General features: G+C 39.6%; 32 protein-coding genes, 3 long non-coding RNA genes and 1 pseudogene across 58 annotated transcripts; 18 read left to right on the forward strand and 18 right to left on the reverse strand.

Moving 5' to 3' along the window:
• The first annotated feature begins 5,972 nt into the window (after positions 1-5,972).
• Positions 5,973-6,503, forward strand: LOC123712246 (annotated as a pseudogene).
• A 1,254-nt stretch (positions 6,504-7,757) lies between these two features.
• Positions 7,758-8,174, forward strand: LOC123712155. The gene is made up of 3 exons (XR_006754054.1): positions 7,758-7,868; positions 8,020-8,062; positions 8,131-8,174. It is a non-coding gene; the product is annotated as an uncharacterized LOC123712155 (long non-coding RNA).
• Positions 8,175-18,255: 10,081 nt separating this feature from the next.
• Positions 18,256-19,952, reverse strand: LOC123712247 (glucose dehydrogenase [FAD, quinone]-like). Its single transcript, XM_045665254.1, has 2 exons — positions 19,686-19,952; positions 18,256-19,562 (listed from the first exon to the last, which is right to left on the reverse strand). The coding sequence occupies exons 1-2, from the start codon at positions 19,690-19,692 to the stop codon at positions 18,256-18,258; spliced, it is 1,314 nt and encodes a 437-aa protein (XP_045521210.1). The 5' UTR covers positions 19,693-19,952.
• Positions 19,953-24,868: 4,916 nt separating this feature from the next.
• LOC123711937 (oxidized purine nucleoside triphosphate hydrolase-like) lies at positions 24,869-25,823 on the forward strand. Its single transcript, XM_045664812.1, has one exon. It carries the CDS (start codon positions 25,184-25,186, stop codon positions 25,685-25,687), a length of 504 nt encoding a protein of 167 aa, XP_045520768.1. The 5' UTR covers positions 24,869-25,183; the 3' UTR covers positions 25,688-25,823.
• Positions 25,824-26,123: 300 nt separating this feature from the next.
• On the reverse strand, positions 26,124-30,077 carry LOC123712402 (nuclear pore complex protein Nup85). The gene is made up of 9 exons (XM_045665480.1): positions 29,901-30,077; positions 29,132-29,821; positions 28,755-28,877; positions 28,416-28,628; positions 28,229-28,335; positions 27,885-28,102; positions 27,229-27,423; positions 26,902-27,001; positions 26,124-26,637 (listed from the first exon to the last, which is right to left on the reverse strand). The coding sequence occupies exons 1-9, from the start codon at positions 29,973-29,975 to the stop codon at positions 26,433-26,435; spliced, it is 1,926 nt and encodes a 641-aa protein (XP_045521436.1). The 5' UTR covers positions 29,976-30,077; the 3' UTR covers positions 26,124-26,432.
• A 382-nt stretch (positions 30,078-30,459) lies between these two features.
• Positions 30,460-43,842, forward strand: LOC123711725 (epsin-2). 4 transcript variants are annotated; one of them, XM_045664447.1, is made up of 13 exons: positions 30,460-30,737; positions 36,237-36,326; positions 36,620-36,911; positions 38,248-38,420; positions 38,499-38,707; positions 39,606-39,744; positions 39,889-39,927; positions 40,391-40,489; positions 40,722-40,845; positions 40,923-41,140; positions 41,262-41,493; positions 42,105-42,202; positions 42,299-43,842. In XM_045664447.1, exons 2-12 carry the CDS (start codon positions 36,258-36,260, stop codon positions 42,194-42,196), a joined length of 1,686 nt encoding a protein of 561 aa, XP_045520403.1. In that variant the 5' UTR covers positions 30,460-30,737; positions 36,237-36,257; the 3' UTR covers positions 42,197-42,202; positions 42,299-43,842. The 4 variants fall into 4 exon arrangements, with proteins under 4 accessions (XP_045520403.1, XP_045520401.1, XP_045520404.1 ...); XM_045664445.1 differs by having other exon boundaries at positions 30,462-30,737; positions 42,099-42,202; XM_045664446.1 differs by lacking the exon at positions 30,460-30,737 and adding an exon at positions 30,801-31,149 and having other exon boundaries at positions 42,099-42,202.
• Positions 43,843-44,381: 539 nt separating this feature from the next.
• On the reverse strand, positions 44,382-62,228 carry LOC123712052 (protein singed). Its single transcript, XM_045664988.1, has 11 exons — positions 62,020-62,228; positions 52,979-53,203; positions 51,166-51,274; positions 49,064-49,211; positions 48,382-48,567; positions 47,919-48,147; positions 46,122-46,278; positions 45,846-46,007; positions 45,638-45,765; positions 45,483-45,547; positions 44,382-45,414 (listed from the first exon to the last, which is right to left on the reverse strand). Exons 2-11 carry the CDS (start codon positions 53,196-53,198, stop codon positions 45,274-45,276), a joined length of 1,545 nt encoding a protein of 514 aa, XP_045520944.1. The 5' UTR covers positions 53,199-53,203; positions 62,020-62,228; the 3' UTR covers positions 44,382-45,273.
• Positions 62,229-68,886: 6,658 nt separating this feature from the next.
• LOC123711819 (peptidyl-tRNA hydrolase ICT1, mitochondrial) lies at positions 68,887-70,559 on the forward strand. The gene is made up of 5 exons (XM_045664642.1): positions 68,887-69,256; positions 69,331-69,432; positions 69,556-69,639; positions 69,714-69,883; positions 70,113-70,559. The coding sequence occupies exons 1-5, from the start codon at positions 69,098-69,100 to the stop codon at positions 70,204-70,206; spliced, it is 609 nt and encodes a 202-aa protein (XP_045520598.1). The 5' UTR covers positions 68,887-69,097; the 3' UTR covers positions 70,207-70,559.
• A 39-nt stretch (positions 70,560-70,598) lies between these two features.
• LOC123711818 (clusterin-associated protein 1) lies at positions 70,599-74,647 on the forward strand. The gene is made up of 11 exons (XM_045664641.1): positions 70,599-70,786; positions 70,875-71,071; positions 71,349-71,516; positions 71,683-71,778; positions 71,849-72,066; positions 73,020-73,152; positions 73,504-73,588; positions 73,665-73,751; positions 73,827-73,943; positions 74,163-74,258; positions 74,332-74,647. Exons 1-11 carry the CDS (start codon positions 70,765-70,767, stop codon positions 74,454-74,456), a joined length of 1,344 nt encoding a protein of 447 aa, XP_045520597.1. The 5' UTR covers positions 70,599-70,764; the 3' UTR covers positions 74,457-74,647.
• An 80-nt stretch (positions 74,648-74,727) lies between these two features.
• On the reverse strand, positions 74,728-88,904 carry LOC123711817. The gene is made up of 7 exons (XM_045664640.1): positions 88,416-88,904; positions 86,412-86,541; positions 85,999-86,292; positions 85,608-85,775; positions 76,344-76,457; positions 76,047-76,219; positions 74,728-75,828 (listed from the first exon to the last, which is right to left on the reverse strand). The coding sequence occupies exons 1-7, from the start codon at positions 88,811-88,813 to the stop codon at positions 75,711-75,713; spliced, it is 1,395 nt and encodes a 464-aa protein (XP_045520596.1). The 5' UTR covers positions 88,814-88,904; the 3' UTR covers positions 74,728-75,710.
• A 4,414-nt stretch (positions 88,905-93,318) lies between these two features.
• On the reverse strand, positions 93,319-107,654 carry LOC123711645. The gene is made up of 9 exons (XM_045664299.1): positions 107,629-107,654; positions 99,053-99,201; positions 98,835-98,983; positions 98,593-98,741; positions 98,349-98,514; positions 97,641-97,904; positions 96,535-97,478; positions 96,038-96,204; positions 93,319-93,385 (listed from the first exon to the last, which is right to left on the reverse strand). Exons 1-8 carry the CDS (start codon positions 107,652-107,654, stop codon positions 96,060-96,062), a joined length of 1,992 nt encoding a protein of 663 aa, XP_045520255.1. The 3' UTR covers positions 93,319-93,385; positions 96,038-96,059.
• On the forward strand, positions 101,467-104,262 carry LOC123711646 (beta-1,4-N-acetylgalactosaminyltransferase bre-4-like). Of its 2 annotated transcripts, none has more exons than XM_045664301.1 (4): positions 101,467-101,917; positions 102,670-103,149; positions 103,394-103,750; positions 103,984-104,262. In XM_045664301.1, exons 2-4 carry the CDS (start codon positions 102,719-102,721, stop codon positions 104,168-104,170), a joined length of 975 nt encoding a protein of 324 aa, XP_045520257.1. In that variant the 5' UTR covers positions 101,467-101,917; positions 102,670-102,718; the 3' UTR covers positions 104,171-104,262. The 2 variants fall into 2 exon arrangements, with proteins under 2 accessions (XP_045520257.1, XP_045520256.1); XM_045664300.1 differs by having other exon boundaries at positions 101,467-101,663.
• A 756-nt stretch (positions 107,655-108,410) lies between the features above and the next one.
• Positions 108,411-111,890, forward strand: LOC123712047 (vacuolar protein sorting-associated protein 41 homolog). The gene is made up of 2 exons (XM_045664973.1): positions 108,411-109,258; positions 109,558-111,890. Exons 1-2 carry the CDS (start codon positions 108,823-108,825, stop codon positions 111,639-111,641), a joined length of 2,520 nt encoding a protein of 839 aa, XP_045520929.1. The 5' UTR covers positions 108,411-108,822; the 3' UTR covers positions 111,642-111,890.
• A 952-nt stretch (positions 111,891-112,842) lies between these two features.
• Positions 112,843-122,704, forward strand: LOC123712070 (regulatory-associated protein of mTOR). Its single transcript, XM_045665008.1, has 17 exons — positions 112,843-113,205; positions 113,633-113,735; positions 117,338-117,459; positions 117,787-117,906; positions 117,983-118,335; positions 118,407-119,034; positions 119,105-119,179; positions 119,248-119,677; positions 119,758-119,836; positions 119,914-120,248; positions 120,316-120,381; positions 120,466-120,636; positions 121,027-121,156; positions 121,584-121,834; positions 121,904-122,059; positions 122,130-122,313; positions 122,380-122,704. The coding sequence occupies exons 1-17, from the start codon at positions 113,035-113,037 to the stop codon at positions 122,702-122,704; spliced, it is 3,699 nt and encodes a 1,232-aa protein (XP_045520964.1). The 5' UTR covers positions 112,843-113,034.
• LOC123712071 (enoyl-CoA hydratase domain-containing protein 2, mitochondrial) lies at positions 122,639-126,954 on the forward strand. 2 transcript variants are annotated; one of them, XM_045665011.1, is made up of 4 exons: positions 122,639-122,776; positions 125,860-126,037; positions 126,163-126,498; positions 126,576-126,954. In XM_045665011.1, the coding sequence occupies exons 2-4, from the start codon at positions 125,950-125,952 to the stop codon at positions 126,839-126,841; spliced, it is 690 nt and encodes a 229-aa protein (XP_045520967.1). In that variant the 5' UTR covers positions 122,639-122,776; positions 125,860-125,949; the 3' UTR covers positions 126,842-126,954. The 2 variants fall into 2 exon arrangements, with proteins under 2 accessions (XP_045520967.1, XP_045520965.1); XM_045665009.1 differs by lacking the exon at positions 122,639-122,776 and having other exon boundaries at positions 125,596-126,037.
• LOC123712073 (EKC/KEOPS complex subunit Tprkb-like) lies at positions 123,896-125,059 on the reverse strand. Its single transcript, XM_045665013.1, has one exon. The coding sequence runs from the start codon at positions 124,859-124,861 to the stop codon at positions 124,292-124,294; it is 570 nt and encodes a 189-aa protein (XP_045520969.1). The 5' UTR covers positions 124,862-125,059; the 3' UTR covers positions 123,896-124,291.
• Positions 126,955-127,033: 79 nt separating the features above from the next.
• On the reverse strand, positions 127,034-127,924 carry LOC123712072 (phosphomannomutase). The gene has a single exon (XM_045665012.1). The coding sequence runs from the start codon at positions 127,806-127,808 to the stop codon at positions 127,056-127,058; it is 753 nt and encodes a 250-aa protein (XP_045520968.1). The 5' UTR covers positions 127,809-127,924; the 3' UTR covers positions 127,034-127,055.
• A 2,918-nt stretch (positions 127,925-130,842) lies between these two features.
• On the reverse strand, positions 130,843-133,829 carry LOC123711708 (NAD-dependent protein deacetylase sirtuin-7). Its single transcript, XM_045664423.1, has 2 exons — positions 133,581-133,829; positions 130,843-132,544 (listed from the first exon to the last, which is right to left on the reverse strand). The coding sequence occupies exons 1-2, from the start codon at positions 133,827-133,829 to the stop codon at positions 131,120-131,122; spliced, it is 1,674 nt and encodes a 557-aa protein (XP_045520379.1). The 3' UTR covers positions 130,843-131,119.
• Positions 133,830-134,921: 1,092 nt separating this feature from the next.
• LOC123711709 (60S ribosomal protein L38) lies at positions 134,922-137,384 on the forward strand. Of its 2 annotated transcripts, XM_045664425.1 has the most exons (5): positions 134,922-135,043; positions 135,191-135,214; positions 135,413-135,473; positions 137,003-137,125; positions 137,323-137,384. In XM_045664425.1, the coding sequence occupies exons 2-5, from the start codon at positions 135,212-135,214 to the stop codon at positions 137,346-137,348; spliced, it is 213 nt and encodes a 70-aa protein (XP_045520381.1). In that variant the 5' UTR covers positions 134,922-135,043; positions 135,191-135,211; the 3' UTR covers positions 137,349-137,384. The 2 variants fall into 2 exon arrangements, with proteins under 2 accessions (XP_045520381.1, XP_045520380.1); XM_045664424.1 differs by lacking the exon at positions 134,922-135,043 and having other exon boundaries at positions 135,050-135,214.
• Positions 137,385-139,205: 1,821 nt separating this feature from the next.
• On the forward strand, positions 139,206-148,956 carry LOC123711648 (tuberin). 2 transcript variants are annotated; one of them, XM_045664305.1, is made up of 16 exons: positions 139,206-139,703; positions 139,782-139,909; positions 140,261-140,515; positions 141,072-141,732; positions 141,809-142,287; positions 142,357-142,962; positions 143,033-143,793; positions 145,985-146,194; positions 146,268-146,553; positions 146,627-146,685; positions 146,772-146,922; positions 146,996-147,162; positions 147,244-147,421; positions 147,496-147,617; positions 147,692-147,923; positions 147,989-148,956. In XM_045664305.1, the coding sequence occupies exons 1-16, from the start codon at positions 139,631-139,633 to the stop codon at positions 148,733-148,735; spliced, it is 5,115 nt and encodes a 1,704-aa protein (XP_045520261.1). In that variant the 5' UTR covers positions 139,206-139,630; the 3' UTR covers positions 148,736-148,956. The 2 variants fall into 2 exon arrangements, with proteins under 2 accessions (XP_045520261.1, XP_045520260.1); XM_045664304.1 differs by having other exon boundaries at positions 139,207-139,703; positions 139,773-139,909.
• A 3,887-nt stretch (positions 148,957-152,843) lies between these two features.
• Positions 152,844-155,255, reverse strand: LOC123712507. The gene is made up of 4 exons (XR_006754103.1): positions 155,047-155,255; positions 154,655-154,756; positions 154,023-154,163; positions 152,844-153,643 (listed from the first exon to the last, which is right to left on the reverse strand). It is a non-coding gene; the product is annotated as an uncharacterized LOC123712507 (long non-coding RNA).
• A 3,867-nt stretch (positions 155,256-159,122) lies between these two features.
• Positions 159,123-159,663, reverse strand: LOC123712506 (28S ribosomal protein S33, mitochondrial). The gene has a single exon (XM_045665622.1). The coding sequence runs from the start codon at positions 159,557-159,559 to the stop codon at positions 159,212-159,214; it is 348 nt and encodes a 115-aa protein (XP_045521578.1). The 5' UTR covers positions 159,560-159,663; the 3' UTR covers positions 159,123-159,211.
• Positions 159,664-162,054: 2,391 nt separating this feature from the next.
• Positions 162,055-163,908, forward strand: LOC123712039. The gene is made up of 3 exons (XR_006754037.1): positions 162,055-162,398; positions 162,921-163,052; positions 163,442-163,908. It is a non-coding gene; the product is annotated as an uncharacterized LOC123712039 (long non-coding RNA).
• A 1,222-nt stretch (positions 163,909-165,130) lies between these two features.
• Positions 165,131-167,420, reverse strand: LOC123712038 (N-sulphoglucosamine sulphohydrolase). The gene is given in 7 exon segments (XM_045664954.1): positions 165,131-165,637; positions 165,712-166,026; positions 166,096-166,334; positions 166,409-166,565; positions 166,645-166,781; positions 166,912-167,041; positions 167,191-167,420. Coding segments are annotated over 7 exon segments (1,554 nt in total). The 5' UTR covers positions 167,288-167,420; the 3' UTR covers positions 165,131-165,158.
• A 4,280-nt stretch (positions 167,421-171,700) lies between these two features.
• Positions 171,701-174,952, reverse strand: LOC123712164 (putative apoptosis-inducing factor 1, mitochondrial). 2 transcript variants are annotated; one of them, XM_045665144.1, is made up of 6 exons: positions 174,622-174,952; positions 173,855-173,895; positions 173,494-173,652; positions 173,349-173,406; positions 172,124-173,286; positions 171,701-172,054 (listed from the first exon to the last, which is right to left on the reverse strand). In XM_045665144.1, exons 1-6 carry the CDS (start codon positions 174,692-174,694, stop codon positions 171,764-171,766), a joined length of 1,785 nt encoding a protein of 594 aa, XP_045521100.1. In that variant the 5' UTR covers positions 174,695-174,952; the 3' UTR covers positions 171,701-171,763. The 2 variants fall into 2 exon arrangements, with proteins under 2 accessions (XP_045521100.1, XP_045521099.1); XM_045665143.1 differs by having other exon boundaries at positions 173,855-173,898.
• A 3,282-nt stretch (positions 174,953-178,234) lies between these two features.
• On the forward strand, positions 178,235-182,454 carry LOC123712448 (hamartin). Of its 3 annotated transcripts, none has more exons than XM_045665535.1 (4): positions 178,235-178,492; positions 178,905-178,982; positions 179,700-181,302; positions 181,380-182,454. In XM_045665535.1, the coding sequence occupies exons 3-4, from the start codon at positions 179,710-179,712 to the stop codon at positions 182,319-182,321; spliced, it is 2,535 nt and encodes an 844-aa protein (XP_045521491.1). In that variant the 5' UTR covers positions 178,235-178,492; positions 178,905-178,982; positions 179,700-179,709; the 3' UTR covers positions 182,322-182,454. The 3 variants fall into 3 exon arrangements, with proteins under 3 accessions (XP_045521491.1, XP_045521493.1, XP_045521492.1); XM_045665537.1 differs by having other exon boundaries at positions 179,700-181,306; positions 181,380-181,968; XM_045665536.1 differs by lacking the exon at positions 178,905-178,982.
• A 5,171-nt stretch (positions 182,455-187,625) lies between these two features.
• On the reverse strand, positions 187,626-199,333 carry LOC123711570 (rho GTPase-activating protein Graf). Of its 3 annotated transcripts, none has more exons than XM_045664163.1 (10): positions 199,292-199,333; positions 198,833-199,077; positions 196,814-196,971; positions 195,637-195,708; positions 195,303-195,404; positions 195,009-195,224; positions 194,613-194,687; positions 193,545-194,548; positions 188,290-188,332; positions 187,626-188,208 (listed from the first exon to the last, which is right to left on the reverse strand). In XM_045664163.1, the coding sequence occupies exons 2-10, from the start codon at positions 198,990-198,992 to the stop codon at positions 187,918-187,920; spliced, it is 2,121 nt and encodes a 706-aa protein (XP_045520119.1). In that variant the 5' UTR covers positions 198,993-199,077; positions 199,292-199,333; the 3' UTR covers positions 187,626-187,917. The 3 variants fall into 3 exon arrangements, with proteins under 3 accessions (XP_045520119.1, XP_045520120.1, XP_045520118.1); XM_045664164.1 differs by lacking the exon at positions 199,292-199,333 and adding an exon at positions 199,179-199,288; XM_045664162.1 differs by lacking the exon at positions 199,292-199,333 and adding an exon at positions 199,155-199,288.
• A 12,033-nt stretch (positions 199,334-211,366) lies between these two features.
• Positions 211,367-213,367, reverse strand: LOC123711727 (zinc finger protein 330 homolog). The gene is made up of 6 exons (XM_045664450.1): positions 213,029-213,367; positions 212,808-212,958; positions 212,323-212,434; positions 212,104-212,223; positions 211,754-211,990; positions 211,367-211,648 (listed from the first exon to the last, which is right to left on the reverse strand). The coding sequence occupies exons 1-6, from the start codon at positions 213,166-213,168 to the stop codon at positions 211,482-211,484; spliced, it is 927 nt and encodes a 308-aa protein (XP_045520406.1). The 5' UTR covers positions 213,169-213,367; the 3' UTR covers positions 211,367-211,481.
• Positions 213,368-213,867: 500 nt separating this feature from the next.
• On the forward strand, positions 213,868-215,923 carry LOC123712012 (lysoplasmalogenase). 2 transcript variants are annotated; one of them, XM_045664917.1, is made up of 3 exons: positions 213,870-214,153; positions 214,714-215,250; positions 215,318-215,923. In XM_045664917.1, exons 1-3 carry the CDS (start codon positions 214,133-214,135, stop codon positions 215,399-215,401), a joined length of 642 nt encoding a protein of 213 aa, XP_045520873.1. In that variant the 5' UTR covers positions 213,870-214,132; the 3' UTR covers positions 215,402-215,923. The 2 variants fall into 2 exon arrangements, with proteins under 2 accessions (XP_045520872.1, XP_045520873.1); XM_045664916.1 differs by having other exon boundaries at positions 213,868-214,153; positions 214,714-215,923.
• A 54-nt stretch (positions 215,924-215,977) lies between these two features.
• On the reverse strand, positions 215,978-218,264 carry LOC123712013 (charged multivesicular body protein 2a). Of its 2 annotated transcripts, XM_045664919.1 has the most exons (7): positions 218,179-218,263; positions 217,995-218,114; positions 217,722-217,905; positions 217,385-217,597; positions 216,982-217,079; positions 216,570-216,667; positions 215,978-216,498 (listed from the first exon to the last, which is right to left on the reverse strand). In XM_045664919.1, the coding sequence occupies exons 3-7, from the start codon at positions 217,887-217,889 to the stop codon at positions 216,380-216,382; spliced, it is 696 nt and encodes a 231-aa protein (XP_045520875.1). In that variant the 5' UTR covers positions 217,890-217,905; positions 217,995-218,114; positions 218,179-218,263; the 3' UTR covers positions 215,978-216,379. The 2 variants fall into 2 exon arrangements, with proteins under 2 accessions (XP_045520875.1, XP_045520876.1); XM_045664920.1 differs by lacking the exon at positions 217,995-218,114 and having other exon boundaries at positions 218,179-218,264.
• A 1,807-nt stretch (positions 218,265-220,071) lies between these two features.
• LOC123712618 (replication factor C subunit 2) lies at positions 220,072-222,294 on the forward strand. Its single transcript, XM_045665823.1, has 4 exons — positions 220,072-221,066; positions 221,321-221,542; positions 221,724-221,960; positions 222,033-222,294. The coding sequence occupies exons 1-4, from the start codon at positions 220,698-220,700 to the stop codon at positions 222,252-222,254; spliced, it is 1,050 nt and encodes a 349-aa protein (XP_045521779.1). The 5' UTR covers positions 220,072-220,697; the 3' UTR covers positions 222,255-222,294.
• Positions 222,295-222,475: 181 nt separating this feature from the next.
• LOC123712619 (glucosamine-6-phosphate isomerase 2) lies at positions 222,476-224,489 on the reverse strand. 2 transcript variants are annotated; one of them, XM_045665825.1, is made up of 3 exons: positions 224,330-224,489; positions 222,890-223,681; positions 222,476-222,587 (listed from the first exon to the last, which is right to left on the reverse strand). In XM_045665825.1, the coding sequence occupies exons 2-3, from the start codon at positions 223,655-223,657 to the stop codon at positions 222,543-222,545; spliced, it is 813 nt and encodes a 270-aa protein (XP_045521781.1). In that variant the 5' UTR covers positions 223,658-223,681; positions 224,330-224,489; the 3' UTR covers positions 222,476-222,542. The 2 variants fall into 2 exon arrangements, with proteins under 2 accessions (XP_045521781.1, XP_045521780.1); XM_045665824.1 differs by having other exon boundaries at positions 222,476-222,819.
• A 125-nt stretch (positions 224,490-224,614) lies between these two features.
• LOC123712617 (E3 ubiquitin-protein ligase TRIM33) lies at positions 224,615-231,036 on the reverse strand. Its single transcript, XM_045665822.1, has 16 exons — positions 230,700-231,036; positions 229,571-229,826; positions 229,266-229,382; positions 228,982-229,096; positions 228,728-228,842; positions 228,387-228,646; positions 228,008-228,315; positions 227,752-227,933; positions 227,629-227,646; positions 227,191-227,497; positions 226,956-227,111; positions 226,339-226,487; positions 225,961-226,238; positions 225,719-225,887; positions 225,518-225,649; positions 224,615-225,447 (listed from the first exon to the last, which is right to left on the reverse strand). Exons 1-16 carry the CDS (start codon positions 230,847-230,849, stop codon positions 225,313-225,315), a joined length of 2,847 nt encoding a protein of 948 aa, XP_045521778.1. The 5' UTR covers positions 230,850-231,036; the 3' UTR covers positions 224,615-225,312.
• Positions 231,037-231,232: 196 nt separating this feature from the next.
• Positions 231,233-235,256, forward strand: LOC123711662 (ADP-ribosylation factor GTPase-activating protein 2). Of its 3 annotated transcripts, none has more exons than XM_045664328.1 (11): positions 231,233-231,379; positions 231,456-231,647; positions 231,729-231,860; positions 232,594-232,692; positions 233,479-233,604; positions 233,676-233,792; positions 233,869-234,005; positions 234,084-234,200; positions 234,289-234,499; positions 234,577-234,705; positions 234,788-235,256. In XM_045664328.1, the coding sequence occupies exons 1-11, from the start codon at positions 231,305-231,307 to the stop codon at positions 234,887-234,889; spliced, it is 1,437 nt and encodes a 478-aa protein (XP_045520284.1). In that variant the 5' UTR covers positions 231,233-231,304; the 3' UTR covers positions 234,890-235,256. The 3 variants fall into 3 exon arrangements, with proteins under 3 accessions (XP_045520284.1, XP_045520285.1, XP_045520286.1); XM_045664329.1 differs by having other exon boundaries at positions 233,694-233,792; XM_045664330.1 differs by lacking the exon at positions 232,594-232,692.
• LOC123711663 (tRNA:m(4)X modification enzyme TRM13 homolog) lies at positions 235,248-239,518 on the reverse strand. Of its 6 annotated transcripts, none has more exons than XM_045664335.1 (8): positions 237,768-239,518; positions 237,474-237,640; positions 237,306-237,343; positions 237,050-237,237; positions 236,471-236,665; positions 236,003-236,389; positions 235,784-235,905; positions 235,248-235,549 (listed from the first exon to the last, which is right to left on the reverse strand). In XM_045664335.1, the coding sequence occupies exons 2-8, from the start codon at positions 237,612-237,614 to the stop codon at positions 235,352-235,354; spliced, it is 1,269 nt and encodes a 422-aa protein (XP_045520291.1). In that variant the 5' UTR covers positions 237,615-237,640; positions 237,768-239,518; the 3' UTR covers positions 235,248-235,351. The 6 variants fall into 6 exon arrangements, with proteins under 6 accessions (XP_045520291.1, XP_045520290.1, XP_045520289.1 ...); XM_045664334.1 differs by having other exon boundaries at positions 235,248-235,589; positions 237,817-239,515; XM_045664333.1 differs by having other exon boundaries at positions 235,248-235,589; positions 237,936-239,514.
• A 520-nt stretch (positions 239,519-240,038) lies between these two features.
• LOC123712324 (prolyl 3-hydroxylase sudestada1) lies at positions 240,039-243,185 on the forward strand. 2 transcript variants are annotated; one of them, XM_045665348.1, is made up of 9 exons: positions 240,043-240,445; positions 240,768-240,943; positions 241,059-241,346; positions 241,419-241,616; positions 241,685-241,840; positions 241,936-242,061; positions 242,134-242,287; positions 242,356-242,591; positions 242,659-243,069. In XM_045665348.1, the coding sequence occupies exons 1-9, from the start codon at positions 240,214-240,216 to the stop codon at positions 242,932-242,934; spliced, it is 1,842 nt and encodes a 613-aa protein (XP_045521304.1). In that variant the 5' UTR covers positions 240,043-240,213; the 3' UTR covers positions 242,935-243,069. The 2 variants fall into 2 exon arrangements, with proteins under 2 accessions (XP_045521303.1, XP_045521304.1); XM_045665347.1 differs by having other exon boundaries at positions 240,039-240,445; positions 242,356-243,185.
• The last annotated feature ends 14,317 nt before the right edge of the window (positions 243,186-257,502 follow it).

The raw sequence follows: 257,502 nt of genomic DNA on the forward strand, positions 1-257,502 counted from the left end.
TTATGGCAATGTAACATTCAAATTTAATATTCTATTAATTAAAAATCAATGTTTATGTATTTGCTATTTGTAATAAACCTTAATTTTTACATTTAAGAAAGAAGAAGAGACTCTGAATACAGAGTAAAATAATAATTTATTATTAGAGTATATTTTGACGATTTAATCATGCTCTCGTTTGAGAAATGGCGGTACTTTGCGACGTTTCTGTTATTTATTTAACACGTTAATAAAGCTATAAAACCCACATTTATGACGCAGTTGTCAAGTCTCATATAATGTAAACGAGGTTCCAACGACTTCGTACTCCTGGTACACATTTATTCAACAATTTTCCTAAATATCTTCTCTTTATGCAAATTTAAAAAGAAGAAAAACTTGTCCATGTGATAGTTTACGTGGCAAATGTTGTTTTTCCATACAAAGATTATTACAGTACTATTAATATCGCTGTTAATTGGTAACGACAGATTATAAGGATATTAATTAAGGGTTATGTTTAAAAAAAGTACATGAGATGTATTACGTATACACCTTAATATTATAATTTCAAAAATATATAAGTTCTCATCAATAAACTTGTAATGACTGAATCTTTTCTCTATTAAAGAGTGGACAAATATCTCGTCTTATATTACATTTTCATTTATTACCGTTAAATAATGTATTTAAATGTGTAGCAAAAAGAACATGATTATTCTATTTGTTACTCTTCTGTTTTCGGAATTGTTAAAATATCACGTCTGAACTGTTTCGTGACACTGAAACTATAATATAAACATTGCTAGAAATAAGATCGAAATTAAATAATACAGTTGCTTAAAATTAAAGTATTTCTGGATTGTTTTATTGTATAGAAATTTTTGTTACTTAAAATTTGTTTAGATAGGGAAATTTTGGTTTGAATATTTATTACGTATTTTTTATAAGTGCGCATGCACGCCTACGCATGTTTACCCGTTTATTTCTGCCTGTCGATGTCCACAGCTGGACAAAGGCTCTTCACACGTTCACGTCGCACCGTGTAATAAAGTTAGTCAAAAGTAAAGATATTTATTAGAAAATATAACCTTCTAAACTATTCAAAAAGTTGTAGCTGACGCTTGTAAGTAACAAGCGTAAAGCTCATGCACTGATTTTGACGGGCCGCACAGTAGCCCCGGCACACATGATCTTTTTAAAACAATATTATTACATTTATGTAATTGTACTTTTACTAACAGTTATTTAAACGATATCCAAAACCTATACCTATTTTAACTATTAACTGTAACTGTAAACGAGTAAACTATAAACTATTAACTATGAAATCTATTGTACAGACAAGAAATAAGTATCTTCACATCTTCTAACATGTATGGTCACTGAGATGTTTATCTTAACCGCGAAAATAGGTAGAAGTTGCTATGAACTAGCTTCGGCATATAAAGAAGATGTTCATAAATATGGAGCCAGGTTCTTGAAGGACAGCCATCGCGACGCCGGACTTGGAGGAGGCGTTATCTTGGTGAAACAAAAATAAATAGCAAGTTATCCCCGTAATACCAATGTTAGATCAATTATGGTTTGCGAGCGGGCGTTAATGAATGTTGGTTCTGAGCCACTGTTTGCTAAGATAAGATTATTGCTAAGTATAAAGTTAAGCATATCCTCATCTCGAGCGTTGATGCGCATAGGAGTCTGCCGCGATGATGAGCTCCAGCTTCTCCCTCCGCAGTAGCAAGCCAGAAGGCTGAGTTCTGGAGTGGGCACGTCCTCGTCACCCGGTAAGTAGGCAGACGCCAGAACGCGTTCCTGGGTAACCTAACGGGTCCGTTAAATATAGTTCGTTTATTAATAATGCTGGTACATGTTTAGGTACAATTATGCAAGTTCTTGGGTTACGGAGGTGTACATTAAAAGGTTACCACCGGTTTTACACAGGCCACATATCTTGCCATTCCTGATCCATGGCTCCTGGATCGCGACGATAGTCTTTATTTTTTGGTCCCCAGCAGTCTGCGTAGGGAAGCCGACGCTGTTTGGCTGTGCTGGAGGTTGGCCATTCACTTGACACATATAGGTATTTAATTTTAGAAAAGAAATTTGCGAAAAATACTTACCCCATCATATTTATACGTTAAACAATTTTAAAACAATGTTGGAGTTTGAATATGTAAATAATGGCAGGCAACACTTGTCACATGTAAAGAAAAATGTTTAGTTTCGAATATTGGAATACCTGTTTAAATTTTATGTAAATTGATTATGTTCTGTTATGAAAATGTACTTTTCTTCAAGACAGTGAGACAACCTAGTCATATATAAACGTAAATTATTGTAATATATGTGTAAAAGTGTGTAATGTTTCTAATATATATGTATTAAATGTTTTTAAAATAATCTCCTCAAAATTGGAACCGTCCAACAAACTAGATATATTTATAGAACTAAGATTTTGTAAACACCAAAATATTGAATTTTTTTTGTTAAACTTTATTGTATGTTTGTCTAAAAAATAATTTTAATAATACCACAAAGTCAATATTTTAATTCATACTAGTTCAGAAAGATATACAGATGTATAATATAGCAAAACTGATATTAAATTTTGAGTTTAGTGTGATTATGAAAAAATCGAAGGAGATTAGAAACAAGACGACAATCCCCTTCTACCGACTTCGAAGATATCGCGTTTATAATTTACTATAGTTTGGGCAATTAGACATACTATGTTTAATAATATTTAATTAACTAATTAGGTATGCAGATAATATGACAAAAACATCATTTTTTTCCTTAACATCATGCTATGAATTTTAATCCAGCTTCCACCCGCGTTGATCCGTCTATGGTCAAAGGTAGGAATTTTGAGAATTTATTCAAAAATGTTTTGTTTTATTAAAATAATTATTTCGCAATTGTTGTTTTGTTTTTTCGTCCAAGAAAGACATTAGAGCCAATTATGGCCATGTGAAATACCTTATCAGAATCCCTATTAAAAGCGCCAAAACTTGTAATACAGGGTAATTTTTCGGTACAATATTTTTTTTCACGGTCCGAAGTAAACAACATGTTATAATTTGAAATATTTTTATATCGTATAACCTAATATTATCTTCAATACACACAATAAACATTATAAATAGCATGTCTATCACAAGGACAGATCAGTACTAAGCTAATGGCTATTATGAAAAAGATTGATATTATGTAGATATTTTTCAATTTTAATAAGAATTAGTAAAAAAAGTCAATATTCTTATAAAAACGCAAAATAAATTATAACTCTGCAGGGGTTGAGCTGAAGGACCTCCCGTAGAACAAATTTTTGCAGCTGATGATCCTATCTTACCCCTAGTTGCGTTTGATCCACGACTTTTTAGCCAACCTGTAGATATTTTCGCGAACATGTCTCTTAACTTAGAGCGAGCTTGTCAAGTCAAGTTGAAGCTATAAATAAAATATTATTATTTATATTATATGAATTAGTAAATGTTTAAACTAAATTTATCCAATTTAAAGGAATCTAATATTAAAACGACTTCTGATTTACGAGCTATAAGTTGTAGTATAAGTAGCTAATTTTTAAATTAAATTAATTACTATATACTATAAGAAGGAAGACTGACAGTTAAATTTCAGAATACACATGGAAACCACAAACAAAATTGTCGTTTCTTTCGTTCGGTATTGGCGATGCCAATACGTTTCAGTTTATAGGAAATCTCATTTATAAAGTGGGAATGTAGCTTTGGCTGATACACACTATTTTGTACACATTATTTTTCAAACGGTTAAGACATTAAAAATACCCACTTTTGACATTCGTTTCCGTTTACTGGACACAGAATTTACAACTTATTCATTAAATACGCTTTTCCTAACTTGGTTCGAGATTACGTTGCTTGCCAAAATACTACTTTAGAAGCTTATTTTACAGTGTCACTGTTTCCGCTGCGAAGTAAACTGAACCACAAAAATGAATGAAGATAAAGGCCATTAAGAAAAACACTTTTTGAACGGATTAAAGCTATGTATTATTATTAAAACTTATAGTTATTTACATAATTCTAAATTTTAATTTTTTTCCGACGTTTCGCGTACTTTTCAGCGTGCGTGCTCACGGTATAGTATTGGGCGTTCTAGTTCTTAACGACTGTTGCCTATCTCTCTGTGCCATAAGCCTCTTCGAGCGTTCCGCGCTAAATTCCCGTGTTTGCCATTTTGTCGTATGTTTTATTTCATAGATGTGGCCCTGTCCTGCACTCCGGTCCCGGCGCTCCGGCGCGTCACAATTTTATTTCAATGTTATTAAACTCGTAATATCTTTCGAATGGAATGTCCATAATTAGTAAAGTAATTTACGGGTATTTGAACAGCCTTGCAACATTATTTAGTTAAGGATTTAGCCAAAGGTATAAATAACTTGGTCTGATGATGGTCGGAGTTTCTATTAAATTTTAAAATGTTTAAAAGTAGTCATAGTGACATGACAACTAAAATAGATACATGCTACCACGACATTTTTTGTAGATATGTTCTTTAATATCGTGGAACATTTTTTTGTTATATCATCAGTAGTTTACGCAGCGCATGCGATGATAGATATTTTAAAGGCATTTTTTGACACCTTGGGTAACATTATTGATTTACTTATTTTTTTCTTGCAATTAAATATATATAAAATAGTTTATTTACATTTAACTAAAGTATGTAGGTACCTTTTTTCGATAACTTTTTGCCATCTTGTAGATAGGGACATGATCCCATTGCTATAGAAATATTGGGTCTTCTGATCAAAATACACGACAATTGGTTTTGGCAGTCCTCTCGTGATGTGAACCTCTGCCTAAAGAATTCTGAAGAGACCGACATAGATGGAAATCTGAAGGTGCAATGTCCTGACTATCCTAGGGATGCATTAATACCTCAGAGCCTAGCTCTCTTAATTTTTGCTGAGTGAATAAAGATGTGTGAGTACTAACGTTATAATATTGATAAACCAGACCCCTTCTGTTTATTAATTCCGGCCGTTTTCTCTCAACTTGCTTTAATCTCATCAGTTGTTCGCAGTAGAGATCAGAATCCACCAGGATTCTAACAGCTCATAATAAATAGTGCCGTTCCAATCCCACCACACACACAGCATCACCTTGTTGCGAATTAAGCCGCGTTTTGCCACAGTCTGTGAAGCCTGACCGGCCTTTGAGCACGATCTTTTTCGCACGATCTTTTTCGCACGTTCTTGTCGTACGTGATCCACTTTTCATCACCTTCTTCGAAAATGCTTCGGTTTCATTACGTCGTAATAAAGAATCACAAATAAGTACACTGTGCATTAGGCTTCTTTCAGTGAGCTCGTGAGGTCCCAAATATCCAGCTTTTTTGTGTACCGTTTTTTCTCAAATGCGCCACAACTGGTTTGTGGTCAATTCCCAGGTATTCAGCTACGTCGTAACTACTGTTATGCCGATTTTACTCCACTTTTTCAAAAATGGTATCCATTTTATCCGTTATAGGGCGACCAGAGCGACGTGCATCTTTGACGTCAAAATTTCCGGATTAGAAAACGCTGAAACCAAATCTGTGCTACTCTCACAGACACTGCACTAGGTCCATAAACATCGTTTGCGTTGCATTTTTACCTTTTTTATAGTACAATTTTAAAAAGTATCGAATTTTCATTTTCATCAGATTCATCTTCACCTTGACGGTACGAAAAATAAATGAAAATCACGCATTTTTATAATTTGACTTTTGAATTACCTTCTTTAAAATTTAAACTTTTAATGATACCAAAACTAGCCAGATTCAAATAGTTATAGCCAAAGAGATTTCATTACAAGTTCATACATACTATAATGCAAAAAGACTTGTCCCCAACCTAATAAAATTCTTTTCTCTTGGTTATAGATTTATAATGAAAATGTATTCAAATACAGCTTCCATAGTGGGGTTAGTAAATAAAACGTTTGCCTACATGTATTCCCTTAGCAAAAGTGCCGCTGCAATGGACGCTTTTCGAGCCTGACAACGAAAACTGTATTATGATGTATTCAAATGGGACAATCACTGATGTCAAGTGCAACGAAGTCTTCCTCTATGTCTGCTACAGAAATATGTCTGAAAACGAGGTGTTAACTGAATGCGGCACTGTTGATAGGGGTAAAGAGAAATCCCAAGCCTCGAAAATACTTTTTTTTCACCAAGAAATTTAAAACAACTTGAAATTGTTCTTATTTAAGATTATCATCTGGAGTCTCGGACTGGCAGCTGCTACAAGTTCCACTTGATTGCCCGTAACTGGACCCGCGCTTTCATGACATGTGCCGCAGAGGGTGCCTATCTGGCAATCATCAATAGTGATGCTGAAGCTGAATTCTTAAAGGAGCTGTTCACACGCGAAATATCCACATGCTGCACGTTTTTCCAGTTCTCACCATGTCGCCTTCGTAGGTTTCCGCAATTGGCGCGAGCGAAATGTCTGGACCACTATTCATGGTAGGTTTACTTGGGACTAATACAAGCTCTTTTCACTATTTTTAATATTTGTCAAACACTAGACGTATTATCTTTTATTAGTCTTTAAAGTTAAAGATATATTGAATATAATATATTGAAAATGAGTACATAATATGTTTAACTAGTTATTGCAGCCACGTCAAAGTACATATGTATATTTTGTAAGCAGTATGAAGTAGGCGAAACACTTGAAATGGGTTTCAACACTTTCGATGTTAACCAACCAGACGGATCTACTTCTAGGGAATACTGCGGAGGTTTCTTCGTGTCAGGCAAATGACATTTTACATGACACCTGGTGCAGCGAGGGGCTGGCTTTCATATGCGAAAAGTCGGTAGATAGCCTGTTAGAGGAAATCTATTAATTTTGTGAAATTACAATGTATTTTCAGTAATTGTATCTTTTGATTAAATAATCCGTATTATTCATAGAATTCAATATCCAAACGTTTACCCAATATTGTCTATAGTTATTAGGAGAATTAGCAATTAATTAAAGCCATTGCTTTTCACAACATTGACAATATTTCCGAAGTACTTCAAGATCTAATTAATTAAATGCCTAATTAAAATTTTATTTCTCCTAATTACGATTTTATTAACTTTTTTATTTTGATTCCGATCGTAAAAAAGCTATAAAACTGTTTATCAAGTAATTTGTATCGTAGTATCCATTCTATTATCTAATGTACATTCTAATATCCTGGATAATTATACTTATAAAATATTAGTTACAAATGTCTTCGCAATATTCAACCTTAAGTGTCGATAGCCAACTTTGAAGATCACAGGAATAACGTTATGGTACAAATTGTAATTAGACAAGCTTAGACTACTGCGCAAAACTTGACTAATGACTACACTGTGGACAAATTGTATGTTCCACAAGAACCAACAACCCTATACGTTTCAACAATTCAATTACCCTGACTTTGTTTACGGAGGTCCTGACTTGTGCCTCAGCTAAATAGGTATAGTAAACATAGTGTATTGAGCGATTTACATTTACAAGTCCAGTGCGCACCAGTTCCCAGCAGGGTGGCTGTTTCATTAACCCTCTTAAAGTAAAGGTAAAGTTAAGTTCTTGTTGTTTCTTCAGAAGTTATTTGACATTTGAAACTCGAAATAGTTTTGATAAAATACGACCATTATTTAACATAAAAAGACCGGATAGATAGTAGTACAATAATGCGAAGGCTAATTTAATGTACACAGATTCTAAATTAAACCAAATACCTCATAATATGATATCCTCGTAAGCAGATCAGAGCACCCTTGCTCCTCAAAAATCTGTATTAACCTCTACCACGCCTCAAAAGTACTACATTTGATACTTCAATGTGAACTCGAAAAAAGTAATATCGGTGAGAACCTTCTACTTGGCTCTATGAAAGTAATATTTGTTACACCAAACCCTTGTTTAATAAAAGCAAGAAACATTTTTTAAGATAAAATAGAATTTTTAAAATGCCAATGGCTGACATGATGTTATTAGAGGGAAATAACATTTCGTAGATAATGGCGCCGTTCGACTACACTTTTGAGACGAGATTGAGAGGTAAAGCTTTTGATATAGAACCACTTATGGAGGTTATATTATAACAAAACTAATGAATATTTATTCAGAAGTCTGATTTATGAAGAATGCCACGTTTAATTGGAAGAGAGCATTCAATGCAGAAGGGCAGTTTCATCCCGTGAGTTAAACGAATAATAATTGATTTACCCAAGTAATTATAACTATTTTTAAAATTCCACACTTTTCACTTTGACGCCAGGCGTTCCACAACATTTTTTAAAGCATTTTCTGCCGCGTACAACTCTTTCTAGAACAAGCTGATAATAAAGCTTTATCTAAACCGTTTCGTCTTAGAGACCTTTAAGAAAAGAGATATCCCAGCGTTGCATGTTAGCATTTCAGTTAAATGATCCATCCGTCCACTCGTTTCTCTCCCATCGCATTAAAAACTCTAGAATCACAGATATTATGGAATTCATTTGACCGACGTAACCAGGAAATTCGAACTTATATATACGTATAATAACGCTAGTTTAATTAAGCAACCCATTTCTGACGCAACTTGACATGAGCACGACAACCGTAATCCTTCCTTTGAGTCTTCATAAATTGCTGTTTCTAAAGAGAATTTTATATTTCATTCTGAATCGAGTTTCTGTTGTATTATTTAAAACACATCTCCACGACTACCAACAACAGCAAGTAACAACTTTTTATTTTATTATCAAATATTGTTTATTTACTTAAATAATAATCTATACATTAAGTATTCCACATTTGGATTTTTATTTTAATACAAGCTTTTATCTACCTATTTATTTATTTGGATTAATCTTTTCCATATTAACGTCAGTATGGGAAAAAGTTGAAGGAAAGTCTACATTTAGGCCAGTTCCCAAATAAAGGTGTAGCAGGCGAAAAGCACCGACAAAATATCTATATTATGAATGCATATGCATTTACAAACTTATGAATAATACTTTAAAGACTTATTTAACGTTCCTACTTATAAATTATTGTATCAAATTAATTTATAGCCTAAGCTGGATTGATATGACTTGTCAGCGATACCAATTATGTACCTTTCTATGTGAGCTTTTATTTTTCAACTGCATTACCATTTTGCGCAGACAATATCGAAGTCATGAGTAAGCATTATCTTTTTTATATGATTTTATTTCTTTATATATAAAAATTACGATTACTAAACGTTGAAGAATTTGCCGTTTCTTTACCGTACATTTATTAATTTATACTTCGTCACATTAAAAGAAAAACAAATAGCATAAATTATTAAGGATGCAACGGGCGGCCTTATAGCTAACAAGAGACCACTTCTAGGCAGCCCTAGTAAGGAAAACAGAAAAAAGGGTAAAGTTCATAACCAAATCAACAAAAATAAAACAAACAAACATTTAAACTATTGCAATGTTCATTTAAAATATTTCATCTTGAACTTTCTTGGGAATAAATGAAAGTCGCAGGAAGCCAGATCAGGACTATATGGTGGATGACTCATTATCTCGATACCTGCCATAGTCAAATACAGGTATTTCTGTTCGTCGGTTAAAGTGTGGGAAACCATCTGGTACAAATCTTCCTGACGCCTACGGTTACCAAAGAGTTGTAAAATTGAAATTCTTAAAAAGTTTTCATTAGCAATGTTTCTAACTGGCCAGTTCTAAATATTTTCAGTGTTACAGTAAAAGCGGAACAAGAAACAGATGCATTTTGCTTTACAAATGTCACCAAAATAAAAAAAGTTAAAAGTTGCCACTTTATCTGTCAAATGGAGGTTACTTAAAAGAGAGAGATTAATACAATGAGACTCATTTACTTTTTAAAATAGGAGCGTGATAATATTGACAAGTGTTAAAAGTCGGCACAAATAGTTAATTTTGTAGATTTGTTACATAAAATTTATTTCCTACTTGACGTCACCTGCGATACGGAAGTAATTTCCCGCGAGACGAGCCTATATCGCTGTCAATTTTTCACCTCATAATACAGGGCACGCCATAGGTAAAAACGCGCCATAACATCAGTAATAAAAACATTTATTTTTTCACTCTGAATGGATGTACCCCCATTAAGTTTGCATATTCTTTTAACAGTTTAATACCTCCTGTTGTCAGTTTCAGAAAATAAGTTTAAATGCGTGCATGCAACGTACGAACTCATCACATTTTTTCTCATCGCAAGCATGATGTATCCTAATCCACGAAAAGACTCTAAAAGAACAATCGGGTTTGGTGAGACTTTTTGTTTTATTGAATGGTTGGACTTGTTAAAAATAATTACTATTATAGCGCTTTTAAGAACCATAGGGATACAAACTTAAAACTGTATACGTTTTAGCAGTTTTAGGCTAGAGGTTAAGGCATTCAATCCAAACATCTTTCGAGTGCTGGCAAATACTACTCCGTTTTATGAAGCAAATATCTCAAAAATGGCACGTCTTAAACTTAATATCCTACTGACGATATGACCTAATCAATGACGGCGGAGAAACAGGACTCTCTTTAAATAAAATTACAGATTAATTAAGTTTTTTTAATATCTTGACTTTTTCTTTTATATCGGTCAACTATATAGGTGTGATCGGAGTTCTCTGTGCCCCACAACTCTTTATAATGTTATGCGATATCAGAGAGCGAATACAAATCAACGACACAGATAATCTTTTTCGTCAGCTTATCATCACCGTGCTGCTTGTTTACGTCTATATTAAGGTAATATTTACATTTTAATAGCTTCATAGTCTCTACTAGAATTTTTAAATGAATCTAATACTTATTGAATATTTCTGTATCATTTTTTAGATATTTCTAACGATAAATCAAAATAAGAAATTCCGAGCAATACTAGATAAAGTGTCCACAGATTACGAAAGTTACAACCACCTTCCTGAAGACTACCTCGTTATTGTCACAGAGACAATAGAGAAATGCAAAAAATTGGAAATTATCTGGACTTTAATGGTGATATGTACTGGTTTAGCTTTTATCCTGCAGGCGTCAGTATTAACTCTCCTTTCCCAGTTTACTGAAGAACCGAGAAAATATATGATACATGAATCACTAATTCCGTTTATAGAGGAGCTGAAATATGACACACCTTATTTTGAAATTCTTACTGTTTATGGCATTTATACCGTAATAATCGTAATAATTGCATATACAGGTAATTATTTCTAAATCGGATTTATTATTTTATTCAAAACATTAATAATAGAAACAATAAAATTGACTTATTAACAGAACATATTATTATCTTCTTATGACGTAACGACCAAAATTAAATCTTATATCAGCGAATGCATGTCATATACTTACCTGTTAAAATGTTTTACCCCGCAAAAGCCAGTCTTAGGACTCTCAAGAGCCGCACTAGCAATCCTGTGTGTTCTAAAGACCAGAGTCTTGACTGACCAGTGTCACTCCTAATGCCGTACAAATTCCATCATTTTTTACCAAACGGCATTAAAAGTAGTTGAGTCCTTACAACTCATAAGAGACGGATAAAAAGTCAATATTAATCTGTAACTCCAGTGGAAATCGAACCGTCACCAAAGCAACACTTTCAGATTATAAGTATAGAGAGTGAAAGACGCAAGACGAATCGTTGCGTTCGATAGTGGTTCGACGTATGACTATATAACTGCGAGAGACTATTATTCGTAAAAAATATAACTGAATTCTCCCAAAGTTGAATTGAATTGTTCTAGGCTTTGATGGACTATTCTACATAACAGTGCTGCATGCTTCACTAAAAATTAAAACCTATTCTCACAAGATAAGCCACTTAATGGAAGACGCAGACATTTCAACAATTAATGCGAAGATTGGAATTATTGTAAAGGAACAATGTGATGTTTATAGGTAGAGAACGTATTATATTATATCCGACACAGAAATCATAAAATACAAATCTAGACTGTTTAACAAAATACTCACGTTCTCTGTGGTCTTTTTTGTAATTTTTTAAGGTTTATTTTATATTTGTTGCAGGTTTATTAAACAAATTCAGTCATTTTATCAGTTCTGGCTGGCCTCTGTCTTCACACTAGTCATTATTCAGATTTCGATGGGCCTCAGCCAGACGAAAGCGGTAAGGCCAAACAATATCACGCAAATTTTAGTCTCGGAATATTACACAAAAACTTACAAGTCGACAAGTATTTTTTATTCACTGTTTGTTATTTATATTTATATAAAAAAATATTCCAATAAAAAAATTTGTTGTATAATAGTTAGTTATCTTGTTCTCATGGTAATTAAAGTATATATTACATAAATTAAATAATTGCAGGGAAGTGAAAACACAATAATTTACTTTATATTCGCAACTGCGGCTTCGATCAACATTTTCATACCCTGTTATGTCGCATCGGATGTCACATCCACTGTAAGTTATAAAACAGAAACCTTTGATTTTAATTTACAATGCAAGTAGTACAAATATAGTTCAGCCAAATAAACAGAACTCTTAGGTTCGCTGAATTGTCACCGCGCTTCGTGCGCCGAGAGAGATTCCTGGAGCATATCCCCTTCACCAAAAAAAATGGTGGTGCAGAACAAACAGAAACTACCCCTATGCGCTCGCGTTGGAGAATCCTCCTCTGGGCGTCCTCCACTGGGACGTTCTGCACCCGGTGGTGGATGCACAGACTGCCCTTTGTATTCTGAGGGGGGAATTCTGCGCTCCACGACCAATATAGGTCAATTACTAATCGATATCGGAACAAACGGAGAAAATCAACAAAGGCACCCACTTACACATTTGCCGTAGACTTAACAAATGTCAGGACATAACTCCATCGTGCACGCTACCCACTATCTAATTGTCGATGAGTACCTGAAAAAAATTTCGTCTGAAGTCGAAACGTGGAGTCTGGGACTGGGCACCACCACTATGTGAAACCAGATTACTAAAGTATTTAGAAACCAATTCGACTTAGGGTCCTTCAAGAAAAGACCGAGCCTTCTGGCAATGTGAGTGTCAATTGACGCTGGTATCACTTAATATCAGGTGAGCTGGGTGACAAAATTACGTATGCTCTCATAAGTTTCATAAGCATCCTACTCTTATTTTACATTACCTTCTCTTCTTTATCGTAATTTTCTCTCGCTGAGTAAAACCTATAAACACTCTAAAGGAGCTCTAGAAAATAATGCAATAAAATCACGTTTATGTCCTCGAAAAAGTTTTATTAATTTGCTTTATTGGCTTTATCTAAAACTAAGTCGGCTGTAATAATTTGGTCCAGGCGGCCGAGGTCTGCAACTTCTTGTATGACTGCAAGTGGGAATCAGTTCCAGACACCAGCGTCCGTCGATCCATTGTTATAATGATGGCGCGCTCGCAGGTACCTGTGCACTTTACGGCATGTGGAATGCTTACAATTAGATTGGAAATATTTGTATCGGTAAGTTCATAAAGATAAAATATTATATTTCATAGTACCTATAGATTTGACCACAACGAAGAAATGCTTAACACTTAATATGAAGTATCTTCCAAAGACCAAAGGCGTTATTTCTTTGAGCACTCGTTTTATGTGTCTTAGACTTTAAAATCATGTCACAGCTCATGTCATACATAGAAGAAAGGTTCACCTGTACTTGCCTTTAAAGAAAATAAATACTGACTGGAGTCTAAAGTGGTGAGGGTGGCGTTATTCAACGTTAACGTCGAAGCCTTTTTACCATAGATCACCATATCAGACATATAGTAAATAATGATTTGTATATTCTTACAGATAATGCAGACAGCTTACTCCGTGTATACTTTGATGATATCTTAAAAATATTCTCATTAGGTATTTTAAATATTTATAGAATATAAGCCTAATTCCATTATTCGCTTTCTCTATCTCTGTTCATTTGTAAATAAGCGTTGCGAAGGTCAGAGATTCCACTATGAAGGAAAAATGCGGATCTGTGTATTTCGGAAAGCATTTTCTAACAACGTAATAATCTACATTGAGACACGGGCCACAGCATGGGATATCGTTGGATAGAGAACGTGTTTTAAACATTATAGCATTTCTTTTTCTATTATTATATATATATAAATAATATATTCTATATTATATATAAAGCTTATCAATGCCAATACGCATATTAAAGTATAAGTGCTACCTACAACTGTGACGTAAATATTATCGCTAAGTTCAATTGTGTCGAAATCATAAAAAATTAAGATTAATAAATTGTGATTGTTTACTTTTTAGATGTTCAGAAGTGTGGTATGAATATTTCAATAAATCTCAACTATACATATATATATATATATATGTTTGTATCGTTGTAATAAATTCAATAGGTCCACGTTTAACGAAACGCTAACTCACGTTATTTAACTTAACGTAAAAACCATACGTAGCATCATATAGGACTTTGTTCGGCAAGCTATAAACTAGAGTGGTAGGCGATATCAAAGAATTTTGCGCATTGTTCAAAATTTGTTATAATAGTATAACCTATCATAACTACTGAGTCGATCTTTATGTTGCAAGTATGACGGTTATGATGTGTACGGAAATTATTATTCTATGACTTACGTGTACTTGTTAAATAAAACGTAATCTAAACTAAGGTTAGAAACTTACTGCTGTTTCCGAAAGGGGTTTTTGCGGCACTTCACTTTAATAGTAGGGGAGCCCACGATGCTAAATGGGGATTTACTTGAGCGTAGTAGAGACCTATTGAGTTATGAAGCTTAGATAATAAGAAAAAAATGTTATATAATGTATGTCATGGGGGGGAACGGCTATAGTTTTCCAAATATGTAAAAAAAAACTGTGCCATGGACATACTCGAGCGCGTCAGATAATGATAGCATCCATGTCCTACGTATTTTTACAAAAGTACTTATGTTTTTTGTTTTACGTTATGATTTTTGCAAAGTAGTTTCACCACAAAATACACACTATGTTCATATTACTTATAGTTAATATATTTAAAGCAAATATAGGCATCATACAGTCGCACGTATTAAACTTTATTGACAATTTTTTCTTACTTATTTATTATATATTTTTCGTCATCCTTGAACTAATTCCTTCAAATTAAAAAATAAATCAGCCACGCTCGGGAATGTCTTTTACAACTTTCTGTCTAAAAAATTATATTTGTTGTTAGCAAACATTAATTTATACCATAGGTTACTGGTGTTTCTACCCCTAGGTTCATAAACTACTACAACTATTATAGCATCACTTATTAACTCATATTGGGTATTTACAAATTAAAACTTCTTTATTCGTAAGAATTTAGATTAATATGCGCGCATAAGGGATAGAAACCTGCGCGTGGACAAATAACAATACATAACCAATTTCGGTCACAGCGACAAATTGACCAAGAGGTAAAAGGCAAGGCATAGAAGATATTTCCTTACTTTTCGCACAATAGTATAACACAAAACGGCAACGTATCTAGTTAAAATTATCAATGGGAACTATTCATTTCATTTTTACTACATATTACCATTGTTGTTTTTTGTAATGAATGAAAAAACATTATTGTGACCAAACGGCTTAACAGGTTTGATTCAAATTTTGAAATTCGTTTAAGATCGTTGAACTTTTGTGCGTTATCATGGCAATGTGAACCTACGAAACACATTGTAATTATATCACTCGTTGCACAGCGCTATCTGCCGTGTAAATGTAAATAAATGGAAGTCATTAGTCAACTAAATCTTTGATATTCTTCTATTCATGTGAACTTATACTAATTATCACGATTACATGAGTGACGCAAGAGTCTATAGCTTACGTGGCTCATCATATATCTATGCACGAATGATAAACGAACAAACGCCGGTGACGGACTGGTACTCACTGATGGAGGTCGGGCCAAATGTACTTTATACTAATTAATAAAAGACATTAATGTAAATCTTTAAGTTAAACTTTCAAATTTAATTAAAACTGAAATGTTTTAAGTCGAAACTCATGTCTTAGAGATAAATATAACGAAACATTTAACCGAGACGTTTTCTTTGATCTGAACTAAATTCAAAGAATTAAATGTTTGTTTATAGTATAGATTTGTTATCATACTTAATTAAGCTTTCACATACATTTTCTTTGTATACACTATACAACTTTAATATTTTAATTGGAAACATTGGTTTTTAAATTATTCATTTGATCATCTGTTCTAGTCTATCATCAACCAAATGTAATACTAAAAGTGTTTAATTAAATAATTTAAAATCGTAGTTGTGCAACAACATACAACCTACATAAATAACGTTAAAGCGTCTTAAGACTATTCTTCACCATCAGATTCCACCGGTGAACTGCCATGCAGTAAACTTATCTGACTACCTATATCTTCTTTTCTGTAACGTTGTCTCTTACATACTTCTTTCTCCATCCTGTCGCATATATTTACCACACTATCCCTAAGCTCCATGGGAATATCTTTTACGATCACCTCCTTTAATAACGCGTTCCTTACTTCCTTATCGGTCACACTTTTATCTTTACATTTTTGTTTCCTTTTAAAACGACGCTTTACACATTGCCAATGTTTTTTTATTTCCCCATCGGATCCTTGTTTATACAACCATAGTGTGGTTTTAACACAACATATAAAAGAAAACAAAACCGCAGTTATACTTATTATGCAAAATATAATGGTGAGTATTGCTGATGTAAAACATTTACTAAAGTCAGTAATTTTACCTTTCGTATAAGGATACAGCCTTCCATACATTAAATCTCTTATTAGATTAATATTTTGTGAAATTGTGGAACAGTTTGATTTCACTTCTACATAAGTATTATCTTCAGTTGTGGTTTGTGTCGCGATGCCTAATCCAGATGTAATGGCATAAACATCTTCAAGAGTTATAGGCATTTCTAGATTTCGACATAAATTTGAATCTGGTACATATACTATATCTGGTAATTCTTTATAAAGATTTCCTATGCAGATAGGAATATCGACGCATTTGTTTTTATAGTGTATCCGATGACCCAGATACTTCAGATCACAATGAACAGGTAAACAAGAATCTAATGAATCCTGGTCTAATGTATCGCAAGCAGATATTTTTTCGTTACGTAAATAATCACCAAAGAGTTTCTTCGGACATTCATGAACTCGTGTGTCGAATGGAAGAATAGCATTCAATTTGTCAAATTTTGTATTACACTGATATTCTATTTCAAAAGTACAATGTCCTTCCAAATCATGTTGGTGGATTAATGGAGAAATATACAAAAAAGTCCTTCTATCCCTCGGTTTAATAATATCATCAGACGGTGGGTAGATATCCAAAACCCTGCAGATATCTTTCTCCTGTCCTGCTAAACAGCACTTTTGATGCGAAGCATGCACTGTACATAACTTTAAACGACTATTATTTTCAATGTCAATATAGAACTGTAGAGCTACAGAGTTCTTAGTTAATGGCAAAATTCCTTTGTCCACGATCGATAAGGTGTTTATGTTATTAATTATTATCATTACAAGAAGGAACCGTGAAGCTGCTATAACAGTATGACATATTTTCATTGTTTCTTTAGAAGCTGACATTATAATTTCTTTTCTACATGTGAGTCCTCATATAAAAACTCTAATAAAAAATGTCTGAAATAAGTATATATAGGATATGAAGGATTTTATAAATTTAAATTATTATGTGGTGGTAAATGGTGTGGATAATAAAATAAATAACTATAGGTATATGAATTAATTTATAGGTATTGTGATGTTAGAGATTGCATGTAGGTATACAATCAGCCAGCTAGCTATGACATATATATTAGGAATATTTAACACACCAAATTTCGAAACTAAAATAAGATTGTTAGTTGACTATAAACTTTGTATGTACTATAACTTGTAGCAATACAGCTGAAGAGACGGTGTTGCATGTTCTGACCGACTGTCCAATGTATGGATACGACAGGTATAACACTGAACAAGCTATGGGCATGGAGGTAACAGAGGCGAGTGAAATAATGTTCAACATTAGGTTAAGAGGCATCTTTCTGGGATTTGCTGTAAAAGTCATAAAAAAAGTTGTTAATAGAAATAGATAGTAGTGTTAAATCATCCGGGTTAAGAATACCATACGTAAGGTATTAAATACCTCCGACGATTACATAGTCGGGGAATTATCTAGAATAAAACTATAAACTTTCATAATATGCCCTTTATACATATTATGAAAGTTTATATTAAGCCCACTCAACTTTTAAACAGAAATTACAGTTCGTCCTTACTGCTAACCTTTAAATATTTCTCTTTTATAAAGTCAGAACCTCTTTCAGCTATCATCATGGTTGCTGCGTTGGTATTAACACTGGGAATCGTAGGCATAATGCTTGCATCTATCACTCTCAGTCCACTGACGCCTATAACTCTTAAATTACTATCCACGACAGAGGTAGAGTCCGCAATAGACCCCATCTTTGCAGTACCTACTGGGTGATAAACATTGTATGTTAGCGTTCTGGCCATACATTCCCAGTATCTATTACTGCCTAAATCATAATTATCACAATCTTTGAAGTATATTCTCTTTAACTCAGCGTTTGCCTTTTTAAAAGTATCAGTGTCAACAATTTCCATTACTCTTTTTAAGCTTTTCACAAATATGTCCATATCTTTCGGATGGCTGAAGTATTTTGAATAAATCTTTGGATGTTCTTTGGGATCGTTGGAGCGTAACAAAATTTTTCCCCTGGAATAAGGCTTACACAGAGATACAAAGAAAATTATCAATTCGGCGTCTGCATTCATTCTAGAATATTGTTTACATATATCTTCATTAAACGACATTATAGTTCTGCAGATTGAATATACGTAAGATGTGTTTGGAACAAAATAATTGTGGTCTATTTGCACATCAGGAAGAGTTTTACCGTCTGGAACAGATAGAAATGCATTTATATTTGCTTGATCGTAGTTGGTTGCATGTGGACCCTTTTGTTCTGTTAAATATTGAAAAGCAGCGTTCAACCAAAATGTTTCACTTTTTGCCTTAGCCCCCATATTAATTGTCACAGGTATAGGAATTCTGACGTGATCTTGTAGGTTTTCTCCGACACGTAAATCAGAGACAACCTCGATGCCTAAAGTATTTAAGTGTATTTTGGGCCCAATGCCTGATAGCATCAGTAAAACAGGTGTATTCACTGATCCAGCGCTTAATATTACATCTTTACTAGTAAACAGTTTAGCTTCATTATTATTAGGCAAGGTAACTTCGACACCCTTGGCTACTTTGTTTTCAAATATTACTTTATTAACAAATGTATTTTTTAAAATATATAAATTTTTCCGCTCCTGAATTTTATTCAGAAAAGCTGTGGCTGAGCTTACTCTTCGTCCTTTAAAGTTACCTCCTCGAATTTTACCAAATCCCATTTGACTAGGCCCATTCAGATCATCCAAATATTTTAAACCTAAATCTTTGTATGCCATGGTAAGTGTTTCTACAAATTCAGTATGAAAACAATTCAGTTGATCAACTATAAATTCTCCATCTGCTCCGTGGTGCTTTCGAAGTTCTGAATTATTAAGAATAAATGGATCAATATTTTTTTCACTTTTCACGAAGTATTTTGTTATTGTATTCCAATCCCACCCATCGTTTTGTGCAACATGCCATGAAGCGTAGTCATAGGCGCTACCTTTCATATGAAGTAGGCCATTAATGGATCCGGTACCGCCCAACGTTCTACCCCGAGGCCAAAAGGATTTGCCACTAACGCATCCTCTGTTTGTCGTCTCATCTTTTTCTGTGTAATATTGCCATGCGTGTTTACTATTATGTGTCGCTCCAGAAAAGTTTGGTATCTGCAATCAGAAGTAGAGTACCTGCTTTAATTATTACGGTGTAGTTTAATTATTGGTAAAAGAAATATCTTCTTCAGGTCCTGCGTTTCCGGTGAAACGCAAATTAGCGATAAGGCTGCCAGTTCCTTTTCATTTAGTTATGTTCAATATTTATTATGTTAACGCGAATTACGTTATGCAACGAAGTCTTAATAAATAAATAAACAATTTCAATGAAATGTGAAAACAATTACAATGAAGGTATGTTTTTATATGGCCTAAAATTTGTAACTATAAGAAAAAAAACATTTACATAAAACTACTGCAACATATTTTTCGTAGTAAAAATATTTCAAAACTGTATGATATAAATAATAAAATTATAACTAAAAGGTCTCAATATTATGACATATAATAGATTCCATTGGTGGATCACCACCCGCCTCTATTAATAACACCCTCCAATTCGTGACTTCTGTAAGTCTGTTAGCAACAATCGATCCAGCTGTACCCGAACCGACAATAATAAAATCAAATGAATCTCCATCTGAAATAAAACAATTGAATAATACTATAAGCGTAGGAATATTTTGTCTAAATTATTCATTTACGTAGTAAATGTATATCCAGGATAAAACATTCATGTTATAAAAGGCAAACGGCCAGGAGGCTCACCTGATGTTATGTAATACCACCGTCCATGGATACTCACACTGCCATAAGGTTCGCAAGCGTGCTGCCTGCCTTTTAATAACTAGTACGCTTTTTCCTTGAAGGACCCTAAGTCGAATTGGTTCGGAAATATTTCAGTGAGGAACTGGTTCCACAAAGTGGTCTTGCGCAGCCGAAATTGCTTTATGAAACGCTCAGTTGTGGAACAACGGATGTCAAGGTGATACGGATGGTATTTTGTATTCTGCATTGACGTCCGATGATGAAACTCAGCTACAGGTATTAGTCCAAACAAATCCTTTTGAACACTCTCCATGGTAAATACGGTAGAAAATGCAGAGAGATCCCTCATCTCTACGCAACGCCAAGCCGGTCGGAAAGTGACTCGTCGGCGACGATTCGAATCAGTCTTCGTTGAATACAGTCAAGCGGAAGGAGCTGCTACTGGTGACCACCCAGAGGTGAGAACAGTACTCTACGTGCAGCCAAATTTGCGCTTTATATAGTTGCAAGTGGTGGCTCGAAGTGACGTACCGTCTCTCCAGGCAGAGCACACCAAGCTTATTAGAGGCTAACTTAGCCTTTCCTTCCAAATGACCGCAAAACAGAAAGTCATTCGATATATCCCAATGCTAGCTGAAGCTTTAAGGAGAGTATCGTCAAAGAGAGGAGTAGCGACAAAGGGTGATTTTTAGCAGAAAACGTGCAACTTAAAAAACGTAATGTAAACATAGCAATGAATGTTGCTAAGTTGCAACGTATCATTGATATGCACAAGAAACAGGGTCGGGGATAGAACACAGGCTTGTGGGACCCCAGCGTTCACGGGTTTAAGGTCGGAACATGCTCCGTCGATGACGACCTTGATGCTCCGATCGGCTAGAAAGCTGGAGATCCAGTCGCATAATTTCTTGGGAAGCCCGTAGGCTGGAAGTTTCGAGAACAGTCCTCCGTGCCACACCCGATCGAAGATTTTCGCTATTTCCAAACTTAAAGGCGCGTTAAAACCGGAGTCAACTCAGGAGCATAAGTATGCAGCACAATTGGAGGGATGCCATCAGCCCCGTTCAACCAATGGATGACCAGGGAAGATAAAGCTTTGCGGATAGCATGTTGTCGGAATATAACTTCAGGCATTGTAGTATCACACCACAATAATGTCGGTGGTTCCTTCCCTTGGTCATCCAAACTGGAGTTCGACGCAAAGGGACAGCCTAGAAGATCGGCCTTCTCCTTCGTTGTGTGGGTCCGCGAGTCATCCTTCCTGAGCAGTGGTGGAATAGAGGGCTGAAAAAGCTGTCCAAGACAGGTTTGGCAAAAGACCAGAAGGCTAGAGTTCCCGAAGGGAGGTGGGCCAAGCAGCAGACTGCCCTGACGAAATAACCTCTAGCACACTATTTCACCAGTAGGTGATGGGGTCGTCACGTCCCGCCGCCGCTATTAATTGATGCAGTATGTTTATGAATAAGGGAGGTAGGTTTTGGCAACCAGCCACACAAAATATAGGTGCACACTATCTCTACGAGTATTATAATAAATTTTAATATATCTGCGAGTTACAAACTCTTATAGTCTTATAGTAATAAAACAACACAGTTTTAATGACAACAAATTATTTATATCATTACTAGCTGCCCCCGCGAACTTCGTTTCTCCTTAATGTGGTTTTAGTTAGCCTTAATACCATGACACGAAAGAATAATTTCACTGTATTATCGTCACTATAATTTGAATTTGATTTACACTTCGGCCTAAGTAACACGTGGTTGGCTATGCTAACACCAAAAACTAAAAAAGTTGAAATAATTGAATTTCACGGTATTTCGTTTACTACAGAATAAATTTAATTTATACTTTAGCCTCAATAACACGTGGTAATCATGATATTGAATTGTAGCTTATTTGACACATTTCTCGGTTTACCATAGCAGTGCCATCTATTGATTACTTACTCAATCCAGTCGAAAAGTATCGACATCTGTTAGAATCTTTTGGAGTTAACAGATAATTGTAACTGTCAATTAATTATAGACAAATAATTTGCAATAAAATAAAATGGCGACTATAATTAAAGATCTAAGCTATCCTATCTCTTAAGTTGGACCAGGCTGCTCACGGTGTGCCAATTTAATTTAAAATCGGATAAGTAGTTTAAGAGTCGCGGACAAACATCGTGACAGGAGATTTATATATATTAAGATTATTTTAGAGTTGCCTGGAAGCGATCGACCATCGCTTGTAGCGATAGGGCCGCCCGTCATTCCTGATGAAATTGTTATTTGTTTTTATTTTAATGTTAATGTCTCAATAAAAATATATTGTTTTTACAATGATTGAGGCTGAAAAGAACCGTTTTGCAATATTAAGATTTTAATTACTCCGAATAAAGTTTAACTATAAATTAACATTAAGATAGCTTTGATTACCGTAGGTCACCACCATACGGCAGTCGTCATGTCACGGCCCCTATAGGTATTTAAAATGGTGGTAAATTTATCTACACCATAACACTAAACCCCCAAACCATCTGGATTATAAGGACAGCATGCGACATTTTTGCATTTTCATAATTAAGATTCGATTAGTCATAAAAATCACAAATTGATAACCCAAAAGTACGAAAATAAGCGCAATCTTTCGATTGTGATGGACAATAATTATCGTTAATGTAACGACCAATACTTCGCTGGCTCACTGTAACAAAGTCCTATGTTGAAATTTTTGTCTTTTGTAAAATGAATACATAGTAATGCTAATGCTAGTGTGATGTAATAATATAATTTAAGATATAGAATTAGAATTTAATGCTTTCTAGAAACAAAAAAATGGATATTAACTTTATACTCTACAATATTACAGAAACTCAAAATACGCAGAGCTTTGTGATAGGAAAACTATTCAATTATTTAAACCAAAACTTAGGACTTGGTTTTTCCGATAAAGTTTATGTCCAATTACAGTTTGTTTATAGTCACATGCACTATTTAATTGAAGTACATAAAGTGTTGACATACTGGCCAGTCTGACATGCTTTGGGCTATACCTGAAACCAGGTCTCCGTGATCCCTGGGCCAGGATTCTGTGATGAGGCATTGGGCAGCTAGAAGATGTGTAACCAAATTCGTAAAAGAAGACCCGGCTGCTCCTTGGAGCAATTCTGGACATGACATCTTACTCTGACAAAAATATGGCTGTAACAAAAAAATAGATGGTTTCACAATGTCTTTACTTAAATAGGTACACCTTTATAAACTATTCTACTCTAAATGTTTCTACTAAATAGTAAGTAAATGATATTATGAAGCGGACTAAAGTTAGTAAATTCTACTAAACTCAATACGCACCTACGTCCTTTCTCCCAAAAATACTAGTATTTTTACAATATTAATTAGTTTTTAATTAATGTATTTATGGAATAATTATTATATTAATTTTTCTCACTTTAATCAATACTTTGCGAGCCACAAACAAAGTTACGACGACAATATTAAGTGACTTGTAATTTATCTTATCAAACTTATGTAAATACAACCACCCACACCAACCATTAGTTATTATACAATATATATTGGGAGATAGTAAAACAACTTTCGATATGTTCAATCAGTATCAACTGGCTGGTGACTCGAGTAGGTCTGGTAGGGGGAAAGTTATTTTTTATTAAACCACGTTAATAAAAAGGAACGGTCGATTGGCAGCAATGTATCATATAAATTTATTCGTATACAGTATACCTAATTTAATATGGTAACTATGCAATTTACGAATTATTCAGTTTTCACAATTTAAATAACCCATTCCATACTCGGTATTACCAATACCATTAAAAAACATGAATAATTACTCTAATAAATGGTAAGTTTCCCTTGCATACTAAAAAGAAAAAAACTTATGTTACACTAGATGTGACCTACTGACGATAATTGAATGTAAGTGATAATATTCACACGAAAAATAATGCTATACACTTATATAATTCAGCTAGGGTCAAACCCGGGTCAGAACTACTCAGAATCGTACATTTTGAAGTAGTATTTCAGACTGACTATGTTCAGTAAGCATATAAGTATTTTGCCGAGTTTTTAAATATATATTCATATAAAGATTCCCGAGGTCATAAATTTGCCCTTTTTTAAATAAGATTATGCAATTATATTCATTATCTGCACAGAGTATGACATTCGAAAATAGCCGTCTTTAGAATCTGAATTTCTACTGTGCTAGTCTAGAGCACACACTTATTACTATATTCATATTAAAAATATAGTGTTACATAATATTCTTCAGTACAGGAGTACCAAATGAAGTAGTAACAACTTAAAGTTATCTATGGTAACAAGTATCAAATTATGGCAAGTGGCACATTAAGTATCCTATATCTGTGGTGGAAAATAAATATATATTATAATAAGTTGTGGTCTAAGTAACCAATACCAAAGGCGGGATAAAACGAATTAAATAAAAGCTATTATTATTATTAGTTTTAAATATTAATTTCCTTTATTAAATCTGATAAAATGTGTAATAAACACAAATCCTATGACCAGTAATTCTCTCAATTTAGTGTGAAGATCTGTTCAGCACACCTACAAATTATAGGTATTACTTAAAGATTTACGAAAATCGCTAAAATTTGAAAAAAAATAGGTAAAAGTCGTTGGAAAATTATTTATGACTAAACATGACTTTTTTAAAAAAAGTGTACACACTTGTATTTCTAAGAAAAGATAACAAAATATTGCTGGGTCTGAAGAAACGAGGTTTTGGTGTAAACAAATGGAATGGATTTGGCGGGAAAGTCGAGCCTAATGAGACTATTCTTGAAGCAGCAGCACGGGAATTAAAAGAAGAATCTTGTGTTGATGTTAAAGCTAGTGAATTGCAAAATATAGCTCATTTAGAGTTTACATTCGAAGGTGATCCCACTATGATGGATGTAAGAGTATTTTCTGCTAATGTTTTCCAAGGTGAACCTAAAGAAACAGAAGAAATGATACCTAAATGGTTCGAACTTGATGCAATACCATATAATGACATGTGGCCTGATGATAATATTTGGTTCCCACTTATGTTGAGTGGTAAATTATTTTATGGAATATTTAATTTTAAAGGATTCAATACAATATTAAACTACAACATTCAAGAGTTAGAATCAATGGAAGCTTTCTACAAAATACATAAGTAAATGGAATGGCTTTTATTCTAACTTGTGTGTGTGATAATTATGTGATTAAAATAAATTGTGATAAACAAGTGTTATATTACTCCTCTAGGCTTTTGTATTATTGAGCTTTTTCTATAATTAAACAGTCTTAAAATAGTTTCAGTAAGTTTTATTATGAAAAACATATACTGTAAAAGTATTGTCATCATAACTTCAAATACAAAATGTGTTTTGTATTATTATACAATTATCATATAATAATTAATTAGTCATAATATATTTACATATAAATGTCACAATTTTAGACATTTCCAATTCTTTATAAATTTATTTTATTCTCTGATCTTAAGCAAATACAATTGTATTTGCTTTTGCTGTCTAACATTCTAGGTAGGCCATAATTAATAAATTTGTTTGGAATTATATTTTTAATGAAACAACATTGTATCAAAATGTTTTATAATTTACAACTGTAACTCATCATTAATAACTATGGAATCATGTTACGCTTAAAACTGTACTTAAAAACTGAAATACTCTCCAGGACCAGACAGTAATAATTAGCAATTAAAAAACAGAGATTTATAACATCTTTACTGGTAAACTGCAAATAGTATGTATGACAAAAATTCTCAATCTGGAACATCTATATAAGGGTTAGTAGTTTCGACATATAATTTTATGAATTGCAAAACATGTAGGAAACATACAAATAGTCTTTCAACACTATTGATATTCATTGATTAAATTTAAAACACCACTAATACTAATCCTCATCTGGTAGGTTGAGAAGGGCAGTCCTTTCAAGATTTCTAGCAAGAGCAAATCTTAGCATATCTGCTTTCTTACCAGTAAGAGCACAAGAATGCAATTCCAAACACAGCATTATTTCATATGTGTCATCAGCTGATAACACTGGTGTCTCCGTTTCAAGCAGTGGTAAAGTGTCTAAGAGAAGAGTCTCCCAGAAACTGAAATATGTTTTAAAGCACTATGTTAATGGTAAGCAACAATATAATTAAAAATTTCAACTTCTTTTTTTTTTCTTTAATCTTTTCTAGTGAAATGGCAAAATTACACAGTGCAAAGTGACAAAATTTCTAAGTGGTTGAAGTATAACATGTTTAAAAATGTGTATAGGAATTTGTTCTATTCAATTACATAGTGCATGCTGGGTTCAACTATAACAATTAAAATATTTCTTGTTTTTTTAGGATAAAAAAGGCTATACTTACAAATCTGGAGATAGTTTCGAAGTAATTAAAGAAACCAATAACTTTGCAGCTTTTCTAAACTCCCTGTTCTTATATAGGTTGTGGAAATCACAGTATTTACCTAAAATCAAAACAATTTTGTTTCATGAAGAACAAGTATATAACAAACAGCAAAAAAATTTGACATATTTGTGTCTATATAAAAGCATATGGCATTGGATATTTAATATTTCAATATATATTGTCATAACATTGAATTTTATAATTCCAGAATTGGCAGTAAACTATTTTAATACAGAGGCCAGAGTTAGTTAAGTTAGTTTTCAAAACAAAAGCTTTTTTACTGACTGAGTAGTACAGTAGATCCAGTCAGTAGCAATTCAGCGTGAGGTAATGGAGCGCCGGCGCAGTACCGACGCAAGGCCTGTTCGGCTGCTCGCGCGCACAACTCAGTGGAACGAGTTCGGCCTCCCCACGTTAATGCAGCACCGGAATTACCACTTTTTAAACGTCGCGTTGACATACAACCACAAACTGTTTGCACTAAAAATAATAATAATTAAAAGATAATTCTAATAATGTAATAAATCAAAGGCAGATATATAATCAATAAAATTATAAAAGATTACTAAACTTTACATTTACTGCCAGTTCTCTAATGAAGGTAATAAGAAAAATCAAATTATAATGAATGTAAATTGTTTACAATTAATTAGAAATAAATGGACTTTATTATAATATCATGACATAGCATAACAGATGTTTAATCTTTACTAAGAAAGAAATCTAGAAAGACATAAAATTATGGTTAAGCATTGATTTAGATAGATATTGAAAGCTGAAAGTAAAAATATAAGGCAAAAATTAATATTTTTATTATTATTATTTTTTTAATTCTTTTATATAAAGTAAAACAAGTTCGAGACTCTTAGTGTAAATTCACATATAAAAAGTTTAAGAGTTATCAGTTAAGTTATTTATTATGTTAATGAAAATTGACCTACCAACATTTGGCAATCCATATTTATTAGCCTCTGCCAATATTCTCATTGCCTTGGCTTCAGACTCTATTGGGATCCTTTCTAATAATAGCTCAGCTCTCTTGAGACCCTCAGGTGGGGTTGCAGCAAGGTATGAGAGACCCGCAGACCAGAGAGACTTATGCTCCATCAGTAATGAACCATATTCCAAGATAAGACTGTCCCTAATTTGTGCTGTAACACTAAAAAAATGTATTTACAAATTGACCTCTAGCTCAATTAACTAATCGGAACTTAATGTTTTATAAAAAAACCTATCTATGGACAATGGATCTAAATGAAAAACTTGTTTAATAGCTGTGACTTACTCAATTTGTTTGTCCAAGATCTGCAATTTACCACAATGATATAGCATGTCGGTGAGATGTGTCGCAGACCAGCCATTGTCCGATACTTGTTGCATTTCATGTATCACCTAGAATACAAAAAATACTCTTTTACAATAGTATTAATTAAAACCATTTCAATTACTTATTCTTGTCACATAATCTTCACCTGATGTAAATCCCCCTCAAGCAATGCTTGTATTATTATATCTAAATGTGTTTTTTCTCCTGGTGTCAGACCAGCACATGCTGCAGCAGCACTTGCCATTTCCCGCCGTTTTGCCCATGGCATTGTAAACAGAATCCAACCTCCTAGCATATCAAACCATGATGTGTACTTGATACGAATAGTCTCAAAGGCAGTGTAGTCCCCAATCATAATCTGTAAGACGGTCAACATGAAATTTTTAATTATTTATCAGAAAAAATAGAGATGTGATTTAGGCAGATACATTTGCTGAAAATTACATGTAGCGATATTTAAAATACTTATGATTAATGACCATACCCTTAATATAAGTTCAAGTTGAGGCTGTAGAGCCAGAGAGCCACTAGTATATTTTGACCTGCACTCAGCATACCAGTGTTTCCAAGATATTGTGAACTCCCCACTAGATATTCCTCCATAAACCTGTAATAATATTACACGATAATAGAATGTCAATTTATTTAACAATAAATAAGAACCACAGTGGCGATACAATCTTTTTTGGTCTGAACCTTAGATTTCTATATTTATTTTATGATCAATATTAACAGAAAGTTCATAGGTGCACAGCGGGGGATTAAACATATGACCTCGGGAACGAGAGTCGAATACTGAAGCCTCTTGCTTTAACATTAATCAACAAAAGAAATAGCAATTCATGTTATTGAAAGACTTACATTATAAACAGGCATAGCACGCATTGAGTTATCCAGCAATTTAAATTCACTGCTATCAGAAGATGAGTGGAGTTTTAATAGAGCTCTAGCCACATCAATTCTGCCTTGTACTACCATCCCAATGACTGCATTCCAATATTCTGGATTGTCTTCTGAGCCCTTTTCACATGCCTCTAAAAGTGATGCTGCAGTCTGCTCATGGCAAGGAAAATGAAACCTTACCCATTCTAGTATATATGGTAAGACTATCTCACCAGGAATAACATCTATATATAATATTTCACACAAATGCCAAATACATTCTATTGAATAAAAGATTGTTGTAAAAGACTGAAGGCTGTTCCTTTCCAAGCCATCAGAAACCTTTTCTGTAGCCTCTTGTAAGTTCTCCAGGCATACTCTTACAATAGAGCGGTATTGACGAGATAGTTTCAAATATTCGACTTGATTATCAGAATTTTTTGACATATCAGAAGCCCTTTGCAAAGACAAAAATGCACCATTTGCTTCATTTACTAATTTACGCAAAATAGGAGTAAATAGTGATATTTCTTGGCGGATATCTAAAATTTTGTTATCCGAATTTTCAATAGTTTTATTCGTTGTTTGACTACCCGGAAATATAGAAAACTTATTCCCTCGTCTCCAAGCGCATGCCACATTTCTCTCAAAACATTTGTGTGGCAGATTCTGAAATAAATCTTAAAGTAATTAACAATACATTTTTTTTTAAACATAACCTTTATTGTAATATTTAGTAAGAACTTACAAACTGTTTTACTCGTTTCTTATTGTAAATGGTATGAGAATTCAGATTTGCATCCGAAAATCGCGTAGAATTCATCGTTAATTTTACCAAATCTTCGCTAGAGAATAAAGTAAAATAAAATTTATTGTTAAAATGTAAACCGTTGTATATTTTCCAGCGGTAAGCACAGACTAGGAAGTATATACCCGCTACCAAACTAAGAAATTAGAAAGACTATTAATTGCATAGAGTATTTGTATTTTTAAATGGTTCTTACTGTTGGCCTGAATCAGTAAGCCGTCACATTTTTAAGTTGTGGCTTAGAGCAAAGCAACTATAAGATCGAATCAAGGTAAGTTCGACATTAAAAATAAGAAATTAAGTAATTAAAATAAACATGAAAAATGAAATCATAAAGTATAATCTCTGAATCTATGGTAAATATAATTATTATCTGTATTGTGTTAAATTGACAGTAATTACTTGATTGAGTGCCTGTTACAATTATGAGTCAAAGTATATCTTTTTAGTAATAACTTTTAAAACTAAATATAATACCTAAACCTAAATTTCATTTTATGGTTAACATTGTATTAAATATTTTTAGATTCATATATAAGAAAAAATAAACTAAATTTTAGTTGACCGGATATACTGTTGGCAGACATGTTGATTTGTCAGGAGGCGATTTTGTCAATTATTGGTCAAAAGTATTTTGTTTAGAAAGATTTGTACAAAATTATATAGTAAAAATCTAGTGATAACGTGCTGTGTACCGTGATAATAGTATAATGTTTGATATATATTTACTTTATTAGATTTAATAATAAGAAACTTTTTGGTCCTTCGTAGATATCGGTAAGTGTTGCGTTAATATTTCTTCTTACTCTTTTTAAGTATTAATTCTACCTAGTCACCGTTTCATGCACAGTTCGACGGACCTTCACCTCGTCTGAACGTGTTATAATGAATCCGCTTTGCTCCTATACGACTTTGACGTGCCAGTTAACATGAAAGGAAATTATATTTAGGCCGTGAATATTATAGTGTTTGTTTGTGTATTTACGTTTTGGATTAATGTATTGTGACGTCAACCGGCTGTGAGGTGAAAAATCTTAGTATTCGTGCAAATTGCGATATGATAAAACTTTATCTATACCTGATAGCTATGATTTAGATTGGTGCCTCATTTCTCATTGTAGACTCAAGACATATAATATAGTTTTCAAGTGTTTAGTATTGTGATATTACTCTTGATTAGTTCATTAAGGTAAGAATTTTTTATCAGTATCCAATCCCTAATACATTTTAATGAGCAAGATCTGTTTAAAAATAACATACGAGAAAGATTTTTGGATGCTTATGTATCTTAAGATTACAGCTAAAGATATTGTTGTTTCGCTATCATAACTGTAACCTAAATTATTTATTTTTACAATTTTGAAACTCAATATTAATGATTAATTTGTGTTTAATTTTTTAATTGTTTAAATATAATCATTTAAGTTGCTTTAAATTTGAAAAAAATATAGTAAATTATTTCTGACTTCTTAACTACATTACAGAAAGAAAGTTTTATTCAAATATAAAATACATCCATGCCTCACTTAAACTAGCGAGTATTACTGGTTTCAAATTACTTTATTAATGTCTGAATAACATATAATTTAAAAAATATGTGATAAGTACAAAATGAAAAGAATTGAATACAATACAATAATTGTCTAAACAAACTTTTTGCTTATTAAAATTGCATTGTCTGATAGTATGACAGATTTGTGAGTTTTTAGAAAACCATTATCATTATTTTAATTCCCTCAATTAAATTAAAACCCTTAAAGTACTTTTAACTTACATGATGTATTAGTATATATAATATAGTATTATTGTTTATTATAGTAGTTTTGTAACTTAATAAATATACAAAACTCTAAAAACTCAGTTCCTTAGTCAAGTCAGATATTTTGTTTATAAATTTGAGAAGATAACATTCAGATGTTCAGATAACATACTATTTCACACACAAACACACTTGTGTATGCATTTTCAATAGCCCTATACATAATCTATTTTCATGTATTCACTACGAATTACCTAAAAAAATTATAAGGTGATGTGAAGTTGCACTTTCTAACACTATAAATAGAATCATGTAATTTGATTCGGCAGACAATATACATACAACAACAATATATTGACAACTATTTGATTTGCCTTTTTTTCTGTACAGTAGTAGTAAATATTGCAAATATATATATTATAAATATTTATTTATATGTGTATAAACCAAAAATATTGTTACTATAGTTGATTCTATTGTGAAAGGCTTTTATTTTTTAGATAAAATTATTACTTTTCATATTGGCAACTATCACGTTAGCATCTTACACATTTTCTGTCATAAAAGTGTTACTGTTAGTTTTACAGAACCCTTTAGAGGAATCTGTGCTCGTTAGATACGCCAAACGCGTGACATCGTATTCACGATCTAACTGTAAGGGAAACCTGTCTCACCTTATCTGAACTAGTCTATCGTCACATTATATGGCTCTTGATGACGTAAAATATTACCGATATTATAAGTCACCAAGTTTATTAATCATATTGCTGTCAAAACCATCACACTGAATCTATCTTAAACTTTCTAGCTTATTTAAATGGACCTAGTCGAGTGGGGTTTTCGTTTCCCGGCTTTTTTCCATTCTCACCTGACGTCATTTATTGCAGCAGAGAATATGTACATTTAATAGATGGATGCGAGTGAAGCCACAGGTCGCAGCTACTTAGTATAATTAAATGAGTAAGTCAGGGTTAAGGTTACCCTCGACCGGCCCTAGGACAATCGATCCAAACTATATTTAGTTTGTTTTCCTTCCGTGTCCACGTGATACGCCACTTAGTTATTCTATTCAGGCCTTTGAAGGCTAACTAATGCTTTACCTAAAGGTTACAAACCGCTTTCATTTTGTTTTCTATTTTACGTTCGAATTAATATAAAAACAACTCAGGAAAGTCAATGACATTATTATATACTTCTCGAAATCGTTTAATAAGAGTAATTTTATACGATTTTTTTCCACTTTGCATTAAATATGTTTATCATTAAAACCAATCACACACATAATCTTAAATAAATAAACTTATTTAGCTGATAACTGTGGTATTATAATTTACACAGAAATCTGAGTCATACAGGATTTCTATGAAATTGTGATTTATCCGTTTTTACTTTACCGATTCGTTCTATGTAAGCGATTGGTGAATTTTTGAAACAACGGTGCGGTATTGTAAACTTAGCCCACGAGGTTGAATGTTAAAAAACGTTGCAAGAATATTAATATTAGATCTTGTGTTTATGAAATGTAAGATCGGTTCAACCATTACAACCGCAGATTTATCCCGCCGCAGTTGTACATATTTCTGTCTATATGTGATAATAAATGTTTACTAAAAAGAGCGGTACCGTAGGTGTACATGTGTAGAAAGCAGCAAACTTAAATTAGTGTGTAATACAACCAGACTTTATGGATCGCAGAAAGGTCTACCTACTCCGACAGGCAGTATTTAGTATTCAGTTCCAAGAAGACCTTCAAGAATATTATAACGTATTCTGAAGTGTTTATGTTTTGATAAAAAATGGCACTAACTTATGAGTCACTTACAGGTTGTATTTATCAGAGCGGTCATCTTCTACGTCACGAGATATTGCTTCATTGCCGAATAAAAATGGCTCGCGATTAAACTCTATTGAATATTTCTAACAATCTGATAGTGACCGTAAAGCACGACGACGAAGCAACGGAACCAACCATAAGTGATAAGATCTTATTCAAATTGTATAAATATAGTTGTGACAAAATACACAAATCACCCGTGGAAGTGATTTACTATTTCCAATAGGCAATTAAATGTCGAGTTTCTGCTTCCTTTGTAAAAAAATTGGTATTTCCTGTAATCTACAAGGCATTTCCTCGCTGTTATAGTCGCGCCGCGAGGCGGATGAATAAAACAATTTTTAAATGTTGTGACAATAGCGATCACAAAAAGCGTTCATAAAAGACAAAACTGAACTTTTCCTGTGTTATTTTGACCATACTCTGTGGTCTAGCAATTAAAATTTACTCTAATTGTGGTAAAAATGGTTATTTGTGGTGTGGTAATTGTGGTATAATGGTTATGGTGGTTTAAATGGGTATTTTTAGATGTTTTCAGAGTCGAAAAATAATTTATTTATTTTCATTAAACGAGGAAACAATATAAGGTTACATAATAACTCGGCGACCTATCAGTGACTTTCTTTCGAGCGACAGTTTGTACACCGAGATAAGAGTAGAACCATTGTCTCCCACAACAAGCGCTTAATAATACGGTATAATATGACAACAATCCGACAATAGAACGACGGACGTGTGTCTTGTACGATACAACACATGATAGAGGTGAACGTCCGATACTCCGGCGTTTACCTCATTTGTGGCGCTGAAATAAGCCAGAATAAAAGGATTTTAGGGGTCTTAAGGCGTTTGATAGTTTTCAATAATTGTGAATACGTTGTACGCGTGACGTACTGTAATCGTCAGCTTCCTGGTTGACGAGGCGATCTGCTTTGTTTCTGTTATTATGTGCGAAACATGAGTTCCTTGATATTGACGTCATACTCTTATTTTCGAAATACTCGAAGTCCTTTTAATAACAGGTATTATGTTAAGTAAACACTGGGATAGGATTGATCCCCTTGCGTATTTATTTCCAAACTTAGTAATGTGACGTACATTTAGCATGAGTAGTAGAAGTATAATTTCATAAACACTTTTATTAAGAATGTAATCTGTAAAATAATTTTGTAAAGTCGCGGGAAACGGTAATTGACGCTTCACTTACTTGCACTTAATTTTTAACATTTATTGATGATCATAACACTTTATCTATATAAGGTAAAACTGGTTCGCTTTAGATGCCTTCTTTACGCAATGTGTTATTTGTTGTATGTGAGAGTTATATTGGTTACACAATATATACTTTATCTGTATATTATTGGTGATAGGCATAGAAGTTATCAAAAATGGGAAAATATTACAATATATTCGTTTTAGAATGTATATATAACATATATTTATTTAGAAAACAAATATTTTTAATTATTGAAGATGTATTGTTGTTTTTGGTGAGCCATTAAGAAATAAAACATTATCTCTACCTTATCTAAAAGATATGCGCTGTTTTTTTATACCTTGATACGAAATCAAAAGAGGACACGGCTCATTTCAAGGATCATTGATGAAACATTGGTTAACACTGGTTGGTCAGAACTGAGTAGTGGTCAGTGCTGGCTAATCAGGTCACGTAATACCCAACTTATATAAGAGCAATGTCATAACCTGCCCGCCCGGCGACAGTTGCAAAGGTTTCCACCCACTTTATCAGGCTACTTTAAGCATATAAACTAGTTACAAACACTTGTTACATAACACTATTAACATTTGTTCCATAAAACCTTTATCGACCTTTCTATATATTAAGCGAGTTTTATGTGTTTTATATGATTAATGTTCACTAGCTTAATCGTTATAGCGTAAATTTTAGCCAAAATGCGGCTATTCGGAGACAGGTCGAAACAACTTCGCTCAGTGACAGCGTATTCAAGTATGTTGACGTTTATAACTAACAGTTACTCCTAAAGATTCACAATTGAAGCGCGTATATAAGCAAACATTGCTAATATTAAAAGAACAATTTTAAATTCTTTGTTCATCAGTAACAAGGATAAAATGGTATCTCTGATATGATAATGCCGCGCTAGATAAGTTGATGGCATTGTATTGAAACAAATGAATTACATTTACACCATTTTTTGCAAATATTAAACGTTTTCGATCGAAATTCAGCACCTGTGTCTTGATTATGCACTTCGAAAATGAATCTGTAAGAGAAGCAAAGGTGGCTGGTAACGTCGTTGCCTAGTACATGGTGGAATGTACACAGAGCAGGAGAAGCCGTAAATAAAGGTAGTCGTGTACTGGTGCGATCGTCAGTCACCGTATCTCATCCCGCGATACCAAAGCGTAACGAACTGTTTTGCGCAGGTCAATGGCACTGTAAAATTAAGTTTTATCTAAACGCAGCGTGGCTTGTTTATGACGCCCAGACGTTTGCTGAACTTTCTTTGTTATTGCTAAAGATAAGCCAAATAAGAAATATATTTTTTAATAGAAGTGTAAATTGTATCCAGCGTTCACTTAATCATTTCTACAATATTATTTCGATTCGCAGAAACTTTTTCTGGTAATAATGACCGATTAAGAACTCAGCCTACGAGATTGTCAATTGTTATTTAACGAAGACACGATATAATTTCAGGCCTCCCTTCACGGGGACGAAATGCAAGTAAACGTGGCGGGGCTAAGGAGAAATATTAAGAACCTCGCGCACAACTACTCTGATGCTCAGGTAAGGAAATTTAATTATTTTCCTTGGAATATCTGTATTCGTACGAAGTTTGCTTTACACATATTAAACGGCCTCAAAACCGGAATATCCTTACAATAAAACTGACTCGCTCGGCACTTTAGTGGCGTCAGCTGTGATAACCGGAAACAACGCTTCCTACTCGCTCGACGCATGCTAAGTGAGTACATTTAAGTTGCAAGTCTCGTGTTGAGGATTTGTACGCGCTCACATCGCTACGTTTCACGCAAAAAATTCAATTCATTGTTTTTAAGTCTTACGCGAACGTGCCGCAGGTAAAAGTGCGCGAAGCGACATCGAACGACCCATGGGGCCCGTCCAGCACTCTGATGGCGGAGATCGCCGACCTCACCTACAACGTGATGGCCTTCACCGAGATCATGCAAATGATCTGGAAGCGCCTCAACGACCACGGCAAGAACTGGCGACACGTGTACAAGGCCCTGGTCCTTATGGAGTACCTCATCAAGACCGGCAGCGAGAAGGTGGCCATGCAGTGCAAGGAGAACATCTTCGCCATACACACCCTCAAGGACTTCCAGTATATGGAGGAGGGGAAGGACCAAGGTCGGTTGTGAGTTGACTTGTAGCTAAGTATTCGGCGTCACTGCGTCGTAATTAGTAATACAACACCGAAGCAGCCGAATGGCGAGGAGCTGCAGTCGATCAGCCTTGCGAGGCTTCACGCGCTAATCGCTTTATCGACTTTAGAGTTCGATTGCTCGTTTGGTATCAGTTACTTTATTAGTCATTTTGTTTCATTTTGTTACGCATGGCATGGCCTTCCCTAAGCAGAATTCTCACAAGAACTCAGCCTCATCAGCGAATTATTCTCTAACAAAAATAGTTAAAAAGTTAGTGTCAACTGATGAATTATATTTTTTATTAAATTATTTGATGAAAGTGAATCCTAATCGCACTCACAGCCAGCTAACACAATTGTTAAGCTAATGATGAAATTTTTCCAAGGTGACAATAATGTTGCCGAAACCTGTCTCAGATTCATTAATATTCTAAGTACTTGTAAATAATCATTTTCATTAGAATATTATTGAAATCGACACGTTTTCCCGTTGCTTATGAATTGTTTAGCTTTACTGCGGATCACCTCGAAAGGCTTTTAATTTATTAGCGATATCTTCTTAACCTATTCAAATGGTTATTTTTAATTCGGTTTGGTATTTTCTGTTAATTATCGTATTGTAATTTATGTTTAATTACACTAATAAGACAAAATGAAGACAACTACGTCATCGTCCATTTGTCTAATCATTATCGTTTTGTGTCACCTTACTGACGTATTAGAATAATATTTTTAAGTGTCAACTCAATGAAACGTCCCTCGATTTCATCATCTCACTAAAGTGCCGAAATCTATTGGCTTTGGCTGGTTTAGCTCCATACAATGATACACTCTACATAGCGTTACGACTCAATACTTCTCAATAACGACAACAATTGAGTAATAAAGTACTTTTTAAGTTGCTAAAATCAGTAAAATCTGCGAGTAAAATCGACTGTCGGACGATATGCATGATCATACGAACTTTGTAAGAAATTCGTTGTTTTGTTTACAAATTGGGACGCTTGCTCGTGTAGACTGTTGTCGACCGTGACTAATAAGTGAGGAGTCTCTCTTCCTTCTCTCCATTTAACGACCACTCTATAATGTCATAAAATGCACAGTCCCTTCAGTGTCGTCGTTATATAGAATTTACACTGTATTGTTGAAGCCACGTTTCATACAGATTATCCTTAATTTATACTATATAATTTATCTTATTTTTTTAAGTTCTGCGGCTCATATGTAGAATTTGCTGATAAATGTGGTGAGAATTTTAAGAGGTGTCTCGACTCGACTCTTCGAGAACTACATCTTAAAACACACTCGTACAAATTCCAGGTCTAAACGTGAGAGAGAAGGCGAAACAGCTGGTGCACCTGTTGAAAGACGAGGAGAGGTTGAAGAATGAGAGAGCGCGCGCTCTCAAAGCAAAGCAGCGCTTCGCTCAAACGGCCAGCGCTTTCGGCAGCGATGGCGCGCTCGACACGCCCTCGAGTCCCACCTATCCCGCGGTAAGACTCGCTCCGCGGCTCTAGTTGTTCATTTGATGGTGTCCTAAAATTCGTGGTTAAAATGTTTATTTCCCGTAGCTGAGCGGCAGCGGCGAATGGGCCGGCAGCGCTCCCGGCAACGGTCGAGAGTCGGAGTTGGCCCGGCCCCTGACGGCGGGAGAGGAGGAGCTGCAGCTGCAGCTGGCCCTGGCCATGTCCCGCGAGGAGGCCGAGCGGGAGGAGAAGCGGCGCAGGTCGGACGACGTGCGGCTGCAGCTCGCAATCAGTCAGTCGCAGAACGACTTCCAGTGAGTGGCGCTTCACCGAGAATTTCGACTCCTTCTCTACCTCTGAATCTTACCTCACGTCCTGCCGAACATGGTCCGGGCGGCAAAACGTACGAATTCAAAAATACCTGTGATGTAGAAGAAACGACAGTGACGGTCGCTCCATGTCCAACGGTGTAGTCGTGCTCTTTCTCGCCTGAACCCAAGCTACATCTTTCACTAAATAGCTGTTTCGAGTGCTGTGAACAAAACGACATTAATAAGAGAGACGTTCAAGGCACGCTTCCACCGAACTATCTAACCGATCTTCACTTGAAACGACCATCACGTTGGCATTTTCTTATTTTTCATTTTTAATTCTGAAGCCCATTCTCCAATTCTCTCGAGTGACCTCAGATGTGTAATAACGTAACCTTAATAACGTTTTACTCATAAAATAACTAACCCTCCTAATCCTCGAATCCGCTTCCAATAGATTACACCGGTTCCTGATATCCCAATTGTATCCGGCCCGTGCCCCGACGCGGGACCTACTCTCCGCGTGGGACGAATACTACGAAATCTATACGAAAGTAATTCAGTTAGTGATCATTGAACTTGCGTAGAGAAAAGAAAGTAGAGGTTTCTTTATTAGAAAAAGTGACTCAATAGTAGTATTTAAGTTTGCAAGAAAGGAAGAAAGAATTCATTCATTTAACGATAGATGTCTACGTCCCAAAGCGCTGCATTTTTGCTGACACGACGTTCTAATTATTGAAGTGCCCGATCATCTAAACCTATGAGAACTTTTACCAGAGAGTTCAGACTAATTCGTTTATTTAGTGAAAATTATTCTTCTGTATAATTGTAATTTAACTTCCGGTCCTTCGAGCCGGATAGAATCACGATAAGAAACTAATGTATAACTCTTTCGTTTCAGGTCACCCGGCGCGACAGGTGGCGAGAAAAAGCCCGAAAGCAACGGTCAATCTCACCTGCTGGACCTGCTCGACGTCTCTCTGGGGCCTCCTCGGCCGGCCGTCGACCCCTGGAGCGCGCCCGGGGAGAGACCTAAACCGGTACGACCTCCTCAATCTCGAACTTTATTTACAATCGCACCTTCACTAACATTGGCCTGGTGTGCCTGGATTCCCTTTTTTAAATAATAATGATAATGAGGTAAAAGGCGGAGATACTTAATAATACGCGATGTGTTCTTTTAGCCTGATACGTTGGACATCAGTATATTCACGGATTCCATGGTGAGAAGTGACGACGTCCCCGTTCCCGAGCTCATCTCGAGTCGCTTGACGTAGACCATTCATAATAAATGTAGAATAACTCGCTACGTGTCATTAGACCGCGTCATTTTTAAAATTTAGATATTTAAAGCGTTTGCTTGGGAATAAGGCCCAAGAGTCACCGGAAGCAAACAGGCCAGACGGTTTGCGTAACACCGTAACGAGATTGGCTTAATCCCATTGCACCGAGGCCCGAAGCATAAGTCCCTAATGCCATTATGAGCCGATACAGATGCTAGTTACGGTTAATCTTCGGTTCTACTTTACTACGTTTTCGTGTATTCACTATTGCTCTAGAAGTATCGTCACATTTCGTTTAAAAAACGCTTGAAAATAGTAATTGTCTAATAGTCTTACAGTATTCTCTATTGATTGACCTCGCTGTGCCATACACCAATTTGATATGACCATATTTGATTTCCAGGATACCAGTTCCGAGGCGTGGTCGGGCGTGAACAGTCCGGCCCGTGATCCTTGGGCTCCGGCCGTCGCCGACGCCGACCCTTGGGCGCCGCTGGCACAGGTACGCCGCATTATACGAGATAATGACGAATGACTCGTCGTTCTCCTAACTAGTTAAAATGCAAACAATATATTTTGATCTCGATTACGAAAGAACTAGACACTCTGGTAATGATCGGACGGGCGGAGGCTTTACGTTTTGCATTATAAGCACAGAGGTCATTGCTTAAAGTATCATATCGGTCGAAATGCAAACGAAAGGCTACTTTTGATCTTAAAATTGTATTTTGCAGAGCAAGAGTCCAATATCCGTGATTTCCTCCCCGTCTTCGGACTTGGAGCAGTTCGACGCTTTGTCTCAGAGACAGAAGACGCAGAACAATCACGAGCAGGATCCCTTCGACCTTTCTGGGCTCGGTCAGTTGTCGCTTCGTCATCGAGAAGATATTCATTTAACTTTACAAATAATTATTTATCAACCGTCGCCCCTTCAGGTGGCAAACTGAGTCCGCCCCTGTCCAGCGGCACGGGCGCCATCAAGAAGTCCCCGTCGGCCTTCCTGGGTGAGAACTCGTCTCTGGTGAACCTGGAGCGTCTCCTGCAGCCGGCGGCCACCGCGCCTCCCGCCGCGCCGAACCCCTTCGCCCCCCTCGGGCCCCTCGGACCCCAGGCGCCCGAGACCCCGAGGCAGATGTTCGCGCAACCGCAGCCAGTAAGTATTTACTAAACGCGAGGAGACAGATCGCCTCTGTTGCGAAAGTCGTCTCTTCGATTTCTTGTTGTGCAATAGACCCAAAAATGCGGAGAGCTACACGAATTATAATAATTTCCAGGCAAAACTATCAATTAACGAAATCAAGCAGCAGCAAATGGGTCTCGCTTCCAACCTGAGCTTCACCAGCTCCTCGCCCGCCTTCAGCGCGACTCTGAACATGGCCGCCCCCATGCCCCCTCTGGCCAATCACATGGGGTCGATGCCGGCGATGCCCCCCTTGGGGAGCACTATGCCCCCGTTGACTAGCAATATGCCGCTTAGCGGGGTTCCACTCTCTGGAGCGCCTCTAGGTGAGTAAAATGTCATTGTCTTTTCTCTATTGTGCATACGGTCGGAGTCAAAGTCAAAATCATTTATTCATATTTTTAAGATTTAATGGAAACAAGTCGTTTTACAGACATTGTTTAGTTTGAAAAACAATACACCGGCTAGTAATTTTCACAGAGTAGAGAGTAGGGCAACGACAAACGAAAACCAGACTTGACTTAAAAGACAATTCAAGTCTAGAGCAAAAGGCGCGAAATTTAAATATTACAACACAAACTACACTTATGAACTACCAGTTCTTAAATCAAGGGCGTAGAACGGAAGAGAAGAACTGGCAATAAATTGTCTGCCACTATTTTTAATTGCCAAGCGTGTGTAAGGAGCTGCAACCATTACACCATATTCCACATGACATCTTAAGTAATGTATAATAAATTAAATTAAAAACAAAGATTTGTCCTCTATCAGCAGGAGGCATGGTAAAATAGGAGGTTACATTCTCGTTGGAACAACACGCAAATACGTAGTCCAAAAAACTAACATCACCGCATACACGAATTCAAGTACGACCAGCCAAACTGTACATTCCAGGCTTTTTTGAGTATTCAGTGGTCTTAACGCGTTGCAGGTGCAGGCGCCGACCCGTGGTCCCCGTCCGGGGCTCGCGCTGCGTCGCCGTGGTCTCCGCCCCCCGCCCGCCACACGCCTAACCCTTTCCTTTCCTAGCCACGGGTAAATACTTTATTGTCGCTTTATAAGTATTCAATCGGAATCGAGAACCCTCTCGGCTCACAGTGGATTAAGTCTCAGTTAAATGTTTTCATTCAGTTTGGGGCCGAAGCGACCCGAGACCGGTCGCTATGCGGAGAGGCGTGAGCGACTAACGGACGGACACGCCAGTGCTACATGTATTTTTATATTCACCTGATCTTTCACTTGCCGCGACACCGCTCCCGGAACTCACTCGCCGGGGTTGCCACATACATTCTAAAGATAGAAAGTTTACTTTCGTAAGTGTCATCCCTTTGGGAACCCTCCCGACGCCGTCGTGACGCTTAGGTCCCTTTATCGCTTTCGCTAAATTGTAAATAAAGCCTAGTGACCGACAATCGAGAACACCAATTAAGATAACTTAACTTATAAAATGGTTGTTAACCGCTCCGATCGGTGCGTCTTTACAAACTCTTTGGGTGACGTCATTTGTGACGTCCAAAATATAGGATTTAATGTAAATGACTAGTTTTAACGAATAGCAATATACAAGTCCAGAATGATTCGAGGAAGTCGGCGGCCGCTTTTTTAGGCGTCTTTATTTACTTTTATCACTCGCAGTCATTATTGGCTCTGCCAAAAAAAGAGCGTCCTCCTCCCTCAGAGGCCGGCGAGCCCATCCAGAGGTTCGCGGAGATCTCTTCAGCTCAAAAACAAAAAAAAAACAGTCTCGTAGTAACAAACGCCCCGCATCCGCCGACGTCCTCACGAACGGGAAGAAGTCAACGTGCCTTAAACACTCGTCTCAACTCGCTTCATTCCCGACTCTCGTAATAGCACTGATTTGGCCCGGAGCTCACTATGTTCCCCCACCCGGAATTATTTCGATGAAATGAGCCAATCTCGGAGTAAAATCCATTAAAGCCTTCACTCGTCTCGTCTCTGCTCACATCAGACTTATATAAGTGAGCCGCACTAGGGACGAAAACGTTGCATTCTTTAAATAAACTTCCCCATCAGAGCGAGACCGGTATTCTAAAACATTTTCTTTTATTTGAGTGAATGTGAAATTTGATGGAAGCTAGTTTTTAATAAATTAAATTTCACGCTTACGTTTTAGAATACGGGTCTAAATAGTGTTTGAATTATTTTTTGTACTTGTAACCTCGCCCGCAAACTAATTTTGTTCATTTGGAAAATCGTCGCTTAATATTTAGTTAGAAATGTCAGTATTTTAATTAAGCTTATTGTTTTTGTGTCTACACGCCTTTATATTTTTTTTTACAATTTCTACTTCGTCGTAATCTGTGCTAACTTACCTTCGGTATTTTTGTTTTATGAAGTCTTAGATCAAATTCGATTTTGGAACGTCAGATCGACGGCCGCCATATTGCTCGGGGCTAAAATGGCGGGAATATGCAATTGTTTGAGAATATATTGCGTAAATTCTTTGTATATGTTTTTGCTTATTACATTTTTATGAGTAGCGGTTTTATGGTTATCGATTATTGTTTATCAGTTATTTAGTTAAATTATTATTTTAATATATTATTAATTATGACCAATAAAATGCATCGACGCTAATCCAATGTCATTTAGCTAGGGAGAACTGTAAAGATTACTGTAACTATTTAATTAAAATATATAAGTTTTTCAGTAAAGTCTTGTTTTTTAATCCCTGTCCAGGAATAAATCAAAATAAATTTATTCATAAAAGTAAATTGGTACACTGTGCTGGAAAGTTGAAGATGAATAGTGTTGTTTATATGAAAAATGGATGTCGATGATCATGTCGCCGTTAGCCCCTTTTTATAAAAAAGGACCGAATCACAGTGGTGTTTTTGTTTAACACGATTAGGGCTCAGACGTAAACTACGGAAATGTAACATTTTGGGAATATCGGGAGATATTGTGGACTAGCCTCTTTCGGCGTGCGACTCTCATCAGTAAGGTAATAATAATAATAGGTTTAATCCCCGACTGCACCATTGAACTTTTCTGCACACAGATGGTAAACGTGAGGAAAGCGTCATGTTTCAAATCTATAAATCGACAACTTGTCGGACAGAAGAAGGCAGATCGCCACTGGATTAATTAATATTGTTTTGGACATGTCCAGTACTCATTATACGCTTTGCCTGTAGTCTTTCGAAGACGAGGAGCAGGAAAAGGGTTCAGATGCAAATAATAATAGACTTCACAAAATGATTATAATTTATTATTCACTTAATAGTTTACAAAAGACATTATCGTACAAATATTTTAAATGTAGGATCAGTGTAATTCACATCGTATATTCAGATTCCATAAAGTCTCGCAGCTGATTATTTTATCAGTTGTGAAAAAATTTTGGAATGCACCTCTCCTCTCCTTTCGGAGCGGTCGCTTACGTTAACTTAACTAATTACACACGTCACGACAGACTTCGTGCGTCGGAGCAGCTCGGACCGTCCGATAGACGAGGGCCCACTCTCGAATGCGTGATCCCGAATTCACAAATATAAATTAAGCGTCCCGTAACAAAAATAATTCGTAAGCGATCCCGAAGGCAGATCTAGCGATAAAATATTCTATAATTATAATAATAAAATTAGACAAGCGATATTTCCTTACGATCACATTCGCAAATCTGCGATAAATACACCTTAATCATACTAAATGTATCCGGCAGAGGCGCTCAGTTTACTCGTTAGAGAAATGCGAAACGGCGATGCCTCCCGCATCGCCGCCATTCCCGTTTCACTTTTGACTTCCCCAGATACAGCGGATTGTTTTGCAAATCAGCGATTGGCTCGTTCGGCCGCACCCGGACTTCGAAACTAAATTCAGTTTCGCGCCTCGCGTTAACGTAATATTCAATAATTTAGGTTTAAATAGCTATGGGAAGAGTGTTCTGCGGCGATAGATTCGTTCGTCGCGAACGGTCTCGCGTTAAACCGACGTTTGATAACGTTAATTAATATTTTTATTTTACACGCAGTTTTTGAGTATCGACAAAGAATAAAAACACTTCCAAGAATATAAGGTTTCGTTGCTCCCGCGAGAGGATCCATCGCGATCCCCCGACGGGGGCCGGGAGTCGAGACGGGCGCTTAGTACTCCCACTGCGTGGCGGAGGAGAGGTCGGCGGAGGCGAGGCGGAAGTTGCCGTTCTTGACGGCCGCCAGGTAGCGCCCGTCTTCCGCGGACCGGATCGCCAAACGGGTAGGCTCGCGCAGCTCCAGGTGGAAGCCCTGCGAATTGAAAATACATATTAATACCTCACAGTCTGACCTATGTTTAATGAGACGGCGGCCCTCACCTGTGGAGCGTCAGCATCGCAAGTAACGGCCTCGCTGTCCGCGTGCCAGTACTTGTTGTTAGATCCTGTCGAATGAACGTATTTTTTATATTAGCATATAGTTAAAATAACCGTAGAACATCTCTCAGAGTTCACATAAGTAGCGACGAGATCACCTTTGAAGTAGACCGCTCCCTTGGGTCCCCGCACCACTTGAATGGTCTCGTAGTTGGCTTTGTTGCACTCCATGCGCACTCCCTTCGGACCCACGAAGCCTTGCTCGCACTTCAGCACCAGGATCGGCCTGTTTCACACATTCATTGAGTCAAGTCGCCCGAATCGTTCGATTGATTTGAAGAAAGAAAGAAAGTAAAATTAATGCACCTGTTGATGAGGTAGAAGTAATATTTGCAGTTGTCTTCGACGGTATCCGTGTTGGCGTAGAGATGCCCCGATCTCTTGGTCGTGATGTACTTGCCGTTGTTGGCGCGGAAGGCCACGGAGCCCCCTCCTTGCCACTCCAGCTCGAAGAGCGCGTTCGAAGACCTGCGAACCGTTCACCTATTTATCACCCAGATGTCTAATGTAATCGTTTGCACCTGGTACACCTGAATTTATAAATACTTATCATGTACAATGTTTAAACTAATAAGTCCGTACTTGTTGTCTCCGCTGGCCTGTATGCCGCCTCCGGTCTCGAGAGTCCAGTAGCGGTCCTGCATAGTTCGGATGTACCAGCGCTTCGTCGCCCAATCGAACTCCAGCTGGAAGGTCTCGTGCGAGGAAATCTCGTCTTGGTTAGCCGTCACGTCGACGCCTGGAACGTAACCGATATATTACAGGTACCGGCAAACTTTTTGAGCATTAGTTTGCACATCGTACACATTTGCGCAGGCAAGGATATTTGTTCAAGATGCCGGTCGGTATATGTACCTGCTGCAAACCAATCCAATGCAAAAAATACCCCCATCATCAACTGAGACTCCTATTACGGAAGTTATTTCTCCCAGATATCTCATACTTGAATGTTTATTTCGTATTGCTTCGCTTGTTTTACCGTAATTGCCGATTAATGATTCAGTGGCTGTGAGAAGAGATAATCGTTCTGTAAGCGATTCACTCGTGCGCTTAAATGACCTCACTGCAAGTATTCGTTTGGTGAGATAACTTTTCTTCGGACGTTTATATTGAGGCAGGTAAATCCTACTTCAAATTAGAATCGTTCAGTTAAGAAGTCAATAGAATAACCGTAAATGATATTAAAAGCTAAAACTTCACTTATCTGTCGTCGAGTTGCAAAGCTCATTAGATATTTCGTTATAATTCTGCCATTTAAGCTATATGGATTTAATGGAATTTGAGTACATAGTGTAATTTTCTGTGTGAAAAGTGGATCTGAACACGGTGGGGTTATAATGATAAACACAAATCTGTTAAAGAGGATTCCCACCGGGCAGCGTTCGCGCAGTTATTCGCGCAAAAACGTCGCTATTGTGTCTGGCTTTCTACGGTTTCTCCGCACGGATGCCTGCGCCCGCGCCGATTGATCCCATCCAACCACTGACAGACTGACGCTCTGATTGGCGCATTTAACTTTGATAATTATCTTTAGGAATAGTTTTATTTTACAGCTTTTTACTCTTCGCCGAGGCAGATTACGTTCTGCGATTCTCGGACGAAATAATTCATATGAGATTCAATGAAAGCGTGTAAATTATTTCCGATAATGATGTTGATAATACGTGAGATAAACCTGAAGACGTTTCGTGACGCATTCATAAATAACGGTATGGCGATGATATTGAAATATGTCCGAGAATGTAAATTTAGAAAAGTCATCAATTATAAATTCGAATAGTAATGTTGTGTCAGTTTTCTCGAAGCATATGACTGCATCTCATTATATTACAGTTAGTTACCGACAGTTAACTGGTGCTCATTTATTATTAACAAATGCAGTTAAAAATAATCCGGTTTCAAGATATTCGAAATGGGTGAACTTTCTCGTATACGGCGCTATAAAATGTATGCGTTAGACAAAAGAACAATGCGTCTAGAACAATGTATGCGCTAGCGCATGCGTGATGTTGCATCTCATTGACGACTCACTTCCGATCGACAGAAGACTTACTGCTCTAATACATGCAATATTTGAGATGCGTTATTTCGTTTTTTGACGCAACTATAATGATCACATCGAACTTCGATAACGTAATTGGAGGCTCCCAGTCAGGCTCGGGCCTACTTTATGCTGGATAGTCTTACTCTGTTTGTTACCGCTGTATTAAATTGCACTCGAAGTCGCTTCACATGTTCAACCTACCTAAGTTGCATTTCGGTACTTTCATTTATATTCGATAATTTCAGTGGGGTTCAGGTGCTTTGGACCGACATTAAAGCATTCCTATTCTTCGAACACCGTATGAATTATTTTTAGTACTAGTAGTGAACACTTACCTTGTTTAACTGACACATATTTGTCGTTGAGAGCAGCCACGAATGCGGCCTGCGGCAGGCTGTCTTCGAGTGAGAAGAGCTCATCGCGGGTGACGGCAGTAGAGCGCGTCTTAAGCACGGCCTTGGACCCGATGGGCGCCAAGTAAGCCCCCTCGGCGTCTCGGAGTGCCAGCGCTCCCGCGTGATACTCTGCGCTGAACAGGCACGACGCGCTGCACGAGTCCAGCAACTGAAACGACAAACTCGTACAATTGAACCACGAAAGAAAAAACTTGTATTCGTCATTATCAATATTTGATGGCGTCATGTCGAAAATTTTAACATTTAAGTAACAGTTTAAAAGCTAGCAACGCACTCGCGAGCTGTCTAGGGTTGAAAGCGTCCACGGGCGACGCTACCACTTAACATCAGCTGAACTCCCTGCTCGTTCTATAAAATAAACGAGTTATAATTAATAACGTACCTTTCCAGGTGCGCTAAGGTACTTGTTGTTGCAGGTGTGCAAGGCATACTTGCCACCCTCATCAGCGCGGAATTCCAATGTGAAGAGAGTGTCTTCACCCCATGGAACATTGGCGTCGACGTGAATCTCGTCTAGGCTTTCGGACAAATGAGCGAATCGCTTACGGCCGATCGACCGCAGGTTCACCTGCAAACACATTTACATAACCTCATCTTCTTGCATCTTCCAAGATTGGAAAGAAGCAGTGTGTAAGAATAAAATGTGATTTCAAGAAACATTGATTAATATATAAACGCTAAAGTATATCTGTGCTCCATCATTGCCTTTTAATTAATTCGTTTCTCGATAACATTATTTTTCAGATTCTCCAGATCCAGCGGAGTTTGGATATTTGTGAATACTGTTTGATCGAATATTATATTCAGTTAAGCAAGTGATATTTCATTTAGAAAGTATTTTCCCGTTTCTAAAAGCGGTGTCGCGTTTATTGATATTTATATAATTCCGAATATCATAAATCATAATTTAACACCTCTCTAAATGAAAGTGAAACTATTTTTATAGCGAGTAAACTACTTTATAAAGATGTCTAAACTATACTTTTTCCGTATTTCACTTTATAGAATGAAAATTTATAAATTGTATTTCCACTAGGAGTGAGGAAGTCATAGTTGGAACTAACCTGTGGTCTGGCAGCCAAATGTACGTGCCAAAGTTCTGCATCACCTGGAACCTTCGCAGTGCAGGTCAACTTGTCTGAACTGGAGCCGAGAAAATAGCCTCTCTCCACGTTGCGCAACGCCCAACGACCCGACGCATCGTCAGAAACACTGCAACAATCAAACAATATTAAATAAATTCATCATTCAACATGGTTTATGTAAATAAAAAAGACCAGGAAAAGACTATTATTTTAGATTGCAAACTTCTATAAAATTAACCTAAACTTGTGCGTCGATTATATTTTATACAAATAAAAGCCGAGCCATGCATATAGACCCTGATAGCAGTGAGACCGTGTTCCTTTTTAATGATGAAATAATAATAATAAATAATTCCTAATAATGTCTTCATACGCTAATCTCAATAGGGCAAGTGACAAACCACCACAAGCGAAGTAAAGATGTTTATCGTTTTGTAGTACTGATCGCTTATTAGCCGACTGAATTGATTCGTATCGGATGTGACCGCGCGGCCACTGAACCGGAAACGTATAGGCCATGGACCACCTGTCATTGCTTCAAAAATAGTTCTGCCCTTGATGTATAGATACAATTAAAATTATTCACATGTCGCAAACACTAATGTGTAAAATGCCTAAGCAAGTGCCGCACCCCTGTTGTTCTAAGCTATTATTATGAAGAGCATCCCTCAAGACGGCGTTAGCACTCATTAATATTCTATTTTAGCCCCTCTCAGTTTGATTATGACACGAGCTTTGTAATGTGTAAGTCAATGACCTGTGCACAAAAGGGATTGTTTCGTAGAGCCCTCTTCGGATGAGGCAGAGGTAGATTGCCTGTTTTTACCGTACCCCCATTGTCTACTTCAAGTATAGACTAAGATAAACACAAATACCGGAGGCAAATGCCTACTTAGGGTGTCAGTTTCAATATGTACTCAATATTTTGCCTGTGAAGGCTTTTGTGGCTATATTCAACAGAATGGTTGTTTAAGTTTCCTACACGTTAAGAAGCCTTTAAACAAAACACAATACATTTGAGTCACCCAACATTTATTGCAGCAGATGAGTCACCTAAGATGTTTGTAGGAAGTGTGCGTCAATCGGATCGATACCGTTTATTTATGTTGCTCTGTTTACACATGCAGCATAATAATTGCGAGATAATAACTTTCTGTAAAAGATTCCCTTACAATATATATAAAATTATGACCCCTGATCGCCTCTGTCTCCCTCTATGATCGCGATAGAAGTCAAAGAAACTGAATCCTATGCAGAGTTTAGGTGTATAATCCATTAGGGTTTTACGTAAATTGATTCATAAAGTCTACTTAAATATCTACCTAATATACTTATCGTGTATAATATCCGGTTCTTCTCGGTCAGACTAACTTCAAGCAGACATAATATAATTATTCAACGATGTTTTAACTCGCAATGAAATATCCAGGATTCGACCTAGTTTTGGACTAACGAGCTCAGCAAAGTGCAAAGTGCACAATGCACATATCATTTGTGTCGCCACTCGTTATTGTTTGTGGTAAGATTGAGTACAGTCGACACTTTTTACTGATGCGAGTGACAAAACAGAAACTTTTTGTTTTATCTTATTTCTGCAACTTCAGAGTATATTAAAAATACAGTAAGAATATTTGGCTATTAACGGACAAACAAAAACATTGTGATATACATAAACTTTGATTGCAATATCGAAATAATATATTTGAAGTCGCCAAAAGCCTGAAGTGACATCCTGTGAGTCAGCTATTAGTATTCGCGAAACAGTCGCGTAAGATTTATTTTCTGTATCCTGGCGTTAGCAGTCAACAGACGATTAATGTGCCAGACGCGATCGAACGGGACTTTATTTTACTGTGGCTTTGGCATTGATAACCAATTGTATTACAAAAATTCTATTAATCGGGCAGTTCTTAATGAACAACAGCTCAATACAACAATAATAAAATATTGTTCATCTGCTAACGGACTCACTCTATATAACAGTATAGTCAAACGTCCTAGTTTCGATTCCATAGAAAACAAAACGTTCAAAGCTAAAGGCTGATCCACTAAAGACGACAGTCATCATTTTCCTTATTTACCTGATTTGAAACTTGCTGCCGGGCTCCTTCTCATCAGCTTCACAGGTGACATTGCCGAATGAGTCCACGGCGAGGTACTTGTCCAGGTGGGAGCGAAGGTAGATCATACCTGCACCATTTATTTATTTATTAAAATACACGACATCATATATAACGCATTTTCTACATTATATATTACAATCTATCTATTATAAAATACATGAATATAAATTTTACAAAAAATATTCAACACTTCCAATTTTAGTCTTTACTTATGGCTAGTAATTTATGGCTTTACAATGCGGAGTAGGTACCCGATAGGCGCTGATGAACGCTTTCTTAAATAGATCAGCACGTAGCGTTAGTGCAAATTCATTTAGTTTTTGTTATCATGAATAGTTATTTTAAACGGCTGTTACATTCGAGTGACAATCGGACATCGGTTACTCTGAAGCTTTCAAAGCATATAAGTAAGTAATGTACGCAAATTCCCAAGGTAGTCCTATTGCCCCACACTATGAGACTGTTTGTGATATAAAAAACTCAGTGAAAACGCGAACATTGTATGACATTGTAGCTAAACACGCTTCTCATGGTTGTAGTATAAACATTACTTTCGCGTGGGAACCCACTGGATTTCCATTCACCCATCGAACATTATTTCATGGGTTGAATTGCTTACCGCTTAGTCTAATACGACAGAACCTATTCGTGAAACCTTTTACCTCATCTCTGCTCACCTGTGTCCAGAATTATCGAATATTTGTTTCTCATACTTATCGTGTTAAGCTGTATTTTTTTTTATTTTAGTTAAGTAAATCTGCCTTCCTGTGTAATTGAGGCTAAGCGTTAAAAGTTCATTGAATGCGTTCAACCCGGAGGTGCTGGTTTCGATTTCCGAAGCAGACCTTTTCACTCTGAGAGCCTTCACTTGAAACGTAGTTCATCCAATGTGCAAAATCAAAGAGAAAGCTTAAATTCAACAAATAAACAAGAGTCGATATGTAGTCAGGGACCCCGGCGGCAGGCGCGGGGTCGGAGGGAGGTCCGTATCGATCAGGTGAGGGTCTGGCTAGACCTTGGCCGTGGGGTGCTTCCCTCAAGCACCGCAGCTTTACGCGAGGGTACTTTACATATGCAAGTAAATGTTCTGTTTGGCTTTCCTTTGAATTGAAGGTGTTTTAATTATGGTGTCGCGTTTTGTTTTTGGAAGCAATTCGATAGTTTTCTTTCAAACAATTTAATTAGCTTTTTGGTATGAAATATTTAGTTTTATTCATTTCCCTTAAATATCGCGTTTTCGTATTACGCGATTTCCATGCCCCATGTAACGCGGTATATCCCTACTATAAAGCGGAGATTCGATTTCTCAATTTATGTTTCTGTAGTGTCAAATCTATAATAATTTATCAAGCCTATAATTAGTTTTGCGTACCTTTATTAAATTGTGGTGTTCAAGTTTTTTAATTGTTAAAACAAACCGTTTTACGCGATTTCCCATAACGCGGTCTGGGTATACCGCCAGGGGGATTAGTCTACAATACTACAATGCGTTGGAACAAAAAGCTGTAATAAAATTGTAATATGTTTCAGGTATTCGAACGATGTCACTCGTAAATATAGTGCGGTACAAGCGAAATAATCCAATTACTGCCCCAATAAAGGGTGGGGCGAGTTTTTGCCCCAATTAGTGTCGCTGCTTCGAGTAATTAACAATAACTGTATTTACAAGTTTTAGCTTATGTAGACATTACAATAATCTGTTACCAAATTAAAAGAAATCACTTACATGTTGATATTATACCTTTATTTATAAATAAGTAAATGAACTCACTGTCGTTAGCGCTCCCAGAGGCTGGCTCCAAGGTCCAAATCTGTTTCTTCTTTAAGCTGGTGCCGTTGGCGTTTATCTTGAAGCCAAAGGTCTCCGCGGTGAGGTACCGGTATCGCGAGTTGATGAGGCCGATGGTCCACCAGCCGCGCTGTTGGTTCTGTGTGATGATGTCGCCGGCGCCATTCAACTCGCCGTTTGTGTGACCGTTTAAGCCGTTCATTTTGTCTGCAAAAGAGTTAGCTATTAATACTGGGAAAATATATCGTACATTTGGATAATTAATTCACGGTGGCTTAGTGGTTACACTACGTAAATACATTAAAAAAACAGTGAAATAGACGCAAATGTTACTGTCCCGAGCTGTTATTTCTCCGCAAAGCAGTGAATGAAATAATTCAAATGAGCCCGATTATTCGTCACATAATAACTGTAGCAAAGTAACGAGAAAACTTTTGCCAAACGGCTAAATTATGTCATATGCAAATGCGTAATTAGACTCGGTCGACGGGACCTAGACAAAGGCCTGACTTGCTCTTACGGTTCATTTGGTCTTTGTCCTGCTTTCCGGTTTACTTATAAGGAATCACGTGATTTAGGATGCGATTTTTCGCTTTGTAATGAAATAATACTCTTACACATTAATCAATACGAAACGGCTGATACAGTTAAATGCATCGACGGATGCAATCTTCTGAATTACCATAAAACTAACATTACGAGGAATGTTTACTACTAATTGGTGTTATTACCAACTCGTAACGGATCCAACTAACGCCACTAAACGTAAATATACCACTTTCGTATAAGACCGTATGCGGATACAGTTCTCCAGTCAGAGTTAATATGCGCTTAGGTAATGGCTAGATTGAAACCGGAGATTCTGGTTAAAGAAGATGTGCTTCAGTTCAAGGCATAGGTAACCTAGATTTAAAAACTTTTTCTAACGAGTGTTTGCAATGCCATAGGCTGACAATGAGATTTAACACCTATTTAAGGTGCTATTTATTGCGACAAACATAATAACTGTATAAAGTCTAGTACCAATACTTTCAAACGCTTATTTAGGTAACCTAGAAAGTACTAAAGGTGAACAGAAAACGATTCGTCATCCCGACTTGTAACGGCTCTTTCCTCAGTTACGCTACTTTCAAATAACGTTCATCTCAACAACGCTACAGATACTGCAATCAATCGATTTTATGGTGGTTACAACATTTGCCCCGGCATCCGAAGAGACCATTGCGGTAAATAGATGTAAGAAGAAACATTGGGTCTCACAAGAAAATAGAAATCAAGATTTTGATCATTCCTTATGTGGGGCTGTATCTAACTAAATGAAATACAACTTTTAAAAATAAAATAAAATCTGTGTGTATTCTTATGGTAGCGTAAAAAAATAATCTGTTAGTGGTCAATATCACTGGCAAGTCAATTTGTCAGAGTGTTCTTGTTATGAAATACAACACAGAGAAAGAGTTAAACGCACCCAATATCCGCTGATGTTGCCATTCACGTTCTCATGTCTGTTCCTTTATTATTATCTGCACTTAACATATAATATGTCTATAGTAAAATTTGATTAGACAAGACTAAATCTATGCTTATTACCCGCAAGATTTTTGTATCTAATGTGTTAGGGACGTCTCATCGTAACTTCCCGAGTTTAACCGAATAAGGTATTTTATCAAATAAATATTACCCTTGGCTTTGCCTATTTACGTGATTAAAATGTAAAAAGAGGTGATTCGGAGAGGAGGTTCGGAAGGTCGGCGGCTTTATTCGTCTGCGGCCTAGACACACCTAACCCACACAGCTATGGTAATAAATATTTAGCACCGACGCTACCTTCCTGTGATGCTGAGCAAAGCGGTTTTAAACAATTTCTTAAGACATTTACAGAGCTTGAAAATTAACACTAGTAAATAACTGTCTTTGACCCGTTCCGTCGAACGTGACTCTCGCTTTGTGTTATATTAATATGTGTTAATTAAATTTATTGACAATGAGCAATGGGACTCCGAATATTCTTGGATAAATGGTTTAAAGGAGGTTTAGCCATTGTTATGAGAAGCCGGAGTAACGGTTTCGCAGAACTGGGACAAAACTTATTGGTTTCCGTGTAAAACAGTTAAATGCTTCCTCTCTTTTCTATTCTACACTTATTTGTGCCGACATTGTTTATAATAACTATTAAGTGTTTGCCTAAACACTGTTCTGAATTCACTCAACTTCAATATCTCAGGACTCAGTGTAAACTTCGCTTAGCATTTGTTAGGAGCAGCAGGTGTATTTTATAAATCGGTTCATACGAAACGCACATGGCTCAGTGACTCAGCAGATGCACAGATTTTGACAGACGCCTGGGGGCAAAGTGGGGGGTCAGAGCGTTGACCGCGACCCCCCACCGCACCGAATCGCAAGGCCTGCAAAATTTCACGTCAATACGCAAATATCAATTATATCTAGTAAAAGTTATTGTTTAACTAACTTAATTAAACAAACTCCTTTTTCGAAAAATTAAAAAAAAAACATATATATAATATATTATTTATTCGTTTAAAACTTGACAATCTTATGTTCAAGTTAATGTTAAATATAACCGACTGAATCAGAATCTTAACGATAAGTTATTTATAAATTTATCGAATCGTGGCCGAGTTCTTTGACGCCAGTCGGAATAAATTTCTTGTTTTGAGAATGTTATGTCCAAAAGCGTTTTGTATAGAAAAATTAAGAGTTAACAAGCCCAAACCTGGCAAAAATGTCAATGTAAACGCTTATACGTGACGAATGTAGGAAATTTGTAGGAAGCTAATCTCGTTAAACCGGTCGAGTGTACTAAACGGGATTCGTATTAGCGAATTGGATCTGCCTTTAAATAATGCTCACAGCGAGATTCCATAAACAAACGGCCAAGCGCGAACCTCTTATTTTTACTCAAATCAATTCAAAATCATTTATTCATATAGGTAACACAATGTAAACTTATGAACATCAAAAAAGAAATATACATTAAATGCTTCTAATTGTACATTTACTGCCAATTCTCAAATAAAACGCGGAAGAGAACCCAACCTCAACCCAAAGGTGGAATAAACGCGTAGATTGGATCAAGTCAGTTATTTCAGACGTGACTCCAGCGTCGCTATGACAGAGTTAAGTGAGATGACTGTGCCTGCAGATGAGTCGTATAAAATAGCTTTAAAACATGACACTTCTACTGCGCTATCTACATAAATAAAGTTTTATGATTAATGTTGAAAATACAAATCATGTCAGCGTCATATGGGATAGAGTGGGCTAGATATCGCGTGCGGAGTATCGCCCTCACGCGAAACATGCGCCTGCGCCGTTACACGGGGTCGCCGACCGCAGCCTCAGACGTTGCTCTGATACCTTATCAATTCATATTTCTATTAAAGGTTACTCGGTGTTAGGTTACGGCCCTGACTTAAGCTCCTATAACCGAACAGGACAAAGTTAAAGTTAATGGATTGTTTTTACTAGTTAATATAATATCAAAGTCATAATCAGTAAACACATTTGGATTTTATTGTGAAAAACAAAAAGGCATCACATAAAACTCAGCCACGAAGGAATATCACCATAAAAAATAGAGCACGACACTTTCTAGCGTATGTGCCATCCATCAGCATACAGATGGCACCTGAATTTAAGCAAAAAGCACCAAATGGCAGCGGAAGCGGGCCGTGACGCAGTCGGATGGATGCACACCACCGCGTCGCGGAAAAGGCGCTAATTACCTCGGATAAGCGTAATTAAGGCTACATTATTCCGAAATTTAATTAACTCGTCTTCTCGCATCAGATTTGTGTCTCTTAAAATGAGATCCGGAGTCAGGGAAAGTTTATGAGTTTTTCTCGTAAAGACTAGGTAGGCGAAACGAAATCTTCATCCATAATGAAACTAATTGTTATATTGCGATTGCTACAACTTGTTACAACTGAGCGGGACTATTAAAAACCTATATAAATGAAACAATGAAATGTAGCTTTGAATATAAAAAGTGCATTTATCTCGGCGAGCGCTGCTATATTTAAAACATACTGTTTTGTTTTGCCGGCATCCAGACGTTTCGCTGCATTGTTGCTATTTGTTGGGACGAGCCGAGCATAAATAGGCCCATATTATCTATTTAGTTCACGACATCGCGGTTTCCATGAAAGCATAACACCATAACAGACGTGAAAATAAATCAGTGACGTTACAACCTTCTTAGGTGTGGCCTTCGGATTTCTGAATCTGTTTCTCGATCGTTTGTCAATCTAATAGATAAGTTGGTGATCGGCCTCCTGTGCGTACCGGGGATCGAATCTACGACCTCAGGTATGAGAGACGCACGCTGAAGCCACTAGGCCAACAAATAGACATGGCTTTTATAAAAAAAAATCACGTTTACAGGTTATAAACTAATCTTAAAGTATAGGAATATCGTGGAAACCAGTCAAGAATTATCAAGTGCCTATTTGTACCATAATTATCGAGACAACAACATTGAAATCAAGTTTTGGTGAAACCCTATTATACGAAAATGGAAGCGTGCAGGCGTCAGTGTCAAGGTCACGGCGATGCGCGCCGAGTGCGTTGACTTTTTTATTTTTTAACCGAATCGCAGCTGCACCGCGACACCACCAGCTCGCTGACTCATTGATTTATTTCTATTTTTACTTTGTGACAATTTCTTTATAAGGCCTGAGGGTGCCCTGCTCCTTAGTACGTGTCGGAAACTGTATGTCAGTTTTGTCACGAGATTTAAAATATTTGTTTACCATTACTATGGTTCAACATAGTAAAAATACAAAGATGAGAAAGTTATATACGAATATTTTCCACATATCGTAGTAAACATTTGCCCTTTCTGAGACTGATATAATCTCAGTCGGTACTTGTATAAATTGTCGTACAATACATTACGTTAAAGTCAATGAGGCATTGTCTACGAGCTACAAGTAAATCATATCAAATGACAGTCAACGCACAGCACAGCATTTAAAATGACATTACCAGAGACTTGAGCCTAGGGCTGTCTCAGTTTTTCTTTTTGTATTAACTAAAACAATCGTTAATATGGAATATATAGATAATAATAGCTTTCAATATGAGACATAACAAAATTTGTAATTACAAAAACAATTCAGTTTACTAAAATTATAAACATCATTATTGTAACTAGAAGATGTAATTACGATTTATTTAATTATAACAATTTAGATTTTTATTTTACTTTACTTATTAGTAAATTGTCAATTGTAACCGTCATTTACCCTAAATTACATCAGTTAATAGTTGCCAATGAAACGTGCACAGCCCTATAATTTCCCTTCAAAAGGCACAAGGCGATGTGCGCCGCATCGTAAATGAAGTGCATTCATACAGCAGACTGTGGAGGACATGGCGACAGTCGGGCCCTTTAAACACATTAAGACGGCACTCGCGACCGAAAAAGCACTTTTAAAACATGTAGATGCACATAGATCGCCAAATGTGTGCCTACAGTATTAGCTCGTCAAAATCAGGCAAACTAAATGCGGTATTTGCCGTAAAAGGAAAACCGCAAGCGATCAGACATGATCCGTTCTAATTTTAAGAGGAATGTGTTATAAACAACGAAGAAGACATAATAGAAATAATTTCAAAATTAAAATTTATTTATTTAAACTTCGTTTAACATTAAAAGAACGACAAACAGCATCAATTATTATCGCTAACAAGCGATCTCTTACTCTTACCCTTGTAAGGAAAAAAATATATTAAGAAGTGCATAATCAAACCAAAAAAAACAGAATTACATTAAAAATAATAATAATAAAATAAACTGAAAGCTAATATCCGGTTCATGAATTACAATGCAATAAAAGAGGATAAGAAAATACATGAATTACAAAAGTCACGATTGAGCAGAATAGGATATGGTTAAGAAGTGTTTATGTAGAATACTTAAAAGAGGTTAGAGCAATCGGATGGAGACGAGGAGCTTAATCCATAAAAGATACTCTAGTTTTATCTAATTTGATATTCTTGTGAAGTAAATGTAAGAATATACAGCAACACTTCGAAGACTATTCCTCTAAAAGGCTATTGGCGAAGGTCTCACCATACTCGGCAGTTATCTCTTGCATGAATCATCACCCAATAAGGGAATATCAATGTTAAGGTCAAGCTGTATTCGGTCTACCTCCTAGCGGAAGTAGCCCCTGTGATTTCTTTATCTCTTTTTTCTGTATTTGGAAAGCAATTGCTCAATTTCTGTCAGTGCCATTATTGCCTACTTCAATATCGAATTATAATATATGTTCGTGTTAAAAAAGCACTTGTGTCAATACTTATCCACAATTGGTACATTGTCTACCGTGAAATAATTCTATATATCTACGATAAAAATATATATTTTTTTAAATGTTACTTGCGAATTAATGTACCTTAAGCGATATGAATTGCTAATGTACTCATTAACTTCAAAAAACTGTTTTGATTAATTGCTCTAAAATCCGAATACTTTCTAAATTTTATTCGAGAAAATTCTAGCAAAACATATGGCCGATAAAAACCGTTAGTACGGTAGATATTATTTTCTATTCATTATATAAAATACATTATTTGATATAGCTTTTAAGCGAGGTTTTTAAGCTTCACGTTAAGCGTGAGCTATATTTTATTTTCATAAACTGCTAGGGATGAAGATAAAAAACAAACGCCACTAAATGTTCCTTTCCACTTATATGTATAGCGATACTGTATTAAAATTTAACAAATGAACACCTTGTCACCTTACATAGTAAATTACACCTTAAAAAAAAATACCGTCCGATGGATTGAAGGATAATCGTGGATTATTATTGCAGAGTGGCTCATTGCTTAGTCACTTCTTTTCGTCCGCTTTTTTATATGCGCCTATATAACTTAAACCATTTAAATACATAAAGCAATGTACGTTATTGCTTTAAGTATATGAATACATTATATTTAGATGTTTTTGTTATATTATTTCACAAAACGAACTCGCAGGAAGTGGCATTTGTATGTATGATGATTTGTAAGGAGATATGATAAATGAAAAAATATAATATTGACTAAAACTGTCTGTATTCAAGCACTCGTAACGTTAATAAGCATATCGATACGCGTGATATCCGATATGCTATCTGCTGATACATCTAATTGAGAAGTTTACACACTCAATAACTCTTCCGATAGACTTAAAGATTACTTTCACCTCTTATTGCAAACATTTTAAATAGAGAAACGACATTTTGATAACCCTTAACAAAACCCTTGAGTAATGGAATGAGTTTTCACTAACGAGACATGCATTGCAATTAAAATATTATCAAGTGTAAAGTAACGCATCACGGCACACTTTAATTGTGATATTCTGTGGCACTTTTTGAAAGCAACGCCTTTCACTTCGGTCATAATTTCATATATCTTCCATGCACTCATTAATTGTATCAGGCTATTATAGCTAAAAGGTACTTAAAACATATATAGGAAGACCGTACTGAAGTGCTGGCGCGAAAATTTTCACGCGATGTACAGCGATCGCAGTACAGCTATGTAATTGCTGACAGGTCACTTTTATTTTATTAGTAAAAAAAATTGTTTATGGCCTGATGAGTAAGTTACCTCTTGCTCTATGGCTGAAGTTTAAAGGAAAAATCCTCTATCGGTGCTAATACGGAGCGAAACGCAAGTAAATATTTCAACACATTAATTAGGTACTACGAACCTTAAGAATATGACAAATACTTAAAAATCGGTATATTTGCCTAACCTCCTATTGTGTTGTCTATGTATTGTATCAATTATGAATAAAGTTAATTTAGAAAACTTAAAGCGACTACGACAGATATATCAACATTATTAAATGTATCCTATCCCGAAATCAAAGTTTAGGGTAAGTTAGAACATAACTGGTTGTAATTAGTCTATCGAAATATGAGATTGACTTTTAGTGAATTTTGAAAACAAATGAGCTGATGAAACCTAAACAGTTTAGCAAACTTAAATATTATCCATTACAAACATACATAAAGTGCTCGATTATTTACGTCGATTAATAAAACATAGGTTAGGGTCATAAAACATCTAGTATACATATTCAACCTCTCCATCGATCAGTCCATGTTTCATCAAAAAGGGACTGATCATCTTTCATCACGCAATATTTTTCTTTTTCAATGAACAGGTATTTGGAGACATATTTTTTTTTTATACTTTTCGATACCTACCGGCACACCAAACGGATGACAACATCTTGCGACACATAGCCCTATAATAAAAAAAACAACCTCAAGCAACCTATCTACATAAATCATAGCAAAGTGTTGGTCAAAATATGTTTTAAGACTAAAAATATTATTTTCAGAAAATATTCATACAAACTGTTTTGTTTTGCTTTACCGGGTTGAAGTTTTAACAGATGAATTTACCAAACCTCATTCAAGATTATATCTTCCCAATGACCTATTGGCTCGAACGTGGATGGATACAAACAAAATTTTAATCTGTATTTTTTTTTAATTGGTAGCTAGGTAGGTATATAAAAAATTATTATACCTTATTATTGAATAAGACTGCCCAGCTATTTGCAATTATTAATTCGGTAGTCGGTTAATCTTTTGTTTATATAAATAAAGTCCCTTGGGTCAGATTGCAGGTCTGTAGTGTATTTTGTTGTCCTTGAGGCTAAGCGGGTACATTCACCCTGCAAATGCAGCACGCCAGGAATGCAAATCTGTACGTGTCTAGTAATAGAACGTGTATTAAGACAACTTCATGAGGCTACTTATAGGTTTATAAGGAAATTCACTGTTGTTTACTTTTAACCACAAAAGTTAATCAATTTAAACATTTGAAGTGACGAATGAGAAGGAAAATGAGGGTGGTGAGTGCAGCGCACGCCGCGCCCGGGACAATCGATCCTAGCTGCTGGCTCCCCTGCCGGTTGACGTGTGCCGGCCGTGCTAGCCGACAGGCCCGAGAAACACGCATTCTCGCTAAATTCATACATAAAAACTCACCTCTTTACACTTCAGCGATTTTACCAAGGAAGAGTCGCAGGCAACGCGAAGACCACTTATTACACTTATAAATAATTTACAAAACACTTATCTAAATTTATGGTAGCACGATTTATAGATACAATTATTATTATTCAATAATTAAAATGGTATTTAAAAACTGTCGTTGCGATAGCGCGTATCAAGCAACAATCTAACCCCTACAACTGCTCGCGGCGGACTGAACGAATTGAACTTAGCAAGCTTTTTCTCCGTCCGACTAGAGTGAACGTAGCCACGATACACTTAAATAATTTCGTCCAATCAAAACGCCTAGCGACATTTTGGCTGACCAATTAAAACGCAAATGGAATACCGACTACAACGTGAAAGTTGAAGGGAAATGTCTTCATTCATTTTTTATTTTACGCGATGTAATAAAAATATATTGTGGTATACGGTATACTTACTGTATACCGTATACCACAATTTAATATATTTAAAAAATAACTGTAACATGCGGTCATTACCTCTACAAGATGACGAACCTACTCTTTTTAGAATTCTTGTAAATTACATTAAAGTGCCCTGCCGAAAAACTTACTTGATTTTGACCGACGTGTATGTATAGAAAAATGAATAACTATGTTACATTGTATACATTACTATAATCAGTAGCTGTAGTGTAGCTTTGTAGTGGAACAAGGTTGAAACAAATATATTTTTTTTAATTTGTATACATTATTTCGTTAACTACAATTCAGGAAAAATTCCCTGTACTATGTTTAAATGTCATAATCCAGCTAAAGTGCTAATTACAAAAAATCTGCAAGCCTCTTTATTTTACTTGGTTATATTAACTACAAAGTGAATTTAATAAAACTCAGATGCTATCGATCGAATCCGCAGCCAGACGGTCGAAGTAGACAATCGGACAGATTTGGCTCGACTCCAAAAGCTAGCCTCAATGAATGCTGTGAATGCAACGCTTTTCAATTTTCATCCCAGAAGCAGGCACGTTCATTCCACTCATTATTTATATCATTGTTGGTTCATTTTTATTGTCATATAAACTTAGAAAAGCTGTCTTGTGTTATCGAACTCGTTTCTTACTCCAAAAATATTAATTTATATTAATTAACTTCGCAATCACTTTCATTATTGACTTTTTTATTGTAATTAGAGTAGATATTATTTTTATTTAAGAATTTGGTAGAATTAAGGTAAAGTAATCAAAGATAGTTTAATAAATTAATTGTCTATGAACTGATGACGACTTACAAAAAGCGAAGGCTATCAACGAACTAATTGTCTATGCATCACTAAACGTACAACGGTAACATCTCTTTTGTTCTTTATTGCTTACTCTGTCTGCTTCAGCAAGGACAAAAATGAAATAGCAATTGTTAACCTGTTACGCTGGGAAGTTGCGGTTGCGTTGGTGGCCTTTTTATTTGAAAGTTAAATAAGATACTACTGGTTTAATAAGGTACGTAGTATATGTTATTTAATCTAAATGCAACAAATATTAAGCTTATTGACAGGAAATTATATTTAATTCGCTGCTAAACATGAAGCGTCGGCAAATACAAAGGTCGATCAACACAAAGCCATCGAGTTGAAGACTTGCACTTGTTGAATATCAAGTGATTGTTGAGGCTATAATGACGAGCCTGCCGTTTCTAATTATCCTGATAAAGTCGATTACCTACTAATTAAATTTATGAACATTTAGTCCTAAGTCCGCTATACTTATCTTGGTAAACAAGTTTCATTTAAGTAACAAAGCTACGACAAATAACTGGAGCGCCGCATAACCACAACTTGGGATAAACTTTGGAGCTTAAAAGATATCCTCAAAGGTAAGCTTTGTTTGCTTTGTTTGCTGCCTTGCCTTACGTATGGAGCACAAACTTGGATTTTCAAAAACAAAACAAAAGCCAAAATATGTTCGTGCCAGCGTGTGATAGAAATGAGTATTCTCGGAATACAATTACGCGACAAACATAAAAGTGAATATATTCGCAGAAAAAACTAAATTATTGATGCTGAGCAAGATGCCCTAAAACTTAAATGGAGATAAAGCAGTAACCGAATGGACTGGTAGAAAAGGAAAAAGGAAGACAAATAGAGCGATGGGCCGACGGGATCGAGAGGGTAGCTGGAAGAAATTGGATGACGATGGTACAAAATAAATTAGGGTGGAAAACGTTGGAGGAGGCCTTCTCCTGGACAGGGGCCGCAACCTAGTTAAAATTGTATTTATATCTATTTTCATTAAATGTATGTCAAAGATGTGGATGGGTAAAGGCTTATTATTATTATTGTCCTAAGTATTTTAAATGCTATTAATAAGAACTGGGACAAAAAGGCCCATACTTGGAATGGCCCAAAGAGAGGACACCAGAAACTTAGGAATATGTAATAAAAGGGATAGCGGGGAAGAAAAATTGTGGCAAGGCAACCACTAAGGGTTAGGGAAGTTGATGTAGATCCTTCTAATTGCAGCAGTTTAATGAGATTATGACATGATCGCACGGAATTCGGAAAGTAGTTGCTCGTCGCGTGCGCCGGCCGTCACATTAACATAATTGTTGAAAGCTGAACAGTGTGTACTCATAGTACATGCTGGACATTTAGATGCAATATAAAGATATTCGGGATATGAAGCATGGAGCACCTCAGTAAAAACTTGAAACCTTAAAAATCAGTATTCATTAGCGATATATGTATTTAAATTATTAGATATATACAATTGAACAATATTTATAATTTTCTTAACCCACAAAGTAATAATAAAAATTATTAAAAAAAAAACCGCAAAACAAATTCAAAAAATGTGGTCCCTGTGGCAGTGTACCTAAACCCTAGCAGAATTTTCTCGATGTGTTGCGATACTTATTATATTGTATCATTGGTACTATCTATCGGTACTTGAACTCCACTGCCCAATAGCTTCTATTCCAAAGGGAACAAAATTAAAATTGGAGGGAAGACTCTTATATTGGTGCCGTTTATTATTTTCTGCCTGTTCTGCGGCTGCCCCAGCTTTCTTGATTGTCCGAAGGGGGGCAAACGTGTAAACACAAGCAGCATCCCATATTAAAGCCTGTCCCATTTTCCAAGGGATCATAGATATCTGGGCGCTTGCCATCGTCTCTTGCGATGCCTGTTGGCTCCGAAATTCCTACAAAATTGACGGAGGCAAGAGAGTGGTAGAGAGTAGTGTTATATGTCTTGTTATTAAAGCATAGCTCAGTTCTCTATTCGGTAGTGAGATGTCCTGTTTCTTGGCTGATTTCATCTGTTCAAACTCTGAGTTTGATAGATTAAATTCCTCTTATCACCATGCGTGAAGTTGAAAAGGTGGCGGTGAGGACTTACCGCCTCCTTTTTTTACGAGAGAACTGGTCCCGTCAAACCCGTCCCGTTACCCGTCAAAATAAATCATAACCGCCTGATGCTTTCATACTCTCCATCAAATATATAACCCACTAACCAAGTCTCTACCAGAACAATAATATCAAGTATTTTTGAGTTTATCTATTTAACTCTTTATGCCTCCACAGTTCTGATAGTAAATAGATAAGGTATTTTTAGGCATTTTCTCCATAATAAAAATTAAAAAAATGAAAATTTAAATACAATATAAAAACTATGTTAACAATACAGAATATATATATGTATATATACCCAGTCATACTAATTTGGCTAAAAAATCATTGGATTGCACTTGGATCGCACACGCGCGGCAGCGATAACATCATCACGTTTTCAGGATCACATGATCACATCACATCACTGCAGCATTATATTTTTCTGGCGAGCCGCAGATGCCTGGCGCAACGCGGTGTACAGTTTTTATTCAGAGTCAGTCCTTTAATTCACCGTTTAAAATGCTGTTAAGTGTAGAAGTAGTACCTTTACTTTCAGGCACATTTTGAATCTCAATGGTGAAGTTTCTAAAGGCTTTCAAGCTCATGACGTAGTGACACATTTCCTTCTATGAAAATGGACAGCAGGGAAGAGGAGCTTATGACAGCCGCTGATTCGACAAGAGCTAACCTTTCTAACTAACTTTGACCGATCCTTCGAACGAGTGCGGCATTAAGGACTGCTTTCGCTATATCCATACTAACCGCTAGCGCCTCCCCCCCTTGGACTTCATTGCCTCTGCCCATCTATGTGTTAGGTATCTATACAAGAAGACCACGACGACAGCCATACCGATAATCTCTAATCAGCTGGTAGACCTGTAGATACCTCAGGAGCTGACCGTTAATAATGGTTTCCATTATTTTGGAAAACAAGGAGGTTATAGCTATTGGGCAATAGTCGGACGGACCAGAGCGATCTCCTTTTTTTAGGAATTTAATGTATTGCAGCGGTCTTACAGCACGTCGGGATAATGCTGAGCGAGTACAGGTACCGGAAAAGGCGCGTTAGAATCAGAGCCAACTCAGGAGTACAAGTACGTAGCAAAATTGGGGAGATGTCATGAGGCCCGCTCGACTTATGAATGTCCAACGAAGATAGAGTTTTGCAGACAGCACGTTGCCGGAATGTGATTTCCAGCATCGAAGTATCAAACAGCGAAATGTTTGGTGGTGACTTCCTTCCCTCCTCCTCCTCTTCTGTTACCCCGGTAGCACCTGCCCATTTGGGTGATTCAAGCCTGAAAGCAAGCATGGCATTCCCACAAGGACCCCTCCCTTATGGTTATTGTACAGGTGACATATCCTCTGTCACAGATTATTACAAGCAAAGGTCTACCTCGATAGAACTCTTAATTCTTATATCGCTCGAGTGTGTGGCGCCTCATTAAGCAAGATGGAGCGTGCGCGAGTATATTCAATTGTGACCTATGCCTCGGATTCTTGCTTAAAACCCATAGACCCAGTCTCTCCGTTATAATCATATCATGCACCGGACCCGTAAGCATCCTAAATAAATTACACTGATAAAGCAAGCTTTCTTCAGAGGCGTAGCTACTCATAATCCACAATACCCAGAATAAACAGGGTCGGACACAAACGATACAGGTTCAATGAAATCCAGGTTAGCCCTTTTGAATATCTTGGCTATGTGATGTGCAAAACCAAGATCCGCATTAAATACACTCCCAGGACTTCAGGTTTCTTTGTTTTTGACTAGCAACAGTTTTGTGACTTCCACTCGACACCCGACATTGCATTTGCCCGTTTTTCAAGCAAGTAGTTAGTAAAAAGTTGTGGTGATGTTGCGTGATAGAGTGTGTTTACCTCACATTTCAGCAAATGAAAATTGTACCTAAAGATGTCTCAGCCTGGTGACCTTGGTGATTTTAAATGAAATATTTTGAACATCTCGATCTACTCATTAATTCATTTGAAAGTTGGAGAAAGTTAAGATTGCATTAAGTAGAGAGGATTATCATAATTAATTAATTTAACGTGTACATGTGCGTCTTGTGATATTATCTACAACAAGTAGGCGAAACTATCATTAATATCGTTGTCTTTCGAATGTTTCTCGCTCAATTTGCCATCTAATTAACTATTGAATTTCATGTAAAACGTTGTTAAAGATTTTGGCTCGAGACGGAAAGTTAGCGCCTGTTGGTTTTTAAAATAAAGATGCGAGAGTTTCTGATAGTAGATTATTTTAGGTTCGTCGAAGGAATACACGGAACTTATTGCTTCTTTTTTCGAAAGAAAAAATACAAAACATTTAAATTATTAATTAAATACAGCAGATTAATAAGCAACTTTCATATTTTAATATTAATGTAGTGTATTCATAATGAAATTGTATACTTAAATTTTCTCTTCTTTGAATAATAAAATAATTTCACAAATATTCAGTATAACTGTGCCGTAACGCTATTTAAATCTGATAAAATATCTGTCTAATAGTAAAAAGTCGCGGAGAGTGGAGGAGGAGCGAGCCGGAACGAGATCCTAATTAAATTTTTCAGAGCGTATCATTTGATATTCAGCTTGTATTTCTGCTAGTTTAAGACAAAGCGTAATTATTAAATAATTTTTTTATTAGATTAACAGTTATTTAAACATTATTATACATTTATTCACCGATCCTCTCTTTCATTAGGATTTCATCTAATAACTGCATATTGCTGGGATTTCCTTCTTGATTTGTGTGTACTAATATGTGTGTGTTAGTAAGATAAACATAATAAAAAAACCAAGACGTCTTTGCCGGATTCGGGTTGTCAGTTTCGTCTATTTATGGTAATATTATTTACAAGAATTACCCTAAATTTATTGTGACAGAACGTGACAGACTACATATGACAATTGGAATGTTCAATGTTCAAAATTTTATAGAATTGGCATGGTATTTGGTAATTGACAATTTACAGTTTTCACTTTTTCAGTGGTTTAGTTGAAACTTGACATCAGGTCATAAAAGCCCAAAATTTTTTAACGATCAATCTCCCCTTCCCGACAAAAAAGGCTCGTAGGAGGCCCCGACACATACTAACGGATCCGGACGATCCAATTACTGTAGCAAACAATAAATTAAATGCCGCCCGCGCGGCCAATAATAAAAATAGCCAATCACAGATTAGGGTAAAAAACCGCCTTCACCGGGGAAGGCGAGGACCTTTACTTCGCACTTCGCTCACTACAGTGAGCTTCCGTCCTGCCCTTCAGGCGATTGACCGCCCCGCGACGGCCCAAGCCGAGGTTCGAGTCTCACAGGAGACGCCCTTGCGCTAGCCGCGGGATAAAACGTCATTCTGGCCGAGCTACGCTCGCCAAAACAGCCCGAGCTGAGCTGTAAAGGCCCTTAAAGCCAACAGTGAGATTCCATACAAAAAAAAAAAACCGATCAATCTCCTTCTTATCTTCTCCATCTACACGACACTGGCGAAGTACCTTGTGCCCAGTTGGCATAAATAAAAGCCATAAACAAGAAGAAAAAAAAGCCAAATAAAAAAAGTTGAAACTTGAATGCTGAAGTTGATACGTCTTGATACATATGTGTGAGGGATAGAGTGAAAAGATTTTTTATAGGTTATTCTAAATTAATAATGTTTATTCATTAAAAAATAGGTTTACCTGAATTGAAATCCAAACCTGAGCAACGACTTAAAATGGCTTCAAGATTCATACCTTTAAGATTATCGCTTTTGCGGCTTGTATCGCAAAATGGATCGTTATCTACATTGCAAAGGACAATCTCATATAAAAGTGCAATTTCTTTGAATACTATTTATCCAAATAGTTCTTTAAAGCTCACCACTCCTGCCTTTGTAAGTAAAATTATCACAAATTGTATTCCCTCTGCCATACGTACATACTCATTAATATTAAATTGTTATTTTAGACTCCAAATTCAGACGAAAAGTTCTCAGGTTTCATTCCTCTTAATAAAGTAGATATAAGCTACAGTGCTAGCTCAGGCCCTGGAGGACAGAATGTTAACAAAGTAAGTTGTGAATTTATAAATTTTGGGTCTTGGGAAATACATTAATATGTACTATATCTTTTCAATTATTATTGTCATCATGTTATTAGTATTAAGCAAATCACTTATTGTTAAATAACTTAGGTACATACTAAAGTGGACCTCAGATTTAAATTAGATGAAGCCGACTGGATACCCACAGATATAAGAGAGAAAATGTTGCAAACTGTAAGTTTAATAAATTTCAAATGGAGTAACCATTGTTAAGATGCGATTACTGCATGATTTACTCTATGTTTTAGCATGGAAAGAAACTTACAAAGGAAGGTTATTTAATTGTTCGCTCTGACATAACTCGCTCCCAGCAACTGAACCTTGCTGATTGTTTACGGAAACTTCGCTCTATGATACGCAATTCAGCAATTACTGAAAACAAAGCTGATCCAGAAACTGAAGAAAGGATTAGACAGAGGTAAAAAGAATTTGAAAATATCTGAATTAAAGCAATTTATAAGTATTCTTATAATTCTTATGATACTATAAAGTTTTAGAAAATGTAACAATTATTTTAAAAATAAATGTAGTTGTGGGAGTATTATTAATTGATTAAACTTTTTTCTTAGATATGGTTATTCCCCTCAATGAATAATCTTGCTTAATACAATTAAACATTAAAGAATAACATTCATCTTCACTTTCAGACATTTAAAAGCATCACGACTGCGGGTCAGCATCAAGAGAGAGGAAGCTTACAAGCGTGCCATGAGGCGGCCACCTACTGTTGTTGATTTATGATTCTTTTACTAAATTGGGCATACTAAGAGATCACCACTCATAAAAACTACATTGATAGAAAAGTGGAATGTTGACCTGATCTTCCGATACTGAGGACTTCAGTGTGAACTACTTGTCCTCAATAAAGTTTGCCCAATTTAGTATTCCGTAATATAACTGTTGTAAGTGATTCATATGACAGTATCTTAAGAAATTAGATATATAAACTTGTAGAGTTAAAGATGTAGTAATACAAATAAACATATTGTGTGAGATGTGTAATATTATAGTTTGTTATGCTTGTAATAAAGGATACTTGTAGCATAAATGCCATTATTATGGTAAGAAATAAATGCATTACATTAGCTCCAAAACAAGGGTTTATTAATTATTTAAATATTATTTTATTTTAATTGCCAGTAATCAATATTAGAACCTTCATATACTTCACCAATTACATATGAGTGGTTGTCATTGGATACAGTCAGTAAACAGAAACTGACAGAGCAAGATTGTAAGTCTTAGCAACAAATATACATTGTTTAAAAAGGCAAGTGATTAGAAGAGCATTTTAAAAACATGTCCTATAGAGATTTAAGAAGTGAGTACAAATCATCAGTAATTTAATGAAATAGCGATTGATGTCAGTAATATTCTATGACAGTAGCAACATTTATTCATATCAATAGATTTCAGTGAAGATATGCGTGCGCTAGGTTTTCCTGAGCATATATCCTTGGAAAGCTTTCGCACGCCCAATTGGGATTTGTTGGACTCTTGCCTTCGATGGCTGGCAGCCAGGTTAGAACCTGATGCTGTACTGGCTGGCGGCAAGGATACGGTGGAGCAAAGAATTGCCATGGTTATGCATGCTGTGGAAATCTTTGTAAGTTGCTATAGAATTTATTTTTTGTTAATAGATGGCTGCGGTTTTCCCATTTGACAGTTCACGATGGTAACTCTTACCGTTACTTGTGCGTTAACGCCTATTGATTGCCTATTATATTGATTTGACTAAGAGCTTCGAAAAAGAAAGTTGACCCAAAGTTAAGCTCGGTAATTTTTTGACAAATATGTTGACTTATGTTATCTCATAAAATGTAATATTTTCGAAAAAAAACTAAATTATATGTTGGAATATCCTAAACTTAAATCTATCACAGCATTCCCGTGCAAACTTGAAGCTGAATGGCAAGAAAGTTTATGGAGCGGACGGATGGGCAGTTCGTGAGTTGCTGAAGGTGGCGGCGCTGCTGCGCACGGCCTTGGAGACGCCGCCACCTGTGGACCGCCCGGAACACGTACCTTTGCTGTATGACGTCACCTCACGGGTAGTTCCTCGTTTAAGTAGTGTGTTATGGTGAATCAGTAAGTAATGAATTAGTAGAATCAGATATAAATATGGGTGTTATTCATGAGGAATTCTTATGGTAAATGTAAAATAAGGCTGCAGATTGGATGATTTATTTAAAACTTTAAAAGACACATCAACATTAGATTGGCGAAATAAAGCAAGCTCGCAGTTTGGCCACAGACATCACGGCGCAGGGGGCTTATCTGCACGACTTGTTGGTGAAGGAACCGGAGAATAAGGCGAGTCTCATAATAATAGTAGTTGTAAGTTTTATGTTCACCTTAATTAAAAGTAACACTCGCCGTGTAGGAGTCTCGCAGCCGCGCCCTGTCTCGTCCGCTGGACTCCAGTGCAACGGAAGCGGCGCTGCGTCGGGCCTCATCGGCGGTGGAAGATCGCGTCGCGGCGACTCGCGAGGCGGCGGAGGCGGCGTCGGGGAGCGAGGCCGCTCTAGTCGCGAAGACTGAGCGGCGGCGGGCTGAGTTGCAGCGTGCAGAGAAGCGCCTGCGCACGGTGCAGAAAATCAAGTGAGATCAATTATAAGGTGTATACAATATATAAATTCAATAATACAATAATTAAGTATTGATTATCAAATTTTTAACAGTTTGTACTTGCCAATTGTAAATATTTGGGTTGCCATTGATTAAAAAATGGCGCCATTCTAATGAAGCTTCTGAAAACTAATGCCGGGGCTTATCGCTCCTGGGTGAGTCTCAGTTGAAGCTTATTACTATTTGGTATTAAGAAGTAAATTTGTTTTAAACTTTTGTATGAAAATTAATATTAAGAAGTTTTCAAACGCACACACATCCAGCCATAACCTATAATATAGATGAGCCGTTTATCTGACCAGGTTTTATACCACTTTTTTTATTATATCTATTGTCTATCTTCAACTAAAATCAAATTTTCGTCGCAGTTATAAAAAAACATCTACTTTCTGAACAAAAATCTCACGTAAATTTTTAATCTGCCCAAAAATATTTATTTATCTACTTCTTAACAATTATTCTTATATTTAATGTTATTTACATTTTTTTCTTCATTGCTTACACTGCTAACTTTTACTACTATTATTATTATTTGTTTCTACTGAGTATTAGATTCGTATTTGTTTTTTTTGCGACTGAGGCGCAAACTAGCTGCTGTGGTCCCTGGCAGAATGACCAGCGCTGTGGAACAACTCTGCTCCTCAGTATAATGCTGAGCCAGGGCCAATTAAACCCTTTCTTTGTTTTCTCTCTATTGTTATCTATGTGTTATGTACTACAATGAATAGTAAAAAATTGATATCTCTCTATTATTATTCTTTTTTATTTATTTCTATTTATGATTATTGTTATTTTATGTGTTTCTGTGTGTGTGTAATTTAATTGGTAATCAATATTATGTGTATGTTTATATATTTATGTTTATATTTACTCACAATTCGTTAGGATCTAAGCCACATTTTAAAAGTATTTTCATCACGTTACAGGCCTATGTACCAATCGGAGCTGACGGCTCTAGAAACAGAAATCGAACAGCTTTGGGATCAGTACGTGGTGAGGTACCGGTGTGTGGAGGCGCTTAAGCATCAGCTCAGTTTGTTGGAAACGGCACAGAATGAGGTTATATTGTGAAAGACTTTTTGTGTTTTGATAAAAATTTCATATTAAGTGATTGTAAATAAAACAAAGTCAGTTACATAGTTAAAAATTTTAATCGGAACGGCTGGACCAACTTTCATGAATTTTGTTTTAAAGAGAAACTCAAGTAAAAAAACTTTGGATTGAAAAAGACAACAACTTGGAATATTCCTGACCTCACAGAAAAGAAATACTAGATATATATATATATTATGTAAATATACCGTGGATAGTGAATTTATAGTGGAAGGCTACAGCCTACATGAGAAGGTGCTACTAGCAAATTAATGCCAGAAATGTATCAAATGAGGAAAAGAAGAATTTAATTTTCAGTCTGCCGAAGAGCAGCAGGCGTCGATCCTACAGCTGATTCACAAATATGAAACCGAAGACGTGTTGGGGAAGCTCAGTGACTCTGGTAACTTTTTGACGCATATCATTTTGTTGAGCGACATTTTTCATTTAGCACATTGTCAAGTTGGAGACATTTTCAGATGAGATGAACTCCAGCGGGGACGAAAGGGAGTCAAAGCCGCGAGCCGCCTCTCGTCCTCGGACGAGGCTGCGGATCAAGACTGCAGGTGCCTACCAATATTTGCTTGGGTTTTTAACCGTCCTCTTTCGAGTTTTGTATTGACAAGCTAATTTGAATTTAGGAACCACCATCCCGGAGAATCGCGGGGTGTGGGCGGGACGTGACTCGCTGGACATTCGGGACGAAGACGACTCCGACACCGAATCCGATCCGGACGTCTCCGATACTCAGCTCTTCGGTAAAAACTTCGTTTATTAAGATTTTATCCATTGAAAGATTTCTAGCGATGGGATACTTTTACGGAACAGGCGAGAGGCTCACCCGGTGTTAGGCGACACCCCGTGAACACTCTGGCCCAGGCTCGCGAGTGTTTTGACGAGAATTGAAATGTATTTATTTACATATTTCTGTATTGAAATACCAGTCAAGCAGATCACACTAAGTAGTCCACGTACAGGGACGTCGGGTGACAGTGGGCGGGCGGCGCGTTGGTCTCGTCGTCCTGGCACGCGCACCTTGACCCACGACGGACACTACGCGGACCTCGGCCTAGGTAACGCTCTCGCCGATGTGTGGTCGATTTGTTTTCCGGTCTTTTTACGCCTCGCAATTTGATGGCTTTGCAGGGTTGGAGCGCAAGCCGGCGGGGCCCGAGGAAGGAGACTCCCTCGGGAGTTCTTCGGAGAGCGAGCTGCGTCTCTCCAGTCCCAAACTCGGCCGCAACTCGGCCTTAAGCGACAATGAGTTCTGAACGTGAATTATGCGATGCGGTCTTGCTTTTGATACGAATCACTCTCGTTCCTTTCCCAACTTTAAAAGTAGGTAGATAATTTCATGAGTTTTATTTCGAGGCAATCCCCTGTCCTAATTCGTTGTTACCCTTTACTGATATTGACACTGTCTGCTATATGATATTTAGAATTATTATAATATTTGCAACTAGCTTTTTGTCTTAGTAATGGAAGTATTAGGTATTAATGAGACTGCCGATAGCTTAGAATGTGCAAGTGAACAGAAGTAAATACAAAAAGAAACTATTTATTCATATTGTTCTTATTTATAGACAGAAATCTTATAACAACCCAAAATGAACACAACTCGATCGAAATTCTCGTTGAGAATAATCTGGATGTGATCATTAACACATGTGTAACTAAATGTCCAACTTTTGGTCCAATTTATAAATAAATCCTTGCCTCTAAAAGTTAACTTTTGCCAATCGAGCGACTAGGACCGATATTTTATTTTTACACAATTTGTTACGTTATATATAGTTTATCAATTATTAACAGTTATTTACAGGATATATTAACTTTTATCGGTAACTAAAAATAAGGGTAAAAATAAGTTTTATACGTTATTTAAGAATACGCTAGAATGTAATTTGTTCGATGTTAAATCGAAAAGCTAGATTCAATTTGAGCAAAACACTATGTACTACAATGAATAGTAAAAAAGCAGAAATGTTATCCACTTTCTTCATACAGCTAATTTTTTATCCCGTTGCGTACATCACGTAACGAGTAAACGTAAAAAGTATATACAATATGCACATTTACAATACCTAAAAAACTAGATAAAATCTTAAAGCTCAATGAAAACTTAACAGAACACGTTAACACAGATATTTGACGATAGTTATCTATTAGTAAAGTGAGGTTAGTAGGAGTAGTTAGATACAGGAGTCAATATTCGGAGCACGTCAACGTACCTAACCCAGTAAAGTTAGTCTGGTGCAGTCAGCTTCGGAGAACTGAACGTATTTCTAATTAATTTACTCAAAGCTTGGTAAAACATCACTTCAGTGATAGTTTTATCATTTACACAATATATTCTACAATTAACTAACGAGTATGTGTCTCAAATAATCTCAATTTACAAAATAAATACCAACTAAAGCAATTTTTCTTCATTTCTAATTAGTTATTCCCTTCATCTATGAGTTGTTTAGGGTTTTGGTTTTTTAACAATAATTAGTGCTCATTGAAGGAAGTGCTGTAGACGGTCATTGTGTGTCTTGGCTGTTATTGGAGTCGCTGGTGGCCGTCGAAGCCAGCGAGTCGTGCTGTTCTGCCGACAGCCGGCTGCTGTCGCACACCGCTATGAACTGTTCCGCGTATGCTCTGCAATTGATGAAAACATATTTAGCATAAAGGATAAACTTATCGATTACAGCTACAAAATTAAAATGAAATCAGATAGGCTGTTTTATATATTTTGGATTGATACTAAGAAACAAAAATCTATCGAGTTTTTGTTATTTATAAATAGATACAATGTAGCTGTTTCTGTTCAAGTTAAAGTTCTCTCCATACATTAACTAGTCCTGTAAAGTCCGTACCTGTCTAAGCCCGTGTACGTCCTTTTGAGTTCGGCGTCGGACAGCCGCTCGCGATCCGCACGCCTTTTGCGGTGGATCCGCTCAAGCGAGCGAGTCAGGGAATCGCGCTCACGAACCACTCGCCGACGCCGCTCGTGGCGAGCCTCACGGGGAGACCGACGACGGCGGATGCGCTGTATTTTTAATCATTTAGAATATACTAATACAACTCTCTAATTGAGGAGTGTCATTGTTAATCTCCAAATATGTTGTTGACTTGACTGTAAACCGTAAACAACTTTACCAAGTGAAACCTACCGTATCGTGTATGGGGTAGTACAACTGGGCGGGCGGCGCGTAATGCGCCGGAGGCAGGGGCAGCGTGGCGTAGGGTCGGGGAGGTACTACCACGCCCACAGGCATTCGACCAAGCTGAAACGTTTTATTAATTATTAGAGTTGTAGACTAATAATTTTCGCATAATAGCAGACTGACAACAATAAAACTCGTCATGTCGAAGGCGAGCCGCAGTGGGCAAGTCACGCTCGCGATGTTTGTAACAACACTTCCGCAGTATTAGACGTACCTATACTTGTACAAGTAATGCACCACTCACATTCCACTCAATAACATTTTGCATAATTATGTTAGATTATATAATATTTGCAAGAACAGACGATTATTATAGTAGAGTTGTGCTTTATTAGTGTATACACACGGCCGGAAGTGGTGATACCGTTAGGCACAAGTCGGAAAAGAAAGGGCACAACTTCTTCCAGAGCCATCTATATTGAATCGCCACGGCATTATTATTTTTAACAAATCTATGCAGATATTTATAGAGTCATCTAGAGTCGACAACTTAGAACAATGACAAGTTGGAAGAATGTGGTTAACCTTAGTTTATATACACTACTATAATTTTTTTACCCTAGCAAATATAAGTAATAGTATGTATGTTAAGTTTGTTACTAGATTTTATCGTTTCCGTGTTTTAGTAACTGTCATGGTGCTACAGTTCTCATCGGTAACTAGAGAGATAGTTTTTTTTGTATTAGTACTCTCTATATGATAATATTGTCTTGAATAAGCCCTCATAATTATCGCGATGGAACTTTTTCTTAGGCATTTTATTCCGGACTTAATGCCGATGTTTTAAAAGAAATATAGTTTAATGTTTTCAAAACTAAACGAAAGGTGTACAAATGTATGAAAGGCTGTATATTTTTTAATCATAAATAAATATCGTCTTCTAAAAACTTGTAGCTAAAACTATTTAGAACTGGTGATTACATAAGACCGTATGAATGGCGCGCACCTCACTCGGAGTCCTTGTCCCGGTTCGGCACTTGTCGCTTGTGCGAAAACCTGTTGCGAAATTCTACTGAATTATAAGCAAAATTCACAGAAATGTAACCAAGTACTTTGAAATATGTAGTTAGGAGTTTGCCAAAATAGATTTAATAATGAAAACGTTTACAATAAGTTGGAGTTGGTTTTAAGTACTTAATATTGGAAACGTCAAAAACTTTCACAAATATCTGTCGTCTTTACCGAGTTGATTAGCAATTGTTTGCAAAATGTGCTTGTGTGGTCACGGATGCACCGCGCATCAGTATCTGATGGATGTGCCTCGTGTTGCGAAAGTGGAGAGAAGTCGCCGGAATACATTAGCGGCTCTGCGATTGCGAGACGCAGCTTTCTTGCAGTGTCACCTTTTCAGAACGGGTTGAGCGTGTTTAATAAATAAATAAATCTTGATACATAAAACTAAACTAGCTTTTATTATGTAGGGGTTTTACTAGATATATATAAATAATTAACGAAAACACTTGAAATGGGCCTTCCTAATGAAAGTGCGCGATCGAGTTCACTTGAGGTAAGCGCAATAATATGCTAATTTGTGGCACACTTGGCAGATAGCTTGATCGGTGGAAGGCCGCTACTTCTACGCCCCGACGTGACTAGTGTTTTTATTTGAGACTTTATTTATTTACCGTTATATATAGATTAAATTCATATTTGCAGTTAAAGTGTTTTGAGATTATTGTCTCTTCTTATTAAGTGTTGTTAACCCCTCCCAGGCCATGGCACTTACGTACCTTCCGACGTCATTTATTCGTTCTTCAGAAAGCAAACCCAGGCCCTCTGTTTGATTAAAATAAAACCGAGTGCTGGGCCACGCATGTAGTTTATTTCACAAACATTGGCTTACTAATATACTTGTCAGTGTGAAAGCGTAACTAACTCAATTGCGTAAAATGATATGAATTATTATAACGATATGAATGTAATAAATTTGCCAAACGTATGAAACGTTGATATATCGTTACATATATAAGAGATATCGGAGCGTTTTTGAGATCGATAGCCCAGAAATCACTTGAATAGATGGATCTGCCCGGACGAGATGTGCTCAAGTCATCTAAAATGCATATTAAAATGTGACGCAAGAGAGCTACCGTTCACTTTCTTTGACGGCTATTAGGTAACATGAACTGAACATGCCGCAGTTATAACTTTTTTTATTTTACATATGAACTTTTTAACAAACTGCAATTTATTGACCGCGGTGACTAATGAAGAAGGCTTAGGAACTCTGTCCTTAAATTTAGATAATCGGCTTGAGTAGCGGAGTCATTGTGGGACTTTTTCAAAATTTTGAATGTCACTACATCACAAGCACTACCATCATCACTATCATCAGATGATTTGCAGTTTCATAAACGTCCAAATCAAGTAATTGACGTCCTATATCAATTCTAAATTAAATATACATACAATTGAGGATATGTTTACATAACTTACATCTAATTTCAGGGAAACAATTAGCATGAAAAATAAAATGTGTCGATACAGCTTAACAGAGCTTGCGTGCTTATAGAGCCAACTTACCGCACACAATTACTATTACGAACCGGTCTTGTAAAAAAAATGTCGTTGTTTAGAGTAGGTACTTTAACTTGAGTTTGAGTGGCTTTAAACTTACTTTAGCTACAAACTAACAGAGAGCCCCAGAGACCACTACCGATTGAATTGTTCAATTTGTTACCTAAAATAGTCAGTATTATAAAAGTCTATTGTGTCTTCGGGGACGAAGGCTGTAAATAACTTATAACATTGTTTTAAGAATTTCATTTCTCAGTACTAAATATTGAACACTATTCAATAATGCAGTAACTTGATTTTCTCGCCATCGCTGTGATTGTTAAAGGTGAAAGTTTATTGCTTAATAAAAAATATTATGGACTATTGAAATTGTATCTATTGTTAAATATAATACATATGTCAGTTTCTTTTATTATAATAACATAAACTTGCGATGATTAGTTCGAAAATATTTGTTCGCAAAACAGGTGGACTGGCCGGTGAATTCTTGCGCAAGCCAGTCTAACAGAATTTGCGAGAACATAATGCAACGGAAACAATCAATGGGCGCAATATGCCGAGCTCTAGGGTTTAATAATAAGTGGGCTAATGTAATTTTGGATATGTATTATTAGATTAAAAGACGTTTACAATGAAATAATGCAGATATTTCTGATTCCTACTAATAAATCTGTTTAAATTTGTTTAATTTCGAAGTGACCATAAATGTTTCCTGACTACTCACACCGACATATTGCATTTCCTATTTAGGTATACAAGCGACAGTCTATTGGTACAATACCGATATGTATTGAGGCAATGATTTATTATTACTCTTGTCACAAATAACAATTTTAGTATGAAATATACTTGAATATTACATTAGCTGATAAGTGAACAGGCGTGGCGTTGGAGGCGAATTCCAAAATTGCCCTAAACGTTGCCAATTATAGTACAAATACGCCGAAAGGTCAAACGTTCTCAAGCCTCAACCGAATATTACATTATTGTAATAACACGGTCCATGTCAAATACAATAATGGCTTATTGCCGCTCGCACCCCTCTTCGATTGCCAAAACGCTGTAACATTTACCAATCTCTGTGATCCTTGAAGCACTGTTGTACACGTTTTCACAGAAAAGGGTGTTATGAAATAATGGCTGGAATGTTATATTTATTGTGCAAATAATTATAACATTCCGGGAAACATCGCTAACTCGATTGTCTAAGATGTGCCGCTGGCTTTATACCTGCGGTATTAAATGCATTGGTCGCACTCAATGTTACGTTAACAGTTAACACATTAGGCCGAATATTTGGTCATATGTGAATGAAGTGGGTAATTTAGAATTAATTATTGTGATATCACTCTAATGGCATGTGGTCAAGTGCACAGCATCGTACTTCGCGGAGAGGCAATACTATTACTACTTTTACTAAACTCGGTAGATTCTCTGTGGAAAAAAATCTTTATCACTGGCATATACATTTACATCTGTAAATGTATGTACGAGTAGCTGTGACAAAATTCAAACCAGTAGCTCATCGGGCGTTCATAATATTCGTACAAAAGCGAATTTTATTGTACGATTGAAAGAGCTTCGTAAAGGTGTCTCGTTTGGTCTAGAATGTAGGCTGCACAGGTGAAAGGGAAGATTGGCCCTTGAAGACTACTAGAAGCTAACAATGTAGAACATACTAAAATAACTAACTGTTTTTATATTATAGGATTACGAGTTGCCTTCTATTCCTCGTAAAGCGACGTAAATCGATATTTATATTTAATATTTAGCTAAGAGATTGAGACTTACAATAAACGCATATAAAGTAAAAGATTCTTCTTGCAATCAGTTTCCAAATTACACTGGTACATACAAAATAAACAAAAGAATTCATTTATTTGAAAACTCAGTTTAATTATCAAAAATAATTCTTTGTCATTTTTGCAGGCCGTACTAAGGTCGTGAATATAAATGGACGTAAGTACATACAAATATTGCGCACTAATGTTAGACGTTTGCTGGATAAAAGGTCGACATTTTTTTATCTAAACATTTATTTAAACGTGTAGGATTTGAACGTAAAGGTCTGAATGTTTATTAATTACTAGGCATTGGGTTTATTAAAGCGTAGCATTGAGATGTTCATATTGGTAGGTAATTATTACGGCAACGACGACCTTCGCGTTTGCTAACATCCTATCTGAATATTTAAACGTATGAAAAATTTTGTTTTTATTTAAATTTTGTTAGCGACTGTCAGTTTGTGCAAGCACTTGCAACTAAAAACCACACTCGTTGCGTTACAAGATATTACTTGCAACTGATTATGACTTTCGATAATCTTTGCACTAAAATCTTAGAATTCACATGGGAATTGAATTACACGTTGCCTATTGTGACAGACACGACCTAGTACGACTTGTAAAATCTACTAGTATGGTCTACTCGTGTCAAACGGTATACATATGGCACGACGTTCCTGTTATTTACGTTACTATTTAACGACATGAAGAGCCATTTCTGTTACGTCATATATTTCGCTATGTTTATTTCTATTCACAAAAATACTTATACCATAGAAACCATTCTTTCATTCAAATAAAAATGACGAGACAAGATGGTCGCCGCAAAAATGTTTATTTCCTTGGAATGTTTAACACATTACCACGGATTTGATAAACGAGTTATTAGCTCCGAATAAACATATTGTTACGAAGACGGGTCGACTGCAATGTTTCTAGATTTTTCCACTAGTTAGAGAACTTTTCAGCAAGCTGTAATATGATTTCTGACCGTTTCAGGAGAGGGTCAATCACATATTAGAAAATTGTAATTTTCATAATGTTACCCTAGTTTTCAGGAAGCTGAAACCTTTTTTCAGTCGGTTTCAGAACATGTGTAGTCGAGTAGTGCAGTTTTCAGGAGACCCGTTTTCAGGCGTTTTCAGGCCTAGTTATACCCCTTCGATGAAGGAATATTCTAGACCAAACTTTCTAGGTGTGAGACAAGGACGAAATGATACGAGAGAGAGAGAGAGAAGATCAGATCTTTCTCGAAACCAGACGAGCACTCTAGAACGCCGTACGACAAGGACGGAGCAACGTGCGAAAGAGACAAAGAGTGCGAACGTTCTAGAATTGTGCAATCGCTACTCAGTAGCAAGCCCGCCTAGAAAGTTCTCGAATATTGTTTAGAATTATTCCCAGGGATATATAAGCGAGCCGAAACGCGACTAGTCACTTAGTTTTGAATGCGATAACAAGAGCGAAACACCGAAGCGATAAAGTGCGAATAAGGTGAATATAAGTGATAAAGTACTGTGTGAAGTGTGCATAAGTGAAGTAATTAGTGACTGTGTTTTTGTGTGTTATTAGTGAATCTCTGCAATTAATTTTGTGCCCATAAATTCCTCATTGATTTATCAAGAAATAAACCCTTGAATAAATCTACGGCATTTTCTATCCGATCCCCTAGCTCGTAACAATATTATGGACACTAAATATTGGGCTGTGATACACTATGCAGGTTATGCTACAGAATAGTACCTTTAGTTAAATAATTTATGCAATCAAAAAATATGTACTAAAATATTGACTGTAATAGACTGTTTTTTAATACTTAAATTTAGTCTATAAATTGTCTACAAAACTGCTCAGTGTACTTCAAAAGCGTATCGTACTGATATAGCACAAGCAATGGAGTGGTGCGGCAGCAACAGGTGGTCAGGCCACTCTCGCTTGATGAAACAGAAAGCGCCAAACCCTACTTTGCTACCTACTTGTAGGCATCGAGAACAAAATATTTTAGGCTTCTCGAGTTGATAACAAAATTTTCTGCGATTAGGAAATTTTGTTATCAACTCAATTGTATTAAGAACCTGTTAATATAAATATGTATTTAATAATTGAAATAATATTTATATCTAGAAAAATGTGTTGCTAATTTATACGTTTATGAAGAGGTGACGTGCCAAAGACAATAGAACCCTCTCCCCCTGCCCCTGCTGGGAAAGAACCTCAGCAACAACTGTTTATCGATTATGTTGTTTTTGTTTCTCATTCAAGTAACTACATAGCTAGATAGACTAACTTATCTCAAATCTTAATACTTTATTTTAGACGGTTTAATCAACGGACCAAGGCGCAGGTGTCTGCTAAGTACACGTATCAAAGTGATCTAAACTTAATATTTCCATTTTTAGGTAGCCTAACATTTTTTTACTTTAGCTGTGACAGGTTCGTCATACGTGCTCGAAACTTTTTTTTTTAAATGTACCTACCTCTAAAATTATTACGATAAAAGTCATAAAACTAAATTTGAAACTTGTGTACGGCTGTACAAATTTCCCAGCCTCAGAAAGAGGTCTTTGCTCTCCTATTGTTATCTGCCTCTGTTCAATGGATCTTTGGCCTGATATATGCTACGATACGTTGTTAATTAAAATAAATTATAATTATACATACTAACCACTTTATATATCGCATAAATAAATAAAAATAAATAATTGAGATTTCTCGTCCGCTTCGTCGAGAAAATCTACCATAACTGGAAGCTAGATGCCAGGTGGGGCTAATTATGTTGAATCCCAAGAAAAACTAAGAAAATAAACATCGAATTTCTCTCGACACTCCTGCCTGCGATGCGCTGAGGCTGGAGAAAGTCGCTAGTTGTATAATAGTTCAATGGTCGATTAATTTAAACACATATTTGTCTTGCGTAATTTATTATAATTTAAATTTTCCTAAGCCATAAAACTATCTTAGTTAGATAGGTATATTTGAATTGAAATTTTAAACCAAAATGAATACCACCCATTAACTATAATAATAAAAATATAGATAATAATATGTAGTAGAAAGTGCGCCGTGAGTTGGCGTGGTAATTATAATTGGTAATTGCGAGAGAGCCGACGGCCGGCCCTTTCCGACACTCTGTGGACGATTCAGCTAAACGCAGTCTGAATAATTAAATTCATACTAAGATAATATATAATACAGTAGAAATGAGAAATTTACATGCTTTAATAATCTATGTGTATAGTAATCGTTCGTACATTATGTTAAAATCAGTTTTTTTTCGGACCACATTCGGGCTACAACATTCACTTTAGAGAATAACAATTTTTAACCGTGTTGACAAGAAAGTTCTAAATTTTCCGCGTTTTGTGATTATGTTATAATTTATATCAGTTTCACAATTATACAGCATTGCCGTAATATAAAGTTGTTTTTAAGTTAATGTAATACTAGAGAGACGTCGAAATTTAAATTAACGTTGTCTGGGATATTCCCAAATGTGTAATCGTCATCATAAATCATAATGATCATAAAACAGGAATGCTAGGAACAGCTAATGTAATCGCGAATTGCACCAGCTGAGTACGCACATAAACTCATACTTCCTCAGTGCAAAATAATCAGTATAATGAATCGATCTGTCGGCGCTTTTGATGCGGCATCCACTAATGGTGTGCGTTCCCACCGATCTGTTATCACCTTGGCGATATTATTATTATAACTCATGAAGGGTACTCGTTTTACTATTGATTTTATTATTGCGTCGCTACAAAAGAGTTCAACGCTTTACTTGAACTTTCCGAAAAACTAAAAAATAAATAATAACTATATTAAAATAACTGTCTTGACTGTATTGCCTATCTATGTAGGAAACTTGCTAATCATATTTTCTGACGATGATTTCGGACTTTTAGTAATCTTCGTTTACCTCAGTTACGTAAGTCATAGCGTGACCGATTAAATTGTTTTGTCAAATTAGTTCTATAGATCAAAGGGTAATAATGGCTTTTGTTACGTCATGCTTTATTGGCATTTCAATAAAATTTAAATTATAATAAAATATATCTTAAGACCTTAATATCATGATCACCTCTTAAAAGTTTGATTATTGTTTATATATTAAAGTGAATACTAGTCGTAGTAATCGCCTAGCTCTCCATAGTTCTAGTATAATATTGTTGGGCAAACCACACTATGTAACTTGTCGTCCTATTAATAGATAAAAAATACATAAACAAATGTACAATTACCAGAATTTGAACAAGACAATATACACATAAACAGAAGGCACTCTCACGAAAAAGACGCAAGATCACGGTCAGAAAAAGTGAAAAACAACCATTGTTTTCGGCAAATCAAAAGAAATGTATGTCAAGGATGGGCAGACCGAGTCAATGGAATGCGAATGTAAAAATATACAAACGTCGTAGCCTTACGGCGGATGAATTTAAAAGAAAAGAAATGACAATATAACTGTTCTATGTAAGAAAGTACGCAAGCTCTTGGGACACTTTCTCCCAAAAACCACAGACACAGTAACACAATAGCAAACATCACAATAACTAGATATGGCTAATCTGCAGTCACGTCAATAATCCGGCGCAACGAGAGCGGAACCACCGGCGCCGGGGCAAAAACGTTCTGCGTGCGCACGCACCGCGCTTCCTGCCGCATCCCGCCGCACGCGCCGTTAGGCCTACATAGATTCACCATTCTGTTTCACTAGTCTATTTACTTATATATTACTGATGTAGAATATTCAACCGAGAAACTTTGCAGACAACGTCTGCAGAACTAAATGCTCTGAATAATTGAATTCTTGAAATGTGGAACTATGGCGTACTAGAAACATACATTGGCAGATTTTCCTGTAGTAATTTTGTAAAAAAATACTTTGTCTTAAAATTTAACTTACCGTGCTAGCCGGATGCGCCGGTACGAGCACCACAGGACCCGTCGGAGGTTTCCTAGCCTTCCGTACACCGTGGCGGGGTAGCAGCCGTCCTGCAGCGCCACCGTGGCGACCCAGCCATCGGTTGACGAGATGCTCCTTACTGTTCGCGCTGCCGAACTCACACTCATCCTGTTTTCAACATTTATCAATTATAGTATAGATAATTAACATCATTCTATGACATTAGTCTCTCTACCCACGCGCTAAGTGAAGGATATGCTCATCTGTTACTTGTAGATATAAGTATAGATGCCTTCAAAAGTTATAAAGGTTTCGTATTAAGTGTAAATTAATATTAGTGTAGGTAAAACATGTTTAAAGAAATGTATGAACAGAGAAAAATGTATAGAACCTTCTTCCTCTTTGGTGCGTCGATCTGTAATTTTGCCTCCAACTCTTTGCACAGCTCGTGACCGCGGTGTCGCTCCTGATCCTGAGCCTTTTTCATCTCGTCGACATGAAATACGCAAGGAGTTTTGTAATCCACTGAGAATTGGTTGTGGTCAAAGGCCTGCTTGGGGCGGAAGCACGAGCAGACGCGCTTCGACAGGTAGTAGATGGAAATGACACACACCAGACAGTGAAGTGACGCGACGATTAGAAGTGCTATATTAGTCAACACTGGCGTCCAGGCTTGCATTTCATCCTGAGAGGAGATTTCAATTAGACAATGTTAAAGAACTAAAACATATTGTAACGCACTCTCTAAAATAGATTTTGAAGAGTAATTAAGAGTATTAAAATGCGTTAAGTTTAAATTATTACTTGAAAGGTGTCAAGTGGATCGGGGTCTCGAAGCGAATCTCTTCGAAGGCCTGCGGCCGCCAGCACAGCAGCGCTGTTACCGCAAGCTAGGCAAAGCAAGGATAACGCCAGAAACGCAGTCAGTAATCCCCTAAAACAATAATTTATATTTTAATCCAAAGATAAATTACCACATATATGAATAAACAATAATTTTCAATATATTATAAAGAAGGCCATATATGTGTTGCAACATTTGTTATCGCACGTAAACGACGACGAACGATCGACCAGTATGTTGTTCATTTAATTATGGTGTTCATCTTCCAGTATTAGAAATAGTTGTCGCTTAAAAATAAAGCAAAGATGCTAGGTGTAAGGCTGAAGTTACTACGTGAGTAAACCTCGGAGAAACCGGTGAAAGCTGATAAACTGCTCCTATATGTTCGCAAATCGCGATGGTTGCTATTTTACTTAATACTTAAATTTGATCGAGGAGATTACAGTCTAATAAATCTGTGTATTAATTTAGTTATTTATACATTGTTCTTAAGAAATATTTTTAAATATTATAAAACATAATTTAAGGAACGGAAAAAAGAATGATAACGGAGGTAGGAGGATCTTGTGCTTCTATTTCGAGTAAAATCCTTTAGCTACGATAATTGTTACCTTAAATCCGATTCTTAATGAAGTCTTTAAAGAATGCTAAGCAATGGATATATATATGTAGTGTCTTGCTGTCAAACCTTAGGGTTTTTATTTTAATATATAAATATATATATATATATCAAATAATATAGCTAATTACTAAAGTACACTAGCGTTGTTTTTTAATTAAAAGAAGCCAGATGGCCCCTGTTAATCATATTCGAGGTGCCTACCTGTTTAAGATTGGAACAAACTGTAAAAATATAAACAATCATGGCGAGAACCGTTGCGCGTCACAAAAAATGTTTTCCAGTTGGTCAGTAACACGATGTGTGTCTAAATAAGCGCAATACACATTGCCGAGATATGAATATGTAATTGATAGATATATTTATTAATAAGACGCCTTTGTAGAGTACCCGAACTAAATAAACATCAAAAAATGTGTGTTAGTCTTCATTAACAAGGCGTGAAATATCCTACGTATTAGACCCAAATATTGGATGTCAGGCCAACGTGCGAAGAAAAGACAATTTTATAATAACTTAATGTATGATAATAATGACGACCCAAAGAGATTCAGCTATGTTTGTTTGTATTGACAATTTTAAAACACATTTATAGCTATTTACCGTACCCGTTTGTTTATTTGACCTATTTGGGAATGTTTAGTTTAACAAAGTTATATTATTTTCCTTGACGAGATAGAAGTTACCGTATATTAGTCAAGCTGTTTTTCAAATACACGGCTGAAATTTAAATTTGCATCTCTTATCGTTGTACGATTAACTATCCTCAGATCCACGTTCAGGTCCGAGTCCCATTCTCTCACCCTCGCATACTTAAAAAACTATACATAACAGAACACTAAAATCCTAATGTAAAATATAAAAAGCAAATATATACGGTTTTCATTTCAAGATAAAATAAAGATTTTGGCAACTATTTCCACTTGTTTCAGTTAAAGAGCTTGCTTAATTACACTCTTAAGTGTAATTAAGCAAAGTGCATGTTTCAGAATATGTGCAGTGCATCTAAGCGCGCACGCGCCGGAACGTTACGCCTCGCCGCGCCCTGCGTCTTGCTGGACACGCGCTGCACCGGCACATTATGCTCGCTACCGGACATTCTTTGATTGCATTTAATGAATCGAAACAAAGTATTGTAAGAATGAACGCAGATATAGCGTAATCAACAACTAATCATACAAAACATTATTCTTAAATAACTTAAATCTGTAACATTATGTTTATTGTTAAAAATTATCCTCCGGAAAGTTGGCACCTACGTTTATTTTATCCACTCTGATCAAATGCTGAAAGCAAAGCATTCCAGCAGCCGCATTCCGCCTCGTTTTTAACGAGATTCACTCACCCTGAAGTAGGGCCGTTGAGCGCGTAGCAGTCGTTAAGGCCTGCGATGACGCCGACCACGCCAGCGACCACGGCTAGTCCACCCGCCCAAAGGCCGGCTCCGACCCGGGACAGCGCCGCGCCCTTCACCACCGCGAGGGCGCCGCTCCCGACTAGAAGCACCCCTAAACCCACTTGCGCCACTCCCAGTACTACGATCAGTCGCCGCGACCCGTTCCCGTCGTCACTTCCCGCTTCCACACTCTTGGAACTGACACTGACCCCTCTCTTGACGTTGTTCTTCTGCGGAGTCTTACATATCAGCTGCTCGGTAGAGTCTTCCGATTTGAGACTGGACACTGTCGGAAAGTTAGGCGTCCCGCCGGGGACGTTATCCGTGGAAGAGCGTTCGTCGCTCATGCTTGGTGCGCAATCATAGCGAACAACATATTAATATACGACGCGATACGTCCGCTGCGCGCGCGCTGCCTTGCTTCACTAGCTGAATTTTCGTTCGCGCAGGTGAAAGTACCGCGACACATCGATGTTTGTTTTTGTTAATCTATACCACTGATATATTCACAATTTCCGGATTAGAAATGTAAATATGTCTTTTGTAAACTAACAGGTTCAATGACAACCATTATACCCAGTCATGCCATAAGTTCTGTTACAAATGAAAAACATTTTGTTTTGATGATGTAATGTAATATTATTAAAATGTATACCTACATATTTCTTAAAGTCTCAGCAAAAATTACAAAAATACTATATTTCAAACAGCCTCCTTTTTATACGGACCTTCAATATGTTTAGCCACGAATCTATGGTTTTACAAACTGTTTCCAAAGGAAATTTCGCCACTGCTTGCTGCAAAGATATTTTAAGAGACTCAGTGTCACCGTGTCGTTTAGTTAGCAGGCCATGTCCTCTAAAACTGACCATATTTGGAAGTCTAGAGGGTTCTGGTCTGGGCTAGATGAGGGCCAGTCTTTAGCTTCAGCGATTCAAGCATGGCTTGGGTAGTTCGTGCCTTGTGACCAGGTGCAAAGTCCACGGTTATTTTTTTTTAAAGTGTATTGCTGAGTGGTTTCACAGCATGATCCAAGACTCATGATAACCACGTGTGTTCCGACCACTTGAGCAGCTTCTTCAGAACTGTAAGCGTACACTTTATCATTTTGCTTATAGTAGTGTTCTTTAATCGTGAATTTTTTTTTGATCGGTCAAGGGGATATTTCTGTTCTTTTCACCTGCGTATCGTGACTGAAGCCGTTTTCATTGATCCACTCTCTTTAAGTGCAAAGATTGATTTAGGGCATGTCCTGAAAATCGACGATAAGCACCGAATTTCAGGTCTTGTTTTATAATACGCGACATAGTCCTAGTGGGAATCTTAGTTTCTCGTGTTAAGATTTGTTTGCTTCCTTATTTACGAATTTTGGCTTTAACAGCATTAACAGCCTTTGTAATTCTAACAGTACGCGGTCGCCCCATAATATTCGTGTTCCAAATTCAAAATAATTAAAAAGTTGAAATTAATATCTGCTTGAGATTTAATATCTTGCTCAAATAGCTTCCAACGAGTTCATTGAGATCTAGAACATAATTTCTTTTTTTAGATTTGTTACTGCTTTATTTTAAAAGTAGGAGGACACACATTTTACCACTTTGACAGCGATCTTTCAAACGATTGCCTGATTATAAAATAGTTTTAAGAACAAAAGTTTAATTACTTTTCTGTTACGTTTCAATGTGATGTATATACAAAGATAGACAGACAGATATGACGAATTTAAAAACAGATTTCGTAATATTTCTAACGTCGGTGTCGTCGAAATTTCTTATAATAGTTACTTGGAGTCTGTGATCTAAGTAGTGGTTTATAGGGTAATCTTAAATGAAAACACGTTGTTGCGTCCTCTTCGATAAATACAAAGCTACTTCCGATTTCAACCGGAAACACATGCTAGATATACGTTGTCTAAAGTCTAAAAGGACATCTGTCTTTATACACTGAACAAGCTTTGTTTGAGAATTTGTTGACACTCATTACATTATTGTAGTAGAATATTTTTAATATAATATTTTCTTCTACTTATGCATGAAAATAAACAGTAGGTACCACATACTTTAATGAGGAGTTTATTAGATTTTGTATTCATATAGATAGATTGTACATTTCCAATAAATTCAACATCCAATCTTGAGGCAATACTTTATTTGTGTTGCAATTATAATAATAGTGATGTAATGGTTTACATTGTGCTCATGTCGTTGACATTGCCTCCACGTGCAGTCACGATCAGGTTACGCACCGCACCATTCCTGGGGTGAAATTTTACGCTTCTTCATTGTCTATTGATTCTTTTATAACTCGTTATACAATACCATCTTATGTAACTATATAAAGGTTAATAATATTTTTATCAATAGGCTGCACCCGCGACATCATCCGCATAAAATTTCCAGATTTATTAAACTGTTAGAAGTGTCCCAGTAATTGAGTTTTTAAAATAAGAAAGATGAGTTCAGGATACAATTGAATTTTTATTTGATTATAACAATTTACAGAATATTAAAACAAAAGCCAACAAATGTGTGTCCGCGACGAATGATGATACCGAACTAATTTCATATTTTAGTATCGTTTCATCTTTCGGTGGGAAATGCTGACTAAACAGAAGGTACTACTGTGTCAGCCGACAGGGTGCAAGGTTATAATATAACAGATATATTAGCACCGGTGACCACAGAGCTGGTGCTTCTTTGCTCAAGTAATTAGTATCGAGCTACAGATTGTATTTGCAGTAAGTAATGGATTTAACCGATGTTCTGGATAAAGATAAACTGCTCTAGTAATGTTTTATTTTCAGTTATTTGGAATCAATATTAATTGTTTGTACGTACATACATAATAATATACAGTAGATACCGTAACTTAATTCTCTTTGTCACAAAAAAATGTGTGTTATTATATTACAGTGGAGTTCAATGCGACAATTGTATCTTTAGTTCTTATTTCTATAATAAGTGGAGGCTTTCTTTGATAAATTCCGCTGCCATTTCGGCAATCATGATCACCGGTGCATTTGTATTGCCGCGTATTATTGTCGGCATTACACTTGCGTCTGCGACCCTCAGATTCCGCACGCCTCGCACCCGCAACTTCGAATCCAGCACGGAGCCAAGCGCGGCCGTACCTACTGCGTGCCAAGCGGAAGTTGCCATCGACTTCGCCCAACAGCGCAACATATCATCGCCATCGTTTCCCTTACATTCTTCGAGGTCTAATTCAATGACCTCCGCTTTCTTTTTACGAAAGTATGTACTGTTAGCTATTGCCCTTGCAGTTCTTATTGCCGCTGGATAATGCATCAAATCTTTATCGCCACTGAAGGTACCGGAGAATATCAGTGGAGAGTCCAAAGGGTCTCGACTCTTCAATCGCACCTTGCCTCTTGATTGTGGTTTTAAATTAACCACAGCAATTATCAATATTTCCTTAACTATATTAGCTGATGTTATTCTTTCACAAATATATGATTTAAACCCTAATATATTAGTACAAGCTTCATAAAAATCATTATTCTTTCCCATACACGTGGGATAAAATGCAAAATCGGGTACATTAGATGTAGAGCTGTTATATGATACATAAGCGGCCAAGTCACTTGTTTTCTGAAAAAGGCCTCGTCTATCGTAAAGATACTCAATTATATCTAAATAATGCTCGTTTTCTTTTTTTTTACAAGTTCCCTCTTCTGCTGAAATAAAATTTAACACCATAATGTGGTCATGGAGATTGTCGCCTACGGGTAAATCGACCACCACATCGACACCCATATCTTTTAAATGCTCCTCTGGCCCTACGCCGGAAAGTAACAACAATTTCGCCGTATTAAATGTTCCTGCGCACACAATTATATCTCTCGTTGCATAAAAATTAAATGTCTTGTTGTCTCTGAGGACCTGCACCCCGTATGCCTTATTTTGTTCTATTAGTATTTTAGAAACGAAAGATTTTTTTAAAACATACAAGCTATCTCGATTTGCTGCTGAATTGAGCAAGGCGGTGACAGAACTCTCTCGTCTACCTTCCCGTATCGTGTGGGAGAATCTTCCAGCACCGATTTCATTCGGATTTGTCATATCAGGTACTATATTGAAACCTATTTCTTTGAATGCTGCGAGAAATTCATCTGTAGCCCGAGTAGATTCGTTGAACCCTGCCACCTCAATTTCCCCTCCAAATCCATGAAACTGTGTAAGATAAGGGTTGTTGATAATTCTTTCATCTGTTAGATGTTCTGTTCTTTTGAACATTTTTAGAACATTTTTCCAATTCCAGTCTTCACCAAGTTCGGCTGCCCATTCGTCGTAATCCGCTGGAAAGCCTCTAGAGTATATCATATCATTGATGGAACCACTACCACCGAGCATCTTCCCACGGGGCTGGCGTTGGCTGCCGTCGCGGAGGGCTTGACTTGAAAAATTGTCATTTGTGGTTGTAAAGTTCCAATCCACAGCGCTCTGTTTCATGGCATCGCGAAAACCTGGAATCTGTACACATTCTATGTGTCAACAGGCCTTCAACAACTCTTTAATCCGAATTGACAATAGTATATGTTTTCTACTCACAATGCTCTCTAGAGGGGGGTCACCACCGGCCTCGAGTAATAAAACAGTGTGGTCTCGCAACTCCGATAGACGGGACGCAAGCGCAGCGCCAGCAGTACCACCTCCCACCACGATGAAATCGAACACTGTGCCGTCTGTCAAGAAAACATACAAAATTAATGTTATGATGACTATTCTGCTACAGCTCATTGATGTGTTCATCAAGTTACGAACTTTCAAGGTTAGCTTGCGGCGGCCAAGGCTCCCGTAGTAAGCACTGCGCGGCGGCGAAGTAGTTCAGCGCGGCTGCGATGGTTGCTCCCGCTGCCCCACCGCTCCATGCCTCATAGGTCTCCATATACGTAGAGGCTCCTAAGATGTTCCCATTATAAGTTTGTTATATCAAATCTTACTTATCACAAGTAAAGACAAAAAAGAAATATTGTTATGTAATACACAAGCTGCCAATTATAGTTATTTGCTGCAGGATGTGGATTACACGTAATTGCTGTGTCAATTACAATTTAAAAAAAAATACTATTTTTCCGAGTCCATCACATTGTGTACTATTAATAGATCTACGTGAATATTTTCAATTTAATATTGTTTCATATATATTTATTAATCACTACTACTACTACTTTTTAAAACGTTAACTATACAACATAACATAACATCACAAAGCACGTATAGACTGAAGGATATCCACCAAAAATTTATAATACCGCTTAATCACGTACCTATTTTATTGATTGTTTATTTCTCAGACTGCTTTGCGATTACGCAGATAATACGGCGTACCAGAATAGTTCACTATGCCTCTGTGATCTACACAAATAACAGTCAATGTAGTTACGATTACCACTCTCTCTATCTCTGCTTTCCTATCACTCTACGGTTTTTAAATTCAACTATCAATATTATTTTAAATACAGGATGTGTCAAAACATTATCGAGGCAAAAGTAACTCTACGAGAGTTATACTAGAGTATAACTCTTATTATTAGTGAAATATCTTTAAGGATAGCTTAAACAACCTACAATAATCCAACCAGTCAATTTGGGGATTGTTTTAATTTAAGTATCCCGAATAAAATTAACCCGAATTCGACCTGCAGTTATTTTCGTCTTTACATCCGCTATACACCGGTTGTGTCGAGATATATTGCATTATTCTTATCTAGTATTACGACAATATCTTATCAAATCTGGTAGATTTTACATAAGAGGACGAACAAGGTGCAGCCACCCTCAACCGATACCAGTAAGTTGAAGGACGTGCACTAGTGAGACTCAAATGCATTCACATATTAGTTAGGCGATCGTTAGATAGTTTTAGGTACATTGGAGTAAAAATAATTACTGGTAATCCCAAGAAAATCTCACAACACAATAAGTGTTGAAGCGGTCACTCTGTGTTGGATATGTCCCCACGTAGAAGACATAGCAAATGCAATTTATACATTTGTGAAAACACATACAAATATCTGTTTAGTTGTCATATTTTATTGAGCACGTACTTACCTATAGAAATTATCGAAGAAGTAGTTGTTGAATTTTGCACGTAAGTTATCGAGTACGTACGTTCTTTAAGTACATCGATAAGAAACTAACATAAGTAGGCAATTTATTTAGCTTGGGGGAAAAGTCTTTTCGCATTAAAGTGTGTATGAACTAGTAATAAAATCTCTTTGGCTATATTATAATCTATTTGTATTTGGCTGGTTTTGGTATAAGTTTAAATTTTAAAGAAGATAATTCCAAATTCAAATAAGGAAAATTTTTATTTATTTTTCGTACAATCAAGATGAGTGAATCTAATGAAGAAATTCGATACATTTTAAAATTTTACTACAAAAAAGGTAAAATGCAAAGCAAGCCGCGAAAAAAATTGCGATGTTTATGGACTTCAGTGCAGTCAAAGTCAAAAATCATTTTTTCTTATAAGTAACACAATGTACACTTAATTTCGTTTTCAATACGGAAATTTTGATGTTAAAGATGCACGTCGCTCTGGTCGCCCTATTAGGGATAAAATGGATGCCATTTTTGAAAAAGTGGAGCAAGATCGGCATCGGTTACGACGTAGCTGAAGTACTGGGAATTGACCACAAAACAATTTTTCCGCATTTGAAAAAAACGGTACACAAAAAAGCTGGATATTTGAGTACCCTGACGAGCTCACTGAAAGAAACCTAATGAACAGTGTACTCATTTGTGATTCTTTATTACGACGTAATGAAACCGAACCATTTTTGAAGAAGGTGATGAAATGTGGATCACGTACAAGAACATGCGAAAAAGGCCGGTCAGGCTTCACAGACTGTGGCGAAACCCGGGTTAACTCGCAACAAGGTGATGCTGTGTGTGTTAGGATTGGAAGGGCATTATTCATTATGAGCTCCACCAGGATTCTGAACTCTACTGCGAAAAACTGATGAGATTAAAGCAAGAAGTTGAGAGAAAGCGGCTGGAATTAATCAACAGAAGGGGTGTCATTTTTCGTCATGATAACGCTAGACCTCACACATCTTTAGCCACTCAGCAAAAATTAAGAGAGCTTGGCTGGGAGGTGTTAATGCATCCTCCGTATAGTCCTAACCTTGCACCTTCATATTTCCCCCTTTTTCGGTCTCTTCAGAATTCTTTGGGCGGTGTCAGGTTAACATTACGATAGGACTGCCAAAACCAATTGTCGCCTATTTTGATCAGGAGGCCCAAAATTTCTATAGCAATGGTCATCAATCATGGTCGCTACCTACACGATTGCAAACATTTCTCGAACAAAATGGTACCTACATACTATAGTTAAATGTAAATAAAGTTATATTAAAAAATGTTGTGAATTTTAAAAATGCGAACAAACTTTTACCCCAACCTATTAGATTGTTTATGTTATCAATTTATCAATTCGAAACTATATATATTAATAAAAAAGCATCTACACTGTGTCGTAAAGTCAATTTAAAACATAAAACAGGAAATTAAATACTGTATAGATTAAACAAAACACTTTATTTTTACCTAAATACTACATAAACGACTGTCATTGACTCGCTTGCGTCGCATTAGAGTGCTCGGTGTTGATGCGGCAGAGACCAAAGTGTCCCAGCAGTATCGGCCCCACGTCCAACCCCGTGCGGCACCCGACCGCCGTCACTCTTGCCGATCCCACTTCTACCTCGTAGTAACTGCCGATATTCGTACATATTGTGACGACTTATTATTGTATTACGTAGTAACTGTAAAATTACTACTTAAGACTACCGAAAATCTAGCACTCAGTATAATTGTATTAAATATGCTATAATATTCGGAGGCGGAGAAACATTCAACACTAACTACTAAGCTACTAACAACTTAACTACTATGAAAACGCGAAACAAGAACTATTTTAGCTTTATGACGGTTTATATAAGTAGGTAATTTGATAAATTCACAGTGATCGACGTCACATCATGTATGTATTTCTGTAATAAATAAATAATCATTTTGCCTTATACTGGAAAAGATTGTCTTACCGAACGTTCCAGCGGTAAGAGTTCTCGATGGGCATGTAAAAACCGGGCTCATAGAGTAGCAAGTGGGTCTGCAGACGGCGCAAATCGGCCCCCTCCGCTGGATACACGTGCTGAAAGGGCCTCCCGCTGGCTGCCGCGCCCTGAGCGTGTGGGATTCGCCGGCCCACGAGCACAACCGTACTCTCGCTGTCGTCGCTCTCCACCCATAGTAACACATTCAAAAATTGCTCCTCCTGGCCGGCTAAATTCTTTGTTACGACACACGCAATAAGCCTATTCTCAATGACAAAGTCGCTGAAGAAAATTCTAGAGAGTCTGTGCTCCTGCGACACTTTATCCGACGCATTCACTTTAAGGCAAGAACCGCCCGTGAAGCTGTCCTCGAAGAACGGTTCTAGGCATTCCAGCTCATCGGGCACATACCCCAGTGCATACCTTGTTTTTATATTCTTGTTTCCCAACCGCAAACTGATTGACATCTGCACCATGGAAGGACCTCTTTCTCTTGCGTCCATCTCACTCACGGTATTCAGACTTGAGTTCACGTCTTCTTTGGATTTAGTTTCTTCGTCGTCAGATTTTGCTGATTTTACTTTGAAAAAATCCCGCAAAACCCTTGTCATTTTTCGCTTGACGGATTTTCTTTCATTTTGTGCTGGTTCCACTACCTTGTCTTGAACTCTGTCTTCGTGCATATTACCAATACTATCAGGATTCATTGAAAACACCATATCTTTGCTGGTAGTTGGATCCTCAGTGTTCAGTCTGCTATCTTCGATAGTCTTTCGGTAGCGTAGTATCCCAGCTTTGTCCTTAAACAAGCCTAGTCTCGAGAGGCCGACGATGTTATCAAGTGTTGAAAGCAAGTACCCGTGGGGGCCGTGGGAGCTATTCGGCTGGTATTGTTGATGCCGTAAGTTGTACCAAGGCACAGGACATATCACCTAGAAGAAGTAATAATAATGTATTGGACTTATCTATTACAATTGTTTTATTCTTTGTGAACAACAAACAAATTATTGGATAGTATATTACATATATAATATAACTTTAAGTCATGTAGACTTATATTATCTTTTTTGGTTCAACGGCACTTAATAACTTACCTCTCCATAAATTCTCCGTTTTTTCCCCTGCCCTCTACAAAAGGATGTCTGAAAAGGCAGAGTGGACGGAAGTTTAGTGTTCAAAAAGGGCCAGATGCTCCCCCAGAAGGCTCGCTCCCGTAGCAGAAAGCGGTCATAGTTATTCAAGTCTTCCGCTTGCGCCACGGCGTTAGAGTCTCCTTGCTCTTCAGACATGGCCTCATGAGTCCAAGCCGGCGCAAAAATGGCCAAGGAACAACCATAATCGTGAACTAGTCGGACAGCCTGTCCAGGAATTAGAATAAGTTTCAAATATATGTATAAATAATACAAACAAATTTCCACTGACTTTAGAATAAACTAAATTTGAGCAAGGTATGTACGGTTTAAATATAATTGCCAATAACAATTGCTGTCCCTACCTCAAACTAACATCTAAACAAGAACATACCACTAAAAACCTTACATGCAGGAATTGTTCACTTTTTCTAGAAAAATAAGATAATCTATAAAGATAATTTCAAACTAGCTCAACATTCAGCTTACGTTTGGCTGCACATTGTGCCAAAAAAGCCGTATTTTTTGAGCCAATTTAGATAAGAAAGATTTAAATAAAAAGGTGTGTTGTTAGAGGGATGACCGCGAAAATCGTATTCCCACGCAATTAGAGTCAAAGGCAGCAGCTAGAACCTACTAATAGGGTTATATGGTTGATCTATATCTAGACACCTGTTGCGTGTTAAATTGTCCGCCGCCGTAGAAGTTTCGCCCCCAAACATCTATTCCAACGTAAAGATCGGTCAAGCGTGAGCCGGCCTCCTTCACACTACTGACGACGTCTTCCTCTCGCCAAGAATAGTTCGTAAAAAACCCGTCAACGGCATCGAAAAACATTCTGCAAATATAACGATATTTTATAAAATATCAGAAGCGATTTGAATTCATTCAACAAAAACTTGTATCATCATCAAACTTGTTTTTCTCGTTGAGTCCGTTCTGCCAGTTGAGATGTCCGTCTCCAGTGACACTGTCATACCAAATCAACTCGGGGTCGGCTAGTTCAGCATGGAGCATTTCGCGAAGATACCTCACGAACTGCACCAATGACTCCGGGCGTGCAATCTAATCAGATGTATTTACAGTGGTGAAATATAAATGTTTAACAAGAAATGTTTCTTGCAGGAAAATATAACTGATTAGAACATTCCTTATAACCTTATTTTCTACGTTGAGGAGCCAGCCATCGAATTTGAGTGTTTTGGCTATAGCGACTAGAGCACTTGCGAAATTCTGCCACTCCGTCTCCGATTGAAGGATGCGCTCCCAAAACGCGACACCTTCTCCCCATTCCGTTATCACCGTCCCTAAAGCCAACCATTTCGTTACTAAAACAATATTACATTAGGAAATTGAATTACCAAGCAAAAACCCACCTAAAACTTTAACTCCGTGTGCGTGTGCTACATTAATCCAACTCAGTGGAGGAATAGTAATTAAGTGGTGGCTAAAATATATAAAGATATCGACACCACCCCAGTTGTAAAAACTATAAGCGTCAGAGTTTCCCGTTCCATCGATCATGCTGCAAGTAAATTGTAAAACTATTATTTTATTACAAGTAAGAAATAAACACGCGGAATAATCGTTAAGAAGTAAATTTTTGAAAGGGCCGTTCAAATACTTTTTTCACACGATGCTATTTATGAGTTCATCTAACATTTGTGTGTGCGTAGCCGGCCTTTAAGGATGTGAAAGATGATGTGTTCTCAAGAAAGGGAACACTAATACTTCGATATCCTTTTGAATAATATTAAATCTTTGTATATAACATATTGATATATGTATGTTGGAGCCAATTTAATACAGCACATTTGACACCTCGTCCAAATTCAATAATTAAACCTTGTAACGGCGGACATAATATCATATTTATTTTCCCGATTACATATTTATTGTAATAATGACGATTGAAGGTAGTTTTACGATATACACTTTCACTAATATACCATTCTAATTAACTAGAAGAGAATAGAAAATAATACTTACGTCATTACAATGTTGCGTCAGTGAAACCTTTTTCTTTACAAATACTAGGGATGTTACCCAACTAATCGAAAGATGATCATGCAATGCATTGAGTAGTTGTGAAGGAATATTTCATCAAAATTATATTTTTTTTAATTATGTTATTATCCCTTTTGGTTCTTTAACCTTACGATCGAAAATTCACATATGTTAAAGTCCCCAAGTTTTAAGTAAGTCATCTCACTAAGGAGTAAGAACTGACAGATGTATCAATTTAGAGTAAAAACCGTCATATATCAGCGTATTGTTACGAAGACGGGTCGACTGCAATGTTTCTAGATTTTTCCACTACTTAGAGATCGTTTTAGGAGAGGGTCAATCACATATTAGAAAATTGTAATTTGACTAATGTTAGGCTAGGCAGTTTCAGAATATGTGTAGTCGAGTAGTGCCGTTTTAAGGTTCTCACAGATCTAATTATACCCCTTTGATGAAGGAATATTCTAGACCGAATTTTATAGTTGTGGGACAAGGACGGAAGGATACGCGACAGAGAGGGAAGATCGGAATCTACTCGAAGCTAGACTGAACACTCTAGAACGCCGTACGACAAGGATGGAACAATGTGCGAAAGAGACAAGGAGTACGGACGTTCTAGAATCGTGCAATCTCTACTCAGTAGCAATGACACCTAGAGATTTCTCGAATATTGTTCAAGATTATTCCCAGGGATATATAAACGAGCCGAAACGCGACCAGTTAGTTTAGATTGAAAAATGCGATATCAAGAGATAAAAAGTGAATAAAATGAAGACAAGAGACGTACCGTGTAAAGTGTGCGTAATTAAAGTACTTAGTGACTATTTTGTGTATGTCTAGTTAGTGCATTTCTGCAAGTAATTTATGTTTATAAATTCCTCACAGATTTATTTAAGAAATAAATACTTGAAGAGATCTATGGTATTTTCTATCCGATCCCCTAGCTCGTAACGGTATTTTAACGCAATACGAACATATTCTTAGAACAAGAACTAAAGCTTTCGCTAATACAGCAAATGAAGGAATATGTTAATTCTTGTATATATACCAAATACTTCGCGATTAAAAAGAGTGGCGGAGAGTATGTTAGTTACTCTCGCCCGCTGTCCACCCTTGACTTGAAAACTGTTACTTAATTAATGTAAATTTATTAATTGAGACCTTCTATTTAATATTGACGCTGTCCCATCCGGTGTTCTCGACACCCTTGGTGCGTGGGGTCCTAGCGCTATAAGGATTTTTAAGGAAATAGCAAAAAGGTTAATCTATTTCACAGGAGACCGAAGAGCTGGCAGCTACCTTGGACAAAGAATTAGTCTAGCTATTCAAAGCCCAAAGCGGGAACGTTGATAGTATCTTCGGAACTTTGCCTAAAGGGACTCCTTTTAATAATATATTATAGTTATTATATTTTAAGGTTAGTTATTGTATCTTGTAATATTAATTTATGTTAGCAGTAGGATTGATTTCTATACGTTACGATATACGATATATATACGTTAATTATATTCAGTTTATATTAAATGTTAGTCAATTATGTCCTACAGTAAAAATAGCAAATGGTAAATATATGTATTTTGAATATTAACGTTTATAAGTGTAAATGTACCAATATAAATAATTAGTTTTTCTATATAATACATTAATTCCGAAAAAATTATATATATTTTATGTAGATAAAATATATATTTTTTTAAATTCGTCAATTACCTATCATCGTGATATCCATTTGCCATGTCATGACAAACTATTGTTTTTGGTAAGCTTTTCCGATCCTCGCGTTTGACATTTTCCGCATCCGATTCCATATGACAGAATACTTGTGGACTTTCGAGTAATATCTCGCCCAAGTCTTTGTTCACATTTATATTTCTGATAACCTTCTCACTATGTGGTTGTAGCTCTTTGCACAGTGTTCTCCACGCTGGTGGATCTTGCAGAAATATTAATATGTCTTCATAGTTGTCTAGCGGCTTACAGGTTAGCTCCTCTGTCACCCAAATTTGTTTTTCTGTCATTGTTTTTGTGAACACTATAATAAAAAGATTTATCAAGTAGACTCACTACGTCCTTGCCACTTTAGATTTCATTCAAATTTAAAATTAGATATAAGCATTAAACATAGTACTTGTTCGCCGCAAGTTAATAGTGCATGTCGTACTCAAATTTATTATACTTGTCCCATGACTTACGTCTAAATGTCACAATCCATCAGTTAAGATACACAATATACAGTAAGTAGAACCAAAATTTAAATAAAGCATTTATTCATATATAATAGCCATTTTTTGTACTTCAATAAGCGTTTTTTAAATTTCTAATAGCTTACCTTTACTTTTAAAATGAATTTTAAAAAATTGGGAGACTTATAATTTATTTACAATATTATGTAGATACAAAGCAGTTGTGAACTAAACTAAGTGCACTTACTGAATGTGGTTAAATTCAAACAAAACAAGTTTTATTGTTCTTGCTAGTGACATTTAAACTATTGAGAACTAACACTAATCCAACCATATTTATAATTTGTCTTGATTCAATGAATTATAAATTAACAATACTATTTAATAGTTACACAGTTTGTCCTACTTTTGATAAGCAATAAGGATGTGTGCAATACTGGTGATAAGAGAACTGCAACAAAGAGAATTTTTCCTATGGGAATATATCTGTGTTACAAAATGCATTGCATGTCTTCTCAAAGACAACTACTTACTTATCTGGATGTTTCAGAATGTTTTGTTTCATAAATCCTTATTATAAGTATCTTAAAAGTTAGGTCATTGATTAGCACCAGTCTCATTTTACTTATGGCCTTTGTAGGTAGCTTCAAATTTATTTATATCTTCTACATAATAAACATGTTATAAACAAATACAGAGGGTTATTTAGGCTGACTGCATAACTAAGACATAACAAAACCTGTGATTTATAATTTGTAACTTTTAAACAATTCTAAATATTTATAACATATTTTATTTAACAGAAAAAAACAACATGCCTTAGCTAAACTATAATAGACAAGTGCCAGCCAAATGCGCAAATGGTTGCCTCTAAAAAGGCTTCAGCAAGTTTACTTCAAGGCTTTCATTGCATCTATCCTGGGTTTGATAGCATTGATTCAATTTTTTGCATGCTATGGATATTATAACTATGACTGCATACCTAGGAGTGAAATAGAGAAGCATATTTATTTACATGCAAACCCTAATTTAGTGAAAAGAACTAAGCCAGACTGTAGATATGAGGATATTTATCAGAAATATTACCCAGATGATTGGCAAATCAATGGGCATGTTGATGGGTTTCTTCCACATGGAATTGTAAATGGCAGCTTCATTCCAAAGGACTGCAATCCTCTGATAAGTGTTGCTATACTTGTTACATATAGAAAGAGACAGAAGCAATTGGATATATTTATTCCATATATACATAATTTTTTAAGGAAACAAAATATACACTACAAGTGAGTGTTTTACTTTAAATGTATTAATAATTTCCTAACAGGCTTAGCATACCTATGGCACTTATGATAGAAGCTTAAGGTTGGAAATATGATTAACTAGATGACATCCATATCTTTTGCATTTGTAAAATATGTCAGTGGTGTGTTGAGGAGGAAGTTGTCATTACCCCTCAAAATAATTTAGTCAATGTTGAAACTGTTAGAAGTAAGAACATGTGATATCATGTACATATTAACATTTCAGGGTATATGTAATTGAACAACAAGATGATAAGCCTTTCAACAAGGGCCTGTTGTACAATGCGGGTGCGCGGAGGGCCCTCGAGGAGAGATTCCCGTGTCTCATTCTGCACGATGTAGACCTTTTGCCGGTCAACGCCGCCAATATCTACTCCTGCTTGAGCCTTCCTCGACACATGAGCGCTAGCATCGACAAGTTCCGCCTCAACCTGCCCTACGAGTCCCTAACAGGCGGGGTCCTGGCCATCCGCGCCGACCACTTCCGCCAGATCGACGGCTTCTCCAACCGCTTCCAAGGCTGGGGCGGAGAGGACGACGATCTCGCGCTGCGCCTGCGACACGCCGCTTTAGATATTTTAAGGTGAGGCATGTCGACGCCCGCACAAGTAAGGATCGAAATTATTGACTGTTTGTCCATCCTACGTAGCTTCTCGACCTGGATCTATAATTTCAAAGCAAACCATTCACATCAATCAAACAGAATAGAAATATTCGGTTGGTTGCAAATACAAACAAATGTTTTTTCGTAATTACTGTCTGTTATATTCTGAAAAAGTATGTTTATATCTAATTATGTTACATCGGTGTATGCAGACTGCCCCCGGAGATGTCGAGGTACCGGATGCTGGTGCACCGTCAGGAGCGCAAGAACGCGGCTCGCCACCGGTTGTTGAAGATGGGGCCCGAGCCAAGGGACGGGTTCCGAGCGCCCGACGACCCCGCCCCTCTCGCCTCCGTCACCCACACACGCCTGTACGCCCTCATCAGAGTGCGTACGTGATTTCCTTGGCACCCCTTATTCGAGCGCTGCTAGTCATTGGTAAATTGTGTTGAAAGATCGCGCTTAGTCGAATAAAGTGAAAATCAATTATACCTTGTGTAGCTTTATTTCTTAATAAATTCTTTGTACAGATGTAGAAACAGATAGAAATGGAAATTAAAATCTTCTGCAGGTCACAAAAGTTTTATTTCTCATTATTATACATTTTTAGGTGATATACAAATTCAGTTGTCATCGATTGCCTTTTGAGCGGTGTGTGTGTGTGCCACGAATTTAGAATTATTTATGGCCTCGGGTACTTTTGCGAACTTTTTCTGTCTTCTCTTTTGCAAATTTATGAGTTATGCAGCGGTTTTCCCAGTTTGCTATGGCATTTACTTTATGTGTTGACTTTTCATTCGTGTTCATTTCACTTTTCACATATTTCATCACTCCGTTCTTGTCGGCGAGTTGTGATTGAGTGAACTGTTGTGAGTTATTTATTTTCACCACATTTAAAGTTTCCCCGAATGTCCGTGGAGTCGAAGTGGAGCTATCTTTCAGGAAACCTCTCTCTTCGTATTTTTATCATTATGCTTGGCAGTAGTTTTACGTTTTGGCTTTTTCACCATTATTTGCTCCTCTCTAGAATAAGAAATCTCTGACAATGATGGATCATCAAGTAAATCCTCTCGTTGGTGTGACGGGCTTTCCGAAAAGTGTCGAGCGATTGATTGGCTTTGAGATAGCACTCCCATTCCATCAGAACCTAAAGGGCCGTCGCCAACTTCGAAATTACTTTGGGCTGAAGACGCAACATGTAAAGTATTGTTTTGAAAGTGATTTTCTATGTTCATATTATTCGACCTATAAAACTTATCTTATAAGTAAAAATTAACTGTTTTATCTTTCAAAATTTAATCGTCATAAATGAGAGTCTATCAAGATTAGCTCATACTAATATTAGGTCCTTACATATGAAATTGGCGTTTTGTCGTACTGGCCACTTTGACCTCAAATACCTCCTCTTTGGTTAGGAATTTCAAATTCAAATTTGTACAGCTATTGTGCTTCGATGTATTTGTGCTTCGATGACCGTCATTCATTTGTTTTTTTCTGTTTGCGTCACTCATTTTACAAAATGGAAAACTTAAAGTATCGCATTATTTACGAGTACGAGTTCCGCCGTGGCACTAGTGCTGCGGAAACAACTCGAAGGGTGAATGATGTGTATGGCGGTCATGTTGCAAAAGAAAACACAGTTCGTTGTTGTTCTGGAAATTTCGACCTGCAGAACAAGCCCCGTGGACGGCCTGAGACCCAAGTTGATAATGAAGTATTGAAGGCTATTGTGGAAGCGGATCCATCACAAACGACGTCCGAGTTAGCTGCAGGCTGCGGTGTTAGTGATAAAACTGTTTTAATTCACTTGAAGTAAATTAGGAAGATTAAAAAGCTTGAAAGGTGGGTGCCTCACGAATTGACTGAAGCAAACCGGCAAACACGCGTCGACTGCTGCGTTACATTACTGAACTGGCACAATAATGAAGGTATTTTAAACCGAATCATTACCTGTGATGAAAAATGTATTCTTTACGATAATCGGGAGTGCTCAGCGCAATGGTTGGATCCTGGCCAGCCAGCCAAATCCTGCCCCAAGCGAAAATTAACCCCAAAAAAGTTACTTGTAAGCGTTTGGTGGACTAGTGCCGGTATTGTTCATTGCAGTTTTCTCAAATCTGGCCAGACTATTACGGCTGATGTCTATTGTCAGCAATTTCAAACCATGATGGAAAAGCTAGCGGCTAAACAACCGAGGCTGGTTAATCGCTCCACGCCACTGCTACTTCACGACAACGCTACACCACACACTGCACAACAGACGGTTACCAAATTAGAAGAGCTTCAATTGGAATGTCTAAGACATCCTCCGTACTCCCCGGACCTTGCTCTAACAGATTACCATTTTTTTCGAAATTTTGACAACTCCTTGCAAGGGAAAAAATTTAACTCTGATGGTGCAGTCCAAATCGCCTTCACAGATTTTATTGATTCCCGTCCGACTGTTTTTTTTAGTAAAGGGATCAATGAACTATCTATGAGATGGCAAAAGTGCATAGAAAACAATGGTTCATACTTTGATTAATTAAATATATTATATTTAAAAATATTCGACTTTTTGTTCCTCCCATACAAAACACCAATTTCATATGTAAGGACCTAATATTTTAAAAATTTTGGTATGAGTAGCGACTCCATGTAGTCGTTATTCTGTGCGGTTAAAAATGTAGGTAGTTGGTCCCAAAGTTGTCACTGGCACACTATTTTTAAATTTCGAACATAATTTTACAAAAAAAATATTGCAATCAATTTTTAAACGTTTGACTATTGTTATAAAAACAAAAAACAATCATTTTCCGTATTTCTTTACGATGGAGTGGACATTGAAAGAAAACCGAATGGCTGTTACTGCGTTGCACCGCTGTGGGCACTCGTCGAGTACCATTTTCAAGTTACTCAAAAAATTTAATATTACACTTAGGTTTGTGTACCATACTATTGATAGGTACAATGAAGTCTCCAGTGTTGAGGACAAGAAAAGAACTGGCCGGCCACGCTCCGCAAAATACTTGTTGTCTGTCATCACTAGTTCTTGCTATCTGTCCGAAAACAGAAGTTGATGGCTTTGCAGATGGGTGTCAGTAGGTAAACAGTAAAATAGGTTTTAAATGAAGATCTTGGTCTACGAGCATACAAAAAGAAGAGTTGGCATTTTCTTAATGCTCGTCTAAAAGCAATAAGTCTTAAGAGATCGCGGGGGTTGTTAAAGCGGTACGCTATTTGCGGGACATCACTTCGTGTTCCATCAGGACTCTGTGCCTGCACACAAAGCCAAGATCACTCAAGCCTGGTTTGAGCGTCAAAACATCGACTTAATTAGACTAGGATTGGCTTTCCTCCAGTCCGGACCTTAATCCTTTGGACTAGAAAATTTTGCAGGTCTTGGGGAGGAAGGTCTGTGATAAAAACTATTAAAATTTGGAGTCTGAAGTCATCTTTAAAAAAAACAGTCACTGAAACTGACATGAATATGGTGCGTGCTACGATGGACGACTGGCCAAGGCGCTTAAGAGCTAGTATAACAATAAGGGAGGTCATTTCGAATAATAATTAATGTACTATAAATTAATATATCACCCATTAAAAACTGACCAGTACTCTTGTTTTTATCATCATTTCCATTTATGACAGAACTTTGGGTCCGACTACGTACGGTACTGTGTGGCATAAACAGGAAAGTTTCCATAGTTATCCTGAATGGTCTAAGGGTTTCGTGACCAAATAGCCACGTACAACACCATACACTTGTATCGATAAATTATGAGTTTTTGTTAACATTATATGGTGTATTTATTTTTAGGGAATTTGAAGAAATGAAATACTATAATAACTTTATAATTAAACATATTTTTACTTACACTAAGGGCATCCTTTCCGGGTTCATGGTGTGACTCTCTGTAAATTTTGTAAAAAATAATGTTTTTAAAGTTTTTCGTTCATAAGATTAGTTAATAGCATATAACATAATTAATATAATAATGTTTAAAAGTGTCGTCACTCTAATTTTGATACTTTCCTAGGATAGTGTTAAAAAGTTTGGATAAAACTTTCTGTCCAAGGGGCGACAAATATTTTCTAAAATCTTGGGTATAATGACACCGAGCTATCATTTTAATATGTAGCAATAACGATTAAACTATTAAACAGGCTTTAATAAATATTTAATTTTGCGTTTCCCGCTTAATATACATGCATAAATAAACCGCAGAGTAAGTGCTTGACAGAAAGAGATAGCAATTTAACAAAATTCACTGTTTGTCACTATTGGAGTTTGTGACAAAAAAACTCGTATTTTTGGGCTTTTGGGTGAGATGTAGTTAAGATTTTGTTGTAAGTTGAGTACTCGCCGATGTCTTTTGACAGGCCTACAACACTGTAAGTGCATATAAATGGTTGCAGCGTTTAAGGCTTTAAAGGCCGTAGTGAACGGAAACTTGATAAAATAACGTTTACTGATCCAAAGCCCATTAGACAATCATGTTTCGTTACAACAAAGCTACCTTATTAATATTATATCATAACCTGATAACATCTTAGCGCTTGCCAAAGGCCTCCTTTCCTTCCACGAATTCCTACTAAGAAAAGCATTGTCTCACGATATATCCGTCTTAGTTTGTCGCGAATGTCACTATCACCATATCAGTCAAGAGACGTCCACTACTGGACATTCAGACATAAGACCAAATTATTATACGCATATTTAAATTATTCCCAATTCCCGTTCATGTGGGGGGGGCTACAAGTATAATTTTACCCAATATGGGATTTTTTTGCAAACCCAAGAATGAAAAAAACTATTGCTGTTTCTTGCGCGGCCACGCTTTAAATTGATCTATAGGTACTTCACCTGAAGACAAACTAGTAAATCTGTCATCAATAATGTTTATTGTTTTGTCACATCTATAACTACTAAATCTGTAGTCACTCCGTTCATTTGATTTCTATTATTATTCTTTATAGTTTATTATTACTTTATAAAACAGTGTTTGTGAATAATTATTTAATGCGATGGCATCGTTATAAATAACTGTTTTAAATAATAGTTATGCAATATGACGTTAAACTTAGAAAGTTGTGATAGTTTACCTCCGGATGAGGAGCCAAAATTGAAATACGATAGAATGGGTAATGACGTTCAAAATATACTGTTAAAAGATGCAGTCAGCTGTATAAGTGTACATACAAAGTTTATATGCCTTGGTACGCAATGGGGCGTCATCCATTTGCTTGACCATGAAGGAAATACTGTTCCAATATCCCCTGATCACAACCATAAGGACTTACAGGCTCACGCTATCGCAGTCAACAAGATATCCGTGGATCAAAACGGAGACTATATTGCTAGCTGCTCTGATGATGGCAAAGTTTTAGTCTATGGCCTGTATACAAATGAAAACACTCATAACTTGACTCTGGGTCGAGTAGTTAAGTCAGTTGCATTGGATCCCCACTATTTTAAATCAGGATCAGGCAGGAGATTTCTCACAGGTATTGTAGATTTTTAGATTCACACTTATGTTGCATATTATAGCATCTAATATTGAATAATGTACATTGCAGCATATTGTTAATGCACAAAGTGTATAATATCGGTATGCTGGGTTTGATTTAAAACAATAATTGTTTTTGGTTGTGGGCATGCACCTACTTGCCTTAAGAAAAATATCAAGCTTCCCTAAGGTGTTACTGGAAGGCATGTATAATCAGAACTGAAAATTTATAACAGAACCTGTATTTATTCATATTAAATATAAATTACATTAATTATACATGGTCAATTGTTCCAGGAGATAATAAACTAACACTATATGAGAAAACATTTTTGAATCGTCTACGTAGTACAGTCCTTTGTGAATGTGAAGGATATGTACAAGCTATTTCTTGGCAAGATCGGTTTGTGGCTTGGGCAAGTGAAGTTGGTGTTCGAGTTTATGACTTAGTTGCCAGATGTTCATTGGGACTTATTCAATGGGAAAAATCCCTAAACAGATCAATAGAAGATTTTCGATGTAATTTACTGTGGTCTGCCCATAACACTCTAATGATAGGCTGGGTTGATACTGTTAGGATATGTATTATTAGAAAAAGGAGTCTAATTGAACTACAAACACGTGATGTCACTGAGTATTTAGTTGATCCTGTATATACCTTTCAAAGTGACTATTTCATTAGTGGTTTAGGTCCCTTTAATGATCAACTTGTCTTGTTGGGAGTGCCCAAAGAGCCTGACTCTGAAACTGGGAAAACACAAAGACCTGTGTTATCTGTTGCTGATTACAAAGATTGTGAGTTTTGTGAAGTATCTACTGATAGTCTGAATATAAGGGGATATGAAGAATACTCTAGTAATGATTACTATTTGGATATGCTTATTGAGGAGAGTCGGTTTTTTATTGTGTCACCAAAAGATATAGTTATTGCAAGCCCTTATGATATTGATGACAGGGTAAGCTGGTTAATAGATCATGGACGATATGAGAAAGCTATTACAGTGTTAGAAGAAGCAGGAGGTAGAACTTCCAAACATTCTGTTGTTACTGTAGGTGTACAGTATTTAGACCACTTGCTGTTTGAGCATTTATTTGAAGAAGCAGCAATTTTATGTGCTAGAATCTGTAAAAACGATAAAGTTTTATGGGAAAATCAAATTTTAAAATTTGCTGAAATTAATCAACTTAGGACAATTAGTGCTTATGTACCACGAAATCCAGAACAAGCTTTAAGTTCACACATATATGAACTTATTATTTATGAATATTTAAAAGTAGATCCTGTAGGACTGTTGAAATTGGTACAAGAATGGAATCCTACCCTATACAAAACAGGTGTGATTATAAAAGAAGTTTTAGAACATTTGTTGACAACTGAAGTAGATAAGAATGTTTACCTAGAAGCATTAGCTCTTCTATATTGTTATCAAAAAAAATATGACAAAGCTTTAACAGCATATTTGAAAATTCAGCATAAAAATGTTTTTAAATTAATCACTCAATATAAAATGTATTCTGTTATATATGACAAAATCTTAGACCTAATGAATCTTGACTGTGATACCGCTATTCCTCTACTCCAGTCCAAAGAAGCAAAAATTCCTATTGAAGTGGTGGAGGAACAACTGAGAAACCATGATTTGTATCTCTTTAAATACTTGGATTCATATAGCAAAGTAGAGCCAAATGGCCGCTATCATGGAAAGCTGGTTAAATTGTATGCTAAATATGCCCGGGAAAAGCTGTTACCTTTTTTGAAATGTAGTGATAATTATCCAATTCAGGAGGCCTTGGATATATGCCATGAAAATGAATTCTATCCTGAGATGGTGTTCTTGCTGGGACGAATTGGAAATACAAGAGAAGCTTTACAGATTATTATAGAAAATTTGAAAGATATCAATCAAGCCATAAACTTTTGCCAGGAACATAATGACAAAGAATTATGGGGTGATCTTATAAAACAAACAGTTGATAAGCCAGAGTGTGTAACTTTACTGCTAAAGAGAATAGGAAATTATGTAGACCCCAGGATTTTAATACAAAATATACAACAAGGTTGCAAAATAAAAGACCTGAAAGAATCCCTTGTTAAAATGATGTGTGACTATCACTTACAGATGTCTGTGCAGGAGGCATGCAAGGTTATCACACTGAGAAATTATTTTGAATTACATGAAAAGATGATAATAAATCAGCAGAGAGGAATATCTGTCACTGATGACTTTTTGTGCAGTGTTTGCCAGGGCCGAATAATTATGCGAGATCTATCAAATGCTTCTGATTTAGTTGTTTACAATTGTAGGCATTCATTTCATATAGAATGCCTGCCAAATGGTATTCGTGAGGGATGCAGTGTGTGTAGTGCTGTTAAAATGTGACCAATGGTTGCCCAAATATGATTTAATTAAGTCACACTATACAAACTTTGTATTATTTATTATTCAGTAATATATCCACCATACCTAATGTAATATTTTATATCTATTTTCTATTAGTGTAACTAGAAATATGAATTCATATATATTAATAATACCATTATGTATGATGCTTTTTAAATGTAATGTTCAATGTAACATAATTCCTCAGTTAAGAAGGCATATGTAATTAAAAACTTCTTTGACTTATGGTTTATATTTTCATCATTTACATTAACTAATTTACAATCTCAGATAAGTTTTAATTGTGAATCATATTTTGCATAATAATCGGCCACTATATACTGTGATGCCAACTCCTACGAAGTTTTCCCCCTAGGACCAACTTCAAATACCTTTTATTACCCCTAAATATTTTGCTTTACACTATGGTTGAGAGGTTATTTCAAATATGCATTAAAAAAACATTCAAGTACTATACAATATCGAAGGAGTGTTATAAGCTTTTTGATATTTCAGTTGTAGCCACGCTTGGAGTTTATATTTGGTTTAGTTTGTTAGTTGGGTTCTCTAGGCTTAACATAAACTGTATAGAAACGAGCAAATTGGAGAAAAATTATCTAAATTTGTACAAAGAATACCCTAAATAAATGTACCTTTTAAAAACCACCCAGGAAGTCCTGATTTCCCCTAAATTTGGGGGGCTATCCCCTAAGTTGGCACTACTGACTAAATCTAGTTAATATATATTTAATCAAAACAAGAAACCAGCCTTAGACTATAATATTGTACGGTGTAACCAGCTACAAGTTAAGCTAGCTAATTATTACTGTTAGCAGCTGCTCAGTAGTGAAGATCCCTTAACAATAGTATACTTTTACTACCTACACTATTACATTTTACATACAGTACTGTATGTAGAAAGTCGAAAACTAAATTTGTCGACACGAACTGTAATTTTCGTACTTTAATGTAGTTCCAAAATCAGGAACGTGATACCCAATAGCAAAAAAACTGTATTTGGCGTGTTTTTTAAATTTCTCCTAAAAAACTCCCAAATATTCAAGATTTAGAGGTTTCCCAACACTCGGTTGAGCAACCTCTAAATCTAGGGGGATATTCTCTGATCTGGCAACAGTTCTTCTGAGCACTGACAGTGACAAATTATACTGTTAAGTTTTAATAGTCTGTGGAGTTCGGTATTCATGTGAGCACAGAATACTGATAAGATATTTAGTATACAGTTTATTAGTACTTGATAGCTCTTTGCAATTATTTTTAATGTTTATTTCCCATGTGGTGAAAATTGGAATCGCATTGGAGTAGTGTATAAAATGAGTCTCTTTATAATTTTTCGTCATTAAAGTCTGAGTGTTTATGATACTATAAAGTGAAAATGACAGAGATGCCTCCTTATCTCGCAGTAAACGATGAAGATAGTGACCATACCGATAGTGATTCTTCTGACTTTGAGGACCATCTACCTTTATGTTTTAACCAACCTCGGCATACAGACCCTATAAAGGGCATTGAGCGTGAGGAGCACACTTGGAGGGTAAAGGAAAAGGTAAAGACTTATTGAGAGAAACATTTTATCCAGCGTAACTGCGTAATAAATAAAAGAGCGTTAAAGAAAACAAACGCACAAATTATACCCACATTGATTTTGTATAATATATTTGTTTTATGAAAAGGTTCCACTATAGAAAAGCTGATGTAGATATTTTATCTACAGTAGTTTATAAGTTTTCAAAGCATAATATTCAAAGGTGATAATTAACATTTGATTATGTGCCTACAAGAAAAATTTAGCTACAGTATATAGTTGATATAATTTAAGTTTTAATAAATTTAATTAAGTAAGTAAATTAATGAGTATATATTTATTGTATACATGACATGAAACTGAGCAAATAATGTTAATAATTGTAGAAACATATTTGACTTATCTTTTACTGACAGTTATAGTAAGGACAATTTCATTTCAATTTCAGTACAAAACCCACTGTGTAGCACTAGTTTTGTGTCTCAATGTTGGTGTGGATCCTCCAGATGTGGTAAAGACACAGCCCTGTGCTCGCTTAGAGTGCTGGATAGGTGAGATATGTTTTATATGTACATATTTGACAAATACAAAGACATTGTATGGTTTCTGGGTTATTGGGGTACTTTAAATAATAGAGGTTTTTGTTGTTACCCTATAATAACCACTCGCATATAACAATATAATGTCCGTGAAATAATGAATTGGTAATATAAAACTAAGAAGGCTTTCTAATGTACAGACATATTCTAATTAATTTAGTTAAAAACTATTAGTATACTAGTAAGTCACAACTTCATGACCAAACATTCCAAAGTCTGGCCATAAATATGTGGGTAACATCGAAAATGTTTAGAACATGTTGTCTTTTGTTTTTGTTGGCGGCAAATCTAAAACTCTTGTTACACGTGAAAATGAAACCAACGGGAGAAAATTTTCTGTCAATGATTTTTATGACTTTCGTTGTGGGCTAACTCAACAACAAAACTATGATAGGCTGCGAATAGCATTTAATGAAGCCCCATCTCGTGCCACTATTTATAATTGGTTTAACGAGTTTAAGCGTGGACGTAGCAATCTCAATGATGATCCGCGTGAGGGACGTGATTTAACAGCGACTACTGAAGATAACATCAGTGCGACACATGATAGAGGAAGATAAGAGAGTGACCTATCGGCAGATACGGGCAAGCCTAGGCATTGGTTCAAGTACAAAAAAATATTACACTAACGTTAAAGCGTCAGGAAGCTTTGTACCTGATGGATTCCCCATACTTTAACCGACGACACCTTCGCATGGACTGGTGAATATTTGACTCGGCAGGTGTCGAGATAATGAGACATCCGCCATACAGTCCTGACCTGGCGCCCTGTGACTTTCATTTAAGAACTAAAGATAAAATTCGAGGTATTGGCTTTACGAGCCCTAAAAGCGAACGAAAAACGAAAATTCCATAGAACCGACCCCTAAGGAAGAATGGGAATGGCTTTTCTCAGTGGTTCCATCGAATGCGACGATGTGTAGAGAGAAATGGAGATATTTATTTATTTATTTACACTTCGTTACACTACAAAATAAGAATAAAAATTAACATAATTAAATCAAAAGGAGGGCAACTGGCGGCCTTATCGCTTACGAGCGATCTCTTCCAGGCAACCACTGTGAGTAAAGAAAAAAGAAATGTATTAAATAAGATAGGCAAGTAGTGCAAAAATACATGTAATACACAGTTATTAAAACTAAACAGGAATAAAATATTAAAGATACATTAAAGATAGAAAGTAAAAAGACCCATAAATCACGATAATTTAAGATAAGTCTCACGTCAGTTAGGGATACGATGTGGACAGGTAATGTTTGTAAAGAAGAAATTTAAAGGAAGATAAAGAAGGAGCTAAGCGAATAGGGACGGCAAGACCTTAAAGGAATCGCCAAGAAAGGAGGAGTTATGAGATGAAATTTCAAGGATATAGTTTTCGGAAGAGCGTAAGCTATAGTTATGGGCTCCCAGAAAATTGAAATCATTTTTGAGATAGGAAGGAGTTTTAGGCTTGAACAGGATGGAATATAGGAGATGAAGAACATGAGCATCACGTCGCTGACGAATTGGCAACCAGCCTAGCCGCTTACGGAACGCAGAGATATGGTCGTACTTTCTTAGACCGAATATAAATCTGATACAGAAATTTTGGAGACGATCCAGTCTATTTAGCAATTCCTCGTTAAGATCGGAGGAGCAAGAATCGGCGTAGTCCAGTAAAGGCAGGAGGAGAGATTGCGCCAGTGAGGTTTTGGTACTAAAGGGAAGAAATTTACTAAGACGTCGAAGGATACTGGAGGCACCGTACAGTTTTCGGCTAACTTCTTTAACATGCTGCTCCCAGGATAAATTTTGATCAAATAAAACCCCCATTTTTTTACTGTACGGCTAAAATTTAAAATTACAATGTTGATATGGATAGGGGGTAACCTGGCCGTTTTTCATTCTCTAAACATTTTTAGTGTTACCTAGTTACTGTTACATAAAAACTTTTCTATTTTTAAATATTTAATTATTTTTAATTTGGAACATGTATATTATTTTAAAAAACTTCTGTCGATTTTGCACCATTTCACATATTTATGGAAAAATATGATCATCAAATTACAATATGGAATGGGATGTTAAAGAAAATAGGATTGCCGTGATCTTGCACCAATTGAGTATGGAACCGTAGGTTATATTCCAAACACTTCAAAAGCTTGGTATCAGCCGTATGTTTTTATATGTACGTACTATGAACAGATACAATAACACTTCGTCTGTCGAAGACCAGAAAAGATCGGGGCGACCGCGATGTGATGAGACAGATGTTAAAGCCAGAATTCGTCGAAACCCCATTAGGAAGCAAAAAAATTTGCAAGATTGATGAGGATTCCTGCTTAACTCTGTCGCGTATTATAAAACAAGACCTGCAGCTCAGTGCTGATTCTCGATATATAGGATAAATACGCAGGTGAAAAGCACAGAAATATCCTCTTTACCGATGAAAAAAAATTCACGATTAAAGAACACTACTACAAGCAAAATGATAAAGTGTACGCTCATAGTTCTAAAGAAGCTTCTCAAGTGCTCGGAAAGGTACAACGTGGTCATCATCCTGCATCAGTAATGGTTTGTTGGGGCGTGTCTTATCAAGAAGTGACTACAATTGTGAAAAAGAATCGAAAACTTCAGCCAACGTGTATCAATATACAGTCTTGGGTCATGTTGTAAAACTCCTCAGCAATACACCTTTTAAAAATACCCCGTGGACTTTCCAACAGGATTTTGCACCTGGTAACAAGGCATGATCTACCCAAGCCTGGCTTGAAACCAACGAGCTATGCCAAGTTGTCGTGGATCCGAGGGGCATTTTTTTTGAATACAAAAACATGGCGAATTTTTAAAGGAAATTGCATCTTACATTTCCGAAGAATTATTAGAGGAGGATCAGGATTATTTCATTATTGCCTTCCACGCTGTTACATTTCAAATTACCCCAGCAGATATGTCATATTTGTACAAGTGTCTCTTCAATTTAAGCAAACCATTACTAAGTACATTCACTAATTATTATTTTTTTCTAAGTATCATTGAAATTTTAACATCTGAAGTAAGAGCTGAAGACTGGCTCTCATTTAGCACAGACCGTAACCCTTTAAACTTCAAATTATAGTCATTTTTAGAGGACATGGCTTGCTCTATCTACACGGCGACATTTAGTCTCTTAAAAAATCTTTTGACAAGCAGTCGCAAAGTTTCCCTTGGAAACAGAGCGTAAATCCATAGATTCGTGGCCAAACGGATTAAAGGCCTATGTAAAAGCCAAAGGTGGTCATTTCGATTAGATTATTTTTATATTTCTTTGAGACTTTAAATATAAAGCTATAAATTTTAAATATTACATTACTTAATTTAATAAAAAACTCATTTTCATTTGTAACAGAACTTATGGCTAGACTAGGTATGCCTACACTACACAAGTAGAGGATTCAAATATCATTTATTTTAATGAAACGGTTATTTATATACCTCTGTTTCAAGTGATTGGTCAACGAGAGACACCCCTGCTATCTGGTGAAATTTTAATTTAAGTATTTAGAATTTTGAGTAGGCATGAAACTTGTCGACAGACCCAAACTCACTCTCTCCAAGCAAGGCTTTAGAAACTATTGGACACGCTCTGCAAACACAATATGAGCGATGGCAGCCACGGGCTCGCTACAAGCAGTCACTTGACCCCACCAGCGATGAAGTGAGTGATTCGTGGTTTCATTTATTTTCTTAGTAATTTATTGGGTTAAATAATGTCATATCTATGTCATCCTTACAAGTACACTAGTTGCGTAGGACTAAACAAGATATTATCACCGCGTTCATTAATGACAAATTGAGTTTGTACGTTGTTTGGCTCCGTTTTAAACCGAGCTATAGATTTCGAAGAAGCCGTACTACGAAAACTGCTTGCTTCGTGCGCTACTTAGATGCGGCCAGTGAGCATTTTGTATATATAGACGATGCTATATTTGCCTAGACTCAAAACATTACTAAACTAGAGATTACGACGACCGTCGTGTTTAAGATCAAGAAACTGTGCTGCTCTCTGCGTCGCAACGCGAAGGAGGAGCGGGTGCTCTTCCACTACAACGGCCACGGCGTGCCCAAGCCCACTTCTCAGGGGGAGATATGGGTGTTCAACAAGGTGAGCTTGCGACTTGGCATCGTTGCGGTCGATAACCAACGTCGGGAACCAGTTATAATAACGCGGGAGTTCGCAGGCGTACACGCAGTACATCCCGCTGTCCATGTACGACTTGCAGTCGTGGATGGGCGCGCCGTCGCTGTACGTGTATGACTGCTCCAACGCCGGCGTCATCGTCGACAACTTCAAGCAGTTCGCTGAGCAGCACGAGCGCGAGCACGAGCCCGCGGCCGGCCCGCCCATCTCCTACCGCAACTGCATACAGCTGGCGGCGTGCGCGGCCGGCCAGACGCTGCCTATGTCGCCCGACCTGCCCGCCGACCTCTTCACCGCCTGCCTCACCACCCCCGTGAAGATGGCCATGAAGTGGTTCGTGCTGCGCAGCCGCCTGCGTTCGGCCACTGCCGACCTCGTCGACCTCATCGATAAGTAGGCCTCGCTTTACTCGCTTCGTGAGCGTTACGTAGTCGCGCAGCTCGTTAAAGGTTCACGTCCGCTAGGATCCCGGGGCAGGTGACGGACCGGCGCACCATGCTGGGCGAGCTCAACTGGATCTTCACGGCCATCACGGACACGATCGCGTGGAGCTCGCTGCCGGGCGATCTGTTCCAGCAACTGTTTCGCGCCGACCTGCTGACGGCCAGTCTGTGCCGGAACTTTCTGTTGGCCGACCGCATCATGCGCTCTTACAACTGCACCCCGGTGGCCAGCCCCGCGCTGCCTTCGCTGGCACGCCATCCGCTGTGGGCCGCCTGGGAGCACACGCTGGACCTGGCGCTGGCGCAGCTGCCGGCGTTGTTGGGAGAGCGGCCGCCGCCCTTCCGCCACTCGCCCTTCTTCCGCGATCAGCTCACCGCCTTCCAGCTATGGCTGGATCTCGGCGAGGGCGCCGCGGGCCGCGCTCCACCCGAACAGCTACCCATGGTGCTGCAGGTGCTGCTGAGCACGCTGCATCGCGTGCGCGCGCTGCACATTCTGTGCCGTTTCCTGGCGCTGGGCGAGTGGGCGGTGCGCGCCGTGCTGGCGGTCGGAATCTTTCCCTACATGCTGAAGCTGCTGCAGGCGTCGGCGCCCGACCTGCGCCCCGCCATGCTCTACATCTGGGCTCGTATCGTCGCCGTGGACCCGGTGCGTACGCGGCATATTATTGCCGAGATGTGCGACCGCGACTCGCGATCTGACGAGACAAATATTTCAGAGTTGTCAAGCGGACCTGGTGAACGCGAAGGGCCACAAGTACTTCCTGGCGATCCTGCAGGACCCCGCCGTGAACGTGAGTAGCGCTTTCCGCCCGCTCGGGCACCCGGGCCCGCCACGGCTCACGGTCGTCTGTCTTCGCAGAGCGAGCACCGCACCCTGGCCGCTTTCGTGCTAGCCGGCATTGTCGACCGGCACCCCGCCGGACAGGAGGCGGCTTTACAGGGCTCCATGATTCCCGCCTGCCTCGAGCAGGTGAGCGACGGCGAGGGCGGCGCTGGCGTGCTCGAACAGTGGGCGTGCATCGCGCTGGGCCGTCTGTGGCGCGGCTGCGAGGCGGCCCGCGGGGCCGCCGCCCGCGACCTCGCGCACGAGAAGTTGGCCGCGCTGCTCACGCACCCGCGCGTCGAGACACGCGCCGCCTGCGCGTACGCCCTCGGCTGCCTTGTCGGCGCCGCTCCTCTCGCGCCGCGCACCGACCACGCCAACGCGCTCGACCACCAGGTGGCGGTGCTGCTGGCCGCGCGCCTCTCCGCCGACGCCTCGCCGCTCGTGCGCGCCGAGATCCTCGCCGGTCGGTCGCTCGTCCGTCGCTCTCTTCCCCGAGGCTCCGTCGGCCCATCCGGTTTCGCTCATCTATCTCGTTGTTCGCAGCGCTGCAGTGGCTCGTGCTGATCTTCGAGCAACACTTCATCGCAGTCTACTTGCAGGAGCGAATGCGAAGGAGCGACAAGTGAGTCTCGCCCGAAATAGCCGCCGACTCGGCCGTCGGACGGTTTCTTTCGATTCGAACGCCTTATTTTTCGACAGGAGCGGTCGCGGTGGCGCTCAAGTGGAGGCGGGCTGCGAGGCGCTGGCCGGCCCCCCGCCCCGCGGCTCCCAACCCGCGCACCACTCGCTGTCGCTGCCCACCATCGGCTTCGGCTCCGTCTACATGAAGCTGTGGAGCAGCGTGTGCGCCATGTGCCGTGAGCCGCACCCCGCGTTGGCGCAAATGGCCGACGACATCGTGGGCCACGTGGCCGACCAGGTGGACAGCGTGGGCCGCGACGCGGAGCGCGCCTCCAGCGGTGGCTCCAGCTCGCTGCCCCCGTCGCCGAACGCGCGGCCCGCCGCCGCGCCCTCCACGGGCACCCTCCCCCTCGGTGAGCGGCCGGTCCGTGCGCGCCCGTCCCGTAACCTCTCGTCTCTCACCACTTCCCGTGTTCACAGGCCGTCGACGAGGCCGCTCCGGGCTACCGCACGCCGCTTCGGAGGATTCCTTCTCCTTGTCGGCGGGTGAGACTCGGCCATCTCCTTGCACACGTAGTCTGCCGATTTCTCTTTTCTTCCAATGATACGAATCGTTAAAAACATTCGCAGGTCAGAGTGCTAAGAGACCCATCGTGAGCACGCAGTTCGTGGAGTGGGCGACGGCGCGCTTCGGGCGGGGCGAGGCGGAGGCGGGCGAGGACGGCGACGTCGAGTGCCGAGCTCACCACGAGCGCGCGTGGCGGCGCAGGCGCAACGCCAACATCCGGCGAGAGGCGAAAGGTAGGGAAGGAACCGGAGGGGATATCGAAATGGATACCACTGTGGCTAGGCTAGAAGACTAAATTAGCCTCCAAAAGGCTCGGTGTGCTCGGCGAGGCGAGACGGTATTTCAGTCGGGTCACCGCTTGCAACTCAACCAATTCGACATAGGGAAGACGTACCAATTATTGAAAGGCTGTCAACGCACTTGCGAGCCTTCTGGCATTGTGAGTGTCCATGGGCGGCAGTATCACTAAATACCCGTTTGCCTCCTAATACAAAAAAACTAAGTGCTCGTACGGGACTGGCTTCCATGAGGAAGGGTCTAACACTGGAACGCGTTCCGCTGAACGCTCTCTTGACGCGTAGTCGACGATACGCGGCTTGACCCGAGATCGTGTTCGTGTTCAGGCCTGCGCTCGGCGCGCGTGACGCGGCTGGACACGCAGGCGTTCCACTCGCGCTGCCCGCTGCCACCGGCCGTGGTGCTCTTCCATCCCTACGAGCAGCACGCCGCCGTCGCCTCCAAGGACAACTTCGGGTTAGAAAATATTATTAATTTACACGACCAATTATTCACCTCGTGAGCCGCATTTCACACGAACAGAACACTACTCATTTCCACGGCATTCACTCTACCTGCCACGTTGGGCAAATTCACTCCCCCTATGTGATGCCCATTAACTCTATTCCCAGAATTCACTTGATGATAAGATACTTCACCGACGGCGACTCCGCGGTCGTCTCCGCAGTCCAAACTAACTTGCTATTTAATATTACTCGACTGGGTCTCGCTGTTCATCATAAAGCAACATTCCCAACTTACGTTCGATACCATCTCATTACTAACAGTTGGCGATTTCCGCTTTTTTGGGCCACTTTTGTACTATAAACTTAATTCCTTGGCAAAATAAATATAAATGTTAAACAGCTATTTCTAAATACCTGATCGATGAGCGCGAGCGCAGGATCTGGGACTGGGGCACGGCAGCCAAGCTGTGCGTGGGCACTTGGCGTCGCGCCTGGGGCCGCATCACGTCGCTGGCCTACATCGACGCCCACCACGGCGCCGCGTTGGCCGTCGCCGGCCACCAGGGCAACCTCGCCGTGTACCGGCCCTCCGGGGGCGGCGCGGAGCCCCGTCTGCTGACCGCGTGGCGCGCTCTGGACGTGCGGCCCGCGCCCGACTACCGGCCGCCGCCCGCGCAGCCGATTTACAGTGAGTTTTTTCTCGACGATGCGCGCCGGTCTCGTTTCACCCGATTGAGGCCATTCTTGTCGCGAGCAGACGGAGCGGGCGGCTCTTGTTCGTGGTCTGCGCCGCCGCCGGGGACGCTGGTGCGCTGGAGCTCGCGACGCTGCAGCCTGGCGCTGGCCGGTCCCGCGCCCACGCTGCGCCTGTGGGACGCTCTCGCCGAGATGCTTCACGCCGACATCGACACCGGTGAGTCCCCGCCTCCCGACGCCGCCCCGACGCCGGGCCGCGGCGTCCCTCTCAACCTGTCCCGTCGCAGGCGTCGAGTGCGCCGCGACGAGCTTGTGGCGCGGCGGCTGGCGGGTCGTATGCGGCTTCTCGGACGGCTCCGTGCGCGCCTGGGACGAACGCTCGCCGGAGCCGGTCTACACGCTGCGGGAGCACGCGGCGCCCGTGTTGGCCGCCGTGCCGCGCAGCGATCGGAACGCTCTCGTGACCGGATGGTGAGTTGCCGCCTTCTCGCCTCGCGAGCCGAGAGAGCGCGATATCGACGAGCGTTTTGTGCGCAGCGTGGAGGGCGTCGTGCGCGTGTACGACGAGCGCAAGGTGGGGACGAGGGCCGCGGCGCTGCGCGAGGTGCGCGCGCCCGGCCCGTTGGCGGCGCTGGCTGTGCACGAACGTGCGCCGCTGCTGGCCGCCGGCTCAGTGAACCAGTGCATCAGCATCTACGACCTGCGCGGCGCGCACCTCAACACCATCAAGTTCCACGAGGGATTCATGGGGCCCCGCATCGGACCCGTGTCGTGCCTGGCTTTCCATCCGCTGAGGTGCGCGATGGGCGTGGGCTCCAAGGACTCGACCGTGTCCGTGTACCAGGCGGAGGCGCGTCGGTGACCTTCGCTCTACGGCCTGCCGCTGCCCTTCGCGCACTGACCGCAACGGAAACGCCCGGCGATCGTTAGTAATGTATGATGTTTTTTAAAATCCCCTAGTTGTTTAGCAGTCACGTATAGGTTACGAGAGCATCGAGCACGTTCGTCGTGTCCGGTGACTTTTTGACGTAAACTTATATATTATACACGGATTGTGATGTCTACTTAACGAATGCGAGGGAAAGAGAGCGAACGCAGTGCGCCGAAGTGTTCAAATGGTGCTACTTAGTGGTAGTACTAGCGCTTAATTGTCACAACAGAATCCGTGCACTGGGTCTTTTATACCAGAACTGACTCATAATTATTGTGTATTGATAATTATATGTATGCCAACATCTACATATAAAGAAAATAGTCAACTTAAATAAACAACTTTTTTCAAACATCCACTGTTATCCTAGAGTTTAAATCCAAGTGAACACATTATCAGCCATCCAATATGATAATATGACCGAGGTAAATGTTTTGAGCCTTACTCTCTACACTGTTCATACTGTAGATCTTAAAAATGAGTGTTTTTACATTCTGTTTTAAATCCTTAAGCTAGAGCCAGATTGATGGTTCAATATATTCGACGTGGTACAGTTTCCTTTGTGGGTTATGCAAAATATGTCGCATTATTTGTTAATGTCTGCCCGGTAATGCAAAAGATGTTGTGATTAATAATTGTAAAGTTCCTAATGCTCAATAGCTACTAGATACCATGTTATTTTGATTATGTTATGAATACAAACGGACAATGGCTGCATTTTATTTTAGATGACAAACTCTGAGATTACTATAGGTCCGTTGTGCGTAATCTCTGCGATTACTTATTTCCCGCATTGTAATCCTGTATGGGTATGCAATCTGTCCCAAGCAATAATTTCAAAGTGCAGCCCAGGCAACTATTGTCTTCTTATTCTTATTGTTAAGTTTACTTTGGTATTTAAATGGTAAATATTATCAGGATAAGAAACTCACTTTTGTGCACTTAGACTTACATTAATTGCAGATAATGTCATAATCTGTTCCCATTAAATGAGTGGTAATCTGAAATTTAACTTATGCTGATAGGCTTAATGATAATATATTGTTGTTGTTAAAATAAAAGAGTACACTAAAGCAGCCTGTTTTTAATACATAACTACAATATTGTTATTTTTTTCTCACAACATTGTACAACTACAATGCAGTGTCTACTGCACATATATATGTTGTGGTTTGATACATATTCCATAAAATTCAACTTCAGCTTAACCTAAATCCTTACACAACACTATGTTTATACATTAGTGATGTAATTGCTGTATTTAACAACATTAAATAATGATATGCACACAGCATTGAAAAATTCACTTTTAACCCAAAGCAGACAAAATTCATATGAGTTTACAAGAATTTAAAACAAGCCTAACTGTGCTAGATTAATAAATTCATAATATGGTAATTGTTTAATAAAATTTAATTGATGTTTATCAATCTGGCTAAAATGAAATTTATGAAAAGCGTCGATTTTGATATATTACATCATAAGTAATACTTTTCCTGTTTTAATATCACTCAGTTCTCATTGAATCATACCCCTGTTATTAAAAGACACAATGTTCTTAGTTACCATTCGGCTAACAATACTATCTAAGAGGTTACCAGTGCACTGTAAACTGTCCAATTTAAATGCATCTTGAATTTGCTTAAGTTCAGTGTATTTACTTAGATCTGAAATGGGACAGAGTTCTCCTTTGATCTGCTTCAAAACGTTGTCGCTGTGATCTTCTTTTTGTGTTATAATGAAACACAGTAAAACACAATGCTGTTTATAAACGCCAAACTTGGTTAAGCTCTGAGTTATATTTTTGGTGAGTGACAAGTTATATAAAATTTCTCCATATACTGACTTTGTTACCATGTGTCCTAGCATTTGGGCAACGACAGCACGGTTGGCGGCCACAGCTACTTGGAAAGGATCTAGTATCAAAGACGGATTTATAGCAGCACATTTCCATACACCGTGTTTTATGTTTTCGGTGATCGTGGTTACATTTTGTACGTTTTTCAACAATATTAATTTCATAGAAGAATTTGAATTCGGATCAAGTTGGCATGTATAAACTGTCTTAGAACATATAACTGATGCCATTTTTAAGCAACACGATAAACTTCTTTTTAAAAGTAAACGTAATAAAATTTGTTTTTATTATTTATTTTTTACGGAACGGGTGACAATTGACAATACAGACTATGATTTGGGAATTTATGGCTAAATATTGACTTAAGGTCTCGTTTTCAGGCCATAAAATAAATATGTTTAAATATATATCACAGGATACTAGAAAAACGCCTGATTCCTAAATAAGATAGTGCTCGTTAAAGTGGCAAAAAGAGGTATTGATCTTTTTTATCTAAAATAATTCAACTGCACGAAAAGGAGATGAAAAATATTTTTCGTGGTTGAGAATGACATCTACATCCTACGGCTACAATATTTCCGATGATCACATAAAATCGCACAAGAAGGTCCTTCTTCGACAGTGGCTATATTTTGACAAGATTTTAAAAACTTTCCGATGATTTATTAGCGACAAGAACCTATATAAATTGCTTGGTGGTTTGATTGGAGGGTGGTCTTAAAATTCAAATTTATATTTTTATGTACTATGTACTAGTCAAGACCATAGAGTATATTTTTAAAAAGTCAAGAGTCATGGCTAATCTGTAATTTATGTAAGATCGCGGGAAAGTTACGATCTACTTAATAACAGATGAGATTGTAAATAGTAACATTATATTATTACATATTTGTTCAACTGTAATTTACTGTAAATTTTTTGTGTTAAAGACCCAAATTTTTAAATATTATGTTTCCGAGAATTCATTATATTTAAATAATTAAAAAATATAGATAACTATGTATTGTTCCTATCGAGCGTACTCGAGCTCCTCATAAATTAAGACAATTTAATTACCGCTCGGTCGCTGGTTGTCAAAATATAGATAAGACTTTTTCTACTAGCCACATTTATATTTAAAAAAATGTTGATGCACTTTAATCTAAAAGTTCTTAATAAATCAAGTTTTTGGAGATGCTTCTCAACAAAAGCTGTAAGTCTGGAAAATTCAAGTGGTGTGGTGTTTCAGAGGCTACCTGGAGAAAACAAAATCATAGCTCTGTACGGTCTTAACAATCATAAAGACAGAAATGCCCTTGGATTTGACTTATTAGAATCTATGAGGGAAGTCAATTCCATACTAAGAGAAGATACTAAAATTTCTGTTGTTATTCTTCATAGCTTAGTGACAGGAATATTTTGTGCAGGTTAGTTATGTGAATTGAAATTTAAATAATTAACACTATGTAATTATATTTATTCTAATAGGCAGAGGCCATGTCTTCATCAATGACTTGCAGTTTTAAATGTTATATCCATATTTTTATTCTAGGGGCTAACTTAAAGGAAAGATTTAAAATGAATGATGTTGAAGTGGCATCATTTGTTAGAGGGTTGCGGCAAACATTTATAGATATTGAAGATCTACCTATGCCGACAATTGCAGCAATTGACGGTGTGGCTGTTGGAGGAGGCCTAGAGCTGGCCCTTGCGTGTGACATTAGAGTAGCGGCAGATACTGCCAAACTTGGGTTAGTAGAGACAGGAAGGGGTCTCATCCCAGGTGCAGGTGGTACCCAGAGACTACCTAGAGTAGTGCATTCTAACGTTGCAAAGGAATTGATATTTACCTCTAGAATAATAAGTGGTATAGAAGCAAAGCAATTAGGTTAGTTAAGGTACATAAATAATTATTGTGTTGTGTGCATGTGAAGTACCATGTTTAACTTAAATTTGTTCTTATAGGTCTTGTAAACCACTCTGTGCCACAGAATATCACAAAAAATGCAGCCTTTGAAAGAGCTCTGAGTCTTGCTCAAGAAATTGCATCAAATGCCCCTATTGCTCTCAGATGTGCTAAACAAGCCATAAATGAGGGCATCCAGCTAAGTATAAAAGATGGTTATGAAATTGAACAGAAGTGTTATGAAAAAAATATACCAACTCAAGACAGGAGGGAAGGCATGATATCGTTCATTGAGAAAAGAAACCCTAACTATCAAGGTTGTTGATGGATCTATTTTAGAGCTCAACAGTGAAAATGTTTAATTATATTCACATGTACATAAAAACTGTTTGTTGTTAAGATAAGATTTTTTAAATATACATTTATCTGTGTTGAGGTTATCATTGTTTATGTAGCTGATGCAACACTCACAATATCATAATTGTATAGTGATATTTATGTACATTTAATATAGATGTACATTTTAAAATAGATGTTTATTATAATATACTAAGAAGTTTTTTTATTTGTTCTTTGGTATCATGGGGTGAAGAAACTTTATGTCCAATGGTTCGTTCATCACTATAGATTTCATAATCGTTTCCTCCTGGCATTGTTTTATCACCAAAAAAATGGATTTCCTTAAAATTTGCATCTGCAACATGTTTCAAACAGTAAGTCTTATCCCAACCCTTAGGAAATACATCCACACTGATTTGACCACCAAGTGCAAATTTAAGATCTGTATCATTAAACTCGTTTTGCAGAGCCTCAACAAACTTGGTTCTAATATTATGTTGATTATCAAATTGTGAAAATTGATCTCTTTCTTTCTGGTTGCAAGAGCGCCCCACTGGGCATATATTGATCATACTAGAACGAAACTCAACAAAATTTCCGCGTTTCGCTGGTAATTCTAAATTGGACATATATCCAAGGGCAAAATTTATAACACGTTGTAATGTTCTCTCGCCAGCATGATTTAGAATACTCTGTGTGTTCTTAAGCTCGCCTTGCTGATATTGCATCACTCCATTTTCACAAAACACATAATCAAATTGATTCGTTATATCTTCGCCATCCATTTGTTCGACTATTTTTGAATAGTCTGATCCGCTTACCAACCCTATAGCAACTTCGGGCTTAACATGATTAAGGAGAAATAATTTTAAATCTTCTGATATTATTTGTCTCGGTTTCGTCAAAGTCCCGTCAACATCAAATAAGTAAAGTATGTTTTTACGATTAGCCATTTTTTATTTACAACACGTTTATAAACTTATAAATTATGATAACAATATACTTAACGTATTACGTAGAGTAACATTAATGATAACAAGTTACAACTTACAAGATATAAAATATGTGGCATGCATGTGGCAGAGAACCACAGATATATATATATATATAGTAATTACGATCTAATATAATCTCTGGTTAGAGTACCATAAGACTATAAAATAATCATAATATTGTAGTCTTTTTTTTTGAAACAAGACCAAGTTAAGGGTAAGGGACCAACAGAAGGGTAAATGGTATGGAAATTTTCAAGCAAACCTACGTGTAGCACCATGGTATAACAAACTGAAAATGGCCAGTCGGGACTTTATTATCCAGACTGCGTTTTGGTCACTCCACCGTCCCGGCCCACCTGGCTCGGTTGGGCATAGTAGAGAGCAACTACTATAACTTCTGCAACAATTCTGTTGGTGATATCGAACATTTCATATTTAAACGTGAGTGCTTTTCGTTTGACGATTGATTCTTGTCAGTGAAATTAGTGACATAGTGCAAGATCCCTCCCGGCGCCTGAGTGATATGTTAAAAGATAGATCCTATTAAGTGCCTGTATTTATATAAATTCATCAAAAATACAGTGGGGAAATTATAATAAACCGAATACCGCTACTTACAAATAGGCACAAGTGAACGAAAGTTATAGGCTGAAGCTATTTCAACTGCAAATTATTTACATTATCGTAGTCCAACATACCAACGGGCTGTATGTCTACAAAGTAGACTACTAAGTTTGTATAAAAATGTCAGTTCGTGTCTACAAATTATCATACATTTAGTTCTCGAGTTTCTACATAAAATACTGTTAAGGCATCTTGACTAAGCCTTAAGATCTTGAGTAACCTAAGTAGGCTGCAGCCTAGGGAGGCAGAGTTTTGGGGCGGTAAAATTTGGGGAGCGAATTTTGGGAGTTTACTCCTTAAGAAACGATTTGAGTTATAAGGGCCGGTACGGAAATTTTATGAGGAGTAAAATCAAGTGTAACACGAAAAGTTGAGGCGTTACGTAGAAAGAGACAAACATATATATCTGTAGCATTGAACGTGTAAAAGAATGATTCCATCTTATTCTCTCTCTAAAATTGGATTTGTATAAATTGAACACAATTATTAATGTTATTATTATTATTATTTATATTGTTTTGTAACATACTTTATGTAATACGCTTTATTGAAGTAATATAAATAATCCGAATAATTACGGATATGTTTGTTTCTCTTATCATTTTAGCAGATGCGTTCATTTACCCTTTTTTTCTATTCGATATATATCATAATTATGGTTCGTAAGGAGTAAACTCCAATCGTGCGTCGTAGCTGACACACACACACATTTTTTTTTTGGTACTTCATATAATCAAAAAGATTTTGACGTGTTCTGATGTTTTGCACATAGACTAATGGTTGTAAACGAGTTATGTAATATTCGAAACAGAACTAAATTAAGCGTACGACCAACCACTCCTTATATAGAAATTGTATTCGTTTTTACAACAAACTCTCAAGCGAAATTAGAGAATTATCACTCAATAAATTCAAAACTCTAGTTAAACGTAAATTAATCAATAAAAGTTTTTAAAAATTTGACGAATATGTAAATGATCCTAATCCTTGGAATTGATTTGCTCCACTTCAAACAATTTGTATGACTCAAAACTTAGCGATTAAGTGCAGTGAAGAGTGGCGGAGAGTTTCTTGCCAGATCCTGCCCGCTCTACGCCCTTGACTCGCGAACTGGTAGTAAATGTAAATTTAGAATCAATTTAACATGTTTTTCTTTTTGTGAATAAAGTTATTTTTATCATAAAGCTCCCTTACAAAACACACACATACGCTGACAGAGAAAATTTAAAACATATGCACACATATGCAAAATTCAAGAAAATAATAGAAAAACATCTAGAATAATTAATTAATAATAATATATTTAGAAACAAACACGCAAAACAGATTTTTTGGGCAAAACATTTTGCAACGGCTGAGGCATCTAACATTTATATAATTTATAAATCTTTCGTTATGTATAAAGATAAAAGGGTGCCATATATGCACGCCCATGTAACAACCGTCGATAAATCTGCTTCTATAGTGTTAATAATAATAATACACTTTATTTTATTTTATTAATTTTTATTTGTTTGTATATTAGTAAAGCTGGTTAGAGTACGTAAAGCGCGCAAATGTATATCGCGCAGCGCGACCGGCGCGCAGGCTTCGCCGACCAACAGGTGAAACACGCCGCACCACAAGCGCGCTCTCTCGCGCAACAAGGCGCCGCCTCGCGCCCCTCCCGCCGTCACCTCGCTGCGCACTTCCAGCGCCACGCACCACCTCAGCGGTAGCAGTGGCAGACGAGTGCACCTCTCGTCGTTCAGCACCAAGCAATGAACTAGCGGCGCCCGCTCGTCGTGCGCGCTCAACTCGACGACGCCGTCGCAACGCGAGCCGCACTCGTAGCGCACCGCATAGGTCCAAGTGGTGTAGTTGGACGCCTCGCGCTCCAGTTGCCAGGCGCCGATGTGCCGGTAGAGACGCGGGTAGTTAGTGAAGTCGGAGAGAAAGTGCGCCAGCGATCTCGGCGTCGCGTCCGGAAAATGTGCGTCGAGTTGGGCTTCGAGAGGTACGCGCAAGCCGAACGCAGCCAGGACGAACGCCAGCGCTGCGGCGACACGCCATCGCCTCCAGCGAAGCATTACCGGACTTCACGAAAGCTATTCACAGTATCACCGCCGACGGTCAGCCGAGCACTGGCGAGTTGCGAGGCCCGGATCCGGTCTCGGAAAGGATGTTGCGATATCGCGCTTCGATAAGGCTAGCGATGTGTCCCGTGGAATACAATCATGGGGAACGTTTTAATTGCTACTGTCCGGATTAGTTTTCGGTGTTTTCGTTGAACGGTAACAAAACGTGTAAGACCTCTTGCATCACTCTCGTAGTCGTTTACGCAGCGCACGTCGGGTCGAAAGGAAATTACAAAAGAAAACAATCCACATAAAACCTTCTGTCGTCTTTATTTATTCCTTAATAATATTTTGTTCTCGTGTGTTAGGCTGTCACAAGTTGAATACTCGCATTACAAAAATCAGATGCAAATCGAAAATGAGTATCTTTCCTCATTTCTTCGTCAAATAATTATCCATAAAACATCACTCACTCAAAATAGAAAAATACACAAAATTATCTTCATTCTCGTGTCATTCGATAATCCTCGGAAAATTTTAGCTCGAAGACTTGTCGCGGCTTCGGCGCGGCCGCGACCATGGCGGTCGCTACCGACGCCGCCGCCGGCCCTTGCGGTAGCCCTTTCCGTACCAGCCGCCGCCGTCCGCGTCGGTCGCGCTCGCCGCGCCGCCGTCCTCGCCGCAGCACGCGCACAGGAAGCGCTCGCCGCGGTCGCGTCGCCACGCGCGCCGCTCCGGGGGCGTCAGCCGCGGCGGCCCGTACCACAGGCAGCGTCGAGCCGCGTAACGGCGCGCGCACCAGTCGCACTCGGCAGTCGGCGGCGGCGGCGCGGGCGATGACGGCGCGATGATAGTGTGTAGGCCGGGGTAAAGGCGCGCGCGGCATACGAGCATCGCGCGCTCGATGAAGGCCGCCGCCGCCACGTCCCACTCCGCTTTGGGCTCAAAGAGGAGATCCCGCAGCTTCGAATCGAGTTCGTCGCCGTCGTCCCCTCCGACGCGGAGTCCGAGCTCGCGGCGCGACGGAGGCGGCTCCGGGGGCGGCGGCTCGGCGGGCGCGTGTTCCGAGCGCAGCAGGATGGTCGCGTCGCCCGAGCGGAGAGTCACCCGGAACGAGCGCAAGGCGGGCGAGCGGGCGCCTCGCAGCCGACTCGCCAGCTTGCACAGCGGCAGCTCTTCGTCCGAATCGGCGGCCGACGACGGAGGCGACGGAGAGTAATGGCGGCGGAGCGGCGGCGGGGGAGGCGTCAGCGGCGGACGGCGCGTGGTGTGCGACTCGGGCGGCGCGAGCGGTTCGGCGTGCGCCAGCAGCGGGTCGGCGCGGGAGTCGTAGAGCGGCACGTTCAGTCGCAGCCGGCGCGCGACGGCGGCCATGACGGCGTCGCACCGCGCGTTTATCTTGAGCGCCGCCGCCGAGTCCTTGGGCGTCCACTGCAGGTTGACGATGTAGAGCGCGGGACGGGCGTTAGGCGCGCGGTGCATCCGCCAGAGGCGCGGGTAGCGACGCAGCACCTTTAGGCTGGAGCCGAGGCACAGCACGACGTCGGCGGCGTTGGCGTGCCGTAAAGCGCCGGCCCAGTTGAGCGGCCAGGCGGCGCGGCCGCGCTCGCCGAAGTGCACAATGGTGTCTCGCAGCTCGCGGCCGCAGCGGTGGCAGAGGCGGCGGGTCGAGTGCGCGTGACGAGCGGTCCTCTCGGTGGTGTCGAAGGCGCGCAGATAAACGCGGCGGCAGGCGGGACAGCGCTCGGCGAACATGTCACCGTGCAACTCGGCCAGCGCGCGGCGCGGGAGACCGGCGCGCAGGTGCAGGCCGTCGCAGTTCTGCGAGACGACGAACTTTAACAAGCCGCGACGCCACAGCGCCGTCAGCGCCATGTGCGTGAACGTGGGCTGAGCGCGAGCCACGTCCACCCGCGCCACGGACTCGCCACGCCGCAGCCGCGTCCAGACGCCGCTCGGCCCGCGGTAGTCGGGGATGTCGGCGGCCGTGCTGATGCCGGCCCCCGTGTACACCTGAGCGACAAACATGATTTAAACACGAAAAACTGGCATATATGAAAATAACACTTGCAAAGAAGAAATACTTTAAATTGCATATTTGATTTATTTGTTGAAATTTTTGTATTCCTTGTTGTCTTATTGATCTAGGTAATCATCAGTTATTATTCATTTGAATTGACATTGTAATTTCCCTTATAATGTTTTGCACAGTTGTCAATAAACCACAAGCATTGTGCGTATGTTTCATTAGTATGCGCTCACTCCGCCCTACATAAAATATTACGTGAATACAATAAAATTAACACACCAGCAAATTTTATTTCTGTTGAGGCCGTTCAAACTGTGCAATGCATGCCCTTGACTTTTAATTGAGTTGTGTCCTAGTGTATTGAGCACAAGCTTATACTTCTATAGCAGTCATGATCTAGATTTTATAATAGATTGTGAATTAAATGATGTAAAAGTGGTGTTAAATTGTGAACTGAACTTTTATGTCCAATTTATGAAGAAATACACACATGGGGAATGATTGGAAGGACTGATTTCTGCCAAAACAGGGGAAATGTGAGTGACAAGTATCAAAATTAATTTAATATTATTGAAAGTATTGCATACTAAAAACGTAAGAAGATATTAAATAAGTTAGTCTCAATTAGTCATCCTAATTTATTTGTTTATACTATATTTTAAAAACAATTTTGCCATATTAAAATTCATATCTCAAATTCCATAAATGTATTACAAGAAAAAATTGTCTTTTATTCCACATTTAGCTTAATTAGCATTCCAAACACATGATTACACTGATGTTTATATGTGCTGCATAATTATCTTAAGTTATATTTAAACATCAAAATGGTTTTTAGTCATAATTGAACTAATATGCTACACATTTTAGGCCTTTAGCAACTTTATGTATATAGTTATATGTAAAAAGGATAACTTATTAAATACATGTGCATTTAATTATGATGAAGGTACCCAATTCTATACTTTAAGTGGTACCCAGAGGGACTTTGAGACTATGATCTACTGCTTGTATACATACCACTAGATGCTTAGCTTCTTGCAGGGCCTTCGCAAGCTGTCGGCACTTTTCACGGAGCACCAGTGGACTGTCTTCCACTTCCCGAGCGCGTTCAGCAGCTTGAGCCGCTCTTGCCCTACGCAACAGAGCCGCCGCCGTACGAGCCGCAGCTAAGCGTTCATCTTCAACGGTACCAGATGAAGTCACTGCGGTGACACCCATCGATCCGCTAAGCCGCGCGCTGCTGCGTACCCGTTGTCGGCCAGCCATCGTATACACCTAGCGCAGCGTACCTTTTATGCTGCCTCGCACCTGATGCTCGATCACTTCCTGTTCGGCCTCTATAGTCATATCGCACCTGCTGCCTACTGTCTTTTATGGAAAATCTTAAAAGTACCGCCTAATATCTCTATTGTTTTATATTTTTTGGCTCTTTTGAAGAATGCTATGCCATGCCATGGTCGAATTTTGAATTTAGGATTGATCTAGCGAGGAGCCACAAGCTGCCGATTAAAAACTAATTAAGATGCAAGTTCAACAAGCAAGCTTCATTTCATGCTATTGCCATTTCCCAATAGATGGTTATTCTATTTCGGGTTTATTTATTTGCAACTGTCATTGTCATCTGCGGACTGTTAGTTGCCATTTTTATGTGGTATGAAAACTTAACTTTAAATTCTCTCATACGTCTTTCCTTAGTCTGTGTTTGACTGAAGAGTGAATTTCTATAATTTCATTAGATTTTAAAATTGTCTTCAAAATCGCAAAATAATTGTTTTCATATAATAAGCAAATATTTTATTTAAAACTGTAAATTTGTGTTTTATTGAATTATTCTAATTTCTTTATTCAAAGTCTTGTGAGGCGTTTTTTATTTACTTTTTAGTTTAAACGACAGGAATAAATTGAAAGTGAAAGTAAGTGAAACCCATTATTTAAGGCCCGTTTCTGGGGCATGTGGTTGTGATTGCATTAAGGTTGTCATCGATGGAGGATGATCCAACCTTAAACCCGTGACGCTGGAGGCCCACTTATGTCATATTCCTGGCCCTTTTTCTTCTGCATATCAATAACATGCTGCAGGTATTTCTTGGGCATTTGTCGATCAGTACCGGAAAAAACTTGTGTCTGAAGCATAAACTCTGCTACTTGGAGTTTCAGACTGGGATCGACTAAATCTAGTCCAAATTAACCCAAAAAAAAAACAAATTTCCGCGTTTTTTGTCAAACGCTTCTCTTCGAAGAAACTAACTAGGCATCCTTTATTACGTTGTTCACGGTTTCTACGCTTTAGTTATTATCCGATTCAGAGTCAATACAGTGATAAGAATATCTGGCGTATGTCAAAAACATATTGGATTTGGTTCTCAGCGTGCTTCAGTTGTCATGTGTCACTCGCTTAGTCAGTACTGCTAACAATTGACAATAGTTGATTTGACATAAACAATACAAAATTCTTTAGTTCTCTTTTTGTGTTTTGACAGGTACGGAAATATTGGATTAAGTGGTTTTTATTTTAAAATCTAAAATAATCTAAATATTAAATTCAACAATTGTGATTCATAGTTCAGATATTACCTGTAATATTAATTGGGTATTTGGTTTAGTGAAGATTTTTATTTATTTTTCAGCCGGCTGCTCACTTGATCATCATGGTATGTCAGACTTTTAAACGCCTATTAAATTTTATAATATTGCTGAGTATCATTTGGATCTATGTAATGTGTTTAATATTTCATAGCCTGCTTTTATTTTATATGTATATTCTGGATAGTGAAATTGTGTACAATCGTATATTCCAGTTATTTTCCCATTAATTACACATTAAAGCTATAATTTTTCATCTATTTCAGCCACGAGAAATTAAGGACATCAAGGATTTTCTCCTAAAAGCACGCAGGAAAGATGCTAAATGTAAGTTTGATTAGTATCTTGCAACTTTAACTGTCATGAGTGTTGATAATAAATAATAATAATAATACTAAGACACATTAAAGGCTGAAAATTATTGCTTTCATTATAATTCTAATATAGGTTGTAAATAGAAATACATGTTTTCCTTTTATTATTCAAAGTCTTCATTTGTCTGGCTGTATGTATTATTTTAGGAGTAACAGATTAAATTATGTTAAAGGCATAATCCATAATATTTTTGAGAGGGCACAAACAAACAAATTACTCTATTCTTAATTATCAATAAAATTTGACATTTGATACAGCTTGATATGATGGGAGAAGGACTTAGCTGCTGGACTAAAATGTAATTCCATCCTCCTCTTCAAATAGTCACACATTTATTGATGAGTGCCACTTCACCATCACTGTTTATAATTTTTTCAGAATAATTATCTTCCCATTCCTCATGATAATATCTTTTTTCTTTGCCTGATTTAGTAGATTATTATTATTGATGATTGGATTTGCTCTGCAATATTTCACCATCATAATCGGTCCAGTCTTTTCCAGTATCAGTATTGATAAACTTTTCTATTTTGATATCAATTCTTGGTTTAAGTAGCTTAGTTGCTTTATTTCTTACCATTGTCTTTTTCATATAAATCAATTTAGCATCTCTGATCCCATCCATCTTTTTCATTAATACTGATAGACTTTTTACATGAAGTTTGTATTAATTTCCAAATTGGATTTTTCCTTTTTGGAAATTACCTACCACTTTACAGACAAAATCTGGAGGCTTATAAAAATGAATGTTCTCTGAATAATATTGATTCTTATATCTTCACCTACAATTATACATACATAAAAGAAAAAAATCTTTTTAATTACTAAAGTCGGTAGCATTTTACTATTTCGACTCTAAGTGGCCGCAAACAATATATATGTTTCAAAATATGATTGCTGTAATATCTTTGGATTTAACATACCAGCTACCTTTTTTAATACATATTGATATAGAAATGAAACTGGATGGAATATTGTTTGAAGTGATGTATGCTTTTGATTAATTTAATAACTTTGCTTTTTTATTGTTTTGTGCCTGCTATGCCCTTGATTTGGGGATTGATAGTAGCTTTGAGATATAAATAAATAAAAAATTGAGGTCATCTGCAGAACTACAAATTGTTTCCCTAATATTTTATTATGTCTGAGCATAATTCTCCTAATCTCTGTAACATCTTTCACCAGTATATTTTGCTTTGAGATTCCCTTAAGTTTCATTTTAAGGGTTTATACTGTATAGGAATGATAAGGAGCTTGGAAGATGCATATTTTATAAAATGGCAATTTCTTTGTCTTTTTTATTGATAATTTAACATGACCAGGCCATAAAATGGCCATAAAATCATTATATGTTCCTCAAACCCTAATTACTTGAACACAGAAATAAAGCCAACTAATTTGCAAAAAGCAAATAAAAAAATATTTTATAACTTTAACAATCTAAATTTTGTATTTTAATATGGTTAAATGACTTGTTAAAGCTGTGAAGATAAAGAAAAATCCAGAGAATGTAAAATTCAAGGTTAGATGCTCCCGGTTTCTATACACACTGGTCATCACAGACAAGGAGAAAGCAGAGAAGCTGAAGCAGAGCCTACCTCCAGGTAGATTATTATTCATCAATTTACTAAGCAGTAGATCTACACCTATATAACCTCCCATAGGTTGCAAGTTGATGCAATAACCGAGTCAAATTACTTAGGCTTGGTCACTATTATGACATAATTATCAACTTTATTATTTACTTAATATAGAAATATTAATTTTAAATAATATATAAAACTCGTATCATTTGTTACAGGTCTACAAGTCAAAGAAGTGAAGTGATGTGACATAGGCTAAGCTATTAAAAAATTTAACATACAAATGTTTTTTTATTACTATTAACTGAAAGCAACCCTAATTATTACTATTAACCTCTGTTTACCCTGACCTGTCCCTGTATTACCATTTTAGTGTAAATAAGTTGATAATTATTTGTGAGTTCTTTCTCTGCACCTTAATTTACATTTCAATATATGGCAGTGATAAATTATAATTGTATGAGCCAAGGTCATATCATTTCTCACTTTAGACGCTTAGGATAAAATCATGTTATGAGTGGTTAACATAAAGTGAATATAAATAATCTCCCTTGACATACATCCATTATACTTAATGTTTAACTCCTAAAAAATTAATGAGAAATTTGGAAAGTTTAGTCCACTTTGTAAAATTTTGTTATGTCAACCCAACCAACAACTCTTAAGGGCAAGATCTATAGAGCGCACTTAGACTTTGCTTAGTGTACACTAAGCATAAACTAAGATTTAGTATTTATAGACATTTTGCCACTGCTGCCAGGTGACAGATACGATATCACACCAGTAATTTTTAAGATCTCTCAGAAATGGGGTATGAACAGTTATATAAATAATAATGTGTGATTATTTTATTTCATGTATTTCATAGGTATTTATCAAGATCATTTACCACTTCTTTGAATTCAAAGTCTATGGATCTAAAAAGGATTTAATGTATTATTTTGTATCATAATCAAAGATTAGTGCTTCTACTATAAGATTTAGGTTATATTATATAGTAATAACCACAAAGTTTTAGAATTACAGCTACTTGAATATATTGACGTAACGGACCAATGTATGCATACTGTTTTATTAAAACTTCATTATTGTGCGATATCTTGATTTAATTTACTATGAAACTTAACAGTACATTTACCAATATTTGTTGTATCAAATTAACGTTTGTTTTTGTGTAATAGGAGGCAAACGGGCAGGAGACTCACTTGATGTTAAGTGATACCGCTGCTCATGGACACTCGCATTGCCAGAAGGCTCGCAAGTGCTTGCCGGCCTTTCAAGAATTGGTACTCTTTTCTTGAAGGATCCTAAGTCGAATTGGTTCGGAAATACTTCAGTGGGCAGCTGGTTCCACAAAGTGGTGGTGCGTGGCAAAAACTGCATTAAAAAGCGCTCAGTCGTAGAACGTGTAACCGATAGTGAAACTCAGCTGCAGGTATTAGACTGAACAACTCTTCTGAACACTCCCCATGGTAAATGCGGTAGAAGATGCAGAGAGACCCAACATCTCTTTGCAACGTCAAGGGAACAAGTCGCACGGAAAGTGATTGGTCGTCGACGATTCGAATAGCTCTTCGTTGAATACGGTCAAGTGGAAGGAGATGGTACTTGGGAGCTCCCGCCCAGAGGTGAGAACAGTATTCCATGTGGGGCCGAATTTACGCTTTATAGAGTTGCAAGCGGTGGCCCGAAGTGAAGTACCGTTTCACCTTGCTGAGCACACCAAGCTCTTTCGAGGCTAATTTAGCCGTCCCTACCAAAAGACCTCGAAACTGAACGTGATTCGATATGTCAACGCCCAGTATTCCGATGTTAGCTGGGGCTTTAAGAAGAGAGCCTTGAAAGAGGTAAGTAGCAACAAAGGGAGTTTTTTTTAGCGGAAAACGAGCAGACTTGTGTCTTCTTGGGGTTAAATTGGACTAAATTTAGTCTACCCCAGTCCGATACTCCAAAACGGAAATTTAATTCAAAATATGAATAAAGATTTTTCGTTAGTCCATTATGTCACAAAGCAAAAAAATTTAACTATGCCCACGTATTGGCTGAGCATTGTTAAATAATAAAATAGATATATTCTAGTTATGTGGGTACTGTATCTATAGGTAATAAATAGGCCTTCCTTTGATAAGGATACTTACGGCTGATAGCCATGGTGACGACGTAGTGCGTCACGACTTGAGAATAATAATTTTGTCTCAAGCGCCGGGCATAATTCATCAGTATCGCGCTATCACGTATTGTCATCTGTCATTGTCAGATTGTAGATAACAGCTGTTAAAAAAAATAAAAACTTCAAAATTTCGTGGTTGACGGCAGCCCTCAGCAGGGAGGAGAATGTTTAATGAAATATTCTTAATTAGAAAATTAAGGAGTTTTGTTATTTATTAATATAAAAGCGAAGCGGTATTGGTATCATTTAAATCAAATGTGTATTTTTATTTCCAACATACGCATAGGTAGTCGCTATACTAACGGCTTAGGATATACTGGTCCGCCGTCCGGTGGAAAGTTCACTATTTTCTCAGTATGACTTCAAGAGACCGAGACACTAAGACCCTTCAAGATAAGTTTAAGGGGTTCTTTAAGAAAGGTGGTTCGGGTAAGTAATTGATCCCAATAAATTCTAAATAAATAAAGCATGTTGTAAATATAATACTATGCGGGTCAGCTTCCGCAGGCAGTCATCACGAGCTGGCAATAACACCGGAGTTGCGACGTGAGCTAGGACCTGAAACACCTTTGCACCGTCGGCTTCGTGCCTTTAAAGAACTCGGAGAAAAGGCTTTGCACACTCGTATACAAGAGGTACATACCATTGTTCATCATTTTTTGGCAATAATTTTTTTAAGCTTATTAACTATTCACTAAGTTAATATATAATTACCACTTATCGTTGTAATAAATAATAAAAAATGATAAAAAATGATAATAAAAAGTGAGTACATTATAAGACAGTTGCTTAATGATTATTAGTAAATTGAAATTACTTATTATAATAATACATTTACAATAAATGTAGTAGGTCTGGTATGGGTTAAGTAATGTATGATTATAATAGTGTGTGTAATAGGTTTGATTCTGAAGAGCCAAGATCCATCCCTTTAGTAGCTACTGTTTACTGGGCACATAAAATAGTAATTTAATAACCATTTGCAGGGTGAAGTAGAAAAAATTTGGGCTAGTACTAGGGATTTGCTTGAGGATGTAAATGTGGAACCACGGCAAGCTGTATTGGGTTTGCTTTGCTGCATAGCAGAGGGACAGCCCGATTTACTTCTGATGCGCTCGGTGCTGTTTCGCTATTTGCGTGAGGCGCCACCACACTGCCGTCCGCAGGACTTCGCACTAAGATTTAAGCTGTTACATGCACTCACAAACTCTGGCAAGGACATCAAGTGCTTGGAGGAACAGGTATTTAAGGCTTATTTACTAATAATAATATGTGAGATATTAATTAAGCTCTTGAATTAACCTTCTGTATTCTATGGCTGAAGTAGCACTTCAGGAAATGCAGCCACAAGGATTCTTGTATGTTTTTGAACACTGCTAATCATGAATTTATCTACGAAAGGGCTAGTATATTTTTGGAAAGCCAGTCAGAAGATATTTTTTCTGTAGAGTAGAAAAACATGGCACACAGAAAGTAGAGAATAGGTTCTTGTATAAAAAGGTAGTAGTAGCATAAAAGTGTCTTTCAGTTACCACAAATGTGGCTTTTGTAATATTCCAGACTTCATAGATGCCAGTCTGCTTATATTGCAGGTGTACATAGAAACTTTTCCCTTTATACAGTATCAAAAAACAAATGGTGTATATTGCAATCCAAACACAGCACATTATGTACATGTACTGTGCCTGCAATATCACAGTTTTCCTGTCTCAGCTGCGGGTTGTGTCTATAACATATCATATCCTGATATCAGGGATAAAATGCGCGTTTTATGCGATGTGTTAAATGTGGAAATAGATCGGGCCACTGCTGGTGCAGTGGCTGGGCGAGACGGCGGACGAGTCTGCTGGCGAAGTCAGGGCGCAGCTGCCGGCGCTGGTGTCCCTTGCCACGAACGTAGTGAAGTTCAATGCCGTGTACCTGGAGGAGGCTGATGTGCACGCGCTGGTGGAGCGCGCGTGTCGGCTTGCGGCGCACGCCCCCGACGCTCCGCCTGTACTGGCGTGTCTGGCGCTGCTCGAGGCCGTGCTGAGCTACTCGCTGCTGCCGCGCGGCGCCCTGCCGTCGCTAGTCTCGGCGCTGTGCCGCACCGTCAACCATGAGCACTACTGCCAGCACAGCTGGCGACTCATGCGTCACGTCGTCGGGGGTGACGTGGGCTACGCGGCGCTCGGCGAGCTCACGGCGGCGGCGGGCGCGGAGGAGGCCGGCGTGGCGCGCGGCGCCGTATTCTTCCTCAGCTCGGCGCTGTGGGGCGGGCGTCGTGTGCCCACGCTGCAGGTGTCGCCGGCGGCCGTGCTGCCCGCGTTGCGCCGGACGCTCCGCTTGCGCCACGCCGTGCTCGCGTACGAGCTGCTGGTGGCCCTGCACACGCTGGTGGCGCGGGCGCACGCTGACCTGCACTCTCTGGCCTGGGACCTGCTGCTCGACATCGTGCAGGACGTCGTCGACCTCGACCGTGACTATTTACTATTTTTCATATAGTTTTAAGCGATCTCGTCGAACCCGGGAGTGAACGTCGAATTTCGGCGCAGGGAGCTTCGAGCCGCCGAACGACCTGGTCCACTCGCGGTTGCACGCGCTCATCTCGTCCGTCGAGGAGCTCCAGGAGGCGGGTCAGTTTCGCGGCGACCCCGAGCGGCTGCTGGATCTGTTGGATCTCTGCGGCCACGAGCGACCCGAAGCCTCCGTCGTGCGCCTCATCTCGGCGCGTGGCGCCGCCCTCGACGGCCACTCGGCGACGGCGGCGCTCGCCCTGGCCGATCGCTACGTGCGCCGGGAGCCGCGCCTGGCCGTCCGCCTGCACGCGCTGCAGACGTTGCTGGCCTACATCCGCCGCACGCGGTGCTCGGCGCGCGAGGAGATCGCCGAGCGCGTGGGTTGCGCGCTGGCCGGACTGTGCGCCGGGGACGCCGAGTGCGCCCTCCGCGCGGCCTCCGCCCGGGCCCTGCCCGACCTGGCCGCGCTCTGCTCGCCCGACGCCTGCATCGACCTCGTCGACCAGCTCGAGAAGGTACCTCCAACGTTCCGACGGGACCGCGCGTTCGTTTCTTCCGAAATCATTTCGAAAGCCGTTCGCCAGATCCTGAACCGGCCGTTCGAAATGTACGTGTCGGATGTGTCCATCCCGGCGGACGCGGACACGAGTGACGCGGCGGCGGCGCGGGCCGGCCTCGCCGGAGTGCTACACGAGCGGCTGCCGCGGGCGCCCGCCGCGCCGGCCGCCCGAGCGCTGCTCGTGCTGCTGGACCACCTGGACCTGCACTACCGCCGTCCCGCGGTCTACCTGCACCACCCGGAGTTGCGTCGCGCCATCCTCGACATGCTCTTCGCGCTGCGGACCAACTCTTTCCACTGGGTCGGCTTCTGCTACGACGCGGCGGGCGCGGCCGTGTGGGGCCCGGCGGCCCTGCGTCTGCGGCCGGTCTGCTCGCCCTACCTGGTGGCCGAGCCGCCAGCCGCCCGCGGCGCTCCCCCGCGGGAACCGACGCAGGCCGCGGCCGGCGCCTGTGCCTTTCCCGCGGGCCGCGCGGCTCGCGTGCTCGTGGCGGCCGTGTCGCGAGAGGCCGATTGGCGCGTGACGGCGCACGTGCTGCGCGCGCTGCCGCACCTGCTGCAGGCGCGCGCCCTCGCGCTCGGCCGCCGCGCGCAAGACATCGACCTGCTGGCTTCGACCCTCTGCTCCGTGGTAGGATCCGTCGCTCCCGGTCGCCTCCCTCCCTCGAGCTCCCTCGCGACTGACCCGCTTCGCGCCGCAGGTATCGGAGGCGGGCGGCGGTGCGGTGTCGGTGTCGGAACTGCATGCGGCGGCGCTGCCGGCGCTGGCCGCCATGGCGCCCTACAACGCCTTTCTGGAGCCGCACACCCAGCAGCGGGTCGTGCGGTGCCTCCTGAAACACGGTATGGCGCTGCGCGCGCCGCAGCCGTACATCGCGGCGCTGACGCTCTTCGCGCTGGAGATGCGCGAGACGATGGTGCGGATGCTGCCCGAGGTGCTGCTGGACCTGTCCAAGATCTCGGATACGGCGGCCATCGCGAGCCCCATGCTTGAGTTCTTGTCGACGCTGACGCGGCTTCCCAGCGCCTTCGCCTCGTTCGTGGAAGACCAGTACATGTCGGTGTTCGCGATCCTGCTGCCGTACACGAACCCGTCGCGCTACAACCACTACGTGGTGTCCCTCGCGCACCACGTGATCGCCGCCTGGTTCCTCAAGTGTCGCCTCTCGTACCGCCGCAACTTCGTGCGTTTCATCATTCACGGCCTGCACAACTACGTCATCGTGCCCTTCGAGGAGCGGCTGCAGAGGGGCCACGCCCCCGAGCCTACCAACGAGGACTCGTCCAACCGCCAGCGCAGCTCCAGCCTGGGCTCGCGTGCGACGCCGCGGCCTCTGGCCGGAAGGACGGAGAGAGCGACAGGATCCAGCGCTCCCGCTGCCTTCCACGTCGAGCTCACAGAGACGTGCGTGGACCTGCTGGCGCGCTACACCTTCACGCCCTGCAGCGTCAAGCCGCACAGGTGAGTGACCAGCATTCTTTCGTTCGTAGCTCGATTATGTATATCGCTGATCTGCTGAACTCACTACAGATTTCACATTCTCTCTTTGCCGACGACACGAATTTGTTTGTAAATCCACTCTCCCAACCTCGAGCTATAAAGAGTGGTTTAGATGATATTTTTGATTGGACCGAGCAGTGGCTATTGTCATTAAGTAAACTAACTAACAAGCAAAATTAAATAACATATCTGTCAACACAAAATAGATAATTAATAATCTAAGAAATATAATTATTTCTTGACATCTCCCCCCCCCTCCTCAAATAAATATAAAGTACCGTTACATAATCTGCGTCGGATTGTCTCTCCCTAAATTTCGACTATGTACTTGCATATTTGTATTTTTACCATGCCTCCTGCTGATAGAGGACAAATATTTGTTTTTAATACAGTTTCTCAAAAAGTGGCGTATTACAGGGACGTATAGCGTTCGGGATGTGGGTTCTCTTTCAACTGTCAAAACAATGTCTATTAAAAAGAAAAAACCTAGCACTAAGTTTTTACTAAAATAAATTATAGAAGTTTTTATGATTCATGCAAATATTTCTAAAATGAAGCTACTAATTTTTTTCAATATCAGATTTAATGATTTGATTCAATGAGTTAGGTTTCATTTCATTTCATCTCAGTAAATTTCATTTCATATCAATAAAAAAAATCTACTGAAATTTGGCTGTATGGGCATAGTTCTCTTTGCCTACCCAGAATGGGTGAAGAAAACAAAAAATCCCTGCTTATATTCTTTTACGGTTGGCGCCATTTTCCAAAAGTGTTCTTTGCTAGTTTAGTTGTTTGTTGCACAAAATGAGTAATTTCGACGACATTTTATTTGAATTAACACCACCGGAACTCAGTATAACTGCACAAAATGCTTCGGAGAACATTTTACCGGAAAAGTAAAAGGGTCGCTACGAAAAAAAGGAAATAGTTTTATTAAATTGCTTCATTTTTTCGCAACTGTATTAAAAATAGTTGTTTAGTACACGAGCGGAACTGTCATTACAACTTGTTCCGACTGTCAACCTGTAGACATTTGTCGGGACTCCTGGCAATGACGGGCTTTCCGCACTTAGAATTTGGAATCTGTCATTTTTATATGACTGAAAACGTTTCAAGCCAAACCGGTACAATATTTTGCGATATTAAAATGGAGTGTGATAAAGAGAATTGAATCGCTGTGATTGCATTGCACTAAGTAGGAATGGAGCCAAATGCCATTTTTAAAACTATGCTTGGTATTAGTAAAATATTTAAGTAATTATAATATATATTTAAGTAGCAGTAATCGTACGAAAAGGGTGGTCAAAGCAGCAAGGGAAAGAATTCGAAGAAATCATGTCGAAGAAATTATCTCGGGAGATGAAGATTGCACCTAGAACTATGTCGCGTATATTAAAAGATGACTCAGGACTTGTGGTCTATAAGAGACGTACTGTTCATTTCTTGACTGATAATTTTAAAAAAAAGAATAGAGTGGTAAAATTGGAACAACTACTGAAACGGTACGCAAAGGGAGGCCACAGAAAAAATGTTGTTTAAGGTTGAAATTTCTTTACAATTGAGATATTTTAACAAACACAATAACCGTATGCTCAACGCTTTAAGAAAGCTTCCCAATTGGGAACTAGACTAATTAGCCGACAGAGTGCAACGTGGGCATTTTCAGACTTCAGTGATAAAAAAAAGTTCAAGTGGAATCGAGAATGGTTTAGCTGTAGAATTAGACAAGTTTAATTTTTTTTTATTTAAGGCGCGTGCGCTGTACGACGGCCTTGGGATCGCCAGTTTACTGTTATTTTTATAGGACAGGAGTTAAACCCGAGAGGAGCTCTCACCCAGAGGTGAGAGCAGTACTGCGTGTGGAGCCGAATTTATGCTATATAGTCGCATGGGCCTGGTATTCCGATGCAGGATATGACAGGAGGAAAGTGTGACTTGTGACTTGTCGGTTAAAATTGGACTAGATTATGTCGACCCCTGTCCGAAACTCTGAACTTTATTTTCATAAGTTATTCATTTATTTATATATTTAATTAAATCTCACTAACAACATAAATGTACGTCTACGGAGAAATCGGAAAATAAAGTGGGTTATTTAAATGAAAACTAGGTTAGCCTTTTGATCCCGTGGACCTGATGTGCGCATTCGCAGGAGCGAAGCGGCGGAGTTTCTGCTGCGGGGCGGTCAGGCCACCACGTGGCTGGTCGGGCACAAGCTGCTCACCGTCACCACGTCGGGCTGTACGCAGGTGGCAGCACGACGCGGCCTGTGCGAGCGTTGCGCCACCCTCTGCCGACCCGCCGATGCCTCCCGGCCGACCCTCGTCGACCCGCCCGACGACGACGGCGCCGACGTCGAACGGTGAGACCCGCCTACGGACGTCCCTTCGCCGCGCGTAGTGACGTCTGACCGTCGTCTTCGTCCGTCGTTGCAGACAGGTGTCGTCGGACAACAGATCGACGGACCTCCTGGCCGACGCGATCGAGCAGTTCACGCGGCGACTCGACAGAATATCGAAGGAGGCGGCGGGGCCGGAGAGCGAAGGCCGCCGCGCGCCGGAGGGCGGAGCGTGCGGCTGCCGCTGTGCGCGTTGGGCCCAGCTGCACGTGCGATCGCCCACCGGCGACGTGGCCTGGCTGCTGCGCATGCAGAACCACGTCAGCGCCCCGCAGCTGCACGACTGGCCGCTTCATGACGTACTGGCGCTGCTGTCGCCACCGGTCGATGTCGTTCCGGTCGCGCGTCCGCGTCCTCACGAATAATAATCATAACCGACGGCCGAACTCGTTTCAGGTGGCGGATGAGTCGCAGACGAGCCGAAGGCCCCAGGCGGCGGATCTGCACAAGTCGAGGTAACCGCTCGCGACATTCTACGTTTTGCCGCCACGTCCGTCTTCTCTCTTATGTCGAAGAGCCAAAGAGTTCGCCCGAATTTCAGCTCGGACTCCGTGGTGGCCGGAGACCGGCGCCAGGCGCAGCCTCCGGCACCGCCGTCGCAGCGCACTTTGGGCACGCAGCCCATCAATATCCCGAGTTCGCCGCAGCGCATGCCCACCGACGACGACGATATGCTGCTCGTCGTCCCCGAGGTCAGTCCACGGATCCCGAGGGAGCCCCGCGACGCCCCGACACCGACTGACGTCCCTTTGTCTTTCGCGGCAGGGTAAGAGTCGACACCCGGTGCGACGCTCCAACTCCTCGCCCGAGATGTCGTCCTCGTGGAAGATAGGCCTCCGCGAGCCTCCCGGCCCCGCTGCCGTAGACGACGCTCCGGAGAGTGGCGGCGCGCCCGATGACGAGATGATTCCGCTGCCGGTCTGCGAGCCCACGTACGCCACTTTAGTCCACCCCCGTAGACAGGTCGCCACCATTTGCCTCGCGCTCGAGGGCTAATCTCCAAATTCCCGCAGGACCGCCGCGACGTCGCTGGCGTCGAAGAAGGCGAAAAAGAGCGACCTGCGCGTGTCGTGCGAGGCCATCCCCGAAGAGAGCGGCACCTCCCCCCAGCCGCCGCGGCTGCACCCCCACCTCGTCACCTACAACTCCGACCCCGGGGACGCCGAAGCCGCGCCCCACCACCTGCAAAAGGTACCCCGGCCGGCCGTTAGGAACGGCCCCGACGTCCCACGTCCCGCGTCTCTCACGGCTACGTTGCTTTGCAGACGAGCAGCGACAGCACGGTCCCGCTGGCGGCCGACGAGCTCCCTCCGCTGGCGCGCTCCAAGCGGTCTAACACCATCTCCGTCATGAGCCCCACCGACCGCGCCAGGTATCGGCCCGGACGGTAAGTCTCCCCCTCGCCCTACGTTCGCACTTTGCACAGGTTCGATTCCGGCCGTTGATTCGAACTCTGCGCAGGGATGGAGCCACGAGTGGAGGCGCGGCGGCGGCGGCGGGCAGCGTTTCGCCGTCCTTCGTGTTCCTGCAGCTGTACCACAACATGAGCACTCGGCCCCTGTCGCCGGCCGTGCCGGGCGAGGCGCCAACGCCGCTGGGGGCCGCGTGCGAGCGGCCGCTGCGCGTGAGCGGCGCGCAGCACGAGCGCACGCTGAAGAACATTGACCTGGTGCCGCCTATAGAGACGTACAAGGTGAGCGGGCCTCCGGCCGGGCCGCGCTCCGTTCCCGCCGCGTCTCACGGAATTTGATCGCGCAGGTGGGAGTGCTGTACGTGGGGCCCGGTCAGGCGGACGACGAGGTGGCCATCCTGCGAAACGAGTACGGCAGCGTGCGCTACTCGGAGTTCGTGCGCGGCCTGGGCGCTCTGGTGCCGCTGGCGGGCGCCGGCGACGGGCTGTTCCTGAGCGTGGAAGGCGGCGGACGCGACGGCCGCTACACGTACGTGTGGAGCGACGACCTGCTGCAGGTGCAGTACCACGTGGCGACGGCCATGCCGCTGGCTCCGGGCGACCCCACCTGCAACGAGAAGCGCAAGTACGTCGGCAACGACTACGTGTCCATCGTGTACAACGACTCGGGCCGCGAGTTCGACATCCTGACGATCAAGGGCCAGTTCAACCTGTGCGTGGTGGTGGTGGAGCCGGCCGAGGGTGGGCTGAGCCGGGTGCTCGTCAAGACCAAGAGCGAGCGCATCCGCAGCAAGTTCCTGGCGCACCTGGCGCCCGCCGTGCTGTCGGACGCCAACGCGGCGGCGCTGGCCCGCCAGCAGGCGCTGCACTGCGCTCTGGCGTCGCAGATCTCGCAGTCGCTGGAGAGGCCCGGCGCGCCGCCTTACGCCTCCAACTGCCTAGAGCGGCTGCGGCTCATCAAACGCCTCCGAGCGCGCGTCGAGGCCGAGCGTCGCGCACAAGCCGCTCGCGCGCCGCCGCCGTATCATGCCTCGCCGCACTCGGCGCACGCGCAGCGCCGCGTCGCCATCGACGACTTCAACGACTACACCTAGCGGCCGACGGCCGCGCGAATTAGTTTGGGCAGCTGAGAGCGACGCGCCGTTCCGTGCTCGCGAAAGCGGATGCACGATGATTGTTTTATTGTGACGTGTGATAGCTTTTATCAATTATAAAAACACAATATTAATAAAATATTATTGAACTACGTTGTACGAATTTCTTGAGGGTTCTCGACGCTGTACACCGTTTTTTACAATAAAAACCCGATCGCAAAGAATGACTTTTATATAGCATCCTTTCCTTTATACGAACTTCGACAATCTACAACTAACCTTGAGCAATTTGGAAATTGAGGTAGATGTCATGATATTAACTGAATGCAGATTGAATAATACAACGCTTATTCCTCAACTTGGCCAATATTCTTCATATTATACTACGAATCAGTTTCCTCAGAATGATGGCGTAGTGGCCTATATCAGGAATAATCTTAGAAAATGCATCTTGTATACAAATCGAGGTATCATTTCATATTTCTCCTTCTATTACGAACTCAGACACATTTCTTTAATCGCTTCGTCTGCACTTGGATCATGTAAAGAACAAGAAAAATATAGTCATCACCGATGATATAAATCTAATTTACTGTACGAGCCAAGGCTGTACATTTTGCTCACTCAGGCTTTCTTAGTTTATAAGCGTGATGATCCCTATGTACGTGCCAAGGTTCGTACATTCTTGCTCATTTACAAGCATCACAAATTCCTATGTTTGTACGTGCCATGGATGTACATTTCGATCACTTATAAGCGTGACGATTTCCCAAATCGTCGGAGTTAAGTCCCGAGAGTATAGCCCGACGCAGACACTCTCTTCTACATACAGTTATTCGTTCATAGCGATTAACTAAATCATGGGAGTTACACCCCGAGAGCATAGCCAGACGTAGGCACTCTCTTTGACTGTTAAATTGTATTCATTCGGTACATATCAATTAGCACGTCATTATTTCGCTCATATTCTATTGTAACACGCGAGTGGTAAATATAGAGTAAATCAATAAATCTCTATTATTTAAAGCATCCCGTTGACCCAGGAACCGTACATTTACAATGTCGACAACAGTTACCGAAATAACAGACTAAACTGCCGGGACATCTCTCCCAACTAGAAATAATAACTGTCTTGACCATGTTATGATAAAACAACAAAATAAAAAAATTCTGGCAAAAGTAGCTGTATATGTAATAAAATCTATTTCAGATCATCTTATGGTATTTTTAAGTTTACAGAAACTAAATCTGCATAACGCAGTAGAGGCAAAAAAACTAAAAACCTATACAGATTTTGATAAAGCGGTAATAAAAATCTAAATAATCTCTTACTTTGCGAGGATCCAAATGTAGTTATTGATAAATTAATGAATAAGATTTAAAAATCCTTATAAGAAATAAAATAATTACGAATATATCAAAAAAATATCACCTATGGGGTTCCGCAAGGAAGCATAATAGGTCCAACATTATTTTTAATATATGTTAATGCAAAAAAATCTTTGCTATTAAAAAGAGTGGCGGAGAGTTTATTGCCAGTTCTTCTCTTCCGTTCTACGCCCTTGATTTGAGAACTGGCAATGTATATTTCTTTTTTATTGACGTTCATAAGTGTACATTGTGTTACCTATATGAATAAATGATTTTTGACTATTAAGTATTCTAAAACTTGATCACCCACCTAAAGATTTTAAAATACTTAACTGTGATATGCAAAGAGACAGTAACTGCTCGTGTCCTCCAATAACAAATGTTAGCTCTAACAAATATTTAGGCATTCATATAGACGAGCGACTATCATGGTATCCCCATATAGAGTCCATGACTGGTATATTAAGGAAATTAACATACATTTATAAAATTTTGTGACACATTACATCGTATGTAATACTTACAAGAATTTACATAGCACTTGTTCAGTCCGTATTGACATATTGCATAAACATAAGGGGAGTGGCTAATAAATCAATTGGAACGGAGCAACATAGGGCTTATAAATACACCTTACGCAGTGTTAGAGCTTTTTCTGAGACCTAGTATGTTCAAAAACAAAAATAAAAGATGTAATTAAATTATATATAAATATATTTTAAGGAATGTATAATTAAGTTTGTTATGGAAGAACTGGGAACCCTGACACCAGGTATTTTGTACTTAAAAGGGTTCCCAAATCTTACACATAGTAGTGTAGTGCATATATACTTAAAATGAATAAACACATTTTTATTATTAGGGTGACTTCGCAACGGACGCGTTAATACAAGAAAAAACAAAAACTGTCAAACCTTGCTTATTAAGAATAACGAAACCTTAAATCTTTTAACCCTAGAAAGATAGTCTGCGTAAAATTTACGCATGCGTTTTCGAATAATTGCTCTATTTTTCTGATTAACGCGAATTCATAGCTGTGCGTGTAGGGCATCTCATTCGTCGCTGGGATCTGCCGCGTGGCGTATGTGCATAGAGAAATAATATATACTGGGAATAGAGAGCCATCTTACAGCTTTTTTGGTCATATCTTAATCTATACGTCATTGTGACCATGCAACGCCATCTCTTATCGATATCAAAAACTAACTATATATATGTTGTGTGTGTACCAACACATAGGCTATGCACTATAAAAGGTAGAGAATTAGGTACAAGTACTACAATGGTATAGATTATATAGGAATATATTATAATATAATCTAGACCATAGTAGTACTTGTACCTAGTTCTTATTAGTTTAATCAATATTAAAGTTCGACAGTAGAGTAACTCATATTGGTTGTATTACAATATTTGTAACTGCTTTACTTCAATACCCATAAACTGACAAAAAATATTTATTTACCTACATGATACAATTAATTAAATAAAAGACTACTAACAAAAACGAAATATTTATTTCTTAAAATGTTTCTGTTTGTTGAAATATTCTTGGGCGAAAGATTTCATTTCATCATCACTTATTTACATCACATAATATTCGGTTGATTGACCTGCACCAACTGTATATTCAGACATTCAGTGTCATTTCTTCAAATTTTTTTTGAGAGCCTCTTTATGTGTTAAAAGTTTGAAGGGAAATTACACACTTTGGAACAGTTTTAATAAATGTGTCACACATACACTTTCACACTTTGTATTTCCTTAAAACATTGATCTAACTCGAGCGATGGATAATTTAACCACTTCATATTTTTTAAATATTCTTTTGATTGTATGTAGCTGTTGTTTGTTTCATTGTGCCCTAACACATCTTTTGCATGTTTTGCAACTTTTAATGATAAATTTCAAACACTTTGACTGGACCCAGCTGCAAACGTATGCCCCTTGTCCCCCCTGAATTTTACTTTCTTCGGGAATGTCAGCTTCTATCAGTTGATTTTCTTTGAGAAAAAAGTCTAAGATTTGCAGGCAATTGTTTTTATCTTCTGCACAATTAGATCGCACTGAATGGGGCGTGTAATAATTATTAAGCAACAAGCCTTTGAATGCTCCTTCAAAATTTACTCTTGATGTTCCCGAAGAAATTTTCGACTGGATCCTGGTTGAAATTTCTCGCAAGCATGAAATCAAAAAAATTTTTTTGGGACAAAATTTTCCATAGTTCTTGCATACCTTCAATCGTTTTAATGAAATTTTTTTATTGATGGTACAAACAATTCAAGTACACGTATTCTATTTCCTTCTTTTTTTAAGCTATAAATTTGACACTTTTTAAAAGTTGGAGTGCTTTTGCCACAGCTGATGATAACATGAATTTCTTTTCACGGGCCCTTTAAAGACTTTTCCATTTGGCACATGAAGAGAGCTACAATTCATAGAATCAAACCAATTGTCGATTATAAGGAAGAACGGAATTATTTGTCGGCCTGCCTGCGGTAGTACTCCTCGGGCTCGTTACGCTGTGGCAGAAAATTTGCGCCGCTGTTTTCACGCGCATTTTTTTTCTTTTTGCTATATTAACATGTTCCTCTGTTAATTTCTGCAGGCATCGGAGTTCTCCAAATGATTTATCGGCAGCATACAGTAGTTCAATGTATTCCCATTTAATGAGTTTCTGTTTTTGGTCTTCGGGGTCAATATAAACCAAATCTTTGGTAAGAAAGTTATTCCTCAGCCCTTTTAATAAATGTGGAACATCATGAATGGGAATAATTTTTCGTTTGTTCACTTCAAAGAAGTTACCTTTGGTCTCCTTTCCTTTTCTAAGATAATTTACTCTTGTATCGGCCATGAGCTCATTAATGACACTCACATTTAATGTGCTCTGGTCACACATATGTACTGACATAAAACAGTCAAGCCAGTTGCTTGCACATTTTGATAACTTCCTGTATTATTACTTTCAATTCATTTTTGTTCAGGTTACTGGTGAAATAAAAAGCGACAGGTTGTTCGTACCTTTTTTAATGCCCTTCACCATGAAAACCAATGCATAGCTTGCAAATACTTGTTTGTCGTGAGTTGTGAATCCTTTTAATTTGTCGGTTGCTGCATTGTAATGCACTTGCGGCGTAAGTGACATCTCGTCAAAGATTAACGTGCACAGTTTATCTTCGCTTAACTTTTTTCAATTTTTCATAATGACTTTATTGATGCCTGGCTTTACTTTTATTTCAGAAATTAATCTTTTTAAACATTTTGCTGATGGTAATGTAAAATATTTTGCCATCAAGGCATAACACTTGGGCATAACACACAAAGACAAGGACAATACTTTTTCTTTCAAACAAAAACGACGAGCCTTTTGTTTTTTCGCCGTTTGCATCTGCATGACAGTAAACAATTTGGCTTGTGATGTCATACTACTCTAACTACTTTTTCAAAAGTAGTGTTTTTTTATTACTAGTGTAATTTGTTTTTGGTAAACGCTATACCTATTTACTGTCAATTTGGAGGACGCCGTTCTTTCCGAAGCTGTAACAAAAAATATTATTAAATAAAATCAGCCAATTGCAAGTCAAACTCGCGCAATAAGGATTCTGTATCTATAAAAACAGCAAAAAAATAATGTCTATGATATGGGAGCCCCCTTAAATAAATATTTAATGGGGCTCCCATACAATATACATGATGGCCCTCCTACAAGGGGGTTGCTACAGCCTGCGAAAAAAGCTCTTCACTGGCACTCTCCCAAGGCATGTCTCTGTGTGCAAGTCTTCCTTTCGCAACTCGAAGTCACAACTAGCTGGAAGGCTTATAGCCAGCATACTCTATGATTAACTTAACGCATTATTCCTTAATCGAACTCAACTGTTCCAACTCACTATAAAGACTAAAATATGATATAACCAACCTTTTGAAGATCTTTTCTTGCATTAACCATGGTCCAGCATTATAGCAGCATATTCTGAATGCCTTTTTGAGGATATTTTCATGTTGTGCTTAATATTCTGTTGAGTGGTTACTGCAGAAGTAGATGCTGAGCCACAGGCAACTGAAATGATGTCAGATATCTCATTAATTATTTTAATAAAAATAAAGTGTTATGTGTGTGTTTGTGCAATATAACCCTTACAGTGCTCCACTTCTTATACAAAACCGTCAGAGGATATGATACTTTTGTAAAACAGGTATTTAATTAAAGTATTGCTGTCAATACCTCAATGACCTCTATAGCCAAACAAACATGTAGCGAAAGGGGCAGTTGCACCTTGGCATGTTTTTACCTACACAAAATGGACAAAATCGAGGATTTGTATTCCTTATACAAATCCTATCCTCCAATATATAGTTAGATTTTCAATTTTGTTTGAATTTTAACAATCTGCCCTCTGCCTTCCTTATCCAGACTCTACCAGCCACCTGTTTCCAGGCACTCATCGAGGGGACATGCTTGTTTAAGATCTCTACATAAGAACTTGTCTACAAGGAAAGTAGAAGTCAGTTGTCTCTTACTACTCATTCAAAAAGCTATATTGTTATTACCTGATATGGATGACTTAATATTGACATCTTCAATGATGCAGCTGGTGGTAGCTTTGTCCTGGTATATGTTTGAAAGTATTATAATATTATGTTCAGAACAACCTGAAATTAAGAAAGAAGAACCAATGTCAATACAGAAACTATTAAATTAATTGTTATTGCTGATTGATAGAGATATCCAGTAAAATGCACACAAAAAAGAAATACAGGCAAATGATAAATCTCTTTTTTTGAAGTCGCTTAAGTGTTGTGCTACCCACCTGTGCCACCCCCAACCTGCGGAGCCATGGGGTTATGGAGATATTCATGGTTAAAGTTATCAGGTTAGAAAGGTAACGATTTAGAAACCGTGGGCCAAAATATATGATACTGGTTATTTAACTACTCTGTACCTTGATTGGAACACCTCCAAGTGATTTTTTCTGCCAGAATTGCGTCTAAGTATTAAAAAAAATGATTTAAAATTTTGTGTAATGTATTCAAATTCGTAAACAAACCGTACATCTTCTACTTTTTTATTGGTTATTAGAGATGTGACATTCTGCATATGAGATGTGCATTCGGTTTTTTAATAAATCGTATATTTTTAGCATGAAAAATCTTTTTTTTTATATTTACCGATTATTTACTAATTTTGGAACTTTAAAGTTTTAGAATAATAACCCAGAAACAGTTATTAAAAAAAAATATTAATATACTATCGGATTCCACAGACTTCGTTCTGTCAAAAAGATTTGAAATGTGGCAGTTTTTTGTTCCTACCAATTTTATAGTCGGTGCAAAAAATTCTCATGAGGGTGATGTTTCTGCCATCACCCTGATGATAGGCCGATGTGTGAGGTTCAGCTCGGGTGACCAAAGTATCTTCGCTTCCACGAACTTTGGCCACTCTTCTGTGACCCACTAAAAAACCCCAACTGGGATGTCTGCTAGAGGTCTTCAAACTAAGAGGCGAACTTAGTTATTAGGAAAAGGGTTCAAATCTGATTGGAAAATAATCTAAAAGGATAGTGGTAACCTAAAAGTGACAAATATTTAAAAATTGTGTGCCTCATTGATATATTTTCCTATTAGTATGTATTCAAATAATTTTGCTCAGATAGGGATATTAAATTAATAATTAAAAAATTTAATCCTTTTTTTAACGCGATTTGTTTGACAGATGTAATGACGTGAAAACATATGCATTGTCTTGTCAAAGTGGCGTGTGGACGCCATCTTCATCCATTGGGCTATGGTAGGGAGCTCCAGGTCGTGGTGGAGATCGACGTTTCTCACGTAGAAGGGTGCACAGGTCGCGATTCTCATGAATCGCATGCAGGCTGTACGAGGTCACCTTGTGTCTGAGGACATGTGACTCCTTTAATTAGGAGGAAATGGAGGCGAGAGAGGACAAAAGAGGCCTTCTTGCGAACGGCGGCTATATGCTTACGGAATGACACGCCGCTATCGAGTGTGACTCCTAGATATTTGACGGACTTTTGCCAAGGGATGGCTTGCCCGTATAGGGTTACCTCTTTCTTGAGGTGAAATTTTTCCCTAGCGTGAGCACCGGGGTTACCCCTGGCAAAGAGAACTGCTACGCTTTTCTCGGGATTTATTTGGAAGCCCCATTTCCGAAACCATTCGTCCAACGACGTGGTAGCGGTGTGGAGTCTGTCCACGATGACACCTCTATCTTTGTGAGAGAGCGGTGTCATCGGCATAGAGGGCTAGCTCCACATTGGGAGCGCTAGGGATTTGGCCGGTATACAGCGTGAAAAGAAGGGGCGAGAGGACCGAGCCTTGAGGGACTCCGGCCATGATGGGTCGAGGAGACGATAGCGTTCCTTCTACGCGATAGCGCATTGAGCGGTCGGACAAGAAGTCGTGTACGATACGCACGCGTCTTTATGGCACTTTAAGGTGGTAGAGCTTGTAAACCAAGCCGTTGTGCCAGACCTTGTCGAAAGCTTTTGCTATGTCGAAGAAGAGCGCACCCGTGGCTCTCGGTTTCAGGGAGCTATTTATCCCGGAAAGGATGTGCTCCGTAATTTTATGGACTTGATGAACGCACGAGTGGGCCGGCCTGAAGCCAAACTGCTCATCGGGAATCAGCCCCTTTTCTAGGGCAAAGTCTAGGAGGCGCTTTTTAAGTACCTTCTCGTAGAGCTTGCTAAGCTTATTGAGAAGGCTGATAAGGCGGTAACTGGTGGGGTTGTTACGGGGCTTGCCTGGTTTGTGAATACCAATGATAATGGCCTCGTTCCACTGCGCCGGGAAGGTGCAGTTTTCAAGAAGGCAATTGAATATGGCCACTAGTAAGCATATCAGATGGGGCGGGAGGCACCGCAGGACCTTGTTCCAGATGGCGTCGAGACCTGGTGATTTACGAGGCAGACCTCGGCGATCGACGTAGGAGGGAACGGCTCGGAATGGAGGGGCAGTGCTACTATGCGTTCGACCTCGCGGTTCACGTGTTCGACGTGCGCCGGGTCGCTATGGTCGAGATACGGGGTGCACTGCTCCACTAGGTTGACGGCTAAGCACTCGGCTTTTTCGTCGTCGTCGAATGCGTCAGGCAGATTTGGACGCTCTCAAGGGGGCATGGACAAAAATATGGGCATTTAAATCGACGGTCCATATTGAAAAGTTTAGCCTTAATTGTAAAGGATAAAAGCCTCTGAGTCGCAAAACATTTATGAAAAATCTTAGCTTAGGACTGTCTTCTTTGTTTATGCGTAGACGTCTAGAAGCTCCTACTTTGAAGAGATATTTGCGAGACAATATCTCTGATATGTTGCCAGTAGAAGTGCCTGATACATCCGAAGACCATAACAATGAGCCAATAGCAAAAAAAAGGATTTATTGTTCTTTTTGCCCTTCTAAAAAAAGGAGAAAGGCAAATACGTCCTGCAAAAATTATGAAAAAAAGTGATGGGTACGTCGTGAGGATAAGGTCGATATGTGCCAAAGCTGTTTGTAACTTACTTTTATCTAACTCTATGTTTCTAAATTATAAGAAAAACTTACTGTTTATTAGAATAAAAAATAGAAAGAGTATGTGTTATACTATATTATTGGTTTATAGAAGTAGTTGTTTTGGTTTTTTTTTTAAATACAAATAAAGGATTATACAAAATTATCTGCAGTATTAATTATTCTAATATATGTGTATATATACTATAACATACAATTCATTAAAACAAACTAATAAATTTAGACCTACAACTAATTCACATACATGTGTCAATTTTACGCATGATTATCTTTCTTTTATATTTCTAGGGTTAACAAAGTATATTAGACTGGTAACAGTTCTGTTAACTTATTGTATTTTTAGCTTTAACTATTGGCAGAGAGAGAGAGACAACTCTTTTATTTTGACTTAATTTTTACAAGGTTATATTAGAATTTATCAACATCTAATTATAACATTGTCGCTCTAACAGGAATCTGGTACTTTAAACATGGAATTATTTGACTATAGATATAATGTTTGTTGTAGAGATCATTCGAATTCTATTAATATCAAATCAAATGGAGGTGTCATATTGGCAGTCTCCAAAGAAATTTCTAGTTCTTCTCTTTTCAGATTCGAAGCATGGTATCGGATGTTGAGGATTTACGGGTTACCTTACATATAAATATTAATCAAATAATAAAGAAATTTTAAATATGTGTTGTATATCTGACTCCTTTAAAGATTGGGACTCTGGCACATTCTTTAGACAATAGAGATTTAAAATTAAACGATGACTTTGATTTCAGTCTAAGGTTCATTAATTGGAGATTGCCATCTGATTAAGTTTTTATGACACCTTGTAACTATAACAAACACCTAACACCTGGCTTTGCCTGGATAGCTTTATGTTCATAAGTAATCTAAAGTAATTCAATAGTATACAGCTATACTAAACATGTATGCACCATAGTCTTCACCTGAAATTGCTATTCTTTTTACATCTCAATTTTCACATAAGCAGTATCAGCTGTGTGTCAATGTTCAAGAGAAATGAAAACAATCATACATTATTCATTGGATATTTAAGTTAGGTTTACTGTGTATTACTTAACATTATTGGTGGCTTTTTTTTGTGATGAAAAGACTGATTAAATAATCATATCTTATAGATTTTACAAATTGTATGTTTATGCTAAGTAATTTGTGCCAAGGGTTTGTTTATTTAATTTAATAAAAGAAAACATAAGTTCTAAATAAAGCATCTTACCAATTTTGTTTATTTGTTTTGGTAGTGATTTGAACAATTCATTTACTAAATCCATTCATAGCAGCATGTGTGCCCTATGCACACATACTCAATATACAAGTTTCTTATTAGAAATAATTTTTAGTAATCCCTCAACCTTTAAGACCTTTAGTAAACTGTACAACACACAACATATGGAAAGAAAGTGCTCTAGTTTGATAATGAGCTAGGATTTAATAAATGTTGATTTTAAGGGTGATCTTTAAAACTCACTTCTAAAAGCTAAGATTTCTATATTACATGAAACATTAATATTATAAATTTTCACAATCTGACAGAAAAGTATTCATGTTGTCTTTATTTCCAACTACTCCTTCTCCGTGTTCATGTGGCGTTTCCATACTTTTACCTTCCCTCGTAGTGCCCTCAGGCGTTTCATTTCTTCAACAAAGTCCTGATGTTCATCTCTGAACAAACCATACTCTCGCAGCTTCAACATTAGGGCATGTGTTTCTATATGACGAGGGTAATAATGTACTATTTCTTCATTAGTATGAAGAGGTCGAGAAGAAAATATTTTAACAACCTTCATGGAGCTTGGATTTGTCGGTGTTGCGACTTCTCCAAATATTCTATCTGATAACGTTTTCATTCGCCGAGCATAGCTGCTTGTTCCTTTTATTAATTGTGCGTACTTTACATAACTTGAAGTCATTTCAAAACACTACTTTATTTAAATATTTAGTTGTTTTTTTTATATTATTGTATAATTATTAATTATAAACGCATGCGTCAGTGTTGCTAACTCTGAAACCTAGCGGATGGTAAAAACTAAAATCAAGAAGCTACTAAAAATAGTAGTAGTTAAAACTATTGCCATTTCCGAAATTATGTTGTAATTTATATTTGAGATACGGTAGAATTACCGTATTTATTTTATAGTATGTTAAAAGTCAGAGTTAAAATATGAGACATTTTAATCAAAATCAGACAGTATAATTGTTTCAATATTTTTATACGTATCAATATTGTTATTCAATCAGCGAGGGAGATTCAAATATTATATATATTCAATAACAGTTTTTTTCGTGTCGTTTTATAACCTAGAGCGATAAAAACCTCGATGGACGATGGACTTGAAAAAAAACTTATTGTTTTTTTTAAATATTATGGCTATAGTTTTGACTTTATGCCAGTTTCAATGTAATAAGTTTATTCCGTTTTTTCGTTTTGATATCGTTAACACTGCTGTAAACTCTTTAGCACTCAGCATTCAAATGTGGTTGAGACAAAATGGCCAACATAAACCTAAAATAGGTATTCCTTTCTGGAATTCAAATCCAAATCTTTTTGGCAACATTTACCACTCATCATCAATTGATATTGAATTGAAGTTGGGAAAATTCTGGGAAGTAATGGCAATAACGACGAAACTGACACTTCCCCGTCATTAGAAATTACTCTCTCAAGATCAATTTCTGACATAATTTTGTCATTAAAAGGGTAACGTTTACGGATGCCAACACAAGCTCTAATAATCAAGTTTTTACACATATTTCTCAGAATTATGTGTTGCAGGCATTGCACATCGCCTTCGATAAGTCCTAACTATCTTTTCGTAGCCAATCACTGTATTATTTATTTAGCAACCATTCTTCCCGAAACGTCTGCTTATAATGCTTTTTCTTAGCTGGTAATCTATTAAGAAATTTTCTCGATCAGAAGACCATAATATTTTAAAAATTAATAAAAAAAACTCAGATCACAACATAAACAACTAAGACGTACTGACATGTATGAATGAAATGTTATTCGTTTTGGATTAGGAAACAAATAACCTGGGTAAATTAAAAAAAAGTATTCATCGAAATTCAAATACATACAGCTCCACCGAATTCGTTCGTGTAATATCCTGTGTAATAGCTGGAATCACGCTATTGGGGGATTCATCAGTTATGAAAACTGCTGACAAATACATTCAATCCAAATATATATAAAAAAATTAAATCCTCATCCATTATAAATATTGTAGATATGTCTAACGTAGGTACGTAAGTTATGTCAAACGGTCTTTAAATATCTCTTAGAAGTTATAAGTGACTACTTTGTGAGATACTCAATTTATATATATATATATTGTCTAATAACCGTGCATCTATTCAAATATTGTAGGTAACATACATAACACAGGATTTGCCAAGTTTGGGATCAGACAGGTGATTGTGAGATGTGTGAACATATTATTAACCTTTCAGTTTGATTTTTCATGTAAGTATTTCTATACCTTCAGGTATTGATTCTTTTTCGTCGAAGGACTTTTTTATGTAAAGCTTCTTTAGGTGCATGAGGGTAATTTTTTTACGAATGAAATGCAATAATAATAATATTAGCGTCAAGATGTGCAGCGTTTTTGTCGAAGAAAAGGGAGAGAGCGATCGAGATCGCTTGAGAGTGAGAGAGTGCGAAAAGGCGAAGGTAGCATGAAGCAAATAGCCATCGAGCGAGAGTAAGAAGAAGCAAGAGAGAGAACTCGATCTCTCTTACTCAAGAGAGATCGAGAAAAATACACGCTATTGGTTGATGTATTCGTTTAGCAGTTACATAATATAACTTTAGATGGCAATTCTGTCGCATAACGTCTTGTGCAGTAAACGCAGATTTTTTTAATTATTATTATTAGCACGTATACAGTGTGTTACATATCCATTGCACTACTTTTGCCCCACATAATCAATACCTGTACCCCTCTGACGCAACACTATTATAAAAGGAAGCCGACAACAAATATACCAATAGCTTTGATCGGATACCTCACATCGGACCGGTCAAATTCTCAACTAGTAATAAGTATATAATATACAAATTTGTCGTGCACCCCACATCGGGCCGTTTAAATAATCATGTTTAGTTAAGTCTCAATTATTGTAGTAATTTAAATAGATTTTGTTTTTTTGGGATTCACCGCTGGATCTCACTTAATTAATGTTTTGTGTATGTAATTTTAAAGTAATTAAATTTAATGTAATTAAAAATCTATACATCAATTTCATAATATAGGTAAGGACCTAATATTATGAAATAAAACATGTTACGAGCCTTGTAACACACTCACTTTTTCGAATTTGTATCACATTACCCTTTGTCACATGTTCATTTTCATACAAATTCGTTTGGCGTTGGTGAATCACGCCTGTCAAAAAGCGCTTTTGTCTCAAGCCCCTGGCAAAAGAAAAAAAAAAATATAAATATTTTCAATTTTCATATATTATTGGAGCTGTTTGATATGTGATTTACTAATTCTTGCAAAGGAATTTAGGAGGAGGTTGTGTTAAATTGAAATACCTCTCGTTAAAATGAAATTGGATTTTACTAAGAAAGGTCCTCTTAGGAAGGAATTAAGGCATGTTTTGAATATCGACGAAATAACGGATGGTTCAAAAAACCCACCCGAGGAAATTATTATTGAAAAGAATCCTAACACATTAGAAGTAAATAAGACAGGAAACCAGAACTTAGATTCAGCTGATATAAATGATTTGTTTCAGTTACAACTTGTAAGTTTTATTTATTTTTTTACTATCGCTTAGATGCTTTGTGCTCGTTAACGAGGAGTACATAATATTGGAGACCATTAGCGTTACAAATATATATTTAGGTTTAAACCTATGAGATATGAGGCAAAAAAGGTGATAGTACTCATGACCTCTTTTTATTTTGTGGGGCAGAGTTAACATTTATTTTACACATAAAGGAAAAATCAAAATCAACTTCTACACATCTAGTCAGTACAATAGTATAATTATTTACCACACACTTTAGTCTATTTACATTCCATTACTGTACCATAGTCTGATCACACAAAAGACAGACAAAAACATGTTTAACACAGTAAGGTGTTTTCATATTGTATAATTAGATTGTTGCCATGCAGAATCTTCATTAAATACAAAATTCTCATTGTTGTTCCATTTGTAATGTTTTTGGTATTATTGACCTGCTGCATGGATACCATTATTTTATTACTGGATTTACAAATATAACAATTCTGTCACATTTATTATTTATTTTAATTACAGGGAAATGCAAAATTTGTTTGGCTAGACAAATTAAAAGTGGGTCTTTTAATAATACTTATTATTGTGTACATTGGTTTCCTGATTAAAAGTCTCATATATGAAATAAAGAGGATCAGGGATGTTCAGCACATGGTAAAGAGAGTTTAATTTTCCAAGTTTAAATTATAAGATGAGAAGTTCTATGTCACATGCTAATATAATGACAAAACCTTTAAAACACACTGAAAGCCATAGTAGACATGGAGTATATACATAGTTCTTTATACTTAATTAAAAAAGTGTAAAGATTGGTCACACTAAGTTAAGAAAGTGATTGTACTTCATTGTATGTGTATATTGAATACTTCTTTCTTATTAACAATTGAAGTGAAGAGAGCTGGCATCAAAAGTCACAGTTTCACTGTTCCTTTTATTAGAAGAGCAAGACTAGCCTTCTCTTCCTCAGCAGAGCTTTGATGACTACTCCTGGGCCAAATTGACATGTGTAAACGGTCTGTTGACGGTGACCATTATGTTTGCAGGTAAATAGGATGAGGCCAATAATTGCAGCTCTCTATAAGATGGATACAAATGTTGCTAAAGAAGTGCAGAGAGCTGTCAACTCTTATAGTACTTACAATTTGCCCTTGCCAGAGGAAGGGTACACTCATTTTTAGATGCCTTCTTAACTATTCTTGTGTAGAGAGAATCAAGTAAGGATTCTGTCGTAGTAGTGATAAACATAGCAAAATGCATAACATGTTTATGAATATTGATTAATGTTATTGTAGGTTGACGTTCTTGTCAAATAAGGTAGAGGATAGGAAATGTAATCCCGATCTCGCGACATCACGTGCCATTTTTTAGATTTACCTGAAGCGTAACATGACGAGATGTCGTAGGATAAACGAGATCGGTCGTAGTATCAGAAAAGTGAATAAATGCAACCGCAGTGTAGATATATTTGAAAATCCCTCTAATTGTTAACATCGCTTTACTCATAAGGACACGGCTAAAATTGTGTATAGCTGCTTTCACAGCGTTATGTCCTACGGTATTCTACGGCGGGGTCCTGCTGTAGATGTTCAATCCATATTTGTGCTGCAGAAGTGGGCCGTTCAGGAAATTTGTTTTCTCAAGGTAGTCGGTACGGAATAAGTTTAAGTTTCCTAATCCTTGGGATCAATTAGTTCCAGTACAAACAATTTGTATGACTCAAAACTTAGCGATTAAATAGAGTGGCGGAAAGCTTCTTGCCAGTTCTTCTTGCCCGCTCTACGCCCTTGCCTTACATACATGCCTAAATTTACATTTACTACCTGTTCGCAAGGTTTAACCAAAACACTATTCATTTTATTTTAAACCAGCTTTGGCCGCGTTTATTTCGCGTATTTCGGCAGAACATGAGAGACCCCTTCGACGATATTGTGTTTTCGGACTCCTATTTATTATCAATTGGATATTATAAAGTCAGCGAGGTTGTAGGGGGTAACCTCTGGGTGCACAGAATCGATTTTAATATATTTCTACCATTAGAAAGCAAATTTATAAAGATACAGCTATTTTCGTGGTGCAAAGTCAGTCGTTTCTTACGAACGCTGCCTCGAGTCATAGAGCACAATATTTATATGATATAAGAGGAGTCCTCCGCCGCCCCAATCTGTCAAGTATTACCGTATAGCGTATGGCAAAGGAATTGATTTGGCTCGTTTCAATCTGTTAAGCGGCAGCAGGCAAATATAATAATTTATTTTTAAAACATGAATTATGTGCCAAAAGACTGAATATTTATTTTCGAATTAATTTATTTAGGTGGGGACTCGGGACCGCTACTTAGTTCTGACTTCCGCTGAGTATTTATTTATTTTATTTGTTTTGACTCGTGTGACATGTAACAATGTATTTAAAAATTCTTGAATTATTTTTTGAGTGTAAATGTCGTAAATGCTAGTTCTGTAAATATAATAAACCATTATCCAACATATAGTTTTTATTATTTAGACTAAAAAAAATAAGTGAAAAATGAAATGCCACGATGGCAAGTAAAAACAAGGAACTCGTGCGACGAGAGGCGAACGAGCAGGCCTCTGAATAAAGTACTAACTGCGGCCTATGGACACCTGTACTGACGGGGACTCGCACGGCGATTTCTCAGAGGCCTCTAAGTCGTAACGGTTCGACAAAGAGGTATGTAGTGTCACCTCAGTGAATCGCATGAATATAAGTAAACGTTAGTAATATTGTATATTTTACTCAAGATCAGTGCAAGTAGGCAGCGAGCCCGTTGTCGAGGGCGGAGCAGACGTCGCCGGGCGAGTCGGGCGTGCGCACGAGCACGGCGTCGGGCGCGCACAGCCAAGGGTCGCCCGTGCGCCTCTGCCAGGCGCGAAGACGCTCCCGCAGCGTGGCTTCGAGGGCGGCCAACGTGGGCTTGCCGTGCAGGTCTCGCAGCTCGGCGGGGTCGGCGCGCACGTCGTAGAGTTCCCACTGCGGCCGGTAGTAGTGGCGCTTCAGCGTCTTGTACCAAGGAAGCGGCTGGCGGGCGCGGGTGCGGTTCAAGATATCTTGAAAGGTCGCTGACGCGTACAGGTCCTGATCGATGGGGAACGGCATCGCGAAGTTGAGGTTGTGGATCAACTTGTGCGAGCGCGTGCGCACCGCCCGCATCGGGTAGTACATCGTGATCTCGTGGTGCGTCTGCGAAGCGAAGGCCGCCTCGTCGTCGCGCCTGGCGGGCTCTGTCGGCGAATAGACACTCGTCATTTCACAACTGGATACGAGCCGAGGGCCGGGTAGCGAGACGACTACGAACCCTATTCCAAAATCGGCAGCAGAGACTTCGGCGCGTCGTCGGACCGGATGTCGTCGCCGGACGGCCCGTCGGCAGGGATGCCGAACCAGTCCAGAACGGTGGGAAAGACGTCCAACGAGCTGACCATCGCGTGAGAGACTTCGTTCCTTCTGGCGTTCGGCTCCGGTGAAGAGATGAGCAGCGGTTCCCGTAAGCCCGAGTCGTACAGGTTTGTGCGGCCGGAGGGGAACGGAATGCCGTTGTCGGAGGAATACAGCACCAGAGTGTCCTCCTGGTGGCCCGAAGCCTCCAATGCCTGGAGCACCAAGGCAACGCCTGCGCCCGGTCATAGAACACGTCACGTATGTGTGATAATATGATATCTATTGTAATGTGAATCTCTACCTTGATCGAGCCTTGACATGGTAGTATATTGCGCTGCAATATCTCTTCTGGCCGCTTCTGTGTCCTGTACGTGATAAGGCAGAGCCACTTCGTCCCACTGGTAGTACCAGGGCTTCCAGTCAGGGATGAGACCGGCGCCGACCTCGCCCGAACCCCATCGCTCACAGAACGCGCCAAACTCGATTTCACTGTGCCCGCAGCGATGCGGGTCGTGGAACGCCACATACAGGAAAAATGGCCTACATTATAAATATGTATAAGTTGTAATAATTAAAATTAAAATCAAAATCATATTAGCTTCAGAAAAACTCACTTGTTCATCTCATTTGCTCGATGCAGGAATTCTTTTGATAACATCTTTATATGAGTAATATTTCTTCCCACTTGATTGATATGATTGTTTTCTTCTGTCTGCTCATAATCAAACTTGTAAACGCTGCTAGGGCCCACATGCTTTTTGCCAATTATACCTGAACATTACTGAAGAGTTAAAAATAAAACATTGTTGAGAGTGCATACTCTCAACAGTGTTATATTTATATGCCATACCAGTAAATATTCCATGCTTGCGGAGCAGATTAGGCAAACTTGTAACATTTTCAAATGAGTTGAAGTGATGCACTCCATGATGCAACCCGTACATGCCATTCTGGTGGCTCGGCCGACCCGTTAGTAGTGCTGCACGACTGTAAATTTATCCTGATTATAATCATTAAACAATGATAAAATTACTGTTTTTATAAAACATGCAGTAGGTCTATAAGGAATTTTTGAAAAGATAAAAACTAGCAAAAGAAACAATGAACCATTTACAACCTAGGAGAGCAGCTGCTCACAGATGTGAAGGCATTGTTGAATAGGACACTTTGGCGTGCAAGAGCATCTATGTTTGGCGTTTGGCAGATTTTGTTTCCATATGCTCCAAGTTCAAATCCTCCATCATCCGCTGTGGGAATTACACCGGGAGATTACTTCGACAAATTTCAAGTTTTATAGCATATACAATGGATTTCTAAACAATAAGGTAATTTTAAAACAATAGCTTTTTAAGTTTCTTCTTTTCTCTTCTACTAACTTGATAATTATGAACCTTACCTAGGAGTATTAAAACATTTTTTGATTTATTAGTTATCGCAGTTTCGGTGATAATGATACAGAGAAACACAAAGAGAAATTTAAATACGTTTTTCATTCTTAATTAATTCACGTCCCTTAAAGCCGCTAACCAGGTAGTCGAAGTGAAACAATGTTGCTGAACGAGATTTGATTATGTTTTGCATGTGCAGTATGCTCAGGGTCAATATCCCCTGATTTTAAATTACTTGATTTTTTATTGATATCCACAGATCTAGTATAGCCTAGAGGTAAATTGTTTCTTCACAGCTGACAGCACTAGCAAGTGTCAAGTAGCAGTAGTTACAGTATTGACAACCTGTTTTTGAAAAAAGCGCGGGAAACGTTGGTCGTGGCGGGAGTGTTTTTTCTAGTGAAATTTTTAAATTTAATTAAACTAGTTTAAAAGATCAGTTTGTATACATATATATATATATGTATACAAACTGATCTACATATATATATATGTAGTACTTTAATTTAATTGTTTTGTTTATTAATTTGTGTATATACTCTACAGTATCTGGTAAGTTTATATACTTTTTCCTCAAGGCCTGGAGTCAGGCGAAAAAATCGATCGTCCGTAGATCAACGGAGTGACCGAAAAAGAATACGTCTAGGAAAAGTTTGCAAACACTGCAACAAAAAGAAACGAAGATTCGATCCGAAGCGTCGGAACAAGCAAAATGACTCTGATTGTTCGTGCCAAATACCGGAAATTGAAATTCCCTCAATATATACTGATATTAAGAACTCTAGATAATTTTCGAAACAATGTAGACTCTGCAGATTCTATAACTGTTAATACCCAACACCTGCATCAGACGGTTCTCATTCTCCAAAAAATCCTACAGGCCGAACGTTTTATGAGGCCTATGATATAGGGCCGTTTGTAGTTCATGCGCAAAAAGTTTCTTGAGATACGAGCATCCCTTCCCTGCACCCCGTCCAATTTGGGTATTTTCTCCAAAAAAAATCTTTTGAATGGTTGCTTCCATTTAAAAGTTTTTTTTTCAATGGTAGGCAGAAATCAAATTTCCCTATCATTCTCAGACCACAAATGTGCAAACGAATTCATTAATAACCCTTGCCTGACAAGAAATAACTACAAAGCTTTTATTCCCTCATTTAATGAGACCCGAATGGGCCTGATGCGAGGTGTTCCCGCGGAATCGTCGCCTGAAGAAATATTAGACAATATATCTCTGCCTATAGGCAGCAGAGGAATTATAGAAATACACATGCAATATACAAGATGATGCCGCGTCTTGCTGTCTGTGTTCTGGTCTACACTTTGCTATAAACAGGAAGTGTCCAGAATACGAACGGCAGACTAAAATTAAATTATATATGGCTCAAAGATGTGTATCTTACGCAGATGCAAATAAAGTGCATGATCCTGTTTCAAAATCTTTTGCTGATATAGTTAAGTTTTCAAACATGCAGAATACTCCTAATTCTCGTGTGCGACCTGTCTGTGTCGTGTGTGTCTTCCTCTCCCTCGATTCCGTCGTATAGCAGATCTTATAAGAAAACAATATTTGCTAAACCAACATCCCCCAAACCAAATCGAATGGGGTTTAACAAAACAGAACACTTTAATTTGATAAAGGACTACGATGCTCCAGCTCCTTCTAACGGGGTCGCTTTAATAAACAGTAACCTTAACAATAATGAAACTATGTTCTCAATCTCTCATGTAATCCAACTTTTGACTGAAATAAAAACCATTTGTAACTCTGACAACAATGTAACCGAACAATGCCGCCCAACTATTGCTTCCTTAGCTCAATTAAAATCTTCTTATGCGTCACGAACGCGAACAAAATATAATCCAGTGGAATTGCAGAAGCGCTATCTGCAATAAAAATGATTTAATCCATTTGCATAATAAATTTGAACCATTATTTGTCTCAACTCTATCTGAAACATGAGTACACCTGGAACTGATATTTCCAATTCCAGGTTACATTATTCTCCGACAGGACAGACCTGACGGCTATGGCGGTGTTGCCTTAGTCATCAAAAATGATCTCCCTTATTCCTTATTTCCACTCCCCTCATTCGGTGATTACTTGTCAGTCATTGCTGCTATTGTAAATAAAATTTGTATAGTGTCTATTTATTTTTCTCGTCCCAATGTAAATATTTTTTCTTATCTCAATCAACTGTTCTCCATGCTACCCATTCCATTCTTGACCATTCTTGGTCCTAGGTGATTTTAATTGCCAACATCAATCCTGGGGAAGCACTTCTTCCAACTATTATGGAGATCAATTATTATATATTATAGATTCTCATTGTACCTGCATTTTAAACACTGGGCTGCCAACTCGTGTTACTGGTCCAAGTGAAGGTGCAAGATTTTAGCTTTGGACTGGCACCCTCTTACATCTTCGTATGGTAGTGACCACTTTCCACTTGTAATTACTTTTCCTTCACAAAAACCTATCAAAACCACTCGTTCTCCTCGTTTCAAATACAGATTGAATAACGCTGATTGGGAATTATTCAACCAAAGAGTAGAGCACAAAACTAGTACTTATTCTGAAGAAGGAATGAATCTTTTGCACCAAAACTAAGTTCCGATCGCAAATTCCTTCGCCTCCCTGGTGGGATCATGAATGTCCAGCTGCAATAAAATCAAGAAAACAGGCAGGAGAATAGTCCTAGAAGCTATGAAGTCAAGTCCAATCAACTGTATGAGAGCCGAATGTGTAGAGCCTCCATTAAACTTACGACGGCAATTCCTGTCTGATATATTCCTATTTCGATGTGTCCAATTCAGTAACCATATTCTAACATCTGAACTGAATTGCCTAGCATCTATAATCCCCAATATAATTTTAGTTATTGGAAAAACAAACGCCCACCGTGTTTGGTTGAAAGATACAGAAGATTTACTTCTCTTGAGGCTCCTACTCACCAAGCGAATCCGTTCTAATCCGTTGTTCAAATATAGTTACGATTCCCTAATCTCTCCTGATATACATACTAGCACGGGTCTTGTGAAATTTAAACCAAAAGTTAACATTTAACTATATTGTTGACACCAAGTGGCCACGATGGCATCGAATATTTACAGATGCATCTAAGCGTTCCAAAGAAGGCTGTGTAGGTGTTGGTGTACTGCACTCTAATTACAATATTGTTCAAAAAACAAAACTGCCTGCTAATTGCTATTGAAATGTTTAAAACAAAACTAGTCCGTATCGTTTGCGTGGGTTCCTGGTCACTGTGGAATATCTGGAAATGAGAAAGCCGATCTAATAGCCAATGAGGCGGTGGAGAGTGGAGATGTGGATATTTTTAGAAATTATTCGCATTGATGGCTCTTTCCGGGATTTATCTCAGGAATTCGTGGACTGAATCCTGGGCCCAAGATAGTCTAAAAGGTCGCCATTATCGTGCTATTCAACCTTCTATACATTCCATTTGATAATTATATTCTTCCCCTTTTCCCTGTTTTTACCTTGGACCACAATGCACAAACCGTGCGGGCCATAAAAAACAAAATAAAAAAAAGTCTCGAGTAACATCTTGCATACGATGATACCAATGTCTCGCAGATAAGCTTTCTTGTTTGTTTCCATACCATTTTCCTATCGTATCTTGATTTTTCTTCCACATTTATAACCACAACTTTTGAATATTCTGGTCAATACATTGCAAGTAATCAGACATCGGAAATGGGATACTCTTCTTTAATAAAATCCCAGAGGCTCTTTTATCTCTGCTTTTTAAGAAATGTATTAAAGAAAAGCTGTGTAAAAAGGCTTACAAAGTTAACGATCTAGTTGATAAAAGGTCATTTTTATCATTAGCATTAGAAGTACGACGGCTTTTTCTCTCGGCCTACATCCTCTGTCTTCTGTAAATAGTATATTTCATTACAAGTGTAGAAAGCCTGTCATTGTATTGAAATGCTGATGAAAAAGTGGCGTATTGCAGATACGTATAGCGTTCGGGATGTGGGTTTATTACATACTCGAGCTATTTCTTTACCTTTTCCGAACTCGTGCGTTCTCTTTCCCAACTGTCAAAATAATGTCTACTAAAAATAAAAATAAAAACATACCACGAAGTTTTTATGATTCATGCAAATAGTTCTAAAAATGCGCTAGATTGTTTTGAGAACTAATTTGTTTCAATATCAGATTTAATGATGTTATTTAATGAGTTAGGTTTGATTTAATTTAATTTCATATCAATAAAAAAAATCAACTGAAGAAAGAAAGAAAGAAAAATAATCTGCTTATATTCTTTTATGGTTGGCGCCATTTTCCAAGTGTTCTTGCGAGTTTAGTAGTTTTTTTGCACAAATGAGTATTTTTGACGATTTTTGTAATCGAAATATAAATAAATGTGTAATCATAGAGGATACCGGTTGACTAATTCCGTAGAATGTTTACGAGGAACCTTCTTTGTGATCCGCAGGAGAGAAGCCACTCGTGGGAATCGTCGTGTATCGGGAAATAAGAAACTGGCCTAGTTTAGGTCGAAGGAAGCTTTAATAGGGAGCAACGCAATTATATACAGATCAAAACTATTATCTCTAGTCTTCCTCGTGCAACGCGAACAATTTCGCCACCTCGAACAAGTCTTCGAACTCGCCCCGCGCCAGAACCTGACGCGCGAGGTGCATTCTGTTGAAGAGGTTCCACAGAAGGACGCCCACGACGCGGCTCTCGCGGAGGTAGAACACCACGCCGCGCTCGTACCGCACGCCGCCGTCCGCTCGCTTCGCCGCGCCGTCCGCCGTCGTCGCCGTCTCCTTGGCTTCGCGCACGGCGTCCTCGCAGAACACCGCGACGGTCGGCAGCTTCGAATCTATTTCACCTATTGCCTGAAAGTGAAACCTCGATAAGCCGTCGGCCGAAACGCGAGAGGGCCCACCGCGTCCACCGAGAGTCACCTCGTATCCGAGCTCGGGGCCGAGGTCGCTCCAGAACATGCTCCGGTGCTCGTAGGCGCGCGGCCGGCGCCCGCCTGCCATGTTCTCGCCGGCGAGGCGGCCTGAGGCCACCGCGTGATCGTGGAGGTCGAGGCGGCGACGGCCCAGAGACACGTCGTAAAAGCAGGCCGAGTCGCCAGCCGCCCACAGGCCCGATCGCGCCGCCAGCTCCGCGTTCACCACGAGGCCGCCGAGTGTCGGATGCGTCTCGAGTCGGGAGGCGCCTGCCAGGCGCTCCACGTCGGGCTCGGTGCCCGCGCACTCGACCACCGCGTCCACCTCGAGGGTGCCGCCGTCCGCCGTCGCGAGGAGCACTCGGTCGCCCGACGCCGTCCCGCCGACGATCTCCAGGCCTGGCGCGGCCTCCACGCCGAGCGCCGCCAGCGCGCGCGCCGCCTCCGCCGCGAGATTCGGCGGCAGCGACGTCTCCAGCGGCGCGCTCTCGCGGTACACGTGCACGACTCGGGCGCGGTCGGCCAGCGCCGCCGCCAACTCGGCGCCCGGCGGCCCGCCGCCGATCACCGCCACCGTGCGCCGGCCGCCGTCGAGTACGCGCGCGAGGGCCGCGACGTCGTCGACGGAGCCGAGGGCGACGGAGAGTCCGGCGGCGGCGACGTCTCGCAGCGCGGCGATCCGTCTAGGCCTGCCGCCGCTCGCCACCAGGCACTCGTCGTAGGTGAGCTCGGCCCGCTCTCCGGCGGCGCTCTCCAGCACGGCGCACCGCTCGGCGGGGTCGAGGGCGACGACCCGCCAGCCCAGAGCCAGGCCGGCGCCGGGCGCCGCGTCGCGAAGGCGCTCCGGCGCCGTGTAAAAGGCGAGCGGCTCGTAGAGGAGGGATCGCCGTCTGCCGTTCCACTGGCGGAAGGTGAGACGTTCGGGAGACAGCGCGCGCTCGGCGAGGTCGGGTTCGCGCCATATCTCCTTGGTGAGGGGCGGACGCATGTACGGCGGCGCCCGCTCAGGCGACACGAGCAGCACCTGCGCGTCGGGACGAGCGCTGCGAACGGCGCGCATGGCGGCGAAGGCGGCCGTGCCGCCGCCCACGAGCAGGAACTGCGCGTGCGCCGGCAGTTGATCTCCGCGCTCCGGCGAACACGAAGTCCGCGCTACCGACTCGCCGCTTTCTGAAGAAAAAGGTATTTTAGTTTTGTAAACGACCTCCTTCAACTTCATCGTTTTGACTGACCTGCGCTCTTGAACAGCACATCTTCTTTGTCGTGTGTTCTCTTCCGATACAGATAAATCTGTGAATTAGAAAAATGACTTGAAGCAAATGGAAATGCAAAAGGCAAATTATAGAATAAGTACTCAAATACAATAAACTGACTCACTCCGGCGAGAGAGGCCGTGAAAGTTACGGCCGTGATGAAGGTGAGGGCGCGGCGGGAGCGCGAGGGAGGAAGGGGCGGCGGCGTCGAAGGCGGTGGGGAGTGTGAAACGTCTTCTGTCCCTGGTCTCACATTCTTTACACTCACGTCGCTGACTACTGTCTGAAAAGAGTGAAGAGTTCAAATCTTATCTAAACAAAAATTTATTATTTCTTATATTTTTTTTAAACATTATTAATGGCTGCAAATACCGTTCTATATTTCTTCAATGTCCTTGTAGGCTTGTAACAAAAGTTCAATCTAATAAATAATAATTGACAAATTTGTTGTTGACTTTACTTACATTAACGTTTACCGTACTTACCGGGTCAGGCTTTAAACTTGAGTGAACTGAGTGTTGTGAACCTGCTAAATAAAATACATTTATTTTAGTTCAGACAATACATTCAGTTACATATGCAATCTTATTCAATGACTTATTAAATTTTGTTTTATTTCTGTAAATAAACCTGGTAGTAGCAAAAGTATTTCAAAAAGATAGGCAGGTGAAATCAATATGAGCAACATTAATCGTTCTTCCGAACCAGCCAAACTTACCACCACTTTTCAATCCACCTATTGATCAATTCCAACATAGCTAAAGGTGGCCAATATTGCCAAAGAGACATAGGGAAGGTCTTATATCATGTGTATATACCAACTGTGTGCCAGTGGAACAGCAGGTATATACATGATATAAGAAAGCAAAGATTTTTACCTCTACCTTTATTTAATAATTTAATTCATCTGAAAACTTACTTGATGAATAATAATAGCAATATACCAAAAATAGAGAATATTATATTCAAAGCAAGATTAAACTTTATAATTGACGATGTGCCAAAGGGGCTGCACAAAGTTTTCCAGAATTACACTAAAAGATCTGCTAGTTTTCTTTATAGTACTCTATTTGTCTCTATTCGTCTTACCATAAATAAATTATAATTTGTATCATAAGAACACAGACTTTTACAAAAAATTCTTCCATTCAATGTTTAATTATCTAGATATTTATTAAATATTGTGAACTGCCCGTAGAGTTTTTAATCTTTACACAATGTTTGGTTAGTAACTTTTAAAAATCATACTCACGAAATAGTTTTAAAAAATCATTACGGCGCAGCATTTTACCCTCAACACAAATTAAAGATATTGCTCTTAACATTTTGATATAATATTTAACAAGATACTAGTTTGTGCTAAAATTACAGGTTGGATTACAGTACTTTCTGTTGCTACATCGATGTACAGAAAATACCCTGACGAAATCGTATTCTGTTAAAGATTTTATTAATATAAATATTAGATCAATAAAATATTTTACAAATTACATGTTAAATTACTAGCAATTGAATATCGTGATTGTGAAATGTGAAATTGTGAATATTCAATATTTATTTATTCAATCTTTTTTAAATTTTACACAGATTACGCGTTAGTAAAAAGAATTTCACAATTCACAGGTAATAACAAAACAAAGAATATACTAATATAGAATATATATATATATCTCATATAGAGCCTAACATCCTTAAAGCAAAAACTACAACATAGGAACCGTATAAGAAATAAGATAACATTCTCTTATTTTTTTCCGTGAATTAGGTAAAAATAATAGCTTATCATAGCTAAAAAGGTCGAAAGCATCGTGCGAGAAGTTATCACCTACAAACACTCCTCTTCATGAAGCTTGTGTCGCTTAGCAAATTCCGATACTTGGCCCAGGCTGCCTTGTCAGAATATCTAATTCCCTATTTTCGGTACATAGATACTTTACTTCTATTACACCATGCTAAATCAAATCCCCTATGTAATAAAGCTAATGTTGATGTTCCGATTTTAAGGTTAATATAAGGTGATGGGGGCAAAGTGCGCCATACTTTTTTCATAGTTGACTTTGGTGCAATATTACTTGTGCTTAAGTTCACGAGTGACACTAAATCATGGTACCATAAGGATCTGTGATGTTTTGCAACAACAACTAATGTCATGTCATTAGAATCTGACGGCAAATTAATGAATTTTAGCATAAAATTTGAAAACAGTCTGACCCGGCGCACTTTGCCGACAAACCGGGGAAGTGCGTCTTGTATTAATAAAACACAATAATAAAGCATCTGAATAAAAACAGCCCTATTTATTATTTAAGAAAACAAGCAACAATACGCATGTTGTTTTTTTTTCATAGCCACATTCTAGAAGAATCTATGTATTTAAAACCAAGTTTCGGCTAAATGCGCCATACAATCTTAAGTCAGAGGCTATGAACCTTTTATCTAAATATTGATAATCGAGTGTCAAGTATATTTTTTCTTTTATTTACGATGGAAATTAGTATTATAAAGGGACTGAAATAAGAAGTTAGTCATTGAAATTAGTTATTAAGTGTAATATTTATTATAAATTCTTAACACAACTAGGTTACGAAAAGAAAATAAATGAGAAACATCTTCTAAAATATATTAGTTGTAATTATTCAAAAACATTGATCAAGCAAGGCTTGTTACCCTTATAAGACTGGTTTCATCCAACTTGTAAATTCTCTCAGGCTTGTCCTGAAGCCCTAAGTCGGCAATCACTCTGTCTAAAATATTATAAAATTCTTGGATGACCAATGGGTCTGCGGCTTTCTTACGAGCAACCTCTACAGCCTGCGGTTTTTTAATTGATAAGTTATAACGCTTTTTGAAGCTTGAAAACCAATCTTTGCCGGGAGTACCATCGTTGAAAGGTGTTTTTAGATAGTTCTGTTTCACATATCCCTTAACAATATCTAGAAATTCTGTACGAGTCAGGCCGAAGCCATTTTTTTACATTATATGCAAACATTTTGCCATCATTTTTTCTGTCTCATATTTAATACTGGTGGTCTGCCTAGACTTAATGATTTTTGGCCCCTTCGACCTGTGACGTGGTCCATAATAGTTTTTCTTGGGATAGCAAAGGTTGATGCGGCTGCATACCCAGACATTCTACCCGATCGAACAGCTTCGACTGCTTCATTCAAAGCCTCTCTGGACCATGAAGGACCTTCAGTTTTTCTTTCATAGCGCCCCATCTTAAACAATAAAATAATAATGATTTAATAATTGTGACTTTTACTAGTCTATTGTGTTTGGGTGTGGTGTGCATGTATGTAGGTTAGCCTCACAGCACAATTACTAATATTTTGGCAGTTAAGGTTTCTATGACACTCGGATAACAAGATTAGAAGTAATTCCAACAATAGCACACACTTCTCATGGGATCAAGAATTAAAACCGTGTCAAACTAGTCACGTACAAAAAAGAAATAAATACTTAGTAAGATACATTTTTAAAAACAAGCTTTTATTTAAGTAAGTATTTTAAAAAGAATGTAAACTTTATGTCAAATCAAAACCACCAATGCCTACAAAATTTAAATTTAAAAAAAATTGTCGCGATCTTAAACTTGTGTAAATGTATTTCACTAATAAACGTATATGCAAATTACATCTTAATCGGTTTAAGATAACTGCTTTACAATTCATTAGCAAGATTTCACCTGAACATACAAACAAACAAGTAAACAAACATTGCAAGTTAAATAAAAGCTTGTAAAAAAGACACATTTTTAAAAGTTTGTAACCTCTGGATTGCGGCGAAGTGCGCCATATATAAAGTCAGTATGGCGCGCTTCCCCAACTATATAAATTTGAGGTGAGAATATTCAACTTGCAAGAAATATGTACATTTTACTCAATAGAAATAAATAACTTACGCCAAACATTACAACTGGTCTTGACTATAAAGAGATGCATGAAAGTTCCAATTAGATTTTTGTATAGAAGCAGGCTGTTATTCACATTTTTAATTCTTTTTTTTATTCGGTTGTTGGATTTTTTCTACTATCCATGTACCAATTTAAACATGTACTTTTATTTTACCTATAATAGTATCAGGCCAATATTCAAAGTCTTTATTTTCAACAGATAGATTTACGACTTTCAATGTTGAAAGTTGTAATACAAACGATGTTATTTATCAGGTAGTCAGTAGTCCAAGCTGGTGGACGTATTTCTGTTTGCGGTGTCCCATTTATAGGTGTCTCTATGACATCAGGTATGTTTCGATTTCATTCATGGCCTCATTCATATTCCGATTCTCCTGTGTGTCTTTCTCGAGGCGTAACTCCCATGATTTAGTTAATCGCTGTGAAACGAATGACTGTAATGTAGAAAAGAGTGCCTACGTCGGCTATACTCTCAGGGCGTAACTCCAACGATTTGGGAAATCGTCACGCTTATAAGTGATCATAATGTATAGCCATGGCACGTACAAACATAGGAAATCATCACGATTGTAAAAGAGCAAAATGTACGAACCTTGGGACGTACATAGGGATCATCACGCTTATAAAACTAAGAAAGCCTGAGTGAACCAAATTTGCAGCCTTGGCTCTTACAGTAGGCCTTTAAAGTTAGAGTTTTATTAGCAATAATTGTATTTGGGGTTTTGTTCATTGGGACTGCCCCAAAACTTTAATTAGCTGAAATAAAAAAATACCAAATTTTTTATTATAAAAAAAAATAATGCAACCGTCAAATATAAATAACCTATCTAGGTTAAGACCTAAAATTAGTGCGCATAACTGCTACGTTGCGTCTTGTCTAAAGACTTTGGCCTACCTTTGGGAGAAAAAAAATAACTGTCATGTTAACAATTTATCTGATGTCAAAATGAAATAAAAAACGAAATGACTAAATAAAAATCGGATAAAAGGCGATAAAATAAGACTTTATTATAGATTTATATTTTCTTAGAAATTGGTTCACCCATTTCTGTTAAAATAATTTAAATATTTTCTTTGGCCACTTTGGCTTTAACGACCAAAAACAAAGAAAACTGTGGAAATTTCTTTTTCAATTTTGGCGTTAAACCAATCAGCTCAAAATTCCTCCGGCTGCAATAAACGGAGGTTCACCACTCCGAACATTTGATCGGTGAGTATGAATACACAAAAATCTTCACTGTGATTATTGTGTAGTATTCATATTGTTGAAAGCTTGTATAAATATATAGTTTCTTATACATAGGAAATAAAGACGTATAAAATATTTATTATTTTATGTATATTGCGTGTAGATTCAAAGTAAAAATATTCTCAGAAACGATTTTAAACTACTAACTCATGTTAGCAATGATTTGGACTAAGTGAAATACCACAACTTTAAATTATATGATTTTTGTATATACAGCTTTGCAGCAACTCTTTAAAAATATATTAAATATGCAAAATAAATATCGGTATAAAATTAGATTAAATTTAAAAATTTAAAAACAAAATTTTCAAACATGTAAAATCTATTGTAATGGAAATAGTGTTGGAAACCTTAAAGCATTACCTTGTACCAGATAAAAAAGGACAAGTCAGAAGCACCAGTGCCTGATTTAATTATATGAAGCGACTACAGATGGTGTTGTGGTTAAAAGGTATGTTTGAACGATGCAGGAATTATTCAGTTAAATAAAGCTATAATATTGGTTAGAAGATGCCTACAAGTCTCAAAGTAAGAAAAGCTCTATTGTGTACTTATTTATTTTTAATAATCATAATTTTTTGTGACATCTCCTTAAATTATAACCTAATTGTGTGTGAAGAGTTATAATTACATCTACAAAATAACTAGGTTATGATTTTAAAGATATTTAAAATAAAAATGATTTATTATATACCTATATAAATAGTTACCCTACATGCCTGATGTACAGCTTGCCAGCCAGTGGACTGTGTATAGTATATGAAGTGTATGTTTGAGCTAGCTGCACTAGATAACTGAATATATGAAAGGGTGAGATGTAAGAACCAGACAACCCTATGGATCCTATCCTAAGCCAAATATATAAATAAGTGTGGTATGTCTGCACTAAGAGACCTAAGGTAATAGACAGAGCTCTATGGGTAGGATCAAAGGTTAAGGAGATGGGATTATCCCAAAGCTATCAGGCAGGCTCACCACAATATTAAGGGCTTGAAGTAGACTTTGCATCGCATCTTCAGCCATTAAAGTATGCCACGTGAGCCGTGTCAGCAGTGGTGTCAATGTTCAAATCTAAACTGATGCAAAATACTGACTTCTAGTCAAGCCAGGACTTATAGGTTGTAGCTTGCTTGAATCTTTTCTTAAATGATTTTGTTTGTCCTATCAGGTGGTGGGAGATGTTGACCGCATATGAAGCAGACGAGGTGATCGCGCTGCTGGAAGGCCGCGACGCGCCCGAGGTGGTCGGGGCGCTCTTCGCGGCCGTCCGGGAGCCTTGGCTCGTGCGCGGTCTGCTGAATTATCACGCGCGCACGGGATCCACGCGCGCTCTCGACCTTCTCGCCCGCGCGCCCGAACCCCACGCGCGCCTCCTGCTCGATGCGCTCGTCGATCACCTGCGCGCCGACCGCTCGGCCCGCCACCAGGCCCTCGCCGCCATAGCGCCGCTGGTGGCGCGTAGGCCCGCCTGGCTGCACCGCCTGCCGGCGCACCCGGTGGCCCGAGAGCTGATGCGCGCCGCGCGCCTCGAGCGTTCCCCGCTGGCTTCGCTCCACGCGCTGCTCTCGCTCGCCGCCCTGGTGCCTGCGGAGCCCGCCCTGGCCGCGACCCACCTGCCCGAGTTGGCGGACGCGCTGCTGCGACCTCCCGCGCTCGAGTCGCCTTCGCCGCCGCCGCCGGTCCGGGACCATCTGCTGCTCGCCCGCCTCGCTCTCTTCCACGCCCTCTACGCGACCCACCCCTGCACGCTGCTCGACACGTTGCGCGCCGAGTGCGCCGCGGCGCCCGCCCGAGACTGCTTCGAACGCGCCCTCGCGCCCCTCCTCCGGTCCGTGCGACTGCACCCGCACCTCGTCACCGGCTCGCGGCAACGGGAGGCCGACCCGGCGCGGTGGGCCCGCGTCGAACTCCACGACGTGCTGGTCGAGGCGCGGCGGCTGTCGCTACTCGCTCGCGACCCGCCCGAGGACCGCGCGCCCGCGACGTTCGCGCCGGCGCCTCTCCGACCTCCGGCGCCCTCCTCGCCGGCGCCCGGATCCGGGGCGCACGCCGCCCGAGCCGCTTCGGCGCTCCGGCCCGGCGCGGAGCCCTGGTTCCCGCTCGCCGACCGATGCGGGGCCGAGTCGGCGCCGAACACTCCCCTGCCGGCAGAGCCCGAGAGCGCCGAGCCGCCCGAGGCGGCCGTCGAGGCCACCCCGGAGAACACGCCCGCCAAAGACGCGCGAGCCCAGTTCCGCTTCCCGAACGACTCGGCGGTCGTCCGCGCGATCGGTCGACGGTCTCGGCCACCGTCGCCGCCGCGGAAGGAGACGTCGCCGACGGCCGGGGGCGAGGCGTACGCGGGGCGCCTGGCCCGCGTGGCGTTAGAGAGGCGCGCCGCCGAGTCGCCCGTGCCGTTCGGCGGAGGCCCGCCGCCGGCCGGCGCCGTGCCGCGGCCGGAACCGAGTCGCGGCGTGGCCGCGGCGTGCGACGCGGAGCCGCTCAACGTGGAGGACCGCGAGGTGTTGGAGCTGACGGAGCGGGCGCGCGGCGAAGGCGCGTGGGACTCGGGCGACGGCGGAACGCCCGCGTGGCGGGACCCACGCGCGAGTGCGCCCCGCCGCGAGGCCGCGCGTCGGGCTACGCCCGCGAGACGCGCCTCGTCTTGCGCGCCGGCTCTGCGCTCGCGCACGTCCGAGGCGGCCGCGCAGACCGTGGACACTTGGCCGGCTCCCTACGAGTTCCTCATCGCGGACTTCTTCCGTTCGCCGCCGGACGCCGAGCAGTCGCAAGTGGGTGCGACCCGACTCGTTTCGGTTTCGAAGCTCGTTTCCGCCGACTCATTATTTACTTATCCCTTTATTCGTAGACGGGAGAGAGAGGGGCCGAGTCGGCGTCGCCCTGCGACCGCCTCGACGCCTATCTGGCCGATCTGTACTCGGGCAAGAGGTCGGCGAGCGCCGGCGAACTCGCCGAGCAGCTCGCGCTGGTTCACGCGCAGCTCATGTACGAGAGGTGGCGCCGCGAGGCGCACGCCGAGCGCAACCGTCGCCTCCTGGGCCGCTGCCGCCGCACGCGCATGCTGGAGCTGCAGAATGCCGCGTTGCGCGAGCGCCTTCGCGCCTCGCAGCGGGAGCGGGACGAGCTCGCCTCGCGGCCGCCCCACGACCCGCCGCCCGCGACCCTCGCGGCTCCCGACCGCCGCCTGGAGGACGCGCTGGCCGACGAGACCGCCGCTCGGCTGCGCGCCGAGGCCGCGCTGGAGGAGGCCGAGGCGCAGAGGGCGCTCGACGCCGCCGAGCTGCGGCGCACGCGCGGTGAGGCGTTCGAGACCGCGCGCCGCGTCGAGGCCCTCGCTCGCGCCGCCCTCGCCGCCGAGCGCCGCGCGGAGCGGGCGAGGCGTCTGCGCCGCGAGCTGGTCGCCGTCGGGGAGGATGACGCTCGCCGGGGCAGCCCGGCGGCGGGGTCGGGCGACGACGCGAAGCACGCGGCGGAGGCCGAGCGGCTGAGCGGCGAGCTCCGGGCGGCGCGGGCGGCGCTGGCCCGCGCCGAGGCCGAGGCTGAGTCGGCCGCCGCCCGGGGCGAGGCGGCGGCGACGCGCGCGCACGAGCTCGAGGCGGCGCTGGCGGCGCGCGAGGCGGGCGTCGTGGAGCTGAAGCGTGTGTCGCGGGCGGCGGCCGAGGAGCACGCGGCTCGCGTTCGCGCCCTGCAGGACAAGTACGCGGCGCTGGTGCGAGTGGCGCGCGCCGCGGAGGCGCACGGGCTGGAGCGGAAGGCGCGCGAGCAGCTGCGGCCCGCGGCCGTCGAGTGATGCCGACGGCGCTCTGTAAATACTGATCTCGGGAGCCGTCCGGAAATGTGTCCGGCGGATGCGCTCTCGCCCTTAGATTTTTACACGTTTATCGAAAAATATACGTAATCGCTTGTTAGACGAGAGATTTTAATTATTACGATGTGGTTTTATTTCACTTCACTTATGAGTCTACTCGCATTCTATAATATCTGTAAGATAATTGCTAAATCCAATAGCATTTCGGACCGTGACCTTCTATAAACTGAGACGTGTTGGAATGGCGAGACCGAGCGACAGAACGAGAACTGTGAGATTTTACAGTCAAACTCGCCTCGACATATGATTCTATATTAAAATGTTTTGATATCGGGTAATTTACATCGAGTCTCGTCGAACTGTATTTCAATAAATTATTATTGAAATACAGTTCATGCTAAAAATATACCATAAAAAGGATTATTATTGATTATGCTATACTTTAATACACGTAATCGACGTGGACGGAAGCTTTTCTAAATGATATTTTAGGGAATAATGTTTAATCTACATAGCTAATTAATTAATTGAATATTATTATTAATTATACAAAGCTTGCGTAGATAGGGATCAAAAATGTATCAAAATTTAATGCATTACGTTTTTTTTTGCATTAAGTAGACGGTTATTCATATCAAACCAATGGGCAATCGTCGTTGTCGTTTTCGTTTCGAAAAAATTGTCGTTTGATTTTAAAAATCAAGGACGGTATCATCAGCAAACATAACTATCTGATATTTTTCTCTACCATGAAAGGTAGATCATTTATATAAACAAGAAAGAGGAAAGGGCCAAGAATTTAGCCCTGTGGTACACCCATATCTACTGCCGACCCAGAGGACCTCTTACCATTCACTACAACCTTCTGAGTTCTACCGTGTAAATAGAAAGTCAGAAGTTTCAGTGCGGTATTCTTGATGCCATAGTGGCGGAGTTTCCCTATTAAGGTCTCGTGTTGGACACATTCAAATCAATGCAGGATGAAGTGACGCTAATTATGTTTTAAAATAATAGAGAATGTTTCTAATAAAAACTGTTCAATCAGAATGACAATATAACATTGTTAATAAAATACACGTTCTGTTTGTAGTCGTCTTCAAATTTACTGAGTTGTTGCTACTAAAATATGTTCAGGCGCTAGGCACCAATAATATCCATAATATAATAATACAGTATGTACTATATTAGACATAGTGCATCCTATTATTTTAACTTTGCGAACAAGTTATTTGGACATTTCGATACAAAAAAAGTTGAACAATAGTAACCTTTTTTTTTCTTTTCAGAATCGTGTATTCTGCTCAAATTTCGGTTCAGTCAAACTCAAACTCAAATCTTTATTGCCTTCCTTATGTTCATATTTTACACGTGACACGTTATAAGTGTTTACAGTTTACAATAACGACCTTGGTTAGGCACAGCAATGTTGTGAGAGCGAGTGTGCTTTTACATTTTTATTCTTATAAGATACATTATGTATTTGGTATATTTTCTTTGGCTTCACGTTGCGAAAAGGAGCATGTCTATACATTCGCGGTCACGGTGACCACGCACACTGAAAAGTACCCGCCGAAACGTCGGAAAAAATTTAAAATTTAGAATTATGTGAATAACTATAAGTTTTAAAAATAATACATAGCTTTAATCCGTTCAAAAAGTGTTTTTCTTAAGGACAATGTACTTAATAAACTTAACTTTTATAAATAAATTAAAGTCTATCAGTCATATACTCTTTTTTCTTGGACCACATAATTCGGCCAAACACATGAATTAAATTGACATACATACAAAAATATAACGGAGCGGTGCCGTCCCTATAACATGTGGACACGACCGAATACAAACAACCATAAAATTTAAAATACAAACTATAAAAGAATTAAACTATTTGAACCAAAAAAATAAATAATCGGTACTGTGTCCTAATTCTACTCTTAGCTGAGGCCAGAGAATCATGAAAAATGTCAATGCAATACTCTGTGCAATTTCGTTATGGTAGCGACATAACCTATTAATTGGAGAGTTTCTGGCAACGTGTGTTCGACACTGTGGGATGTGAAAACATCTTCGATTGTATAAGCGACTCCCGACCCGAGGAACTTGTATGGATAAACGTTCTAAAATTTCTGGGCAATCCACAAGTCCGTTAATTACCTTAAATAGGTATAGCAAGTCGATGTTTTCCCTACGAACGTTATAACATTTCTTATATAATAATTCCTTTATAATTATGGTAAACCCCAAGTTATTTGTTTCATTCTTCAAATTTTCTGGTAATTTGTTATATATTTTCATTGAGGGGATCCGTTGGTTTTTACGAGGTCTTAGTTTGTAAAGGGTTTTTGTATATTCCCTTTTTAATACATATTAGGATATTTACGAATAAATTTACATGCTTCCAGTATACATATGCTAGGTAGAGTAAGGGTATTGTTCCGAATGAATGAGTCAGTATTTCCTATATTAACTAAAATTTTAGCTTGTAAATACGGCAGTGGCATCTACACTGTTACCCCATAAGACTGAACACCATAGCTCAACCATGAGTATGCATAAGCGCAGTACCGGATTAAGCCAGCGCGGGGCCTGTAGCAAATTCTATCAAGGGGCCCTTGGTTTGCTTAGGTTCTCAAGTTTAGGATATTGAATAAAATAAAACCGTTACGAATATTTTTTTCTGGATCTGGATCGACAAGTTGAGAGATAGTAGACATTTACAATATAGGCTTCTTTAAGCAAATCATGCTCTATATTCAACAAAGTACGATGATAAAGACGATCTTATAAAAAAATAAACAGTAGAAAGTTTTTAAAATACCTACTTATTTTTACAATTGAACTCGATGTAGTAGAGTTTAACACAACTCCTATGTAATATTTTTTTATCACGGTTACGGGTACATTTGAGGGCGGGGCCCCCAAAAGTGCCGGGCCCGTAGCATTTGCTACTCTTGCTATATGGCTAATCTGGAACTGCATACACGTAGTAGGTAGGCTGTTTTCATATCTGTGGATTTTTAATTTCGCGAAGTGCATATGCGAATCGAGACAATTTTAATCTAACCTTATTTACATGATATTTCCAGTTAATATGAGAGTCTATGTCTAAACCTAGTAGAGTGAGCTTTTGTACCTTTTCTTCATTATAACCATTACATGTCAATTGTCGTTTGTTGATACGGGTGGAATGTCATTCGTTTCGTTTTTCATAGTTTATTTCCAAGTTATGTTATCTTAGCCAGCTAACCGTTTTGTCAATTGTCAATTCTAATTTATTTCATTTCGCGAGGTCATGGTACGAATTTGCATACAAATTGTACACAATTGATTAAAATCTGATGATCGCTAAGATGACGTGGATACATGAACTGGCTAGTTTACTCGAAGTCAGGGTATGAATTAGCGATGCATCTCAGTTGTAGGTTGTTAATAGGTTCCTATCGCGAGCAACAAAACCATGATAATTACTGTCATATAATTTAAATAGTCGTCGCTAACTTGTATGTTATTTTTGAAATAACTAAGTATGTGCTCATAAAGGAATATTAGATTAACTATAAGTAGTTTTGTCATGAACATCGGTGAATTTAAAGTCACAATAGCAAGAAGCAGTTAAGATATTCATAACCGTTGGTATATACAGGCAAGTTTCTTTAAAGGTTTTGCATTTTTTTTTCAGTCATAACTGCTTTAGACTATAAACCTGGTACTGTCAAAATTCAGAGTTCGTAAAAAATGGTTTACAGCTTACAAGCTTAATAGCCCATTATGCGCAAAACATTTTAGTAAAGCGTAAATAGTCCGCGCCACGACTCATTGCCGACGGGAAAACTGAAACTTAATTTGACAGCTCTTCTTGTTGTTTATGAAGGGTGCGTTTGTGCGAGAATCAGAGTGATTATGGAGCGAAAAGTAGTGAAAAGTGCAACTCGGGAGATGCTTTTGAAGGTGAAGGATTTTTGTGAGATCGAGAAGAAGAATAAAGCCCTTTTGATACCTTTGGAAAGTGTTCAAAACAGTCGCTGCCATGACAGGTAAATTTGAGGGTGGCCAGAGGTTTAGTATTTACTTAATAATGGATAATAAAAATTTATCAGTATTCAGTGTAAAATTCCACCAGCGCGATTCTGAGTTCTAATCATAGTGATTTTATTGTTTCAGGTGTTTCTGTGTAAACTGTATATAATATTACAAAAGAAGGAACCACTTCGAAAAAAATGTTACTCCTGGGAAAAGCCGTCCGCAACCCAGAAAAATTGATTTGGATGATATGGATTTATGTGCTGTCCGCCAGAAAATTCATTTCTTATATGTTGTAAAGAAAGAGTTGCCTACTGTAAATAAACTGCGCCTGCAAATAAAACGAGACATCGATTTTCAAGGAAACGCAAGGTTTTGATAGAACAACACGATATTACTGCCTGGTGTATCGAAAGAATGAGAAAAAATAGATTAGTGGACAAGAAACCTGTGGTATTCTGGGATGAAACCCACATTCATCCCACTTACCATGCATCTAGTTGTTGGCAAACCGAAAGGAAGATGGGTTGTTGGTGTCCGAATCAGAAAGAAAACGTTTCATAATTACAAATGCCGGTTCTGAGCACGGGTTCGTTGATAATGCGCTTTTGATATTTCGTTCACAGTCGCAATCAGCCGATTATCACGACGACATGAATACTCAAAAGTTTATGAAATGGACAGCTGAGAAGGGAGTACCTAACCTGGCTGAAAAATCATTGGTGGTGATCGACAACGCACGATATCACTGCATCCAGATAAATAAACAACCTATAAAGCCTGTTTTATATGATATCATAAAAATGAACAAAGAACAACCGGGTTATAAAGTAAATGAATTGTTGAAGCAACACAATCACGAAGTGGTAAAGCTACCCCCTTACCCTTACCATTGCGACTTAAATCCGATAGAAAAAATATGGAGCCTGCCTAAAAGATGCGTTGCTAAGAAAAAATCGGTTATCTGTAAAGTCGGTTTACTGACGATAATTGAACGTGACAACGTCATAAGAAAATACTGATGGAATGGTTGCACTTTTCAAAAGAAAATTTTAATTTTGTTTGTTTGATATAGAGAAAGAGGCAGTGTTGGCCTAGTGGCTTCAACGTGCGACTTTTATCCCTGAGATCGTAAGTTCGATCCCCGGCTGTGTACCAATGGATTTTCTTTCTATGTGCTCATTTAACACTCGCTCGAACTGTGAAGGAAAACATCGTGAGGAACCCGCTTGATGATGATGATGCTGCTAATATTAAAAGATAGAATACGTTATTAAAAATGTGTATATATTATAATATCTTATCATACAATATCCACAGTAGAAACGTTCACAAAGTGTATTTGGTACAAAGTCACAACGTACAATAAATAGGGAATAAAATAGTAACAAGTGGTATGTACAGAGGACGAAATATACAAAACGTAGAAAAATATCAACGAGTATGGCTACGCTATGATATTTGGCGGGAGAGGTCGCGTAGCGGGATGCGCGGAGTCTCGGGCTCGGCCCGTCCAAGGTCGTCGAAGGTCGCCGGTCGGGCGACGGCGGCCGGCCTCTCACGGCAGAGGCTCCACGTAGTTCTCGGGCACGAGCCCGCTCTTGCCGTCCAGCGAGCCTCGCAGCCAGCCTGGCTCCCCGGAGGGGACCACGTCGGTGATGATTTGGTTGGGTTCGAAGGACAGTTCGCCGTCACTCTCGCCCAGGCAGGCGTACAGCGTTCGCACGCGCGATGCGCCCGACCTCGGGACCGGCGGCCCGCCGCAGCTCGACACAGACTCGGAGCTGGCCACATGCCCCAACTGCTGCAGCAGCTGCAGGTGCTGCGGCGAGTAAACACCCGCGCCCGCCTGTAACACGACCGAGACGAATGATTTCTATAGCACAACGGTCTTCGTGCATCGAGTGAATAAGGCGGATAGTAAACCTACCATATCATTACTCACGTAGGTGGACATGGCGCTGGGGCTGCTTCTGTGAAGGCAAAAATATTTTCGTAAACATTACGATCGGTTAACTGTGCTCGCGACGAGTTCTTCGTTTATATAACGGAATTTATTAATTATTATATTGGTATAAAAAATAGAAAGATTGCGGTTACATTAAGATGACATAAGTTAATATTTAAAAATTTGAATTAGGCGTGATATTTACAAATTACGCTGATATATAGGCATATTAATTTTAAAAGCAAGCACAAAGGACAATATAATTGCTAAAATTAACAATGCAATAATGTATTTTTTCCAGTTATAAGTACTAACCCGGCGATAACAAATCCAGAAAGGCAAATAATCATATTGACTATCGTCACAAGCACTGCACGGAACTACTGACGGACACCGACGAGCGTTCGACGAGACGTCTCTACACGGAATGCGCGAACCGAGCGTTGCAGTCGCTTATATGTGGCACGTGCGCACCTGCCCTTCGCCGCCCTGAGGCTTCGTAGGCGCAGATGGCCAATCTTATCGGGATTACTTTTTTGCGGCGATGAATTGTGGGCCCAGCCTGTCCCTTACGCACCTCGTTTCGACATCTCACTATTGTTACACATACATAGAAAATAGGCGAGGCCGTGTCAAAATCGTATCGTTTAAAAACTGGTAAAATCAAGTGAAATACTCCTCAATAAACGATACATAACTCAAACTAATCCTACTATCCATTTCTTAAGACATTATTGTGATAATAATAATTTTGGTAGGTCGAAGTGTAGAGATGAATAGATAGAAAGTGGTTGCAGCGAGTGAGCATCTGTCGAACACGCAGCTGCCGCAAAGGAATGCACACCTGCGCCTCATCTTTTGCGCTGCCTTTACTATCACGCTATGAAATACAATATGGAGTGTGTTATTTTCAATCTCGAATCTACATATATATGTCCGTTTCTATAAGGTAAGAAGGTAATACAAAGATAAAAGATCATTTTCCGATAACGGTGTGCGATTCAATGATCTACAATAATATCATGATTGAAAATAAGGACAATATAATTATTACTAAGTTACAGTCGTTTAATCGTTTTCGTTAAAGAAAAATCAAATTAAACGAAATCTATGCGTTGTGCATTGCATAATGAGCCGCGCCAGGTGTTCGCCGTTCGGCGGACGCAGGTAGAGGCCTTACGAGGACGACAAAAGCACTTCACCCAGATACGACAGATGTTCCGCTCGACACGTACTCACAATACCGTCTTATCACTTCCTGCATACGAAGCGAGTGCGCATCGTAGTAGGGCAATCGCTTCAATAACATTTATCTCACTTTTTAGTTTATTTTTATGCCAATTGTTTGTTGTATGTTCAAGCAGCGTCTGTTGGTCGATCTTGTCATGAGATAACTGGATAGATGAGATCAAATGTCGCATCGAGATAAGTCCATAAGTCTATTGTTTTTTCGAAATAGATATTTTTATTTTATAAATTTCGTTGAACCAATTAGTTAATTTTTACACACGCCCGATTTGATTTCATTACATTTCGCTGTGGTTTTGTTAAGACGCTAGTTCTGATGAATTAATTATTAATATTATATTATTGAGTGTTTGTGCGTAGGCGACCGAATATATAGCTATAATAATTGTTCCCTCATCTCTACAACTGAAAATTGAATTGCCAATTGTGTTTATAGAATAGATAAGTCGAGGTATGTACTTATTGTTAAAAAAACCTACACAGCGACGGCAAAAGAACCTTTCTTTGTAGAACATAATTATTTGGTAGAACAGTCTGATTTTGTTGTGTACTAGCGGACCCGACAAGACAGGACGTCTTATATTGATTTCGAATTGGTATAATTAACTAAACATGCTTTATGATATACACCATTCTTTGTTTGTTTTTCTGGCGCGTATATAAAAAGTTTTCTTGATATTCCGACATATAACTGGCCATGTGAAAAACATAGATTTCCAAGATTAATGGCACAAACAATTAGCGGCTGTAATTATTTTATATATATTTTATCAATATAATAACTCTGAAAAATATATAATATAATAAATCGAAGCATTTGTTTTAAACGATATTCAGTTTCTTACACCCTCTTTGACGATATTTGCAGCACGCATTCTGTCAACGTTATGTCAAACACCATAAGGATACATCAAAAAAGTTTGAATGGAATGAAAAAAATTTTTCTATCGTAACAAAAGTATTCTTAATTTAAATTTTCTAATTATCTGTGCAATTTTCTTAATTCTTTCTTTCATAAGAACCTCCTCCTGACCATAACAAACACAACAAGAAAAGAATTAGCGAAATTAGTCCAGCCGTTTACGCGTGATGCCGTGACCAAGGGAAATACGGATGCATTTTTATACATACTAGCGGACCCACACAGACTTCGTTCTGTGATTTGAAATGTGGCAGTTTTTTGTTCCTACCAATTTTATAGTCGGCGCAAAAACTTCTCATGTTCTGATGATAGGCCCATGTGTGAGGTTCAGCTCGGGTGACCAAAGTATCTTCGCTTCCACGAACTTTGGCCACTCTTCTGTGACCCACTAAAAAATCCCGACTGTGATGTCTGCTAGAGGGCTTCAAACTAAGAGGCGAACTTAAGGTTCAAACCTGATTGGAAAATAATCTAAAAGGATAGTGGGAACTCACTCATTGATATATTTTCCTATTAGTATGTATTCAAATGGGGGGGGGGGGGGGGTTGGGCTCATGCTTTTACGGTTCCCAGTACGACTTGCTTGCATTGGCTTATTCCAAAGGCTTGCGTTGTCCGCTGCAAGCGGCTGCATGAAAACAACGCCTACTGCAGCTTTGGAGATAGCCCTACAAGTTTTGCCTCTAGACCTGCACATACAGCAGGAGGCGGCACTGGCTGGCTGGCACATCAGGCTAAAGGTGCTAGATCTATGGGGCAAAAATCACTACAGCACACACACAGCGATTCTTAACAGGGTGATAGAGTACCAACCTCTATTAGCCGCTCCATGTGATAGGATCGCAAATCAGAACATACTTAACAGAAGATACCATGTGCAAATGAGAGAAGAGGAATGTGATAGATCACCCCTGAATGAGCTGCGCATATACACCGATGACTCAAAAACAGGCTGTGGCTCTGGAGCTGGCATATTCTCTCTTGATCTCAACATCAACATACACCTGCCCTTGGGCACATACAGCTCGATCTTTCAGTGCGAATGTGTCGCTATAACTGAAGCAGCCAGAGCCGTGCAGCGGTTAGGAATTAATAACTTTTGTATTAAGTTCGTATCGGACAGTACGTCTGTGCTGATGGCGTTGGTAAGCAAAAAGACCAACAGTAGACTGATACTGGAGTGTCATGATGCACTGGAGGCAATAACCCTGACAAACAGAGTTACCCTGCAGTGGATCAAAGGACATAGTGGATCCCTTGGCAACGATGCTGCCGATGAGCTTGCGAGAAGAGGTTCGGAGATGAGGCCTGCAGGTCCGTATCCGCTCCTTCCCTTATCCTTCTCGCAGGTGCGAGCCTGGGTATGCCAGAGATCCACAGAGCTCCAACATCAACTTTGGTCACAAGGTGCGGGCTGCAGACAGTCCAAAATGGCTCTGCCAGCAGTCAACCGACAGCTTACCAAACAACTTCTAAACTTGAATAGAATAAATCTGAAAACAATGATAGGGACAATTACGGGCCATTGTCTCCTTAATAAACATCTTTATGTCCTAGGCGCGACAGACAGCCCCATGTGCAGAGGCTGTTTCAGCGCAGAGGAATCAGTCACCCACGTAGTCCTGGAATGCGAGGCTGTGACTAAGCAACGTGTAGAAATCCTCGGAACAGTGAGGTCGCTCCGTGAAGCCTGCGAGGTGCCCAGGAGACTTCTGTGCTTCTGGAAGGAGTTAGGCTGGCTTAGTTAGCCAGGACTTTACGGACAATGGACCTATTGAGCGTCTAAGTGCGGAAACAGAGTCCACACATACATACATGTATGTATTCAAATAATTTTTCTCAGATAGGGATATTAAATTAATAATTCAAAAATTAAGTCCTTTTTTTAACGCGATTTGTTTGAGTGAGTGCTTGTAATTTAATATGAACTTAATTGAATAGCAATAAAGTTCGCTCCTTATCGGCCACTCTATCGCTATCGCTGGAATTTTGCAAAGCGTGTTCTATTCGGTTGGGCAGACCAACGGCGTACTGGAAATTGGTCTCCCGGTTTCCGTCTACAAGTTCCAAACCACGACAAATAACGGCGCCGCTTCGACGGTGGCAGATAGAGGGGGGATGCTAGAACTTTGATCGGCTACTTGGGGCGGTGGTGTGAGTTTCTATTGTATACTTTAAAACTTGTTCCAACTTCTGATTTCAGTTCACACAACCGAGAATTCGACGGCCGGGGTAACGCTCATAGCTCAAAGTTTCGGTAGGTTTTAGATATTTGCAGTATGAACATTTTCCAAGACGCTCGGTCGGGAAGGAAAAATATTTCAAAGAAAATCTGCCATATAACCCGGCGCACCTTTATCCTCTACAGAAGCAACTGGCCGAGAGCAGAAGGCATTCGACTGAGAATTTGAAGCTTTTACAGGTTCATATATATTAGATTCCAAACAGATATGGTTTATTAAAACGATTCGAAACGGCCCGGCGCACCGCGAAACGTGGACGTGAACATTTAGCTGGAAATGAAAAGTGTGAAAGCATTTCAACTTGGACAGGGATCGCAATTACGAAATTTCTTCCTTCGTAGGGAATATAATTTATTTTCCAAATTCCCGAGTAAACTCCAAACATTTCAGCCTGCCACCGAGCGCACCGCTAAACTTATATCAATTAAAGATCAAACAATGTCCGGACTGTGCTTTGAATTCGTTCAGTAATACGAAAAAGAACGAAGAGGAAGCCAGAAACGATGTGACATTGTTTCAGAAGTTTGATCCTTATTTAGAAAGAGTCCATTTATTCACGTACCGTGATCCAATTCAAGTGACGAGTGTACGTAATGAGACAACTCAGGCTAAACAGAAAAATGCCAGTCGATCAACTCGCGAAACTAGATTTCAGTGTAAATATCCGTTTCGCAATATCCTTAACGTGCAGTTGAATCCGAGTGCGTCGAGCGGGACCCGAGCGAAACGCCCGAGTCGGAATCGGGTGAGCCCATGGACCTTCGCCCGCTTCACGCGTCCGCTTTCATCGGCTCTCGGACGGCAATAAAAAGCAAAGTGCTCACGTGTCGGGCACCGCGCCGTTGCGGGCGGGCGAATCGGGCGAGCGGGGCGTCTCTGACGGGTCGGGCGAGTCGGGCAGGTCGGGCGCGTCTACGATGAGCGCCTCCACGAGTACGTTGTAGAACTTGAGCTCCAGAATGGAGGCGACAGTCTCGCGCTCGGCGCGCAGCAGGGTGGGGCCGAAGCACACAGCGAGGTTGCAGGCGCCCATCAGGTTGAGCGCGCTGCGGGCGGCCACGCGCCGCAGGTGCCCGAGCAGGAGCCGCAGCATCTCGCGGTTGGGCGGCGGTAGCGCGCGCACGAGCGTCGCCAGCGAGCGCGCCCGCTCGGCGCGCGACTCGCACTTGGCCGCGGCCAGCCAGCGACCGTGCAGGCGCCACGTGAGCAGCGGCTCGGGCAGCTCCCGGAGGTAGGCCTTGAGCGCCGACGTGAGCGTCCGACTCTCCCACTCGACCGGCGTCAGCGCGGCGGGCAGCCGGCCGGCCCGACCGATAGCCACGAGGCGAGCCACCTTCGAGGCGACGCCGGCTACGCGGTAAAGGCCCTGCTCGTCGAGCCCGCGCGCCTCGAGCGCGGCCACGAGGCGGCGCGCGAAGGCGAAGCCGGCTTCGTCGAGCCCCCAGGCGGGCTCGAGCGCCGCGAGCGGCGGGCGGGCGGGCGGCGCGGCGGGCGGCAGCGTGTCGAGCGCGCGCATCCAGCGGGCGCGGTCGCGGTCGCCGAGCGCCTGCAGGGTGAGCGGGGCCCGCTCGCCGTCGGCGGGGACGGCGTCCCAGCAGAATCGGCGCTCGAGGGCCGCGTCGGCGGCGCGGGCTCCCGCCACGGCCACGGCGTCCGCAGCGCCGCAGGACTTGGGGTTGATCTGGTTGTACGGCAGCAGCGACAGAACCCGCGAGGCGCGCTCGTAGCCGCAGTAGTGCTTGCTCCACGTGGTGCCGAAGGCCTTTTTCTCCATGAGGAAGAGGTAACCGCGACGGGCGCCGGCGTCTTCCGGCGCGTCCTCCCGGTGCTGCGAAGGAACGCGGACGTGAGCGGGTGTTCGGCCTGATGATAAAAATAGTTACGTCACTCACCGTCTGCCTCATCTCCATCATCTTCTTCATCAGCGACTCCGTCTGCTTGCTCGTCTCCTCGAAGTTGCTCCGCGTCTGCAACGTGATCTCGGCCGTATTATCGGCTCGGGCGCCCGAGAGACTCGCCGTGCATCAAACGCAAACGCACACACACACGCATCAAACCGAGCAGCGTGTTAGTCAAGAAAACCGAAAACCGAGAGAGGCTGGTAGTGGTAAAGCGGAAGGGAGAAGCGGACACACAACGCACTCGGTGTGGTGCGGCGATTACGAAGACTGACGCCCGGCGACGCCCGCGGCGTTCGGGCGGAGCGAGGCGGAGTCGGCGCAGAGGGGCAGACCTGCGGACAGACGACGGATGAGAAAGGGCGCGGCGGGGGCGGCGAGGGCACTCACCCGTTGGATGCGCAGCTGCAGGTCGCGGACGAGGGGCTCGGCATCGTGGTGCACGTCGTGCGCCGTGTGGTGAAAGGTCCACCAGCCGAACACGAAGCCCAGCAGCGTTTCGACCAGCTCGAACTTTTCGCGCTCCTGCACGGCCTGCAGCTGGAAGACGTACTCGAGCGACGCCTGGCAGAAGTCTCGCTCCGCCATCTCCAGCGCCGCGTCGGCCTGCGGATAGTGTGCGGAACGCGAGTGAGACACATTGCGGACGTCGCGGAGGCGTATGGACGGCCGAGGCGAACCGACCTCTTGAAATACGTTTTCCTGTTTCTTGGTCGACAGCGACAGAGTGCGCTCCTGGCTCTGGCAAAACTTGGCAGTCTTCTTGTCAAACTTCTTCTTTCCTTCCTGAAATACAGATTTTACATATCATTCTCATCATCTCATCGGAATCGAAACCCAAGGAATGAGTCAGGCGTAAGGCGAGATTCGACAGTTCGACATTTTTCATCCGAGGTCGCCGGCCTCGGTGGCCACGAGCGAAGTGACGTCTCTCGCAATTAACGCCAACCTATTGAGCTTATTTCATTATTTCATTTAAACAACAACAAATATAAACATTTAAAGTTCGGAGCCTCACCTTGACGGCGCCGATGTGCTCCTTGCGGAACTTCTCCAACGGCTGAATAATTTGCTCGTGGGCGCGCCCCAGCTGTAAAGACGCAACAGTTGAGTTGTTGTTTATTCTCATTTGGTGCAGACGACGAATTAAAATCGATAGTCTCGTTCACCTTGACCAGTTCAGAGTGGGAAAGGAGCGAGGCCAGTGGAACGAACAAAGCATTTTGAGCTGTTGCAGCTCATCACCGCTAAAGATAGACACTAAAGTTTATACTCTATATATAACTTACTTCTAATAAGTAAGCGTTTCGTTAGATACAACCTAACTGTTGCCCATATCTTATGACATCATATCCTATCATATATAATGTTCGCTTCAATACAAAGTCCAAAAGGTTTCCATTATGTATGTTTTATTATGTCTAGATCTGTGTGTCAATTCTCGGCATTTTCTTCTTTGTAACATTATGCGAATCACATATGTGATTAATTGCATTAGGTACATTCATGTATAAAAAGGTGACGTATTTGTGAGTCCGTCACGTCCGCGTCACGAGACGTGACCGCCGAGCGCAGACCCGCCACAGCGGACCACATGACGTAGCGCGTCAAACTATAGACGATTCTCTCTCTCACGGCGTTGCAATTGTGTAGCTCGAAAGAACCACTCGAAGGTGTTACCAAGTGCAGGATCTCGCGAATCCAGGCACGTGCTTAACACGAGTGAATTACACCACGGCCAGCGACGTGAGCGTACATACATTGACACACTAATGAGCAAACACGTAGTCCGGCTCCTTATTCGGAAAGATAATAAATAACTGATTTTCAAAGTAACCTAAATGAACAAACATTCGCTTATTAAATAATAAAATCAATGTCGAGGTTACTCGGCAACAATCATTTTAGTTCTCATGTTAATTTCACAATTTATGCGTTAGTTTTTTCGCTTATTCGTGAACGCGCGGCCTATTTCCGACGCATAACGCATGGCAAGGTAGGACGTGACGTAGTCATTAATATGCGATCGCCGGAAGGTCGCGGCCCGCAAGGCCTCACTTGCACTATCGGTAATCGGTATTCGATCATTAACCGACCGCTTACCTCGTTACTTTTAATACTATTCTTTCGTAAAAAAACACAACCTTTCTAGCTTTGCTTCTAGCGAAAAGCAACTTTAACGTAGATGAGCTCACCATGCGGTCCCGTTCATCCTCGATGGTGCGAATGAGGTGCGCAAAGTGCTGCAGAGAATGGCTTATGACGCGCTCGTCCTCCGTCATGGAGGCCCCGATGCATGCGAACTCGAATTGCTCCATACTGGTTGCTAACGCCAGCTGCGCCGCACCCAGACCTACGTGAAGCGAGCATTATGTACATGCGTGAAATATCATTCATTTAAAATATATACGATGTTCTAGTGTTTCACATCACACATTTGTTGATATCTTATCATCTGTTGGTGATATCATATCATATATCAACACCCATTTACTTACAATAAATAAACATTGCATTAAACTATTTGGACTATCTGGAGACATATTATACACTACAAGTCAAATCAATTGTATTAGCATTTTTAAACATAAGTTTAAAACTATATTGTAAATACGCTTTCTCATGTTTCTGATTTTGACAAAATCTAGCAAACAGTTTCTTAATTACCTGTTTTAAACAAAAATAAATCTATCATGAGCAGTGTTGGCCTAGTGGCTTCAGCGTGCGACCCTCATCCTTGAGGACGTAGGTTCGATCGCCGGCTGTGCACCAATGGATTTCTTTCTATGTCATTTATCATTTGCTCAAACGGTGAAGGAAAACATCGTGAGGAAACCGAGCCAAAAAGTCGTCGGCGTGCGTCAGGCACAGAAGACTGAACACCTACTTGGCTATTAGATTAACAAATGATCATGAAATTGATGCCGAAAACTGAGGCCCAGACCTTAAAAGGATGTAGCGATTTTTTTAAACCTATTATGCCACACGAAACATTATTTATTTGATTAGTAATGGTACTGTAACAATAAATTATATCAATAGAAGCAAATTGGGTATTCAACTCCTATATTTGTTTTGAGAAAGCATGAACTAATGATTAAGACCATTGCTTTGGCATATGTTGGTCAACTATGTCTTAAGAGACAAGTCCATAGTTAAGTAGGTGTTTTCTGACATATTGTGCATAATTTATATAAGAAATTCTAATAAAAAAGAATAGAATCTGTAATTCAAAGATAACAGCTTAAGATGATTCATAATTTATCCATTACAACTTCAATAACATTTAAAAAACAATCTGTCTTTTAAGTATATATAAAAAAGCAATAAATAACAATACATGTTTTCCAAGACTGATGACATGTTGCCTCATGATCACACTAAGCACAAATATTATGACTCTGTGATTGTCAAATCAAATGGTTTACACCTACATCTGTCACACAATAATATTGTCAAATGTAATATTAAAACATACAACAAGTACAATATAATATAGTAACTTTGCTTCCACCATTAACAATGGACTTTTAGCTATTAAAAATACCCCTAAATTTAATTTTAGTGATAGTATGCTATCACTTACATATTCATGAAATTTCAGAGAAATAATTAATTTAGATTTTTTCCAATCATACAATGTGTATGCTATGTAAAAATGAGGTTTTAATTTGTAAAAAATATAATTTTAATTTAATAATAAAATAAAGATATTTTATGTAGCATAATATTAAGTATTTTTGTGGAGCTTGATATTCTATACTATAATATTGTAAATCCTAGGTATCAACTTCTTCTTATATAATTTAATTATTTTGTACTACATAAATAAGGTAATGAATGTGTCATACTGCAACTTATCACATCTTTGTTAATAGACACTGTCATTGACACAAATTCAAATGTTCATGTCTTATTCTTTTTTCTCTGTATATGATATAAACAAATAACACGAAAAAAGTAAATATAAAATCATTATTTTAACACAACACATAGTAAGATATTACATATGACAGCTTTTCAATATTTTTCAAGCCATTAACAGAGCTATTTCATCCAGAAAAGCCATCATTTTGTTTCACTTTCCAGAGAACATTGTATTATGTTGTATTATTTTACATATAAGAAATATGTTAAGTTGTTGTAGAATTGACATATTGTCAATTTCCATTGTAGAGAGATAAAAATTTGAAAAGGTTTAGGGTGCAACTCACGTTTGGCGGCTTGCACGACATCCTTGACCTCTTTAATAAGTCGTTTAATTTGGTGGCTGGTGCGCTCAAGTTCCTTTTCGTGGCGCTGCAGGTTCTCACGGAAGTGAGGGCTATCCGCCAAGCACTCAGTAAACTCTAGTGGCTGTAGTCCCACACCCATCCTTGTGAAATATACTCAAACTAGGCCTTTTATATCACTTTCACCTATACTCTGACAACATTGCTGGTTCCCGACGCCCCGCAAACTTAAAACACGAATATGATAACGAGTTGTGCAGTTTAATAAGAAAAATAAAAACAACAAAGTAGGTATAACAACTACAATTTTGTTTAAGAAACTACAAACTCGGTTTATCATACTATCAGTTAAATAGTTTAAAAAATATCATTCTGAAAGAGAGCAGCGCAAGTTCACTAGTTATAGGCTAACAAGATAATGAACAATATTTATTAAACTACCATCACATAGACTACAATAATAAGTACAATATGACTATGAAGTGTGAAGTATTATGTGAATTCTATAATGTGACATTAGTCAGACACATATCTGACATTTGACTTTTGACGTTTCATAATGTCTTTACTAAAGTCTATGGCACATAACCATAGATGTTAAAGCATGATTGCTGTGGGAAGTACTTTTTGCAGATTAACAGACGACAATTTCTTTCTGATAGGTTCCTGTTTAGAGCATTCAAAGTCTATAATCATACTCTTTACTCTAAGTTACGTTCTCTGTTGGATTGTATGGATTATCCGTACTGGGCTTATAAATCGCCGCCATGCCTTATTGTTAGCCTCCAAAAATATTTAGCTCTTCAAGCTCCAACACACAGATCACAATTTCTTCCTATATTTTGCGTTAACTATGATGCCTTAACATTAAATTCTTCTATTTTGCTTGATTTTGGTATATGTAAACAAGATCCTTCTACCAATGTCAAATTTATAGATATTATTGACAGTGACAGCCGATTGAAACATTGCCATTAAATTTTTAGTGATTCTTCCAAACCCGGACCCGAGGAGTGTGTGGGAGTAGGAGTTTTCCATCAACAGTTTGGCATTGTACAGAAAATAAAATTGCCTCCAGAGACTTCAGTATTTACTGGAGAATGTTTTGGTCTGCTGAAATCAGCTATCACTTCGACCCTTATTCGTATGAGGCTGGGCCATGCATGCATTCCCTTGCATTTGGCAAAGCTTAACCTTTTACCTAAAGATATATGTCACTGTGGCAATGACGTTGGGGATTTTAATCATATATTGTTTGCCTGTCCTCAACATGACCGTACCGCTTTTATTTCCTCGCTTTTGTCCATTAAAATTCCTTTTCCTACTTCAATCTTTCTATCTAATATAAATATTCATGTATATAGAATTTTAGCCAGTTTAATTTTTCATAACAATATAAAATTCTAATCATTTATGCACATATTATATACCTAATTTAGATAAATTAATTTAGATAAATTTGGAAATGGATTAGATAATCCATTTCCAAATTCCGATCCAAATTCCAAACCAATAAAATAAATCTAATAATACACGTCCTAACTTTTTTGCATGGCTGACGCACAAACCGTGCAGGCGAAGAAAGGGGGAAAAAATTCAATAGAACGTATTTAATGATTAAAGTGAACAAATTCAAAATCTTTTAACCAGCACAACTTTGCTTTGGCAGTAAAGGCGGCTATTACGCTTTGCGCACTCTTTTTATCAATGAGAAATTTGATGTGTTTTTAAAAGTTGACGTTAAAAATGCATTTCAGTGTTACAATCAAAATTAAACTCTCTTTAGAAGTTGATTGTCAAAGAGGAGATCTTCTTGCTTACCGGCTATTTATAGTCTCGCTATAAGTTCTTGTATACAAAATTCAAATTCATATCTGGTATTTGGATGATGGTAACGTACAATGTAGATTTTGTACTTTCAGATCATTCTATATTAAAGTTTAAATTTTGACAAATGTGAGATATGAGAATTTGTACACCGGAGGCATAATGCTGCAGATCAAAGGAGACCGATTTTTAAAGAATACATTACTACATCAAAATTTAAATATATTTCTCTCACTAATTACTGTAAATGGGGAAGGCAACTGTCAAAGTGGCGCTGTCGTAGTTTGTACCCATAACAAAGCATAAAGTATATGGAAACCGTGCAAAAAATTCTTTTTCTCAACAATGCCGCGTTGCAGTGTACCCAAATGTTCGGAAATGGGAAACCATAAATTTCCTAGAGATATAAAAATACGTGAACTGTGGCTAAAGGCAATCCGACGCCAAAAATTTATTCCATTAAATACTTCGAGGCTATGACGAAATCATTTTTTGGAAAGTGACTATCTGGGCTGTAGTCGAGATACAGGTAGTGTATTTTGATAAATAGAATACATGCATTATATATTCAGTATCATCACAATTATACTTATTTACCGTATTTATGTTTTGCACTTATCAGGACCTCAACATCAAAATCGTCATCTTAAAAAGGATGCTGTACCAACTCTGTTTCCAAGGAATCATCCAAAACCATTATCAGAGACAGCAAAGGAAAGAGAAGATCGCCTGGGCATGAGAAACAGCAACAAAAGCTTATTTCAAGAAGACAACCCCATCTACATCTCAAGGAAGTAATTAAAATATTTTGCCGCTAGTGCAACAGGAAGAAATTGTATCGCATGAGGTAGAAGTTGTGTCGGAATCAATTTCAAGCTGCTCCACAGGCTTAGAAAATAATGTACTTAATAAGAAGAACTTATGAAGAGCCTGGTCCAATTTCTTTGTTGTGAAATTAAGATACTGCCTGATCAATGTAGTGTTGAGTGGAGGTAGTATGGTATTACTGTTCATATTGTTATGAAGACGGGTCGACTGCAATGTTTCTAGATTTTTCCACTAGTTAAAAAACTTTTCAGCAGGCTGTAATATGATTTCTGACCGTTTCAGGAAAGGGTCAATCACATATTAGAAAATTGTAATTTTCATAATGTTACCCTAGTTTTCAGGAAGCTGAAACCTTTTTTCAGTCGGTTTCAGAACATGTGTAGTCGAGTGGTGCAGTTTTCAGGAGACCCGTTTTCAGGCGTTTTCAGGCCTAGGTATACCCCTTTGATGAAGGAATATTCTAGATCAAACTTTCTAGGTGAGAGACAAGGACGAAATGCTACGAGAGAGAGAGAGAGAGAAGATCAGAACTTTCTCGAAACTAGACTGAGCACTCTAGAACGCCGTACGACAAGGACGGAGCAACGTGCGAAAGAGACAAAGAGTGCGGACGTTCTAGAATTGTGCAATCGCTACTCAGTAGCAACCCCGCCTAGAAAGTTCTCGAATATTGTTTAGAATTATTCCCAGGGATATATAAGCGAGTCAAAACGCGACTAGTCGCCTTTAGTTTGGAATGCGATAACAAGAGAGAAACACCGAAGCGATAAAGTGCGAATAAAGTGAATACAAGTGATAAAGTACTGTGTGAAGTGTGCATAAGTGAAGAAATTAGTGACTGTGTTTTTGCGTGCAATTAGTGCATCTCTGCAATTAATTTGTGCCCATAAATTCCTCATTAATTTATCAAGAAATAAACCCTTCAATAAATCTACGGCATTTTCTATCCGATCCCCTACCTCGTAACAATATCTTTGAAGGTGGTGGTAGGTGGTATTTCCATTGAAATTTCTTCAGTATCAGGGTCAGGCTGAGTTAAGTTACAGTGTTTGTCATACATTTCTAACCTTTCAACCTGGTCCACTTTTTTGCCTCTGTAGGTGATTAGTACGTGTCGTCATGAAACAATAACAACGGACCAAGGACGCCAATTCGAAAGCAGAGTATTTGCATCTCTTTCTCGCTTACTAGGAATCGAAAAAACGCGTACAACTTCATACCACGCACAGTGTAACGGTATCATCGAACGATGGCACCGTGTCCTTAAAGCCGCATTAAAGGCAAGACTACAGACCGCAAGAAGCTGGATCAACGAGCTACCAACCGTCCTACTCGGATTACGCGCCGCTATGCGAAGTGACACCGGCGTAAGCGCCGCCCAACTTACCTACGGATGCAACATACGCTTACCCGGTGATTTCTTATCAACGACCCGCAATGATGTCATCATGGACTCTGGCTACATCGATCAGCTGCGCGACGCAATACGTAACCTGCAACAAGCAAATCACATCAAGTGCGAACGAACTACATGAACCATCAAATAGCCTGAATCATCAAAATGACAACACCCTGAAGCATCAAGATGACAACACCCTGAAACATCAAAATGACAACAACCTGAAACAACAAGACACTGGGAACACCTCAATACCTACAAGAACAACTCGCCGAGGCCGCGTTATACGCCTGCCGGTACGCTTCGCTAGAGGGGGAATCCTGTAGGTGATTAGTACGTGTCGTCATGAAACAATAATTTGTTCTGAAAAGAACAGTTAATTGCGTTACCGTTAGGACAACTTTTTGCCGCGCCTCGATTTTATTGTCTACGCACCCTTCGCATCTTGGTACCACATGTTTACCACTAGTGGCCAGGTAGGATAATTTTTGTATATAAATCTACAGTTTTTAAAAATTAAACACATTCCACATTCCATCTTCACCTCTTCTCAACGAATTATTAGGAAGTTTTATTGTAACCAAATAAGGACCAATCAACATAAACCAAAACTCCCTAAACCTCGTAAGGAGGCACCACGCTTCTTTAGCTCTTTTTTGAGCTCTGGTAATCGCCAAGGAGCATACATCGTGCACGTTTATCCGGGTTCAGAAGCCAAAATCGTCGTTCCAAAGGTAAAACAATATCCATAGCACGTAGCAGTTCAGAGTCGTATTCGAAGCCGAGGTCGTTGTTGTACAGGATCTAACAGTATTCCAAATGCGTAAAATAGTCCAGAGTCAAGTTAGAAAGGCCGAGGTTATTAGAAAAGTAACTAGAAACGATGAAAACAAAGCAGAAAACAACGTAAACACTTTGACAAGTAGTGACAAAGGGTCGCATCTACGGCAGCGCCATCTACGATAAGCTTTGCACAGCCGGCCCCATTTTACAATTCAGTTCCTTCATTAGGAAACGTCTTGGAATCAAGCATCGCTCCCTATTCGGTTTGGCGGATTAAGAGTACTGTTATACCCATAAGATGTAAACCTTAATGCTAACACAATACTAAAGACAGTCATGTCATCATAAGTAAAAGGAGATAGATACGATTAGTTTGGTAGCAGTCTGTCTGCTACGAATGTTATGATCCAGAACGGTTGTTTTATTCAATCCTAATTACGAGTTTTAAATCTTGTATTTGTATTAATCATTTCAAGTTATTATATATAGATAATTAAAATAAGTTTTTTTTTAAAACTTGAATCCACAAACTCGTATAACATTTTGGTGGCAGCGGTGGGATCCGGATATTCCAAGTGCCGTTCTACAGACTCGCGTCGGATCTCGCGTAATCCAAATCATAGTTCGTTACTATACTACGAATTCTGTGAATCCTGTGAATAGTGAAAATAACATTCAGTGCAAAGAAATAAGCCCTGCGAAATATATCATACCTCCTGCGATGGTCCTGGAAAGGATCTGTGTTATATTGTTAGAAAATATCAATATCCTCTCTATCTTCGAGCTGTAACCACTCACCTTCAACGTGTCCTCAACCTGTCCTGGACGCGCCTTTGGCATACCCTGGAAAAAGGAAAAAACATCTACCTGTGGAGGAATCAAACTAAGAGATATAATTATTTGCTACATATCGTGCATCGGAATGTTCCCAGCCGGCGCCATCGTTTTCTTATCAGCCGCCCACATAGTATTTACACAGTAAGTCTTTCGTCATTGTATTGTTTAATTTTAGAGTTTCGTTAGTTCATTTGTAAAACTCTTCTCGATATTTTATAAGTGTACATCGTTAGTAAAATATTTGTAATTACATCGGCCGAGAATTATTTATTTTATCCAACAAACGATTTATTTTTCTTGTGGTTAGATCTATTATGCTAGGACTACCCAAGGTCGAAGAGACCTCTCCTGAAAAGTCAGACGAATCCACAGACCCAAAAGTTCAACCTAAATCATCTCGGCAACCATCTCCATCCTTCAGAAGTACTAGATCTAAATCCAAAACTACTGAGATGGATATTAATGCCCTTCTTAAATTTATTAAGCCTTACGATGGCAGTAGAGAAAATCTTAACGCTTTTATTATTAAATGCACTAATGCTATGGACCTGGCGTCAGATATTCAAAAACCAATGCTTTTTAAATATATTATAAATTCATTAGAGGGAAAGGCTGCCACTACATGTGCAATTAAAGAATTTAGTGACTGGTCCCAATTGAAAGATTTCTTAAAAACGCAATTTAGTGAACACAAACACTACACTCATCTATTAACTGAGCTACAGGAAAGTAAACAAGGTGTAAACGAGCCTGTGAGCCAGTTCTCATTGCGAGTAGAAACTTCTTTGTTTAATTTGTTGACAGAAATCTCTTTGGGTAATTATCCACAAAAGGAGATCCCAGGTCGTATTACCTCAACGGAGGACCTGGCCCTCCATCACTTCCTCATGGGCCTATTACCCAGACTTTCAAATTTAGTTAGGGCCCGAAATCCTAAAAATTTAAACAGCGCAGTAAATCTAGCGATGTCAGAAGAAAAGATTCAGAATAGCCAATTCACTAAACGTCATACCAGTCAAGGTCAGCCTCACTCTAATAATAAGTCCCAAAACACCCAAAGTTCATCCGGTGGAAAACCTAATTACAATTCTCAAAATAAACCTTACCCAAATTATCCTTCTAATTCCCATTCATCCAAACAACCATCATTATTTTGTAGATATTGTAAAGCCACGGGTCATGAGATTAAGGATTGCGAGCTCCGTATAACCAACAATAATCGCCGCAATCAGAAGCTTGGTAATGGCAATCATTCTTATCCTAATCGAGTGTCCCATGTAACCGAACATACCGATGACCGTGATGATGATTATCCTGTCGAATCAGAATCTTTAAACGAATAAACGTCTCGACTCGGTGTTGCACGAGACGAGATTTTAAAGCCAACACCCCTTCATCACAAAGTTTTAACGACCCCATCCTGGGTAACCAACCCCAACAATCGCGTCGTTCTAATCCTCCATGTCCTAACGATCCCATCCTGGGTAACCAACCCCAACAATCGCGTCGTTCTAATCCTCCATGTCCTAACGACCCCATCCTGGGTAACCAACCCCAACAATCGCGTCGCTTTAATCCTCAATGTCCTAACGACCATATCCTGGGTAACCAACCCCAACAATCGCGTCGTTCTAATCTTTCTGTTCGAATTCCTCCAATTCCTAATAAAGAGGTTTACGAAATCAATATAGACACAACGAAAAGACTACTACCACATATATTAATAGAATCACAAGTTTCAGATATTCCATTATCTTTCTCTCACATCACTTTTAAAAAAGGATGTTCCATTCAATTGGCAAAACGAACAGCAATTTTCCTTCGAATCTTTATAAAAGAAATTGATTTCTGCTCCTGCTACCCGGATTTCACAAAACCTTTCCTCCTGACTTGTGATGCCTTGAATTATGCAATATCCGCTATTTTATCCCAAGGGCAAATAGGCCAGGACAGACCCATAGCTTTCGCGTCTCGTACTATGAATAAGGCCAAATGTAATTATAGTGTGACGGAAAAGGAATGTCTTGCTATATTATTCGGCACTAAAACATTCCGCCCTTACTTATATGGTAATCGGTTTACGGTTGTAACAGATCATAAGCCTCTGTAGTGGCTTTTCAATTGTAAGGATCCCGGATCCAGATTAATTCGTTGGAGACTCAAATTGTAAGAATTCGAGTATGATATAAAATATAAAAAGGGTAAAATTAATTCCAATGCCGATGCTCTGTCTCGATATCCCGTCAATCCAGTTCAACCGGAATCTGATCCTGGAAAAGGAGGAGAACCAGTAGATAGAGATCTTATGGATCTTTTAATATCTCCGCCCTCTTTCCATCCGGAAGAGTTACTTTCACCTACTTCTAATCCAATTACCCTAGAAGGTAACGATTTACTCCCATTTCCTGAAATAGAGCCTAATTCTACATCCTCTGAACTATCCAATCAAATGACTGGTTCACCTGTTCAAATCCCTGAGGTTACACCTCAGTTGTCTGAAGAACAACCAACTGCTCAAAACATCTATGATGATCCGATGCCCTCTACAAGTGCAAATCCAGATCTACCCGTCGATGATTATCCTACGTTCCTCAAATCAATGGCAAATAAAGACAAAAGTTATAATGTCGATATTGAAGAATTTAATGAGAGTTTAATTAAGACCAATTCCAAAGTTATCCTAGTCCCCACTTCCATTGATCTAGACGAATCTAACCCTTATGTGCTAGAAATTCTAAGTGACCCCGAAATCTTAGAGAGTACTCGGAATTCCGAAAAAGAACTTTTCTCTTTTCAAAAGATTGAACTTGATAAAAAATTGTATTATTTCATATTTACTAAAGTCCATCACTTTGACGAAGCATCATATCCCGAGTTATTCCAAACTCTAAAAAATATTAGAAATGAATTAGTTATTTTCGGCAACACAGATGAAATTGCCATATCAGATATGAAAAACCCGTTTGAAAAACATTCATTTATTAAAATTTACAATATTTTATGTTATCTTTTCCATAACGCTCAAATAAAAATCAAAATTTACCATAATAATATTATATACCCAGCTCCTGTTGAAATTAAGAAGATCCTTTTTGATAATCACGACATTCCTATCGCAGGTCATTTAGGTTCCGTGAGAATGTATGACAGAATTAAACAATCGTACTTTTGGAAAGGGATGCGTAGCGATATAGAATCTTATGTAAAACAATGCAAGTCCTGCCAAGAAAATAAAGCACTTTGGAAACTAAACCGCGCTCCGATGCGAATAACGAGCACTTCCAGCGAACCATGCCAACGAATATCCATGGATATCGTCGGGCCCCTGAACGGCCTGCTAAACTTAGGTACATTTTAACTTTTCAAGATGACCTTACCAAATTTTCGAGTGCTTACCCCATCCGTAGTACTACAGCCGAAGAAACAAGTGAGTGTCTACTCCATTATATTTCCATCTTTGGTATACCCAAATCGATATTAACCGATCAAGGCACTAATTTTTCATCTGATCTTTTTAAGAAAACATGCGAATTTCTCAAAATCAAAAATCTATGGGCTTCTCCTTATCACCTACAGACCCAAGGTGCCCTTGAACGGAGCCACTCTACTCTAAAAGAGTACCTCAAGTCCTACATCAACAAGGAACAAACAAATTGGCCTCGTTATGTCTATACAGCAATGCTTGCGTATAATACATCTGTACACTCAACAACACATTTTACACCCTATGAATAGATTTTTGGTAATAAACCGTTTCCATTTTCAATGAATCCCTAGGGGCTACTTACCCCGATTACGTTAGAATGCTACAAAATCGCCTAAAACATTCAAGGCAAAAAGTTCTGGATTTCATAAAGAAGTCCAAAGAATCTTCTAAGTCGTATTATGATTTACATACTCGTAATATACAATATAAAGCCGGAGAATATGTGTATCTCAAAAATCTTTTAAGATTACGCAAAGCTCTCTCTCCATTATGGAAGGGACCCTACAAAATAATCAATGTAAATAGTAACAACACACTTACTTTGCTTATTAATAGACGCCATATTACCCATCACTTTGATCAAGTAAAACACGCGACTAAAGTAGATAACTTTTAAAATAAAATAAAATAATAGATTTAGCATTTAATATAGTATAGTGTAGTGAAGCTTAGCATATTTGCAGAATTCAAACCGGAGGTCAATCGCAACAGAACTATGCTCAAGCAATCAACGCTAGCGCAGGAATATATTTTGATTATTTAGGTACTTTAAAAATTAATAGTGCTGTTTTAAAAATCATTGTACCTATAGATATTTCACACGTTAATCCACACGTAAGGAATATTAACCATGTCCTCAAAATTACTGAAGATTACTGTAATCAAATCCCGACTATTCGTTTAAATACAGATTGTCACAGTATGTTCCAACCTTTAGTTGTCCGCTATCATGAGTTAGAAAGAGGTTTCGAAGCGATTTCCCATTTACTAAACAATAGAGTAAAACGTAGTTCTTGGTTTGGGGGTGTTGGCACAGCTCTAAAACACATCATTGGTACCCTAGACGAGGACGATGCAGTAAAATATGATCAAGCCATAAATAGTGTCCAAAATGATATTAGACAATTATCCCATTTAATGAAAGAAAATATTTTAGTCACTACTTCCGCTTTATCATATTATAATGAAAGTCTGAACAAGATAAGAAATAATGAAATGATATTAAATAACGCTATTAATAACCTCTCGTTGAACATACTAAACATTTCAGAGCTCACGAATGAATTGCATATGTGGACACATATAAATAAAATATTTGACAGTTTAGAGTCATCCATACTTACATTGTCTTTCCAGTTAGAAGATATAACAAATGCAATTTTATTCAGTAGTCAAAACATACTACATCCAGCCAAGATAAACCTCAACAGTTATACCAAGAAATATCCGATAACTACAGATATTTGCCTAACGGTCTAGAATTACCTGTTTCATTAGATATAAGTTCAGTTTATATAATTTTATGATTATGCAAAATAATTTGTTACTATATTAAAAATAGGATAATATTTCTGTTGCAAGTCCCATTAGTAAAAGTTGATCAATACATGTTGTTCCACAATATCGCTCTACCTACTCCATACAATTCTAAGCAACCGAATTCATTTAGTTTAATTATACCAAGCAGTAAATACATTGCAATGACCAAAGATAAGACTCATTACTGCAACACAGGCAACCTTGAACTCTGTATAACCATACAACCCGGTGAGTTCATTTGTGACATACCTAACATATATTCTATAGACGCAAAACCCAGTTGTGAAAGTGAGTTTTTGTCCAAAATTATCAGTGAAGTTCCTAGACAGTGTGATACAAAGTTTATTATTGGTAGTCTTGATATTTGGAAACCGATACAGAATAATAGGTGGCTTTATGTGCAAACCAAGCCTAACAAAGTGTCTATAGATTGTATAAATTATATGCATGAAATTGATATAATAGGAACCGGTATATTTACCATTCCTGACCATTGTACTGCATTCTGTAAAAGTACTACATTGACACCTAAATATAATGTGTTAAATATTACGTCGCCCATTAACAGCATTCCAGAATTTAATGTTATCAACGACCCTTGTTGTAATTATGCTAAGTTTAATATTGTAATAGATAATGTGTCCCCTATTAATCTTCAAAATATAGATCTTGATGAAATAAATTCGAAAAGTAAACTTTTAACAAATTCCATTTTACATAGTCTAAATAACATTGAAAACAAACCTCATATTATCAAATATGGGACACACTATTCTACTTTAGTAATAGTTATTTCATTTCTTGTAACCTTATATCTATTATTTTTAAGTTTTAAACTTTTAAAATACTTAATGTTACTTTATAGGAATAAGATAACCGTAATAGATAAACTCCCCACAGAACATGATTTGAAACATACAGAAATAGAAATGGATGATTTTGCTCCCACAAGGACACAAATGTAACCAAAACTTATTTACCCTATAAGTTTTTGTCTAAAAGGGGGAGATGTTATACCCATAAGATGTAAACCTTAATGCTAACACAATACTAAAGACAGTCATGTCATCATAAGTAAAAGGAGATAGATACGATTAGTTTGGTAGCAGTCTGTCTGCTTAGAGATCTTATCCAGAACGGTTGTTTTATTCAATCCTAATTACGAGTTTTAAATCTTGTATTTGTATTAATCATTTCAAGTTATTAAATATAGATAATTAAAATAAGTTTTTTTTTAAAACTTGAATCCACAAACAAACTCGTATAACAGTACGCAAGATAACAAGTTTATCTTCTCCAGCGTTTCTCACATCTGCTAGCACGACACAATAGAAGATAATTGTAGCAGTCAGGTAGCGATGAGAGAAAAGCGTCGTTTGCATCCGGCCCAGACTTAAGATTGCCCTCTAACGCCAACTTTCAAAGGATGATCGTTTTTTTAATCTAAATTACAAAGCTTATTAGTTCACACACAGTAGTGGGGTCTAGGGAAGCCGGGCATTAGGCGGCTCAGTGCTTATCCTTCGCCAAACACTGGTACCCTGCCACAGGGATCAAACTTTTTTTAGTTTTCTATTTATCCATCCACGTTATTAAATAATTTAAAAAAAATTGTAGGTGCAATTAAATTTATAACACATATTCCTTTATCTTACCACTGTGACTCACGTAATATATACGGAAATAATACTAAGTCGCGGCTCAGATTCAGAGCCGAGATGTATCGCGTTATAAGTATAAGTCTCGTATGTCGACCACATTATGAAATTTACCCTCCCAATATCCCTCGTGCGATAATAATACATAAAAAAGACAATAGGAAAAAAACAATTTTAATGCATATACATGTTTAGAAAATATTGTTAACAGTCCGTGCTATCAGCAAAGAGGTTGACGGGTCTCTACCCCTCCACAGACACCTAGTCGTAGCACTAGGTGTCTGCGGAGCCAGGGCCAGGGGTAGGGCCGTTGTCGCCCTCCTGTTCGTCTTCCGAGCTCTCATCCTCGTCCTCATCCTCATCATCATCCTCGTCGTCGTCATCCTCATCCGACCCATCCTCTTCTGAATAAGTGTAATCTCTGCTTTCATCAAATGCAGCTGAAATTTGACAAAGGGTTTAGACCGTTACAGTTTAGCATTTATGCAGTCGTGAGTGTCTCCTATAATGTACAACATTCAAAAGCTGGTCAGAAAATGTGTTACCCGAGTGAGAGTATGAGGAGTAATCGTCGTCGTCGGGGGCGGCTGCGCCTTGCCGGCCGTAACGATGGGAGCGAGTGGAGAGTGCGAGGTCCGAAGTTACGTGCAGAGCATAGGAGCAACGCGGACAAGGCGGCGCTCCTCTCGACGGCTTGGTGCCGCGGCGACGCACGTGCTCTTCGCAGAAACAGGTCTTGCATCGCATGCACGAGTACTGACCCAGGCGGTTGCACGACTGACCTGCGGTGGCGTGCGAAGTTACGAGCAGTTCGCAAAAAGATAACTTTTTGATAACTTCACTTTGACATCGAGACTGGTAGTGGGATGTAAACGCGTACAAGTGCAGTACTTACATTTGTATGTTTCAGACTCGAGTACTTGACAAGAGGCCTGATGTTCGAACTGGTCATCTTCACAGAGGAACCCTTGACAGAAGCAACATCTAAAAACTCGTCCTCCATGCTCCCACACCCCTGGAATAAATAATGTTATATTTGACAAGAACAAAATTAAGACATTTAAAATTCCAATTTGCTCACAAATTGAAATAATAATCACGGAAGGATAATAACCTCTTTCACATTCCAGACAGACCGCATCTTGAAGAGGGCAGGTGCAGGCGTGTGATTGCAGGCATTTTCGCCCGTGACAGACCCAAGCCTCACAGAAGTCACAGATGGCACCCTTTTAATATTAAACAAAAAATTTGAGGTCAAATAAAATGACTGCCCCTCAAATGTATGTTCTCATCTAAAATAAAGGGCTGTCAGTTCCTGGAGCATTATAGTATTTTATATGTTTCAATGAGATAGACTTCCACATCTTAATCACCTACCTAAATCAGTAAGATCAAGCGATTTCAGACACTCATTCTAAGATCTCTATCAGTTATGAACTATGCTTTGAGGACAAGCAAGGCTTATTTAATTTTTGCTTAGCCTCCATGTCCAAAGAAGTTTATACTAGCTTACCTTAAACATAATTAATTTATAGATTTAGAGGTAGTATTTATAAGAACATTTATAGAATAACCTCTTCCAGCCAATGTATTACTTACCACCATACCCAATCCTGTAGTGTACACACCGGGGTGCCGGACCACACAGTCACCAGACTTCAACATGCATTTCACCTTTCCGCACTGCGCACAAACTGGTAGGCGCTGAAGCGCCGAACAAAAGTAGCAGAACGCCCGACTCTTCTGCTTCCTTCGCAAAATAAAACAATATTTTTAACTGGGAAATTATCTTTTTAATGAAAAATATGAGTTACACTTACTTTTGGCACTTATCACAATCCATAGGAAGGTTACAAGGGTGTTGTGCTAAGTCAATATGCCCTCTTGCATTGCGAATTTCTTTCTGCCTAAGTTTTTGCTTTTCTGCCTTCTTGCGTTGCCCTGTCTTTTTCTTCGGCATATTTATAACCTTTATGAATAGTGGACTAAAGAATATGAAGCAGAAATCCCGCTTGCCAGTTGCCAGTCAATTTCTAAATTCAATTCCAAAAAACAATCACTAATTACAGATCAAGTAGAAGTAAAATCTAAAATCACTAAACGTAAAAAGTATAAACCATCATAGATCACGTATGACTACCCTACATAGACAATAACATCATATTACATACTAAATAAACGGCGAAAAGCGGAAGTAAATTTGACAATCTTGACAGACCAGCCATATTTGTCGTTGTCTGTGTAACTACGGATGTTAAGGCCATTAAAAATAAATACGGATGTAAAAAAATATTTTTAAAAGAACGCGCGGCATCTCAATTAATTAATGACATCTTATTATTTCTTTGTGCCTCCGTTTAGTTCGTTTAATTTCCTTAATTATTTAAAAGGCACACTAACGAAACTAATAATAATGACATTTCACTAAAAGTTTTGATTAAACTAAAATATGAATTCTGAATGGTTCTGAAAGGTCTGAATTTAGTAGTCATAAAAAAAATATGACTACTAAATTCAGACCTGAGAATTACATAAAACTAAATATTTCATATAAATATCCTTATCATACATATGATTAAATGTTCCATTCTTGAGTTTCTGAACGTTAGAAGCACAATTTTATCCGTACAAATTGAAAAGCTAGCTTCAACAATACGTTGAAAGGGCAGTCCTATGTTACGTTACTTAGTACCATTAAATTTGCGCATTTAATTAGGGACCAAAATATTTTCGAATTGCTTCGTGGGGGAGGACCGAGAAACGACTCTAATTGAATGATTCCAGTTCTGTTTCATTCATCATTGCTATTTATGATAGGACTTACATGAAACAAGTATTGCGTGTATATTACTTTTATTACGCATTAGTTATTGTTTGTTTACGTTGTGTATCGTCAAAGAAAATACGGTTGTCATAATAAAGAAATGATAACTCCTTCTGACTTGGTAAGTTTTCTTATTACGTTACTGTATACTTGTAAATTTTGACATTATTATTAATAATTTGTTAGCTGATTCTATAAATTACAATGGGATAGCAACTTAAACAATTAGTATATACGTACACCTAAAATCAAACTGTAGCGCTTACCTACCCAGACCTATAGTCAATTAATAAAATGGCAAAATAATAAACACTCAATTAAATGTTCTGTACTGGTACATAATTTTTACGTGAGTATTAACTAGAAGTAGAGAATGTTTTTTATGAAAACACAAAGTGTTATCTTTTGAAATGAAAAAATACTGTATAATTTAATGTGTGTGCGTAATATAATATGCGCAGAGCCATCGTCGCTCATGTCTAACATCGTGGGTGATGGTTGTTGGCATGCTCTTTTTTAATACATACATTGTCATCGTTAGTCTTTATTAACGTAAATAAAAAGAAAACCGAAAGAAAAAACAATATAAGCAACCCCGAAGAAATCAGCGGGTACGGATCATGACACATTGGTGCCGTGGAACGTCCTAGATGATTGTTATATGAATAAAAATCGATTTAGATGAAGCGCGTGGGCGAGAGCGGAAAGCTGGTGCCGTTCTTCAAGGCTGTGGGTGTATATTTCACCGTGGGCTGCGGAGCACCGTCGGCGTCCGCGGCGGCGCTGAAATGCGCGCCCGTGGTGTGTCTGCTGGCGTGCGTGGCGACGACGCGGCGCGGGGCGCACGGGAAACGGGTAGCGGCCGGGCTGGCCCTGTCGGCGGCCGGCGACGCGCTGCTCGTGTGGCCGCATCTGTTCGTGGCCGGTATGGCGGCGTTCGCGGCCGCCCACCTCGCCTACATATCCGCCTTCGGGATGCGCCCGCTGCGCGCCCGCGGCGCTCTGTTGGCCTACGCCGCCACGGCGATATACCTGCGTGCGCTGGCACCGCCGCCGCCTCTGCGCACTCTCGTCCCGGCCTACGCGGCGCTCCTGGCCACGATGGCGTGGCGCGGCGCGGCCAATCCGGGCCCGCAGCGCTACGGTGCATTGCTGTTTCTCCTGTCCGACGCCATCCTCGGATACGGTCTGTTCGGCGGGTCGGTGCCCTACGAGAAGGTCCGTCAATTCCGTACCTCTGCGTCGACGCTTCGCAGTCCTGTTGCTGACGAGAGCCCTTCCGCAGGTGCTGGTGATGACGAGCTACTACTCGGGGCAACTGGGCATCGCGTTGAGCGCTCTGCGGCGGCCTCCCGGCGCACGGCACTAGCGATGAAATTGCGGGCCCTTATGCCTGCGATGTTATGGAGGAGACGCAAGCGTGTAGGACTGTAGGTTCCTTTTATTTAGGTAGATAGTTAAACGGAGCCAAAGATAAAGTCTTCTGTTAATTGATATATTGTTACTTTTAGACCGATCGAGGTGTTCGGTACCGGTAGTCGGTTAGTGAATAAGACTGAAAGCGATAGTCTATCTATCGTACAATATATACACAGTATTATATTTTGTATATATCGTCACACAAATTGTGTTTACATTCCATTTTAGAAATGATTTGGACTAAAATCTATTTTGTCAATGTACTTACATAATGTTATATACTCGGAAAGGACATAAAAATAGAATCAGGAAAGCGCAAATCGTGCGCAGTAAAACATATCTATTGTGACAAAGGATATTTTACAAGTGTAGTAGTGTCTTTGACGTGATCTAGAGGTTGAATTATTTAGTACCTAAGTGTTGCAATCTTCCATATTTTTTATTAGGTTTATTAATAAACCGTATCCACGAACGCATTTCTTATTTCAGAAAAAATGGTGATTTGTAATAAAACACGCAATTTTTAAATTACTATATAATATAATATATTTACAAACTTAACAAATTGTAAGACGCGATGACAAGCGACGATGTGTTAGTTCGCTTCTCGTCTTACGTTCTCTGCCTGGGGGGATGGGGGGGGGGGGGGAGGCGAAGGACTACTTCTTCCGAATTGAATTGACGTCGCGCCCAAGGGGCTCTGCCGTAAGGGCTGAGTACCTTTGGAAGAACATTTCCTTCCTTCTGTCATAAATAAAAGGTTAGTACAACTTTTTGCTTTATTGAAGGCTACACTGACAGCGTCAGTCGTGTGGCGAGCCGAATGATTTTATTTTTATGTTTAGAAAAATATGAAGCAGTCGCAGAGCAGAGGGGCTGTGTTAAAATAGAGTTTCTTCTCACGTAGAAGACGACAAGCGGAATGTCGTCACTCGCGGCGAAGGTTGTCGAGACGCGCCTGAAGCTCGGCGTCGGCGTCGCTCAGACCTCCACCCGCCGGCCCGCCGCCTGCCGCCGCCGCCGCCGTCGGGCTCGCCGGCGTTTTCGCTGTAGCACCGTCAGTCGTGTTACTCGTTTACAAACAATTCTATAGGGAAATATTGACGCATGAGCCTTACCGGTGACAGCAAGGGAGCCGGTCGCCTGCGGAAGGCCAGAAAGCTGGTCGTTAAGCTGGAGCCCGAGTTCGTCCAGGATCTGCGACACAACTGCATCGCTGTAATATTAGCCACACTCATTGTAATGCGCTACAAACATGTTGAAATAATGGTAAAATCAATATTGACTGATCTATTATTTTAAGGTTGATTTAACAAATTCCTATATAGACTTTGTACATGGGTAAGACATTCATGAAAAATCTTCTTCTTCTGGAGCCACTTTATGGCTAAAGGTTGGCTGTTAACAAATTCCATTGCCAGGTTCCTCCAAAGTTCCTCAGCAACTGTGATGGTCCATACCCATATGTTGCACAACCACAACTTCTTCCTTCTACCAGATGATATAAAAATCATATAAATATGCATTCACCTTTCCTCTTCATCATCGTCACCCTCCATGGCCTCATCGATGGAGTCATTCATCATCTCTTCCTTCATATCCATTATCTCAGACTGCTTCTCAAACTCCTGTAACATTGTGACACATACAAATTTACCTACAAATAATGAGGAATGTTGTGTCATGTCCTGTAGCTCACCAAGGGATTAAGGACACAACAAAGAGTATTAAGTGTATTAGGGCTAACAATCTAGTATAAAAAATGATGTTAAAACATAAATGTAAATAGATTTTTGACCTGTTAAAACCTGTTTAAAATTAAGCAGTGGTGAACTCCGATTGATATTCAGAATTATACTCATATGAAACTCAATTATACTCAACTAAAAAAAAATGTATCTTAGTTCAAGTGCATGATAATCTGTCTGCATACCTGAAGAATTCTCTGTATTTGAGGCACATTTAGTTGTCTGTTCATTGTCGCCATAGCCCGGGTGACACCACGCATTGCTTGAGCCATACTACTCTGAGACTTTAGTGTCTGTATCTTAAGAGAAACAGCCTGGATATTTGCTTTCATTATCATGAACTTGCGAACATATCGCCGTGTGCGGACAAGATCTTTTGCCATTATCTTAACAGCATCCTAAAATAACCAACAAATTCAAATTAAGATCTATCTCAAGTGTAATAAGTGACATATATATTCCCATTTTGTGAGAGATGCTCACGTCTTATTCCCGAAGGTAATTTAAAATACAAATTATTACCATTTGTCCTTCCTTAGCCAGTTTTTTAATATCAGCAATCACTTTCTTCTCTTGCTGTTCCATCTTCATACGCTCTCTATCAAGGTCGCGCATGGCTTTGTTCAATGCGCGTTGGTTTTTACGCAGCATCTCCTCCGGCGTCATTCGGTGTCCAAACAACCACTCCATAACTTCCTTTTTAAAGCTAAAATATAAAAAATTATAAAGACATCTTTTTAGTTTGAATCTCTTATAATAATAATTGAGCAGAAACGTTTTGTTGTTAACACATACCGTTTTGGAATAAAATATTACGGCAAAGTCTTCAGACAGAGTTCACTCAGAACAGGATATAAAATATAAATTTATGAATCACCTAGTTATAATATGAACTTTTATATTTCCGTCTTTTCACTGGAAAAACGAAAATCTTTATTCACATAACATTTAAATATCAGAGTAAATTCTTAATACTTACAACCGATTAAGTATTAAATACTTGTGAAAACAAAACTAAGAAAGTAATATAGAATTGTGATTGATGACATTTAATTATGTTAAAAGTTAAATATTTACACCGATTGCCTGAGACGAATCACTAATTTCAGTTTGTGTCAGGCGATGGCGTGACCTATTGAGGCCTAACAAATTTGTGTGGAAGTGGTCACGTGACAGATCGTGAGGTCGTTGTATTACCTTACAAAGTGAAAGGGCAGGTTATAATTAATAACACATAACTCATTCATACATTCAGTTCCAACCTTTTCCACAAGTAACAGCTATTCTTGGGCTTGAGACATAGTCACTTTTCGACAGGTTGGATAGAATTAAGGATCGCAATGAGTCAATATGTGATTTTCTCTTTACGATACTCAATGGTGGTGCCGGTGGGATGGAAAGGATGGTAAAAAAAGGCGGTATGCTTTTAGTGACCTTCAGCCTTTTGAGCTGTGACAAATGAATTTTGCTGCGTCTTTGTCAGTTTCATTATCCGAATGTGCATTTAAAATTGTAGGAGGAAATGTGTTTTTAAATAATAACTGTTTATTTCTGATGTGTGGATGTATATACCCCGGAATAGCTGAGAAAAAGATTATTTATGAATGTTTAAAATAATAATAAATTTAAGTATAGTTAGAAATTTTTGGTAATATTTTAACTCAGAGTGTGTCGATGCTTTTACCATGTATCTTATAAAATTGTTACGTGGAAAAGATTAATCGAGGAAAATGCCTAGGCCTCAGAGTGCCCTATGGTTACGTTTGAAGGTGACATCAACCGACACCACTATTCGAACCTCCAGCAAAAACTAACTCCTCTTAAAAGGCAAACATGACACATTGTATGAAAATAAATAATTAACTGCATATATTAACAGAGGTTTTTAATTGTTCGTTGAGTGAACTGACAAAAGGTATACTTCATGTCAGTTCCTATACTGTAAGAAATAGTTAGTCGTTGTAAATATTTTAATCAATTACTGTTTAATAGTGTGTTGTTTTTTCCTATGTGTATAAAGTTACCACAGTAGAGTTATCTGTTATTGTTAATAATAAAAATAAAAGAAAAGAATTTGTAATAAAATGACCATGTGACGAAGCGTGAGCTAACTAACGTCGTTCCCATACAAATTCATTTAAGGTTAGTGGGTAGCGCCTGTCAAAAATTGATTTTGTCTCAATCCCCTTATTAAAATATTACTATCTAATCTGTGACTCTCATTTGTCAATCTAAGCTCACTAGTATAAAATTTTATCTCAGATTTTGTTAACCACATGGGACCTGAGATAAATATCGTATCACAAACTTCAAATTAATTTGTATGGTAACATGACATTAGCCAAGCGTGACTCTTAGTTAACATGACTAATCGCGTTTGCATTAGTGGGTCACGCCTGACGCAAAGTGACTGTCTCAAGCCTATGATCTTATAGATAAAGAAATCCAGAGACTATGGTTCAAGTAATGTAGGGCTGTGTTTCACTAGAACTATGTAGTCTTTCATCTGTAGTGTATGTTTGTTTAATACCTAATTTAACGAACTGGACATTGGCAACTTTCTCATAAATAGTTATTTAGCTCATAAAATAGCTTAGAAACCAAAAAAAACAAGAGAATACAGTTATATTTAATAAATGGGGACACAATTTTTTTAATACTATACACTATCCAATTCAATAATATCTTTAATTTAAAAATAATATTCATCAGAAATCGTAAAAAAGATTTAGGTATAGATGGGAATAGTAAGTATAAATATAGGATCTATCTAGACACACATCTAGATTTTACACGCTGATTATATTGCAGTTTGAGAGTAACAGAATTATTACAGGTTTTTCATACTTTAAAATAATTATAAGTTTATAATAATACATAACTTCAATCCGTTGAAAAAGTGTTTTCTTTAAAGGTTATTCATTTTTAGTAACTACGACGTCTTTCTGTTGGGTGATAGGGGTTATTAATTAATAAATTACTATTTGCAAAACTTTTATCCCCAAATGCATTAAATTTTGTAAACCATTTTTAAATATCAACTATCCTGTTTTGTAGTTTTTTAAACAAAAAGTTTAGCATCAAAAGTTTTTTATAGCATATTATGACGTTCAACAAAAGTTTACCCTTAGTAAATCTGTGATGTTCACAGTTAAATGTTCATTGTTGATTCTGTAGTTGTGTACTTGATTTTACGAATATTTAATAGTGAAAGATAGATTTTAATAATTTTATTGTGTTAATTATAATCCAAAGTACTGTTTATTTTAAAAAAGCTTCATAAATTTATATTGTTACGTGACAAAATATTTGGTTTTCTGATATATTAGGTTTCTTACCATTTGTGCCTTTCATCATTTCATTAAGAAAAAACGCGCGCGTTTTTATATATTTTTAAATTTCCATCGGTGTCTCTGTGCGCTTAATAATATTAAAACTTGCTTTTCTATTACATTTGACTTCTTAAAATTTAAACGTTGTTGTGGTAAAGATTGTATTATGAGTGACGACGATGTAACTATAATGGAGGTGGACGAAGTTGAACCTGCAACTTCAAAGTCTGCTGTAACAGTGTCGTTGAAAACCGCACAGTTGCCATGGATAGAAAAGTATCGTCCCCAGAAATTTTCAGACATTGTTGGGAATGAAGATACCGTGTCACGGCTGGCTGTGTTTGCAAAGGCGGGCAACGCTCCTAACATTATTATAGCCGGTCCACCAGGTGTAGGCAAAACTACGACTATTCTATGTTTGGCACGAGCTCTGCTCGGACTGGCTTTCAAAGACGCCGTGCTCGAGCTTAATGCATCAAACGACCGTGGGATTGATGTAGTTAGAAATAAAATAAAGATGTTTGCACAACAAAAGGTAAAATATACAGGTATAGCTCTCCCCAGTTATAGCCGGGGGGAGCTGAGCAGTTACTTCCCCAAGTACACTTAGTTCTGTAGATAAAAATTGTAATTTGTAAATATAGTTTTCATTTATTAAATATGAAGAAAGCTTTAATTTGACTAAATTGGTTATCTCTATAAAAGGCTATTTTCCACATCCCAGGTTGTATTAAATCTGTTTGTCAGAAAGGTGTTATATGATATGATAATTTACTTATTTTTAATTAGGTGACACTCCCCCCTGGACGACACAAGATAGTGATACTCGATGAGGCGGATAGCATGACTGATGGAGCACAGCAGGCTCTTCGACGGACAATGGAGCTTTACTCGAGCACCACACGGTTTGCTCTCGCTGCTAACAACAGTGAGAAAATTATTGAACCTATACAATCCCGTTGTGCTGTGCTGCGTTACTCTAGGCTCAACGACTCACAGATATTGGCAAAGGTAGTGACATATACGACCCTTTCACTGTTTACACATTGTTTACTTAGGAACCTTCAAATAGTTCATATATTTTTCAGCTTCTTCAGCATCATTGTGTGTAATGCATCATCAGTAAGAATATTATATTTATATATTATTAGATCAGTAACATAGTAAGTATTCATTTTTTGATAATGTTAAGGTGGTAGAGGTGTGCGGGAAGGAAGGTCTGTCGTACACCGAGGAAGGGTTGTCGGCCGTGGTGTTCACGGCGCAGGGAGACCTGAGAGCCGCACTCAACAACTTGCAGTCCACGGCGCAAGGCTTCGGACACGTCAGCCCCGATCACGTGTTCAAGGTTTGCGACGAGCCGCACCCGATGCTCATCCGCAATATGCTCGAATCTTGCCTCAAGCGGGACATACACGAGGCCTACAAGGTCAGCTCTACTCCGCTGCACGTGTCTCCAAACCGAACTTATTTTCGGTAAATGTCAATTAACGATCCGCAGGTAATAGCGAAGCTGGTGAAACTGGGCTACGCCGCGGAAGACATCGTCGGTAACATTTTCAGAGTAGCCAAGACGTTGGACGCGCCCGACGACGCCAAGCTGACGCTGATCCGCGAGATAGGGCTGACGCACATGCGCGTGGCCGACGGCCTCGCTTCGCCGCTGCAGCTGGCCGCCCTGCTCGCGCGCATGTGCCATGGCTCGGTAACTTCTAAAGGATAGATAAGGCAGACCCACCGCAAAAGAGTAAAGAATAGAACATACAGCTTGTTGTTATTTTATTTTCTGGCCGTCTCCCTACGTACCCGCGCTGACGGCGTCAGGACAACAAGATAATCGTCGAGTTCTTTTTTTTTATATGAGAAGGTCTTTACCCAATTTCCCGTGAACGACATGTCGGGTTCGGCGAGTGAAATGATAGGGATCGACAGAAACACCACGCATACGTAAAAATAAATTTATGTCAAAATATTAAAAGTACGACGAGAACTAGAGTTGCGACGGCGCAGGTCAGCGCGTGCCCGCGATCAGCTTGTTGTGCTCCCCCATCAGACTCTGCAACCACAGGCCAAGCGACCGTTACCTCGCAGTAAGCTCTGAACTCGGCACGACTTCCGCTCGTCGGTCCCGCTTACGTACGAACTATTATTTTAAACTAAGGATAAAGTTAAGTCATAGAGGCTATCCTGGAGCGCGGCGCGACGGGAGGTAGACGGCGTCAATGGATGACCTGCTGCGCCTCCACCGGCACCTCTTCGATCATCTTCTGATGCTCCTCGCTCAGCGCCTGCCACACACACACACCCGTCACCTCGCTTACTTCTAAAAGCCCTCGGTAAAAGCTAGATGGAAATTACCTTAAAATATTTGACGGTCTTGACGCGTAGCTCGAGCGTGGCGTCCTCGTCGCACACGAAGAGCGCTTGCGGATGCTGCTGGAAGGCGGACACGGTCCACATGTGGTTGACGCCCTCCTCGATGGCTTTGGACAGCGCCGGCGCCTTGTGAGCTCCCGTGATCAGTATCATCACCTCCTGCGCGTCCATCACCGTGCCGACGCCCACCGTGAGCGCCTTCGAAGGCACCTTGGAGATGTCGTTGTCGAAGAAGCGCTTGTTGGCCTCGAGCGTATCGTAGGCGAGCGTCTTGACGCGCGTGCGCGACACGAGAGAGGAGCCGGGCTCGTTAAAGGCGATGTGTCCGTCGGGCCCGATGCCGCCCACGAACAGGTGCACGCCGCCCGCCTCTTTGATGAGGCGCTCGAAGCGCGCGCACTCGGCCGCCAAGTCGGACGCGTTGCCGTTTAGCACGTGCGCGTGTTCCGGCGCTATGTCCACGTGCTTAAAGAACTCGTTGTACATGTAGTGGTGGTAGGATTCGGGGTGGTCGCGCGGCAGCCCCACGTACTCGTCCATGTTGAAGGTGGTCACGTGCTCGAAGGAGAGACGACCTTCGCGATAGAAGTCGATTAGTCGTCGGTACATCCCGAGAGGCGTGCCGCCCGTGGGCAGCCCCAACACGAATCGCCGTCCCGGGCCGGGGGCGAATTCCTTGATGCGCTGCATCACGAACCGTGCCGCCCAATCCGCCACCACCGACGCATCCTCTAATATTATCAGGCGCATTTCTATGTAAATGTGTATCTGACTCTGTAGAAATTACGAAAATACTATAAGACGTGCATTCGTATACTTTTTATTTTGTTACTCTAAGATTAAATACGTAAATAAATTTAAAAATTTGGTCCCTGTGGCACTCTTTGTACTCGCTCAGCTAGGAAAACACCGGTGCTGACAACCAGGTAAAGCTTAGATTAGCGCCCGTGTACTCGTACCACTCAAATGCCTTATACAATTTTTCTATTATTATCTGGCATCGTGGTCGTAGCTATTCTATTATATCAAACAAGTTATAATTATATTAATATACTTTATCAGTTTCTTTGACCTCGCGAGACAGTGGAGTGCAGATATACGTGTCATCGACCTAAACGTTTATAACAAACAATTGTGTTTGTGATTGTTAATTATCAGTAGCTGTTATTAGTAGGAATTCGATAAGCATTTTACACCAGTTCACTAAGTTTAAGCGAGTTATTTTCTAAATATTTAATTATTATTATTTAATGATGTATCCGGTTTTTACACAATAAAAAACTTTGAAATCGTTGAATCTTTCATTTTGACCTTGAAAAATGGAAATCTTAAAATATAACTCGATGGAACTCGTAACAAATAAGGTTAAGACTTTTTAGGCACGACTGGCGCTAATGTCCTCATCGACGACGGGTCACTGACCTTTAAAAACTGTTCACGTCCCGAACGGATTTGTAATTATCGAAAGCTGCGGACGCGCTCTCGCCGCTGATCACGATTGCACACTGAATGTATATTTTTATTTGTTTACGTTAACGTCTAATATAGTGGAATAAATCAACGAGAAAACGGGTGACAATCACCGGTACTTAAGGTCGGTCGACATGGAAGTCGCAGATCGAGCTGTCATTTGCCATTTACTAATAATTGGGCGCGAAATTCAAACATTTTGTAAATCGTTAAACACAAATTAAAATCAACAATAAAATATTTTTTGTAATCTTTTATTTAAATAATAGGTACTTAATCATTAATGTTGTCAAGATGCAGGCGGATGGAATTGCCCGTTCCAATATAGTACTATACCGGACCGGACGAAGGGAGATTTAAAATAATAATGACGATACATTGTAAATATATTTTTCTAAACTGCAGCAGAGAGCGGAGAAAAATGAAAACTTCATCGTGTGCAATATGCCTATCGTTAAAACGATCGAAAAAAATTACATTCAGCTTTGATAAAGGTTAATTGTGCTGGACTTTCTTAACTAGTGAATATAGTTCGTAACTACGCTACGCTATTTAATATAACATCATCACTATCACGATCTCTAACACTAACCGGAGACGAAAGCTGCAGACGTATATTTATTAAAAGAGTTATAGACGATAACAGAAATGATGGAGATCTCGTTTCGAGAGATGAGGCACTCGACAATGGAAACGTGTCTCCACTCACTTAACACGTGGCGTGATTATAAAAATATTTCATAAGTAGTAAAACTTTGTTCGAACAAAACGTGAGAGGAACGAGCTACGCCGGATCAGTGCGACCAGTGGCCGGCGTTCTGACGGTAAGGCGGAGGAGGCGGGGGTCCTGGCCGCGAGAGAGACCCGAGAGCCCCCGGGGGCTCGAAGCGGGCGGGCCCTCGGGGGACGTCGCGGAGACACGCCTGAGCCTCGGGTCAGGCGCAGCGTGCGCGCTTCGCCGGCGGTTCGCCCTCGCCGCTCCAGAAGGCGTATTCGGGCAGCCACTTGACGAGCTGCGCGTCGAAGAACTCTTCCAGACTCTTGGCGTCCCTGTACGGCTGCGACTCCACCTGCGAAGGAGGCCAGGTTACGAGGGACGAGGCGAGGCCGGGCGGGGCGGAGCGGAGGACGGATACGTACGGGGTTGCAGCGGTAGACGTTTCGGAAGAGCAGCCGCACGTCGGCCACAAACTGCGCCTCGTGCGTGTAGCGGTTCTCGGCTCTCGGCTGCAGCTTCATGCGGATCACGTCCAGGCACATGGCGCGCCCTCCCTGGCGACGCGGTCGCTTTAGTGATTACCAATTTCGATAAAGAGCTAGTCGGTCAACAACAAAGCAAACCTGCGGCTCCCGGAACGGTATCGACTGATCGACCTGGCAGTACAGCTCCAGCGTGATCCTCTCCACGATGCGCCTGCGCCTGCCGCTCAGCTCGCCAGGCGGCGTCGGGCCCTCTTCGGGCAGAGCCGCGAAGTTGACGCACAGCAGGCACTGCCACGACTCGGTCTCCCTGCGAACGAAGCGTTGAGTGGAACGAACGACCCGCGGAGTCCGAACGGAGCTCGGCGCGGAGCGGCACTCACTCGGGCAGCTTCTCGACGGCGGGGATGTGGCAATACTGGTGGAATACTTTGGGGCAGCGATCGCAGCACATGAGCTCGCCGCCGTCCATGCAGACCGCGCACCAGTCGTCGTTGGGGTCCGGGGGCCTGGCGTCCGTGGACGAGTGGACGGGGTCCGGCGATCTGCCCGCGCCCTCGGCCACCACCTGCACGCCGTTGGAGTCCAGCTTGGCGATCGTCGCCATCAGATCTCGCACGGACTCGGCGCACACCTTGTCCAGCTCCGACGACGCGCCGCCCTGAGGAACGTTCGTATCGTCTTATCGTTCATCACCTTCGACCGAAGCGCAGACGTCGAGGGAGAGACGTCTCACGCGTGAGAATAGAGATTCGACTCACGTTGAGGCTAGGACTAGGCGTCTTGGGGTTGGTGGAGGTGACGAGCGGCGTGCGCGCGGGTGTGGCGTGACGCGGGCCGAGAGTGATCTTAAACTCGGGCCCCGACGAGGGCGCCGAGGGACCCGCGCCGGTTACGCCTTCGCCGGACGCTGCAATCATTCTTAGGGTGTGAAATAAAAATAATAAAATAAATTGAATGTCGGTAAAATGTGTGCTTAAGGACTTAACTCAGTCATAAATATGTATATTAATGTGTGCATTGAGCTTAAATACACACTGAATCGGGGTTGACTTTTGCTACGTGTTATTCTAAAGCTATGTACGGATCCGATATGTAGAGAAGAGTACGAGATACATCTCCATCTCCAGTCATATTCACCAAGAAACAGTTGCTGACGAGACAGGGTTGTAGATGGCGTCAGTCAGGTGTTGCTTCTTCCGAGTTCTCTTCTCTCCGCTCACTGTCAATTCTTATTTACATAAATATTATCACAATACCTACTAATTTTTATTTGCGTTAAATCTGAACACCGCGGGCTAAAGGTACTACATTATATTAGTCCCACTGTTATTCTATTCAATAAACCTCGGGCCGAGGGAAGCGAGGAGATAGTTACCCGAGCCGTGTCCGTGCTGCGGGATGTGCCACTTGGCGCCGGCGGGCGGCGTGTGCGCGGCGAAGGGGGTCGCGGGTGGTGCCGGCGAAGGGGTCCGGGGTCCGCCGCCGCGGCGCCCTCCGCTCGCGAACGCCACGTTGCCGTACGCGCCCATCACTGCACAAACGTCGTATCGTTACTTGGCGCCGACGAGGCGGACGCGCCGCGACCGAGGTCGGCCCGGCGGCATACTCACTGTGGTAGGCCTGATGGGCGTGAAGGGCTCGGCCGCTCGCCGCTCCGCCCGCCCCCGTCGCCGGCGCTGTCGCGCCGCGCCCCGACGCGTTGAGCAGCCCGCGCAGGTTCAACTCGTTCATACCTGCGTCGGAGCGAAGCGCACTTTTGAACGTCAGGCGACCGCCAGTTTCGGAAGTTTCCGAGCCGGACGTACCGTGCAAGTGATGGGGGTGCGTAGTGGAGGTGACGTGCGGGTGCCTGAGCGGCGTGTGCGGCCTCGAGCGCGCCAGGGGCAGGCCGTAGGCGCCTCCCGCGGCCACGTACGACTGGAACACGAGCGCACTTCCTCATCACTCTCGCTCACTATTAATTATTAATAACTAATTTCAGAAATAAAGAACACGTCTCTTCCGTGGCACACGTTTAGAACAAATATTTCTATTATTTATATACCTACCTGATACCGAGCCATCGTCTGAGACATGTAAGGAAACGCACCATTATCGCCACCGTTCATTTAGATCTTATAACAATGTCAAAGCCAGCCTAAAAATATACGTCATACGAGATAAATGATCACCTGATGCATGGCGACTTGCTGCAGCGCCAAGACTGCGGAGTGGGGCGCGGCCTGGTAAGTCCCGCCCGCCGCGACGGCGGTCGAGGGCGGCGGGGGAGCCGAAGGCGCCGCCGGAGCCCCGGGGCCGGCGCCGCCGCCGTCCACCTTGCCGTCCACGACGATGGCGCCGATCGTCGACAGGACTGGAACGAGCGAACGGCCGAATAGTCTCGGGCCCCTCGGGAGGGACGCGGAGACGAGTCGCGAGCGGACTCACCCCTGATGAGCTCGGGCAGCTTGTCCAGCTGCAGCGTGATGCGGACGGGAATCTCGGGATTGGGGATGTCGGCCCGGCGACTCTTGATGCGCTGCAGGTGCTGGCACACCGTGCGCTTGCCGTGCAGCACGGCCGTGTCGCTGCCCTGCTCGAGCGCGGCGCCAACGAAGCTCAGGCAGTGGTCTGTGATGGCGGCCAGCTGCTCGAGCGCGGCCTGCTTCTCCCCCAGCGTGCGCTGCTTGCCGTCGCAGACCTCGTTGAGCCTCAGCACCAGCTGCTTGCCGCGCGTGTTGATCGCGTTGGTCAACCTGCGACACGCCAGTCAGGCTTCAGCCGGCCCACTCGGATCGGGGCAAAGCGGATACGTAGGAGCACTAACTTGACGACGGTCTGCGTGATCTCGTGCACGAGCGCCTTCTTCTTGTCGGCGATGAGCTGTCGGCGGTCACGGATGACCTTCATGGCGGACCCGAGCAGCACGCGCTTGTAGCTGACCTCGGAGACCAGCGCGGCGATGGCGACCCGCGCCTGCGCGGCCATCTCGGTGCCGAACTGGTATTTGTGGTCGCGGTGGTGCTGCAGCTGGCAGTCGCGGCACGTCAGACGATCGCATGTCTCGCAGAACAGGCCCAGTTTTTCCTGTCACCGAGCGAGTCTTTCAGTCGACCTGAACGAGCATCGTCCGAAGCGATGGAACTTCAGTCCGCCGCCTTACGTTACCTGGGGATGGTCCCGGCAGTACATGTCTCGGTCGGATCGAGAGCCCTGCGCCGCCTGCAGCTCCATCACGGCCTCGTCTTTGCTCTTTATTGTGTGGTCCTTTGTTATCTTGAGCCTGGGTCATACAATATGGACTAAGCTAAGAGGATTTAGGTGCAATTGTCTTATTATACTTAATATTATAATGTTAATGAAACATAATTAAATGTCACTGATGAAGATAAAGGATGCTGAAGTTCTTATAAATTAGTGACCTTTGATGTGCCTGCACACAGTTGTCGCAGATGAACTCAGCACAGTCCACACAATAGCTGGTGGCAGGTTCTGTGTCCTCACAGCTGTTGCACTGTTGTTCACTCCCTCCGGCTCCTAGAGGAAATCCAAATTCAAACGCCTAATAAAATCTATGAGGTTAAAATTATATCTTTAAGCTTTTGGTTTTAACTAATTTGTCTTACTTTTATTGACAGAACAAGGATTCCTGTCAGCACAAACGATTGTAAGTGATAATAAGATGGATTAGAATCATTAGTAATACCAGTGTTGCCGGCATGTTCAACAGAAACCTTCTCAAGAACAAATCTCTGGTCGATCATATTATTGGGTTGACACTGGAGCCTGCAAACTGCACACTGGATGGTGACACGGCCCGCTCCTAATTGGGAAGACATGTATAAAACTACATTTCTATAGTATTTAAAATAATAATTCAATGCAATAATGTAAGCAATTACTTAATAGAAAAACTCTTGGAAATAGATAAATTTTTAGAAAACCTTTTATATTATACCTAACTATGACATAATTTAATTTAATTTGTAATTGTATTTATTTGTATTGTACCTAAAAAGTCTCTGCTACCAGACAGTTTCTCTTCTACTTTAGCTTTAATACATGGCTCACACGCTGAATGAAGACATTCCATTAATTTAGGTATGCCTTCTGTTTGTGCCAGAACGGCTTGGCAAAAGACACACTTTATAGTGAGAAAGCTTGTTCGTACTGCTGGTGATACAAGTGAATCAGCCCCCTCCCCGCCTTCACCTTTACCCAATGCATCTGCACCACCACTGGTACCAGCACCAACTTGGCAACTCACCTGTAATATTTAGACAATTTTATGGATATAAACCGATATTACGGTATTAACTCTATATAACAACACTGAAGGGACTGTGCATTTTTGTTATATAGAGAGTGCAGTTAAATCTGAAAAATAAATAGTTTATTTCAGACTACTACTGTATTACTAGTTATGTATATAAAAAAAGAATCTCATTTGCTATTGCCTATAGTCTGTTATTTTTGTCAGACGTCCTTTGCTGCACCAGTAATTTTGCTGTATTTTTTATTTATTTTATTCACATCTTGCGACATTGAGGTATCTTGGTGAGAAATGATTTTCTTTCACTAACCATGTTTACAGTTTGAAAGTTGGTGAGCCACTAAGAATATAATAACATATAAATAATCCACGACTACTATTTAATAGTCTTGGTCAATAACATGTCAACATGTGCAAGCAATCCCAATTTGTAAACAAATGAACAAACTTCTAAGACAGTTTGTATGCAAAATGCCGTCAGTCGAGTTTTTTGCGGGCTAGGAAATAAAACAACAAAAGAACCTACATAGCTGCGCGGTTTTTACTCATTTTAGCAACTCAAAAAGTACTTTATTACTCAATAGTTGTCGTTACTGAGAGTGGGTGTAATGCTATGTAGAGTGTATCATTGTATGGAAGACAAGCTAAACCAACCAAAGCCGACGCGGCGTTTAGAGAGTTCGTCGTTAAATAGACGGATGTTACACGGAGTTTACACTGTATTTAAAAACAAACTTATTATTTAAGGAATTCAATTATTACATTTAAATTTTCCAAAGTATGTATTGGTACATTTTGGCTAAACAATTTGTTTATACCCATATTAATTTATTATGGTTTAACATAAATAAGTTAATTAGTTCTTACATTAGGACGAGAAGACGCCGAGTTGTCGGTGAGTTCATCAAGTACTTCCTCTTTGATAGAAACACCGAGCAGGGGTCCTAGATCCATGAGTGCTCTCTCAATCTCCTCACCACAATCGCTGCCACCCGGGAACACACTTGAACTCTCCATTAAACTGATCTTGCACTAATCAGTATCACTTCTATTCTCATTTTATGTCATTTAGAAATGTTACGAGCACTTATACAGCGATTATGTTTTACCACATAAGTCCTAAAAAATAGAATCCTTTTTGTTTTCATTTAATTTACTTCGCTCCACACTGCTCAAAGCCCATGAAGACATTAATTATAGTCTATGAACTATGAAGTTTAAAGACATCTTTCATAGTTTTACTTGATTTGAGTAGAAGATGCAAAAACCCAGACCACAGATGAGTAAGTAATATGAAGTCTTTTGACATTTTAACTGTGGACTACAAACGATTATTGCTATATCTATGGGCTGTAAGAAACGGTGACAACACGGTTCTCAAAATGCCAATTACGTCAACTTCCGTCAAATATGAACTACCAAGTATCAAGTCCTACTTGATCTGTTATAAAGTCAAAAATCAAAATATTAAAATGGCTGACGGAACTCCGAGTAAAAGCGATATTGAAGCTATTTTTCAGAGATTACGATCTGTTTCAGCCAATAAAGTAAGTTTAATATGAAATAACTTTTGTCGCCAGGTTTCAATTACCATTGAATTTTAACAATTAATATCATGTACAGATATGTTTTGACTGCAATGCAAAGAACCCTACGTGGTCGTCGGTGACGTACGGAGTTTTCATCTGCCTAGACTGCTCAGCGGTGCACCGGAGTCTTGGAGTGCACATAACCTTCGTACGGTCCACCCAGCTTGACACCAACTGGACATGGAAGCAATTAAGGAATATGCAGCTAGGTGGAAACGTAAATGCGGTACTTATCCAGTCCTTTTATGTATTCTTCCTGTATTACTGCTATTATGTTTCTGTGTTATTTACATTCTGTATTTTGTAGACTCAGTTTTTCCGTACACATGGGCTGGTAACCGACGATGCACGTCAAAAGTACAATTCAAGAGTTGCACAAATGTACAAAGACAAACTTAATACAATGTCTGAACAAGCCATGAAAACATATGGTACAAAAGTAAGTTGACCATACCCTTATTCATAATAAATAAATCAGACTAATTACGCCCATTTTAACTAGAGTCTATGGGAAGAGAATTAAGTTAACTAATATCAAGCAGGAGCTATGCATCCTTTTTTCTTATCAACAAAAATTATTACATTACAAAAAAGAACTTAAGGTTATGTGGAATTTCTAATCAAATTGTGATTTGTGATCAGTTGATATTTTAATTTCATATATTACTAGCGAACCCTACAGATGTTGCCCTGTACACACTTGTGTCCTTAATACAAAATTTCAAACTTATAAAACATCTAACTGTAAATAATCTGAACTGTTCTCGAATCCACCTAACTTAAACATTCATCAAAATTGGTCCACTCATTTATTGCATACCAGGTTTGTCGGGAACGATGTGGTTGTCTTGTTCATGGTATTGTTAATGATAATATCGTGATAACCTAATATAATCTCCAAATAAACACATCAAGTTCAACTTCTAATTTTAAAATTTATTATATTAATGTAATTATGTTTAGCTGTAAGTTGCGTTTTGTGTGTCTTGGTTCGTCTCCTGGCCCTAAGCTTCCTACCCACCAATTTACAGACGAATCGGTTCAGCCATTCTCAAGTTGACATTTGACATTTAGTTAGTTAGTTACTAAAAAATTTAATTTTTACTATCTTTGCCTATTCTCTTGAAAAAAAAAGGTAATATATATTTGTAGTATAATAAATTTTTTACTAGCTACATTTGGAACCTGCAACAGCTGAGAAAGAAAACAAGTCAACTAAGGAGGTAGACTGGTTTGCAGAACATACTGATGGCACTAACATTGACTCAGAGGTATTCACCCTGTCCCTGCCATACTACTTGGCTGGTGGTTGGGACTTCTAACAAATACATTTTAATCACCATTGCACTTTTTTCATTTGATGCTATTAATCACCTAATTACAATTGTGTTTGAGAGGATTTTTTTTGATAATTATCAACAATAAAAAGATAATAATGGAATTTAACCAGTTAATACTTCCAAATTTTAAGAATTTTTATTGTCTTGATTCAAATGCATGGCCTTTTAACAAAACCGTAGAATCTGAAGAATTTTTTGTTTTTGCACACTTCCAAAGTATCTTCATTAATGCTGTGCTGTTTATAGATATTGTTCGATACATATAGATATTATCGTTCAAACAATAAAAAGTGATTATGAATATGATGTTGTTATGCTTCATGAAATGTTATTTAATTTGAACGGCGTCTAGAGTTATAACATTCTCATTTTAAAAATTTGTTCCATGGGGACTGCTGCGTCATCTTCTAATTGATGGCCCTTGAGATGTTCCTCTAGTAGGTCTCCCCATGATAATAGGTAGAAATCACTAGGAGCTTCTTGAATGGCAGCCATCGCAACTGGACTTCTGCGAAGGGGGTGTAATGTATAAAATCAGCCCCTAAAGAAATATTTTATTACCACGCAAATTTAAATTTTATCCACTTGTTTAAAACACTTTCTTTTCTAAAAAATAAATGAGAATTGATTGTTCTTTATTATGGTAATGTTATCATTCCAAAGAAATATCGTATCGCTTCATCGCTATTTATCGAATATAACATATCGTTCGCACAGGCCTACTCCGCGGCGGTGACTACGGTGAACAATTTCAGCGAAGAAGCTCGGCTCTGGGGCGCGAAAGATTCTGAAGACGCGCGGCCGACGAGCGGAGCCACATCGAGACAAACGGCGAGGAGGACAGTTAGTACCGTTGTAGTGATCGCTTTGATTGTACGTTTAGGCGATCGGCCCTGGAATATTGAAATAATTAGAAAACTTTGTCTCCGAAGCTAGGTGCTCGCAAAGGAGGCCTAGGTGCGACCAAGGTGGCCGCCAACTTCGACGACATCGAGCGAGAAGCTATGATGGCCGAAAAGCTGAGAATGGAGGTCAGTCTGTTGCCATCCTATAATTAATGAGTACGAGCTAAAAGCGGAGACCTAAACGGGACCTGACGCGTTGCAGACGCCGGCCGCCCGGGCCCAGCCTACGGCCGAGGCAGTCGCCGAGGAGGTGGCCGCTCTGCGTTTGCAGTACCGCCCCGACCAGGCCCGGCAGCACGCCGACAGACTCGGCATGGCCAACACTGCGGCTCGAGACCGGTATTTCGAATGCTTTTCTTTCGATTCATCACAATTTTTATGGTCAAATTTGACATTCAACCGTCGCTAACGTCGCAGAGGCGGAGTGTCGCACAGCGCCACGCACGCCATGCAGAGCATCGAGCAGGAGGACGCGTCCTCCGCCGCCGACGCGCCCGACGTGGACGACTTCGCCGCCGCTTTCACCATGATCAGGTAGGTGGTGGTGGTGGTGGTCGCGTGGTTTTTCCGCAGACGATCACAATCACGCTCAAACCGACTCGTGACGTCGAAAAATGTGCAGAAATGAGCCGTTCGGTCGCGGCTGTGACTTCGGCGGCGGCGAGACCGAGCGTCAGATCGTCCCGGAACCCGGGCGGTTCTCGCGCCCCCCGCCGAGCTCCGAGCCCCGCCGCGCCCCTCGCTCCCGAGCTCGCGACGACGACGACGACTCCGCCGTCAAGAAGTTCGGCTCCGCCAAATCCATCAGCTCAGCGCAGTTTTTCGGCGATCAGGTGAGTGACGGCCGGGCGGCGAAGCCGCGTTTCGCTCGAGAGCGGAACTGGATAGTCTTAACCTCGATAATGCGCAGGAGTCTCGCGGCGACGAGTCGGCGCTGTCACGGTTCTCGGGAAGCTCGCACATCTCGTCGGCTGAGCTGTTCGGCGGCGCCGCCCCTCGCCAGCCCGCCTTCGCGGTCTCCGCGCCGGACCTCGACGACGTGAGTTTCCTCCTCCGTACTACGTGAGTTTCCTACTACGTACGCCCTTCGGTCGAACGCTAAAGTCGCCGAACGTCGACAGGTCCGCGAGTCGGTGCGCATGGGCGTGACGCGCGTGGCCGGGCGCCTGTCGTCGCTGGCCAACGGTGTGGTGTCGTCCATCCAGGAGAAGTACGGCTACTGATGGCCGTCTGCGGAGGGCGACTGTTGCATTTTGTCATTTCAATATCTCCAAAATATCAAAGCAATCGAAGGAGCGATTATTAACTTTGTATTTATTCTACAACATTTTGCATATTCTTGTACATTTGTAAGTATCATGCTTCCATCGTAAGCTTTTCATGATGTGACTTGCGACTCGGTCCTTCGCTGAAAACATTCCACAAACCGGGAATATGAATCGTGAGCGGCTCCACGATGTTGACATTGTATATATTCAATTTTAGAAAAAATAAACAAATGCGTTTTTCGATATTTATTTGGTACTTTGTGAATACTGGTGAACCTCTATGCTCTATTATGATTGGATTAATAAAAATATATTTTCTATACATTATTGTATATTTCGACAAAATAATAAATCATCAAATCTTTTTAGCTACAATACAAAGGTTTTCCAGTGAGACCGTGTCGGGGACGAAGTATGTCAGACGGGCGTCGAAACCGCACTCTCTGAGGTAGAGCACCCGGCCCCAGTCGAGGATGGCCTTGGCCCGACGCCCGACTTCTTCCCGCCGACGGCGCGAGTCTCTCTGGACAGAGTCGGGCTTCGGCCCGTCGACGATTCGCTTCCCTCGATCGTCCCGGCTGCGCCCGTCCCCGCAGGTGGCCCACGAGACGATACCTATCATTATGTTAAACTCTCTTTTATCAATTCCCAGTTCCTGAAATGCGATAATTTCACTCATTACTTTTCTCCAGCGCGGGCCTGACACACGCCACAGAGCGAGTCTAGCGATCGGGCTGACATAGGTCTATACATATAGCCTGAAAGAACACTGCCAACTTTGGTAGGAAACTTTACTCAAGCTAATTCTACACTAAACTTTTACGTTTTCACACTGTAGTCAGCGCTCACCATCAGATGTTTGTGAGCTACATATCCATTTGAGCTGCAGCGGTGGTGGCAGCAAGTAGCTATGAGCACGCCACGAGTTTTCGGCAGCGTATTGGCCGATGAGAGACAGCGCAGCGAGAAATCTAACAACACAATGTGTGGTTATGGCGACATAGTTAAAGACATTGTATATCTATTGTTTATTGGGAACTGTAGGTAATTGTTAAAATAAATACTCACCTGTAGCTACTCCACACAAATGTTTAGCAAAGCCTACAATACTATCATTCTTCTGTATGGCTGGAACGAGATCTAGTATCAAGTGAGCTAAATCTGCTCTTAATCTGAAGGAACCTTCGTTGATATTAGCTGACTGTAACGATTTTGTTTTACAACCATCATCCTTATTATCATAATTGTTAATATTTTCATATGAGTCCATTTTATTTTTATTAGATAATTCAGGACTCAATTTCTGGGCAACGTTTTCTACATTATTTGAATTGTCAGGCATGTTCCGGATCTTGTTGTCTCTCTTGTGTCTGAGGGAGGCTCTCTCTACCAACAATATGGAACTGCCACTTGCGGCTGGACACCAAGCATGCCACGCGAAATATGATAGATGACCTAAAATCAATGTTGTAATTTAGTTAAAAGTAATATTTTAAAACTAGTCTGTGACACTTACAACACCATAAACTCAATTACCTTTGCCAGCTCCAAGTTCAACATAACAGGTATGGTCTTTGACTAAGCCCTCATCTTCCATTATATGCATTAACTTTGATGCCTGTCTTAAGTGACGTAAAGAACTCTCCGTTCTTCCTTCTGTTAAAAATTCACCCATTACAGCTGGATGAATTTCTCTATCAGGCATAGTGTCTATTTTATCTTTAAGATATGCTGCAAATATTGAAAAATGTTTTTTTTTAATTTTGATAATTAAAGTGTAGTTTTAGAGTTGTTTAAAACATAACCACAATTATTATTATTAAAATACCACAGTAACATACTCTGTACTTGATATTTGTGTTAGCTATAGTTGAACAAAGAATTTCTAAATCATGCTATATTCTCATTTCATACTTACATCTGTTATCAATAATGAATAGCTATAAGAAGCGTCATAATCAAAATTGTTTGCTTTGAGCTATGACAATACATACATGTAATGAAATAACTTTTTCTCAAATTTCAACATTCTGTATGTAAAGTGTGTCAATATGAAAAAGTTTTGATGCACATCAATTATTATGACTCTTAATTAGATAATAGATGATATCTTACTGTCAAATAGCAGATTAACTTTCTGTATAATCTGCTCAATCTCAGTGGTTGGTATTTCTGAAAGTGGTTGTTTTAAAGGGCCGGTTTCAGCTGGAGCATTAACATTGTATTTGATATATGGTGGCACCTCTTGCTGACGAGCATTACATATGGTGAGGTGCTTTTGTAGCTTGCTTGCATAGCATGTACTGAAAAGGGGATGTAATTAGAAAAAGTATGTCTTCATGCAAAAAATATTGTAATTGTTTTAACTTACTGTTTATTGTCGTTTGGACAAGGTATTCGCTTTTCATCCTTTAACACAAAATACATGTATCTCATTATATTAATTCAATATATTTTGTAAACAAAAGTCCTGGGCCAACAAACTCCAAGATTAACGAGATATATTCTAAAACAACTGTGTTGCAGTTATGTCACTTGCCTTTCCATCTTTTGTGCCTATCTGAGGTTGGTGCTCTCCACAGTAATTCCATCCAGGGCGCACCGTCATACGACAAAATCGCTTCTTTCTTACTACAAAGAACTTACACTGTGGGCTAAGTGATGGTACTTCCTGTGTCATTTTGATTTCGGATTGTCTGCGTAAACCTGAATTATAAAAAGTATATATTTATGTTATTTTATATCAATGTTGACTTTCCTAAATAAGGCATAAAAACCACGAAGCTTTAAAGTCTCTTTCTTGTCGAATTGAATTAATAAAAATATAACAAACCTACTTCATAAGTCTTTTGGTTATGTATGTCGTGTCACTCACAACATACCATAATATGTATCACCGCCACCGATCGCAAAATAATAATTATTTACTACAATAACGGCTAAACTTTCCAATATGGATTGTCGATTTAAAAGCCCATGATTTATTGTAGATAGTACTCACTAAAAGAAAGAGTTTTGCAAAGTATTCGGTTGCGCAAACTTATGGTTCATCAGATACATTTTTTAAAACTTCATACAAATTGGTAAACAACACGCCATTACAGAATATATTTGACAAATAATTGATGTCAAACGTCAATCACTTAGTGTATAGTTCCGATTATTTTGAAAGTATCGATACTACTCTTTGAAGAATTTTGATAAATCATTTGGATGCATACGAAGAACTACTAACTGCGATTAAATATGTATATAAAATAACCATAACCATGGGGCTTCGCAGGTTGGGGATGGCATAGGAGGGTAGCCCTCAATCCCCTCCCCTAAAACCTCAAATATCGACGGTCCATATTGGAAAGTTTAACCATTACATGGCCTGGTGTGCCAATATTTTATTAAGTCGAAGCTATGGTGTACATCGTATTTCTGTGTAAGTTATAGCCACATTATAGTCCGGTCAATTTAGACAAAAAAATAGTGGTCAAATAACAAAAATTTCACAAAAACAAAAATAACAAAAAATAAAATTTTAAAAATCCCCGTCGATCCTGTGTGCTACAAAAATTATTCGGGCTGAAAGGTCAAAATTTGACATTTTACCCCTTGTGTACATTGCTGACGATGTGTCGCAGCCGGTTATCGCATGTAAAAATAAAATATAGTTTTGGCATTTGGGATAAGCAGATAAACTTTGTGAAGAATATATTTCTATACGGTGTTGAACTCGTCCAGGTTTCAGAAAATAAATAATTAAACACGTTGTGTGAGATCGAGAAGGTATCCATGAATAATGTAAGTAGCATTTGTGTGATCAACCTCAGTATTGACTGATTGAAAGCAATCGTAAATTGCTGACATTGTAGTTATACGCGTTCCAGCTGCATTGAAGAGTGCTTATCACTGCAGCTTCACTTCAATGCAGCTGCAGCAAAGTAAGGGGATAATTCATACTCATAAAATTATTCAAAATCACCCTCAAGCTTTAGAGAGACTCGTACGTTGAAATAATAATACGGGGTCTATAGCTACTTCTTCGTGAACTTTCACGGTGCTACTCGCAGCTAAAAGAGGGAATACTTTTTCAGAGACTTTTAAATTTATACTATAAAATTTTTCACCTACCATTCTAGACAGAGAAGCAATCCCAACTTCACAAGCTTTATGGTAATTAATCTTATGGTCACCAACAACTCCAGAAGCAATAGATACGATTTTGTTAAGTTTAGTAAAAGGATCATGTATACACGTGGCTTAAATAGGCATATCATGTATAATGTGACTCTTAGCTTTGCGATATGACAGAGATGGTAACTCTTAAGAGAAGAATTGTAAATACCACTTTTGTAGAGAATTTTAAGGTCTATAACTTTGGCTTAAAACTTTTTTTGATTTAACTTACCGTTTTCGAGAAAAATTCTAAAAACCTAAAATTTTGACCTTTGACCCCGAATAACTTTTGTAACACACATAGGATCGATGGGGATTTTCAAAACTTTATTTGTAATGGTAAACCCCAGCTTTCCACCAAAATTCAGCTTTCCGGAAATTTTTGCTATTTCAAATGTCTATATTGACCGGGCTATTAGGTATTTTTGTAAATTAATTTACGTCCTTTAGTCGTCACTCGTGTTCACTTCAGAACTAGTAGTGTTGCCATAAAGCCTCATAAAATGTACTATTTAATTAGTCTCGACTCTTAAATCATTTCGTGCAATATCTTACTAATTTTCATTAGGGTAAGTTTTTTTATATATGGCCGGCACTTAGGGCTATTCTACATATAACTATTAGAAAAAAAGAAGATATCCGATAGAACAATATTTGACTTGGCACTAGAAGAAAACGCTTAAGTTGCCACATTTAACCTTTCCACGGATCCTGGCACTGACTTAAAAAATCTGTTGTTATTGTTATAAATTTTATAAACTGTAGGCATCAAGTTTTCGAAACATTCTGAAAAATGCTGTCGTATAGACTATAGAGAGCATACTCCTCTATAGAAGGTTGGTAACTCACAATCAAGTGACTGTCTTTTTCTTCTATATTAGATATCTGTGCACTATTAAAACTACAAATCGCTGTTTACTTGACCTGCTGGTGAATTACTCTGTGCTGTGAACACCTTTACGAAATCTGTGGCTGTATATAACTTACCCTATGCTGTGAATCAAACCAATGTTTTGAAATTAGAGGTTAGGCGTCACTTAAATTTTTTATTAGGTTTTTAAACATTATTTTATACATAAATATTATGTAGTGAAAACAGTTTAAACAGAAACATGAGCTCACCTAGAAATGACACGGAAGAGCCATCCGTCGCCGCAGTAGAGTCAAAAAGTGCTTCTACTGGAAGTAATGACGCCGGCGCGTCAGGTCACCATCAAGCCGCGAAGCGAAGACTCTCTAGTACAGCAGTGATAGAAATATCAGATACTGAGAGTGATGATTCCGATGTTTGTGCTGTAAACTCGTACCAAGCGACTGCCGACGAAGTCAAAAGGATTCGTAAAGGTTTATGTCGTTTGTTTTGTTTTATTGTCAACAAACGAAGTAGAACAACGCGGGAACTTTCAATATTTATTTATTTTACTCATGCTGGTATCCTAAAGGGTACGACGTAAGGACAGAGACCATATTCAAATAACTAGCAAATGGCAAAGTTAAGAAATTTACCACATCATATGGCTACAGTGTTACATAGGCCTTAACATGATCACTATTAACTAGAATTTGCATCTTAATTAAAATTGTAGGCACATTATTGCTTTGTGGTTGTGTATGGTGTAATATTGCTTGTTTGTCTTGTATCTCCTCTGTCAATATCAATTTCCAGACTACACCTCTTCCTCATCATCATCATCATCATCAGACTATAGCTCGGATTCAGAGTCCCCCTGGGAGGATGACTCTATTGTTATAAAGGATAAGTTTGAGACCAAAGCTAAAAGAGCAGAGCTCAATCCACGTGCAAATAGGATGGATGACCCCCAGCTTAATGCAGCAATAAAGGTGAATCTTCATTTGAATTTAAAACATTAACTGAAATTCTTGATTTCATTTAGTTATGATTTTGACTAGAATTCATATAATCATACTAATGTTAAATCCCATTTAATTATTTTAGTTAGAAGAAGTAATAGAGAGATTAACAAGTCACTGGAACGATGACCGGGATCATTTGAGCAAAGAAGTAACCTTGACATGCCAGCCTTTCAAGGTGTGTCGTGTACACAACTTACTTGCTAATCCTGAGATCATCAATAACATAGTAGACGACATGAACACTCTAGACTGGACACGAAAGAAAATGGATCTTTATGAGTTTCACCAGACAACAGATCTTGCCAACTTAACGTGGCAAAGGAGTATAAGAGGCATCTATGAACTCTTAAAGACTGAATTAAAAAATTGGGTCTGTACCTATCAATAAAGTATATGTTTAACAAAAAAAAATTGAATTGTCTGTAAAGAATTGATTTTGCAGGTATCACAAGTTACAGGCTTAGAATTGCATAGTGTGTCAGCATCATGTTCACTGTACGGCCCTGGAGATCACTTGCTCATTCATGACGATCAAATGACTGACCGGCGAGTGGCATTTATTTTTTACCTAGCACCGTGGCACCCTCCGGACCTCCAACATCACATTCATAATGGCGATGGTGATGCTACCAATCACAAAGTAATTTTTTTATTTTTTTTATTTTCTGTGTTGAAATACAGATAGTACTCAAATGCCTCTCCACGCAGGGTGCGCCGTGGTGCGGGTGGTCGGAGAGCATGGGCGGCGCGCTAGAGTTGTTTGCGCGGGACGCCAGCGGAGCGCCCACCGACGTGGAGCGCCGGCTCTACCCGGCCAACAATACGCTCGCATTCTTTCAAGTCGGCAAGGACTCCTTCCACCAGGTCTCCACCATTACGCTAGCTAGCTATACGTACAATATTTAAAATCGCAAACGTCGAATGAAGTATTTTAATTCGTGATTTTTGTGGACGAGAAGGTGGGCGAGGTCCTGTCTATGGAGTTGCCGCGGCTGTCGATAAACGGCTGGTTCCACGGCCCCACGTCCGAGTCGAGCGCCGCTGCCCCCGAAGACTTAGTCCTGCACAAACCGCATTCGCAAGTGGTAAATGTATCTTTTCTTGCGATACGAGCTCGTGTCCGTACATCGTATAGTCATTGAGCGACGTCGGCCCAGGTGGTGGTGCAGCAGTGGCTTCAGAGCACGTACATGTCGACGCGAGTGCGGGCTCAGGTGCAGGCGCAGATGGAGAGGGCCAGCGAGGTCAGCCTCCGAGACCTGCTGCAGCCCGACTGCCTCGCCGCGCTCATGGCGGCCCTCGAAGCGCCCGGTAGGGCCGAGTCGCGTCGCCCGCGTCCGGCTTCGCGTCGGGCGCCGATGACACCGTTCTCTTTGCAGACGTAGAGTGGGAGCCGTGTTCGGGGCGCCATCGGCGGCGCTACATGCGCGTGTCCGCCGCGTGGGCGGAGGCCGCGATGAAGGCGGAATCGGGGAGCGAGCCGAATCCGGTGGCGGGGCTCCTGCGGCTGGCCGGCAGCGCGGCCTTCGTCCGCGTGCTAGCCGATTGCACCGACCTCGCGCTCGCCTCCTACTCCGGCCTGGAGCTGCAGCGCTGGACGCCCGGCGACTACACGGTACGCCCGGGATCGGTGGACGTCGCCGGCGACGGAGAGACTCCCTACATTTTCCCGCTCTCCGCAGCTGCTGGCGGGCCGCGAACAGTACGAGAGGGCGCGGCTCGAGGCCACGCTGTATCTGGGCGCGCCGGCGCGGGCCCTGAGCGGCGGCCAGCGCGTGTACGTGGCGCCGGAGGAGGCCGCGCGGGGCGAAGCGCTGCTGACCGTGCCGCCCGTTCACAACGCCCTGTCGCTGGTCTACTGCGACGCCGGAGCCGCCGCCTTCACCAAGTACCTCGGCCGCCTCGCCGCGCCGCCCCATCGGAGACACTACGTGCTCGCCTGCAGCTACTACGAGTGAATCGCGACCGAAAAGCGATCTCGCAACACACGCCGTGTGCGGTACGCGCATTCGCAACGTGCGGGTCGAACGCGGCACCCCTTTTTTTCCAGTCGGTCTACCGAGTCTACGAGGTGCGGTGACTTTGCTCGCGTTTCAACGTCCGAGTCGAGAGTACATTGAACGGTGTCGAATTGGAGGAATTGTAAATTATTATCCGATTGTAAATAGCGTGAACGGTGGCCGTTGTTGATTAAACCTAATTAAGTCGACCCGTCTCATTTATTGACAACCTTGCTGCGCTGCAACGAAATTCCTTTTCCCGTTCCCGTTCCGTTCCTATAAAAGCCAGAGGCGAAATGGTAAGTGACGAATTAGCTTAGACACCGATAGATGGCGACTTCTTGGTCTTATTTGGGAAATCTGTCAAACGAATTACGAGGAACTAGTCTAGGCGCGAATAGTTTTTATGAAAACGAATTACAAAAGAAAAAGATACGTTTGATCCCGCAATATTAAACGTACGCTTCCTTAAATCTCTATTTTAAAAATACTTATCCTCTCGAGGCTCGGATCTTTTCTATCTAAAATATATTACAGAAAATCTATTACTTGATAAGATAACAGACCGTAACTCTTGTTTTAAGTGATAATAAACCTCGCCACTTTAATAAGGCAAGTTTTGTTTAAAAACTTTGTCGATTAGCAGCCGGCGGCGGTAACTCACGAGTATCGATTAGATATTAATCGCTAAAGTTGCGAATACGGAGAATAAATTCCTGTCTCTCTCCCGTGTCGAGTGTTTGGATATACATCACAATAGGTTCGATGCAGGCTTAATCCTATTTCGCACGAGCGAATCTATCGATAGTATTCCCGTAGTCCGCGACATCCCGTCCGCTCGCCGGTGTCTGCACTTAGTCGCACATTGCCTCCAGCTTATTGAAAATTCCGCTTCGTTTCAACGCAATTCTCAAAACGTAAGCTTCTAATATCCTCTCAGCCCCATCTCTCATTCACTTTTAATTTATAGCCGTCTTTCATCACTCCATGATCACATCACGATTGGTTACCGCTGGCTTCACGCTAGTGTAATTGACGAACACCTGCCAGATGCGACACGCAGCACGCTTCCGAGTGAAACCAATCGGCATTTGCCTTCGAACCTTACACCACTTAAAATACATCACATCTGTAGCATGCATACAAAAAAAACCGCAAAATATCTTTTATTATTAAAAACGTGAAGTCGTGATACCAGATTGCGGTAAAGTCGAAACGAGATGAGCCGTTGGGTGATCACGTGTCGATGCGGAAAAGCAAATATGGGAACTCGTCGCCAAGAAAATTCATTAAGCAACCAGCAAAGCGCGGGTCGCGGTATTAGTACAATCTTCGAACTCGGCGCGGAAATAATTAAAATATACTATGTCAATCCACAGCACGCGTCGTCTAAATAATATTAGTATAAATTATGCTCATATTTAATTGTAAAATATGCTTTTGGCTACAGCAAATAATTTTCTATTAACCGAACACGCAATCGACAAAACATTAATGCACCGGACATTAATCTCCAATTATTTTTGGGTAAACACTTCCACTCCACAATCGGTGGAGATGGAGGATGCATTTTTGATGCTGAGTGTATCGCATACTTACTACTTACGACAGACAGACCCACACGACACATTATTTGTTAATCTCAGATTCTCAGCCTAAGTTAAAAAATAAATAGTCTCAAGTAGCAATAGGACATTGTAAATAAGTTTGCTTTTACCCGGTATGGCCACGTTTCGGTCACGTCGGGCTTTCTGTGGACGCTGATTGTGTCCCACTGGAACTGTCGGTATGTGGTCGCATTCATATATAAAGTATATAACTGTATTATATAGCTACTGTTCCAAATACATAATTTCAATTTAATAATTTTTGATGAGGGTGTAAGGTTGGGAAGTGGAGCCGAATGAAACGAACGAAGTCTTGATTAGAACTGCGCGTTTATTAGCAATAATATTGATTAAATCTCTTACATCTCCCCCTTAGAAAAAAAAATGTATGGTTACACAGATTACATTTTTTTTATTTTTTTTATGTAACTTCACTTTTATAGGTGAATGAATATAATCATTATAATCCTAAAATACGTAGTAAATATTGTATTGATTACATTGCTTTTGTACTAATAATAAAATTCACTTTCATTTATGATATATTTTAGTTCTATTTTTATGAACTAAATAAGGCTTTCCGTCCTTTAAGATTTCAACATTCGGAGAAACATCTCTGATTACAGTGAAGGGACCTGAATACACATCACTCATTTTGTTATTATTTTCATTTTTTAACACAATCAAATCGTTAGGTTTATAAGAGACTGTCTTAACATTTTTGTCATTAATTAATTTTCGTTTACATTTGCTTTTGAGTAAGTTGTCTCGAGCCTCTTTTTGAGAAGTTTGTATACGGTATTTCAGTTCGCATGGGTAATTGTCATGATTGTATAAAGGTTCTACGCAAGTACCAGATAAATTGCTCGGAAGAACGCATTTCCTTCCAAAAACTAATTCGAATGGTGTAAATTTATGTTCTGAATGTACTGAAGTGTTATATGAAAAACACCAAAATGGTAACCAAGAACTCCATACCTCTGGATGGTTATCGGTTTGAATTCTTAGAAAACTATTTAGATGTTTATGGGAATTTTCAAGAGAACCAATACTTTCATGATGGTGTAGGTGATTAGTACGTGTCGTCATGAAACAATAATTTGTTCTGAAAAGAACAGTTAATTGCGTTACCGTTAGGACAACTTTTTGCCGCGCCTCGATTTTATTGTCTACGCACCCTTCGCATCTTGGTACCACATGTTACCACTAGTGGCCAGGTAGGATAATTTTTGTATATAAATCTACAGTTTTTAAAAATTAAACACATTCCACATTCCATCTTCACCTCTTCTCAACGAATTATTAGGAAGTTTTATTTTAACCAAATAAGGACCAATCAACCTAAACCAAAACTACCCTAAAGTGGTGACCCCGAGAAGAACACCAAAAAAATTGAAGATGTCGAACACAGAAATTTCCGGTGCAGAGCGTCAAGTTTCATCACATCCGTCGAGCCAAGAAGTCTCCGGTATCTCACTGTCACTCCGTGTGCCACCTCCAGAACAACAACCAACCATCGACACCCTCATCGGTGAAATAAGAAGGTTGTTTTTGGAAGTCGCTGAGATACGAGCACAATCTCGCGACAACTACCGCAACAGTCGTTCTCGCCACCATTCACATTCGCAATCACGCTCGCGGAACACATCAACAAATCGCAACGAAAACCGACGAGAGTCACAGATGGAAGATCGAAGCCGGAAAAAATCTCCAATGTCGTACTGCTATTACCATCATCGCTACGGTATGGACGCGAAGAAATGCGCACCACCATGCAGTTTCAAGCCCATAAATCAGTCGGAAAACTAAAAGTAACGCTGGCCGCGGCGGGAACCGGCGTTACCGAATCATCACACCGCCTTTTCGTTACCGACAGGGTAACGAAACTTACCTTTTTGGTCGACACAGGAGCCAATATCTCCGTGCTACCAAAGACAAAAGGCTCACGTGAAAAACCACTGCCATTTCAACTCTACGCCGCCAACAACACGGTCATTCCAACATACGGAGAGAAGTCACTCCAACTCGATCTTAACCTCCGAAGACCATACACATGGAAATTCGTCGTAGCAGATGTGTCTAAGGCAATCCTGGGAGCAGATTTCTTGCAGTACCACCACCTCATTGTCGACGTAAAAAACAGAAGATTGATCGACGGGAAAACAAAACTGGTAACAAACGCTCAACTCAGTACTGCAGACATACCTACAGTTCGTAGTATTGACATTGAGCAAAATTACCACAGCATTCTAGCAGATTTCCCAGGCACAACCAGAATCACTTCAATGAAGCTTAGTCCCAAACATTCCGTCGAACACTTCATTGAAACAAATGGACCGCCCCTTCACTGCAAGCCACGCCCCATTGCACCGCATCGTTACGAAATGGTCAGGAAGGAATTCCAAAACATGATCGATCAAGGGTTATGCAGACCAAGCAAAAGCCCTTGGGCATCACCTCTTCACGTTGTGCCAAAGAAGAATGGAGACCTACGCGTGTGTGGCGATTACCGAAGGCTCAACGCCATAACCAAGCCCGATCGGTATCCCATACCACGTATACGTGACTTCACATACCAACTCGCAGGGAAGAAAATTTTCTCCACACTCGACCTCAATCGCGCGTACCAACAACTGCCAGTCAGCGAGCAAGATGTGGAGAAAACCGCCATCATCACACCTTTTGGTCTTTTCGAGTTTCCGCGCATGTGTCCTGGTCTAAAGAACGCCGGACAGACTTTCCAACGCTTTATTCACGAAGTACTGCGCGAACTCAACTTCGTATTCCCTTTCGTTGACGATCTACTCATAGCATCAATCGACGAGGAAGAGCACCGAAAACATCTACGCATCGTATTACAGCGACTAGAAGAATACGGCATCACCATCAACCCATCAAAATGTGTTTTCGGCCAGCGAACTGTGAAATTCCTCGGTCACCAAGTCACAGCGGAAGGAATACAGCCACCCCAAGAGAAGGTACAAGCTATTACAGACTTTCCAAAACCACAAACCGTAGAAGAACTACGACGTTTTCTCGGTATGATAAACTTTTACCGTGAAAATATCAAAGATGCCGCCCCCATACAAGCGCCGTTAAATACCTACCTGCACAACGTCAAGAAGCGTGACAAAACTAAGATCGACTGGACCACTGAATCAACGCAAGCTTATGAAGCATGTAAAGAGAGCATAAAAAACGCCGCTTTACTTGCTCATCCGTCTCACCAGGCGACACTTGCTATATTCAGCGACGCTAGCGACAAAACAGCTGGTGCCGCACTCAATCAATTTATCAACAACTCATGGCAACCACTCGGCTATTTCTCGAAGAAATTCACCGATGCACAGACTCGCTACAGTACCTACGATCGAGAGCTACTCGCCATCTACATGGCTGTCAAACATTTCCGCAAAATGTTCGAGGGACGAGAAATAATTATATTTACCGACCACAAGCCGCTAACTTTCGCTTACACAAAAACAAATACAAACAGCGAATCACCGAGACGCACCCGACAGCTACTTTATATCAGCGAATTTACCACTGATATACGACACGTCAGTGGATCTCAAAATGCAGCCGCAGATGCATTATCACGTGTCGAAGCAATCACCTGTCCATCGCCGATTGACTACAATCTACTTGCAGAAGCTCAAGAACGCGATAGCTCTACCATTAAAGCACTCAGTCTACAGAGCAACTTATGTTTCAAGAAAGTCAACCTGCCCGTCTCAAATATCAAATTACACTGCGAAACTTCAACCTCACAGTTACGTCCGTACCTACCAGAAGAATACCGACGTACCGCATTCAACGCAGTACATAACGTTAGCCACCCTGGAATCAAGACTACGAGAAAATTAATTACGCAACGTTACTTTTGGCCCTCAATGAACGCAGACGTCGGCAAGTGGGCAAAAGTATGCCTACAGTGTCAGCGCGCCAAAATACAACGCCACACATCAAGTCAATTATCAATTTTTTCACCAACCGAACGATTCGAACACGTTCACATCGATATCGTTGGTCCGCTACCTACCGCGGCCAGCGGTCATCGATACCTCGTGACAATGATCGACAGAGCAACAAGATGGCCCGAAGCATACCCATTATGCGAAATATCAGCTGAAGACGTCGCCAAAGCGGTATACGAAGGTTGGATTTCCCGTTTCGGTTGTCCTGTAACAATAACAACGGACCAAGGACGCCAATTTGAAAGCAGAGTATTTGCATCTCTTTCTCGCTTACTAGGAATCGAAAAAACGCGTACAACTTCATACCACGCACAGTGTAACGGTATCATCGAACGATGGCACCGTGTCCTTAAAGCCGCATTAAAAGCAAGACTACAGACCGCAAGAAGCTGGATCAACGAGCTCCCAACCGTCCTACTCGGATTACGCGCCGCTATGCGAAGTGACACCGGCGTAAGCGCCGCTCAGCTTACCTACGGTTGCAACATACGCTTACCCGGTGATTTGTTATCAACGACCTGCAATGACGTCATCATGGACTCTGGCTACATCGATCAGCTGCGCGACGCAATACGTAACTTGCAACCAATGCCGAGTCAACCACACAGCAACACAAAACCCATATTTGTACACCGCGACCTACAATCATGTGAATACGTATTTGTACGTATAGACGCCGTAAAGAAGCCATTACAAGCACCTTACGACGGACCCTATCGCGTGCTGAAACGAGACAGTAAGATATTCACGCTGCAGTTACCTAACCGTGAAATGAATATCTCTATCGACAGACTCAAACCTGCCTACACTATCGCCGAGCAAGATGTGCCTACTGATACAACAACGAGTACCTGCAACAAGCAAAACACATCAAGTGCGAGCGAACTACATGAACCATCAAATAGCCTGAAACATCAAAATGCCAACACCCTGAAACATCAAGATGACAACAACCTGAAACAACAAGACACTGGGAACACCTCAATACCTACAAGAACAACTCGCCGAGGCCGCGTTATACGCCTGCCGGTACGCTTCGCTAGAGGGGGAATCCTGTAGGTGATTAGTACGTGTCGTCATGAAACAATAATTTGTTCTGAAAAGAACAGTTAATTGCGTTACCGTTAGGACAACTTTTTGCCGCGCCTCGATTTTATTGTCTACGCACCCTTCGCATCTTGGTACCACATGTTACCACTAGTGGCCAGGTAGGATAATTTTTGTATATAAATCTACAGTTTTTAAAAATTAAACACATTCCACATTCCATCTTCACCTCTTCTCAACGAATTATTAGGAAGTTTTATTTTAACCAAATAAGGACCAATCAACCTAAACCAAAACTACCCTAAAATGGTATGCGGTCGAATTTATCTGTTTTATATGAAGAAGCGTGCACATTTCCTTAAATAACGAAGAAATAAATTCTTTACCTTGGTCTGTGGCGATCTCCCTTGGAATTCTATACCTTAATATAAAATTACTTACCAATGCTCGAGCGACTTCTTCAGATTTTTTAGAAACTAAAGGATAGCCTTCGACGTACTTACTCAGTTCACATTGAAGTGTTAGTATATAACTATAATTATTTTGATCTTGGTCTAAAGGTCCTACTAAGTCTAGGTATATTTTTTCAAATGCCCAACTGGCTGTAGTAGTAATAGACATTGGTTCCTTTACTGGAAGAGAGTGTTTTTTTTGAGTTTGACATTTATGACAACGTTGTACAAACAATTTTATATCTTCTTCCATGCTAGGCCAATAATAGTATTTCTTAATGTTATTGTACATTCTTCTCATACCCGCGTGGCCACTCGTAGGTAAGAGATGAAAATCATTAAGAATTACTCTTATTTCGTCTTTATCATTTATTCTTACCACATCAGGTAATATACAAATTCGTGGACCGGTCCATTTGCTATTTTTTATCTCTTGTAATAATTTTTATACGAAAATTTTATTATTTTTACTTTTTATAATATTCACTTCATTAATTTTTATCTTAGCACACAATTCTTCTAGCTCTTTCAAAAATTCAGCTCGTGACCTTTTTGATGAAGAGTCTAGGTATTTTATAAAAAGATTTTGTTTACTAGGCACATAACAAAATGTCTTTGTTTCTTTTTCAATAATGTTTTTACGTTTATACTCTTTTAATAAGTCGTTATTCATGAATTTTAATTCTATTGATTCTTTCGGTCTAATATGTGTCTCTACAACTTTTGGTTGATCAGGCCAATCGTCGGTAGTGATCATATTATCCGTAAGATCATTTTTTTTTACTTCATTTAAGCGTTTACTTTGAGTCCTAGTCATTACACAAATATTTTCATGCATTTTCCTTAATTCATTACTAGTTATAGATAGTCTAGATAACGCATCCGCTACTGTATTTTCACTTCCTTTGACATACTCTACTGTAAAGTCATACTCTTCTATTTGAAGCCTAAATTTAGTAAGTCTACTAGAAGGATCTTTTAAATTATAAAGGTACACCAAAGGTCGATGGTATGTCCTAATTATAAAATGTCTGCCATATAAATAAGGTCTATAATACTTTATTGCCAGCATTTCTTTTTCAATTGTTGAGTAATTCTTTTCGGCATTATTTAAAAATCTACTTGTATATGACACTGGTCTTCCGTCTTTATTACATAAAACTGCTCCTAAAGCAAAGTTTGAAGCATCTGTATAAAGTATAAATTGATTTTCCTCAGAGAAACCTGGATACTGTAATACTGGAGCTGATATTATACTTTCCTTTAGTAACTCGAATGATTTTTGACATTTGTCAGACCACACAAACGGTATATTTTTTCGACATAAATAATTTAGTTCATACGCTTTCTCTGCAAAATTTGGCACAAATTTTCTGTAATAATTAACAAATGCAATGAATCGTTTTAGCTCGTCTACATTTTGTGGACGAGGGTAGGGTAATCTTTGACAATTTTTACTTTTTCTGGATCCGGATGTACTCCTTTTTCTGATACAACATGGCCCAAATACATCAATTCTTTTTTAGAAAAATGCATTTGGAGGGATTTAATTTTAAATTTACTTTTCTAAGCCGATTAAATACATCTTGTAAGTTTTTATTGTGTGAAGCCAATGTTCTTCCAAAAACAACTAAATCGTCTAAATAAATCAAGCATTTTTCGAAATTCAACCCTGCCATAGCCATTGTCATCATACGAGAGAATGACCCTGGACTTGTTTTTAAGCCCATAGGTATCCTGGTCATCTGGTATTGCCCTGAGCAAAATGCAGTGTATTTTCTCTATTCTTTATCAAGAGATCCTTGATAAAGATCTAGATGACTAAAATAAATGCAACCTCGAAGTGAATCTAGTATTTCCGTTATATTCGGAAGGGGAAATTTATCATTTTCGATGCAATTATTCAATTTTCTGTAATCTACAACAACTCGCCACTTTTTCTTACCACTGGAATCAGCCTTTTTAGGAATCAACAGTAGTGGACTCGACCACTCACTGTTGCAAGGTGAATGACACCTTCAGCAAGTAATTAATTAATTTCATTTTCTAAATCTTTTTTATGAGAATGTGGCAATCTATATGGTTTAACAAAAATTGGACTTACGTTTGGCTTTAATTTAATTGAAGTATAAATATCAGTAGTTGTTAATTTGTCCCCTTCAACGTAAAATACATCGTTATATTTAGCACACAAATTTTCTATCGTCATTCGCTCTTCGTTGTTCAAATGACTGATTTGTAACTGAGATAACAAAGTTTTAATTCTGTCTACATTTCTTCCAACTTTTTCAAAATTACAAATATTATATTCAGATAATTCATGTACGTCAATACAAAAATTTGATAATGTTAAAGGTTGATCTCTAGTATTTAATAATTTAATTGGTATAAGTCCGTTGATAGGTTTGACTATACAACTAGCTATAAAAACACCAGACGCTATCTCTGAAGCACATATAACTGACTCTTGTTCTTTGTTTGTCTCTATAAAATGTATAGATTCACATCTAGGCGGTAAATTTATTTTATTTTCTTTTGTATGTAATTCTAAAATAATGGTTTTATTGTTTTGTGATTTCAAAGTTAAATGTTGATGTTTCAAGTCAATTATAGCTTCATATTTCTTTAAAAAGTCTTTACCAATTATACCTGAAGCGTGACATGGCAACTTTATAAAAACATAAAACTTGTGTACAAAGTGTACGCCACGTGTGTATAATTTTAAATAAACATATCCTATAACTTTGACGTTGCCACCGATTCCATTTATTATTACATTATCTTTATGGATAGGAATGTTTAAATGTAATAACTGTTTATACTTAATAGCTGAAATTGACGCTCCCGTGTCAATTAGCCACGGACAAATTTGGTCATGTAATGATAAATAAATGTTACAGTTACTGTCGCTGGCTAAAATAGTCTCATTAGTCACGAAAAAAAATTTATATCGTCATTTTTAGGTATATTTTCTGGTTCAGTAACTACGCGGATTTGATTTTTGCCCATCCTTTGGTTTCGTCGTGGCGTCGATAGCCGGCTCGTGACGAACCTCTGCCTCGAGCTGACGATGACGGCTGCTGGTATGCTCCTCTCGCGTAGCTATAGCTGGTGCTCGAACCTCGGCGCGGAAAGGCTCTATTGTTACCTCTTTGCCTGTAGTAGTTGCCTCGCCAAACCCTGGAGTTGTTTTTTGTAGAACAATTAGAACTCATATTCAGCACTTCTCCTGTCAAAGTTGATGATGACACTTCTTCATCAATTACCGCTTGTACCGCGTCTTTTAAATATTCGAAATTTCTAGCCGCAACGATAGTGCTGAGCCTGCGATTTCTCAAGCCATCTGAAAATCTCTTTATTGCCATCTTTTCGTGTAAGGGTTTTAGCACTTCAACATTTTTTGAATCGTTATTCGCTTGCGAAATTGTAAGTTCAGTCATCAATTCCGCAATTTCAGCAGCAAATTCTTTTATAGTCAAATTGTTTTCTTTTAAATTGTAACTTAATTTGAAGGGCTGTCGATCCCTTTTGAGGTAATAGGTGCTTGCGCATATCCTTTAACAATTCTGATACCAAAGTATTATTTGCTGACTGAGACAACCGACTCTTCAAAACAAAATTAATCAAATTCGCTTTAAATTCTTTATTTTCTAGTAAACTGTCATAATATTCAATATTGTCTATAATTTGTTTAATATTCATTTCATCATTTGTCATAATTGGGATAAGGCTTAATGCCACATTTAAATCAAAAGTACTCATTTTGAAATTTTCCGTCTTTTCACTTTTTTCTGAAATTTCAATAGTACATAACTGCTTAATTTGTTCAAAAATAGATTCTATATCACTAAACGTCTTTTTATATAATTTCACATCCTCCTCTTTTACTTTACTACTCGATATCTCTTTATTTAAGTATTGAAAAGTGTTCAAATACTCATTATAAATGATAGAAGCTTCACTTAATTTTTTCGCACATATATCCTTTTGTCTTCGCTTAGCTCCTAATTTAATCAAATAAGTTCTTATACTTTTTAAATCATCGAATATAGTGGTTAATATTTCTGTTCTTCCATAACATTAAACAACTACATTACTAAAATTATTTTTAATAAACAAACATTATGTTGCTATTTTAAAATATTGCAGTAAATATTTCTTATTACCTATATATTATTATGCATATATTTAATATGTTATATTTATATGCATCACAGTAAAATAATATGCATTAATATAATATTGATTATGCAACAGAGTACACTTCTAAACAAAATAATTACGAAATAATAAAAAATGATCATAGGAAATAAAGTTCGTAAAAATACAGGATACATATTTTCTCTATTTCATTTCCACTTACGCTTTTATAGCACTTTTCGCACTCACACCATATCAACTTTTTCCGTAGGCACGTTGAAGATCATCCCAGCTGGAGCCCTCCGGGAAAAGGATCTGCGTAGGGCACTTCTTATCACCTCCTGTCGCATCCACGACTTATGGCACCTTCTATATGCTTTATACATGTACACCAAAAATACCAAAATTATGCATAGCAGTAAAATAGCCAACAGAATATTCATCGTGCTCAAATGGAAATGCACTTGATCCAACTTTGCGTAATTTCCACTTCCACCGGCTGCATTGTGGGCAATTACAATTTCCTCCTGTTTTGATTGTTGTCCACCCATTTTTTGTAATTATTTGGATAACTTTCCGGAACAAATACGAACGTAACTGCACTTGGAAACAGCGCATTGCAAAGCGTTTTATTATTCGCACTGCACAAAATTCCACGAAACTCATCTTGACGCGATATTGTTTTTTTTTACTTGCGCCTTAAACGGTAACCAGATCGGCGCCGGCGCGCTGCAACGCGACACCCCATGGCACGGGTCGCCATGTAAGGTTGGGAAGTGGAGCCGAATGAAACGAACGAAGTCTTGATTAGAACTGCGCGTTTATTAGCAATAATATTGATTAAATATGAATAGTACAATAGGTATAATATGTTATCTCTTACAAGGGTGATCCCAAATATTTTTTCTCGGCATTGTCACATTTTTTAGTTGAGTCATTGTTGAGATTTACTCAGGTTACGTTAGACATATTTTAATTTTAATATATACTTTTTGTTAATTATAATTGATAATAGTTACGTGCACTATTTAGAATTTTATTGTGAGTGTTTAGAGCGTTTTTGAGAACTATCGTGAGGCAAAGTATTAGTTAATATCAGTCTAAGCTCTCTTTGTTCCCAAACTAATAATTTCTCTAAATCCTTACGGCTGATAATATTGTGTGTCTTTCTTCCTCGTAATAAGATATTGTAACGATGTACTTATTATTCTAGTATAAGATTGTATATCGACGGCCAAAGAACCGTTCTTTGTGGTACAAATACAAGATACAAGAATATAAAAAAATAATAATAAAGAAAATGCTAAAAGAGCTGCCCCCGCCATTTTGTAGATAGAGGGATATCCCGACGCATGGACCTTCAAAGATTATTCTGATTCAATGCACGACTATATATTCACTTTTGTATGAATTAATCTTAACTTTCTTTTTATAAGTGAATTACAAAAAAAAAAATAATGACCATTACATTCAATTTGATGTGCCACTTCTACACAGCTAGCACTTGAATATTCAGTTTATGGCGTTCTTTGTGTGATTTATTTTGAATTTGTTCTCGGAGACGGCTATCACGCCACACGGCCCACTCTTAACCGCCGAATATCCAGTCAAAGTGCTTTCGCGTAATAACACTTACAGGCATAGATCGACGAAGTGATCACAGCCGTCACTAGATCTCGTAAACTTGTTGTAAAACTATTTAACGACATGTTTAGCGTTATCACTACAAGTGTTACCGTTTTATGAGCCCCCTCTACCCCCATTTCGTACACCCGCCTGTAGCCCCCGCTTCTTGGAGAAATAAATTCGCGTTCCGTCGTATTAAATAAATGCTATTATGCAGTATTAAAGTACTTTGAATAGTTTGGTAGTCCATAAAGAGCGGAATTCGTTTTTTAAGTTAGCCTGAAACTGTCAGCTCTCAAGTTCGGCTACAGTTTTTTTCAAACGATGTGAGATGACTAGATAGATAACTTTTGAACTTTAAGAAAACTCAAGATTGAATTATTTAGCGATTAACTGATTTGTAGCCGACAGGGTAGGACTTGAAATATTATACTTCTATACTGATCAATCATTTAAAATATGCATCTGAATTAAAACGTCTTAAAAATTGTTATTGTTACACCTAGGTAGGTGTTTTTGGTACCTATTGATGTGTATTTTGGTGAATCATGAGTCAAATCAAGAATATAACGTAACGTTACAGTGTATATTTGTTTTATTTAATATTTTTTTTAAAGTATTTAATTTAATATTATTATAAAATGTTCACCGTCTCGTGCGGCTCTGTTTGTATAACTTTGTGCGCTCTCCCACACCTCTCGACTCACGAGACGTTCTTAACAATTTATAACCTCCCCATTCCGATGCAGTTCTCTGCATCGAACAGATTTATTAATTCACTTATTTTATAGTAGTATTATTTAAATAAATCAAAATCCAAGTATACTCAATACAATTATTTACGAGTCAATACTTCTTAAAAAATTTGTCGTTACTTTTAAATTCATTCATGAGCCTGCCAGAGTCGTAAGACTTTTTGGGATGCTCTCCATGCGAACCCAATAAATAGCTACTTCACTACTGTTCATGAAAATTCTTTGCCGAGGCCATACCAAAGGAACGAGGAAGGAGTTCAAGGTATAGTGGTAGTTCCAGGTGAGTGGGTTATCTATTAGTAGTAGTATTTTCAGTGCCTTGAATTGAACGAAATTTGTTCTACTCGAAATAGCCATTTTTATTTTATTTTTCTTTTCCTATTTTTTTATTATTTTGACTATCGAGCCTTCTTCATTTAGCTGTAGCAAATACATAGCCTTTCAAGGGTCTAAAGTTAACAACAAAAATTATTAAATTATTACCCTTAATAATTTAATTGAGATATATATTATATATAAAAAAGATATTATATACATTATAACGGATTTCTATCGAGATGGTACTTATTTTCGATGGAAACGACGGCTGAGGCGTCATTGATACGTAGCCAAGTGTCGGGAGGCTAATGGAAGCAGAATTGTCACGATAACATTTATTTGCCACCATCCATATCCTAGCAAATATTGATAGTACAACAATGGATGGTTTCTGAGGCTTTATAACTCGCAATCGCTCGAGATTACATCAAGCAAGACGCGTTAGGAGATTTTAACTTCAATCTAGATTGAACTTAAAATAGCAGCAGCAGGTAGCAAATAGGTCGTAGGTTGTAAATGTAAATTTAGAATATTTTTAATTTTTCATAATATTTTATTTATTTTGTTTTATTTATTTACAATACAGTTGTATCGTGCGGACTAT

This window comes from Pieris brassicae, chromosome 7, assembly GCF_905147105.1.
Source record: "Pieris brassicae chromosome 7, ilPieBrab1.1, whole genome shotgun sequence".
In the NCBI taxonomy this organism is placed as follows: Eukaryota; Metazoa; Arthropoda; class Insecta; order Lepidoptera; family Pieridae; genus Pieris; species Pieris brassicae.

Coding starts and splice junctions, on each gene's coding strand:
- LOC123712012 (XM_045664916.1), top strand. CDS start 214,133: ATGATAACTCCTTCTGACTTG. Junction 214,154..214,713: donor TGATAACTCCTTCTGACTTG/GTAAGTTTTCTT, acceptor AAATCGATTTAG/ATGAAGCGCGTGGGCGAGAG.
- LOC123711818 (XM_045664641.1), top strand. CDS start 70,765: ATGTCCTATAGAGATTTAAGAA. Junction 71,779..71,848: donor TGAAGGAACCGGAGAATAAG/GCGAGTCTCATA, acceptor CTCGCCGTGTAG/GAGTCTCGCAGCCGCGCCCT. Junction 73,752..73,826: donor GCTGCGGATCAAGACTGCAG/GTGCCTACCAAT, acceptor ATTTGAATTTAG/GAACCACCATCCCGGAGAAT.
- LOC123712013 (XM_045664920.1), bottom strand. CDS start 217,889: ATGGAGTGGTTGTTTGGACACCGAATGACGCCGGAGGAGATGCTGCGT. Junction 217,598..217,721: donor TGGCTAAGGAAGGACAAATG/GTAATAATTTGT, acceptor TGGTTATTTTAG/GATGCTGTTAAGATAATGGC. Junction 216,499..216,569: donor CGGCTCCCTTGCTGTCACCG/GTAAGGCTCATG, acceptor ACGGTGCTACAG/CGAAAACGCCGGCGAGCCCG.
- LOC123712164 (XM_045665143.1), bottom strand. CDS start 174,694: ATGTTAAGAGCAATATCTTTAATTTGTGTTGAGGGTAAAATGCTGCGC. Junction 173,899..174,621: donor TGATTTTTTAAAACTATTTC/GTGAGTATGATT, acceptor TATTTTATTTAG/CAGGTTCACAACACTCAGTT. Junction 173,407..173,493: donor TCACGGCCTCTCTCGCCGGA/GTGAGTCAGTTT, acceptor TCTAATTCACAG/ATTTATCTGTATCGGAAGAG.
- LOC123711709 (XM_045664425.1), top strand. Junction 135,474..137,002: donor ACGCAGGAAAGATGCTAAAT/GTAAGTTTGATT, acceptor GACTTGTTAAAG/CTGTGAAGATAAAGAAAAAT. Junction 137,126..137,322: donor GAAGCAGAGCCTACCTCCAG/GTAGATTATTAT, acceptor CATTTGTTACAG/GTCTACAAGTCAAAGAAGTG.
- LOC123712071 (XM_045665009.1), top strand. CDS start 125,755: ATGTTGATGCACTTTAATCTAAAAGTTCTTAATAAATCAAGTTTTTGG. Junction 126,038..126,162: donor GACAGGAATATTTTGTGCAG/GTTAGTTATGTG, acceptor TTTTTATTCTAG/GGGCTAACTTAAAGGAAAGA. Junction 126,499..126,575: donor TATAGAAGCAAAGCAATTAG/GTTAGTTAAGGT, acceptor TTGTTCTTATAG/GTCTTGTAAACCACTCTGTG.
- LOC123711645 (XM_045664299.1), bottom strand. CDS start 107,654: ATGAACCCGGAAAGGATGCCCTTAGT. Junction 98,984..99,052: donor ACACGGAGTTAAAGTTTTAG/GTGGGTTTTTGC, acceptor GGTTGGCTTTAG/GGACGGTGATAACGGAATGG. Junction 96,205..96,534: donor TCTTACCGCTGGAACGTTCG/GTAAGACAATCT, acceptor GAATATCGGCAG/TTACTACGAGGTAGAAGTGG.
- LOC123711663 (XM_045664334.1), bottom strand. CDS start 237,614: ATGACACAGGAAGTACCATCACTTAGCCCACAGTGTAAGTTCTTTGTA. Junction 235,906..236,002: donor TTTGTGTGGAGTAGCTACAG/GTGAGTATTTAT, acceptor TTGTGTTGTTAG/ATTTCTCGCTGCGCTGTCTC. Junction 235,590..235,783: donor TAGCTCACAAACATCTGATG/GTGAGCGCTGAC, acceptor ATCGCATTTCAG/GAACTGGGAATTGATAAAAG.
- LOC123711725 (XM_045664445.1), top strand. CDS start 36,258: ATGCAAGTAAACGTGGCGGGGCTAAGGAGAAATATTAAGAACCTCGCG. Junction 36,912..38,247: donor GGAGGAGGGGAAGGACCAAG/GTCGGTTGTGAG, acceptor TACAAATTCCAG/GTCTAAACGTGAGAGAGAAG. Junction 41,141..41,261: donor TGTTCGCGCAACCGCAGCCA/GTAAGTATTTAC, acceptor AATAATTTCCAG/GCAAAACTATCAATTAACGA.
- LOC123711648 (XM_045664304.1), top strand. CDS start 139,631: ATGACTTCAAGAGACCGAGACACTAAGACCCTTCAAGATAAGTTTAAG. Junction 143,794..145,984: donor TGCAGCGTCAAGCCGCACAG/GTGAGTGACCAG, acceptor GCGCATTCGCAG/GAGCGAAGCGGCGGAGTTTC. Junction 147,422..147,495: donor CGCCCCACCACCTGCAAAAG/GTACCCCGGCCG, acceptor GTTGCTTTGCAG/ACGAGCAGCGACAGCACGGT.
- LOC123712047 (XM_045664973.1), top strand. CDS start 108,823: ATGACGTTAAACTTAGAAAGTTGTGATAGTTTACCTCCGGATGAGGAG. Junction 109,259..109,557: donor AGGCAGGAGATTTCTCACAG/GTATTGTAGATT, acceptor CAATTGTTCCAG/GAGATAATAAACTAACACTA.
- LOC123711646 (XM_045664301.1), top strand. CDS start 102,719: ATGCGCAAATGGTTGCCTCTAAAAAGGCTTCAGCAAGTTTACTTCAAG. Junction 103,150..103,393: donor AAACAAAATATACACTACAA/GTGAGTGTTTTA, acceptor TTAACATTTCAG/GGTATATGTAATTGAACAAC. Junction 103,751..103,983: donor GCCGCTTTAGATATTTTAAG/GTGAGGCATGTC, acceptor CGGTGTATGCAG/ACTGCCCCCGGAGATGTCGA.
- LOC123711662 (XM_045664328.1), top strand. CDS start 231,305: ATGGCTGACGGAACTCCGAGTAAAAGCGATATTGAAGCTATTTTTCAG. Junction 231,648..231,728: donor TAGGTGGAAACGTAAATGCG/GTACTTATCCAG, acceptor TGTATTTTGTAG/ACTCAGTTTTTCCGTACACA. Junction 234,500..234,576: donor CGCAGTTTTTCGGCGATCAG/GTGAGTGACGGC, acceptor GATAATGCGCAG/GAGTCTCGCGGCGACGAGTC.
- LOC123712506 (XM_045665622.1), bottom strand. CDS start 159,559: ATGACTTCAAGTTATGTAAAGTACGCACAATTAATAAAAGGAACAAGC.
- LOC123712070 (XM_045665008.1), top strand. CDS start 113,035: ATGACAGAGATGCCTCCTTATCTCGCAGTAAACGATGAAGATAGTGAC. Junction 117,907..117,982: donor AGATATGGGTGTTCAACAAG/GTGAGCTTGCGA, acceptor GGGAGTTCGCAG/GCGTACACGCAGTACATCCC. Junction 121,157..121,583: donor GCCTCCAAGGACAACTTCGG/GTTAGAAAATAT, acceptor GCGCGAGCGCAG/GATCTGGGACTGGGGCACGG.
- LOC123712324 (XM_045665347.1), top strand. CDS start 240,214: ATGAGCTCACCTAGAAATGACACGGAAGAGCCATCCGTCGCCGCAGTA. Junction 240,944..241,058: donor AGCTTAATGCAGCAATAAAG/GTGAATCTTCAT, acceptor TAATTATTTTAG/TTAGAAGAAGTAATAGAGAG. Junction 242,062..242,133: donor ACAAACCGCATTCGCAAGTG/GTAAATGTATCT, acceptor ACGTCGGCCCAG/GTGGTGGTGCAGCAGTGGCT.
- LOC123712619 (XM_045665824.1), bottom strand. CDS start 223,657: ATGCGCCTGATAATATTAGAGGATGCGTCGGTGGTGGCGGATTGGGCG. Junction 222,820..222,889: donor AGACCGTCAAATATTTTAAG/GTAATTTCCATC, acceptor TGTGTGTGGCAG/GCGCTGAGCGAGGAGCATCA.
- LOC123712617 (XM_045665822.1), bottom strand. CDS start 230,849: ATGGAGAGTTCAAGTGTGTTCCCGGGTGGCAGCGATTGTGGTGAGGAG. Junction 229,827..230,699: donor CGGCGTCTTCTCGTCCTAAT/GTAAGAACTAAT, acceptor TAAATATTACAG/GTGAGTTGCCAAGTTGGTGC. Junction 229,097..229,265: donor TGAACATGCCGGCAACACTG/GTATTACTAATG, acceptor GATTTCCTCTAG/GAGCCGGAGGGAGTGAACAA.
- LOC123711937 (XM_045664812.1), top strand. CDS start 25,184: ATGACTTTTTTAAAAAAAGTGTACACACTTGTATTTCTAAGAAAAGAT.
- LOC123711727 (XM_045664450.1), bottom strand. CDS start 213,168: ATGCCGAAGAAAAAGACAGGGCAACGCAAGAAGGCAGAAAAGCAAAAA. Junction 212,959..213,028: donor GATTGTGATAAGTGCCAAAA/GTAAGTGTAACT, acceptor TATTTTGCGAAG/GAAGCAGAAGAGTCGGGCGT. Junction 211,991..212,103: donor CGAGTCTGAAACATACAAAT/GTAAGTACTGCA, acceptor ACGCCACCGCAG/GTCAGTCGTGCAACCGCCTG.
- LOC123711570 (XM_045664163.1), bottom strand. CDS start 198,992: ATGGGTGTGGGACTACAGCCACTAGAGTTTACTGAGTGCTTGGCGGAT. Junction 196,972..198,832: donor TGTCGTGCAAGCCGCCAAAC/GTGAGTTGCACC, acceptor CGCTTCACGTAG/GTCTGGGTGCGGCGCAGCTG. Junction 188,333..193,544: donor AACGGCGCGGTGCCCGACAC/GTGAGCACTTTG, acceptor TTGCCTTCACAG/AAGCAGCCCCAGCGCCATGT.
- LOC123712073 (XM_045665013.1), bottom strand. CDS start 124,861: ATGGCATCAGTTATATGTTCTAAGACAGTTTATACATGCCAACTTGAT.
- LOC123712072 (XM_045665012.1), bottom strand. CDS start 127,808: ATGGCTAATCGTAAAAACATACTTTACTTATTTGATGTTGACGGGACT.
- LOC123712448 (XM_045665535.1), top strand. CDS start 179,710: ATGTTGACCGCATATGAAGCAGACGAGGTGATCGCGCTGCTGGAAGGC. Junction 181,303..181,379: donor CGGACGCCGAGCAGTCGCAA/GTGGGTGCGACC, acceptor CTTTATTCGTAG/ACGGGAGAGAGAGGGGCCGA.
- LOC123711708 (XM_045664423.1), bottom strand. CDS start 133,829: ATGGCTGGCCGACAACGGGTACGCAGCAGCGCGCGGCTTAGCGGATCG. Junction 132,545..133,580: donor AAGAAGCTAAGCATCTAGTG/GTATGTATACAA, acceptor TTTGTCGCTCAG/GTGTACACGGGGGCCGGCAT.
- LOC123712618 (XM_045665823.1), top strand. CDS start 220,698: ATGAGTGACGACGATGTAACTATAATGGAGGTGGACGAAGTTGAACCT. Junction 221,543..221,723: donor ACTCACAGATATTGGCAAAG/GTAGTGACATAT, acceptor GATAATGTTAAG/GTGGTAGAGGTGTGCGGGAA. Junction 221,961..222,032: donor ACATACACGAGGCCTACAAG/GTCAGCTCTACT, acceptor AACGATCCGCAG/GTAATAGCGAAGCTGGTGAA.
- LOC123711817 (XM_045664640.1), bottom strand. CDS start 88,813: ATGAGCGACGAACGCTCTTCCACGGATAACGTCCCCGGCGGGACGCCT. Junction 76,458..85,607: donor CGGCGCATCCGGCTAGCACG/GTAAGTTAAATT, acceptor AAAACGTTTCAG/CTTGGTCGAATGCCTGTGGG. Junction 76,220..76,343: donor ACTACCCCATACACGATACG/GTAGGTTTCACT, acceptor TTAAAAATACAG/CGCATCCGCCGTCGTCGGTC.
- LOC123712052 (XM_045664988.1), bottom strand. CDS start 53,198: ATGAACGGCTTAAACGGTCACACAAACGGCGAGTTGAATGGCGCCGGC. Junction 49,212..51,165: donor GGCAGCAAGTTTCAAATCAG/GTAAATAAGGAA, acceptor TGATTGTTGCAG/TGTTTCTGACGATGCGTCGG. Junction 48,148..48,381: donor ACCTTAGCGCACCTGGAAAG/GTACGTTATTAA, acceptor TTGTCGTTTCAG/TTGCTGGACTCGTGCAGCGC.
- LOC123712402 (XM_045665480.1), bottom strand. CDS start 29,975: ATGAATTCTACGCGATTTTCGGATGCAAATCTGAATTCTCATACCATT. Junction 28,878..29,131: donor GTGCTATGCCTGTTTATAAT/GTAAGTCTTTCA, acceptor ATATTATTACAG/GTTTATGGAGGAATATCTAG. Junction 28,336..28,415: donor TTGAGGGGGATTTACATCAG/GTGAAGATTATG, acceptor TTTGTATTCTAG/GTGATACATGAAATGCAACA.
- LOC123711819 (XM_045664642.1), top strand. CDS start 69,098: ATGGCTTCAAGATTCATACCTTTAAGATTATCGCTTTTGCGGCTTGTA. Junction 69,433..69,555: donor GAGGACAGAATGTTAACAAA/GTAAGTTGTGAA, acceptor TAAATAACTTAG/GTACATACTAAAGTGGACCT. Junction 69,884..70,112: donor GAAGAAAGGATTAGACAGAG/GTAAAAAGAATT, acceptor CTTCACTTTCAG/ACATTTAAAAGCATCACGAC.